Raw genomic sequence first — 288,358 nt, 5'->3', positions numbered from 1 at the left:
ACAACATTTTAATTTATTATTTCGTATTGATGTCACGAGAATTTCTTTTTCAAAATGAACGATGTAAAATTGTTAATTAAGCATCTTCTTCAATAAAGACATTTTTTGAAAATATCTCGAGATCTAATAATTTTTTTGCCATGACACCCTAATCATTTTATACGTAGAATGAATAGAGGGATCGATCTGTGTGAAAGAAAATATGCATTTCTATGTAAAAAAATGATGCAATTGTTAATTGCACCTGCATTGGTGCATTTAAAAAAAATTTAAAGGCCTACAGATGTAGTGCACTTCGAACCATTTACCTTTCTCCTTTGGCATTTTTTCGGAAATGCGATAATAACGGAGTTATGACTTGAAACAATTGCGCGGACCAAACCTGTATATCCAGTTACGGCGGAGTATTATTGGATACCATCCCCTAAATCATTACAGGCCAAACGTTACTCTCTGCTCTCCTCTCACGAAGCTGATAAAATTCTGCGGAGCGTTCGCCGCGTATCTCAACGTTTCAAGTCAACCGAACGATATATTTCAACAGCGATTTCGAACAAGGCACGATCGGCTCCGTGTATCGAGCCGTGTACAAATTTCATTTTCCAATACGGAATCGCGATCGCCACAACGTCACGTTTAACGCATTCGACGAAAGCGCTGTGCTCAAGATAAAATTTCAAACGATTTTTCACCGATCACGTTCCTTATGTTAAAAAAATATTATTTCAACGGTGGAATCTACTAATTTTATTTAATTATTACTAAATAGTATAAAAAAATTAGGTATGGAATTCTTATTTTTATAATGTTCAATTGGCAGATGAACATTGATCTGGATATGAATTTACTATCAATTATAGCAAAATTATTGTTAAATACCGTATTCCATACAAAAAAAATTTCTAAATAATATAAAAAAATTAGGTACAGAATTCTTATTTTTATAATCTTCAATTGGCAGATGAACATTAATCTGAATATGAATTTACTATCAATTATAGCAAAATTATTGTTAAATACAGTATTCCATAAAAAAATAAGTTACTAAATACTAAAAAAAAATTAGGTATTGAATTCTAATTTTTCTAATTTTCAATTGGCAGATGAACAATAATCTGGATATGAATTTACTATCAATTATAGCAAAATTATTGTTAAATACCGTATTCGATTAAAAAAAAATTTAGGTTTGGAATTCTTATTTTTATAATCTTCAATTGTCAGATGAAAATTAATCTGAATATGAATTTACTATCAAATATAGCAAAATTATTGTTAAATACCGTATTCGAGTAAAAAAAAAGTTACAAAATACTAAAAAAAAATTAGATATAGAATTCTAATTTTTATAATCTTCAATTGGCAGATGAACATTAATCTGAATATGAATTTACAATCAATTATAGTAAAATTATTGTTAAATACCGTATTCGATTAAAAAAAAAGTTACTAAATACTAAATAAAAATTAGGTACGGAATTCTTATTTTTATAATGTTCAATTGGCAGATGAACATTGATCTGGATATGAATTTACTATCAATTATAGCAAAATTATTGTTAAATACCGTATTCGATTAATAAAAAATTTCTAAATAATATACAAAAATATTAGGTAAGGAATTCTTATTTTTATAATCTTCAATTGGCAAATGAAAATTAATCTGAATATAAATTTACTATCAATTATAGCAAAATTATTGTTAAATACAGTATTCCATAAAAAAAATTACTAAATAATATAAAAAAATTAGGAATTCTTATTTTTATAATCTTCAATTGGCAGATGAACATTAATCTGAATATAAATTTACTATCAATTATAGCAAAATTATTATTAAATACCGTATTCGATTAAAAAAAAAGTTACTAAATACTAAGAAAAAATTAGGTACAGAATTCTTATTGTTATAATCTTCAATTGGCAGATGAACATTAATCTGAATATGAATTTACTATCAATTATAGCAAAATTATTGTTAAATACCGTATTCGATTAAAAAAAAAGTTACAAAATACTAAATAAAAATTAGGTATGGAATTCTTATTTTTATAATCTTCAATTGGCCGATGAAAATTAATCTGAATATGAATTTACGAACAGGTATAGTAAAATTATTGTTAAATACCGTACTCGATAACAAAAATTACTAAATAGTATAAAAAAAATTAAGAATTCTTATTATTATAATCTTCAATTTTCAGATGAAAATTAATCTGAATATGAATTTACAATCAATTATAGCAAAATTATTGTTAAATACCGTATTTTATTAAAAAAAAAGTTACTAAATACTAAAAAAAAATTAGGTATGGAATTCTAATTTTTATAACTTTCAATTATCCGATGAAAATTAATCTCAATATAAATTTAAAATCAAATATAGCAAAATTATTGTTAAATACCGTATTCCATACAAAAAAAAATTACTAAATACTGAATAAAAATTTGGTATGGAATTTTAATTTTTATAACTTTCAATTATCCGATGAAAATTAATCTCAATATAAATTTAAAATCAAATATAGCAAAATTATTGTTAAATACCGTATTCCATACAAAAAAAAATTACTAAATACTGAATAAAAATTTGGTATGGAATTTTAATTTTTATAATCTTCAATTGGCAGATGAATATTAATCTGGATATGAATTTACTATCAATTATAGCAAAATTATTGTTAAATACCGTATTCCATACAAAAAAAATTACTAAATACTAAATAAAAATTAGGTACGGAATTCTTATTTTTATAATCTTCAATTGGCAGATGAAAATTAATCTCAATATAAATTTACAATCAAATATAGCAAAATTATTGTTAAATACCGTATTCGATTTAAAAAAAAGTTACTAAATACTAAATAAAAATTAGGTACGGAATTCTTATTTTTATAATCTTCAATTGACAGGTGAACATTAATCTGAATATAAATTTACTATCAATTATAGCAAAATTATTGTTAAATACCGTATTCGATTAAAAAAAAAGTTACAAAATACTAAATAAAAATTAGGTATGGAATTCTTATTTTTATAATCTTCAATTGGCCGATGAAAATTAATCTGAATATGAATTTACGAACAGGTATAGTAAAATTATTGTTAAATACCGTACTCGATAACAAAAATTACTAAATAGTATAAAAAAAATTAAGAATTCTTATTATTATAATCTTCAATTTTCAGATGAAAATTAATCTGAATATGAATTTACAATCAATTATAGCAAAATTATTGTTAAATACCGTATTTTATTAAAAAAAAAGTTACTAAATACTAAAAAAAAATTAGGTATGGAATTCTAATTTTTATAACTTTCAATTATCCGATGAAAATTAATCTCAATATAAATTTAAAATCAAATATAGCAAAATTATTGTTAAATACCGTATTCCATACAAAAAAAATTACTAAATACTGAATAAAAATTTGGTATGGAATTTTAATTTTTATAATCTTCAATTGGCAGATGAATATTAATCTGGATATGAATTTACTATCAATTATAGCAAAATTATTGTTAAATACCGTATTCCATACAAAAAAAATTACTAAATAATATACAAAAATTAGGTACGGAATTCTTATTTTTTATAATCTTCAATTGGCCGATGAAAATTAATCTGAATATGAATTTACAATCAAATATAGCAAAATTATTGTTAAATACCGTATTCCATACAAAAAAAATTACTAAATACTAAATAAAAATTAGGTACGGAATTCTTATTTTTATAATCTTCAATTGGCAGATGAAAATTAATCTCAATATAAATTTACAATCAAATATAGCAAAATTATTGTTAAATACCGTATTCGATTTAAAAAAAAGTTACTAAATACTAAATAAAAATTAGGTACGGAATTCTTATTTTTATAATCTTCAATTGACAGGTGAACATTAATCTGAATATAAATTTACTATCAATTATAGCAAAATTATTGTTAAATACCGTATTCGATTAAAAAAAAAGTTACAAAATACTAAATAAAAATTAGGTATGGAATTCTTATTTTTATAATCTTCAATTGGAGGATGAAAATTAATCTGAATATAAATTTACTATCAATTATAGCATAATTATTGTTAAATACCGTATTCGATTAAAAAAAAAGTTACTAAATACTAAAAAAAAATTAGGTATGGAATTCTAATTTTTATAATTCTCAATTGTCAGATGAAAATTAATCTGAATATGAATTTACAATCAAATATAACAAAATTATTGTTAAATACCGTATTCGATTAAAAAAGAAGTTACTAAATACTAAAAAAAAATTAGGTACGGAATTCTTATTTTTATAATCTTCAATTGGCAGATGAACATTAATCTGAATATGAATTTACGATCAAATATAGCAAAATTATTGTTAAATACCGTATTCGATTAAAAAAAAAGTTACTAAATACTAAAAAAAAATTAGGTACGGAATTCTTATTTTGATTAATTTTCAATTTCCCAATGATAATTAATTGAAATATTAGTTTACGATCAAATACAGTAAAAATTACAATTAAATACCGCATTTGATAAAAAAAATTACTAAATAATAAAAAAAATCAGTTACAAAGTCCTTATATTGATTAATTTTCAATTGGCCAACGAAAATTAATTGAAATATTATTGTAAAATTACTAAATAATAAAAAAAAATCAGGTACGAAATTCTTATTGTTATAATCTTGAATTGCCTGATGAAAATTAATCTGAATATGAATTTACTATCAAGTATAGCAAAATTATTGCAAAATGAAGCCAGAAAAAAAATTGTGAAACGTCGTTCTTAGAACCATTTAAGAAAAGACGAAGAAAAATACCAAATCGATGTTATTGCCTGAAATTATCAGATTCTCCCCTTAATTTGGCGATAAAGCGTAATCACGCCATTGGAAACATCCATTAACAGGCTGCATAATTACTGGATACTTAAATGCATGTTATTTCTTCCTTTTTTTTTCCATGTTTGCTCGCGTTAAGCGTACTTACGCAAATCGAGTTTACGTAAAATTCTGACCGAGGGGGCGAGTGAAATTTGTAATTTAAATTTTTAAGCACAGCTTAACTTCCCTCTTTCCATTTAACTTTCGCGCGAACCGCATTTTTTACGATATAAAGTAACTGAAAACTAGAAGGGGAAAGGACTGACATAGAGTGTATCCGGTTCGAAAATATCCAATTATTTCTTAAGCTACTGAACAAGCTGTGGATCTACCAGCGATCGATGAAATCGAACAGAACAATTTCGAGGAGAAGTTAGGTGTTAATAAATATTAAATGAAAATTTATTGTCATCCAAGAAAAATATTTTTCAGCTACAAAACGTGAACGGAATTATTCACAGTTTGCACTCGAAAATCAACAACAATTCTAATAACATTGGCAGAAATATAATTGACTGTTTTTCGTTAATAATTCGAAAACGAAGCCTCATTCGACATTTTTGCAAAGGAAATTGTTGTTCAGAATCGTCTCAACTACCCCACATTTCCGGTTTTTACACTATTTACGGGTCTTGTTCGGCCGTAGGATAGAAAAGAAATCAGTTTGAAAGTTACAGTGAGTGTAAAAAGTATTACTATTAAGTAGACACTAGTCAATTTGAACAAAAACTTTGCAGAACTTTGTTTATTACAAAAGTATGTTAACAAAAACATGCATACATATTCTTAGAAATCTCTGGAACAAATGTCATTAACAACAAATTATTTATTTATATTTATTATGAAAATATTAACAAATTTCCAGAAATTGGCGTGAAATATACGCGTAATTAGTATTCGTACGCTTCTAATTTTACAACAAAAACTATAAATTTTAGTACATAAACGTAACAAAAATCAGTCTATTTGCTATTTTAGTATCTAGTGGGATTTCCTTTAGATTGTATAATCGCTTTAAGCCTTTGCGGCATTGAATTTACTAAATTTTTGGTTATAGTACTAGAAATTTTGTTCCATTCCTCTAAAAGTGCATTTTTTCAATCTTGTTTCGAAGAAATGTGACGGTCTCGAATTTTTTCTCCAAGATGACTCCATAAGTGCTCTATCACATTTACGTCTGGAGACTGTGGAGGGATTTTTAATTGCTGCGGCACATTATATAAGATCCACTGACGTGTATTAGAAGCATTATGCTTTGGATCATTATCTTGCAAAAATATATAATTGCCCTGTAACTGCATTTTATTTGCCCTAACCTGAAGATGCTCTTTTAGAATATCGATGTACATTTTGTGATCCATGATACCATCGATAAAATGGAGGGATCCAATCCCGCTCGCACTCATAGAGCCTAACTGCCAAACTGTGACTGATCCTCCTCCATGCTTTACGGTCGCCTTCAAATTTCTTTTTTTCGTACTCGGTATTTTTTTTCCGCCATACTGTACATCCTCCATCTGACCCAAATATGTTAAATTAACTCTCATTAGTAAATATAATACGGTTCCAGTACTCCATAGGAACATTAACGTACTCTTTCGCGAATTGCACGCGTTTCTTTCTATTAATTTCATTTACGAAATATTGCTTACGAGCTACTCTGCCGTGATATCCTCTATCCCGTAAAAAATTACGCACTGTGCTACCGCATACATTAATATTCAGATCATTATTAAGTTCAGCTGTGATTTTCACCGCACTTATCTTTGGATTTTCGATTATCTTTATTTTTCGAACTATCCATCGGCCGGTATACTCATTTATTATTCGTTTACGTCCGTTTCTTGGATTATTTTTTACAGTTTTTCGATCGCCATATCCGTCAATGATTCCTTGAATCGTGGACCTCGATCTATTTAAAACTTTAGAAATTTCACTAAGTGTTTTACACTTATTATGTAAATTTATAACAATTTTCCTTTCTTCTTCAGAGGTTTCCTTGCGTTTTCGTCCCATTTTACTGATAATTTCGTTGATAATGTTTGAATTCAGGATACTACCTATACCAACAGCGTCTCCAAACATACTAAGTATGTTTACATATCATGGATTATCTTGTAATCGTTCTATGTGGAATGTTACGGATCAAAGACTGTACGAATACTTATCACGCGTATATTTTATGTCAATTTCTGGAAATTTGTTAATATTTTCATAATAAATATAAATAAATAATTTATTGTCAATGACATTTGTTCCAGAGATTTTTAAGAATATGTATGCATGTCTTTGTTAACATACATTTGTAATAAACAAAGTTCTGCAAAGATTTTGTTCAAATTGACTAGTGTACGAATACTTTTTACACTCACTGTACATGGAATTTTATTCATTTTGTGAAACGTTTCCTAATAAAAGCACTGAAACATTCACAAAACCTTTATTCCGGAGCCCTAAAAATTAATTAAAAAATTTCAAATCATTTTGAACAAAATTATTTTCGGTTGCGACGGTCAATTACAATCATTTTTGGTGAACACATATACCCCTGAAATCTTACGCATTTTCGAGAAAAAAATTCTTTACCGAAAATATAATGTCTGATCATGAATGAATGATTCCCCTGAAATTTCATGTGTTTCAAATCGTTCTGAAAAAATTATGTTTGGTCGCGGAGGTCAATTAAAATCATTTTTGGTCAATAGACATACCACCGAATTCCTACGCACTTGCGAGAAAAAAATTCTTTACCGAAAATATAATGTCTGATCATGAAAGAATGATTCCCCTGAAATTTTATGTGTTTCAAATCGTTCTGAAAAAATTATTTTCGGTTGCAGGGGTCAATTACACTCACTTTTGATCAATAGTCACACTCTCGAAATCCTAACCATTATCGAGAAAAAAATTCCTAAATGAAAATATCATTTCAGGCCAGAAATGTCACTCCAAAATTGTATGCGTATCTTTAAAACGTCATAACTTCTGAACGGATTGGAGGACTTTCATGTTTTAAAATGCAAATAACGCGTATTTTAGTGAAGAATATGTAGAAATTTTAACAATATTGAAGAAATTGTTCCTTGACCCCGTAAAGTGTGAAAAACTCCATAAAAATGGTCCAATTTGTTACGTTTATGTACTAAAATTTATAGTTTTTGTTGTAAAATTAGAAGTGTACGAATACTTATTACGCGTATATTTTAGGTCAATTTCTGGAAATTTGTTAATATTTTCATAATAAATATAAATAAATAATTTGAATTTTTTGAATAATGAATAATTTGAGTTAGTTAGTTAGTTTGCAGTTAGTTAGTTAGTTTGTCAGTTAGTTAGTTAGTTTGCAGTTAGTTAGTTAGTTTGCAGTTAGTTAGTTAGTTGTCAGTTAGTTAGTTAGTTTGCAGTTAGTTAGTTAGTTTGCAGTTAGTTAGTTAGTTTGTCAGTTAGTTAGTTAGTTTGACAGTTAGTTAGTTAGTATGCAGTTAGTTAGTTAGTTTGTCAGTTAGTTAGTTAGTTTGCAGTAGTTAGTTAGTTTGCAGTTAGTTAGTTAGTTGCAGTTAGTTAGTTAGTTTGTCAGTTAGTTAGTTAGTTTGTCAGTTAGTTAGTTAGTTTGACAGTTAGTTAGTTAGTATGCAGTTAGTTAGTTAGTTTGTCAGTTAGTTAGTTAGTTTGTCAGTTAGTTAGTTAGTTTGCAGTTAGTTAGTTAGTTTGCAGTTAGTTAGTTAGTTTGTCAGTTAGTTAGTTAGTTTGTCAGTTAGTTAGTTAGTTTGACAGTTAGTTAGTTAGTTTGCAGTTAGTTAGTTAGTTTGTCAGTTAGTTAGTTAGTTTGCAGTTAGTTAGTTAGTTTGCAGTTAGTTAGTTAGTTGCAGTTAGTTAGTTAGTTTGTCAGTTAGTTAGTTAGTTTGTCAGTTAGTTAGTTAGTTTGTCAGTTAGTTAGTTAGTTTGCAGTTAGTTAGTTAGTTTGTCAGTTAGTTAGTTAGTTTGCAGTTAGTTTGTTAGTTGTTAATGACATTTGTTCCAGAGATTTCTAAGAACATGTATGCACGTTTTTGTTAACATACTTTTGTAATAAACAAACTTCTGCAAAGTTTTTGTCCAAATTGACTAGTGTACGAATACTTTTTACACTCACTGTATATTACGCGAGGGAAGAAAAACCAGAAGAGAAAAAAGGAAGTTTACGCTTCTACGTATGCAACTGAGATTTACCGCGAGTCAAGACGCTCATTTAAATACTTTTCGAGGTTCTCCTACGAGATATAAAATATATTCCGGATGCTGGCTTCGAAATCTTTTCCGGTTTATTCAACCAGACAGCAATTTTCCGTTTAGAGTCTTGCGTAGGATTGGGAAACGCGTTCCCTTCACTGTCGCGTGGAAAATGCGGTTATAACGGAAATACAAGCCATTGCTTGGAATAACATTTCAATCATCCGGGTGTCGATGGAAATATTTTTCCCAGAGATGCAGATATTGCGAATTTAACGTAATGAAAACAGAGATATTTTACGCTTCTGCTCGATATTCCGTCGTGACAGTGGTTTTCAAACTCACGCTGTTATTCTTCGATGCGTCTAAACAATGAAAAACTTTCGGCGAAAATTCCCATATTTTATACACAACGAATCGTGGTCATGCTTAATTCGATTCACATAAAATTAAGTTATATTTGTTGAGTTTGATTGAATAAAATACGTCCTGTTTTCTAAACGTTAAAAGAAACTATTTGAAAATTGAAAACTATTGAAAAATATTTGAAAACATAGGTAAAGTATTATATTAAAGGGCTCACAAATATTAAGAGGAACTATTTGAAAACTATGTAAAAATATTTAAAAAAAAAAGACAATTCTTGTATACTGATATTAAAGACATTCATATTTACCGATACTCAGACGCGGTAAAATTGAACAAAAAAATGTATAATAATTACTGGAGTTAAAAATATTGGAAAATACAAGTGATGGGATGAATAATATTACATTGAAAGCTCACAAATACCATCTGATATAACCTGTTTTTTATACATTATAAGAAACTAACTGAAAACTGTTGAAAAATATTTGAAAACTGTGGAAAAATGTTCAAAGGAAAAGGAAAAGCATGGAATGAACAATATTACATTAAAAGCTCACAAATATCATCAAATATAACCTGTTTTCTATACGTTAAAAGAAACTATTTGAAAACTGTTGAAAAATATTCAAAAACTGTGGAAAAATATTTGAAAGCAGAGGTAAAGCATGGAATGTATAATATTACATTGGAAGCTCACAGATATCCTCAAATACAACCTATTTTCTATACATTAAAAGAAATTATCTGAAAACTGTTGAAAAATATTTGAAAACTGTGGAAAAATATTTGAAAACAGAGGTGAGGTATGGAATGAATAATATTATATTGAAAGCTCACAAATACCATCTGATATAACCGGTTTTTTATACATTATAAGAAACTAACTGAAAACTGTTGAAAAATATTTGAAAACTGTGGAAAAATGTTCAAAAGAAAAGGAAAAGCATGGAATGAACAATATTACATTAAAAGCTCACAAATATCATCAAATATAACCTGTTTTCTATACGTTAAAAGAAACTATTTGAAAACTGTTGAAAAATATTCAAAAACTGTGGAAAAATATTCGAAAGCAGAGGTAAAGCATGGAATGAATAATATTACATTGAAAGCTGACAGATATCCTCAAATACAACCTATTTTATATATATTAAAAGAAACTATTTGAAAACTGTTGAAAAATATTTGAAAACTGTTGAAAAATATTTGAAATCAGAGGTGAGGTATGGAATGAATAATATTACATTGAAAGCTCACAAATACCATCTGATATAACCTGTTTTTTATACATTATAAGAAACTAACTGAAAACTGTTGAAAAATATTTGAAAACTGTGGAAAAATGTTCAAAGGAAAAGGAAAAGCATGGAATGAACAATATTACATTAAGAGCTCACAAATATCATCAAATACAACCTGTTTTCTATACGTTAAAAGAAACTATTTGAAAACTGTTGAAAAATATTCAAAAACTGTGGAAAAATATTCGAAAGCAGAGGTAAAGCATGGAATGAATAATATTACATTGAAAGCTGACAGATATCCTCAAATACAACCTATTTTATATATATTAAAAGAAACTATTTGAAAACTGTTGAAAAATATTTGAAAACTGTTGAAAAATATTTGAAATCAGAGGTGAGGTATGGAATGAATAATATTACATTGAAAGCTCACAAATACCATCTGATATAACCTGTTTTTTATACATTATAAGAAACTAACTGAAAACTGTTGAAAAATATTTGAAAACTGTGGAAAAATGTTCAAAAGAAAAGGAAAAGCATGGAATGAACAATATTACATTAAAAGCTCACAAATATCATCAAATATAACCTGTTTTCTATACGTTAAAAGAAACTATTTGAAAACTGTTGAAAAATATTCAAAAACTGTGGAAAAATATTCGAAAGCAGAGGTAAAGCATGGAATGAATAATATTACATTGAAAGCTGACAGATATCCTCAAATACAACCTATTTTATATATATTAAAAGAAACTATTTGAAAACTGTTGAAAAATATTTGAAAACTGTTGAAAAATATTTGAAATCAGAGGTGAGGTATGGAATGAATAATATTACATTGAAAGCTCACAAATACCATCTGAAATAACCTGTTTTTTATACATTATAAGAAACTAACTGAAAACTGTTGAAAAATATTTGAAAACTGTGGAAAAATGTTCAAAAGAAAAGGAAAAGCATGGAATGAACAATATTACATTAAAAGCTCACAAATATCATCAAATACAATCTGTTTTCTATACGTTAAAAGAAACTATTTGAAAACTGTTGAAAAATATTCGAAAACTGTGGAAAAATATTTGAAAGCAGAGGTAAAGCATGGAATGAATAATATTACATTGAAAGCTGACAGATATCCTCAAATACAACCTATTTTATATATATTAAAAGAAACTATTTGAAAACTGTTGAAAAATATTTGAAAACTGTTGAAAAATATTTGAAATCAGAGGTGAGGTATGGAATAAATAATATTACATTGAAAGCTCACAAATATCATCAAATACAACCTGTCTTCTATACGTTAAAAGAAACTATTTGAAAACTGTTAAAAAATATTTGAAAACTGTGGAAAAATATTGGAAAGCAGAGGTAAAGCATGGAATGAATAATATTACATTGAAAGCTCACAAATATCATCAAATACAACCCATTTTCTATACATTAAAAGAAACTATTTGGAAATTATTGAAAAATATTTGAAACTACAGAGACAAGGAATGGAACGAACAATATTACATAAAAAGCTGGCAGATATCGTGAAATGGAATCTGTTTTCTGAATATTAAAAGGAAGTGTGCCAAGCGTCCGATAACTGGGGCATGTCCGATTACTTGGACAGCAACCTTACATCAAAATCGTCTCGAAAGTTGTTAGCCGTGCTTCGTTAAACCGAACGAAAGTGTGAAATGTGACGGGGCGCTTGCCAGTTAATTAAACTTTCCAGTTCGCGCCTCCCTTTCATTTTATTTCGCGAAACACGCGCCAACCGAACTCCGAAGATAAGTTTCCGATATCCGTCTGCTGTAAAGTAGAAACACGGTTAAAAGAAAGAAGTACAAGCACAAAGGGAACTTCCAAGTCTCGCGGAGGAAATGTAAAAGGACTGTTCCGGGCAGAGACTCGATTCCCGGAATCCGGCTAACGATACGTAGACAGTTCTATCTTCTCCCCTACGCGAAAAACATTCGCCCGAGACGCAATTTCAGAACCTTTCGAGAAAGGATATCGCTGAATTTCCAACGCGAGAACAGCTACACTTTATGGGACGCCGTAGAAAATTAATTCGAGGATCGATCAAGAGATTTTTTCTTTTTTCTATAATTATAACGATTTCTTTAGGATACTTGAGGGATACTGGCCTCAAAATTACAGGAAATGTGGTTCCAGAAAGACTGAGATAATTTTAAGGAAACAAATCCTTGGATGACGTGAACATTGCATGTTACCGAATTGTCGAGTGTTTTTTAATTGGGCTCAGGATTTTGGAATGCAGAGTTTCTAACGTTTCTGACAAAAACAACCTGATCATACTCATTGTCAGGTTCAACTGTCTGACTTTATTGTCAGGTCAAGAAGGTTCATAGAAACTTATATTCTAAAATGCATTATTGAAAAGATATAAGTTTTTAAAGAGATTTACAATTTACAGTGTTGCCTCTATAGAAGCAACGCTCGCTTATAGCGAGGATGAGAAACGATTCTTGATACAGTATTGTCTCTATAGAAGCGACGCTCTCGGGGCTCAATGTTCGCCTATAGCGAGGATGAGGAACGATTCTTGATACACTATTGCCTCTATAGAAGCAACGCTCTCGGGGCTCAACGGTCGCCTATAGCGTGGATGAGAAACGATTCTTGATACAGGATTGCCTCTATAGAAGCAACGCTCTCGAAACTCAACATTTGCCTATAGCGTGGATGAGAAACGATTCTTGATACAGTATTGTAGGAGACGAGTATTTTCCGTCGTTTCGCATCGATCGTGAAGAACGGCTGAGTGATCTGAATGTGTCGACTCTAATTGAATGATTGAATGTATGAGTGCGTTGGCCATAGAGATGGAATGTTTGGAAATGTTAAGAACATTCGGGAAAGATTACCAGATGTGGAACTGGCAAGGATTGAATCGCGTGAATGTGTCGACCCCGAACGATTGCATGATTGGATGTATGAATGTATGAAGTATGGAAACGAAACGTTGCTGCAAAACGACGGGAATGTTCTGGAAACTTCTCCGGATATGGAATCGGCGGATGTTTGATACAAAAAGGTTTATAAGGACGCGTTGAGTAGGCATCAGGGTCTTTTGCCGGACGATTCGACGATGAAACGATTGTACGTGACGGTGATTACGATTATAACGATTTTGTGATTACGATTATAACGATTTAGTGAATATTATTTGTTTGGTGTTTGTTCTGGTGTTAATAAAGTTCCTTGTTCCATGTTTTGTTAATTCGCGAGTTCTGACTAAGTGATTAAATTACAATTTTAATCCTACAGTATTGCCTCTATAGAAGCGACGCTTTCGGGACTCAACGCTCGCCTATAGCGAGGACGAGAAACGATTCTTGATTCAGTATTGCCTCTATAGAAGCAACGCTCTTGGAGCACAACTTTCGTCTATAGCGAGGATGAGAAACGATTCTTGATACACTATTGCCTCTATAGAAGCGACGCTCTCGAGGCTCAACGTTCGCCTATAGCGTGGGTGAGAAACGATTCTTGATACACTATTGCCTCTATAGAAGCGCCAACCAAAAAAACACGTATTTAATATTTTTCGGTGTTTAATAAGTACGTTAAATTTCATTCAAATCAGTGAGAATCAGTTGGGTAGTGTTACTTGTTAGTTAAATCAAAAAACTATCACAGACATGCTAAAAGTTTCGAAACAAGAAAAGGAAAAATAAAAAATTTGTATTATTGCACTAGTGTTGCCTTAGTAATTTTAACAAGAAAAGGAAAAAAATAAAAAAATTGTATTATTGCACTAGTGTTGTCATAGTAATTTGAACAAGAAAAGGAAAAATCAAAAATTTGTATTATTGAACTTGTGTTGCCATAGTAATTTGAATCCGTATCGTATAACGATACGCAGTGGGGATAAGTACAGGGGATACGATATTCGCCTATATCGAAGACGAGTTCCTAGCTTATACTATAGAGATACTACTATATTATGGCAGTTATAAAAGATGTTCGAAAATTCCTCCCTCTGTAAAAATCTTCCATTCGTCGTATTATTGATCGTCGAACTTTTACAAATATTCCATCTGTATTGTAAATAATAGTAAATGCATTTTAAATATTCTTATAACTATCACAATGAATCATAAATATCTTTGTTCAGTAACACGTAGTATAAACTTGATCTGAACCTTTTTGAATATTTTTAATATACGAAAAACTATTACAAAAAAGACAAATTGGGAACAAAAATAAAAAGAATATCTTCGCTTATAAGGAAGATACGATTTATTAGAATTTCTGCAATTCTCGTCTCAAATGATCGATGACCTTGGGGCAACAATTAGTTTCCTACCTTTTTGAATATTTGGATATTTTTAATATACGAAAAACTATTACAGAAAAGACAAATTAGGAACAAAAATAAAAAGGATATTTTCGCTTATAAGGAAGATACGATTTGTTAGAAATTCTGGAATTCTGGTCTCAAATGATCGATGACCTTGGGGCAACAATTAGTTTCCTACCTTTTTGGATATTTAGATATTTTTAATATACAAAAAACTATTACAGAAAAGACAAATTAGGAACAAAAATAAAAAGGATATTTTCGCTTATAAGGAAGATACGATTTGTTAGAAATTCTGGAATTCTGGTCTCAAATGATCGATGACCTTGGGGCAACAATTAGTTTCCTACCTTTTTGGATATTTAGATATTTTTAATATACAAAAAACTATTACAGAAAAGACGAATTAGGAACAAAAATAAAATGGATATCTTCGCTTATAAGGAAGATACGATTTGTTAGAATTTCTGCAATTCTCGTGTCAAATGATCGATGACCTTTTGGCAACAATTAGTTTCCTACCTTTTTGGATATTTGGATATTTTTAATATACGAAAAACTATTACAGAAAAGACAAATTAGGAACAAAAATAAAAAGGATATCTTCGCTTATAAGGAAGATACGATTTGTTAGAATTTCTGCAATTCTCGTGTCAAATGATCGATGACCTTGGGACAACAATTAGTTTCGTTGTAAAACACACCGAAGAATCACTCATCCATTTTTCTACCTGTTCGTTCTCAAACAGACTAGCTAAATGGTTCCATGCTATTCCAAATGCTCCCCATTTTCTCTTCCTACTCGACGTAAAACGATCGAAAAACCGACTAACATTATACTAACGAACTCGTCGTCCATTTAACATCTTTTTTATCAGCGTCTTAACGCGCGCGAAATGAAAAACGTAACGAGGGGAATTAGGGGTGGCGAAAATGGGAGCCGAGGGAAAGAAATGGCAGGTCTGAACTGTTAGAAATAAAGCGCCATTTGCTTCCGCGCCACCTAGCGTTCTTCTGACTTACTACTTTTGCACCTAGTGTCTTTTGTCTGTAACGAAGCCTCGTGCTCGTTAAATGCGTGTTGCTGAGAGGAACTCGAGTTTTGCTCGTTTGAATCCCCAAATTCTCGCATAAACTTGTTGAGGAACCCATTCTGAAACAATTTTCGCTAGAATATTGTATGTATGCTTCGTTGTAATTATGGGATTAACAAGAAAATATGTTATAACCTCAAAAAGGGAATTGAAAACATCTTATAACCTCAAAAAATGAATTGAAAACATGTTATAACCTCAAAAAATGAATTGAAAACATGTTATAACCTCAAAAAGTGAATTGAAAACATGTCATAACCTGAAAAAATGAATTGAAAACATGTTATAACCTCAAAAAATGAATTGAAAACACAACTTAAGGAAGAAAGACGGTATATTAGCAGGGATTATCTAAAAAAAATTATTTCATGACCAACAATTAGTCAATAGTTCCCCTTGCATGCACCACATTCTATTTTATATATATGGATCTCAAAATTGTATAAATAGAATATAAATGGAAGTTCTGTAGGCACAAAAGCAAATATAATCGAATAATCCTTAAGAAGTCTAAAACTATTTTTGTATTGTAGATTATTGTTGATATTTGTAGATTGTAGAGTATTGTAGATTAATTGTTTTACTAAATTTTGTGAGCAATACTATTCTGTGTTGTATAATTTGTAATCTTCCGTGCTTCTTTTTTAAAGGGGTTTCCCCGTTAATAAATGATAATAATGCAAACTCAGATTGGTGAAATCTGTGTCGGACGTTTCTATGGGGCCCTCGTAAACAGTATTACCTACGGGCCGATAATTATCTTGCCTCGCAAACGTCTACTTTGATCTATTATTGAAACACAACTATCAAGATGGGAAGACACACGGTATTAGACCAATTTGTCCCTTCTGGTGCATCGTGTTGACCTAACCCAAGATCGTGACAGTCGTGAACGAGTGACGCAATATTCCCAAGAATTTACCGTTTATTACGAGCACGAAAGGTCAATGACCTCGCGACGTAAGCAATAAAAAGTAAACAAAACCTTTGAAACCTTATATCTCCGGAATGAATTATGCTATCGACTTGAATGAACACTCATTTTAAAGGGCATTTCATCCTCTATACAATGACTATACCAACTATTATTATTTATGCTATCTTCTACGTTTATTTTGTCATTTACTTTGACTCTGTGCATCCAAAGAAGTTTCACCAATTTGAAAAGTAAACAAACGCTTCGAACCCTTATATCTCCGGAATGAATTATGCTATCGACTTGAATGAACACTCATTTCAAAGGGCACTTCATCCTCTATCCAATGACTATACTAATTACTATATTCTATGCTGTCTTCTATGTTTATTTTGTCATTTACTTTGACTCTGTGCATCCAAAGAAGTTTCACCAATTTGAAAAGTAAACAAACGCTTCGAACCCTCATATCTCCGGAATGAATTATGCTATCGACTTGAATGAACACTCATTTTAAAGGGCACTTCAACCTCTATCCAATGACTATACCAACTATTATTATTTATGCTATCTTCTATGTTTATTTTGTCATTTACTTTGACTCTGTGCATCCAAAGAAGTTTCACCAATTTGAAAAGTAAACAAACGCTTCGAACCCTTATATCTCCGGAACTAATTAACTAAAATTACACTATCGACTTAAAACAAGTTTCATTTTAGAAGGTTTTTTATCCTCTATCCGACGAATATATCAATTGTTATTATTTGTGATGTCTCCTAGGTTTATTTTGATATTTCCTTCGACTCTGTGCTCTATACTATCAAGTTTCTGCAATTCCTATTGATCAGACGACTAAAATGCGATAAAACTGCATTATAAATTGTTTTTTTTTTTTTAGAAATTCAGGATGAATTTGATTATGAAGACACTAATATCGAAAAAAAGATATAACGAGTTTCGAAAAAAATATACTAACAATATCTGTAAATCGTTTTACTTGCACCAATAATTCCTTATATTTCGATATTTGTTTTATATTTCCACACGATATGATGGTTAGAAATTGATACGTTAATAAGTATGTCATGGGATTTCATCGTCGATTAGCAACGAGAAATCGACTAACGCGAAAACAAATTACCAGCAAAACAAAGGCGTCGCAAATTGTTCCAGCGAACAATTACAGAGTTCATCGCCATCGGGATAATTAAGAGGGAGCCAGAATTGTTGTTTCGCGATCATTACTGGGGTTTAACGCATCGAATGCCACGCTTACTTCACGCGTCAGTCCCGCCAGACCGCCATTTTCTGAACGCCACATACGTGTAATTATTAGGTCGAGTCATAAGTAACTTCCGTTTTTTTATCAGACATTTATTTTGCTCTCATTAAATAACAAAATTATATTAATTTATTATGTATTCGCCACTATTATCTATCACCTTCTCCCATCTTCCTGGCAGTTTATCAATTCCTTCCTTGTAAAATGTGGTTGGTTTGGGCTGGAAGAAGTTTTCGACAGCCTGCCTGACTTGCTCTTCAGAATTGAAGGTTTTTCCATACAAAAAGTTTTGTAAGGAACAGAAAAGTGGTAATCTGCCGGGGCAAGATCCGGGGAGTAAGGTGGATGTGATAAAACAGACCATCCAAGCTCAAGAATTTTTTCTTGAATCACCCTTGCTGTATGTGATCGCGCATTGTCGTGTAAAAGAATGACGCTTTTGCGATTTACGAGTGCAGGACCCTTTTCATGGAGTTTCTCTTTTACTCTTTGCAACTGCTGAACGTATCTATCCGCAGTGATCGTTAAATTTGACTTCAACAACTCGTGGTGAATTATTCCTTGACAATCCCACCATACACACAATAAAATCGTTTTGCCATGGATGTTTGCTTTCGGATCTGGCAGAGGTGGTTGATTCTTATCAAGCCACTGACTTTTGCGGACTATTTTGTCATAGGAAACCCATTTTTCATCGTCTGTTACAATCCTGTTTAAAAAAGGCTCAATTTTTACCTGTGAGAGCAGACTTGTGGCGATTGACGTGCGATCTTCTTTATTCCGTCCATTGAGATTGTGAAGTACCCATACTCCTAACTTGCTGACTTTCCCTAATTTCTCCAGGTAGCGGTTAACAGTTGATTGTGATGTATTCAACCTTTCTGATATACTTCTTGTTGATTTACGTGGATTTTGTTCCAATATTGCCTTTAAAAGGTTGTCTTCAAAGTCGGAAGGACGTCCCGCCCTCGGTTCGTCCTTTAACACTAGATTGCCCAAGGAAGTCATTTTGACTGCTTTTTAATTTCAATTAGAAAAACAATTATGTATATAATGACACAATTTCTTAGAATTTTGTGACTTTTTGTACAACATATAAATGCGTTTATTAATAATTGTAGTTACCTCCCCCCTCCTTCATTTCCGGTATATATATATGTGTTATACCTATATTGCCCAAAAAAGCAGTCATTTTGACTACTTGGGAAATTTTAAATAATCAAATCACTCTTATTATTGAATTGACGAAATTTCTTATATGACCAGATCGACTCTGTATTGAAATAACAGTTTTTATTTTTTTTCGATTACCAACACATGATAACATACAAGTACATGATAAATTGTCGATTTGGGCTTACCTAACCCAGACCTAACCCAGACCTAACCCAGATCTAATCCAGACCTAACCCAGACCTAACCGAGACATAACCCAGACCTAACCCAGACCTAACCCAGACCCTAGATCTGGGTTAGGTCTGGATTAGATCTGAATTAGATCTGAGTTAGGTCTGGGTTAGGTCTGGGTTAGATCTGAGTTAGGTCTGGGTTAGGTCTGGATTAGATCTGAATTAGATCTGGGTTAGGTCTGGTTTAGGTCTGGGTTAGGTCTAGGTTAGGTCTGGGTTATGTCTGGGTTAGGTCTGGGTTAGGTCTGGGTTAGGTCTGGGTTAGGTCTGGATTAGATCTGAATTAGATCTGAGTTAGGTCTGGGTTAGGTCTGGGTTAGATCTGAGTTAGGTCTGGGTTAGGTCTGGATTAGATCTGGGTTAGGTCTGGGTTAGGTCTGGATTAGATCTGAGTTAGCTCTGGGTTAGGTCTGGATTAGATCTGAATTAAATCTGGGTTAGGTCTGGTTTAGGTCTGGGATTTTCATGGAGTTTCTCTTGCACTCTTTGCAACTGCAGAACGTATCTATCCGCAGTGATCGTTAAATTTGACTTCAACAACTCGTGGTGAATTATTCCTTGACAATCCCACCATACACACAATAAAATCGTTTTGCCATGGATGTTTGCTTTCGGATCTGGCAGAGGTGGTTGATTCTTATCAAGCCACTGACTTTTGCGGACTATTTTGTCATAGGAAACCCATTTTTCATCGTCTGTTACAATCCTGTTTAAAAAAGGCTCAATTTTTACCTGTGAGAGCAGACTTGTGGCGATTGACGTGCGATCTTCTTTATTCCGTCCATTGAGATTGTGAAGTACCCATACTCCTAACTTGCTGACTTTCCCTAATTTCTCCAGGTAGCGGTTAACAGTTGATTGTGATGTATTCAACCTTTCTGATATACTTCTTGTTGATTTACGTGGATTTTGTTCCAATATTGCCTTTAAAAGGTTGTCTTCAAAGTCGGAAGGACGTCCCGCCCTCGGTTCGTCCTTTAACACTAGATTGCCCAAGGAAGTCATTTTGACTGCTTTTTAATTTCAATTAGAAAAACAATTATGTATATAATGACACAATTTCTTAGAATTTTGTGACTTTTTGTACAACATATAAATGCGTTTATTAATAATTGTAGTTACCTCCCCCCTCCTTCATTTCCGGTATATATATATATGTGTTATACCTATATTGCCCAAAAAAGCAGTCATTCTGACTGCATGGGAAATTTTAAATAATCAAATCACTCTTATTATTGAATTGAGTAAATTTCTTATATGACCAGATCGACTCTGTATTGAAATAACAGTTTTCATTTTTTTTCGATTACCAACACATGATAACATACAAGTACATGATAAATTGTCGATTTGGGCTTACCTAACCCAGACCTAACCCAGACCTAACCCAGATCTAATCCAGACCTAACCCAGACCTAACCGAGACATAACCCAGACCTAACCCAGACCTAACCCAGACCCTAGATCTGGGTTAGGTCTGGATTAGATCTGAATTAGATCTGAGTTAGGTCTGGGTTAGGTCTGGGTTAGATCTGAGTTAGGTCTGGGTTAGGTCTGGATTAGATCTGAATTAGATCTGGGTTAGGTCTGGTTTAGGTCTGGGTTAGGTTTAGGTTAGGTCTGGGTTATGTCTGGGTTAGGTCTGGGTTAGGTCTGGGTTAGGTCTGGGTTAGGTCTGGATTAGATCTGAATTAGATCTGAGTTAGGTCTGGGTTAGGTCTGGGTTAGATCTGAGTTAGGTCTGGGTTAGGTCTGGATTAGATCTGGGTTAGGTCTGGGTTAGGTCTGGATTAGATCTGAGTTAGCTCTGGGTTAGGTCTGGATTAGATCTGAATTAAATCTGGGTTAGGTCTGGTTTAGGTCTGGGATTTTCATGGAGTTTCTCTTGCACTCTTTGCAACTGCAGAACGTATCTATCCGCAGTGATCGTTAAATTTGACTTCAACAACTCGTGGTGAATTATTCCTTGACAATCCCACCATACACACAATAAAATCGTTTTGCCATGGATGTTTGCTTTCGGATCTGGTAGAGGTGGTTGATTCTTATCAAGCCACTGACTTTTGCGGACTATTTTGTCATAGGAAACCCATTTTTCATCGTCTGTTACAATCCTGTTTAAAAAAGGCTCAATTTTTACCTGTGAGAGCAGACTTGTGGCGATTGACGTGCGATCTTCTTTATTCCGTTCATTGAGATTGTGAGGTACCCATACTCCTAACTTGCTGACTTTCCCTAATTTCTCCAGGTAGCGGTTAACAGTTGATTGTGATGTATTCAACCTTTCTGATATACTTCTTGTTGATTTACGTGGATTTTGCTCCAATATTGCCTTTAAAAGGTTGTCTTCAAAGCCGGAAGGACGTCCCGCCCTCGGTTCGTCATTTAAGGTCGTATCTCCAGAACGGAATTTTATAAACCAATTTCTAACTGCCCGAACAGTTATTAGTCCTTAACCATATACACTGCATATTTTTTCAGCTGTCGCCTTAGCACTATTGCCTTGTTTAAATTCCCAAAGCATTACACGACGAATATGTACTTTTTGACTCTCCATTTCAAAGGTTAAAAAAAACAGTTTAACGTAACGTGTATCACACAAAACAGTTGACAAAAGACTAACTGAAGCCTCATCTATATAGTGAAAACAAAAACTTGTTGTCGTGGTAACTCACAGCGGGTAGATACGAACAATAGATTCTACTTAGCTGCATCGGAAGTTACTTATGACTCGACCTAATAACAGAGAAACGCCACTTATATGATTTAAAAATATTTCGTTTTTTAACACAGTCTTAACGGTTTATGTCAGTATCCATGAACAGTTAGATTTGAATAAAACATAATATAACCTTCTTCGTAGAACGCACTCCAACGATAAGTAATCGATCCTTTAAACTTTAAATGCAATTTTCTCTAAATAGGTATCCTAAAGTGGTGGGTAACTTTTCTCGTAGACTACTTATTCGATTGACATGGAATAAACTTTTTATACGTTGTGTTTCATGCAACTTGGCTGGGAGTCGTGTCTTTAAAACTTGTCTCTCTGAAAGAAACTTACGATACTCGATAATTTATTACCAGGAGAAAAGAGAAATTTCGAAATACCGAAAATTGATTAAATTGTAGCCACAACGCGATAACAAATATCATTCTTGACGATCTAAAATTGTAAAGAAAAAAGGCAGACCTTGCTTCTAAATTGAATAGAAATTTTTTTAAGGTAACTATAGTTCGTAACAATACAATTAGACTTCGCTTTTCTTTAAAGATACAATTTTTTATTAAGAAAGTAAAAGAAACTTTGGAACACGTTGTATCGATATTAAGAGAAACGAGTTTCCAATTATTGTGCAACTTAAATTACAGTCTGTTTTATCAAAACTTTTGAATAACGTATTGTCTTGCATTTATCGATCTGATACTCGGTCACACGGGGTACGAAAAAGGGCGAGGATTTGTATTCAATACGATCAATTTTTCCGCCACTCAAACGTCAATGAAATTTTCACACTCGGAGGGAAACTCGACCAACAAGTTCGACAGGAAAACGCAACCTTTATAACAGAAAAATAAAGAATATTTTGTCATTCTATCGCGTCGAGTGTGTCTCTCCATCTGGTCGTAAAAAGAACGAGCAAAAAAATATATAACGGAAATGTGTATTTCCTCTGGTTTGGTGAATCACTTTTCGTGACAAATTTCTCGCTACACTTCGCCCTTTTCAGGAGAAGCAAATTATATAACTAATAAGTACTTAAATAGATGAAATTAATAACTTATAATTTCGTCTTATTTTAACTATTTACTACCAGTAGAGTAGTATCCAGTATAATAATGAGTGAATTGTGAGAAATTTCAACCTGAGTAGACAGTATAATGTTTATCATAAGAAGTATTGGATCCACAATTGGATCCAAGAAGATAGTATAGAGACCAATAAGATTCGCAATTTCTTTAGGAAGACCAAAATTGTAGACCAAACAGTACAATTTAAAAACATCGTTGCTGTTGACATAGCTATTGATACGACGTTAAATCGTATAGAATACAAATTCCATCGTTTTTCTATAAATTAAAAATTTCCTCGTTCAAAAATCAGGTTTAAAATTTATAATTTATTTAATTCTGGGAAAAATTTTAATGGGAGATTCTAGAGGCCAAAATAAGACGAAAATCAAGGATACTAATTTGTTGATTAAGGCTTCGTTAGAAAGTTATAGAAACATTTCCGATCACACAGTATATTTTCGGTAAAGAATTTTTTTCTCGAAAGTACGTAGGATTTCGAGGCAATGTGTATTCACCAAAAATGATTGGAATTGACTCCTGTAACTAAATATAATTTTTTTAGTATGCTATGGAATTTTTTCATTTCGTCTAAAAATTTCTGTTCCTACTCCAATTTTTTTCTCGAAAATGGATAGGAATTCAGGGGTATGTGTATTCACCAAAAATGATTGTAATTGCCCCATACAACCGAAAATAATTTTTTCAGAATTATTTGAAACACATGAAATTTCAGAGGAATCACACATTCATGATCAGACATTATATCTTCAATAACGAATTTTTTTCTCGAAAGTGGGTAGGATTTTGGGGATGTGTGTATACACCAAAAATTATTGTAATTGACCCCCTCAACCGAAAATAATTTTCCCAGAACGATTTGAAATTTTTCAATTTTGTCGAAAAATTTGTTCACCTTCCTCAATTTTTTTCTCGAAAGTGCGGAGAATTTCGAGGATATGTGTATTCACCAAAAATGACTGGAATTGACCCCTGCAACCGAAAATAATTTTTCCAGAATGATTTGAAACTTTTCAAATTCACCAAAAGGCACCCACGTGTCGATTTTTCTTAAAAATTCGTGTTTCATTTTTAATAAATTTGTTTGACGTCCTGCGGAAATTTTGTTTAGTACTTTTTTGTAGGTATCCATAAGCTCTACTTCCATACTAAATTTCATTGAGATACGTTCACTATTGTAGAAGTTATGGAGGTTTGAGGCTATTAAGTAATTTCGTGAGTCTTAAGGGGTTACACCACTGTAGAATTATTAAAGATAAATATTAAAAGATGCTTTGAACCTTCTATAATAAGGGGGAAAAAGTTTTGTGCCTGTACAAAATTTTTTTCTTTAAAATTCCGAGCGATTTCCGATGCGCGCCGAATTGCTCCGAAACGAGTGCTTGCGTATGTGTATAAGTAATCCAAGTAATACGTTATGTACTTCGTTCTTACCTATCACAAATTAATAGTATATATATATACATATTTCATTAAATAATGAGTTACAAATTAAAAATATAAAAAATTTTAAAAACACACAATAGCAAACACAAATCCTCCTAAGACCTACTCAAGTGGCAAAAAAGTATTTAATATAGCGACTGATATTGCTGTATGCACGTTCAACGACGGTCTGACTAACATTCTGCGGATTATGAAAGTTTTGCAGATAGATATTGGCCTTCAAGCGTACAATTTTTGTCTTGAAGCCGCTGCTAAGCGAATCAAGCACGCGGAGCAATCTTTGACAAATGCGGCAAAAGAGGCGCGCAGCGGCATAAAATCGACGAAGAAACAAAGCGAGGAAGAATATTTAAGCAGAGAAGGTCAGTTTTATGGTCCTGGGATAGCAGATTAATGGTAAAAATTTTTAAACAATCAAATTTTTCATTCTTTCACGTCTATAACACATGTCAAAACTTTAAAGGCGTTGTTCTCGAAACACGATTTCTTAAAACGGCACGCAGTGTTACTTCAACAATTTTCATTCTATTCACTTCAAATTTTGGCAATATCTTTAAACTAACATTCCGAAGAGAAGTACGTAGGGGATTTTCGATAAGTTGATTTTAACATTATTTATTGACAAATGAATGCCCCATATTTTGTACAGAATTGGACTTTTTACTTCAAATGCTCGCCAATCACACAAAAATGAATATTTTAAAAATCCCCTACGTACTTCTCTAGTTATACTCATGTAGATTAAGAGAAAATTTTTTATTTTTTTCCAAATACAAATTTGCGTCAGTTACACTGTGTGCCGCAGAGCGCCTCAAATTCAACACGCCTCGCGAGAATGGCTCCAGTGACGTCATTTTGCACTATTTTTCAATAAATATTTTTTTTTGAACACTTAACGACATGCTTAATAATATTCTTGAATATTATTATCCTCTTACTTTACCATCCATTAAAAAAAAATCGCGAAAAAAAGGCTTTATTTTAGGTTTCTAGAGTGGTGTTGCCCCTTAACGCGAGTAAAAGGTAGTAATATAAATAGAACAAAGAAAAATTATCAATTAAGCTGTCAAATCATTTTCGTAAATCGACTATTTCTCACATAATAAATATTCTTTCTCGCGATTCAGTAATAATTCAGGAGTTATATGTAATTATACTGATATACTATAAAGAAGATACAATCTTGAAGTACTTTGTTATTAAATCCTTGATGCATGAAAGATTTGTGGCGAATACAAACTATTGACTTCAATGATAAAATCCCGCAAATTTGAAGTCTATTTTCGAAAATTCAATGGAATAGTATAATACTCCCATGTCTCAAGGGGTTAAAAACGTATGAATGCCTGTAGAATCCTCTGCGCAAAGAAACGGATACAGGAAGGAACTCTAAGAACGACATGCTTAATAATATTCTTGAATATTACTATCCTCTTACTTTTCCATCCATCCAAAACAAAAATCGCGAAAAAACGCTTTATTTTAGGTTTCTACAGTGGTGTTACCCCTCAAACCCTCGTACTATTAATATACGATAGTGAACAAAGAACGCGTGCTAAGATGATCGACAATAACAATGTTCGGAGGTCCAGACACTAGAACCTCCTTCGAGGGATCACTGTATATCGATTTACCAGCGTTTCTTTCCCCCAAAAAAGCAATATCAGAGCTGGAATCTTTCGACATTCGATTTTTTCGTCCCGGAGGGGGCCGTGTCGCAGTTTATGATCGCGCCATGATATTTCATAGGATATTCTTCATCCGGTAAGACCCTACTGGCAGTGTTCTATCGGGATAGCGGGAATGTACACGCGAGGTGAGAACTCAATGCGGCACGAATACCCATAGACCCATATCGGAAACACGGATATATCCGATTCAAATGCCCTTGCGACAGGCTCGAACCCACCCCCTCCGCCCCGTCCGGTGCTCGCCCGCTGTCCCTGAGCATTAGGGTGACAAATGGCGAGCAACCCTCCTGACTGCCTCTCTTCTCGGTCTCCGCAGTTCTTGGCCCCTGCCAATATCGACACTCGATTCACGTGGTGCGCAGCTATGTTCAAATTCTAGGGAATTCCGCCCTGGAATGCCCACGGGTTACGCGATCGTTTCGCTTTTCACTTTGTTAGTCTAATGCACTGGTGGATTCTTAGTCGTTTGGAGCACAGTCGGTCACCTGCGATTGCATAATTCTGGAACGTGTAATAGTATTTGTGAATTACGGCGTGACGCATTCCACAACTCTGTTTCGCATCGTTCCCCCCCGCGGTTGGCTCCACGTAATTTGGAATTCGTGTAATTTGGCAGAAATCAGAAGTCGTCCCTGGTACTGGTTTCTTAACCCTTTGCACTCCTATGTCGAGTGTGATTCGACATCAATTTTTATCTGAGGAGCACCTTCGTCGACTTATAATGCAGAAACTTATATCAATATTATGTTTGTTAAGTTAAACATTACTATAATAAACTTTTACGAGTAAAAAATACTCGGAAAGAAACACTCGTCCTCGAATCTAAATACAAAGTGTTTATGAATATGGCTGCTATGGCCGATGTTATAGCTACGTAACCTAATATTAGTTTCATCGTAGAGGGAAATGAAGCCACTAACCGTAACGATGAAATTTAGTAACAGTGGAAAGCGAGATACGATCCTCGTGTATGATAAAATGGTATACATTTCGAAAGTTTGGTAAAATGCTCGGAAAAACTGATGAAAACCTCTAAGGAATACGAACTACTGCTGTTCTTGCTAATTAAATAGCTTTACTATCAACAATTTTATACAGAAGAATTATTTTTATATAGAAAACGTTCTCATATCACTGTTCATTTTTATTTCTTCGTAAATGTTTACTTTGTAGACACAAATCAACGTCAAATTGTTTATAGAATAAAAATCTAACGCAATTTTGTGATATTACAAGATTAAACATTTTTTAACGAAATATGGAAAATGAAATGAAAATTTGGAAATGAAATTTAATCAACAATATACGATGCTCGACGAACCGTAACTTACAAGGAACCATCGCGAACGGTCCGGCTTCGATTTTGATGAAACTTTGTACACTTATAAATCAGCCAAAAATAATCGACACGTATTTTTTTTTAGCTGCGGTAACTCGAGTTTAAGGGGTGAAACCACCCCTTGAAGTTTTGGCTCGAAACGGCTATCTCGAAAACGGAAAGACATACAAAAAAATTGTTAATGGGCGAGGTTGATGGTTTCTTATGTACAATAACATGGTGTTAAAAAATTTAAAAAAATACAATTTGTTTATAACAAAAAAAAATTTATTAACTTAATTTTTCATTTTATTGAAATTTTCATAATGACAAAACATGACGAGCATTTTATTCCAAATCCATTGGTATGCGATTTTTGAAAATTCCCTCCTACAGTTTTGCAGATTTTGATGATTTACATCTTGCGCGCACATCCATTATGGTAGTAGCCGTTCTAACTTTGATTTTAATGAAGCACTGTAGGCTTGCACTACTTCTAGAGGACAAAATCGGGAAAAATACAAGAATACCAATTTGTTGATGGAGGCTTCGTTAAGAAATTATTAACGTTTAAAGTTCCGCCCGTACTGAATTTTTTTCTCCGAAATGCCCAAGATTTCGGGGGAATGTGTAATGACCAAAAATGATTGTAATCGACCCCTGCAACCGAAAATAATTTTTTCAGAATGGTTTGAAATTTTTTAATTTTGTTGAAAAATTTCACACATTCTCGAATTTTTTTCTCAAAAGTGCGTAGGATTTCGGGGGTATATATATTGACCAAAAATGATTGAAATTGACTCCCGCAACTGAAAATAATTTTTTTAGAACGATTTGAAATTTTTTTTTTCGCTGAAAAATTTAGGCTACGCCCTGTCGATTTTTCTTAAAAATTCGTTTTTCATTTTTAATAATTTTGTTTGACGCCCTACAAAAAAGTTGGCCAATACTTTTTTGTAGGTACCTATGAGCTCTACTTCAGAAAAAAGTTTCATTGAAATATATTCACTATTGTAGGAATTATGGCTGTTTGAAGATTGGACCATTTTTATGGGGTTTTTCTCATTTTGCGGGGTCAAGGATCAACTTTTTCAATATTGTTAGAATTTTTACATATTCTTCACCAAAATACACGTTGTTTGCCGTTTGGAACGTTAGAATCGTCCAATGCATTCAGAAGTTATGATGTTTTAAAGATTCGCATGAAAATTCGGGCAGACATTTCCAAAGAAAAATTTTTTTCTCGAAGCTGAGTAGAATTTCGGGATTATGTCTTTTGACCAAAAATGCTTGTAATTGACTCCTACAACTGAAAATAATTTTTTCCTGGAGGATTTGAAATTTTTTAATTTAATTTTTTAATAACTTTTTAACGAAGGCTCAATCAACAAATTACTGTTATTGTTACTTGTTACTTGTTACTGTATAATTTAGTGCAAGCATACAATGCTTCATTAAAATCAAAGTTAGAACGGCTACTACCATAATGGATGTGCGCGCAAGATGTAAATCATCAAAATCTGCAAAACTGTAGGAGGCAATTTTTAAAAAATCGCATACCAATGGATTTGGAATAAAATGCTCGTCATTTTTTGTCATTATGAAAATTTCAATAAAATGAAAAATTAAGTTAATAAATTTTTTTTTGTTATAAACAAATTGTATTTTTTTTAATTTTTTAACACCATGTTATTGTACATAAGAAACCATCAACCTCGCCCATTAACAATTTTTTTGTATGTCTTTCCGTTTTCGAGATAGCCGTTTCGAGCCAAAACTTCAAGGGGTGGTTTCACCCCTTAAACTCGAGTTACCGCAGCTAAAAAAAAATACGTGTCGATTATTTTTGGCTGCTTTATAAGTGTACAAAGTTTCATCAAAATCGAAGCCGGACCGTTCGCGATGGTTCCTTGTTAGCCGTAACAGCATACGTACGAATAGGATTTTCAAACTCGATTTTCTCGAAAACTAAGCTTTGAATGAACAAATTTTATTCCATGTTTTGTTCTTATTTTTTCATAAGGAACCACCTCGTGTCCGCTTGTATATGTTATTCGGCCGCACCCTGTATATAAGAACTTTGGCATCGTTGCGATTGGTTTTGCGAAGAACATCCATTCGAGCTTGTCAGTCAGTGTTATCTTCCCCTAATTTGATAATACTGTTACGAGCACCGTGTCAAACTTCGTGGCCTGCTAAAGCTCGCAGTTGGTAGAAGAAAACGGTCGGTTTTGACCGTAGAACATCGGTATCGATTTAGTGTCGAAACTGGATCGAGCTTCCAATGGGAAAGACACGTTGCAAAGAGTCGCAATTGCTAGATCAATTGACATCTTACAAAGAGTCAAAATTAATTATAAAATATAGATAAACTATAGGTTTTTAAAACCAGAGTTGTATATTTTATGCATGTATAATAAAATGGCAAACGAAGGGATGATGTCCTCGATCGTAACAAATACCATCGAAAATGTTTATTGATTTACAGATTATATTTTTTTCTGAGACTTTACAGTATACTTTCATCTTACAAAGAGTCAAAATTAATTATAAAATATAGATTACGTCTTTAAAACCAGAGTTGTGTATTTTATGCATGTGTAATAAAATGGCAAACGAAGGGATGATGTCCTCGATCGTAACAAATACCATCGAAAATGTTTATTGCTTTAAAGATTATATTTTTTTCTGAGACTTTACAATATATTTTCTTCCACCATTATCTACTTTATACAGGGAGATTCTAGAGGCTAAAATAAGACGAAAATCAAGAATATCAATGTTTTCATTGCAGCTTCGTTAAAAAGTTATTAACGTTTAAAGTTACGACAATTCTGAATTTTTTTTCTAGAAAGTGGGTAGGATTTCGGGGGTAGGTCTATCGACCAAAAGTGTTTGTAATTGACCCCTGTAACTAAATATAATTTTTTTAGAAAGCTATGAAATTTTTTAATTTCGTCTAAATATTTCAGTTCCTACTCGAATTTTTTTCTCGAAAATGGATAGGATTTCAGGGGTAGGTCTATTCACCAAAAATACTTGTAATTGACCCATGTAACTAAATATAATTTTTTTAGTATGCTATGAAATTTTTTAATTTCGTCTAAAAATTGCAGTTCCTATTCGAATTTTTTTCTCGAAAATGGATAGGATTTCAGGGGTATGTGTATTCACCAAAAATGTTTATAATTAACCCCTGTAAGTAAATAAAATTTTTTTAGTATGCTATGAAATTTTTTAATTTCGTCTAAAAATTTCAGTTCCTACTCGAATTTTTCTCTCGAAAATGGATAGGAATTCAGGGGTATGTGTATTCACCAAAAATGATTCTAATTGAGCCCCGCAACCAAAAATAATTTTTTCAGAATAATTTGTAACGCATAAAATTTCAGGGGAATCACACATTCATGATCAGACATTATATTTTCGGTAACGAATTTTTTTCTCGAAAATGGGTAGGATTATGGGGGTATGTGTATTCACAAAAAATGATTGCAATTGAGCCCTGCAATCATAAATAATTTTTTCAGAAAGATTTGAAATTTCTTGATACAATTTTTTAATAACTTTTTAATGAAACGTCAGTCAAGAAATTGATATTCTTGATTTTTGTCTTATTTTGGCCTCCAGAATCTTTCATTAAAATTTTTCCCTGCGATGAATAATCTTGAGGCCTTTGCTTTAATTCTTGAAGAGTGTGTTTTAAAAATATTGTAATTTATGTATAATTATGTATAATATATTGTAATTTTATTTATTTATAGGATCTTCCGATAGCGAAATACGTTTTAGTAGAAAAAACATTTATTCCATGATGAAAGGCTATTTAAATAAACCATTGAGTGCTATTATTCAGCATTTAGTGGAGCAGCTTTTTTAATTATGACTTTTGATTCGTAATCAGCGACCTCGATAACAATTATGTGTCAAATTTCAGGTGATTCCGACATTTCTTTCGCATATATGTGAATTATATTGGAGGCGCCATTTTGTTTTTTCTAATTATGATTTTGGATTCATAGTCAGCAACCTCGATAACAACTATGTATTAAATTTCAGATGATTCCATCATTTCTTTCGCATATATGTGAGCTATATTGGAGGCGCCATTTTGTTTTTTCTAATAATGACTTTCGATTCTTAATCAGCGACCTCGATAACAACTATGTATCAAATTTCAGATGATTCCGCCTTTCTTTCGTATATATGTATATGAGCTATATTGAAGGCGCCATTTTGTTTTTTCTAATTACGACTTTTAATTCAAAATCAGCCATCTCGATAACAATTATGTGTCAAATTTCAGGTGATTCCAACATTTCTTTCGCATATATGTATATGAGCTATATTGGAGACGCCATTTTGTTTTTTGTAAATATTATTTTTGATTCGTAATCAGCGATATCGTTGACAACTGTGTATCAAATTTCAGGTGATCCCAACATTCCTTTCGCATATATGTGAATTATATTGGAGGCGCCATTTTGTTTTTTCTAATAATGACTTTTGATACGTAATCAGCGACCTAAATAACAACTATGTGTCAAATTTCAAGTGATTCCGACATTTCTTTCGCGTATATGTATATGAGCTATATTGAAGGCGCCATTTTGTTTTTTCTAATTATGTCATTTGATCCGTAATCGACGACCTTGATAACAACTATATGTCAAATTTCAGGTGATTCCAACATTTCTTTCGCATATATGTCAACTATATTTGAAGCGCCATTTTGTTTTTTCTAATTATGACTTTTGATTCTTAATCGACGACCTTGATAACAACTATATGTCAAATTTCAGATGATTCCAACATTTCTTTCGCATATATGTCAACTATATTTGAAGCGCCATTTTGTTTTTTCTAATAATGACTTTTGATTCGTAATCAGCGACCTCAATAGCAACTATGTATCAAATTTCAGATGATTCCGACATTTCTTTCGTATATATGTATATGAGCTATATTGGAGGCGCCATTTTGTTTTTTCTAATAATGACTTTTGATTCCTGATCAGCAACCTCGATAACAACTATGTATCAAATTTCAGGTGATTCCAACATTTCTTTCGCATATATGTGAATTATATTGAAGTCGCCATTTTGTTTTTTCTAATTATGACTTTTGATTCGTAATCAGCAACCTCGATAACAACTATGTATCAAATTTCAGGTGATTCCAACATTTCTTTCGCATATATGTATATGAGCTATATTGGAGACGCCATTTTGTTTTTTCTAATTATTATTTTTGATTCGTAATCAGCGATATCGTTGACAACTGTGTATCAAATTTCAGGTGATCCCAACATTCCTTTCGCATATATGTGAATTATATTGGAGGCGCCATTTTGTTTTTTCTAATAATGACTTTTGATACGTAATCAGCGACCTCAATAACAACTATGTGTCAAATTTCAAGTGATTCCGACATTTCTTTCGCGTATATGTATATGAGCTATATTGAAGGCGCCATTTTGTTTTTTCTAATTATGTCATTTGATCCGTAATCGACGACCTTGATAACAACTATATGTCAAATTTCAGGTGATTCCAACATTTCTTTCGCATATATGTCAACTATATTTGAAGCGCCATTTTGTTTTTTCTAATTATGACTTTTGATTCTTAATCGACGACCTTGATAACAACTATATGTCAAATTTCAGATGATTCCAACATTTCTTTCGCATATATGTCAACTATATGTGAAGCGCCATTTTGTTTTTTCTAATAATGACTTTTGATTCGTAATCAGCGACCTCAATAGCAACTATGTATCAAATTTCAGATGATTCCGACATTTCTTTCGTATATATGTATATGAGCTATATTGGAGGTGCCATTTTGTTTTTTCTAATTATGTCTTTTGATTCGTAATCGACGACCTTGATAACAACTATATGTCAAATTTCAGATGATTCCAACATTTCTTTCGCATATATGTCATCTATATTTGAAGCGCCATTTTGTTTTTTCTAATAATGACTTTTAATTCGTAATCAGTGACCTCGATAACCCTAACCTACAAATTTTTATCTAAATTGAAGAACTTGTGATTTGGGACCACCGCGCGGCGCGGCGATTTGGATTAAAAATATTTCAAACGTTCGCGATCTCTGCGAAATTGCATACCCGTATCCGCTTCCGTGCATCATAATTACTTCAATTGCTTTCGTCTACCATTTTGTAACGTTAATCGTTGCCAATGAAATCCTCGACAGCCGGTGGCCGTTAAAATTAGCGAGCGGAATTTATTTCGCCCGAAAGGGAAACTATCGCGACGCTTTAAAACCGAAATAATGAAGCGATCTCCAAGTTTTTGGTGAACTAATTATCGCTGGAACGCAGTCGTACCCGTGAATTGTACGCTATTGATCGATAGGAACGATTAATGAAATGCCCATTAATTGATTTTGCCATCCTGGAGTAATAATTAAATCGTGCACGGTTCATTGATACATTGAATAATCCGATCGCGTAAACGAATCCCACGAGTCATTTTAATTTCAATTTTTCATGGCGAGGTGTCGTCAATGATACAATTTTAATGGACTAATTTTATTATAAATATACAATCTAAATTTATGTTTAAAAATAGATCGTTTATTCAAGCAAATATTTTTATATTCATCTGTTCAACGAAAACGTGTGTTCTTCGTTCGTTTAACAGTATTTTACTGTAATTATTCAAAAAACTAAAATGTTACAGTGGACATCTGTTTCAGTATCTAATGTTTATGAAACACATTAAATATTAATTGTCAATTTGTGATAATAGGTTCACTAAATACTAGAAAGGCTATTAAAAATTAATAATCTTATAAAAAACATTAAATATTAATTGTCAATTTGTGATAATATAATTCACTAAATACTAGAAAGGCTATTAAAAATTAATAATCTTATGCACAGCACATTTTTTGAACTAAAAAGGAGCTACTTAAAATTCCATTGCATGCTAAATCCAACAATGTTAACGAATGGTCTGAAGAATCGTCTTCCTACGGACGAAGTGGCTAAGAACTATTAAAATTCTTCAATTTATAACTTCTATCAGCGAGATGTTCTTTTCCTTAAAGTCAATACAAAGCTTTTACTTCAGCTACGTATAATGGCTAAAAGGAAACACTTTTATCTTACAATTAGCAGAAATTACGGACGGACGGTTACTTTGAAGCGATTCCTTCGGAACGAGTTCGTTTCTAACTATTTAATTTTCATTAGGATTTCTTTCCACGGCGTGTAATGGCAAATGAAAGTTACGTTTAATTTAATATCGTCAAAAGTTCGGAGTATTCTTCGTATCCTTTCATGGAAGGTTCAAATTAGTAATTGAGTAATGTGGACATAATTTAGACACGGAATATGAATTTTAGGCCAATAGAAAATAAAAATAATTAACTATATTTCGGTAAAAATGTGTTTATTTATAACAGTTCTGCTTGGAGGAAGAGTTGTCAAATAATGTGAAATTATTATTGGTCGATAAGACTTTAAAACTGTAAATCTTACCTAACAGGTGCTAGCCTAACAGCATCAGGGTGTATCAAGGGATTATTTAGTATAAATCGTACTCCACTACTCATTACAACGTATTCAATTGTAAAGTACTATTAAAAATTCAAATGTAATCGTTACAAGTTTAACAATCATGAGACTACATGTAAACCTAACCTAACAGATGCTAGCCTAACAGCACCAGGGTGTATCAAGGGATTACTTCGTATCCAATAAACTAATTAATTCTACTTTTGTATAAATCGTACTCCACTACTCATTAAAACGTATTCAATTGTAAAGTACTATTAAAAATTCAAATGTAATCGTTACAAGTTTAACAATCATGAGACTACATGTAAACCTAACCTAACAGATGCTAGCCTAACAGGTCCAGGGTGTATCAAGGGATTACTTCGTATCCAATAAACTAATTTACTTCTACTTTCGTATAAATCGTACTCCACTACTCATTAAAACGTATTCAATTGTAAAGTACTATTAAAAATTTCAAATGTAATCGTTACAAGTTTCACAATCATGAGACTACATGTATACCTGACCTAACAGATGCTAGCCTAACAGCACCAGGGTGTATCAAGGGATTACTTCGTATCCAATAAACTAATTTACTTCTACTTTCGTACAAATCGTTCTCCACTACTCATTAAAACGTATTCAATTGTAAAGTACTATTAAAAATTCTTATGTATATTAAAATCAACACACTTTTTATTCGTAAAAGTAATCTATTCCTTTTTGTGGCTATTTCTTCACTGAACAAATTTAGCCCCTTAACGTCTGACTGCTTTGAAAAACAATATTTGTTTAATCCAACGGTTTAAGGGATGATAATATTTGTTTTCCTTCAAATTATACGTTAGATACAAGATTGTAATTAAAAAAAACCATATTTTTATTTTATATTTTGTTTAACCCGAAAAATATGAGCGTTAAGGGGTTAAACGAAATACGTGTACGTTTGAAAGATTAATTGAGACTAAATCGAAGGTTGAATCCAGCGAGAAGCTAGTTTACGAAGGAATCTAATATTCTTGAATTCGTAATTCGCGAATAAAATTTGACTCTGGCAAGCAGTAGGGCATTTAGCTTATCTGGAATTTGTTTGGTGAGCCGTTTAGCGAAACGTTCCTTTCAGAAAATTTCAAGACGTCTCTCGTGTCCCGGAAAAGACACGGATGGCTCCGTGTGTACGGCACTGAGCTGCGACCTATAGCGTTCACCGTCTACGGCATTTCCATTTTATCGGGCTGCCGATATCTAACGTCGGATTTACCATCGTAATATTCCGCGGCAGCCTCGACGTCCCACTATATCGCGCGTTCCTCTCCTTTATTCAGGCAACATTCCACCCCCATTCGCTCCTTTCTCTTCCCTCGAGTGCCTGGACTCACTCTCGCTGCTCCCTCAACGTAGAAACTGCGGGTAAACAGAATTATAGCAAGAGTGTGGTCATTAGGATAGTCCTTACTTTTCAATTTTCGATTATTTTTCGACGCAACAGACTTTTTGATCCAACAGTGGACGTGTTAACCCTTTGACTGCTAAAGGCGTATATATACGCTTTCACAAGTCTATCAATATATACGAAAGACGTAAATTTACGCCCTCTGCATTTTTTTTTACTATAACACCTTTTACTGTTTTACCAATTGATTCGACATGGAATTGGATAAAAATTGGATATTTTAATTTATTTGCATTTATTATTTTTTTAAACCGTAAGAATGGTCTCTTAAATCTCCGGGTTTTTTGGTCACCAGTAGCAGCGACAGGCATGCGACGATCGCGCCATCTATGTTGATGGATTCTTCCTAAGACGCGTCGCAATCAAAAGGTTAAAGTTGCTAAGGATTCCTAACCCTTTGCACCCCGAATTATATTTCAATTTTGTTTCATTTGAAATTTACGTTAACTAAAAAACGTAGAAACGTAGAAACTGCGGTTAAACAGAATTATAGTAAGAGTGTGGTCATTATGGTAGTCCTTACTTTTCGATTTTCGATTACTTTTTGAATTTTTGACAACAGACTCTTTCATCCAACAGTGGACGTGTTAAAGTTGCTAAGGATTCTTAACTCTTTGCACTCCGAATTATATTTCAATTTTGTTTTATTTGAAATTTACGTTGAAGAACGTTGTCCATCACCATTGATATTGTAGACCAAAGTTAGGTCTGGGTTAGGTCTGGGTTAGGTCTGGATTAGATCTGGATTAGATCATGGTTAGGTCTGGGTTAGCTCTGTTTTAGATCTTGGTTAGGTCTGGGTTAGGTCTGGGTTAGGTCTGGGTTAGGTCTGGGTTAGGTCTGGATTAGGTCTTTGTTAGGTCTGGGTTAGGTCTGGATTAGGTCTGGATTAAGTCTGGGTTAGGTCTGGATTAGGTTTGGGTTAGGTCTGGGTTAGGTCTGGGTTGATGATGCTAGGTATATTATTATAAGGAATTATAAATGTAACCTCAACAAACGTAATAAGATGAATGTACGATGAAATGGTGACTGATACACTAGATCACGCACACGTGACAGTGGCCTTGTCTGCTAGCTCGCAAAGACACGTATGCGTGACAGCGGCCGTCAAAGTATCAACAATTCGATAGCTTCTTGAGAAAAAAACAAAAATTAATACTAATTTTTTAAGTAAGTTTTGCATTGCGTGAAACACGACTGAGAAAAATATTTCAAAAATATAGGGTCAGTTGTCCTAATATGGAATACATTCCTAATTTCGAACAATTATTAAAACAATTATTACAGTACTGCTAGTGGCGATTAGGGGTTAGGTCTGGGTTAGGTCTGTTTTAGATCTTGGTTAGGTCTGGTGGGCAGCTTACGTACCGCATGACCCAGGTATTCACGGGACACGGATGTTTCGGGGAATACCTGTGGCGTATTGGGAAAGAGGCAACTACAAGGTGCCATCATTGCGAGGTCCTACAGGACTCGGCGCAACATACTCTAGTAGCCTGTCCGGCGTGGGCTGGAGAGCGTCGAGTCCTGACTAGGGTGGTTGGTGACAACCTGACGTTAGAGGTGCTGATTGGCCGCATGTTGGATAGCCAAGGCGCGTGGGAGGCGGTGTCTGCCTTCTGTGAAGCAGTGATGCAACAGAAGGAGGCCGCGGAAAGAGAAAGAGAGAGTAGAGGAGATCCTCATCGCAGAGGAAGAGTTGGAAGGGGCAGATGGAGAGGGAGGAACAGGCCGGTGGCGCCTCCCGACCCCTGAGCATCCTGCTCACTTGCGATGGGTGAGCGAGAGCGCCTTCATCCCCATCTTCGATGACGCGGTATTGGGCCTCATCGGGGATGGCGATCATTGCGGATCGCGGGCTGCCCAAGTTATGGGGACTTGGGTAGCTGTTGCACATAAGCGATCAGGGAAGGGGGCGAAGCACGAGTGGTCCGTGCGACACCTGTTAGAGAGAAGAGTGGGTAGATCCCGAGATGGGCAAGAGCATTGACGTGAGGGAGCACTGGATGGATCGACAGTTCCCAGAGCTCTCCTCTATACGTCCAAGGAAGGCCACCGCGGAGGTTTTAGTGGGTAAGAATCCCACACTATCCTGGCATCCCAAAGCCAGGGTGTCTTTTTGAAGATTTCCTGGGTTAGGTCTGGGTTAGGTCTGGGTTGATGATGCTAGGTATATTATTATTAGACATTATAAATGTAACCTCAACAAACGTAATAAGTTGAATGTATGATGAAATGGCGACTGATACACTACATCACACACACGTGACAGTGGCCAACGTCTGCTAGCTCGCAAAGTCACGTATGCGTGACAGCGGCCGTCAAAGTATCAACAATTCGATAGCTTCTTGAGAAAAAAACAAAAATTAATACTAATTTTTTAAGTAAGTTTTGCATTGCGTGAAACACGACTGAGAAAAATATTTCAAAAATATAGGGTCAGTTGCCCTAATATGGAATACGTTCCTAATTTCGAACACCGCAATATTAAAGCAATTATCACAGTACTGCTATCGATTACGATTGTTATTTATTGCAACGAATTCCAAAGCAACGTTCGTAAAAGAATATTCAAGAAAATATCGCAGTCTGGGTATTTGCAAGGTGATCTTTTACCTAATATTATACATAATAGGATGAGTTTTTTGTTAACATTGTTTTTTGTGTTAACTCGATTATTGATAACAGTGGACGTGTTAAAGTTTTAATAACGATTTAATTCGAGTACTTTTTGACGCAGCTCCACAGATTGTGAGACTTGGTAAAAAGAAGTTTTGTGCAAAATTTCAGATTAAACAAAAGAAACACGTGCTACGTTATTATAAATACATGTGAATATTCCAGAAGCTGAATTTACTCGTGAAAATAAGTAAAACGTATCGTACGAACTTAATTTTCGGAGTTGTGGGTGATAAATTAAGATAATCTGAAGAATAGTATTTTGTTAATTTATTAAGAATCGTGAGAGATTGTCTTTTAGGACCATTTGTATATTTTATGTGTTTATAGTTTATAATATAGAATTTATGTAAAAAGCTTCCTTGGATAATAGATTTCAAGATTGCCTCAGAATAGCTACTTCAAATTTTATCTTTGAATACCCTAATACCTAGATTTTAATCAAAAACTTATTGATAATAACAGTTTAAGAATGTTTTCCATTCCTCTGTCGATTGACAACTATTTTCTAATTGATTTCCCGACTAATAACCAAGTTTGTCCGAGGGTATCGAAGTCCTGTCTTCCATTATGCTCTCAATGCATAACAACAATGCTTTACTATGCTGTACTATGTTCGCTGATAAACGGAACTTTGGTAAATTTGCTTGCAAAATTTGCTTGGAAAATAACAGAATACGATATGGAGGCCAAAAATCATCAAAAGTTAAATTAAAAATTAATAGACGCATGTGCACTTTTATGAAAAACCTCGAAAACAGATCGAACCAAGTCAGAATTAATAAAACCCTCTTCAAATCAACTGAAATCGAAATTGGAGACTCTCGAGGTTCTGTAATTAGCGTTATGATACTCAAGAGAGAAATTAACGATATCATTCGTTAACTTTTTCACAGATAATCTTAAAAAAATAGATAATATTTTCTGAAAAATTTTGAATAGAATCACGGAATTATTACTGTCATCCAAACATACTTTTCTGAAATGGTTCATCATATCTGGCCTCAAATTTTCGGTATGATATTTACGAGGAAACTCCATCAACGCAACGCCAACAATTCTCCATGAATAATACATAAAGAAAAATGGATTTAAATCTAGAGCGACCGGGGAAATTGAGTATGCACGAAATAATAATGAATAGGTAAATGTAGAGCCACGAAAAAATTGGATAGCTCGATGCGTTCTCACATACTATGATCGTATTACGTCGAAGAGTAGCAAGGTTCGTAGCAAATCGAATTTACTCGAAGCAAAGTGGTTGTTGATACGACATGAACTTGGAGTATCGTTTCGGTAACTGAAAACGTGACGCGATTTAGATAGCAACCTCTCACTGCATAAACTACATCACCCAAACACGTGGACCCAGATTCGCCAAAATACTTTCAGATATTTTCGTCAAAACGTGCAGAATCGCCAAGAAATTTTTCGAGAAATTTACTTATCAATGTACTTTCCTTTATCGTATTATTTATAGCGTTTCACTTTCAAAAATATTATTTTAATTATCAAGTTCCATTTATTGATTACATTGTAAATGTAGAATAATTAAATTCTATTTATAAAATACAAATTACCTGTGCAATTTTAATGTCAAAACAGATTATAAATAAATTGAAAGTTAGTTAAAAATATTATTTTAATTATTATGTTCCATTTATTGATTACATTGTAAATGTAGAATAATTAAATTCTATTTGTAAAGTACAAATTACCTGTGCAATTTTAATGTCAAAACAGATTATAAATAAATTGAAAATTAATACCAACAAAATTAGTAATCGAATTTTGTTGAAATAATGCAATAATTAAATTTTACTCCAAGAATTTTTAACGAGTTTCCAATTGCAGACTATTTTCAGAAATTACGTTGCAGTTCCGGGGTAATAAAACGTAATTTTAATAGAGCAATTTAATATTGATTTAAAAAAGATTAATGCCATGTATACCTAACATTGAGCCCCGCTTCTATAAACGGTGTATTCTTGACATTGATTGATTGACATTGACAGATATAGACGCTTTAAAAGTGTACATATGAAAGTCGAAGCAATTTAGAGCTAAAGAACGCACGAAATATTTATGGATTCGGTTCGAATAAAGCTGTCATCGGCGCGAGCGATTTTAAATTCAGCGCCGCGAGCCGCGCGCCATCTGCGCGGAATCTTTGAATTCGACGGACGTAGCTGAATTACAAATTTATTTCGCGACGACAGATACGCGATCAACGTTATCGGTCACGATTCCCCAACGCATTTTCATCGTTCAAATAATCGAGAATTAAATAAACGACTCCGAGATTCCCAAAAAATTCCGTTTCTCAATTTATCGAATATATTACGCGCCAAACGACTATACACGCATAAATGTCATACACAGAGACGGATTTTAGCCTTTTAGTGACAATGTACGGTATTGTCGAAGTTGTTTCGAGAAAATGAGCGGAACAAAAGATAGAAATTGTCAGAGTACTCACTCTTCAGCTATCCAAAGGAAGACCATAACCTTCTTTCAGCTCGCCTCGTCGAGACGCGCGCACTGAGCCCGAGATTCCTGCGTTTTCTGGCGAATCTGCCGCACTTGAATAACGAGATCTGAAGACAGGAAGCGTGACGCATTATTTCGACCGCGTGGGAATCGGAAATAGAGTCAAACACTTATTTCCAGATGCACGAGTAGCAGAGCGACAGCGGTCGACATGCTGTCGCGATTTACACTGACGCGAATCGTACCGGTACACGGCACAGGCTTATGGCGTTAGGTTATATCGATTCCCCTGGCCAATGAAATATTTCTTCGCGCTAACAACCATTCAACTTGAGCGTTACACCAGCGAAACTATCAATCAATACGCTTGTCATGTTCGATCGTAAACATTTAAGTCTTAAAATTTTTTTTACCTGTCTATAGGCAGAGACAGGGTTGGGATAATTTTATTAGCGAGCTATTTTGCGAAAAGTTTACATTACGTCGCGAAATAGCTTTTCCTAACCTCTTCGTTTGGCTTCGATGTTAATTTAAAACATACGTTAATGAATTTAGGAATTTATTTGAAAAATGAATGTAAAATTTGTATTCGATATTTAAGAATGGAAATTAAAAATTCCAATTAGATTTAGAATGGACTTATAAAATACTGTGTACGACTTTATATTACACGTCAGGTTTAACTGGTCATCTATTCTACACATATGTCATTAAGTTACTGTAATCACGAAAGAATTAAAAAGAAATTGTTATTATGAAGAAATATGTAGGTTTAGATGGTAGAAAATTATATAAATCTAGTATATCTGTAAAAAATGAAAAACTTGTTTCTTGTATTTAATTGTAAATAGTTTGTGAAGAATTTTAAAAATATAAATTTGGTGATAAATTACATAAATCATGTCTATAATAAAAACTTCAAATTCATTTGTTTCATGTATTTAATCGTAAATAGTTTATGAAAAATATAAATTTGGTGATAAATTACATAAATCAAGACTATCAGTAAAAACATAAAACTTCAGTCATGTATTTAATCGTAAATAGTTTATGAAGAATTTAAAAAAATATAAATGTGCTGATAAATTACATAAATCAAGTCTATCAAGTAAAAACTTCAAATTTATGTATTTAATCGTAAATAGTTTATGAAGAATTTTAAAAAATATAAATTTGATGATAAATTACATAAATCAAGTCTATCAGTAAAAACTTCAAACTTGAGTCATGTATTCAATCGTAAATAGTTTATGAAAAATATAAATTTGATGATAAATTACATAAATCAAGTCTATCAGTAAAAACTTCAAACTTATTTCATTTATTTAATCGTAAATAGTTTATGAAGAATTTAAAAAAAGATAAATTTGATGATAAATTACATAAATCAAGGTATTGATATTTAAATTTCATTTATTTAATCGTAAATAGTTTATGAAGAATTTAAAAAAAGATAAATTTGATGATAAATTACATAAATCAAGTTATTGATATTTAAATTTCATTTATTTAATCGTAAATAGTTTATGAAGAATTTAAAAAAAGATAAATTTGATGATAAATTACATAAATCAAGTCTATCAATAAAAACTTCAAACTTGAGTCATGTATTTAATCGTAAATAGTTTATGAAAAATATAAATTTGATGATAAATTACATAAATCAAGTCTATCAGTAAAAACTTCAAACTTGAGTCACGTATTTAATCGTAAATAGTTTATGAAAAATATAAATTTGATGATAAATTACATAAATCAAGTCTATCAGTAAAAACATAAAACTTGAGTCATGTATTTAATCGTAAATAGTTTATGAAGAATTTTAAAAAATATAAATGTGGTGATAAATTACATAAATCAAGTCTATCAATAAAAACTTCAAACTTGAGTCATGTATTCAATCGTAAATAGTTTATGAAAAATATAAATTTGATGATAAATTACATAAATCAAGTCTATCAGTACAAACTTCATACTTGAGTCATGTATTCAATCGTAAATAGTTTATGAAAAATATAAATTTGATGATAAATTACATAAATCAAGTCTATCAGTAAAAACTTCAAACTTATTTCATTTATTTAATCGTAAATAGTTTATGAAGAATTTAAAAAAAGATAAATTTGATGATAAATTACATAAATCAAGGTATTGATATTTAAAATTCATTTATTTAATCGTAAATAGATTACGACGAATTTAAAAAAAGATAAATTTGGTGATAAATTACATAAAACAAGTCTATCAGTAAAAACTTCATACTTGAGTCATGTATTCAATCGTAAATAGTTTATGAAAAATATAAATTTGATGATAAATTACATAAATCAAGTCTATCAGTAAAAACTTCAAACTTGAGTCACGTATTTAATCGTAAATAGTTTATGAAAAATATAAATTTGATGATAAATTACATAAATCAAGTCTATCAGTAAAAACATAAAACTTGAGTCATGTATTTAATCGTAAATAGTTTATGAAGAATTTTAAAAAATATAAATGTGGTGATAAATTACATAAATCAAGTCTATCAATAAAAACTTCAAACTTGAGTCATGTATTTAATCGTAAATAGTTTATGAAAAATATAAATTTGATGATAAATTACATAAATCAAGTCTATCAATAAAAACTTCAAACTTGAGTCATGTATTTAATCGTAAATAGTTTATGAAAAATATAAATTTGATGATAAATTACATAAATCAAGTCTATCAGTAAAAACTTCAAACTTATTTCATTTATTTAATCGTAAATAGTTTATGAAGAATTTAAAAAAAGATAAATTTGATGATAAATTACATAAATCAAGGTATTGATATTTAAATTTCATTTATTTAATCGTAAATAGTTTATGAAGAATTTAAAAAAAGATAAAATTGATGATAAATTACATAAATCAAGTCTATCAGTAAAAACTTCAAACTTGAGTCATGTATTTAATCGTAAATAGTTTATGAAAAATATAAATTTGATGATAAATTACATAAATCAAGTCTATCAGTAAAAACTTCAAACTTGAGTCATGTATTCAATCGTAAATAGTTTATGAAAAATATAAATTTGATGATAAATTACATAAATCAAGTCTATCAATAAAAACTTCAAACTTGAGTCATGTATTTAATCGTAAATAGTTTATGAAAAATATAAATTTGATGATAAATTACATAAATCAAGTCTATCAATAAAAACTTCAAACTTGAGTCATGTATTCAATCGTAAATAGTTTATGAAAAATATAAATTTGATGATAAATTACATAAATCAAGTCTATCAGTAAAAACTTCAAACTTATTTCATTTATTTAATCGTAAATAGTTTATGAAGAATTTAAAAAAAGATAAATTTGATGATAAATTACATAAATCAAGTTATTGATATTTAAATTTCATTTATTTAATCGTAAATAGTTTATGAAGAATTTAAAAAAAGATAAATTTGATGATAAATTACATAAATCAAGTCTATCAATAAAAACTTCAAACTTGAGTCATGTATTTAATCGTAAATAGTTTATGAAAAATATAAATTTGATGATAAATTACATAAATCAAGTCTATCAGTAAAAACTTCAAACTTGAGTCATGTATTCAATCGTAAATAGTTTATGAAAAATATAAATTTGATGATAAATTACATAAATCAAGTCTATCAATAAAAACTTCAAACTTGAGTCATGTATTTAATCGTAAATAGTTTATGAAAAATATAAATTTGATGATAAATGACATAAATCAAGTCTATCAGTAAAAACTTCAAACTTGAGTCATGTATTTAATCGTAAATAGTCTATGAAAAATATAAATTTGATGATAAATTACATAAATCAAGTCTATCAATAAAAACTTCAAACTTGAGTCATGTATTTAATCGTAAATAGTTTATGAAAAATATAAATTTGATGATAAATTACATAAATCAAGTCTATCAGTAAAAACTTCAAACTTGAGTCATGTATTTAATCGTAAATAGTCTATGAAAAATATAAATTTGATGATAAATTACATAAATCAAGTCTATCAATAAAAACTTCAAACTTGAGTCATGTATTTAATCGTAAATAGTTTATGAAAAATATAAATTTGATGATAAATTACATAAATCAAGTCTATCAATAAAAACTTCAAACTTGAGTCATGTATTTAATCGTAAATAGTTTATGAAAAATATAAATTTGATGATAAATTACATAAATCAAGTCTATCAGTAAAAACTTCAAACTTGAGTCATGTATTTAATCGTAAATAGTTTATGAAAAATATAAATTTGATGATAAATTACATAAATCAAGTCTATCAGTAAAAACTTCAAACTTATTTCATTTATTTAATCGTAAATAGTTTATGAAGAATTTAAAAAAAGATAAATTTGATGATAAATTACATAAATCAAGTTATTGATATTTAAATTTCATTTATTTAATCGTAAATAGTTTATGAAGAATTTAAAAAAAGATAAATTTGATGATAAATTACATAAATCAAGTCTATCAGTAAAAACTTCAAACTTATATCATGTATTTAATCGTAAATGAAGAATTTTAAAACACATAAATGTGGTGAAAAATATTAAATTAAAAAGCCTAACAAATATTTGTTAACTTTATGAAAATGACAAGTTATAATGTATAACATATTTGCAAATTTATAACAAATTTTGTCTCGACCAAAGTTTTACGTTTTGTATAAGTTTCTTTTATTTGCAGAAAGTAACATGTCATAAATGTCTTCGTTAATATCATATCGTTTAATTAAAATAATTTCTAATTTTTCCTTTCATTAAAATGGTATTAAAACGACAAGTGGGAAGTACTGACGTATTTGACTCTGTTAATTTTTTCGAGCAAATGCGACCAACCACGAAAATGCGTTCCGCGGAACGCCTTTGATCTCATATGCACAATGGATGAGGGAATGTCTGGTGCACAGTCCTCGGCAAAAATAGAAAAATCGATATTTTTAAACTGGCTTTACTTTTAACAGGATTTGTTTAAATAATTGATATAGATAGTTAATATTTTAAGCACCACTGTTTCAGATGAGCATTTTATCTACTTTCTGTCTTTTTTTGGTGGTCTTTTGGATTACATTCTGTTCTTTTTCCAGTTGCAGAATTTCATCATAAAATATTTTAAACAAGTTTCGAGAAAGAGAAACTGTATTCCACTTTACGAGATGTTAAAAGTTTTACTGCGATAAACTCATCAAAACTAAAGTAAAACTGCAACTACAAAAAATAATAATATCGAGTTTCTTTGCTCAGATATGCATTAAAAATAATCCTGGTAGAAATATTTTGTTTTTGCACTTCTCAAAGATAACAGAGTAAATGTGAAATTACAGAGAAATTTGTAATTTCAATATTTTGATCAATGTTTCAAGATTCATCTTTTCAAGAGTTTATTGGACATTAGAAAAGCAACATGTTGGAATTTTGAATCAAATATTACTGCTAAGCTTGAGGTATTTTATTCTATTTTTCGTAATAATCCTGTTAGAAATATTTTGTTTTTGCACTTCTCAAAGATAACAGAGTAAATGTGAAATTACATAGAAATTTGTAATTTCAATATTTTTATCAATGTTTCAAGATTCATCTTTTTAAGATGTGGCGTCGCCTCCCATGCTCGCCACCAGAGGGGTCGCGCTCTCACAAGCGCTCGACCGACCCCTCCGTTGCTATATATACACTCCTCGAACGACTTCCCAATATCCCAGTCGTCTAAGGCAGGGCCAGCTAGAAAGCCTTACTGATGAGTCCACTGGCAGGCCCGGATGAAACGCGCCCCCTCCTTTTCTTTACTGCCCTCCTACGAATTCTCACGAGATCCCCTACCCTCAGCGAAGCAGCGCCACAAAGAGTTTACTGGACATTAGAAAAGCAAAATGTTGGAATTTTGAATCAAATATTACTGCGAAGCTTGGAGTAGTTTATTCTATTTTTCGTAATAATCCTGTTAGAAAAGTTTTGTTATTGCACTTTTCAAAGATAACAGAGTAAATGTGAAATTACATAGAAATTTCTAATTTCAATATTTTGATCAATGTTACAAGATCTTTTCAAGAGTTTATTGGACATTAGAAAAGCAACATGGAATTTTGAATCACCCATACTAAGCTTGTTTATTCTATTCTCCATGTTCGTTTTCCCATTTTCTATCTCGTTATCAGAAACTTCTTCCTCCGTTTCTCACCGTTTCTGTATGTGATTATGCTGATGTTATGTATTATCCTTGCCTAAGAGATTCTGTACTCGTACACAACTAACCTGAAATCCCTGTCTAAGATTTGCATATGGAGCTCGTAAATTCGATCGCCTTACCCCTCTATTTGAACAATCCAGTTGATTAAATATGATACGAAGATACATATTTGATCTTTGTTGTCTGGCATGCAAAATCCACGTTACGGTGACGCCTTGTTATTTGTGCAAGCTTTAGAAACCATGATCATAATCGTGCTACATACTTAACCACTGAGGATTGTGAATAAATTGTACGTGTTCTATCATCAAATCACTGTCTTTATTTTACTTTTTCTCTGTTTTAGGTTTTTCGTAAACTCGCCCAAACACCATGATTTCTTCTTCAATTTATACTTCACAAATACTCCCTAAATACGAGACAATACATCAAAAATTAAAATTTTTTATCCACTCAACAGCTGATGAATTCAAAGTACACCTTATTTTTCATTTGTTTTTATAAAAAAAATAAGAAGAACATGGAGTTAGTATTAAATGGATTGCTCCAATTGCTGCAATTTCCAAATTCGTTATTCTAAAATGGCGCGTGACAATCACATTAACCGTTTTCCAAGAGACAATACATGAAAACTTGAAATATTTTATCCACTCAACAACTGATGCATTCGAAACACACCTTGTCTTTTAAAAATAAGAAGAACATGGAGTTAGTATTAAATGAATTACTTCAAACTTCTAAATTCGCTATTCTAAAATGGCGCGTGAAACTTTCATTAGCTGTTCTCCACGAGACAATACATCGAAACTTAGAATATTTTATCCACTCATTTTTTTCATTTGTTTGTTTAAAAATAAGAAGAACATGGAGTTGGTATTAAGTGGATTACTTCAATTTCCAAATTCGTTATTCTAAAATGGCGCGTGACAATCACATTAACAGTTTTCCACGAGACAATACATGAAAACTTGAAATATTTTATCCACTCAACAGCTGATGGATTCAAAGAACGCCTTGTTCTTTCATTTGTTTGTTTAAAAATAAGAAGAACATGGAGTTGGTATTAAATGGATTACTTCAATTTCTAAATTCGTTATTCCAAAATGGCGAGTGACAATCTCATTAACAGTTTTCCACGAGACAAAACATCAAAACTTGAAATATTTTATCCACTCAACAGCTGATGAATTCAAAGTACACCTTATTTTTCATTTGTTTTTATAAAAAAAATAAGAAGAACATGGAGTTAGTATTAAATGGATTGCTCCAATTGCTGCAATTTCCAAATTCGTTATTCTAAAATGGCGCGTGACAATCTCATTAACAGTTTTCCACGAGACAATACATCAAAACTTGAAATATTTTATCCACTCAACAACTGATGCATTCAAAACACACCTTGTCTTTCAAAAATAAGAAGAACATGGAGTTAGTATTAAATGAATTACTTCAAACTTCTAAATTCGCTATTCTAAAATGGCGCGTGAAACTTTCATTAGCTGTTCTCCACGAGACAATACATCGAAACTTAGAATATTTTATCCACTCATTTTTTTCATTTGTTTGTTTAAAAATAAGAAGAACATGGAGTTGGTATTAAGTGGATTACTTCAATTTCCAAATTCGTTATTCTAAAATGGCGCGTGACAATCACATTAACAGTTTTCCACGAGACAATACATGAAAACTTGAAATATTTTATCCACTCAACAGCTGATGGATTCAAAGAACGCCTTGTTCTTTCATTTGTTTGTTTAAAAATAAGAAGAACATGGAGTTGGTATTAAATGGATTACTTCAATTTCTAAATTCGTTATTCCAAAATGGCGAGTGACAATCTCATTAACAGTTTTCCACGAGACAAAACATCAAAACTTGAAATATTTTATCCACTCAACAGCTGATGAATTCAAAGTACACCTTATTTTTCATTTGTTTTTATAAAAAAAATAAGAAGAACATGGAGTTAGTATTAAATGGATTGCTCCAATTGCTGCAATTTCCAAATTCGTTATTCTAAAATGGCGCGTGACAATCTCATTAACAGTTTTCCACGAGACAATACATCAAAACTTGAAATATTTTATCCACTCAACAACTGATGCATTCAAAACACACCTTGTCTTTCAAAAATAAGAAGAACATGGAGTTAGTATTAAATGAATTACTTCAAACTTCTAAATTCGCTATTCTAAAATGGCGCGTGAAACTTTCATTAGCTGTTCTCCACGAGACAATACATCGAAACTTAGAATATTTTATCCACTCATTTTTTTCATTTGTTTGTTTAAAAATAAGAAGAACATGGAGTTGGTATTAAGTGGATTACTTCAATTTCGAAATTCGTTATTCTAAAATGGCGCGTGACAATCACATTAACAGTTTTCCACGAGACAATACATGAAAACTTGAAATATTTTATCCACTCAACAGCTGATGGATTCAAAGAACGCCTTGTTCTTTCATTTGTTTGTTTAAAAATAAGAAGAACATGGAGTTGGTATTAAATGGATTACTTCAATTTCTAAATTCGTTATTCCAAAATGGCGAGTGACAATCTCATTAACAGTTTTCCACGAGACAAAACATCAAAACTTGAAATATTTTATCCACTCAACAGCTGATGAATTCAAAGTACACCTTATTTTTCATTTGTTTTTATAAAAAAAATAAGAAGAACATGGAGTTAGTATTAAATGGATTGCTCCAATTGCTGCAATTTCCAAATTCGTTATTCTAAAATGGCGCGTGACAATCTCATTAACAGTTTTCCACGAGACAATACATCAAAACTTGAAATATTTTATCCACTCAACAACTGATGCATTCAAAACACACCTTGTCTTTCAAAAATAAGAAGAACATGGAGTTAGTATTAAATGAATTACTTCAAACTTCTAAATTCGCTATTCTAAAATGGCGCGTGAAACTTTCATTAGCTGTTCTCCACGAGACAATACATCGAAACTTAGAATATTTTATCCACTCATTTTTTTCATTTGTTTGTTTAAAAATAAGAAGAACATGGAGTTGGTATTAAGTGGATTACTTCAATTTCGAAATTCGTTATTCTAAAATGGCGCGTGACAATCACATTAACAGTTTTCCACGAGACAATACATGAAAACTTGAAATATTTTATCCACTCAACAGCTGATGGATTCAAAGAACGCCTTGTTCTTTCATTTGTTTGTTTAAAAATAAGAAGAACATGGAGTTGGTATTAAATGGATTACTTCAATTTCTAAATTCGTTATTCCAAAATGGCGAGTGACAATCTCATTAACAGTTTTCCACGAGACAAAACATCAAAACTTGAAATATTTTATCCACTCAACAGCTGATGAATTCAAAGTACACCTTATTTTTCATTTGTTTTTATAAAAAAAATAAGAAGAACATGGAGTTAGTATTAAATGGATTGCTCCAATTGCTGCAATTTCCAAATTCGTTATTCTAAAATGGCGCGTGACAATCTCATTAACAGTTTTCCACGAGACAATACATCAAAACTTGAAATATTTTATCCACTCAACAACTGATGCATTCAAAACACACCTTGTCTTTCAAAAATAAGAAGAACATGGAGTTAGTATTAAATGAATTACTTCAAACTTCTAAATTCGCTATTCTAAAATGGCGCGTGAAACTTTCATTAGCTGTTCTCCACGAGACAATACATCGAAACTTAGAATATTTTATCCACTCATTTTTTTCATTTGTTTGTTTAAAAATAAGAAGAACATGGAGTTGGTATTAAGTGGATTACTTCAATTTCGAAATTCGTTATTCCAAAATGGCGCGTGAGAATCTCATTAATCGTTTTCCACGATCCCCTTAACAGAGAATTACGAAAGAAGCAGATAAAACTTTCGAGAAGTTCGTATTCTGTTAAATTTATCACTTTATTCAGTGGCTTCGAGTTGATGCAAGACAGCCCACCTTCCTTCGCTGATATTCATCTGCTCGTAAGGAGCCCCCCGGATCGATGTCCTAATTCAACAGGTGCAGGAACGCCGAAGATGCAGGCCATTCTGCATTCTACTGGAATTTCTGGAAATCGCGCCGCTGGCACCGGCCAGGAAAACCGATAAGATTCGCGGCGATGTTCGAGAAATTCCAACGATACCCTCCCCCCCAACGATACGGTGGCAAGATAGTCGAAGGTGATGTCAGTTCGAGAAGATGCACTGCCGAGATACTCGGTCTCATGGAAAGAAAGGGAAAAACGAAAAGGAACAAGGAAAATCGGTATCTTCTGCTCGAAGATAGAAGAAGAAATGGTGGTATTTCTTCGAAATAAATTCTCCATCGATAAAATTGCGCGGTAGTTAAAATATTTATGAAAATTGTGGATACAAAATATCTGTGAATGATAATTTTATAGATACCAGTAATTAAATGTCTCAAATTTTTGATATGATACTTTAATATTGGAAAAGAATGGTGAAAATAGCAAACATTGGTTCTTGTAACCCTTATGGTGATGATCGAGTACCCTTTCTCGAATTTTGTTCAAATATTTTAGGTATATTATTTAGTATTATTTCGTTCAAATATTTGTGAAAATTGTAGATACAAAATATCTGAGAATGATAATTTTATAGTTGCCAGTAATTAAATAACTGAAATTTTTAATCTCATATTTTAATATTCAACAATATTCATTTAACCCTTAATAAAATATTTATATATTTTTGGTGTACTCGTTGGGAAGGTAAAATCGATCTGTATAATTCTTTTGGCAATTCTATGTTGATCTGCATTTTGAAAATAAGAAATTTAGTATAAAAGTTTTAGTGCAAAAACTTCAAATATTTCGCGTTATAGAAATGCAAATGGCGTGGAAATTGATGGAAGTTTGTCACACATCCCGGTAGCGTGCGCCTGTGAGTATGCGCAGAGGAGTGTGCGCGCATGCGTGTTGCGTCGCTTTCCACCGAGATTGTTGTGTGGTCGTGCGTTGTTGCGTGCACCAACATGTATCACTTCTGTATTCTTCATTATTATTAAACCGTTATATATATATGTATCCAACAATCTAACACAAATTTTATACGGTTAGTATATTGGAATTTTGAACCAACTTTGATATGAATATACAGAGACCCAAAATTAGTAGAAACAATTCAAAAATCAAGAATGACTTTGCATTGGAAATGAAATTATTTTAACAACAGAAGTTATAAATGAACGAGTGAATTAATTAATATATTTTCAATTCTTGGTAAATTTCACTTTGAAGAAAAGAAATGAAACGGGATGAGAAAGTAAGCGAGAGACTGGAGATTTCACGTAAAATAGATAAGTCGTTGGGGTTTTATCGGTAGGTACTGATGACTCGTGAATTCAGCGGTAAAGCAAAATCGATTGTGAGAACCGTCTATCTTCAAGGAGTATCTCCCAAGAAAGGAATTACTCAAGAGAGAGGTAGCAAATTCTCTCGCAGATGGATAATATTCTTCCCCATTTATTGAGCCTCCATCCGTGCAGTTAAGATTTACAACGCGATCGGGGGAAAAATGTGAAAATGCATAAAACTTTAATGACACACCGATACGAAGAATATAAACCACAAAAAAAGGAATCAAGAATCCCATCGTTAAAACAAACTTATCGAACAACGGCTAACGAGCGAAGTATTTTATATAAAACATCGCTGCCATTTTGAAGAAGGTGAAATATACGACTCAGACGTTTTTAGTTTAAAATTGTGCAAATTCGAATTTTTTTCTTTGAATATTTTTGAAAATGTCCATTTTAGTGCATGAAAGTGCATGGGGATCGTCTATTCTAATAAACCACAAACTATATTTAAATAATACTATATTCCTTGTATAATTTCATCGAATGTAAGTCAGAATAAAGCAATGAGCACTAGATTATCTATTGTAGAAGTAATTTTATTTCAATTCGAAGTTCTCTGTCTTTATTAATGAAGATTTTCAAAAATTGCAGTGCATGAAAGTGCATGTCGTTTAAATAATATATTTCTTGTATAATCTCATCGAATGTAAGTCAGAATAATGCAATGAGTACTAGTATGTTTATTGTAGAAGTCATTTTACTTCAATTCGAAGTTATATCGTCTTTATTGAAGAAGATTTTCAAAAATTGCAGTCCATGAAAGTGCATGTCGCTTAAATAATATTATATTTCGTGTATAATTTTACCAAATGTACATATAGTATGTGAAAATAAAACCATGAGCTCCAGATTATTTTGTATAGAAGTTATTTTATTTCAATTCGAAGTTCTCCGTCTTTATTAATGAAGATTTTTAAAAATTGCAGTCCATGAAAGTGCATAAATAATATTATATTTCGTGTATAATTTTACCACATATACATATGTACCAGATTATTTTGTATAGAAGTCATTTTATTTCAATTCGAAGTTATATCGTCTTTATTGAAGAAAATTTTTAAAAATTGCACTGCATGAAAGTGCATGTCGTTTAAATAATACTATATTTCTTGTATAATTACATCGAATGTACGTCAAAATAAAGCAGCAAGCACTAGATTATCTATTGTAGAAGTAATTTTATTTCAATTCGAAGTTCTCGGTCTTTATTAATGAAGATTTTCAAAAATTGCAGTGCATGAAAGTGCATGTCGTTTAAATAATATATTTCTTGTATAATCTCATCGTATGTAAGTCAGAATAAAGCAATGAGTACTAGATTGTCTATTGTAGAAGTCATTTTACTTCAATTCGAAGTTATATCGTCTTTATTGAAGAAGATTTTCAAAAATTGCAGTCCATGAAAATGCATGTCGCTTAAATAATATTATATTTCGTGTATAATTTTACCAAATGTACATATAGTATGTGAAAATAAAACCATGAGCACCAGATTATTTTGTATAGAAGTTATTTTATTTCAATTCGAAGTTCTCTGTCTTTATTAATGAAGATTTTTAAAAAATTGCAGTCCATGAAAGTGCATAAATAATATTATATTTCGTGTAAAATTTTACCACATATACATATGTACCAGATTATTTTGTATAGAAGTCATTTTATTTCAATTCGAAGTTATATCGTCTTTATTGAAGAAAATTTTTAAAAATTGCACTGCATGAAAGTGCATGTCGTTTAAATAATACTATATTTCTTGTATAATTACATCGAATGTACGTCAAAATAAAGCAGCAAACACTAGATTATCTATTGTAGAAGTAATTTTATTTCAATTCGAAGTTCTCGGTCTTTATTAATGAAGATTTTCAAAAATTGCAGTGCATGAAAGTGCATGTCGTTTAAATAATATATTTCTTGTATAATCTCATCGTATGTAAGTCAGAATAAAGCAATGAGTACTAGATTGTCTATTGTAGAAGTCATTTTACTTCAATTCGAAGTTATATCGTCTTTATTGAAGAAGATTTTCAAAAATTGCAGTCCATGAAAATGCATGTCGCTTAAATAATATTATATTTCGTGTATAATTTTACCAAATGTACATATAGTATGTGAAAATAAAACCATGAGCACCAGATTATTTTGTATAGAAGTTATTTTATTTCAATTCGAAGTTCTCCGTCTTTATTAATGAAGATTTTTAAAAATTGCAGTCCATGAAAGTGCATAAATAATATTATATTTCGTGTATAATTTTACCACATATACATATGTACCAGATTATTTTGTATAGAAGTCATTTTATTTCAATTCGAAGTTATATCGTCTTTATTGAAGAAAATTTTTAAAAATTGCACTGCATGAAAGTGCATGTCGTTTAATTAATACTATATTTCTTGTATAATTACATCGAATGTACGTCAAAATAAAGCAGCAAGCACTAGATTATCTATTGTAGAAGTAATTTTATTTCAATTCGAAGTTCTCTGTCTTTATTAATGAAGATTTTCAAAAATTGCAGTGCATGAAAGTGCATGTCGTTTAAATAATATATTTCTTGTATAATCTCATCGTATGTAAGTCAGAATAATGCAATGAGTACTAGTATGTTTATTGTAGAAGTCATTTTACTTCAATTCGAAGTTATATCGTCTTTATTGAAGAAGATTTTCAAAAATTGCAGTCCATGAAAGTGCATGTCGCTTAAATAATATTATATTTCGTGTATAATTTTACCAAATGTACATATAGTATGTGAAAATAAAACCATGAGCTCCAGATTATTTTGTATAGAAGTTATTTTATTTCAATTCGAAGTTCTCCGTCTTTATTAATGAAGATTTTTAAAAATTGCAGTCCATGAAAGTGCATAAATAATATTATATTTCGTGTATAATTTTACCACATATACATATGTACCAGATTATTTTGTATAGAAGTCATTTTATTTCAATTCGAAGTTATATCGTCTTTATTGAAGAAAATTTTTAAAAATTGCACTGCATGAAAGTGCATGTCGTTTAAATAATACTATATTTCTTGTATAATTACATCGAATGTACGTCAAAATAAAGCAGCAAACACTAGATTATCTATTGTAGAAGTAATTTTATTTCAATTCGAAGTTCTCTGTCTTTATTAATGAAGATTTTCAAAAATTGCAGTGCATGAAAGTGCATGTCGTTTAAATAATATATTTCTTGTATAATCTCATCGTATGTAAGTCAGAATAATGCAATGAGTACTAGTATGTTTATTCTAGAAGTCATTTTACTTCAATTCGAAGTTATATCGTCTTTATTGAAGAAGATTTTCAAAAATTGCAGTCCATGAAAGTGCATGTCGCTTAAATAATATTATATTTCGTGTATAATTTTACCAAATGTACATATAGTATGTGAAAATAAAACCATGAGCTCCAGATTATTTTGTATAGAAGTTATTTTATTTCAATTCGAAGTTCTCTGTCTTTATTAATGAAGATTTTTAAAAATTGCAGTGCACGAAAGTGCATAAATAATATTATATTTCGTGTATAATTTTACCAAATGTACGTATGCACCAGATTATTTCTTATACAAGTAATTTTATTTCAATTCAAAGTTCCAATCTCCCTCGTTGAAAAATCCGTGATGAACTTCGAATTCGCCCCATTGAGCGAACAAGGATGCTCGACCGAAGTAACGATTATCAGTAGCGAGGGTTCGAAAATTCGTGTTAAAAAGAAAGGGGGCAAACGAATTTCCCTTGGTCGTATTTCAGATTGAAATCTGGAGCGGAAAAGGGGAGCACACGGGTCCTTCGGATTCAGAACAATATTGTCCCCGTTTGACGAATGAAGCGTTCCATTCCGGGGACGCGCGCTCCACCTGATATATTTCTGGTAATCAGTCATTTTCCCATCGCGCGCGGATCCAAAAATCGACGTTCGCCCTGGTATTCGAATTGCCAACGTTCGCTGCGCGAAAGAACGTAACCGAAAAGAGAATTTTCATTTTCGCGCGATATAAATCGCGAGAATGGCCGATATCGGTCCGCCGTCATCGAACTTCCGTCATTCTGCGTGTGAAGTAGACGAACGGCTTGACGTTTCTATTCTTTATCGTCGATCGTTCCGTTCTATTCCCATCGACAGAAAAAACTACTTGACAACGCGGTTCTTCGATTAATTGGGTTCGTTCGGGAAGAAATACAGCAGAAATTTCGCTTAAAATACAGGGTGCTCGGCCACCCCTGGGAAATATTTTAATGGGGGTTTCTAGAGGCCAAAATAAGATGAAAATCAAGAATACCAATTTGTTGATGGAGGCTTCGTTAAAAAGTTATTAACAATTAAATTCAAAAATTTCAAATCGTTCTGGAAAAATTATTTTCGGTTGCGGGGGTCAATTACAATCAGTTTTTGTCATTAGATATACCCACGATATCCTGGCCACTTTCGAGAAAAAAAATAGGGAAGGTGTGAAATTATTCGACAAAATTAAAAAATTGCAAATTGTTGTGGAAAAATTATTTTCGATTAGGTCTGGGTTAGGTCTGGGTTAGGTCTTCCTTCCGCATTTTAATGCGTGGCTGGACGGAGCTGTTGGGCGGCTTACGTACCGCATGACCCAGGTATTCACGGGACACGGATGTTTCGGGGAATACCTGTGGCGTATTGGGAAAGAGGCAACTACAAGGTGCCATCATTGCGAGGTCCTACAGGACTCGGCGCAACATACACTAGTAGCCTGTCCGGCGTGGGCTGGAGAGCGTCGAGTCCTGACTAGGGTGGTTGGTGACAACCTGACGTTAGAGGTGCTGATTGGCCGCATGTTGGATAGCCAAGACGCGTGGGAGGCGGTGTCTGTCTTCTGTGAAGCAGCGATGCAACAGAAGGAGGCCGCGGAAAGAGAAAGAGAGAGTAGAGGAGATCCTCATCGCAGAGGAAGAGTTGGAAGGGGCAGATGGAGAGGGAGGAACAGGCCGGTGGCGCCTCCCGACCCCTGAGCATCCTGCTCACTTGCGTTGGGTGAGCGAGAGCGCCTTCATCCCCATCCTCGATGGCGCGGCATTGGGCCTCATCGGGGATGGCGATCATCGCGGATCGTGGGCTGCCCAAGTTATGGGGACTTGGGTAGCTGTTGCACATAAGCGATCAGGGAGGGGGGCGAAGCACGAGTGGTCCGTGCGACACCTGTTAGAGAGAAGAGTGGGTAGATCCCGAGATGGGCGAGAGCATTGGCGTGAGGGGGCACTGGATGGATCGACAGTTCCCAGAGCTCTCCTCTATACGTCCAAGGAAGGCCACCGCGGAGGTTTTAGTGGGTAAGACTCCCACACTATCCTGGCATCCCAAAGCCAGGGTGTCTTTTTGAAGATTTCCTCCGCGTTAACAAAAAAAAAAAAAAAGGTCTGGGTTAGGTCTTGGTTAGGTCTGGGTTAGATTATTTGGGTTAGGTCTGAGTTAGGTCTGAATTAGGTCTGGATTAAGTCTGGGTTAGGTCTGGGTTGATGATGCTAGGTATATTATTATAAGGAATTATAAATGTAACCTCAACAATCGTAATAAGTTGAATGTATGATGAAATGGCGACTGACACACTAGATCACGCACACGTGACAAGGGGTGCAAAGGGTTAAGTCTAACGTGTATATTTTTAAATGTTTTAATTTTGAATTTTCGAACACTTTTCTGAGCCTGTGTGCTTCTTGCAAATACTTCTGAACTCGAGTACGTGTGTTTAAGCGTGTACTCTAGATACGTCCATAACTTTGTCAGTCACATTCTCGATAAGCGGATATATTGCAGTCTATGTATATCTAGCCAGTGCTTGAAACAAGTTGTCATTCTGCGTTTCAGGATGCTTATTGATAGTCTTACAATGGATGATTTGCACGGAGTTACCCGTTCGTACTAAAAATATTACCGAATCTGCGTTGCTATTTAGAGGCCAATAGTCGAGCAAATAGAAAAAAGCGTTTCTTGTTTTGATGAGTGAATTATAATTAGATAAAAGGAGCTGTCAATTTGGAATGCTGTAACTTGAGGTTGTATATCAAACAGTGGAGCGTGAAAATTTGCTTCCTATTAATGATATATTGATGAGAAAACAATATTTAACAATTTTGAATGGCAATTTAATGTAAAGTGCAATTAACAAGTATACAAAGAATATTTTTCACATAGAATCAAATGTATGAAGACAAAATTATGTAATTGAATGAGAGTCAAGGAGAAGACAATTTGATAAGCAAAAAATATTTAACAATTTTGAAAGAGAATTTAATTTAAAGTGCAATTAACAAGTATACAAAGAATTTTTTCACATAAAATCACATGTATGAATGAAAAATTACGAAAAATTATCTAATTCAATGAGAGTCACGACGAAGAGAATCTATTTTTGGGAATTAAATGATTATCTTCATGACTCTCATAGATCTAGGTTTCCAATTGCTAATAAGCATTGATCTGTGTCAGATCAACATAAAGACTCGTAAAATTACTTTCTCCTTCCTCAAGGAATCTAAACTACAAAAAGAATTTCGCTGTGCTGTTTCTTCTCACCATTCTAGAGCAAATAAATCTGTATCTATGGTTTCAAATGCTTAAAAAAGAAGGAATCAAAAAAGTTTAGCGATTGTTCGTCCGTTTATTAGCGTCGTTTATTTGAAAGCCAATTTAATACAAAGTGCAATTAACAAGTATACAAAGAATTTTTTTCACATAGAATCAGATGTATGAAGAAAAAATTATCTAATTGAGAATCAAGGAGAAGACATAGAAGAAGAATATCAACATGGATAGACACATTCGTGTCGAATCAGATGTATGAAGTAAAAGTTATCTAATAGAGAGTCAAGGAGAAGACATAGAAGAAGAAATTATCTAATTGAGAGTCATGGAGAAGATATAGAAGAAGAATATCAACATGGATAGACCCAGACCTAACCCAGACCTAACCCACAAAGCCATAGAAGAAGAATATCAACATGGATAGACCCATTCGTGTCGAATCAGATGTATGAAGAAATATTATCTAATTGAGAGTCAAGGAGAAGACATAGAAGAAGAAATTATCTAATTGAGAGTCATGGTGAAGACATAGAAGAAGAATATCAACATGGATAGACCCCATTCGTGTCGAATCAGATGTATGAAGAAAAAGTTATCTTAGTGAGAGTCAAAGAGAAGACATAGAAGAAGAATATCAACATGGATAGACCCAGACCTAACCCAGACCTAACCCACAAAGACATAGAAGAAGAATATCAACATGGATAGACACATTCGTGTCGAATCAGATGTATGAAGTAAAAGTTATCTAATTGAGAGTGAAGAAGAAGACATAGAAGAAGAATATCAACATGGATAGACCCATTCGTGTCGAATCAGATGTATGAAGAAAAAATTATCTAATTGAGAGTCAAGGAGAAGACATAGAAGAAGAAATTATCTAATTGAGAGTCATGGAGAAGATATAGAAGAAGAATATCAACATGGATAGACCCAGACCTAACCCAGACCTAACCCACAAAGCCATAGAAGAAGAATATCAACATGGATAGACCCATTCGTGTCGAATCAGATGTATGAAGAAATATTATCTAATTGAGAGTCAAGGAGAAGACATAGAAGAAGAAATTATCTAATTGAGAGTCATGGTGAAGACATAGAAGAAGAATATCAACATGGATAGACCCCATTCGTGTCGAATCAGATGTATGAAGAAAAAGTTATCTTAGTGAGAGTCAAAGAGAAGACATAGAAGAAGAATATCAACATGGATAGACCCAGACCTAACCCAGACCTAACCCACAAAGACATAGAAGAAGAATATCAACATGGATAGACACATTCGTGTCGAATCAGATGTATGAAGTAAAAGTTATCTAATTGAGAGTGAAGAAGAAGACATAGAAGAAGAATATCAACATGGATAGACCCATTCGTGTCGAATCAGATGTGTGAAGAAAGAATTATCTAATTGAGAGTCAAGGAGAAGACATAGAAGAAGAAATGATCTAATTGAGAGTCAAGGAGAAGACATAGAAGAAGAATATCAACATGGATAGACCCAGACCTGACCCAGACCTAACCCACAAAGACATAGAAGAAGAATATCAACATGGATAGACCCATTCGTGTCGAATCAGATGTATGAAGAAATATTATCTAATTGAGAGTCAAGGAGAAGACATAGAAGAAGAAATTATCTAAATGAGAGTCATGGTGAAGACATAGAAGAAGAATATCAACATGGATAGACCACATTCGTGTCGAATCAGATGTATGAAGAAAAAGTTATCTTAGTGAGAGTCAAAGAGAAGACATAGAAGAAGAATATCAACATGGATAGACCCAGACCTAACCCAGACCTAACCCACAAAGACATAGAAGAAGAATATCAACATGGATAGACACATTCGTGTCGAATCAGATGTATGAAGTAAAAGTTATCTAATTGAGAGTGAAGAAGAAGACATAGAAGAAGAATATCAACATGGATAGACCCATTCGTGTCGAATCAGATGTATGAAGAAAAAATTATCTAATTGAGAGTCAAGGAGAAGACATAGAAGAAGAAATTATCTAATTGAGAGTCATGGAGAAGATATAGAAGAAGAATATCAACATGGATAGACCCAGACCTAACCCAGACCTAACCCACAAAGCCATAGAAGAAGAATATCAACATGGATAGACCCATTCGTGTCGAATCAGATGTATGAAGAAATATTATCTAATTGAGAGTCAAGGAGAAGACATAGAAGAAGAAATTATCTAATTGAGAGTCATGGTGAAGACATAGAAGAAGAATATCAACATGGATAGACCCCATTCGTGTCGAATCAGATGTATGAAGAAAAAGTTATCTTAGTGAGAGTCAAAGAGAAGACATAGAAGAAGAATATCAACATGGATAGACCCAGACCTAACCCAGACCTAACCCACAAAGACATAGAAGAAGAATATCAACATGGATAGACACATTCGTGTCGAATCAGATGTATGAAGTAAAAGTTATCTAATTGAGAGTGAAGAAGAAGACATAGAAGAAGAATATCAACATGGATAGACCCATTCGTGTCGAATCAGATGTATGAAGAAAAAATTATCTAATTGAGAGTCAAGGAGAAGACATAGAAGAAGAAATTATCTAATTGAGAGTCATGGAGAAGATATAGAAGAAGAATATCAACATGGATAGACCCAGACCTAACCCAGACCTAACCCACAAAGCCATAGAAGAAGAATATCAACATGGATAGACCCATTCGTGTCGAATCAGATGTATGAAGAAATATTATCTAATTGAGAGTCAAGGAGAAGACATAGAAGAAGAAATTATCTAATTGAGAGTCATGGTGAAGACATAGAAGAAGAATATCAACATGGATAGACCCCATTCGTGTCGAATCAGATGTATGAAGAAAAAGTTATCTTAGTGAGAGTCAAAGAGAAGACATAGAAGAAGAATATCAACATGGATAGACCCAGACCTAACCCAGACCTAACCCACAAAGACATAGAAGAAGAATATCAACATGGATAGACACATTCGTGTCGAATCAGATGTATGAAGTAAAAGTTATCTAATTGAGAGTGAAGAAGAAGACATAGAAGAAGAATATCAACATGGATAGACCCATTCGTGTCGAATCAGATGTATGAAGAAAAAATTATCTAATTGAGAGTCAAGGAGAAGACATAGAAGAAGAAATTATCTAATTGAGAGTCATGGAGAAGATATAGAAGAAGAATATCAACATGGATAGACCCAGACCTAACCCAGACCTAACCCACAAAGCCATAGAAGAAGAATATCAACATGGATAGACCCATTCGTGTCGAATCAGATGTATGAAGAAATATTATCTAATTGAGAGTCAAGGAGAAGACATAGAAGAAGAAATTATCTAATTGAGAGTCATGGTGAAGACATAGAAGAAGAATATCAACATGGATAGACCCCATTCGTGTCGAATCAGATGTATGAAGAAAAAGTTATCTTAGTGAGAGTCAAAGAGAAGACATAGAAGAAGAATATCAACATGGATAGACCCAGACCTAACCCAGACCTAACCCAGACCTAACCCACAAAGCCATAGAAGAAGAATATCAACATGGATAGACCCATTCGTGTCGAATCAGATGTATGAAGAAAAAGTTGGCTAATTGAGAGTCAAGGAGAAGACATAGAAGAAGAAATTATCTAATTGAGAGTCAAGAAGAAGACATAGAAGAAGAATATCAACATGGATAGACCCATTCGTGTCGAATCAGATGTATGAAGAAAAAATTATCTAATTGAGAGTCAAGGAGAAGACATAGAAGAAGAATATCAACATGGATAGACCCAGACCTTACCCAGACCTAACCCACAAAGACATAGAAGAAGAATATCAACATGGATAGACCCAGACCTAACCCAGACCTAACCCACAAAGACATAGAAGAAGAATATCAACATGGATAGACCCAGACCTAACCCAGACCTAACCCACAAAGACATAGAAGAAGAATATCAACATGGATAGACCCATTCGTGTCGAATCAGATGTATGAAGAAAAAGTTATCTAATTGAGAGTCAAGGAGAAGACATAGAAGAAGAAATGATCTAATTGAGAGTCAAGGAGAAGACATTGTAAGGAGTGTATGTGTGTGGTTCGGAGAACCGTTATCGTTGGCGTCGATAGAAGTGTTTAGTCTAAGCTAGAGTAGGTATCGAGTGAGGTGTTTAGGTTTAAGCTGAAATACGTTTTAGGGACTGCGTCTCGAACGTGCGTTTTGTTTAGATCATTACTATAAGATAGGAATAAGGAAGGGTCGACTTTGACTGTAGGAACGTCACTCTGTATCGAACGTTAGTCGAAAGCAGTCACAGTTTTACGTTTACGTTTTATGTCTTTCTTTTAGGTTCTTTATGTTAAATAGTTAGTAAATTGTAAGAAATCAGGATAAATGAGTGTGGGCGTTTTCAAAATAAAACTTGATTCTTTATTTGCTCCGTGCAATGCGATGGTCGCTACAAGAATGAATGAAGTTCTTCTAGCCTGAGGCGGTTGCCTTCGTCAGTGTGACCGTTTGTTTCTTTTACGACACCCCTGCTCTCAAGGAACTTTTCTTTGAGAGGGGTCGTGCGTTGACGAAACGCATGTGCCCCGTCTTAGCCACTCGCTTCCTCCGATTTCCTAACAAAATATTAAATAATATACTTATATCGTTACGTTTAGTGTTCATGTATTTGAATCCGTCTACACGCCTCTCTTGACCATCCTCGACAATCCTTACAACATAGAAGAAGAATATCAACATGGATAGACCCAAAAACATTCGCGGGCAACTTTTATCAACGACTATAGCAAAGATCTTCTGTGAAAGATGCTTTATTATCAAGAAAACCGAGGAAAAGAAACGTTTGCTTGAGCAATGTCTCCCCTGAAACCACGAATCGCGTACCTCAAAGGTTCACCGCGAACTCCTCGAACTCCGTTGAGCAGAATTAGCCGCACGAAGATGCCACGTAACTGAAAATAGCATTCTGAGAAGTTTGTCCGGTTATGCGCCAAGTGTCGAATGGAAGCTGGGAAACGTGGCCAACCCCCCTGGGCGGGGGGTGAGACTGGCTCGATGGAACGCCGAGAGCGCCATCGGTCGCGTTAATCCACTTTGTTAGCTCTAACGAGGGGCGCGGTTTATACTCTCAGCTTTTATCGAATCGCCCAAGCACCGGCAATGAGCCCCCTTCACGTTCGCCAACCACTTTACTATTATCTAGTTATTTTCCGGATTCACAGTCCATCCGTTACTATGGCCGCGTGAGTTTTAAAAAGTACCAGAAGACTATCATTCCACTGATCCACGATGCAATAGTTTCTTTTTCACCCATTAACCTCCAAATTACTTTTCTTTTCAAATTTCAAAATTTCACCTATTTTTTAATTTAAATTTAAATTTTTAACCATAAGACTATTATTGCACCGAGTCACAATTTCTGTATTTTTCTGGTGTCCATTACAAGAGCTTCATCAAGTCATTGTAAATATTTAAAAGTAGATATCTTTTCCTTTTGAATTCTAAGTTATGATAAGATTTTAAGAACATTTATTTCTGGTTCTAAACAACTATTTGGAAATTTTCTTTTTTAAATGAATTTTTAAAACACAATTTTCCAATGCTATCTTTTCTTTGAAATTAAACTTTGCTATTTTGCTACGGACGATAACAGGAAACCTATCGAATAAACATCTTTTCGATTCTTTCGATTTAGTCAGCCTTGAGCAATCACCTACTGTTTAAACACACGTTCACTTTATAATAAATTTAAATTTGCAATTTAATAGTTTATCTATAGCTTGATAATATATAATTATCTATGATTTCATCGAATAAATAAATTATCTATTAATGGCTCATTTTCTTCGGTCTTCTTTTGGAATACAAAAAGATTTAAATTTATTTATAGTTTTCGTTTTGTTCCATTGAAAACATTCTAAATATTATTATTAATAATAAATCTTTTGTCTTCTTTAATACGGTAAAAAAATCAATTTTTCTAATAATAATAATAACAATATTTATTTGTATATTACAAATTTGTTTAATAATGTAGTCAATCAGTAAATTAGTTAGTATAAAAATTAACTCTATTATTAAAAATTTGTCTAATAGGAGTATATGAAAGATCTCTTAGGTTACACTGAAATAAATTAATTCATGATATGAAAGCTTTGTTATTTCATATGTAACACGAGTATGTCTACATTATTCTGATAAACCAAGGAAATAGTAGAACTATATGTATAACTTAATTTCGAAAATTCCATATTTTTTTAATTCACTATTCATCATATTTTGCATTTATGTTAAATTTCATAATAAATTTACAATTTAATTTCTACATATATAGTGCATACATTTTGATAACGCCAAGTACCAGTATCCTATTTACAGCTACATAAAACTTGTAACCAATACGAGTTTTTGCTAAAAATACATAAACAAAGTTTACAACAATCTTGAATAATCATTCCTCAATAGGCATAACACATTAGAAGATAAAAAAAGTGACGATATGGAGTTTTTATGATCGAGTATATAATTCGAGACAAAGTAAGAAAATTTATGCAATGTTTATAATTTTTTTATTAAAAAAATATTCGTGATATAATACAACAATAATTGTAATTTAGTTTAATACACCCTAAAATATATGTGGTAAATTTTTCATTCAATTTGAACCAATTTTAAGGGTTGAAAAAAAATAAAATACTCGGTGTCCTATAAATAGGACACTGGCTTATAATGGGTTAATATTCAATTCTATGCATATTTGCAATCCGGTACGAAAATAACAACGAGCAAAATTTTGTGTCTATTTGAACTATATATGTACAGTAGGGTGGCCCTTATCTACAGGGGTAAAAATCTTTTCTTTAGTTTATTTTTGACGCACCCCCAGAAATTATGACACTTGAAGTAATCATTCATGCAAAAATTTATTTTCTCTTTAAATGTCATAATTCAACAGGGCAAGATCGTACAAAATCGGAAGTCGAAAAATAAGGCCCACCCTAATATACAGTCAGGATAGTATACGAACGCTTGTTATTAAAACTTTAACACCTCCATTGCTAAATCAAAACTGTATAATATTCCGCAAGACTAAAATCTTGATTTTAGAATATTGCATACTACATAACCTAAAATTTGTTTCAGTATTTATTTTTTGTAACCTTGATAAAATTCACAAATCCTATTCAAATTTATTTCCCTCAACGTCTCGTCTTGAGAATTAATTTTTCTAGCTCCATAGTGGTAAATTCTGTCACCCATATATGGCTGATGTGACAGTCAAAGTGTTAAACGAAAAGAATATCAATTATTCGATTTAATTATTCGGACATTAACGGTGTTATTATATAGTTACTTCGTATTCATCCACTATAATGATGATTCATTATAAATGAACAGAAACACTTGTTTCTTATGAATTCTTTCCCATTTATTTTTATCAGATGTTTGTTACAACTGTGTTACTCCTATTTACGAAGTAGTCTTTTTTGTTTTGTTTGTTTAATATTAACGAGCAAGTAATACCTAATTACAAAATCGATAAAGAGATATAATATAAACAATATACAATAATATCAACAATACTCGGTGTAACCAAACTTCAGTGGTCAGACGAGAATCGGTCTCATTCATTATACTACTGTGTTACTTCTATTTACAAAGTACTTTTTTTGTCTTTAATTTATTCAAACACAAATCCTTAAATATCTCAATGTATGAAAAAATGAATTTCTACCAGTTTCAAAAACGATTCAATTCATTAGAAACAAGTTTTTTTCCATTTTTAGCGAATTATTATAGTGTACGAACATGACTAAGAGTAACTGTACTTCAAATTGTGTTATTCAATTTTCTGGTTCGTGATGGATCGAAATTCTAGTTTTCAAATACGTGAAATTAGTTACTCTGTTTCTTATTGTTTTGTAAATAATAAATTATAAACCCAATTTTGGTGACGAAAATGTATTGAGATATATAACATTACACAACGAAGTTACCAAACAAATAGCCAAAAATGTAAACTAGAATTTTGGAATAAATTTTAGAAATTAATTCGAGAAAAGGGTTGCAATTATTTTATACTTGATCCAAAAAATCCAAGAAAGAGTATTCAGACACATAACATTACACAACGAAATTATCAAACAAACTAATAGCCAAAAATGCTTCTCTGACATATGAATATTTAAAATGTTATAACTCCTGAACGGATTGGAGGATTTTAATTCCTCAAAATGCAAACAACGCGTATTTTAGTGGAGAACAAGTAGAAATTCTAACAATATTGAAAAAGTTGTTCCTTGACCCCGTAAAAAGAGAAAAAATTCCATAAAAATGGCCCAATTTTCAAGCGGCCATAATTCCTACAATAGTAAAGATATCTCATTGAAATTTTTTTCCGAAGCAGAGCCCATGGGTTCCTACAAAAAAGTATTAGACAACTTTTATATAGGGCGTCAAACAAAATTATTAAAAATCAAGAACGAATTTTTAAGAAAAATCGATGGGGTAAATTTCGGCGAAATTGAAAAGTTACAAATGATTTTGGAAAAATTATTTCCAGTGCCAGGGGTCAATTTCAATCATTTTTATTCATTACACATACCCCCGAAATCCTACACATTTTCGAGAAAAAAATTCAGGGATACGGAGAAATTTTTCGACAAAATTAAAAAATTTCACACAACGAAGTTACCAAACTAATAGCCAAAAATGTAAACTAGAATTTTGGAATAAATTTGAGAAATTAATTCGAAGAAAGGGTTGCAATTATTTGATACTTGATGCAAAAATTCTGTTCGAGTCTCGCAACTATAATACCATTTGCACAAATATCGTAACGCGATGTAACTTTCTTTAACGTTCTATAATATGCGATATGTGCATGTATTATCTAATTATTCCCAACTGCGTTACTAATGGCTAGTTATACAATCGATGCACCAAACATAATTCTCCTGAATTGCAAAACCGACCGACAGGAAACCGCAATCTACGAATTGAACGTGTTTCGAGCCTCGCTGCCAACTACCTCTGAGCAAACTTCCATGCACATTTTGTCAACGTTGTTGAAACATCCTCGCCGTTTCGAAATACAATTTCCATGGAATAAAACGACGATACATTATTATTTTCCTGAAATATGAATCAAACCTGTCAGAATCAGATGTCAATATTATTTATGATCGCAAGATGGAATATTTTAGAAATATTGCGATATTTAAAATTCTGTATTCAAGAGTTTACTAAAAGTATTTATTGCCTAAATAAAAAATAAAAATATTCAGGTAATAGACGAAATAAATATTTCTGTTTATAATAGTTTAATTGATATAAAATTAAATGTAAATTGTAACTTGATTTTAACATAAAATATGAAACAATCCAATAGATTTTATATGCACAGAAACCAAAATTTACTAAAAATTTTGTCTCACTAATTTGAAGAATCGTTAAATAATTGTGATGAGACTAAATAATAGTAAATTTGTCAAAATAATTAGTGAAATCATATTCTATATTCGATACAAGGTTTTAAAACAAATAATATTTTTGTGTTTTTATTTTTTACATTTTGTATTTGTATATTCATGCATAATTGTTACAAAAATCGATTCGAGTTCCTTCGACCTCAACATCTAGCCATTGAAGAGTGGTTTTCATGTTTTCTTAAAACCTCAAATGAAATGAACTTCCGAGCACAGTATTCTACAGCTTCATAATCGTAAAATATAAAAACTTCGTGTCAAAAGTGCTTTTTACACCATCGTAAAGAGAGTCTGTGTTCTTAGCAGAGCGTTGCAGCTTCTCGTCTCTGTCCACAAAAAGAGAGAGAATACTTTGAAGGAAATGTTTATTCAAGCCATTAAAAGCTACGAGCAACGAGCCTCGTCGCCATTGAACAAAAACAATTTGCAACACTTTGAGATTTACTTAACACTAGATTGCCCAAGGAAGTCATTTTGTCTGCTTTTTACTTTCAATTAGAAAAACAATTATGTATATAATGACACAATTTCTTAAAATTTTGTGACTTTTTGCACAACATATAAATGCGTTTATTAATAATTGTAGTTACCTCGCCCCTCCTTCATTTCCGGTATATATATATGTGTTATACCTATATTGCCCAAAAAAGCAGTCATTTTGACTGCTTGGGAAATTTTAAATAATCAAATGACTCTTATTATTGAATTGAATAAATTTCTTATATGACCAGTTCGACTATGTATTGGAATAACAGTTTTTATTTTTTTTCGATTACCAACACATGATAACATACAAGTACATGATAAATTGTCGATTTGGGCGTACCTAACCCAGACCTAACCCAGATCTAACCCAGATCTAATCCAGATCTAACCCAGACCTAACCGAGACATAACCCAGACCCCAGATCTGGGTTAGGTCTGGATTAGATCTGGGTTAGGTCTGGTTTAGGTCTGGGTTAGGTCTGGGTTAGGTCTGGATTAGATCTGAGTTAGACCTGAGTTAGGTCTGGTTTAGGTCTGGGTTAGGTCTGGGTTAGGTCTGGATTAGATCTGAGTTAGATCTGAGTTAGGTCTGGTTTAGGTCTGGGTTAGGTCTGGGTTAGGTCTGGATTAGATCTGAGTTAGATCTGAGTTAGCTCTGGGTTAGGTCTGGATTAGATCTGAGTTAGATCTGAGTTAGGTCTGGGTTAGGTCTGAATTAGATCTGGGTTAGGTCTGGTTTAGGTCTGGGTTAGGTCTGGGTTAGGTCTGGATTAGTTAATAATCCAAATTATCTTAACCCTTTGCACTCCTATGTCGAGTGTGATTCGACATCAATTTTGATCTCAGGAGCACCTTCGTCAAGTCTCACTCGACATTCTTTCAAGTCCAAACCAAACAGATATCATACACTTGGAAATTACAAAATACAACAACAGTGTAAATAAAACACTTATTTTAACAGGTAAATTTCAAATAAAACACTTGAAAGCATTGTTCGTCAAGTCCCATTCGACATTTTTTCGAGTCCAAACCAAATCATACACTTGGAAATTACAAAATACAACAACAGTGTAAATGAGACCTAACCCAGACCTAACCCAGACCTAACCCAGATCTAATCCAGACCTAACCCAGATCTAATCCAGATCTAATCCAGACCTAACCCAGACCTAACTCAGATCTAATCCAGACCTAACCCAGACCTAACCGAGACATAACCCAGACCTAACCCAGACCTAACCCAGACCCTAGATCTGGGTTAGGTCTGGGTTAGGTCTGGATTAGATCTGACAGTGAGTTAGGTCTGGGTTAGGTCTGGATTGGATCTGAGTTAGCTCTGGGTTAGGTCTGGATTAGATCTGAATTAGATCTGGGTTAGGTCTGGTTTAGGTCTGGGTTAGGTCTGGGTTAGGTTTGGTTTAGGTCTGGGTTAGGTCTGGGTTAGGTTTGGATTAGTTAATAATCCAAATTATCTTAATTCTTTGCACTCCTATGTCGAGTGTGATTCGACATCAATTTTGATCTCAGGAGCACCTTCGTCAAGTTACACTCGACATTCTTTCAAGTCCAAACCAAACAGATATCATACACTTGGAAATTACAAAATACAACAACAGTGTAAATGAGACCTAACCCAGACCTAACCCAGACCTAACTCAGATCTAATCCAGACCTAACCCAGACCTAACTCAGATCTAATCCAGACCTAACCCAGACCTAACCCAGACCTAACCCAGACCTAACCCAGACCTAACCCAGACCTAACCCAGACCTAACCCAGACCTAACCCAGACCTAACCTAGACATAACCCAGACCTAACCCAGACCTAACCCAGACCTAACCCAGACCTAACCCAGACCTAACTCAGATCTAATTCAGATCTAATCCAGACCTAACCCAGACCTAACTCAGACCTAACTCAGATCTAATCCAGACCTAACCCAGACCTAACCCAGACCTATTGATAAATTGCAGTTTCTCAATAAGCTAAAGTAGTACTTGTTATTCGAATCTTTATGCAGTGATACTTGTTCTAACAAGTTGTTTATTTTATTTCTGCGCCCTAAATTCATAATATTATAACATAATATTAAAAATTAATTTTAAACAAATTTCTTTACACATTAGTTAATCTTTCACAATGCAGTCATTTTGACTGCTTTTGGGCAATATAAGTATATACTAAGTTTCAGTCTTTCTAGTGTTAATTACCTAAATTTCGCGGAGAAAATCGTAGTCAGCCGTCGTAAAAGTTGCAAGAAACTAAAAATAAAATGGAAAACGTTCGATTAGGTCGTTAATGTTAACTTAGGATATTACTTGGTCCTTTAGTTTATTTCCGAGTTATTTATGATGGCGCAAAGTTCTGTTTAAGGGACTACCGGGTCGAACTGGCCGTATAAAAATCACTATGTAGTCTTTAACGGTCGTAAAACGGGGGAGGATTTTATTTAAAAAATGCCTTTCATGCGATCGTAAAACTTGGTGATATCCATAGCAGGGCGTTATCGCCGTACGCCCAGTATGTTGCTCGTAAACGACCGTCAAATGCTTCAGCCCTCTCAATTGTACGCCAGTGTACGTGAAACGAATACCATCGCGGAAACGCTTCCCTATATGCGTTGCTCCTGTTTCCCATGACGGGCTTTCCGATTGTTTCTACCAACGGAACCGAAACGCTGTTCAAATAGAGACGGAGAGAACGCGACGAGTGTCACCGGTATCGTCGAGATTCGCGTTTTTCTCAGGAAAAATAAATATCAACTTCTTCGAGGATACCCTGGTGCATCTATTTTTGTGAATTGATAATAAATTTTGTAAATTATAGTGTTACTTAAATCAAGAACTGCTATTACAATCAAAATGAAGGAAACTTATTTTATTCAACTCAAACTAAAGTTGCCTACCAGCACTTCATGTATACCCATTCCGGTAAAATGAATTATTTTTCTCTTTTACGAGACAACATACTTCTAATTTTTGTATTATGTGTATAGAACACATTGTGCTTTGATGTATAGTCGTAAGATGTTCTCTTTTATGTTAATTTTCATTGGATAGAAGATAAAACGCTCTTGAAAACGAATTTTGTTCCAAGTCGATACCGTAGTTCTAGAGAAAACAACTATGAGAGAAAATGTACTGGCTAGTAATTACGCAAACATCCTGTATTTAAATTAAATAAACAATTTATGATCCAATTTTATCGTACACAAGTCATATGATCAATAAGAATTGCTGAAACTTCTTTGAGTATGTAGCGTCAAAGTAAATGTAAAAATAAACATAGAAGACAGAAGAAATTATAGTAGTTGGTATAGTCATTGGATAGAGGATGAAATACCCTTTAAAATGAGCGTTTGTACGAGTGGATAGCGTAATTAGTTCCGGAGATATAGCGATTTTAGTTTCAAGTCGATGTTTGTTTACGTTCATTGGGGTCAATGACCACGCGCGCGTGATATTAGTAAACAGTGCGTAGTAAATGCTTGGAAATACTACGCTCGAAACTAGGTCACGACAGTCGCGACTCACGTGTGACAAAGAGGCACTATGCGACGCGTCAGACGGAGACAGAGATAGTCAAATTAAGAAAAATACTCTTTTACATAAATTACAATATCTCGAAAATAGAAAGTCAATAAAAAAAATTCAATAATTTCAAGAGTCAAAAGAGTTCAAATTCAAGAGTCCTATCTACTAGGTAGATCTATTTTCTCTAACATCTGATCTTGAGAATTAATTCTTCTAGCTTCTCAGTAAACTATATACAATATAACATATATGGGTGACATGAATGTCAATGTGTTAAAGTGAACTTGGGTTAATCCGTCTCTAAAAATGACACGTTTCTAATATTATTATTTTTATTAGTTTAGTAATAATAATTTTATTTATAAATTTATTGAGATGAATTTAAACTAAATTTAAAACCAAACAACATTTGAGAAATTTGAAATTTTTATTCGGTCTTCTTTTGGTATACAAGATGAACACATCCTGAATATTATAATTATAACATATCCTTTTTCTTTTATAATCCAGTAAAAAAAAAAACACATATTACACTGAAATAAACTAGGGACACATGAATGAACCTGAGTTTGTTAGGTTCTATAGTAACGTTAGACTCAAAGATGTCCATACTTTTCAAACTTTGTTATTTAACACACAACATGAGCGCTTGTATATTGTCTATATTTCTGCTAAACTATGAAAAAGGGAGTGCAGTGATAGGTATAGTTCAATTTTTAAAAATGTAGTGTTTCTGCCCCGAAGCACTATTACACAGCTCCTTAATGTGTTCCCTTTCCTTGTGCTCAAAGGACCATCCAAACTAGTGTTTGAGAAAATACTGATAAAGCCCGTTGCTTCTGATTGAAAGCCCGTTGCTCTTCGTGTTAGTTGCACAAGAGTATTTCTACTCGATCAAACGAATCTAATCCGAAACTTAGTGCTACCCTTAACCTAAGCTAGGCTTCTCCTACCAAGGTGGCCAGAATATAGATTGATAAAAAGGTTGGTCATCCAACAATTCCTTGAGTGTGGAAAAAAGGTAGTGTCATTAGATGTGTAAGAAATGGCAACGAGTCAATCTCTATTGAGGCAAGGAAGAGCTCCAAGGATCCCAAGTCCCGTGTGGAGTTTGGAGTTTCCTTAATGACCGTAACGTAATTTGCCAAGTAAAAATATCTCGAAGGCCTGATCCTCACAAATAGCGGAGAAGTCAGGTCCGTATCATAAACCCCGCGATGTGAAGGTTCCTTAAGAATCCTTAACAATTTCATTGTAGCAATGTTTCATTTGTAGCCGGCTGCAATGAACAGTGCCGTGTTTGAGGAAGTCGCAATTTTTCACGAACCGCATGTAATTTCTAAAGGACTAGGTCTGGCCGGATGCCGGTTTCAGATTTCTCTGGAAACGGTCCCCGGTTAGACCACCCTCGACGGCAATTGATGTAACGCAAACCCTCACGCGTTGACCACCAGGATCAGGACAGTCGCTAGGACCGTAAGAACAAGAATGGGTAATAAATTAACCCAGGGATCGTGCAACCTCCTGCAAACCTTGATACGCAGGATGAAACGAATCAGGCTGTGGGCGTTGCACCACCCAAAAATTGTCCAAATTCGGATTGGACAGGACAGGGCCCAATCCGAACATCGAACGCCTCCACGAAGGCGCTAAGAGGGAGAATCGGAGACTTCCTCCAGGACCGGACTTTGGACAAAAATCAGAATTGCTTGCATTCTCAATAGGATTAGCTCTTTGTTGAGAGCTCTTGCAATGTGTTGCGCGTCGAGAGCTCTTCTTGCACGTCTGTTGATATGCAAGGCGTTGGTTTGTTGCAGTGGACTGTATTTCTGTTGGACGTGGACCCTCTCTCGCTAGTACGGCGGTGTGTGATGTTTCGACGTTTTGTAGTTTTGTGTCACTTGCATGCTAAATCTCGCGCCTCATATCCTAATGTAAGAAGCTAGCTGCATCCAATCAGAACTCTTTTCGTTCAGGATTGGTGCGCTGGTACTTCTTGCATTTCGTGTTCGCGAGGGTGGACCAGGTCGCGAGGTCGCTGGAGCGGGCCCTTTATGGCGGTTATTATGTGATTTAGTTTACATTGACACTAAAACCACTTAGCTAATGACTTGTAGCGTCAATGTAAACGCTGAATTGCCGTTATAAATGGAACACTTGCATGCTAAATCTCGCGCCTTATATCCTAATGTAAGAAGCTAGCTGCATCCAATCAGAACCCAACCACCCTTCTGTCCAGTGTCCAGGTACACCATGCAAGAGAGAGCTCATAAACCCCGCGATGTTGGTTCTGTTAGCGGCAATGTATTTTCCAAGAGAATCGAAAGTAAGGACCACCGAAGGACACTCAGTCTACGATAGATTTATGACAGAGTTTTGAGGTGCATGTGGCCTAAAGAGCGAATAAGACTAAACAGGCCTGCGTTGGGTCTCCAGCTAGCGCGTGTCGAGGCATTGATTGCTCTTGGATAGAGTGAGAGTAGTTAAAAGAGGCAGACGACCTGACGTCGTACTGCTAGAAAAATAAAGACTTTGTCCTGAAGGATCTGGCCACGGAGTGGGGAAGGAGTGGGACCTTCCGGTAAGAGCACTGTGAGGAACGGCACGGGACTTACCCCAGAACCGTCAAGAGCAAAACTTCTAACAGTTCCTTAAGAATCTTTAACAAGTGGACTTATTACAGTGTTCTAATCAGCAGCAGGAGGTTCATTGGAGGCAAGATTAGTCGCTAATTCAGCGAACAACGAGTGTCCAACCGAATGAATCGCGTTTCCTCGGTTCCAGTCGGTGTTCATTGTGGATTTGATTTCGTCCGCGAATCGCGCGACCCGATTCAATTATCCTGAGAGCGGAATAAACGTCCCTGTTAAGACAGATTCGATAGAAGTGAACGCGGTCGCACGCGGGAAACGTTCCCGGCGCACATGCGGCGCTCATTTACATTCGAGTCACCGGTGTTATAGCGGCAATATAGCCGGTATATATTTGTCGGTACACTCGGTCTATGCCATGGACTGTATGGCATGACTAATTATACTTCAGCCCGCGGCAGATCTCGTTGGCTTGGCCCTCAAGAGGCGGGAAGCACCCCATTAAAGCTCGAGCTTCGGCCACCCTCCTTCGCAAGGAAGACCACGGAGACCACCGGCTGGAAGGACGAGGACGCAGAGCAGAAGGTGAGGAGCCAAGACGGAAGAGGAACGAGGAGATAGAGGCTGCGGAACATACGTTATTCTTTTTCTTCCGCAACCTACCTGCCTACTCCACCATCTTGATATCTTACGACCTTCGTGTCAGCCTTTTATTATTTTTACACGGTATATTTGTGGGGTTTATATGAAAGATGCTTATTATATAAGCAAACTAGCTAACTAACTGCAAACAATATATCTAACTGCAAACTAACTAACTGACAAATTATCTATTTTACTGCAATCTAACTAAATAACTGCAAACTAACTAACTATCTAATATAGTAACTAATTAACACCAAACTAACTAACTAACTCACATACGAGCTAACTAACTGCACACTAAGGAACTAACTGAGAAAATAAAGAACTAACTGCAAATAAACTAACTAACTGACAAACTAACTAACTAACTGCAATCTAACTAACTAGATAGTGCTTATGGCTAGGAACTAATTTAAAAGAAACTGTAGCGTCACCTCCCATGCTCGCCACCAGAGGGGTCGCGCTCTCACAAGCGCTCGACCGACCCCTCGATTGCTATATATACATTCCTCGAACTACTTCCCAATATCCCAGTCGTCTAAGGCAGGGCCTGCTAGAAAGCCTTACTGATGAGTCCCCTAGCAGGCCCGGACGAAACGCGCCCCCTCCTTTCCTTTTCTCGCCTCCTACAATTCTCACGAGTTCCTAACCCACAGCGAAGCAGCGCCACAAAACTATTCGAGTTATTTCTACGCTTAATACAACTTATAACGACTTGCTACGGCAACTTTTGTCAACTTAATCTATCTGTTCCGGCCGAAACATCCCTTTTTAATGTTTTCTCCCGCCCCATCACTCAAGCTTCTTTGTCATGTTGGCCTTCGCCTTGCATTGCGCAGCCCCCTGTTCGAGAGGACCTCGATGACGTCACTGGACCCGCTGAACCATGGGTTTTCCCCATCCCTTTCGGGCCTACAAGTTGCTTTTCTTTACATAGTCCTCACTCCACGCAAGTTCCTTACGTTTCCTTTGCTTTATCTCTCGACTCCATCGTCTTTCGTCGAAGATAAGTATACAGGGTGGGTCGGCCAGAACTGGGAAAAATTTTAATGGGAGATTCTAGAGGCCAAAATAAGACGAAAATCAAGAATACCAATTTGCTGATTGAGGCTTCGTTAAAAAGTTATTAACGTTTAAAGTTCCGCTTGTAGAGCGGCAATCTGCGGACAGCTGCGCATGCGTGGTAGCGATTCTCACTCAGAAAACAATATGGCTGTCGATACGTCACTAACTGAGAGACAAAAATCAAGATATTATACTCATATTATTATCTTGCAATGATTGTATCTACAGGTATCAAACGTTTAATAAACATTAGAATTTGAATGACAGAATAAAGTTATTTTTGGAGTTAAATAAAATCAGACTGACAACTATTTAACAATTAAATTTTTGAAAACGAACTCGAGTCACGAACAGAATCAGAAATTGAACTGAATTCATCAGATTTGCAAATCTCATTACTAGATCGCGGATCTTTATGCAAATTCATATTTTTATTAATAGAATTAATGAAATGGGTGTTTCGTAGATGATTGTCTCAACCCTTAAATACAATAATTCGTATCTTACTTTAAATATTTCTTATATTGTTGCATATCAAGTGCATTCTGTAGTTTCTTAGGAATTAAAATTCTCCATAAATGCATAAACATCCGCAGTCTACTCATTACAATTGAATTTACAAAACATTGTAAAAGTTGATCGATCGTTACAAAGATGAATGATTATTTCCCAATATGAAAGACACACCGATAAAATTCCATTCGAATTTCTAAAAAAGTTAAAACGTTCAAGAATCGAGTGACCAAAAAAATATCAGACAAATCGTGTTTTTTATCTCTCCGCGCAGTCGCCAATAAATTTCGTAAGTGAGTTTAAGAGGAGTTTAACTTTCCAAAAATCTGATGATTTTATTTCAGAGACAGTAAACAGTAATTTCACGTGAGTAAACAATTACAGGAGTAGGTAGAGCCGATACGTAGACGGTGTAACAAATAAAATCCGACGCGAGGCAGCTCGAATACTGTGTACATCGCGTAAAAGGTGGACGAAAACGGGGCTGGAGACGATCCTCTCCTCGAGGCAGTGCTCCGTTTCCCTCGCAAGACTCGCTCTGTTTCGATCACAGGGAAGCGGGGCATTCCTTGTTGAAGATCTGGCACCGTTGGCGATGCCAGATGCCGTGAAAACCACGGAGACACTCGATGTTTTAGGGTAATGGAAATTCCGGTCCCCTCGCGGCTCCTCGAGAACGAGCAATCTCGAGGATCGTTTCTGGGTAAGCTATATACCGCAACTCCTTGGCCTGTCAAAGTGGCACGTGCGACAGCCTTCTATGTGTGAATGCGCGCGCGCGCGCGCGATTCTGCCCTCTATTCATTCCTCTACAGGGTGGGTCGCGGAACAAATTCATTCGACGTCCAATTATTCAACAAAACAGAGCTAACCCCTCAACCACTCTCGTGTCTACGTTGCAAAATTTAATCAAAAATGAAAAATTTAATCAAAATTTTTTTAACTAAATGACGCTATAATTATTTTCATAATTTACTTAACCCATTCTAACCCATTATAAGCTATTTTTAGGACACTGAGTATTTTGTAATTAGGTATTACTACCTCGTTAATATTAAACAAAACAAAAAAGACTACTTCGTAAATAGGAGTAACACAGTTGTAATAAACATCTGATAAAAATAAATGGGGGAATAATTCATATGAAACAAATAATTTTCCCAGAACGATTTGAAATTTTTTAATTCTGTCGAAAAATTTTTCCACATCCCTGAATTTTTTTCACGAAAATGTGAAGGATTTCGAAGGTATATGTATTCACCAAAAATGATTCTAATTGACCCTCACAACTGAAAATAATTTTTCCAGAAAGATTTGAAATTTTTTAATTTTGTCGAATTTCTCCATATCCCTGAATTTTTTTCTCGAAAATGTGTAGGATTTCGGGGGTATGTGTAATGAATAAAAATGATTGAAATTGACCCCTGGCACTGGGAATAATTTTTCCAAAATCATTTGTAACTTTTCAATTTCGCCGAAATTTACCCCATCGATTTTTCTTAAAAATTCGTTCTTGATTTTTAATAATTTTGTTTGACGCCCTATATAAAAGTTGTCTAATACTTTTTTGTAGGTACACATGGGCTCTGCTTCGGAAAAAAATTTCAGTGAGATATCTTTACTATTGTAGAAGTTATGGCCGCTTGAAAATTGGGCCATTTTTATGGAATTTTTCCTCTTTTTACGGGGAAAAGGAACAACTTTTTCAATATTGTTAGAATTTCTACTTGTTCTCCACTAAAATACGCGTTGTTTGCATTTTGAGAAATTAAAATCCTCCAATCCGTTCAGGAGTTATAACATTTTAAAGATTCATATGTCGGAGAAGCATTTTTGGCTATTAGTTTGTTTGATAATTTCGTTGTGTAATGTTATGTGTCTGAATACTCTTTCTTGGATTTTTTGGATCAAGTATAAAATAATTGCAACCCTTTCTTTGAATTAATTTCTAAAATTTATTCCAAAATTCTAGTTTATATTTTTGGCTATTTGTTTGGTAACTTCATTCTGTAATGTTATATGTTTCAATACTCTTTCGTCATCAAAATTGGGTTTACAATTTATTATTTACAAAACAATAAGAAACAGAGTAACTAATTTCACGTATTTGAAAACTAGAATGTCGATTCATCACGGACGAGAAAATTCGATAACACAATTTCAAGTACAGTTACTCCTAGTCATGTTCGTACACTATAATAATTCGCTAAAAATGGAAAAAAACTTGTTTCTAATGAATTGAATCGTTTTTGAAACTGGTAGAAATTCATTTTGTCATACATTGAGATATTTAAGGATTTGTGTTTGAATAAATTAAAGACAAAAAAAGTACTTTGTAAATAGAAGTAACACAGTGGTGTAATGAATAGGACCGGTTCTCGTCTGACCACTGAAGTTTGGTTACACCGAGTATTGTTGATATTATTGTATATTGTTTATATTATATCTCTCTATCGATTTTGTAATTAGGTATTACTTGCTCGTTAATATTAAACAAACAAAACAAAAAAGACTACTTCGTAAATAGGAGTAAGACAGTTGTAACAAACATCTGATAAAAATAAATGGGAAAGAATTCATAAGAAACAAGTGTTTCTGTTCATTTATAATGAATCATCATTATAGTGGATGAATACGAAGTAACTATATAATAACACCGTTAGTGTCCGAATAATTAAATCGAATAATTGATATTCTTTTCGTTTAACACTTTGACTGTCACGTCAGCCATGTATGGGTGACAGAATGTACCACTATGGAGCTAGAAAAATTAATTCTCAAGACGAGACGTTGAGGGAAATAAATTTGAATAGGATTTGTGAATTTTATCAAGGTTACAAAAAATAAATACTGAAACAAATTTTAGGTTATGTAGTATGCAATATTCTAAAATCAAGATTTTAGTCTTGCGGAATATTATACAGTTTTGATTTAGCAATGGACGCGTTAAAGTTTTAATAACAAGCGTTCGTATACTATCCTGACTGTATATTAGGGTGGTCCTTATTTTTCGACTTCCGATTTTGTTCGATCTTACCCTGTTGAATTATGACATTTAAAGAGAAAATAAATTTTTGCATGAATGATTACTTCAAGTGTCATAATTTCTGGGGGTGCGTCAAAAATAAACTAAAGAAAAAATTTTTACCCCTGTAGATAAGGGCCACCCTACTGTACATATATAGTTCAAATAGACACAAAATTTTGCTCGTTGTTATTTTCGTACCGGATTGCAAATATGCATAGAATTGAATATTAACCCATTATAAGCCAGTGCCCTATTTATAGGACACTGAGTATTTTATTTATTTTCAACCCTTAAAATTGGTTCAAATTGAATGAAAAATTTACCACATATATTTTAGGGTGTATTAAACTAAATTATAATTAGTCTTGTATTATATTACCAATATTTTTTTAATAAGAAAATTATAAACATTGCATAAATTTTCTTACTTTGTCTCGAATTATATACTCGATCATAAAAACTCCATATTGTCACTTTTTTTATCTTCTAATGTGTTATTCCTATTGAGGAATGATTATTCAAGATTGTTGTAAACTTTGTTTATGTATTTTTAGCAAAAACTCGTATTGGTTACAAGTTTTATGTAGCTGTAAATAGGATACTGGTACTTGGCGTTATTAAAATGTATGTACTATGTATGTAGAAATTAAATTGTAAATTTATTATGAAATTTAACATAAATGCAAAATATGATAAATAGTGAATTCAAAGAATATGGAATTTTCGAAATTAAGTTATACATATAGTTCGACTATTTCCTTGGTTTATCAGAATAATGTAGACATACTCGTGTTACATATGAAATAACAAAGCTTTCATAGCATGAATTAATTTATTTCAGTGTAACCTAAGAGATCTTTCATATACTCCTATTATACAAATTTTTAATAATAGAGTTAATTTTTATACCAACTAATTTACTGATTAACTACATTATTAAACAAATTTGTAATATACAAATAAATATAGTTATTATTATTATTAGAAAAATTGATTTTTTTACCATATTAAAGAAGACAAAAGATTTATTATTAATAATAATATTTAGAATACTTTCAATGGAACAAAACGATAACTATAAATAAATTTAAATCTTTTTGTATTCCAAAAGAAGACCGAAGAAAATTAGCCATTAATAGATAATTTATTTATTCGATGAAATCATAGATAATTATATATTATCAAGCTATAGATAAACTATTAAATTGCAAATTTAAATTTATTATAAAGTGAACGTGTGTTTAAACAGTAGGTGATTGCTCAAGGTTGAGACTAAATCGAAAGAATCGAAAAGATGTTTATTCGGTAGGTTTCCTGTTATCGTCCGTAGCAAAATAGCAAAGTTTAATTTCAAAGAAAAGATAGCATTGGAAAATTGTGTTTTAAAAATTCATTTAAAATAGAAAATTTCCAAACAGTTGTTTAGAACCGGAAATAAATGTTTTTAAAATCTTACCACAACTTGAAATGCAAAAGGAAAAGATATCTATTTTTAATATTTACAATGACTTGATGAAGCTCTTGCAATGGATACTAGAAGAATACAAAAATTTTGAATATAGAGAAGATTTAGAAAATTTTCCAGGTTAAAGTTAAAAGTTAAAATTTTATTTTATTTTAACACATTACCGACCGATAGCCTATTAATCGACTTTTTTACCGGCCAACACTTACCGACCGATAGCGTATTAATCAACTTTTTTACCGACCGATAGCCGATTAATCAACCGCTACCGGTCGGTAAAGTGTTAAATATTTTGTTGTATTTGTCATTTTCTTAATATTACTGTATTATGTTTTGAATACTGTTTTATTGTTAGTAATTTCAATAACTGTTATTAAGAAGAATATTAATGATGTAGTTTCATAAAATAGAATTACAACTTACCTCTTCCGGCATAGGACGAATAATTCATAGATCACTACGTCAAGGAACTCGAAAGTAAGGAATCAGCAGAGCTGTAGAATCAAATTACAGAAATCATATGAAACTACTCGAACAAAAATTAATTAATAAAATGCAAAATAATTTGAAACATCCTAGAGTATAAAAATTTTAAAAATTTTTCAAATTGAATTTTTTCAAAGACTCGAACTCGCGGTAATAATCGATTCAAATGATGAATGTGACTATAAATAACAAAAAAATCAAGAAAATTAAATTAAATTTAAATACAGATCGATTATCTGAAACGAACGCTATTTGCAAGAAAGGAAATAAAAATCTAAACTTCGGAGTTAGGATCGAAATCGATGCACCAATACGTACGCTTTAAATGCTTTAAGTATTTATTTAAACAAATCCCAACATTCCAAACATTGATAGTTGTACGTGTGTATGTGTACGTGTGCATGTGTGTGTCCGCGTTTACGTGTTCTTGTTTAATTCTGTATGTAAATGACGCTGAGGACGTCGCTGTTTCGCGCGTTAATTCATCGAGAATCTTAAAACTAATGAGATTCATTCGAAACGAACGTACACGTCGCATAAAATCATCGTTCGCGTGTCAAATGAAACAAAAACTGAGAAAAATGAACGGATAACGCGTCGATGGCGCGAATCGAGGATCCGTCGATGAATTCACGAATTTTCAACGACAAGACTTTTTTTCGAACATTTCACACACGCTCTTTCTCTCTTCCTCTCTGTCTCTCTTTCTCTCTTTTGCTCGTCCGTGGAAAATTCAAGCCATTTTGCCATGATTCGACAAACGTCCCGAGACGATCGACCCAACTTCCCTTAGGCGCTAAGACGCACGAATTCTTTTACGATGGCGAGCGTTCCTCGGCTAAACTAAATTTATTAGTTAGGTTTACTTACGGCTGGCCCCTCGCACGGGTTCTTCACTCTCTCGCAACACTCAGACTCCGCACGGATGCTTACAACAACTTTGTTCGCTTTAAACTGCCCATTACCACCTTCTGTTTATCGACTACACCGAAACCTCTATTATTCGAACTAATTCTAAGCAATCCAGCTTCTCGAGAAACGAGGATTTTCCTACCTCTGATATCAATTTTCCACCACATTTGTAATTTCATAATTTATTGTACAACAATTTAATTATACATATAGGATGTTCAGACACCCCTGGGAAAAATTTTAATGACAGATTTTAGAGGCCAAAATAAGACGAAAATCAAGAATATCAATTTGTTGATGGAGGCTTCGTTAAAAAGTTATTAACGTTTAAAGTTCCGCTTGTAGAACGGCGATCTGGGGACAGCTGCGCATGCGTGGTGGTGATTCTCACTGAGAAAACAATATGGCTGTCGATGCGTCAGTAATTGAGAGACAAAAATCGAGATATTATTCTTGTAATGATTGTATCTACAGGTATCAAACGTTAAATGAAACGAGGATTTTCCTACCTCTGATATCAATTTTCCACCACATTTATAATTTCATAATTTATTGTACAACAATTTAATTATACATATAGGGTGTTCAGACACCACTGGGAAAAATTTTAATGACAGATTCTAGAGGCCAAAATAAAACGAAAATCAAGAATATCAATTTGTTGATGGAGGCTTCGTTAAAAAGTTATTAACGTTTAAAGTTCCGCTTGTAGAACGGCTATCTGGGGACAGCTGCGCATGCGTGGTACTGATTCTCACTGAGAAAACAATATGGCTGTCGATGCGTCAGTAATTGAGAGACAAAAATCGAGATATTAGTCTTGCAATGATTGTATCTACAGGTATCAAACGTTAAATGAAACGAGGATTTTCCTACCTCTGATATCAATTTTCCACCACATTTGGAATTTCATAATTTATTGTACAACAATTTAATTATACATATAGGGTGTTTAGACACCCCTGGGAAAAATTTTAATGGAAGATTCTGGAGGCCAAAATAAGACGAAAATCAAGAATATCAATTTGTTGATGGAGGCTTCGTTAAAAAGTTATTAACGTTTAAAGTTCCGCTTGTAGAACGGCGATCTGAGGACAGCTGCGCATGCGTGGTAGCGATTCTCACTCAGAAAACAATATGGCTGTCGATACGTCAGTAATTGAGAGACAAAAATCGAGATATTAGTCTTGCAATGATTGTATCTACAGGTATCAAACGTTAAATGAAACGAGGAGTTTCCTACCTCTGATATCAATTTTCCACCACATTTGGAATTTCATAATTTATTGTACAACAATTTAATTATACATATAGGGTGTTCAGACACCACTGGGAAAAATTTTAATGACAGATTCTAGAGGCCAAAATAAAACGAAAATCAAGAATATCAATTTGTTGATGGAGGCTTCGTTAAAAAGTTATTAACGTTTAAAGTTCCGCTTGTAGAACGGCGATCTGGGGACAGCTGCGCATGCGTGGTAGCGATTCTCACTCAGAAAACAATATGGCTGTCGATACGTCAGTAATTGAGAGACAAAAATCGAGATATTAGTCTTGCAATGATTGTATCTACAGGTATCAAACGTTAAATGAAACGAGGATTTTCCTACCTCTGATATCAATTTTCCACCACATTTGGAATTTCATAATTTATTGTACAACAATTTAATTATACATATAGGGTGTTCAGACACCCCTGGGAAAAATTTTAATGGAAGATTCTGGAGGCCAAAATAAGACGAAAATCAAGAATATCAATTTGTTAATTGAGGCTCCGTTAAAAAGTTATTAACGTTTAAAGTTCCGCTTGTAGAACGGCTATCTTGGGACAGCTGCGCATGCGTGGTACTGATTCTCACTAAGAAAACAATATGGCTGTCGATACGTCAGTAATTGAGAGACAAAAATCGAGATATTATTAAAACGTTAAATAAATATTAGAATTTAAACGACAGAATAATAAAGTTACTTTCGAAGTTAAATAAAATCTAATTGTACAAGTATTTAACAATTAAATTTGAAAACGAACAATTGTATTTAGAGTTATCAAACGTTAAATAAACATTAGAATTTAAACGACAGAATAGTTACTTCTGAAGTTAAATAAAATCTAACTGACAACTATTTAACAATTAAATGTGAAAACGAACATAGAACGCAGCATAAATAATAATTTGTAGCATCAAGTACGAAGCTAAATAGGTCGTTCCATAAGTTTGAGCAGAGTTTTGTAGTAAACGGATAAACATTACTTTTTTGAACTTTCTATATTTTATTAATATTTTATAATATTTTGTAAAGTCTAAATTTCAAATAATATGTAAACTGTAAGCAACATTTCCTGCATGAAACGTTAAATGACAGGAATAAAGTTACTTTTGAAGTTAAATAATTAAAGATTGAGGATTCGTTAAAAAGTTATTAATTTTTAAAGTTCCACATGTACTGAATTTTTTTCTAGAAAGTGGGAAGGATTTTGGGGATAGGTTTATTCACAAAAAATTATTGTAATTGACCCCTGTAACTAAATATAATTTTTTTAGTATGCTATGAAATTTTTTAATTTCGTCTAAAAATTTCTGTTCATACTCGAATTTTTTTCTCGAAAATGGATAGGAATTCAGGGGTATGTGTATTCACTAAAAGTGATTGTAATTGACCCCTGTAACTAAATATAATTTTTTTAGTATGCTATGAAATTTTTTAATTTCGTCTCAAAATTTCAGTTCCTACTCGAATTTTTTTCTCGAAAATGGATAGGATTTTGGGGATAGGTCTATTCACCAAAAATTATTACAATTGACCCCCGCAACCGAAAATAATTTTTCCAGAACGATCTGAAATTTTTTAATTTCGCCGAAAAATTTAGTCAACTACATCTATCAATTTCTCTTAAAAATTAGTTTTCGATTTTTAATAAATTTGTTTGACGCGCGACGAAAAAATTGTTTAGTACTTTTTTGTAGGTACCTATGAGCTCTACTTCAGAAAAAAGTTTCATTAAAATATATTCGCTATTGTAGAAGTTACGGCTGTTTGAAAATTGGACCATTTTTATTGGTTTTTTTTCATTTTACGGTGCCAAGAAACAACTTTTTCAATACTGTTAGAATTTCTACTTATTCTCCACTAAAATACGCGTCGATTGCATTTTGAAACATTAAAATCCTTCAATCCGTTCAAAAGTTATGACGTTTTAAAGATGTGCATGAAATTTCGGGATAACATTCATTGTATTTTCCGTATGGAATTTTTTTTCTCGAAAGTGCGTAGGAATTCAGGGTATGTCTATTCATAAAAAATGCTTGTAATTGACCCCTGTTATAAAGTATAATTTTTTTAGTATGATTTGAAATTTTTTAATTTCGTCTAAAAATTTCAGCAGCTACTCGAATTTTTTTCTCGAAACTGAGTAGGATTTCAGGGGTATGTGTATTCACAAAAAATGATTATAATTGAGCCTCACAACCAAAAATAATTTTTTCAGAATAATTTGAAATTTTTTAATTTAATTTTTTAATAACTTTTTAATGAAGCCTCCAAACCAAGAAATTGATATTCTTGATTTTTGTCTTATTTTTGCCTCTAGAATCTCCCATTAAAATTTTTCCCAGGTTTGGTCGAACACCCTGTATAATACAGTACAGAAAAATAAAATAATCCTTTCAATAGTGGAATTTAAATATTTTATACCAATCGTAAGTATAATAAAAAATATAATTGAACAGATTTGTTAGTGTACGTCTGTGCATAACCATACCAATTGAAAAAATGTCAATTTCCGACACGAAATAAAAAAAACAAACTACAACTTTTCAATATCTCGAGGACTGTTAGAAAATTCGAATAAAAATTTCAACAGAAAGTTTATAAAGCTGTATTACTTATTCGAGCAAACATTATATTTGAAGCTCCATTTATGAAAGTACTGGAATTTCGAAAAATATTCATAATAAATAACTAAATAATGAAGCATAGATTTTAAAAATGTAAAATTGTATTAATTAATTGTAATTGTAAAATTGATGTAAAATTGTACATCTCCAAAATATTCATGGCTCGAAAAAATGTACATAATTTGTAATTCAAAGTGAAAATCCATGTTTTAGTACTTTCTACGTTTTAATCGAGTATTTCTGATATTAATAATAATTATTCTCTCTAAAATATAAAATAATCAACTTCAAATAGTGAATGTGATGTTTGAAAATTCTCGTTTCTTCTTCGCCTCTTCATTAGTTCGAATAACAGAGATTCCGTTGTATTCTTCCTTGCATTTTTTAATTATAACAATTATCTACGCCGGTACTATAATTGTATAAAAAATTTCGCAACTTCTAAGAAGCTTATTAAGACAATGTGGAAATGTTTCTGCAAACATGTGCGTTAACAAGATTTTAAAAATTACAGTTCGTCGATTAATCAGAAATAAAGCGTCCAATAATAAAAACATTAATATAAATAATAAATTCTGAAACTTGTAACAAATTTAAAAGTTCTAAAAATGTCCTTTCAAATCTTATCGTTCAACAAAATTTTTAAATGAATAAAAAATTGTTTACTGGAAACATTAATAAATTTAGTAGTTAAAAAAAAAATTTAAACATTTAAAATTCTTCGATGAAAGTTATATTCGAAAGGAAGAAACCACATAATTCAGAAACAACGATAAATACTCGAGTTTCCAATTTTAGATTAAGTAATTTCAAATATGATATTTTTTCAATGAAAAATCAGCAGTTGATTCAGAAACAACGATAAATACTCGAGTTTCCAATTTTAGATTAAGTAATTTCAAATATGATATTTTTTCAATAAAAAATCAGCAGTTGATTCAGAAACAACGATAAATACTCGAGTTTCAAATTTTAGATTAAGTAATTTCAAATATGATATTTTTTCAATGAAAAATCAGCAGTTAATTCAGAAACAACGATAAATACTCGAGTTTCCAATTTTAGATTAAGTAATTTCAAATATGATATTTTTTCAATGAAAAATCAGCAGTTGATTCAGAAACAACGTTAAATACTCGAGTTTCCAATTTTAGATTAAGTAATTTCAAATATGATATTTTTTCAATGAAAAATCAGCAGTTGATTCAGAAACAACGATAAATACTCGAGTTTCAAATTTTAGATTAAGTAATTTCAAATATAATATTTTTTCAATGAAAAATCAGCAGTTGATTCAAAAACAACGATAAATACTCGAGTTTCAAATTTTAGATTAAGTAATTTCAAATATGATATTTTTTCAATGAAAAATCAGCAGTTGATTCAGAAACAACGATAAATACTCGAGTTTCCAATTTTAGATTAAGTAATTTCAAATATGATATTTTTTCAATGAAAAATCAGCAGTTAATTCAGAAACAACGATAAATACTCGAGTTTCCAATTTTAGATTAAGTAATTTCAAATATGATATTTTTTCAATGAAAAATCAGCAGTTAATTCAGAAACAACGATAAATACTCGAGTTTCCAATTTTAGATTAAGTAATTTCAAATATGATATTTTTTCAATGAAAAATCAGCAGTTAATTCAGAAACAACGATAAATACTCGAGTTTCCAATTTTAGATTAAGTAATTTCAAATATAATATTTTTTCAATGAAAAATCAGCAGTTGATTCAAAAACAACGATAAATACTCGAGTTTCAAATTTTAGATTAAGTAATTTCAAATATAATATTTTTTCAATGAAAAATCAGCAGTTGATTCAGAAACAACGATAAATACTCGAGTTTCCAATTTTAGATTAAGTAATTTCAAATATGATATTTTTTCAATGAAAAATCAGCAGTTGATTCAAAAACAACGATAAATACTCGAGTTTCAAATTTTAGATTAAGTAATTTCAAATATGATATTTTTTCAATGAAAAATCAGCAGTTGATTCAGAAATAACGATAAATATTCGAGTTTCCAATTTTAGATTAAGTAATTTCAAATATGATATTTTTTCAATAAAAAATCAGCAGTTGATTCAAAAACAACGATAAATACTCGAGTTTCAAATTTTAGATTAAGTAATTTCAAATATGATATTTTTTCAATGAAAAATCAGCAGTTAATTCAGAAACAACGATAAATACTCGAGTTTCCAATTTTAGATTAAGTAATTTCAAATATGATATTTTTTCAATGAAAAATCAGCAGTTGATTCAGAAACAACGTTAAATACTCGAGTTTCCAATTTTAGATTAAGTAATTTCAAATATGATATTTTTTCAATGAAAAATCAGCAGTTGATTCAGAAACAACGATAAATACTCGAGTTTCAAATTTTAGATTAAGTAATTTCAAATATAATATTTTTTCAATGAAAAATCAGCAGTTGATTCAAAAACAACGATAAATACTCGAGTTTCAAATTTTAGATTAAGTAATTTCAAATATGATATTTTTTCAATGAAAAATCAGCAGTTGATTCAGAAACAACGATAAATACTCGAGTTTCCAATTTTAGATTAAGTAATTTCAAATATGATATTTTTTCAATGAAAAATCAGCAGTTAATTCAGAAACAACGATAAATACTCGAGTTTCCAATTTTAGATTAAGTAATTTCAAATATGATATTTTTTCAATGAAAAATCAGCAGTTAATTCAGAAACAACGATAAATACTCGAGTTTCCAATTTTAGATTAAGTAATTTCAAATATGATATTTTTTCAATGAAAAATCAGCAGTTGATTCAGAAACAACGATAAATACTCGAGTTTCCAATTTTAGATTAAGTAATTTCAAATATAATATTTTTTCAATGAAAAATCAGCAGTTGATTCAAAAACAACGATAAATACTCGAGTTTCAAATTTTAGATTAAGTAATTTCAAATATAATATTTTTTCAATGAAAAATCAGCAGTTGATTCAGAAACAACGATAAATACTCGAGTTTCCAATTTTAGATTAAGTAATTTCAAATATGATATTTTTTCAATGAAAAATCAGCAGTTGATTCAAAAACAACGATAAATACTCGAGTTTCAAATTTTAGATTAAGTAATTTCAAATATGATATTTTTTCAATGAAAAATCAGCAGTTGATTCAGAAATAACGATAAATATTCGAGTTTCAAATTTTAGATTAAGTAATTTCAAATATGATATTTTTTCAATGAAAAATCAGCAGTTGATTCAGAAACAACGATAAATACTCGAGTTTCAAATTTTAGATTAAGTAATTTCAAATATAATATTTTTTCAATAAAAAATCAGCAGTTGATTCAGAAACAACGATAAATATTCGAGTTTCCAATTTTAGATTAAGTAATTTCAAATATGATATTTTTTCAATGAAAAATCAGCAGTTAATTCAGAAACAACGATAAATACTCGAGTTTCCAATTTTAGATTAAGTAATTTCAAATATGATATTTTTTCAATGAAAAATCAGCAGTTAATTCAGAAACAACGATAAATACTCGAGTTTCCAATTTTAGATTAAGTAATTTCAAATATAATATTTTTTCAATGAAAAATCAGCAGTTGATTCAAAAACAACGATAAATACTCGAGTTTCAAATTTTAGATTAAGTAATTTCAAATATAATATTTTTTCAATGAAAAATCAGCAGTTGATTCAGAAACAACGATAAATACTCGAGTTTCCAATTTTAGATTAAGTAATTTCAAATATGATATTTTTTCAATGAAAAATCAGCAGTTGATTCAAAAACAACGATAAATACTCGAGTTTCAAATTTTAGATTAAGTAATTTCAAATATGATATTTTTTCAATGAAAAATCAGCAGTTGATTCAGAAATAACGATAAATATTCGAGTTTCAAATTTTAGATTAAGTAATTTCAAATATGATATTTTTTCAATGAAAAATCAGCAGTTGATTCAGAAACAACGATAAATACTCGAGTTTCAAATTTTAGATTAAGTAATTTCAAATATAATATTTTTTCAATAAAAAATCAGCAGTTGATTCAGAAACAACGATAAATACTCGAGTTTCCAATTTTAGATTAAGTAATTTCAAATATGATATTTTTTCAATGAAAAATCAGCAGTTAATTCAGAAACAACGATAAATACTCGAGTTTCCAATTTTAGATTAAGTAATTTCAAATATGATATTTTTTCAATGAAAAATCAGCAGTTGATTCAGAAATAACGATAAATATTCGAGTTTCAAATTTTAGAAATTTCCATTAAATAATTTCAAATATTTTTTCAATGAAAAATCAGTTTAACAAATTAGACAATAGGAATTATGTTTAATCATGGTTGGTAAATGTTAATCGTGTTCTTCGAAAATTATGAAAACGTCACCCTAAAATTTGACAAATATTTTAATATACATTCTTTCTTTAATTTCTTCTTTATTCTCTTATCAAAGTTTGCAATCAAAATTGTAAAACACGGACGTTCCCACCGTGACAAATGCCACTTTGTCAGTAAAATGGAAGCAACTTCCGTTAAATGGTTCCTATTATCACTAGAGAGATTCAGTTCCCTGGCCATCAACTTCCGTTTCCACTTCCTCCGCGAAGAAATAATCCCAACATGTCAAGCGATTAAGAAACACAGTGAAAACTCGGTAGATGTCGCTACTTCGGGTCCAGTTAGGAGCACTTATGGAACAGAAGAGTCGCTTTTCGAATTTTATTGCAGTTTCCCGCCGCCATAGAACACAGAAACAGGATTTATCGCCCCAATTTAACACGTTGGCTGCCAATCTAAGATTCTAAAATTGTTTAGGAGACCAAAATTTCGATTTTAGACAATTCTAAACTATATAACTTAAAACTTGTAGTACTTACTTTCGTAACTTCACTAAAACTTACAAAATTTATTCAAATTTATTGTCCTTGACATTTCAACTTTTTGAAGAAAGTTCATTCTTGATGATTGAATGAATCTAGATTGAGATCTAAGTTTTATCAAAGTTTTAACTCGATCTAATTGATCTAGTTAAACGGTTAAAAATTCTGTGACCCACATATGGGTCACGTGGCAGTCAAAGTGTTAAGTGTTAGGTTAGGGAAAAAGAAATCCATTATTTATCACCTAGATGGCTCTAGTGACGTACAGGGAGATTTTAGAGGCCAAAATAAGACGAAAATCAAGAATACCAATTTGTTGATCAAGGCTTCGTTAAAACGTTATTAACAAAATTATTAATCAAATTTGTCCACCTATACGAATTTTTTTCTCACAAGTGCGTAGAATTTCGGGGGTATCTCTATTCACCAAAAATTACTGTAATCGACCCCTGCAACCGAAAATAATTTTTTCGGAACGATTTGAAATTTTTTAATTTTCTCGAAAAATTTCACACATTCTCAAATTATTTTCTCGAAAATGGTTAGGAATTCGGGGGTATGTCTATTCACCAAAAATTATTGTAATTGACCCCTGCAACCGAAAATAATTTTTCTAGAACGAATTGAAATTTTTGCATTTAATTGTTAATAACTTTTTAACGAAGCCTCCATCAACAAATTGGTACTCTTGATTTTCGTCTTATTTTGGCCTCTAAAATCTCCCTGTATGTCACTAGAGCCATCTAGGTGATAAATAATGGATTTCTTTTTCCCCAAACTAATATTACACATTACATTTCTGAAAACATTTCAGTCTGCAGAAAATCTGAAATTGGGGACCAAAACGTGTTCAATTTCGAGTCAAATGTCTCCGTGAAGTTGAAAAAAGGTATTCAATAGCACTTTCAAAACATATACGTAGTGGATAGTACATTTATCGAACAAAGATAGCTAACGAAACCTCCTATCTCATAAGTGTCGCAGTTTCTGATCACTTACGGAACAGTGGAAGCGTTCCGTTTGAAAATGGTTACCTCCTATTCGATAAGTGTACCCAGCACCTCGATCCATCGTTCTTTGATGCTTCCAAAGATAAAAAAGGACATCACAAGAAGAATAACCAAAGAGAAAAAGACGAAAGACTCTCAAGTACAATATTTACTTCAATATTATGCAAATATTGACCAATTTATTATCGTGTTTAGTGTCACTTTAATTGGAAAAGTCTCCCCCCACACGACAGTAAAATTTTTATTAAAAGAAAAGTACAAAATAACAAATTTTCTTCTTGCACAGTAGTGTCACTTATTATTTCTAATTTATTAAATTTTAAAATTATAAATATTAATTTAAATATATACAGGGTGTTCGGCCACCTCTAGCAAAAATTTTAATGAGCGATAGTAGAGGCCAAAATAAGACAAAAATCAAGAATACTAATTTGTTGGTGGAAGCTTCGTTAAAAAGTTATTAACATTTAAAGTGCTGTTCTTACTGAATTTTTTTCTCGAAAATGCGCAAGATTTCGGGGGTATGTCTATTCACCAAAAATGACTGTAATTGAACCCTACAACCGAAAATAATTTTTCCACAACGATTTGCAATTTTTTAATTTTCTCGAATAATTTCACACCTTCTCTATTTTTTTTCTCGAAAGTGGGCAGGATTTCGTGGGTATGTCTAATGACAAAAACTGATTGCAATTGACCCCCGCAACCGAAAATAATTTTTCCACAACGATTTGCAATTTTTTTTTCTCCGTTGAAAAATTTAGGCACCTAATTGGATTTTCAGTAAGGAATTTTTTTCTCGAAAGTGCGTACGATTTCGGAGGTATGTGTAATGATAAAAAATGATTGTAATTGGTCCCCGCAACCGAAAATAATTTTTTTAGAACTATTTGAAAAATTTTTTTTCGCCGAAAAATTTCAGCACCTACTCGATTTTTTTTCTCGAAAGTAGATAGGATTTCGGAGGTATGTGTACTCACCAAAAATGATTGTAGTTGACCCCCGCAACCGAAAATAATTTTTCCAGAACGATTTGAAATTTTTGAATTTAATTGTTAATAACTTTTTAACGAAGCTTCCACCAACAAATTAGTATTCTTGATTTTTGTCTTATTTTGGCCTCTACTATCGCTCATTAAAATTTTTGCTAGAGGTGGCCGAACACCCTGTATATTCCAAATAATAATTCTAATCATCCTTTTTCTATAAAAATTTCATATTTATAAATTAAATTAAATAAATTTTTATAACTAAATTTAAATATATATAATGAAAAAAATATTGATATAATAAAATTTAAAAAATTTTTATATTTATATATATTATTAATTCAATTCAAAACCCATAAAAATAAAAGTTTAAAATTATTAATTTATCTGATGACAATAAAGATTTTTAAAGAAAGGGGAATCCCCCTATTGGTGGGGATAAAAAAGTACAATTTACGGACCAGCTTTTGTGGAAATTTAGCGAGTTTTCACTGTAATTCGTATTAAAACTGAAATTCAGCCTTCGAACAGTCGAAATCATACAAATAAGAAACGTTTTGGTGCGAATTTAAAATGCACAGTTCATTGCTCGAGTTTCCTCGTGCAAATTTCATCCAACGAGACTTGCTTCGCCTCCCTTGGAAACTATACGTTTCGTATGTAGGTCAGGCGTTACGAATTTTTGTTTCAGCTTGATAAGAGCCTAACACTGTTCCTGCATTCAGTAAAACGTAATCAAGGCTAACTGCTCGGGAGACAGTGGGACAATGAGGAGCAGTTTTCGTGTACGGCGAAATTTGTCGACAAGAGAAACGAAGACAAAACACAGTCAAATTTACTGATTGGAAATTCCAATTTGTGTTCAAAAAGTTTAATTTAATTCTCGTTTAACGAAGAAATCTGAAGGAATTCTGCGAAGAAATCGCAATGAGAAATGGCGTTTCAGCCAGCGATTTTTATAGTCTGTGCAGCGAACAAATTTTCATTAAAAATGTAGAAAATTTACTAAAACTATATTGGTCGATGTAAAATGAAGTTCGAAATGGAAATATCCATAAAGTTAAGTATTTTTAACTTGATTACCAAGAAAATCATTGACAAATTTCTGTAATTTAAAATACAATAGTGTTTCTCAAACGGTAATTATTTAACAATATAGTGGAATACACATAAAATGCAAGTAATATGAATAATTAATACTACTCCATAAATAAATTATTCTGTTATCAAGTAATTCTAAATAAATTCCAACGAGCCTGCAAATTTTGTTTAAATTTATTTTAATGTATAAAAAATTACTAGAACATAAATACGTTTCTTGTTGTTGGATTAAAAATGTATTTAAAAGTTCAAAATTCAATTTCAACAGGAACCCCATTAGAATCCACTTTATATTTACTCTTATTTTTGGTAAAAAGCGTGGAAAATATTTAAATCCAGAATTATAAAATCGTTTAAATAAATCAGAAATTGTTAGAACACACGCAAATTGTTGTATATTTCACCAAACTTGACCACTTTAAATTATATCGCTTATTTTGTATAATAGAAAAAATGTCAGGATTAGAAAATATTCTGTTCGAAAGCGCCAATACACTAATGAGGACTATTTGGACGTTGAAAATACGAGGTTTGAGAAACACTGCCGAAAGTTGTATTAATTACACGACAAGAGAAGAATAATTTCCGTGGAAAGAAAATGGCAGACGTACAGTGGCTCATGAAAGTGTTCGAACCTATGCAAGAAATAAATGAAACGAAAGAGATATTTATGTTAGAGTTCAATTTCGATGATAACATCTTAATTAGACACAAGTATCAGGATAATATGTGCAAAATTTCAACTCGATCCAACAGTGTATATGAGCCGTTTATTTTGAAAGTGGCCTAAGTCCATTTAACTTCAAATCGAGATATTTAAGGGGTTGCGTTTCAATGAATTTAAAAATATACGGATACTAATGAGTCATACTGCTTAAGTGTATCCAAGGGTGTTAAATTTATAGTTCCTATTAAAATACTGGCAATTATTACTTAATATGCGTTTTCTTATCAAGAATGAAGTTAGGCCACTTTCAAAATTAACAACCAGATTCATTATAAAATTTGAAGGTGCCCAAGTCCATTCGACATAATTTAAGATGCTTCAAATTGAAAAAAAACAATACTGAATTTATTTTACATATCTTTAAAACACTTTGGAAACATAATTTATGCCATTCAAAACATTTTTTAACTACATAACGTACAAAATTACAAACATAAATTTATCACAAAACAATTTACTACTCATCTACATTTTGTGCGTGTGAAAGGGATTTGAAGAAATCATGATGTTCCGGTGGTATATATCGTAATAGGTCAGTTATGTCTTTGAATTTTGCTGTTGTAATTTGTTTGATATTTTTATACAGTGGTGTCGATACAATATTTTCGAACTTTCTTGGTCTACCCCGACTTGGTAATAAATTCAGGACTTTTAAATTTTCATTCTCATTCATTAATGTCTTATAGAAAATTTTATACGGTTCATTTCTGACAAAACGCATCCAACATATTTTTAACCAGTTTATTGATTCTCCATCAGAATTCTTTACCCTTTTAAAAATTGCGTCTTCGAATAATTTTGTTGATACAAAATCTTCTTGTCTCGTTTCATTTACAATAAAATTATTACCTTTCCGACACTTTTTAATAATCTTGTAATAATCTCGGGGAACGAACGGTAAATTATTTTTTTTTAATGACATTTCTACCACGCGAAAATCTCTATCATTTGGTAAAGACGAATGTCCTGATATTAAAAATTTGCGATCTATGATTTCCACATTATTTTCCAAAGTTTGGACAATTTTTAACCACATTAAAGCTACTTTAATGTTTCTATTTTGCCCAGCGCACATGTCACTGTAAGCTATAACGTGTCTTTCACGTCTTAAATTTTTAACATGTTTTAGGATGCATGAAACAATTTCATGAGCACCTCTGGATGCAATAGTTTCATCCCAAACGTGCATGTAAACATTAAATATCTTGATTTAAGTATAAATGGAGTCAGGCCACTTTCAAACTACACGGTTAAATTATTGAACTAACTCTGAAAACTTATGTGTCAAGAATGATCGTATTTGCTCGGAATATAAGCAACCTGAAATGCTTTACTGATAAATAACACGAAGTTGTACATGTAACCATGGTAACCGGAAAAAATTGAAAAATGGAGTTAGGCCACTTTCAAAATAAACGGCTCATATAGAAATTAAGAAGCATTTATTATACAAACGTACCGCATGAGGGTCACGAAAGTGTTTTAAATTTTGAATTTATTGAAGTAAACATTGTTTTGCTTAAAAATATGTAAACATTTGTAAGTTGATTCCGTCTCTAGGCATCGTATGGTAAATTCTATGTCGTTAGTTGTCGATTATCGTGTGTTCGGTGACAATGAATTCAAAGAGAACAGAAACGCAAATATGCGAAAAGGAAATTATAGTTTTTTATATTTGACCCATCACCATATTGGTGCTTTCGAACGGAATATTTTCTAATCCTGACATTTTTTCTATCATACAAAATAATAATTTAAAGTGATCAAGTTAGGTAAAATACCCTGTATAGTTAAAAAATGTAATAATTTAATTCTACTGTGACGTAAGATAAATGCAACAAAATTCCGCAAGAATTCGTTAGGTATTTACGTTTAAAAAGTTTTAATTAAAATATGAGAACTATTTGAATGTTGAAAATACGAGGTTTGAGAAACACTGCCGTGAGCTGTATTAATTACACGACAAGAGAAGAATAATTTCCGTGGAAAGAAAATGTCAGACGTACGGTGGCTCGCGAAAGTGTTCGAACGCATGCAAGAAATAAATGAAACGAAAGAGATATTTATGTTAGAGTTCAGTTTCGAAGATAGCATCTTAATAGCTATTAGACACAAGTATCAGGATAATATGTGCAAAATTTCAACTCGATCCAACAGTGTATATTGAAATTAAGAAGCATTTATTATAGAAACGTATTGCACGAGGGTCACGAAAGTGTTCGAACGCGTGGAATTTATTGAAGTAAGTTTTGCTTCAAAATATGTAAACATTTGTAAGTTGATTCCGTCTCTAGACATCTTATGGTAAATTCTATGTCGTTAGATGTCGATTATCGTGTGTTCAGTGACAATGAATTCAAAGAGAACGAGAAACGCAAATATGCGAAAGGGAAATTATAGCGAGGATGCACAAAGATGGAAAATCGTATCGAGAAATAGCTAAGTGTGTAGGTAGAAGTGTGTCCACTGTATTATAAAAAAGTTAAAAATTGAAGGTGCAGTGATAAACAAACAGCGTGCAGGCCGACCAAGTTAAGTGCAAGGGAACAGAAGATTGTTGTTCGCGAAATTAAAAAAGATCCGACTATTTCGGCAAGAAGACTTGCTCAAATGGTTAGCGAGGATTTTGGAAAAATTGTTCACCCCGAATTATGCCGCGGAATACTGCGGAAAAATAATTTTAATGGTAGAGTACCAAGGAAGAAGCCATTCATCGTTAAAGCGAATAAAGCTAAACGATTAAAGTTTGCAAAAGAATACGAAAGTAAAGATTGTAACTTTTGGAACGGAGTTATTTTCCCCGACGAAAGTAAATTTAACATATTTGGGTCGGATGGACAGCGATGTGTGTGGAGAAAACCGAATACGGAAATGAATATGAGAAATTTAACTGTGAAACACGGAGGAGGTTATGATTTGGGGGTGCATGGCAGCAAATGGGGTAGGAAATCTTGTATTTATAGACGGTATTCTAGACAAGGCCAAATATTTACATATTTTAAAAGAAAGTGCTGTCAAATTAGGCCTGTTAGAAAATTTTTACTTTCAGCAAGATAGCGACCCTAAGCACAAAGCTAAGATTGTGCAAGATTATTATATAATACACCAGCTCAAAGTCCAGACATGAACCCCATCGAGCATTTCTGGGCCGAAATCGGTAGAAGATTAAAAAACCACAATATTTCATCAAAGGATGGATTAAAACAAAAGATATTACAAATATGGAATTCCATTGAACCCACAGTGACGGAGAACTTGGTGCACAGCATGGGACGACGTCTAAGTGAAGTAATTAAGGCAAAAGGAGGTCCAACCAAATACGAACGTAGTGAAAAATGTAAATTATTTCTTCCGTTCGAACACTTTCGTGACCCTCATGCGGTACGTTTGTATAATAAATGCATTATTCTTCTTAATTTCAATATACACTGTTGGATCGAGTTGAAATTTTGCACATATTATCCTGATACTTGCGTCTAATAGCTATTAAGATGTTATCATCGAAACTGAATATCTCTTTCGTTTCATTTATTTCTTGCATGCGTTCGAACACTTTCGTGAGCCACTGTATATAATAAACGTGAAGTGACTCACCTAAGCTCGACGAGAATTGTCCTTGTAAGCATCCTCCAAAGAAGAAAGATAGAATAGAATTAGGGATGGACCCCGGACACTCTCCGCGTTCCAAGCGTCACCCACATCGAATATAATTTACATTTTATTTCGTCCACCGTGTTCACGCCATTCTTACGTTCGCTCGATTCCCATTTTCTCGCACGCATTCCGCGATTCTCTCTCACTCTCTCGAATCTAAGGACACGCGCGATTACACTGACAAGAACTCCGACAATTCACCAGATTCATTAGCTAGCAGGCTCCATCATCCATAACCTGCGGTTTCGCTTGATCAGGTCCAGTCCCCCCGGTTACGACTTCCTCTCGCGTCGCGAGATCCCGAAAAGTCGAGGTCAGACCCTACAATTCCTCGAATAATTCCACTTAGTGCTCCGACAAATCCGGATAAAGGAAGCCCGAGGAAGCCCAGGCCTCCCAGCGCGTTGTCTTTTTGGTTCCTGAGATTATATCAATCCCCTCGTTTCACAGCGTCGAGCGTCGCGACGACCTCCGCCGGCGATTCAACTTCTTGTATGGATGCTCGACGAGCCGAACTCGTGGTTCTCGACGTCCCGTTTTTCTACGAAACTTCCCCGTACCGCTGCCCCTCCCCCCGCCATCAAAAGAAGTCGAGTCGAGGTTTTCGTACGATCCTAGTCCTTCAACGGGGACGGGGGAAGTTCTCTAAAGGATCCCAATAGCTCGATAAAGGTCAACGTTCTCGATCTCGTTAATCCCGAAGAGCTCCGAGCAGCCGAGGACCTTGAAATCGGCCGTATCGTTTCCACGATAAACCAAAACACTTGCGCGCGATTAACGATCGACGATGACATCGTTGGCTAGAATCCTCTCCGACACTGACACGCTCCCCTCTCGGGCTGATCCTTTTCTGTAAGAAACACTGGAAAATGTTTTCATCGAATTTCCATCGAACATCGAGCGACGCTGTAACGCGTTCGCATCGATCGAGTGTTTCCTGGCGAGTACAACGCTGTTCGTTTCAATAGCCCCGGCAAATTACGTTTTTTTTTCAAGAAATTATACGAATATGAAAAGTAGGGGAAATTTAAATTTTCAGAAAACTACAGAATTGCACTTAATATTCAAAAATACAGGAAATATGTACGTGAGATACGATTTATTGTATTTGAGGGTCGAGACAACTTTTTATGAAGCTCCCATTTTGTTTATTCTATCAACAAAAATATAAATTTGTATAAAGAACCGCAGTCTATTTGTTTGTTACGCTAAAGTGATTCCATTTTTCTTTTTATTTGTTGTCATTGATTTTTGAAGCTCTTTGCGACCTTTGAATCAATTTTTTGGGGGAAAAAATACTAAACGTGATTATAAAATTGTGTGTAGGAGTGTATTTTTCAATATTTTGTAATATTAGTGTGTTTTTCGTTGGGCAAAGGGTATATTTGTATTTTTCAATTTAAAAACAAAAGAAAAAACTGAAGTACCACCTTAGTACACTTGTAGAAAATTCACAGAAAATGGAAACTTACGAATTAAACATGGCGGACACGTATAGATTGAATGATAGCCAAAGTAGTCGAAAAAATGGCTGAAAATACACTTGCAATTCAATTGTGTCGTCTATTAATATGTATTTCATACGTTGCCCTGTTCTTTATGAATTAAAAAATTCAAACAAGGAATAGTTTACAAAAATGCCAATATTCTGTGATATTCATCCAAGCTGCCTTTATAACACTTATAAAAGGCAGAATATTTTCATATTGCCTTCCATCGTTGCAAATTTCTCTAAAAAACGATCTCCATGGATCGTCAACGATATTTAAATTCAGAAAAATGAAAAACACACGATGACTTTAATATATATTTTACAATATATTCTCAATATTTTCTAATATATACTCAAGAATATTTAAACGTTCTAACACAAATAAATTCCATTCAAGTATAAAATTTTTCAATTTTAAAATGCTATTGCAACGATATTAAGTGCTTTTAAGACAAGAAAATGTCATAAATGATATTTAAACGATATTTAAATTCAGAAAAATGAAAAACACACGATGACTTTAATATATATTTTACAAAATATTCTCAATATTTTCTAATATATACCCAAGAATATTTAAACGTTCTAACACAAATAAATTCCATTCAAGTATAAAATTTTTCAATTTTAAAATGCTATTGCAACGATATTAAGTGCTTTTAAGACAAGAAAATGTCATAAATGATATTTAAACGATATTTAAATTCAGAAAAATGAAAAACACACGATGACTTTAATATATATTTTACAAAATATTCTCAATATTTTCTAATATATACTCAAGAATATTTAAACGTTCTAACACAAATAAATTCCATTCAAGTATAAAATTTTTCAATTTTAAAATGCTATTGCAACGATATTACGTGCTTTTAAGACAAGAAAATGTCATAAATGATAATAAAACATTATAAACTTTGTTATTAAATAAAAATATAGAACGAAACTGAACTTATTTGTGTTATAACTCAATATTTTCTTGTTTCCCGAATCTCTACTGAATCAATAAATAAATAACAGAGTCAACGAATAAAATGTTTATTTATGATAATAATATCTTCATTCGTGATTAAACTAAACTATCAATTCCTTTCACCATTTAGTTTTCGTAGTTCAGCTTCTACCGTCCATTTTCTTTTTCAATTAATTCATTGACAAACACGTTTTTCGTCTATTTAGTTCTTTGAAACGTTCCCTCGAGCTATAGTAAACAAATAATACGTATTTACAGCAACAATGTTCACTAACGTACGAAACATCGATGGAAGCTACCTTTGACTTCCATATTGACATAAAAATAAATAATATTTTGGAGAAATAACCCCCTGTATCCCTTAGTACTCCTAAACTTGATGTACATACGTTTCCTATTTTGTCCATAATTTATATACACCCTTTGATTAAAATCAAATTCATTTCAAAGATTGCATCGAATTAAAAATTTTAATAAAACTTCCATCTCAAATTTCCCCAATTGTCAATAAATCTATAGAAACTATCAATAACTTTAACATTTCTACCAATTTTTTCCATCCAAGTTGTTGCTTTCCATAATATTCAAAACAATCTGTCAGGAATAACACATCGATCATTAAAAGACAGTATTTTATAACTAGCGAGGTTTAGTAGTGCAAACAATTTCTTCATCTACTCATCAATGTGATTAGAAACTTCTTCTGCAATGCTCATAACACGCGCCATTGCTATTACGAGGCATATCCATCTTACGTGATAAAAACATCGTATAAAACCTCTAACCGTTCACATAAAACAACATAGTACATCCGGGGCTATTAAAACGAACATCACTGTACTATTGGAAGACGAAAAGTTGACACTACCCACGAGCTAAAGGCACAAGAGGCAAGGGGGATCCACCAAATCCCCTCCACTGTTTAAGTTCTCGACCTCGCGATCGCCTCACCCAATAATAACCAAGAACCTGACGAGTGGAGGGGATTAAACGCATCCCCCTTGCCCCTTCACTCTCTGAGTTCCTAGGTAGCGTGGCATCATGTCGTCCCTCAACAGTATATCGAGCCCCTCGCACCGAGTATCGAGATTCTCTCGACGCCATTGTGCTTCCGTTTACACTTCTGTCTTCGTTAACCCGCCACTCTCGATCACGCTACGATGTTGTATAATCTTCAGCTACGGATTCTCTCCGATAAAATTCTAAGAAACCGCGAGTACACATCTTCGAGACTGTTGCACGCTGTGCACCGTAGGCCTATGCGCGTCTTCGTCGAAAAACTCTTTAAACATCTCAAATCCATGGCACGTTACGTTGCTAACCGGATGACGCCGTTTCCGGGCTCATCTCTATCGATTTCTGATCCAACAACTCGTCAGCCAGGATCAACGGATCGTCTACTGCCAGCAGTAGCGGCTAGTCTCGCTCAAACGGAGATCTCTTGAATTTGAACACGTTTCTTGGCGCTGCCAGGTGTACCAGGTTGCCTGAGGATCCCCGGACAGGACAGCGCCACGTTTGGCGCAGGTGCCTTCGGGGGCGGCGGCGGTTCCGGCAGATTATCGTCGTCGATGTCGTCGTCGCTGCTGTCCCCGTCGTCGTCGTCGTCGTCCATCCTGGCAGTGGTCGCGTCGATGCATGGCGACGGCGTTCGCGTACGCTGCACGCAGGGGCTCATGGTGTACAGCGGAGGCTCCAGTATCCTCTTACCGCCCCCTGGCGGCGGGGAGCACTGGAACTCTTGCAGCTGCAGCTCCAACTCCTGCGCCAGCTTCGTCTTGTGAGGCGGCGGACTCGAGGACGGCGAGTTCATCAGGTTCAGAGAGGACAGCCTCTGTTTACCGGACATCTCGATCCCCGAGCAACCTGCTTCCAAGAACTCCTCCTTCTTCTTGTCCCCGAACGCGGACGACAGACCGCCAGTTGCGTTCGAGACGTTCCTGTCGCGCTGGTGATAAATACCAGCGAAGATCAAGATGTTCAGCAGCAACAGGAACACTCCGACCGCTATGGTGACCGTGAGGGCGGTGGTGTAGCTCTGGTAGTGACTCGATGCTAGCTTCCTCAGGAGATTGTTGGGTCCTGGGCCCAGATTGGGGTGTTGCAACGTTCTGGAGGTGGTGGTCACCGTGGTAGCGACCGTCGCGTTCGGTGTGCACTCGGTGGTCGATATCACGCTGGACACCGAGGACGGTTCCGTCGGCGATGGCATCGGCAACGGAGGCGCCGGCAGCGGAAGCGCCAGAGTCTGTGGACGCACCGCGCCTTCGTAAAGACTCGAACTTTCGGACAGGTGATGGTGACGCATACTGATCTCGTAGCCCGGTCGATGAAGCTGGGGCAACAGATTCAACCACAGGGACATCTTGTGGCCCCTGTAATGCGACCGCATCTCCGTGCTACGGCCTGCCTCCAGGTAAAGTTGATTTATTGAATCGTACGAATCCCAGAACGGCGGACTGTTCGGCAGCCCGTCGGATCCCGATGTCAGCGGGCTGGCGCCGTTCGGGTCCCTGAAACATTCATTGCACGGACGTGACGCGCTATACGCGTCTGGGATGGTACGATTTTGGGCTGGAGATCGTACTCGAGGCCAATCGTGCGCGGATACAAGAGAGACAGAATTTCACGGACGTGTATCTTCGTGTTTCGGATTTTTGTTTCTGTTGTTTTTAGATTTATAGCTACGTTCGTGGCGGGACAAAAAGAGCACATGCGTTTAAATATTGCTGTTTTATGGGACTTTGGTTTTTAATCTATAAATCTAACTCGTGACTGCTACAAAAAATGGGTTGCATAAGAATTTAATTGATTTTGGGAGACAAAATCTGATGTGAGTTTTTCTTTGGATGGACACTTAGAATTGTGTGATTCGAAACACGCTTAAATATTGCTATTTTATGGGACTACGGATTTTAATTTATAAATGTAACTTGTTAACTACCACAAAATAAGGTTTGCATAAGAATTTAATTGATTTTAGGAGACACAATCTGCTATGAATAGTAAATTTTGTAAATGGACACTTAGAATTGTGTAATTTTTGCAGATCATCATTTGCACCAAAAAATATAAGAAAAATTGTTTCTTATAGTGGATGAAAGTTGCAAAACTAACGCAAAATTCCAGATATTACGAAGCCACCATTTTGTCCAACATTTGCAATTGATGAAATTTTCGGCCACCCCTGCGAAAATTTTAATGGAAGATTCTGGAGGTCAAAATAAGACGAAAATGAAGAATACCAATTTGTTGATTGAGGCTTCGTTAAAAAGTTATAGAAACATTTCTGGCCACACGGTATATTTTCGGTAAAGAATTTTTTTCTCGAAAGTGTGAAGGATTTCGAAGGTATATGTATTCACCAAAAATGATTGTAATTGACCCCTGCAACTGAAAATAATTTTTCCAGAACGATTTGAAATTTTGTAATTTTGTCGAAAAATTTATCCACATTCCTGAATTTTTTTCTAGAAAATGTGAAGAATTTCGTAGATATATGTATTCACCAAAAATGATTGTAATTGTCCGCTGCAACTGAAAATAATTTTCCAAGTACGATTTGAAATTTTTTAATTTTACCGAAAAATTTGTCCACATTCCTGAATTTTTTTCTAGAAAATGCGTAGGATTTCGAAGGAATATGTATTCACCAAAAATGATTGCAATTGACCCTCGCAACTGAAAATAATTTTTCCAGAGCGATTTGAAACTTTTCAATTTTGCTAAAAAATTTAGCAATGTCGATTTTTCTTAAAAATTTGTTTTTATTTTTAATAAATTTGTTTGACGTTATACAGAAAAGATGTCTAATACTTTTTTGTAGGTACCCATGGGCTCTGCTTCAACAAAAAATTTCAATGAGATATCTTTACTATTGTAGGAATTATGGTCGTTTGAAAATTGGTCCAGTTTTATTTGATTTTTCTCATTTTTCGATATTAAGGAACAACTTTTTCAATACTGTTAGAATTTCTACATATTCTCCACTAAAATGCGCGTTATTTGCCTTTTGAAACATTTAAATCCTTCAATCCGTTCAAAAGTTATGACGTTTTAAAGATGCGCATGAAATTTCGGGGCACCATTAGACATTATATTTTCGGTAATGAATTTTTTTCTCGAAACTGCGTAAGATTTCGAGGGTTTGTCTATTCACCAAAAATGATTATAATTGATCCTTGCAATCGAAAATAATTTTTCCAGAATGATTTAAAACTTTTCAATTTTGCTAAAAAATATAGGCACCTAACCCCCTTGTCAATTTGTCTTAAAAATTCGTTTTTCATTTTTAGTAGTTTTGATTGACACCCTACCGAAAAGTTGTGTAATACTTTTTTGTAGGCACCCATGAGTACTACTTTAGAAAAAAATTTCATTAAAATATATTCACTATTATAGGAGTTATGGCTGTTTGAAAATGAGACCATTTGTTATGGGGTTTTTCTAATTTTGCGGGGTCAAGGAACAACTTTTCCAATACTGTTAGAATTTCTACATATTCTCCACTAAAATACGCGTCGATTGCCTTTTGAAACATTAAAATCCTTCAATCCGTTCAAAAGTTATGACGTTTTAAAGATGCGCATGAAATTTCGGGGTAACATTTCTGGTCAGACATTATATTTTCCATAAGGAATTTTTTTTCTCGAAACAAGTTAGAATTTCGAGGGTATGTCTATTGACCAAAAATGATTGTAATTGCCCCACGCAACTGAAAATAATTTTTCCATTACGATTTGTAATTTTGTAATTTTGTCGAAAAATTTGTCCAAATCCCTGAATTTTTTTCTCGAAAATGTGAAGGATTTCGAAGGTATATGTATTGACCAAAAATGTTTGTAATTAACCCCTGCAACTGAAAACAATTTTTCCAGTACGATTTGAAACTTTTCAATTTTCAATTTTGCTACCACCTGTCGATTTTTCTTAAAAATTTGTTTTTCATTTTTAATAAATTTGTTTGACGCTCTACAGAAAAGATGCCCAATACTTTTTTGTAGGTGTCCATGGGCTCTGCTTCAGACAAAAATTTAAATGAGATATCTTTACTATTGTAGGAGTTATGGCCGTTTGAAAATTGGGCCAGTTTTAGGGGGCTTTTCTCACTTCACGGGGTTAAGGAACAATTTTTCCAACATTCTTAGAATTTCTACATATTCTCCACTAAAATACGCGTCGATTGCATTTTGAAACATTAAAATCCTTCAATCCGTTCAAAAGTTATGACGTTTTCAAGATGCGCATGAAATTTCGGGGCACCATTTCTGGTCAGACATTATATTTTCGGTAAGGAATTTTTTTCTCGAAACAACTTAGAATTTCGAGGGTATGTCTATTGACCAAAAATGATTGTAATTGACCCTCGCAACTGAAAATAATTTTTCCATTACGATTTGTAATTTTGTAATTTTGTCGAAAAATTTGTCCAAATCCCTGAATTTTTTTCTCGAAAATGTGAAGGATTTCGAAGGTATATGTATTGACCAAAAATGTTTGTAATTAACCCCTGCAACTGAAAATAATTTTTCCAGAGCGATTTGAAACTTTTCAATTTTGCTAAAAAATTTAGCAATGTCGATTTTTCTTAAAAATTTGTTTTTATTTTTAATAAATTTGTTTGACGTTATACAGAAAAGATGTCTAATACTTTTTTGTAGGTACCCATGGGCTCTGCTTCAACAAAAAATTTCAATGAGATATCTTTACTATTGTAGGAATTATGGTCGTTTGAAAATTGGTCCAGTTTTATTTGATTTTTCTCATTTTTCGATATTAAGGAACAACTTTTTCAATACTGTTAGAATTTCTACATATTCTCCACTAAAATACGCGTTATTTGCCTTTTGAAACATTTAAATCCTTCAATCCGTTCAAAAGTTATGACGTTTTAAAGATGCGCATGAAATTTCGGGGCACCATTAGACATTATATTTTCGGTAATGAATTTTTTTCTCGAAACTGCGTAAGATTTCGAGGGTTTGTCTATTCACCAAAAATGATTATAATTGATCCTTGCAATCGAAAATAATTTTTCCAGAATGATTTAAAACTTTTCAATTTTGCTAAAAAATATAGGCACCTAACCCCCTTGTCAATTTGTCTTAAAAATTCGTTTTTCATTTTTAGTAGTTTTGATTGACACCCTACCGAAAAGTTGTGTAATACTTTTTTGTAGGCACCCATGAGTACTACTTTAGAAAAAAATTTCATTAAAATATATTCACTATTATAGGAGTTATGGCTGTTTGAAAATGAGACCATTTGTTATGGGGGTTTTCTAATTTTGCGGGGTCAAGGAACAACTTTTCCAATACTGTTAGAATTTCTACATATTCTCCACTAAAATACGCGTCGATTGCCTTTTGAAACATTAAAATCCTTCAATCCGTTCAAAAGTTATGACGTTTTAAAGATGCGCATGAAATTTCGGGGTAACATTTCTGGTCAGACATTATATTTTCCATAAGGAATTTTTTTTCTCGAAACAAGTTAGAATTTCGAGGGTATGTCTATTGACCAAAAATGATTGTAATTGCCCCTCGCAACTGAAAATAATTTTTCCATTACGATTTGTAATTTTGTAATTTTGTCGAAAAATTTGTCCAAATCCCTGAATTTTTTTCTCGAAAATGTGAAGGATTTCGAAGGTATATGTATTGACCAAAAATGTTTGTAATTAACCCCTGCAACTGAAAACAATTTTTCCAGTACGATTTGAAACTTTTCAATTTTCAATTTTGCTACCACCTGTCGATTTTTCTTAAAAATTTGTTTTTCATTTTTAATAAATTTGTTTGACGCTCTATAGGAAATATATCTAATACTTTTTTGTAGGTGTCCATGGGCTCTGCTTCGGACAAAAATTTCAATGAGATATCTTTACTATTGTTGGAGTTATGGCCGTTTGAAAATTGCTCCAGATTTGTTTGGTTTTTCTCATTTTACGGTATTAAGGAACAACTTTTTCAATACTGTTAGAATTTCTACCTATTCTCCACTAAAATACGCGTCGATTGCATTTTGAAACATTAAAATCCTTCAATCCGTTCAAAAGTTATGACGTGTTAAAGATGCGCATGAAATTTCGGGGCACCATTTCTGGTCAGACATTATATTTTCCATAAGGAATTTTTTTTCTCGAAACAGGTTAGAATTTCGAGGGTATGTCTATTGACTAAAAATGATTGTAATTGACTCCCACAACCGCAAATAATTTTTCCAAAACGATTTGAAATCTTTTAAATTTGTCCACCTACTCGAATTTTTTTCTCGAAAGTGCATAGAATTTCAGGGGTATGTATATTAACCAAAAATGATTGTAATGGACCCCTGTAACGAAAACTAATTTTTCCAGAATGATTTAAAATTTTTTAATTTAATTTTTTAACAAAGCCCCAATCAACAAATTAATATTCTTGATTCTGAATTTATATTAAAATTTTTGCCAGGTGTGGCTAAACACTCGTTATACAAAGTATCAGTGTCGTAAAATTACTAGTTTCAACAAAATAAATTCTCAAAAATGACATTAGAGGTGCCCTGTTTAGATCAGAATGCTCCCTTAATTACTTCGCGTCCGCTGATAGTCTTTCATTGTATGGCAAACGAAGAACCAGAAACTTGAACGGAAATTGCGTTTCGAAATTGAGTTTACCGGGGAAGGCAACTTTCATCGAACCAGCAGGTATCTTACGACATGGTGCGGATGCTAGCGCAGCCGTTTCACGTGTTTTCTATGTCCACCCACGCCAGGCACACTCAGGATTTTCCTTTCGTGAAAAACGAGCAACCACTTGGCTCTGAAGGTAGAAAAAATAGACGAGAAAACAAAAGAAGAAAGGACTAAAACGTTAATTTCACCGATTCGAGGGTAAAAGAAAAGCATTCTCCGAGAAAGATTCTCCGATCGAAGTAAGCTGTGATCAAACTGTTTAATGGTTAATCAATCGCAATCTGTTAGATCTGGAAAGAAATTTTAGTTGTAAAATAGCACACAGGACCATTAACAAAATTTTTGAACGCGGAAACCAAATCTATTGTTTTCTACTCCATGTGGATAAATATAATACATATACGAGGTCTGTTAAAAAAATAACCGAACTTTTTTAGTTGTGTGTTTGTGTTTTATCTTTTGATAACTTCTTCCATAGTGTCATAAATTTTTTTGAAAATCTACGCTGGTTAATTTTTTGATTATGAATGACTCGATTTTGTAACTCCCACTACTATAGTTTATTTCAATCCTGCCTCGAATTCCTGGATTTTGGTCATTTTTCTACCATCTATAAATTTACGCTCGAGGAACGCGTGAAACTAACGTGGAAGCTTTGAGGGGTTAAAATTAATGATACGCTCGTTCCGTCTAACTATGTTTACGTAAACCGTTCATTATCGAAAATCAACGACTGCCATATTTAAAGTAACGAAACACAAATTTTACAATTTTTGTAAATTCATTAGTAAATGTTGAATAACCAGAATCTGCATAGCAACATACGTGGTCTGTTAAAAAAATAACCGAACTTTTTTAGTTGTGTGTTTGTGTAGCGTCGTAGCAACGAACAGTTGACAGCACTGCAATTGTCATAATCTTCCGCGTAACTGACTGTTTTATAAATTCTTTATATCTTATTTAGTTTCCGAGTTATTGCTATTTGAGTGCAACGTGCTTCACTGTTCGTCGCCATTTTCGCAATGTCCGAGTTACGAGAGCAACGATGCAACGTGAAATTTTGCGTAAAACTGGGGAAAACATTCACGAAATCGTTTGAACTTTTCGAGCAAGCTTACGGAAGTGAAAGTCCAGTCTTCTCCAGTGGGTTAACAAAGGATCTCCACGCCAAAAAAAAGCACGACAAGTTCGATCCTCCGTCAAGGCGATGCTCACCGTTTTTTTCGATTTCAACGGAGTTGTGCGTTTTGAATTTTTGCCTCAAGGTCGAACAATCAACGCTCAGTACTATGAAGGCGTTTTAAAAGGGTTGCGCGAAAAATTTCGCAAAAAGAGACCACAGTTGTGGCGGGACAACTCATGGTTCCTTCATCATGACAATGTTCCTGCCCACTCAGCCTTGTTAATTCGCCAGTTTTCTGCCAAAAATCAGACGACTGTCCTCCCCCAACCTCCCTATTCCCCAGACCTTGCTCCCTGCGACTTTTTCTTGCTCCCAAAATTAAAATCAGTGCTGAAAGGACGCCGTTTTGACTCAATCGAGGACATCAAGAAAAATTCGTCACAGGCATCGAAGGATGTTCCAAAAGAAGCTTTCCAGGAATGCACCGTAAAATGGAAACATTCACAAGTGTGTGAATAGAGGGGAGTACTTTGAAGGAGACGAAGAGCAATAAGTTGTACATTAAATAAAAAAAATTTGTTTAAAATAGTTCGGTTATTTTTTGAACAGACCTCGTATATTCAAATTGAAACGTTATTAAAGCATTTAAACGAGAAAAATCACGATTTTAATCGATTTCTTCATTTAGATTGCTTTTTTGCCCACATTGACGTTAATTACGAGTTTACTCGTGTTTCCTAGTAAACGCGTTTACTATCACTCTATATATTGAACGCTGTTAATTACATGAGTATCAAATAAGGTGATACCTAATTAAAACTATGCACCAGTGATAAACAGAATTGGTTAATATTAATGCTTCTTGTCTTAACACATTACCGACCGATAGCCTATTAATCGACTTTTTTACCGGCCAACACTTACCGACCGATACCGTATTAATCAACTTTTTTACCGACCAACGCTTACCGACCGATAGCCGATTAATCAACCGCTACCGGTCGGTAAAGTGTTAACAGTGATCATTAGCTACTGTTATTATTTACATATCTATATTTCACAAGTTTCAGATTACTGTGAATTAGGGACACAGAGATAAGCCTATAGAAATTAATGCATTTTCATTAAAAAATATTATTACAAGCTGTTTTCTCAGAAACCAATGAGGTGAAATCATCTTTTTTCGACATTTTAACGTTCTTTTAAAATTCTACGCGAGATCCAATCGCCAAACGATTTATTTTAATTGCCTGGAAATTCATGCGTATCCGTTTGGTAACAACCGAATGACCAATTTAAACTATAGCAACAATTATTGCAATCCTTATACAGGTTTCTCCAAATACAATGTCACATCTTTAAATTGAAATAAAACACAAACTATCTGAGATATTTCAGGTTTCTTTATTTTAACATAAAGTCCACTTCGTAGCATTAATCGTGGAACACGATGTCATTCGAATTTACCGCCTTTTTTTCACAACCCCGACTCGTTTTACCCAATTTGCAATTACACTGTTACATAATTGGGATTCTGCTTCATTAATTACGACTATAATATTGTTTTTTTAGCTCGTAAATCGTTTGTGGTGTATTCACGTAAATTTTACTTTTTAAAAAACCCCAGATAAAATGACAAATGGAGTTAGATCGCATGATCTTGGGGGGCCAGTTGGTGTCTCCTCCTCGTGAAATCAGGCGTCGAAAACAAGCTCGAACGGAACTTGAATGTTTCTAATAATTTTCAACAATTTGTACACGTTGTTGCACAGTGTAGCGTTTCATGATAGTTTGATTATGTTTAGTGAATCAAACCGTTTAGCAGTCTCGTCTGTTGAAAGATGCGACACTCAATTTGGATAATCCTATACTACTTTTACGTAACTATAGAGTTTTATCCTCGCCGAACGGAATATCTTCCCCACTCTAATATATTGTTTGCAGAAATGGTCTTGGAGCATGAACAATTGCAATTTACGAATATGTTTTGTGAGTTTAAAGCGGGTCGTAACATTGCAAAAGTTATTTATAAGCTGCAAAAATCTTAGGGCGACTATGCAAAAGATTAAGAGATTTCGTTGGAGAAATACAAGTCTCGAAGATGGAGAACGTTGAGAATAGAAACCAAATAGAAACGTTTTCAAAGGAATATAATAGTAGATTATATAGATATGATATAATGGTAGAAGAAAGCCCATGGAAATTAATTCGAGGGTATGCATCACAATTCCGAGTGGGCAATTCAATTATTCTGGACCATTTAAAAGTTATAGAGGAAGTGAACAAAAAAAACGAATTGAATGGGCGTCGCATGAATGAAACGAAGAGCAACAAAACGGGCGTATGGAGGTCTGCTCGTCTCTGATTATTCGGCACAAATACGATCATTTTCTGAATCGCATTATAACTTTCACAGCGGTTAAATCGCGATGAAGCTCCGAGGTATAATCCGAAGGGCTATGGTCGTCGACGCTTTTTAAAGCTTTGTTAATTTTAGGACACAAAAATTCATTAAAAATTCATTAAAAACGATGCAAGATATTTTTATCGATTTGCAATGAATAGAATATATTTCTTACAAAGAATTTGTTATTATTATTAACGGTAAGGTTTATGAAGAGAAAGCATCGCAGAAACAATCAGCATGATCAGTATTATAAACAATTCTTTAATTTTGCAAACATTTTTCCCTTTTCCTGTGGCAACTATAGAAATATTCACTGATAATTATCAGTTAATTGTGATTAACTTTTACTTTTAACATTGCTGCAATACGTTTCGACATTAATCTGGTTAAATTTCATCTCATCGCTCAACGATACTCTTTCGTCGATATTTTGATTAAAAATCGATATTTTTTGTAGACAAGAATCTTCATATTTTTTTTTAAAAATGATCTCTGATAATTTCGTTCGCGCAGAATATTTCTGTTATGTTTGTTTTTACTGAGCCTCAACATTTTCACATTTTACAATTAAATAAATAATGAAGAATAAAATAATTGATATACAGGGTGTTCAGTTACCTCTGGGAAAAATTTTAATGGAAGATTGTAGAAGCCAAAATATGACAAAAATAAAAAATACCAATTTGTTGATGGAGGCTTCGTTAAAAAGTTATTAACATTTAAAATTTTGCCTGTAGAGAGGCAGTCTGCAAAAAGTTACACGTTGTTTGCACTCTGAATCATTAAAATCCATCAATCTGTCCAGAAGTTATGATATTTTAAACATACGCATGAAATTTCAGGATAATATTCCTACCAACACATTATATTTTCCATAAAGAATTTTTTTGTCCAAAATGCGTAGAATTTCGAGGGTGTGTCTATAGACCAAAAATGGTTGTAATTGACTTCTGCAATAGAAAATAATTTTTTCAGAATGATTGGAATTTTTTTAATTTCGGTAAAAAATTTGTTTCACCTACTCGAATTTTTTTCTCGAAACTGCGTAAAATTTCGGGGGTAAGTCTATTGACCATAAATGATTGTAATTGACATCTGCAATAGAAAATAATTTTTCCAAAATGATTTGGAACATTTCAAATTCGCCGAAAAATTTCTCCACCTACTCGAATTTTTTTCTCGAAACTGCATAGAATTTCGGGGGTATGTCTATTCACCAAATATAATTGTAATTGACCTCTGCAATAGAAAATAATTTTTTCAAAACAAATTGACACTTTTCAAATTCGCCGAAAAATTTCTCCACCTACTCGAATTTTTTTCTCGAAACTGCGTAGAATTTCGGGGGTATGTGTATCCACCAAATATAATTTTAATTGACCTCCGCAGCCGAAAATAATTTTTTCAGAATGATTTGACACTTTTCAATTTCGCAGAAAAATTCAGGCACCTACACTATATCAATTTCTCTTAAAAATTAGTTTTTGATTTTTAATAAATTTGTTTGACGCGCTACGAAAAAATTGTTTAGTACTTTTTCGTAGGTATCTATGAGCTTTACTTCTCCCCGAAATTTCATTGAAATATATTCACTATTGTAGGAATTATAGTCGTTTGAAATTTGCATTTTTTTTTATGTGGTTTTCCTCACTTTATGGGGTTAAGGAACAATTTTTCCAACATTCTTAGAATTTCTACATATTCTTCATTAAAATACGCGTTATTTGCATTTTGTAACATTAAAATCGACCAATCCGTTCAGAAGTTATGACGTTTTTAAGATACGCATGAAATTTCGGGGCACCATTAGACATTATATTTTCGGTAATGAATTTTTTTCTCGAAACTGCGTAGGATTTCGAGGGTATGTCTATTCACGAAATATAATTGTAATTGACCTCTGCAATAGAAAATAATTTTTTCAAAACAAATTGACACTTTTCAAATTCGCCGAAAAATTTCTCCACCTACTCGAATTTTTTTCTCGAAAATGCGTAGAATTTCGGGGGTATGTCTACCCACCAAATATAATTTTAATTGACCTCCGCAGCCGAAAATAATTTTTTCAGAATGATTTGACACTTTTCAATTTCGCAGAAAAATTCAGGCACCTACACTATATCAATTTCTCTTAAAAATTAGTTTTTGATTTTTAATAAATTTGTTTGACGCGCTACGAAAAAATTGTTTAGTACTTTTTTGTAGGTACCTATGAGCTCTACTTCTTCCCAAAATTTCATTGAAATATATTCACTATTGTAGGAATTATAGTCGTTTGAAATTTGCATTATTTTTATGGGGTTTTCCTCACTTTACGGGGTTAAGGAACAATTTTTCCAACATTCTTAGAATTTCTACATATTCTTCACTAAAATACGCATTGTTTGTATTTTGAAACATTAAAATCGTCCAATCCGTTCAGAAGTTATGACGTTTTAAAGATACGCATGAAATTTCGGGGCACCATTAGACATTATATTTTCGGTAATGAATTTTTTTCTCGAAACTGCGTAGGATTTTGAGGGTATGTTTATTCATCAAAAATGCTTATAATTGACCCCTGTAATAAAGTATAATTTTATTAGTATAAATTTGAAATTTTTTAATTTCGTCTAAAAATTTCAGCACCTACTCGAATTTTTTTCTGGAAACTGCGTAGGATTTCGAGGGTATGTCTGTTCACCAAAAATGATCATAATTAATCCTTGTAATCGAAAATAATTTTTCCAGAATGATTTGAAATTATTTAATTATGCCGACAAACTCGTCCACATCCCTGAATTTTTTTCTCGAAAATGTGAGGAATTTCGAAGGTAAATGTATTCACCAAATATGACTATAATTAACCCCCGCAACTGAAAATAATTTTTCTAGAATAATTTGAAACTTTTCAATTTCGCCGAAAAATATAGGCACCTACCCCCTGTTAATTTGTCTTAAAAATTCGTTTTTGATTTTTAGTAATTTCGTTTGACACCCTACAGAAAAGTTGTCTAATACTTTTTTGTAGGTACCCATGAGCTCTACTTCAGAAAAAAGTTTCGTTAAAATATATTCGCTATTGTAGAAGTTATGGCTGTTTGAAAATTAGACCATTTGTTATAAGGTTTTTCTCACTTTACGAGGTCAAGGAACAACTTTTTCAATATTATTAGAATTTCTACATATTCTTCACTAAAATGCACGTTATTTGCATTTTGAAACATTAAAATCCTTCAATCCGTTCAGAAGTTATGACGTTTTAAAGATACGCATGAAATTTTGGGGTAACATTTCTGGTCATTCATTGTATTTTCGGTAAGAAATTTTTTTCTCGAAACAGGTTAGAATTTCGAGGGTACGTCTATTGACAAAAAGTGATTGTAATTGACCCCCACAGCCAAAAATATTTTTTCCAGAACAATTTGAAATTTTTTTTTATTTTGCGGTCGGTATCTAATTTTAAATGTTAATAACTTTTCAACGAAGCCTCAATCAACAAATTGCTATTCTTGATTTTCGTCTTATTTTGGTCTCTAGAATGCCCTATTAAAATTTTTCCCGGGGGTGGTCGAACACCCTGTATATACTACATTAAAGCATGGAGTCTAATTAACGAAAATATTAAGTATATTCATTTGACTGCAACGTTTTTTATCAAATAAATTTTAGAAAAAACAGTGTTTAATTTTGACTTTAACATTCAAACGGACCAGGTAGTCGCGAATCGAAAGGACGAAATATTTAAATCGAATCTTTGGGTCTTCGAAGAGGGGGGCGATCGATCGAGGATTATTTCGCTGGGAAATCCAATTATCGAAACGATAGTCAGAGTTTCGGGTTGCAACTCTGTAGGGACTACGAAAACGCGATCCTGGGGGGTAAAAAGGACGAAGGGAAGAACAAGGCGGAGAGACTCACCCGCGTTTCACGAAGTTTGCCAAGTAGTGGACCAGCAGTTTGGATAGTTTCTCATCGGCCGAAGTGTAGTTGATCGGGGCGGACAAAACGGACACAACCTCTCCCCGGAGAAGAGGTATCCCTAGGAGATAGGGTACCTCCTCGCCCCTCTGGCTCGGTCGATCGCCAAGCTGGAAATGGAGGAAGTAGCCACGGCCCCCGGAGGCAGAATGCAGCAACGCCAGCCTCAGAAGCGGTGCTGCAACTTGGCCGTCCCCGAGGAGCGACAGCAGGCCCTCGCAAATGGCCGACGGACTCTGCTCGCCTCTCTCCCAGTCCGTATACTCGTTACGGAGGGTCGAGTAGATCTCGTGAAGGTGGTAACGGTAGGTGTTTCGCACGTAGGTGCGTAGAATACGATCCCTCCTGGTCTCGTTCAAGCCGTTCTGCAATCACACCGAGTGAAATTCTCTGTTAGCTTGTAGCGGCCATTTTATAGCCACTACGCCATTGCCAGCGTATAGAATGGGAATGGAATGTAAGGATAGTTTTAAGCTTTCTATTCTTCCATTCGCCCAGGGTCTGGGTTAGGTCTGGGTTAGGTTAGGTCTGGGTTAGGTCTGGGTTAGGTTAGGTCTGGGTTAGGTCTGGGTTAGGTCTGGATTAGGTCTGGGTTAGGTCTGGGTTAGGTCTGGATTAGGTCTGGGTTAGGTCTGGGTTAGGTCTGGATTAGGTCTGGGTTAGGTCTGGGTTAGGCCTGGGTTAGGCCTGGGTTAGGACTGGGTTAGGTCTGGGTTAGGTCTGGGTTAGGTCTCCCATTGCATCAAAAAATGCAGGTACTCTTGTATTAAAATCATGACGACCAACAACAAATAATGTATACTGTGTCAAGCTAATATCGGATAATATTAATAAAAAATATTGAAATAGAAAATCTAACCTGAACCTAATCCATCATATTAATTACTAGGTAGAATAGTTAGGTCTGGGTTAGGTCTGGGTTAGCTTGTAGCGGCCATTGTATTATCCACTACGCCCTTGCCAGGGTATGAATGGGAATGGAATGTAAGGATAGTGTTAAGCTTTCTATTTTTCCATTTTCACAGGGTCTCGTGCGACCCTGGTCCTCCTGTTAAACACTGGGTTAGGTCTGGGTTAGGTTAGGCCTGGGTTAGGTCTGGGGTAGGTCTGCGTTAGGTCTGGATTAGGTCTGGGTCAAGTCTGGGTTAGGTCTGGGATAGCTTGTAGCGGCCATTGTATTATCCACTACGCCCTTGCCAGGGTATGAATGGGAATGGAATGTAAGGATAGTGTTAAGCTTTCTATTTTTCCATTTTCACAGGGTCTCGTGCGACCCTGGTCCTCCTGTTAAACACTGGGTTAGGTCTGGGTTAGGTTAGGCCTGGATTAGGCCTGGGTTAGGTCTGGGTTAGGTCTTGGTTAGGTCTCCACGCACCCGTTTGGTTGTCCAGGCGGCAGGGGAGGTGAACCCCTACGTGGCGCGACCCCGGGTGGCGGATAGGGGCAGCCGCTGGGATGGGATGCGGGGATGAGGACATCAACCTGAGAAAGCTGGTGTCTGCATCCTCGCATAGCATCCCGGAGGTCTGGGTTAGGTCTTACACATACTGTCCTCCGCTCACTTGAAGTCCCGCGGAAGGAATGCGGGAGAAGTAGAAGAGGCACACGTATTCCCACGCACACATTGGTCTCTAGCTCGCTATTCGTCGCGGCAGTTACACACACATGTGGACTGCCTGAGAGCAAGTGAGCAAGACAGATAAATGGGCGGTCCGACTCCCCTTGGCCCTGTGCCGTCACGCGGGACTTCAAGTGAGCGGAGGACAGTACACATACTACGTACCTTAATACACATACTGCGCGCCTTAATACAGAAAGGACCCCTTACAATCGCTATTTGGTTCCACTATCTTCATATTTCCTTCTACCTTTTTTTTTATTTTTTCCTTATACTTAATGTTTTTTTTTTCTTTTCTTGTTCTTCTTCTATTATATCACATACATGCGTTTATTATGATTATTATGTTTAGTATTATTCTATGTTTTGTTATTTTCTTTCTCTTGGAGCTAACCCATACATGTACTTGATTATTTTAATGCAATCTGAGGGAGTGACAATAAAGAAAGAGCAACTCCGACTTAAAATGGAACCCCACCCTCGGGCTTCTCTTGATGGTGGGTGAATTGCGTGCCCATTTGTCACCAGGATTTTCCTGTGTGGGGGTCAGTGGTGGGTTCTTTTTTCTTTTTTTTTTTAAATATACCTAACCCAGACCTAACCCAGAGCCGTTCGAGGCGTCTGTTTTCCTTCAAGGTTTCGTCTGTGCCTTGGACCACCCCGATCGCTAAGTATTTTCCGTCTTTTTGTCCTATCTCTTTTTCTCTACCTTTACTATTAGGGTATGTAAGCCACAAGAGCGCGTACGGCACCAAGGACCTCCCTGACCGTTGGTTTATGGCGCTTAGCCTGAGCGAGACCCGTAGTCGCCAAGGTTAGTGAAAGCGCTCAGTCGGATTGCACATGGCCCACCCAAGCGGTGGGTCCCGTTTTTCCAAATTGAGGAAAGAGGAGTCAGTCGAGCTAGGCCCGCGGTAAGGGGCAGTTGAAATAAAAGATAACCGTCCTCAGTAGCTCTTCGCATTTTTGTATACGCTTTCTGCCCTATCCCGTTTTCGACCATCCTTACAGTAATGTTATGGTTATCCTTTCTTTACCTTTCGTTCTTGATACCGCCGCCGACATGGTAAAAAGTTCGAAATTCGATCATATCGAATGGCATTGCCTGTCGGAGGGGAACACAATACAACGTCCATTAACGATAAACCTGCCAAGGCCGATCGAACGATCGTTTTTAAAATTTCGTTTAAAATTTATAACATACAATGTTATTTTTGAGCCATTTAACTTCGTGACTTTTCCTATACTGTATGTGTAATGGACAGTTCAATGTTCACTTCTATTCTTATTGCTTGTTTTTTGAGAAAAGTAAGGTGGCTGTCTTGTTTTGTAGAAACAGGGACAAAATTTGACTTATTAAATTCTGGAAATAGGAAATCAAATACATATTAAATAGGAAATATGTAGCAAAGATGAAAGGAGAGAATCTTTAGTTTCTACTGTCTTAGAACAGTCTAACAATGCGTATTAAAAATAGCTAAATTTTACACATGTATTAGAAGCAACAGGGCATCCCTTTTAAAATTAAATATTGTAGTTTGAATGAAGGAATCATTCTCTCTCTATCTATCTATCTATCTATCTATCTATCTATCTATCTATCTATCTAACTCTCTCTCTCTCTCAGACGTGAATCGTGACAAAGAAGACCAAGTAACGTAGTGTTTACTATTTACTAAGAGTGCGTGCGGTCAATGACCTCGCCAAGCTCGTAGTGAAAGTTCATTGCCCTCTCAACGTAAACAATGAAAAGTAAACAAACAGATTTTTAGAATGCATGCTTTAAGAGAAGATATGCAACATAAAAGAGGAAGATATTTTACGAATAAACATCAAAACACAACTTCCTATACATACATATAATGTAAAAATTAGAAATACATTGCCTAGTAAAAGAAAAAAAAAAGAAAGATTGATCATTTGACCAATCATGGTAACAATGAGTATACATGAAGTGTCGGTAAATTCAATATTAAACGCGTTGCACAAAACTATAATCGAACATTTTGGTAACTTTTCTTTATAATTGTCAAACCATGAAAGATATCGACACGAAACTTGAACTGAAAAACTTTGAGTTGTTTAGAAAATTAACTACCTCGTCGACTTTTTATAAGATCGAAATACGTTGGCAAATATATTATTTTGAACATCTATTTTTGAAAAATATTTTGGATTCTGTGCAAACTTTATAGTCACGTTGAGGTTCTAGAGTATGTTAATAAATGGAGCTTGGCACTTGTCGATTGTCGACAAGAAAGTTTAACGACAGTTGCTTTCGAGTCACTGAAAGAGATACACGTGTTTTCATCGATCCATTCGTTGCGATTAAAACTTATATTCCGATGATGTGACGAGGCCGAAGTAACGCTCGTAGTTCCTTCACAATTGATGTCGGAAGCGAGATTAGGTAGATTTTATTAAACGCAAACTTTCAACTGTACCCGTTCCAGCACGAGAAATTGTAAAATAGTAATTATAAATAGATCGTTTGTAGGTCATGCGAATCAAACGTCAAAAGCATAAATAATGAATACAGTAATGATTCTTTAAGTGAACCCTCAGACGTGATTCGTAAGCTGAGCGTTTCTGTCCCTTCTAAATTGGGGGAAACACAATCCTTTGTGGAAAGCATTTAAAGGGTTACACCACTGTAGAATTATCAAAAACTCGATTTTTTTTTAATTAGTTTAATTTTTTTCTCGAAAGTGGGTAGGATTTCAGGGGTATGTGTATCCACCAAAAATGATTGTAATTGACCCATGCAACCGAAAATAATTTTTTCAGAATGATTTAAAACACTTGAAATTTCAGGGGAATCACACATTCATGATCAGACATTATATCTTCAATAATGCATTTTTTTCTCGAAAGTGGGTAGGATTTTGGGGGTATGTGTATCCACCAAAAATGATTGTAATTGACCCATGCAACCGAAAATAATTTTTTCAGAACGATTTGAAACACATGAAATTTCAGGGGAATCACACATTCATGATCAGACATTATACTTTCAGTAATGAATTTTTTTCTCGTAAGTGGGTAGGATTTTGGGGGTATGTGTATCAACCAAAAATGATTGTAATTGACCCCCTCGACCGAAAATAATTTTCCCAGAACGATTTGAAATGTTTTAATTTTGTCGAAAAATTTGTTCACCTTCCTGAATTTTTTTCTCGAAAGTGCGGAGAATTTCGAGGATATGTCTATTCACCAAAACTGATTGGAATTGACCCCGTCAACCGAAAATAATTTTTCCAGAATGATTTGAAACTTTTCAATTTCGCCGAAAGGCACCCACTTGTCGATTTTTCTTAAAAATTTGTGTTTCATTTTTAATAAATTTGTTTGACATCCTACGGAAATTTTGTTTAGTACTTTTTTGTAGGTATCCATAAGCTCTACTTCCATACTAAATTTCATTGAGATACGTTCACTATTGTAGAAGTTATGGAGATTTGAGGCTATTAAGTAATTTCGTGAGTCTTAAGGGGTTACACCACTGTAGAATTATTAAAGATAAATATTAAAAGATGCTTTGAACCTTCTATAATAAGGGGGAAAAAGTTTTGTGCTTGTACAAAATTTTTTTCTTTGAAATTCCGAGCGATTTCCGATGTGCGTCGAACTGCTCCGAAACGAGTGCTTGCGTATGTGTATAAGTAATCCAAGTAATACATTATGTACTTCGTTCTTACCTATCATAAATTAATAGTATATATATACATGTTTCATTAAATAATGAGTTAAATATTAAAAATATAAAAAATTTTAAAAACAAACAATAGCAAACACAAATCCTCCTAAGACCTACTCAAGTGGCAAAAAAGTATTGAATATAGCGACTGATATTGCTGTACGCACTTTCAACGACGGTCTGACTAACATTCTGCGGATTATGAAAGTTTTGGAGATAGATATTGGCCTTCAAGCGTACAATTTTTGTCTTGAAGCCGCTGCTAAGCAGATCAAGTACGCGGAGCAATCTTTGACAAATGCGGCAAAAGAGGCGCGATGCGGCATAAAATCGACGAGGAAACAAAGCGAGGAAGAATATTTAAGCAGAGAAGGTCAGTTTTATGATCCTGGGATAGCAGATTAATGGTAAAAATTTTTAAACAATCAAATTTTTCATTCTTTTACGTCCATAACACATGTCAAAACATTAAAGACGTTTCCCTCGAAACACGATTTCTTAAAACGGCATGCAGTGTTACTTCAACAATTTTCATTCTATTCGCTCCAAATTTTGGCCATATCTTTAAACTAACATTCCGAAGAGAAGTACGTAGGGGATTTCCGATAAGTTGATTTTAACATTATTTATTGACAAATGAATGCCCCATATTTTGTACAGAATTGGACTTTTTACTTCAAATGCTTGCCAATCACACAAAAATGAATATTTTAAAAATCCCCTACGTACTTCTCTAGCTATACTCATGTAGATTAAGAGAAAATTTTTTATTTTTTTCCAAATACAAATTTGCGTCAGTTACACTGCGTGACGCAGAGCGCCTCAAATTCAACACGCCTCGCGAGAATGGCTCCAGTGACGTCATTTTGCACTATTTTTGAATAAATATTTTTTTTTGAACACTTAACGACATGCTTAATAATATTCTTGAACATTATTATCCTCTTACTTTTCCATCCATTTAAAAAAAAATCGCGAAAAAACGCTTTATTTTAGGTTTCTACAATGGTGTTACTCCTTAACGCGAGTAAAAGGTAGTAATATAAATAGAACGAAGAAAAATGATCAATTAAGGTGTCAATTCATTTTCGTAAATCGACTATTTCTCACATAATAAATATATTTTCTCGTGTTTCTGTAATAATTCAGGAGTTATATGTAATTATACTGATATACTATAAAGAAGATACAATCTTGAAGTACTTTGTTATTAAATCCTTGATACATGAAAGATTTGTGGCGAATACAAATTATTGACTTCAATGATAAAATCCCGCAAATTTGAAGTCTATTTTCGAAAATTCAATGGAATAGTATAATACTGCCATGTCTCAAGGGGTTAAAAATGTATGAATGCCTGTAGAATCCTTTACGCAAAGAAACGGATACAGGAAGGAACTCTAAGAACGACATGCTTAATAATATTCTTGAATATTATTATCCTCTTACTTTTCCATCCATTTAAAAAAGAATCGCGAAGAAAAGGCTTTATTTTAGCTTTCTACAGTGGTGTTACCCCTTAAAGACCACAGCTTATTAACTTTAGAAAAATATTCTTAAAAATATGCCACGAACCACGTTAAATTATTGAATAATATAATATACGATGAATGTGTATTCATCAGATACATTAAATTCTGCCTAAATTGAAATAAATAATTGCAATAAAGTTGATTCAATATTATATAGTTTATAAATTTTTAAAGATGAACGTGCCAACGAGCGATGTTCATTTTATGAATAATTACTGCATCACAGTCACATGGAGTTAATTTCCAAAATATAACAAAGTAATTCTTTGCTAGGGCGTGAAAATTCTTATTTTGATTAATTTTCAATTGGCCAACGAAAATTAATTGAAATATTAGTTTACGATCAGGTAAAGTAAAATTACTATTAAATACTGCATTTGATAAAAAAAATTACTAAATAATAATGAAAAATCAGGTACGAAATTCTTATTTTGATTAATTTTCAATTGGCCAACGAAAATTAATTGAAATATTAGTTTACGATCAAGTACAGCAAAATTACTATTAAATACCGTATTCGATAAAAAAATTAAAAAATTTCAGTTTGATAAAATAGCATTTTATGTTCCAATATCTTTACCTGACTGACACACCTCGAGATTTGGAAATTAATAATTGAATTAAAATTTTATTAAATTGTATGAAATTTTATTTATTAAATTAAAATTTAAAAATTAATAATAATTGAAGATCTTGCCAGTAATTAGCGGGAATTTCTAAACGGAACGAACCTCGTTTCGACCGATAATTACGCTACGCATGTAAATGAACAATTTAGACGATACCACGAAACCTCCGATCATTATCAAATTGTCAAGGAGCTGCGGAAATACGCTTTACAAGGCGTCCAGCTACCGTGACCATCGGATTGTCGATAATGTCCGGCACGATCAAGTGGACACGTTTTGCAGCACTGCGCCTGGTAATTAGTAATTTATTGGCTTCGTGTCAATTATCGGCGCGCCGGCTGCGTGCAGACTGTTCGCGACTCGTTAAATTCGTTGCCTCGATTAAAAATAATTCAAGCTAATTTGAAGAACGCCGCTCCGTTCGAATGTATCAATTTTACAACTTTCGATTAAAATGTACGGATTTAATTTCCAGTGAAAACGAGCGAAACAACATGGAGGAATTTCTAGAAAGAAAGAAAGGTTCATCGACCATAGCACACTTGTTATAGCATAAATTACAAAAATGTAACTGTTGATTGCACAAAAAATTAAAGTGTTTTGTATTCGTTGGCAAAGCGTTAAGTTTGCGATTATTCAGTTTCATAGGTCGATTATTGTTTAGTTGAAGTAAGCAGAATGGTACGTTTAATTGCATAACGTGTATTATATTATAAATTGTATTATAATATTATAAGTGTATTATAGTATAAATAAAGATCTCGCTTATATCTCTCATCAGAGTTGCATTTTGTCTTTGTCTTAACAGATATATCTATATATGTGTATCTGTTAAGCAAAGACAAAATTCAACTGTATGTATATATGTTACAGTGAAACACCGAAATCTGGAGAATGTCGACTTTCACCGGTGAATGTCAACATTCACATAGTCGCTTAGTGTATGTCCGAAATATTTGCTAAACACCCTTATTTCTGACTTACACCGACAAATGTTGACATTCACCATGCACTAATGGAGAGTGTTGAACATGTTGGAGATTTATATTTTCTTCTCCGTAATTCAGTCGCTATAAAACGTCACAAGGGTGACGTAACTTTTTCGCCTCTCTTTCTGAAAGGATCTAACCCAGACCTTACCCAGACCTAACCCAGACTTAATTCAGACTTATTCCAGACCTAACCCAGACCAATTCATCGCTGATCACGGGGGTTAGGTCTGGGTTAGGTCTGGGTTAGGTCTGGTTTAGGTCTGGGTTAGGTCTGGGTTAGTTAATAATCCAAATTATCTTAACCCTTTGCACTCCTATGTCGAGTGTGATTCGACATCAATTTTGATCTCAGGAGCACCTTCGTCAAGTCTCACTCGACATTCTTTCAAGTCCAAACCAAACAGATATCATACACTTGGAAATTACAAAATACAACAACAGTGTAAATGAGACCTAGCCCAGACCTAACCCAGACCTAACCCAGATCTAATCCAGACCTAACCCAGATCTAATCCAGATCTAATCCAGACCTAACCCAGATCTAATCCAGATCTAATCCAGACCTAACCCAGACCTAACTCAGATCTAATCCAGATCTAATCCAGACCTAACCCAGACCTAACTCAGATCTAATCCAAACCTAACCCAGACCTAACTCAGATCTAATCCAGGCTTAACCCAGACCTAACCCAGACCTAATCCAGATCTAATCCAGACCTAACCCAGACCTAACCCAGACCTAACCCAGACCTAACCCAGACTTAATTCAGACCTAACCCAGACCTAACCCAGACTTAATTCAGACTTATTCCAGACCTAACCCAGACCAATTCACTGATAACGGGGGTTAGGTCTGGTTTAGGTTTGGGTTAGGTCTGGGTTAGGTCTGGAATAAGTCTGGGTTAGGTCTGGGTTAGGTCTGGGTTAGGTCTGGGTTAGGTCTGGGTTAGGTCTGGGTTAGGTCTGGGTTAGGTCTGGAATAAGTCTGAATTAAGTATGGGTTAGGTCTGGGTTAGGTCTGGGTTAGGTCTGGGTTAGTTCTGGATTAAGTCTGAATTAAGTCTGGGTTAGGTCTGGGTTAGGTCTGGGTTAGGTCTGGGTTAGGTCTGGAATAAGTCTGAATTAAGTCTGGGTTAGGTCTGGGTTAGGTCTGGGTTAGGTCTGGGTTAGGTCTGGAATAAGTCTGAATTAAGTCTGGGTTAGGTCTGGGTTAGGTCTGGGTTAGAAAAAGATCACGATTTACTGCAGTATCCATTTAGTATAAATTAGGGTATCGGAAAAAAATTAAGAAAACGTTGCTCGCGTTATCAAAGCTTGCATAAGACTGACAAAGCTGATTGACTCCGAGCAGAACAAAGGATTTGGCAGGAGAGAGCCAGTCGCTTGTTTTTTGACTCTTCTGTTTTGGACCCCCACCAGAGCATATCTGTGATTGTCGACACACACCGGAGAGGGTCCGAATGTACAACAATGTAATGAAATATTCGATCTTTCACCGACGTATTTGGTATCTGTTGACATTCACCGGTGAAAGTTGACATTCTCCAATTTCGGTCTTTCACGGTAACATATATATCTGTATATATGTATATCTGTTAAGACAAAGACAAAATTCAATTCTGATGAGAGATATAAGCGAGATATTTATTTACACATTATTATTACATCTATCCATTCACACAAATCGAACCAAGCAAATGTAATACATTTTATGCAATTAAACGTACCATTGTGCTTACATCAACTTAACACTTTACCGACTGGTAGCGGTTGATTAATCGGCTATCGGTCGGTAAACGTCGACCGATAAAACAGTTGATTAATAGGCTATCGGTCGGTAAGCGTTGGCCGGTAAAACAGTCGATTAATAGGCTAGCGGTCGGTAAAGTGTTAATTATAATCAACTTATGAAACTGAATAATGGCAAACTTAACGCGTTGCCAACGAATACGAAACACTTTGTGCAATCAGCAGATATATTTCTGTAATTTATGCTACAACAAGTGTGCTGTGGTAACCACGTTGTAAAATTGATACATTCGGTTTTCTATATCGATTAAAAATTTAAACAAATTTATTGCACAAATCTAAAAATTGCATAATATTGGCAGGTTACTATAGATCCAATCTTCGTAAAAACTACGTAGAATATTAGTTTTGTAGCTGTTATGTTGGCCATTAATCGCAATTCCCAATGAAATTCGATTCCGAAAACGCATGTTTCACAGTGGATGCTCAACATAAAATATTAAACTCGTGGAAAAATATTTTATTGAGAAATATATCGCGTTTCGTTTGAATATTTATCGTTTATCTGTTATTCCTCCAGCTCTATATATGTACTACGCGTAGATATGTGTGCATACATTTGGTTATTACTGAAATTAGATACGTATGTAAGTGTATATGTATATGGAGATGTGAAATGTGAAATGTGACTTTTTAAATACGAGTTCCAATTATTTTTCCTGACTAGATTTCTTTTTCTTTTCATTGCATACACGGTGTGATCGAAAAGTGTAATAATTTCTCACGAAAGGAACATTCGGTAAACAAATTTTTTCGTTATTCTAATACACTTTTTACCAACTTCTATGCAAATTTTCAGACATTTTCTAACACCATAACTTGAGTTTTACTGTTTATTTTGCATCGCGACGAATTAAAGAATTTTAACACATTGACTGCCACGTGACCCACATATGGGTCACTAAGGTTTCTCATTAAGAAGCTAAAAAAATTAATTCTCGAGATTAAATATTAAAGAAACTAAATCTAAATATGACTCTTGAATTTTAACGTGACTGTGAAAATAAGTTTTATGACAAATTATAGTATGCTAGTTAGTATGCTAGTTTCCAATTGTTTAAAAACAGAGTTTCGTTTTTGTGGACAATTTGAGAGGTTTGGTCTGGCAGTCAACGTGTAAAATAGAATATAAAATAGAATAAATTGCCCTAACCTTGTGGAAATGTTTTTTCCCCAGTGGAAGAATTTTTAGAAAATTCTCTATACATAAACGAACAGTTTAGAAACAATAAAAGATCCACGCGAGTAAATATAAAAATTTTGAACAAATTACTGTATTAATTTGCATAGTCTTGCATATTTGCTCGAAAGAATGGTAGCTAGAATAATTAAAAATAAATTCGTGGAACTGATGTGCTCTAAACTCTCAATTGGTCGAGCGTAATACCTGTTATATAAATGGTAGGGTGGCCAATTTAACCTCGTTCAAACGCCAGGTGAAATATATAGTTTACGTAACTCAATCTCTGATCGCACTCGATTAATCCGTTGACGCTAAATTAACTTGTTACGTAGTCGAAAATTATTCAACAATATCTATTTCAATGCATTCGAAGTAACAATTTTTACAATTTTTAACTTTTATGTAACAAATTTCGTTTCGTCGATTCACTCGAAACGATATTTCCATGTAAAAAAAATAGAAAAAAAGGTCACTGTGCTTTGTAAGGCTAATAAGACGCTTACAGAATGATTTAACATCTCAATTTAATATTTAATAGCAAACAAGTGACTGCAAAAGTAACATTCTCTCCACCATATTAATTTAATTTTGGAAAAAAATTGATTTCCATTAATTTGAAATGACGATATGAAAAAAATCTCAAAATTCGAGAAATATTTAATATAGATGTAATTTCCATTATTAAAAATCGCAATGTAAAAAAAAAATGTGATTGACCATAACATTGAAATAGGAATAACACTTTTTTTTTATAATTTTTTATATAATAAAAATATCAAATTATTAAATATAAATCAATTTAAAATTCTTATAAATAAATTTATTAAAGATATTCAATTGCTTAAATAAAAAAAAAAAAAAACATAATTTTTACGTTATAATATATAAAAATCGTGTTATCTAAGAATAATGTAACAAATTGTCATTGTTAACTGACGAGGAATTCTTCGTTCGAAAATAACCGATTGAAAGTTGCACAATTTTCTTGGAGCAAGAATTAAATATTGTTGAGAAAGTACGGAGCTCGTTCTTGCACCTGATGCGAAAAAAACTCTTAATTTTGCTCCTAAAATAGCAGACTGGTTCCTTAAGCGCATCGGAAAGTTCGAACCGAGACCCAAGGAAACTCCATTAAACTGAACAAGTTACAAGAAATTCGAAGATACGGAGAGAGAACAGTGCTTCCCGTTAACTGAATGATACTCGTTCGACCTAGTTAAGATTGGGTCATTTCGCTTCAAATCGATCACTTCTTGCGCTCCATGTCAAGGATTTTGTTGGAATTCAAATATAATGTAGTCCATGTAACGTTCAGGGGAGAAGGGTTAAAGCTACCATTTTGCTGGTTTCGAATTTCTTCAAGAAACCTGGAACTTTTAATTTTAAACGAAACCAGACTGTACAAATTTTCTAGTTAAGATCCTAGTTAAGATTGGGTCATTTCGCTTCTAATCGATCACTTCTTGCGCTCCATGTCAAGGATTTTGTTGGAATTCAAATATAATGTAGTCCATGTAACGTTCAGGGGAGAAGGGTTAAAGCTACCATTTTGCTGGTTTCGAATTTCTTCAAGAAACCTGGAACTTTTAATTTTAAACGAAACCAGACTGTACAAATTTTCTAGTTAAGATCCTAGTTAAGATTGGGTCATTTCGCTTCTAATCGATCACTTCTTGCGCTCCATGTCAAGGATTTTGTTGGAATTCAAATATAATGTAGTCCATGTAACATTCAGAGGAGAAGGGTTAAAGCTACCATTTTGCTGGTTTCGAATTTCTTCGAGAAACCTGGAACTTTTAATTTTAAACGAAACCAGACTGTACAAATTTTCTAGTTAAGATCCTAGTTAAGATTGGGTCATTTCGCTTCAAATCGATCACTTCTTGCGCTCCATGTCAAGGATTTTGTTGGAATTCAAATATAATGTAGTCCATGTAACATTCAGGAGAGAAGGGTTAAAGCTACCATTTTGCTGGTTTCGAATTTCTTCGAGAAATCTGGAACTTTTAATTTAAAACGAAACCAGACTGTACAAATTTTCTAGTTAAGATCCTAGTTAAGATTGGGTCATTTTGCTTCAAATCGATCACTTCTTGCGCTCCATGTCAAGGATTTTGTTGGAATTCAAATATAATGTAGTCCATGTAACGTTCAGGGGAGAAGGGTTAAAGCTACCATTTTGCTGGTTTCGAATTTCTTCAAGAAACCTGGAACTTTTAATTTTAAACGAAACCAGACTGTACAAATTTTCTAGTTAAGATCCTAGTTAAGATTGGGTCATTTCGCTTCAAATCGATCACTTCTCGCGCTCCATGTCAAGGATTTTGTTGGAATTCAAATATAATGTAGTCCATGTAACATTCAGGGGAGAAGGGTTAAAGCTACCATTTTGCTGGTTTCGAATTTCTTCGAGAAACATGGAACTTTTAATTTTAAACGAAACCAGACTGTACAAATTTTCTAGTTAAGATCCTAGTTAAGATTGGGTCATTTCGCTTCTAATCGATCACTTCTTGCGCTCCATGTCAAGGATTTTGTTGGAATTCAAATATAATGTAGTCCATGTAACATTCAGGAGAGAAGGGTTAAAGCTACCATTTTGCTGGTTTCGAATTTCTTCAAGAAACCTGGAACTTTTAATTTTAAACGAAAACAGACTGTACAAATTTTCTAGTTAAGATCCTAGTTAAGATTGGGTCATTTCGCTTCAAATCGATCACTTCTCGCGCTCCATGTCAAGGATTTTGTTGGAATTCAAATATAATGTAGTCCATGTAACATTCAGAGGAGAAGGGTTAAAGCTACCATTTTGCTGGTTTCGAATTTCTTCAAGAAACCTGGAACTTTTAATTTTAAACGAAACCAGACTGTACAAATTTTCTAGTTAAGATCCTAGTTAAGATTGGGTCATTTCGCTTCTAATCGATCACTTCTTGCGCTCCATGTCAAGGATTTTGTTGGAATTCAAATATAATGTAGTCCATGTAACGTTCAGGGGAGAAGGGTTAAAGCTACCATTTTGCTGGTTTCGAATTTCTTCAAGAAACCTGGAACTTTTAATTTAAAACGAAACCAGACTGTACAAATTTTCTAGTTAAGATCCTAGTTAAGATTGGGTCATTTCGCTTCTAATCGATCACTTCTTGCGCTCCATGTCAAGGATTTTGTTGGAATTCAAATATAATGTAGTCCATGTAACGTTCAGGGGAGAAGGGTTAAAGCTACCATTTTGCTGGTTTCGAATTTCTTCAAGAAACCTGGAACTTTTAATTTTAAACGAAACCAGACTGTACAAATTTTCTAGTTAAGATCCTAGTTAAGATTGGGTCATTTCGCTTCTAATCGATCACTTCTTGCGCTCCATGTCAAGGATTTTGTTGGAATTCAAATATAATGTAGTCCATGTAACATTCAGGAGAGAAGGGTTAAAGCTACCATTTTGCTGGTTTCGAATTTCTTCAAGAAACCTGGAACTTTTAATTTTAAACGAAAACAGACTGTACAAATTTTCTAGTTAAGATCCTAGTTAAGATTGGGTCATTTCGCTTCAAATCGATCACTTCTTGCGCTCCATGTCAAGGATTTTGTTGGAATTCAAATATAATGTAGTCCATGTAACATTCAGAGGAGAAGGGTTAAAGCTACCATTTTGCTGGTTTCGAATTTCTTCAAGAAACCTGGAACTTTTAATTTTAAACGAAACCAGACTGTACAAATTTTCTAGTTAAGATCCTAGTTAAGATTGGGTCATTTCGCTTCTAATCGATCACTTCTTGCGCTCCATGTCAAGGATTTTGTTGGAATTCAAATATAATGTAGTCCATGTAACGTTCAGGGGAGAAGGGTTAAAGCTACCATTTTGCTGGTTTCGAATTTCTTCAAGAAACCTGGAACTTTTAATTTAAAACGAAACCAGACTGTACAAATTTTCTAGTTAAGATCCTAGTTAAGATTGGGTCATTTCGCTTCAAATCGATCACTTCTTGCGCTCCATGTCAAGGATTTTGTTGGAATTCAAATATAATGTAGTCCATGTAACATTCAGGAGAGAAGGGTTAAAGCTACCATTTTGCTGGTTTCGAATTTCTTCGAGAAATCTGGAACTTTTAATTTAAAACGAAACCAGACTGTACAAATTTTCTAGTTAAGATCCTAGTTAAGATTGGGTCATTTCGCTTCTAATCGATCACTTCTTGCGCTCCATGTCAAGGATTTTGTTGGAATTCAAATATAATGTAGTCCATGTAACGTTCAGGGGAGAAGGGTTAAAGCTACCATTTTGCTGGTTTCGAATTTCTTCAAGAAACCTGGAACTTTTAATTTAAAACGAAACCAGACTGTACAAATTTTCTAGTTAAGATCCTAGTTAAGATTGGGTCATTTCGCTTCTAATCGATCACTTCTTGCGCTCCATGTCAAGGATTTTGTTGGAATTCAAATATAATGTAGTCCATGTAACGTTCAGGGGAGAAGGGTTAAAGCTACCATTTTGCTGGTTTCGAATTTCTTCAAGAAACCTGGAACTTTTAATTTTAAACGAAACCAGACTGTACAAATTTTCTAGTTAAGATCCTAGTTAAGATTGGGTCATTTCGCTTCTAATCGATCACTTCTTGCGCTCCATGTCAAGGATTTTGTTGGAATTCAAATATAATGTAGTCCATGTAACATTCAGAGGAGAAGGGTTAAAGCTACCATTTTGCTGGTTTCGAATTTCTTCGAGAAACCTGGAACTTTTAATTTTAAACGAAACCAGACTGTACAAATTTTCTAGTTAAGATCCTAGTTAAGATTGGGTCATTTCGCTTCTAATCGATCACTTCTTGCGCTCCATGTCAAGGATTTTGTTGGAATTCAAATATAATGTAGTCCATGTAACGTTCAGGGGAGAAGGGTTAAAGCTACCATTTTGCTGGTTTCGAATTTCTTCAAGAAACCTGGAACTTTTAATTTAAAACGAAACCAGACTGTACAAATTTTCTAGTTAAGATCCTAGTTAAGATTGGGTCATTTCGCTTCAAATCGATCACTTCTCGCGCTCCATGTCAAGGATTTTGTTGGAATTCAAATATAATGTAGTCCATGTAACGTTCAGGGGAGAAGGGTTAAAGCTACCATTTTGCTGGTTTCGAATTTCTTCAAGAAACCTGGAACTTTTAATTTTAAACGAAACCAGACTGTACAAATTTTCTAGTTAAGATCCTAGTTAAGATTGGGTCATTTCGCTTCAAATCGATCACTTCTCGCGCTCCATGTCAAGGATTTTGTTGGAATTCAAATATAATGTAGTCCATGTAACATTCAGGAGAGAAGGGTTAAAGCTACCATTTTGCTGGTTTCGAATTTCTTCGAGAAACCTGGAACTTTTGATTTTAAACGAAAACAGACTGTACAAATTTTCTATTTTTAAATTTTGAAGCACTTTTATCAATAATTATATTAAAAACAAGGATTCAGTTTTGTAAGTACATAAAAAATAGTGTTTCTTGGTGACCCTTAATAAGGTCAACTTCGATTTCAACAAGATCCTTAACATCGACTAAATGATCGATGTACCGTAGGATGACACAATTCTTACTTGCTCACCTAATTAATGAAAATATGGATGACACTTGTGTCGTACGTTACTTCGACGAACATATATCTATCACAATAATTGCGTACTTCAGAGCACGGTCATTATATCATCCGTAACAGGTCACGATTATATCGTCCGTACATTCTTAAACTGATTAACAAATGTGTACAAATAAAACTGGAAACACTTTTCTTACGTTTCTTTCTGTAATCTTCAATATTTCTAAACAAATACAATGTTACATGTTTCGAACGTTAGTTGAACTTTATCTTCCTAGTATTTTCATAAAAAAAAATCAAATGGCGTTAGCTTTTTGCAATGGTCACAAAATTGTCAGTTCTATGTAAAAACTTTTAGTCAGACAGTCAAGAATGTAATGCTGCTTCTTGCATACTTTCTAAATCTTACTAAAACTAAAGAAAAGAAAAAGGAGCATGGTATGACGAACCTAGGTGAACTCTACCCTTGTTGACAAAATGAGCAAGGGCGATGAGCCAGAATATACATTGATAAGAAGGTTGGTCATCCAACAATTCCTTGAGTGTGGAAAAAAGGTAGTTTCATTAGATGTGTAAGAAATGGCAACGAGTCAATCTCTATTGAGGCAAGGAAGAGCTCCAAGGATTCCAAGTCCCGTGTGGAGTTTGGAGTTTCCTTAATGACCGTAACGTAATTTGCCAAGTAAAATATCTCGAAGGCCTGATTCTCAAAAATAGCGGAGAAGTCAAGTCCGTATCATAAACCCCGCGATGTGAAGGTTCCTTAAGAATCCTTAACAATTTCATTGTAGCAATGTTTCATTTGTAGACGGCTACAATGAACAGTGCTGTGTTTGAGGAAGTCGCAATTTTTCACGGACCACATGTAATTTCTAAAGGACCAGGTCTGGCCGGATGCTGGTTTCAGATTTCTCTGGAAACAGTCCCCGGTTAGACCACCCTCGACGGCAATTGATGTAACGCAAACCCTCACGCGTTGACCACCAGGATCAGGACAGTCACTACGACCGTAAGAACAAGAATGGGTAATAAATTAACCCAGGGATCGTGCAACCTCCTGCAAACCTTGATACGCAGGATGAAACGAATCAGGCTGTGGGCGTTGCACCACCCAAAAATTGTCCAAATTCGGATTGGACAGGACAGGGCCCAATCCGAACATCGGACGCCTCCAAGAAGGCGCTAAGAGGGAGAATCGGAGGCTTCCTCTAGGACCGGACTTTGGACAAAAATCAGAATTGCTTGCATTCTCGATAGGATTAGCTCTTTGTTGAGAGCTCTTGCAATGTGTTGCACGTCGAGAGCTCTTCTTGCACGTCTGTTAATATGCAAGGCGTTGGTATGTTGTAGTGGACTGTATTTCTGTTGGACGTGGACCCTCTCTCGCTCGTACGGCGGTGTGTGATGTTTCGACGTTTTGTAGTTTTGTATGCTAAATCTCTCGCCTTATATCCTAATGTAAGAAGCCAGCCGCATCTAATCAGAACCCTTTTCGTTCAGGATTGGTGCGCTGGTACTTCTTGCATTTCGTGTTCGCGAGGGTGGACCAGGTCTCGAGGTCGCTGGAGCAGGTCCTTTATGGCGGTTATTATGTGATTTAGTTTACATTGACACTAAAACCACTTAGCTAATGGCTTGTAGCGTCGATATAAACGCTGAATTGCCGTTATAAATGGATGTTTCGCGACATGTTTCGCGACGCAACACTCTTTTCTCGAAGTATTCGAGCATTCGTTAGAATTGGTTAGATTCTCGAATCACTTGGATATTAACACGTTGACTGCCAGTCTAAAATCCTAAAATTGTTTACGAGACCATAACTCTGATTTTAGGCAATTGTAAACTGCACAACTTAAAAGTTTGGTGCAATAGTTACTTTTCTAACCTCATTAAAATTTGAGGACTGTTACTAGATCACCGTACAAGTGATCAAAATAGTAAATATTTGGCATTGTTATTGTTTCAAATAAATGGTTGTGTTTGTAAATCGACTAGAGTTGATTTGCTCTATAACTATAAACCAACTACGGAGTTAACAAGGTGAATGATAGTTCGTTTGACTCGTTAATTGGTTAGATTCTCGAATTACTTGGATATTAAGAACTTGGACCTTGAATTTGCTCTCGCACTGGACGCGAATAGAACTGTACTTCTTAACCCTTTGCACTCCCAATTATATCTCAATTTTGTTCCAAGCAGCTCCCGAAGTTTTTAAGCATCTCATTTGAAATTTACGTTAACCAAAAGAAAGGGCAATTTAAACGAATAGGGGAACAAACAAATTCAATTAAATATCTGTTTTATTTACGCTATTATTGTGTTTTGTGGTCTTTTTTCGCACGTTTGATGAACAAAATTAGTTTCTCCTCTTCGTCCAGGTAATTTTCTGTTTTATGCACAATCCTTGTGTGTTCCTTCGAGATGCACGAAAATAAAACAAGGCTTTCTATCTAAACGATCGTGTTTGGTGTAATAGTTACTTTTCTAACCTCATTAAAGTTTACGAAACCTATTAGAATTGATTTTCTTTAACATTTCAACTTGAGAATTCATTGTTTTAGTTCTACTGTTAAAAGTTCTGTGACCCATATATGGGTCACGTGGCAGTCAAAGTGTTAAGAACTTGGACTTTGAATTTGCTCTCTTTCCTTAAGAATCCCTGACAATATTTCATAAATTCCTTCTGAGTGAACGAAGTGATAGTTTCATTAGATGGGTAAGAAATGGCAAAGTTTCTGAGTATAGTATCCCTTTCTCGAGGAACGTACGCGTTATGACCAGCAAAAAGTATACATACGTACATAAGTACACTGAGATAAAAACTGATGTCGAGTCACGCTCCACATAGGAGTGCAAAGGGTTAAACTTGGACTGTTACTAGATCAAAATAGTAAATATTTGGTATTGTTTCAAATAAATTGTTGTGTTTGTAAATCGACTAGAGTTGATTTGCTCTATAACTATAAACCAACTAAGGAGTTAACAAGGTGAATGATAGTTGGTTTAACACGTTACCTGTACATCGTCGTCGGTGAGAGTGACCCAGGCTTCCTCAGACGTCAAACCAAGCAGCAGATCGCGATCTCCAAATCCGGCGAACTCGGTGCCCGGGCCAGGCATGAGGGGCATCAGTCCCGAAGAGGCGGCAGTGGGCTGAAAATTCTTCGCCGGAACAGAACAAAAGGTCGCAATTTAAACGAGGGGTCGGGGGTAAAAGGCGACGGAATCGATGCCTACCGTTCGTCGCGCAATTAAGTAAACGCGAGAAGAAGTTGGGAGCAACTATCGATTCCGGGAGCGAGGGGGTTCGATCGCGAAACTTGCAGTAATTGCAATTGTACCGTATACTTAATGGCTTTTAATTAAAAGTTCCCCGACAAGCAATTCTGCTCGCCGATACTCCCGATCGGTTTTCAGAAAAAGACGCATCGACGAGCGAAGTGTGATTAACGGCAACTACCGGGGCCATAGCTCCGGAACTTAATACCGGCTTCGAGGCACAGCCATCGGGATCCTACTGTTCGACGTCTGTCACTCGGTTGTCGGGTCAATTAGCAAACTCATCGCTTACCAGCCGACAAAATCGAAACTTCCAACCATTCCCGCGCTCACATGGCCACGCGTCGCGGTAATCGATAACAACGTACCCGAAAATATTTTATCGGTACTGGGGAAGTTTTTCCACGTTTGATCTCGAAGGATCGTAGGAAATGAGACGACGACACGTTTAACCCTCGTCTCGGGTCCCTTTTGACCCGTGCAAAACTGTTTACTTCTGTCTCGTGATAGATAAGGGATCTTTTTGTGTTAACTGGTGTGTGTGTTCAGATTAAAATATTTACACACTTTTAAGTTGAATATAAGTAATATTATTTAATATTACTATAACTATTTAAGTGACTACTTTCGATCAGAGTTTGATGCAGAGTGGTTTTCGACGCCAACCATAACGCTTCCAAACGCAGTCCAAACTCATATACACTTCTTACATTTTAAAATTAACGATAACGATAAATGAAGAATTTATAAATAATTCGATTAAAGAATACGGAATAATACAATTCAAATTTGGATCAAAATGGACCAAGAATTTATAAATAATTCGAGTAAAGATCTTGTACTGGAATTTGGAATAATGCAATTCAAATTTGGATCAAAATGGACCAAGTCAACCCTTCGAAGGTTAAAATGAACGAATTTTGTAATTCCATCAAGAATCAAAAATTCATTCACAGCATGATTCTACGCGTTATAAGGAACAAAAAATGATAAAAGACGCGGTTAACAAAACTCCAAACACAATAATTTAGTTAGGTATTTTTTTTAATTTTAATCCTAAGTGAACTGTTTTGTTTGAAATGCAAACTCGAAAGAAATTATATAATTCCTTCCAAATGAATCATCATGTTATCGTACATATAAACATAAGTATAATATATATATAATGTGAATAATCTCGATCTTGAACATGCAAAATGATTATCTATAATAATTTATCAATTTCTATTAGAAATGCATCATTTAAATTTCTTAAAATTTATAGAAATGCACTTGTACAGTTCGCTATGAATATCTTACGTACTGGTATTTGGTTTATTATTTGTTTGTTTGTTGCTAGTATGTTTATGTGAAAGAAGAGAAGGATCGAGAGAGTTTTGATACCTGATTGACCGGCTGAGGCATGACCGCCCCATCCATGAAGGGTGCAAACCCAGAAGTGAATCTGGGTATATCCAACTCCACCGCGAGAAGTTGTTCCAGACTCCTCAAACGAAGGCACGGTGCGATATCATCTGCATCGGCGTCGCCAGGACATCCGGTCTGCTCAGCGACGCGACGCTTCACCATCAACGGATCTCGTTGGACGGCCCAGGGTGACAAGGCCGAGCCACCCAGTAAAACTACCCTCTTCACCAGGTCTGCAAATACAAAAGAAACCAAACATCTTTAAATTTGACAAATACACAGTCCATCTACACCCGTTGATAGCGTTTTATCATTAATTCTGGTCATTCGTTAAGGGGGGAACCTCATGTAAAATGAAATTTTTGAGCATTTTCTTTTTTTTGCTTAAATTGGTAGGAAATTTCCTCAGGAATAATTATCATTAACTTTGATCATTCGTTAATATACAGCATATTAACCCTTTGCACTCCTATTGGCGTTTAGCTCCTAACACATCTCAATTGTGGCTTTGAAATTGTTGAGATGGCTGCTTTTTTTGCTGTCGACATATTTAACGAAGGATTTTCGCTCGTCCTTCAAACAATGCAACAGCTTGCCATAATAATTGGACGGCAGAGCAAAAGATTCGCCGAAAATGAGGACAAACGCCGTATTAAACAGCAGGAGCGTCGCGATCTTCATTGCGCAAAAGAGGCTCGTGCTTCTCGAAAAGAAGAAGAAACGGATGAATCATAATTTTTTTAGGAGGAGGAAGATCCGTTGTATGGCCCTGGAATCGCGGATTAACAAAAAACCGCGGTAAATTAAAATGAATTACGATTTTTCCACGATTTCTCTGCTACTCAAACTTTAAACGCGTTTTTCTCGAAACGCAACATTTCGCAAGCCGTGCAATGTTGCTCAAAAACTAATTACTCGATCTTTATGAAACTTGGCATATATATTCTATAAATAATTGGCCTCAGCATGACGAGCTCCGATTTTTTTATTTTTTACTTAAAACCTTGTTATTAACGATTGTTCATAATCAAAAATCCGGTTATTTTATCAAACCTTCGCCATTTTTGGAATTTTGAAAATTTTAACAAAAGAAGAATGTCATGCTGAGCGTTTTTGCATAAACTAACTATTCTATTTTGATTTTTTTGTTTCAGATCATTTTTCTGCATTGTACACTGCACGGCGAATTTACAGGATGCCATTTTCAAGCCACCATTACACCATTGTTATTAACAATTAAAATTTATAAAAAATATTTTTCTTTACATTATAACGTTAATAAATGATACACCAAATTTTAAATGAATCTGTGCATTGGATGTTTCAAAAAAAATTCTTGAAAAACAGGCCATTTACATGAGGTTCCCCCCTTAATATAAAGTATGTTGAAAGAAGGATTCAAGGCTTTAAAGACAACTACCCTCTTGACTAGGTCAGCAAATACAAAAGAAACCAAACATCTTTAAATTTGACAAATACACAGTCCATCTACACCCGTTGATAGCGTTTTATCATTAATTCTGGTCATTCGTTAAGGGGGGACCCTCATGTAAAATGAAATTTTTGAGCATTTTCTTTTTTTTGCTTAAATTGGTAGGAAATTTCCTCAGGAATAATTATCATTAACTTTGATCATTCGTTAATATACAGCATATTAACCCTTTGCACTCCTATTGGCGTTTAGCTCCTAACACATCTCAATTGTGGCTTTGAAATTGTTGAGATGGCTGCTTTTTTTGCTGTCGACATATTTAACGAAGGATTTTCGCTCGTCCTTCAAACAATGCAACAGCTTGCCATAATAATTGGACGGCAGAGCAAAAGATTCGCCGAAAATGAGGACAAACGCCGTATTAAACAGCAGGAGCGTCGCGATCTTCATTGCGCAAAAGAGGCTCGTGCTTCTCGAAAAGAAGAAAAAACGGCTGAAATACAATTTTTTTAGGAGGAGGAAGATCCGTTGTATGGCCCTGGAATCGCGGATTAACAAAAAACCGCGGTAAGTTAAAATGAATTACGATTTTTCCACGATTTCTCTGCTACTCAAACTTTAAACGCGTTTTTCTCGAAACGCAAAATTTCGCACGCCGTGCAATGTTGCTCAAAAACTAATTACTCGATCTTTATGAAACTTGGCATATATATTCTATAAATAATTGGCCTCAGCATGACGAGCTCCGATTTTTTTATTTTTTACTTAAAACCTTGTTATTAACGATTGTTCATAATCAAAAATCCGGTTATTTTATCAAACCTTCGCCATTTTTGGAATTTTGAAAATTTTAACAAAAGAAGAATGTCATGCTGAGCGTTTTTGCATAAACTAACTATTCTATTTTGATTTTTTTGTTTCAGATCATTTTTCTGCATTGTACGCTGCACTGCGAAGTTACAGGATGCCATTTTCAAGCCACCATTGCACCATTGTTATTAACAATTAAAATTTATAAAAAATATTTTTCTTTACATTATAACGTTAATAAATGATACTCCAAATTTTAAATGAATCTGTGCATTGGATTTTTCAAAAAAAATTCTTGAAAAACGGGCCATTTACATGAGGTTCCCCCCTTAATATAAAGTATGTTGAAAGAAGGATTCAAGGCTTTAAAGATAGCTACCCTCTTGACCAGGTCTGCAATACAAAAGAAACCCCAAACGTCTAGAAATTTAACAAATACACAGTCCATTTACAACAGTTGATAGCGCTTTATCATTAATTTTGATTATTCGTTAATATACAGCATATTAACCCTTTGCACTCCTATGTCGACTGTAATTCGACATCAATTTTTATCTCAGAAGCTCCTTCGTCAAGTCCCAATCGACATTTTGTCAAGTCCAAACCAAACAGATATCATACACTTGAAAATTACAAAAAAAAACAACAACAGTGTAAATAAAACACTTATTTTAACAGGCAAATTTCAAATAAAACTCTTAAAAGCATTGGGAGCCGCTGGTAACAAAATTGGAATATTATTCGGAGTGCAAAGGATTAAGAAAGGTTCAAGACTTTAGAGATAACTACCCTCTCGATTAACTCTGTAATACAATAGAAACCAAGCGTCTAGAAATTTGACAAATACACAATACACAGAAAATATCCATTTACAACCGTTGATACCACTTTATCATTAATTCTGATCATTCGTTAATATACAGTATTTTGAAAGAAGAATTCAAGACTTTAAAGACAACTACCCTCTCGAATAGCTTTGTAATACAAAAGAAACCAAACGTCTAGAAATTTGACAAATACACAAGTCCATTTACACCCGTTGATAGCATTTTATCATCAATTCTGATTATTCCTTAATATACAGCATATTAAAATAAAGGTTTAAGCATTGAAAGAGTTATGGTACTCATCGAGAGGATTAAATCAATATACATAGATCTTAAAGTTAATATTTTCAGCGGAACATGGATTTCTATTACCAAAATTAAATGTAAATAAAGGAATTGATTTAGAAGAATGTTTAAGAGTTATGGTACTCATAGAGAGGATTAAATCAATACATATACATAGATCTCAAAGTTAATATTTTCAGCGAAACATGGATTTCTATTACCAAAATTAAATGTAAAGAAAGGAATTGATTTAGAAGAATGTTTTAAGGTTATCAACACAAAATTATTATTGTATTTCACAACTGCAAAAATTATTTCATAGATGCAAGTTTAATACAAATCTTGGTTATTACAGTAAATTATCGATGATTCACTCTCGTAATTCTTCTACATTATTTATGGACAATGAATAAATTGTTGTTTTTAACTATCCCCATAAAAGAAATCTGAGGGATTCAAGCCTGGTAGTCGTGAAACCCACAAGGTTTGTATTAAATTTACATTCATGAGTAGATTTTGGATCTTTATGTAAATTCAAATTTTTATTAATAGAATTAATGAAATCAAAGCTTTATAGAGTTCTGTCTCAACCCCTAAATATAATAATTCGTATCTTACTTTAAGTATCGCTTATATTTTTGAATATTAAATGCGTTCTGTAGCTTTTTGAGAATTCAAATTTCCCCTAAATGCATAAACATCCGCAGTCTATTTATGAGATAATCTTTGCTGATATTAGTATGATTTATTTCACATAAAGGACAAAAGAGATATTTATATCAAATTCCTGAAGAAATGACAAAGAAAATAGACTAAAAGCTTGTCGAATAAAATATTGTAGGGACAATGAAATTAATTACATTCTGCTTCGAGTGTGAAAAGCATGTGTGTGGAAAATGCGCATTCGAGAATCCTACAATTTGTAAAAAATATAATTTATCATATCCACCATGTTATAACCATCATCTGACCGTGAGAATGAAGAATTCGATCGATTTATAATATTAAAAAGCGCCGTTAAATAGTGAAAAGTCCAAGTGTGTACAAGGAAAAGAATTGTATTCGAAAATGAAGCAGTTCCGGAAATGCAAGCGAAAACGTCATAAAACTTCAAGTACGAACTACGAGGGTGTAAATGTGAATGCTGTGAAACGTGTACAAAAGCCTTATAAAATGCACCTATGCAATGTTAAGTGCACGAGTAAAACTGTACAGAAAAAGTGCAAAACAATTGAAATTTCGCATTCTCTCGAAACAGTTTAAAACATGGGCGAAAAATTGATAAGAAAATCATAAAATTACTTTTACGTCGTGTATTATCAATTTCTAATTTTAAAGGAATAAATTGTTTCACTGGTGTGTGTATCGCGTTATTTCCGGTCAAAAGTCGTGCAACATTTATTTCGAGAATTTGCTCGTATCTCGAACGGTTTTAAACATAGCATCGGAGGGGTGAAACTTCGGAGAGTAGTTTCACCCTTTAAACTTTCGTTACTGGGGCTAAAAATATATACATGTCAGTTATTTGTGTATGCTGCACAAACCTGCAGAGCTATATGAGTCGTCCACAGACGCACGAGACGCGAAAGATATGCGATCTCGTGCAGTTAAATATATTAAAAAGACTGGACTGTTAACGGTTTAATAATAATGAACAATACAGAAGTGATACATGTTGGTGCACGCAACAACGCACGACGACTACAGAACAATCTCGGTGGAAAGCGACGCAACACGCATGCGCGCGTTCTCACTCGCGCACACCCCTCTGCGCATACTCGCAGGCGCACGCTACCGGGATGTGTGACAAACTTCCATCATATGAAACTAGAAATAATGAATACGTCACAATACTTCCAAATACATCATTTCAATACTATTTTAATTGAAGATTTAAGAATTATAAATTAAATCGTTTATGATGTATGTTAATAGCGTGATTTAAGTATGCAATGAATAAGATTTCAATTGATTCTCTATTTATTGGAGGAGGATAGAAAGAATTTATTTTTAGTTTATTTTTTTTATGAAAAATTCATACTTTGTAAACTGATTTCAAAGTATGAAAATAATGCTTCTTATATTTGTTGAATACAATTTAATAAATGCAGCAAATCCGGAGATAGGTTTACAATTGTTTGTTAAATGTTTCGACTCATTTAATTTAAATTTAATCAGAGGTTGATTAATTTAATCCTGGGTTGATTAAGAATAGTAATACCAATATGAAATATAGTAGAATGCTACTTACACTTCGAAATTTATATTTCTCTCAGAAATATTAAACATAAACACGTAATTAAAGTTATGTTTTGTGTACGTTATGAATAATATGAGGAAAATATTGGTGTTGTAATTGGAAAATGTTTTTAATATAAATGCATTGAAATATGCTGGAAAGTTTATGGTTACTGAAATTAAAAATAGTGAATCAGAATTATGAAGATTCGAGAGAAAGGGCCTAACTAAATAACTAACTAAATAACTGACTAACTAACTAACTATCTAACAAACTATCTAACTAACAGCAAACTAACTAACTTAGAAACAGCAAACTCACTAACTAACTGACAAGCTAACTATCTGACAGACAAAATAACTAACTGACAAACGATCAGGCTAATAATCATTCTGAAAAGACTGTAAGAAAACCGACCACCAATTAGGCTAGATAATGCAGAAGCTGGATTCGAATGAACGAAACTTCAAAAATAAAAAAAATGCCTTTCAAATATACATTTTAAAAGAAATGGAAGACTTAACTAAATCCAAGAATTATTAGCACATCCCTAAAAATTATTTTATTTCCTGACATTTTATTGTAATTTTGGTGTTCCTAGTCTTTGTATACGAGCATAAATTAAACTTGGATCGAGCAAGATTTTCATAATTGTAATTATTATTTTGTCTGAATTCGCTTTCCAATTGCAACCTCGTAAATACTTACACTTGTGGCGTTGCCTCCCACGCTCGCCGCCAGAGGGCTCGCGCTCTCACAAGCGCTCTCGCGACTCCTCGGTTGTTATATATACATTCCTCGAACGACTTTCTAATATCCAAGCTACCAACACCCAGCATCCAAACCCCCTAGTAGCGTCACTAGGGAATTACGACCCCGAAGATATACCATTAAAGATCCGAATACAAACTCCCAGACTGATCATCAACTAACCGTCCATAGCACCACACTCATCACATGATGCATGTAAACGAGGTTTTTGACAGTTTTCCCTCGAGCCCTAACCCAAGGAAAATCATAATATAGAGGAAACAGGAAAACGAGATAAAAAAAAAAACTTCCCAATATCCCAGTCGTCTAAGGCAGGGCCTGCTAAAAAGTCTTACTGATGAGTCCACTAGCCACCCATACACTCGTATCGACTTAAAACTAGAGAATAAATAAACCCTAACAGGTGCAGGAGTCCCTATTATTTCGAACGATCGATGTTCTAACCTACAAAAAATTCCTAACAAAAACCCTTTACTTTTATCATAATTAATTGTAAACGAAACTCTCCTAAATTATCGAAGGTCCAACGCAATTAAAAAATTGCTCCCCAACATCGTTCGTTGAGCAATATTAGTAGCTTCCCGCGGAGATAGAATCGCAAATTCCCACATGCATGAGAATCCATGAGAAATAGTAGTTTTTCACGATAGTTTTCGCAAGTGGCGGAAGAATTTTCGACTCGTCACCTAGCGAGGAGAATACTCGCTGAGAGGGTTGCCATTAGGGTAGCGAGTCCAACCGAAAGCCGTGAGAGGCTAAAACGTATTGTGGAAGGGCATTAAGGACGACACGAGGTGGGTTCGTTAGCGGAATGGCGGTGCAATTTAGAAACGCGGTACAAGGTGCGAGTCTTTTTCCCCCTTGCGTTCTAGTCGCCCCTGTTCCCCGTGTTCTCGCGGGGTTAGAGAAGAAGGCTACACTCGAGGAAGCTTGTTACGGTCTCTAGTGGCCGTCGACAACAGACACGGTGATGGCATCGTCGTCCTCGAAGAATATCCCCCTCGACTGTTCCCTGTGTCCTGACACCTTCGACGCGATACGCAAAACACGGTTGAATTTTATTTACACACTGTTCCACGAGAGCGTGTCAGTCATATTTTCTACGAAAAAAGGAATTGTTTATAGTTGAACGTGTGACCTCGAAACATAAGCATTTACTTAGTATGTTGTCCAGTCGCCATCATTGTCGATTATAGCCCGCGCACCGTTTAGGCATACTTTCGCCGAGATATTCAAGAAAGTGTTGCTTTCTATGCCTAAAATTGTTTGCTAATAAAAGTGGCTGTAGTGTGCATGGACGAGAAGCTGGCTAGCGAAAGGAATGCGTGTCTGATTGGTTCCCCATTCTAGCTTGGAGTTTCTCGCTATTGGCTGAAACGACGAAAGTGGGGATGGGCGGAGCAAACGATCCACTCCTCTGCCCCCTGGTGGCGTCACGCTAGCCAACTTCTCGTAGACTCACAGTACCATGTGTCCACGAGAAGAAGGCACAACGTGTTTACATCCCCACAACAGGAATTGGTGACGAAGATCTGTGACAGCCAATCAGCAGACTGCAGCAAGAGTGGGGGATGTAAACACCCTGTGCCTTCTTCTAATGGACTCACAGTACATACGAGGCTATTTGGTGAGAAAAAATTAGTCCTAATATTTTAGGTACGAAAGTTTTGACTATTAAAAGCGAGAGAATAGAGTTGCGCAACGACGTTATCAGCTTTTTGGATGGTAAATAATTGTGTTTGCGAACACCGTGCGAACTAACATTACCTTTTGTCATGGGCGAGACGGCTAAAAAATTGGCGAGCGCGGCTCCAGTTCCGTGGCCAAAGAGAGTCAGTCGAGCGGGGTCGCCGCCAAAAGCGCCGAGATTCTCGTGTAGCCAATGGAGGCCCGCCACCAGATCCATCAAGCCGTAATTTCCTAGCGCGCTCCCCTTCGTCCCGGTTTTAAGAAAGCCTGCAAGCAATTTGTACGCATTAGTACGTGTCCCTTGGAACACCAGCCATTCGTTCAATTGAGAATTAAACAATTGCCGCTCTTAAAACACGGAATTTACCGCCAGGCCATAAAGCGACACCGAGCAATCTCCAGCGAGCTATAACTCAAAAAGCTTCCCATCGCTGAATTAAAACCAGACGCTTCGGAAACCCCTAAATCTTTACAGATCCCTGCGTATCGGGCACGTGCCGTTAAATTGTCATTTTCAACGAATTTATCGATTGGATACATACGACGCGACTAATTTGCTATTTAAGGGGGTGGCTCTGGTCGAGAAGTGGGCAATAATTGGGATTCTTTGGAAAATGGGCAAAATCTGAATTAAACTCTCAAGCATCGAACTAAAGATACGTGTTTACTATTCGTTGAATAAAAATAACTTCATCTATATTTGATAAATATGGAATAACTAATATCAATGGACGAAAATATTTATTCGGAGAAAATTTAGGCGTTAAAGATAACTCGAATCATCTTTATTTGATTTGATTATTTATTTCTATAATCACAGAGGGAAATAGCATTCGATTTTCTGTTATAAAAGACTAATTTGTAATAATATTAAAAAATTTTATATACGAAATTTGCACGATTGAGAGGGGGGCACATTGTGATATAAACATTTTTCGTGTGGGTGAAAATATTCGAGCTTGAATTCGTTCTCGTTAAATGCAATGATCTTTGTGTAATCTGGCTCTATTAATAAATAAATGAACAATTGGAAGATTAAAGGATAAATTGGTAAATAGCAGGGCAGAATCGTTGTTTATTTTCATCGAAATAAGAAGAGAATCGTATTACGGGAAACCCGTTCGACCAGATGCAGTCTATTTCCTCGATAAAGGTTTCCACGCTGTGACATTAAAGAACAGGAAGTACGACTAAGGAGCGTCGAAGAATTGAGCCTGTAAACCCCTTAGACAGTGAAAATACAGGGCACAGAGCTGTAAAACATCTGCTGGCTACGGAGCGTAATTTCTTACCGAAACAAAGCCTTCCTCTCCTTTACCGAAGCAGTAATTCAATTAATGAATTTCTTTTAGGATTTCTGAGAGTAGAGCAAAGATAAATCAACGAACAATTAAACGTCACTATTACTTTGTAATTACATACCAAGCAAAACTATGATTTCGAATTCGATAAAGTAAAGGGTATAGCCGGATAAGATGGTCAAATGTGCCCTTGAGCCAAACTGATCAGTGAACATATCAGTTAATAGACCATTCAAAGAAAACCATTTGTGCCAAATATCAACCCCGTACCCTTACTGAGAGGGTAGTTACAGGGCGTAACGCAATTTTCAGTTTAAGCTGTATATCTTTTGTTGCATTGTATCAAAGATTTTGAAAAAAATTGGGGGTATTTTGCTCTACGGCGTACGTGTTTGTGAATTTTTTCAGAATTTTTCGCCGCATAATGGATTTTTAAAAAATTCGAAAAGTATAAAAATATTTTTTTTTAATAGAAATTATTAAATAACCACGTTTATATTTTTACAGTGTTAGTGTCTTGTTATGGTTATCAATCTATAATTTTTTCAGATTTTTAGAAATGGGGGAGCGATGTTGGAAAAATCAAAAACCGACATTTGTAATATATTCGGGTAATTGATATTTTTACTTCATCGAATGATCATTATATACATGCTCAAAATAGTTTTACATGTATGTATTAAGAGAATTGCAGCTATTGTTTTATTAGAATTTCTCATTAGAATTTCTCAGAATATGACTCATAAAATATTAAGTATTCATTAATGTCATTCATTGATGTCTTTTTCGACATTCCTAAGGTTTTAAGCTTTATATTATTTGATACATGTAAAACTATTTTGAGCATGCATATAATGATCATTCGATGAAGTAAAAATATCAATTACCCGAATATATTACTCCTCTGCGAACGAAAACTTAGGAAATGTCGATTTATAATTATTTTGTATGTGATACACCTCCACAAAAAATCTCAAAAAATTATATATTTATAACAGTAACAAGCTATTAAAATTGTAACAATACGAACATGGTCACAACAAAAATTAAGGTAAAAATACAAGCAAATGTCGGTTTTTGATTTTTCCAACATCGCTACCCAATTTCTAAAAATCTGAAAAAATTATAGATTAATAACCATAACAAGACACTAACACTGTAAAAATATAAACGTGGTCATTTAATAATTTCTATTAAAAAAAAATATTTTTATACTTTTCGAATTTTTTAAAAATCCATTTTGCGGTGAAAAATTCTGAAAAAATTCACAAACACGTACGCCGTAGAGCAAAATACCCCCAATTTTTTTCAAAATCTTTGATACAAAGCAACAAAAGATATACAGCTTAAACTGAAAATTGCGTTACGCCCTGTAACTACCCTCTCAGTAAGGGTACGGGGTTGATATTTGGCACAAATGGTTTTCTTTGAATGGTCTATTAACTGATATGTTCACTGATCAGTTTGGCTCAAGGGCACTTTTGACCATCTTATCCGTCTATACCCTTTTAGACGAATGCTCTGTGACTTGGAAATTTGCTTTCATTTAAAAATTATAAACGTAACAAAACTATTGTCTTTACGCGGGAATTAATTTTTATTTTGCGTTTAATTTTTGTTTGTAATAGTATTCGAAGATGTCTTTGTTTCTCAATAATTGTGTTCCATTTGAATTTCATTTCCGACATTTTTTCAACTAATACAGTTAATTATATTTTGCTATGACTGAATTCAGGGATTAAAATATATTTCATTCAATTTGTTTACATTCTAAGCGTAAATTGTGGGGTTATTTTTTATTGGGTGGTATGCCTGGTGAGTGAGTGGGGTATTAACAAGTTTTTCAACTTTTTCGAAAATTTTTCATAACATCGAATGTTATTGTAATTTTATTGCAATGTTTTTTATTAAAATGTTAACAAGTTTTCGAACTTTTTCGATAATTTTTCATAACATAAAATTTTATTGTAATCTTCTTTATTAAAATGTTAACAAGTTTTCGAACTTTTTCGAAAATTTTTCATAACAAAATGTTATTGCAATTTTATTGTAATGTTTTTTATTAAAATGTTAACAAGTAGATCCACTTTTTCGAAAATTTTTCATAATATAAAATGTTATTGTAATTTTATTGTAATCTTCTGTATTAAAATGTTAACAAGTTTTCGAATTTTTTCGAAAATTTTTCATAATATAAAATATTATTGCAATTTTATTCTAATCTTCTTTATTAAAATGTTAAGTTTTTGAACTTTTTCGAAAATTTTTCATAACATAAAATGTTATCGTAATTTTATTGCAATGTTTTTTATTAAAATATTTTAAGTTTTTTCCACGTGTTTGGGAAAGAACATATTTTAAATTAATATACACTGGAAAATTTATTCAAAAGGAACACTGAAACGACAGTATGCTAATGCTTTTAATATGAATTTTCCAATTTAGGGAAAAATTCTTCGTGAAATTATAGCGTAATGTTTTCGCCACTTCCGTCCACTTTCCTGTTCCTCCTTAACGTGTTATGCAAATACCACAAAACACTGTAGCTGCTCTAATTACGTGCATAGCAGAGACACGAGCACTACTTCTAATCTTTGCCCAAACAATGTTGTATTGCATTGTTTCCGTAATTACTCAAAGCTTATCGTTGGTTTCGTTATATTTAACCGCAGCTCGATATTCCAAAGCATCCCTAGCTAAGGTTATTCACAGACTTTGGCAATCAAAAACTTTGACGCTCGAGTTACGCGGAGATATTGCTTCGCGTACGTATTTCGCGGTCGATTTCCAAACTGATTGCTGACACGAAAACTTTTCGATATAAATGGAAATTCTCGTATCGTTCGAACTTATGCTTCAATTATCTTTCATCGGTTCCCATTGCAGCCAACGGTATTTTCTGTTAACGTAATTGGCCCTTTTCCTGCCTCAACGAAGACATTTTTCATATAAACAAATTTTATTATCATTTGGTCATTGTACAAGTACTATTCTCCTTTCTGTTTGTATGAAATGTCCAGAAATTATTAAAGCTTCTACCTTGTGGGATTTAAAAAATCGAATTTTTTTTTGCGTTTTCTTTTAGTATGTAGTCTCGAAAATGTATCTACCAAATATTAAATTGAAGTTTGAAAAACTAACGAAGTTAGAAATTATTAAAGCTTAACACTTTACCGACCGATAGCCTATTAATCGACTGTTTTACCGGCCAACGTTTACCGACTGATAGCCTATTAATCAACTGTTTTATCGGTCGACGTTTACCGACCGATAACCGATTAATCAACCGCTACCGGTCGGTAAAGTGTTAAGGTACCATTTTAAACTGGTCTTCTCAACACTAATTAATAAATAATATCTGGAAAATAGATTCTTCAGAAGCTTTGTAAGAACCAGAAATAAGCCAATTTATCAAATGGTTGAATAAGAAAATAAAAGTACAAAGACTTGGTATAATGGATATGAAGTTTCGCGAGTGTAAAAGTCATGCTCAAACATGTTAACACTTTACCGACCGATAGCCTATTAATCGACTGCTTTACCGGCCAACGTTTACCGACCGATAGCCTATTAATCAACTGTTTTATCGACGTTTACCGACCGATAGCCGATTAATCAACCGCTACCGGTCGGTAAAGTGTTAAGGTACCATTTTAAACTGGTCTTCTCAACACTGATTAATAAATAATATCTGCAAAATAGATTCTTCAGAAGCTTTGTAATAAACAGAAATAAGCTAATTTATCAAATGGTTGCATAAGGAAATAAAAGTATAAAAACTTGGTGTAATGGATATGAAGTTTCGCGAGTGTAAAAGTCATGCTCAAACATGTTAACACTTTACCGACCGATAGCCTATTAATCGACTGTTTTACCGGCCAACGCATACCGACCGATAGCCTATTAATCAACTGTTTTATCGACGTTTACCGACCGATAGCCGATTAATCAACCACTACCGGTCGGTAAAGTGTTAATATTTTTTGGTAAAGAACATTCATCGACTGTCATCAATATTTAATCTAACGACATATCATAATGTTTTTTTCTGTGTCACCTTTCAAGAAATCGTAAATTTATATTAACGCGTGGAAATATCTCGAGATCTAACAATTTTTTTGCCATGACACCCTAATCATTTTTTACGTAGAATGAACAGAAGAATCGATCTGTGTAAAAAAACATATGCATTTCTATTTAAAGAAATGATACAATTGTTAATTGCACACGCACTGTTGCATCTAAAAAAAATTTAAAGGCCTACGGATGTAGTGCTCTTCGAGCCATTTATCTTTCTCCTTTGGCATTTTCTCGTGAATGCAATAATAACGGAGTTATGACTCGAAACGATTACCACTCTGTATAGCAACCGAGGAGTCGGTCGAGCGCTTGTGAGAGCGCGACTCCCTCTGGCGGCGAGCATGGGAGGTACATTAATCCTTCGAGTATCGAGGAACGAGAAAAATATATTGCAACGACAAAATAGAGAAATAATCATGCACTATAAATTTTCTTAGGTTAAAAATTAATGAAAATATTACAAATTGTAACGAATACACGATTCTGCTTTTTAAACCTGATTTCTATGAATGCTTCCAAGCGTTGTTGGTTTTACTTTATCGAACATTGAGCTGACTTTTCCTTTTAATTTCAAAAAGAAGTCTCCTTCTCATCATATTTTAATCACACGATATTTAAAATTCAATTTAAATTCCGCTCTCGCTGATCAGAGCAAAATAGTTAAAATTCAAATGTTTATAAACACATTACCGACCGATAGCCTATTAATCGACTGTTTTACCGGCCAACACTTTACCGACCGATAGCCTATTAATCAACTGTTTTATCGGCCGATGCTTACCGACCGATAGCCGATTAATCAACCGCAACCGGTCGGTAAAGTGTTAGAATATATATATAGCAACGCGTACGAAGGTGGTGGTGGCGCTACCGGTAATGTCTGCAGAGGTCCGTGGATCGTAACCACGCTGTGCTATCATATTATAAAAAGGAAAAGAGGTGTATTATATCAATAAAAGAAAATCTTTGCAACAGACCGTTCGTTAGTGTTTATTTTTAACAAAACATTGATTCCGTTCGATAGAAACGGAAGACCCGTCTACTTAGCGAATTATTTCCGTGGATTTATGCAATTTGGTACTCCCACGTCTCATGTATCTGATTTTGCAGGCCATGTTTCGAAGTTCGATACTAGAACGAGCAGACGTGACAAGAAAACGAGAATTCACGGACTACGTTCTACCCAGTCGATTGTTCGAATTTTCCTTTCAGCAAGAACAACTTTTCATTGAGATTTACTGCTGACTGTGATTTACGCTTTTACTGTGCAATCAATTCGAATTGCAATAGACCGGTGTTTCGAGCACTTTAACATTTTCGTCGAGACAACCTATTTTATCCCTTAGTTGCTCACGACTCTGTGTTTTGTGTGTCAGCGTAACTGCTATAGCGTGAGATTCGAGAAAGAAATATTAAAATAAACACTCCATCTTGTTCAAACAAATTATTTTTATTCTTTTTTCTCTTTCATCCAATTTAAATTTTTAATGGGAAGTATTTAGATATGTAGGAGTATAATAGAATGTTTCAACGTTTTGACTAATGCTAATTAATGTTTGGTATGACGTTAGTTGTTTCTTGTAAATGATAAAAAAAAATAAAAAACTAAAAAAAAATATAGGGTGTCCAGCCAACCCTGGGAAAAATTTTAATGGGAGATTCTAGAGGCCAAAATAAGACGAAAGTCAAGAATAGCAATTTGTTGATGGAGGCTTCGTTAAAAAGTTATTAACATTTAAAGTTTCGCCCGTTTTGAATTTTTTTCTCGAAAATGCGTAGGATTTCGGGGGTATGTCTATTCACCAAAAATTATTGTGATTGACTCCCACAACCGAAAATAATTTTTCCAAAACGATTTGAAATTTTTTTTTTCATCGAAAAATTTTACACCTTCTTGATTTTTTTTCTATTAAGTGGGTAGGATTTCGAGGGTATGTCTTTTCACCAAAAATTATTGTAATTGACCACCGCAACTGAAAATAATTTTTCCAAAACAATTTGAAATTTTTTTTCCCGTCGAAAAATTTCACACCTTCTCGATTTTTTTCCTAGAAAATGGGTAGGGATTTCGAGGATGTCTATTCACCAAAAATTATTGTAATTGATCCCCGCAACCGAAAATAATTTTTCCAAAACAATTTGAAATGTTTTTTCCCGTCGAAAAATTTCACACATTCTCGAATTATTTTCTAGAAAGTGGGTAGGAATTCAGGGGTATGTCTATTCACCAAAAATGATTGTAATTAACCCCCGGTACCAAGAATAATTTTTTTAGAACGATTTGAAATTTTATTTTGTTGCCGAAAAATGATACCTGTCGATTTTTCCTAAAAATTCGTTTTTGATTTTTAGTAATTTTGTTTGACGCCCCACAGGAAAATTGTCCAATACTTTTTTGTAGGTACCCATTAGCTTTACTTCAGAAAATAGTTTCATTTAAATATATACACTATTGTAGGAGTTATGGCTGTTTGAAAATTGGGCCATTTTTATGAGGTTTTTCTAACTTTACGGGATCAAGGAACAACTTTTTCAATATTGTTAGATTTCCTACATATTCTTCACCGAAATACGCGTTGTTTGCCGTTTGAAAGACTAAAATCGCCTAATCCGTTCAGAAGTTATGACATTTTAAAGATTTCAGGGAAACATTTCTGGCCTCACATTAGATTGTTGGTAAAGAATTTTTTTCTTGAAAATTCGAGGGAATTCGGGGGTATGTGTAATGACCAACAATGATTGTAATCGACTCCTGCAATCGAACATAATTTTTTCAGAACGATATGCAATTTTTGAATTTAATTGTTAATAACTTTTTACACAAAAATTGTTATTTCTAATATACTATATAAAGAAATAATTACTTTCTTTCCTTGAGTGTGGAAAAAAGGTAGTTTTATTAGATGTGTAGGAAATGGCAACGAATCAATCGCTATTGAGGCAAGGAAGAGCTCCAAGGATTCCAAGTCCCGTGTGGAGTTTGGAGTTTCCTTAATGACCGTAACGTAATTTGCCAAGTAAAATATCTCGAAGGCCTGATCCTCAAAAATAGCAGAGAAGTCACGTTCGTATCATAAACCCCGCGATGTGAAGGTTCCTTAAGAATCCTTAACAATTTCATTGTAGCAATGTTTCATTTGTAACCGGCTACAATGAACAGTGCCGTGTTTGAGGAAGTCGCAATTTTTCACGGACCACATGTAATTTCTAAAGGACTAGGTCTGGCCAGATGCCGGTTTCAGATTTCTCTGGAAACGGTCCCCGGTTAGACCATCCTCGACGGCAATTGATGTAACGCAAACCCTCACGCGTTGACCACCAGGATCAGGACAGTCACTAGGACCGTAAGAACAAGAATGGGTAATAAATTAACCCAGGGATCGTGCAACCTCCTGCAAACCTTGATACGCAGGATGAAACGAATCAGGCTATGGGCGTTGCACCACCCAAAAATTGTCCAAAATTCGGATTGGACAGGACAGGGCCCAATCCGAACATCGAACGCCTCCAAGAAGGCGCTAAGAGGGAGAATCGGAGGCTTCCTCTAGGACCGGACTTTGGACAAAAATCAGAATTGCTTGCATTCTCAATAGGATTAGCTCTTTGTTGAGAGCTCTTGCAATGTGTTGCGCGTCGAGAGCTCTTCGTGCACGTCTGTTGATATGCAAGGCGTTGGTTTGTTGCAGTGGACTGTATTTCTGTTGGACGTGGATCCTCTCTCGCTCGTACGGCGGTGTGTGATGTTTCGACGTTTTATAGTTTTGTGTCACTTGTATGCTAAATCTCGCGCCTTATATCCTAATGCAAGAAGCCAGCCGCATCCAATCAGAACCCTTTTCGTTCAGGATTGGTGCGCTGGTACTTCTTCCATTTCGTGTTCTCGAGGGTGGACCAGGTCGCGAGGTCGCTGGAGCGGGCCCTTTATGCCGATTATTATGTGATTTAGTTTACATTGACACTAAAACCACTTAGCTAATGGCTTGTAGCGTCAATGTAAACGCTGAATTGCCTTTATAAATGGATGTTTCGCGACATGTTTCGCGACGCAACACTCTTTTCTCGAAGTATTCGGACATTCGTTAGAATTGGTTAGATTCTCGAATCACTTGGATATTAACACGTTGACTGCCAGTCTAAAATCCTAAAATTGTTTACGACACCAAAACTCTGATTTCAGGCAATTGTAAACTGCACAACTTAAAAGTTTGGTGTAATAGTTGCTTTTCTAACCTCATTAAAATTTACGAAGCCTATTAAAATTGATTTTCTTTAACATTTCAACTTGAGAATTCATTGTTATTGTTCTACTGTTAAAAGTTCTGTGACCCATATATGGGTCACGTGACAGTCAAAGTGTTAAGAACTTGGACTTTGAATTTGCTCTCTTTTCTTAAGAATCTCTAACAATATTTCATAAATTCCGTCTGAGTGAACGAAGTGATATTTTCATTAGATGGGTAAGAAATGGCAATGTTTCGAGGTATACTGTCTCTTTCTCGAGGAACGTACGCGTTATGACCAGCAAAAAGAACGAAATAAGTACACATACGTGGGTCGAAATTCCGCGGACATCGTTTGCGGAAACGAGGGTGGAAAACGGGTCAGAAAAGAAACAGGAAGAAATCGAATCGACCGTCCGCTGGCATATCGGATAACGCCGTCGGCGCATTGTTTCGCTTCGACGATGGCAAACGAAACGCACGAGACGGCTTCCATTGAAACAAAGGCAACGAAACAAGCCCCGCTGTAGAACTGTGTTACAGTGAGCGTGTTCGGTGTGTACGGCGAAGCTCAGGAATGATATCTCGATTCCTTTCCAACTTCCTGCCGTACAATTTTTCTACACCGTTTTCACGCTCTCTTTTACCGCCCACGATAAGTGAAACAACGGAATAATATAAACGGCGTTCGGCGTTATCAGTACGCATAGTTTTTCCAACGTATGAAACGTCTGAAACGAAATGAATGGAAAGTTTGGCACTGTTGTCTGGAAGAAACGTGTCGATAGTACACAGAAATGCTACGGAATTTAATTAAATTCATTTTCATTGTAATTACACGGAATGTTCCGTGATTTTTCCTGTCAGAATCTTGGAGCATACGAAACTGAGAAATTAATTTTACGTGAAGCTTGTTTGTGAACGATTTATTGAGAAGTTAGAGGTAAATAATGTATGTATTAACACTTTACCGACCGGTAACGGTTGATAAATCGGCTATCGGTCGGTAAGCGTTGGCCGGTAAAACAGTTGATTGATAGGCTCCCAGCCGGTAAGCGTTGGTCGGTAAAACAGTCGATTAGTAGGCTATCGGTCGGTAATGTGTTAACACTAGAATTACCAAGGAAGTTAAAATGACAAATTCATAATTTCTAATGAAACTTACATTTCTAATAAAAAATTTACTCGACTGAATTTTGGAAAATTTATCGTAATTTTCTATGAGAAAATATATAAACGCTTATTTCCATTACATTGTATCTATCGTTTCAATTTCTTTGGTACAAATAAACACACTACAGGGTGTCTCACTCGATTTTGACATCTTGATTTTCTCGCTATTGTTACTCGTAACAAAAAATGTTTCAGCGGAGGCTCGAATGGTATCGAGTGGAACATATTCTGATGTTATTAGTTTTTTTAAATGGAATGAGGTATTTTTTAATACATCGATCGATTCAGCTGGACAATCGTTATATAAGGACTGAAGAGTATAGCCATGATCCATGCACGAACATAGTATAACGTGTTAATAGGTCGAAGAAATTAATATCATGTTCGTAAAATTGTAAAAGACTAAATAATGTTACAAAAGACACAAAACATATGGAAAATTGAAATCGAAGTAATTTTGGATACATGAATATTGTCATAATTTACCAAACAGTGCCATTTTACTTTAAACTAAAAATGACAATAAACATTATTTTTGCCCACGAAACATTGTGAAAAATTGCATAGATCATTCTGTAAGATAAAAATAAGCTTACACGAAACAACAGAATCTCCAAAGTCATTTTTGATTTCGATTCTAGTAAATTTTTCTAAAATTGACGAATTTATCTTAGTAAAAATCTTCTTATCTTAATCTCGATTAAAAAGCGAATAAAAATGCAAGATTCTTGACTCGTTGAGAAGCTTGCAAGCGAATACGAGGACAGGCGTATGAAATCGTGTCCCACGCACACGAAATCCTTGCTAAAAATTAGAAAAAAAAAAAAGACAAAAAGAGGAAGGTACTCGTTCGCGAAATTATCCATTCGACTGCGGGCAAACGAGAAGGAAGAGATTTGAAAAGAAAGAAAGACAGTAGTTTTCAGAGGTTTCCTCCTGCTTGGCGGTGTCCTCGGTTGCTTGTTTTTTTTTTCGTCGCGGAAAACGCGACAGCGCAATATTTAAAATTCGTCCGGCGATCGCCGTGGGCGTGCTGCCGAATGGATGCACCCGCGGATTGCGCACATGCACGAAGCAACCGCGCCATTGTACGGCGAAAACGGGTTGGCCTGAATGGAGGACACGGCGAACGTTCCCGCTCGATTTACCCTGAATTTATAGCGCCCCTATCTGCATCGTTAATACCGCAATGGGTCAATTACGCGCGCCGCCCGGGCAAAGAAGTGCCAACGAGAACGTCCTTTTCAATACTCCGTCGATTTTCACCGGATTTATCAATCGTTGAACGTCGTAAGTGATCGTTCGATCAGTGTAACCGAGTCACGTTGGAACTACAGTGAGTGTAAAAAGTATTCGTACACTAGTCAATTTGAACAAAAAATTGTTGAATTATTGAATTTTTTAGTTGATTTTAGTTGACTTTCCGTCTTCGAGATGTCGTAATTTATGTAAAGGGGTAATTTTTAAAATTCCGCTGTCTCTCGCTTCCCCGTGTTAGACAAGGCTATTAACGCGTATTAAAAATAGTTAAACTTTGGACGCGTGCAGTTCCGAAACTACTAGGGTTTTCTTAATTATTGAACCACTGTTGGCAGCGGTGAACCTTCCCCTTTAGAACGGTTTTTGGTTTTTGTCGATCGGACTTACCGTTTTCGAGATATCGTAATTTATGTAAAAGGGTATTTTTCTTAATTTGACGCACTGTTTACTAATGTCACGCGCGCGAGGTCATTGACCCCAATGAACGTAAACAAACGCTTCGAACCCTTATATCTCCGGAACTAATAAAGCTATCGACTTGTTCGAACGCTCGTTTCAAAGGGCATTTCATCCTCTATCCAATGACTATACCAACTACTATAATTTATGCTGTCTTCTATGTTTATTTTTACATTTACTTTGACGCTACATACTCAAAGAAGTTTCAGCAATTCCTACTGATCGTACGACTAGTGTACGATAAAATTGGATCATAAATTGTTTATTTAATTTAAATACAGGATGTTTGCGTAATTACTAACCAGTACTAAAACTAACTACGGTATCGACTTGGAACAAAATTCGTCTTCAAGGGCGTTTTATATAAAATTAAAAAACTTTTTAACATAAAAGAGGATATTCTACGAATAAACATAAAAACACAAGTTTCTGCATATATAATGCAAAAGTTAGAAGTACGTTATCTCGTAAAAGAGAAAAAGAATTCATTTGACCGGTCCATGCTAGGAATGATATACATGAAGTAACAATTATTTAATCTAATCAGTATGTACATATGCCAATATTAACGTTGCTAACGATTCTATAAGGATTTCAATAGTATAATAAAAAACAATCACTCGTTTAATAACTTTCCTGTTGAAATTGCGATCACGATTCTCAACTTTCAAATCACCCGCCATGTTGTCACTTTGGACAAATTAAAAATGGAGATTTTAAACAAAATATTTATACTATTAGATGTTTGTGTGTGCCGCATTTTTGTACGATTATATACTTCGTTATGCCTTTAAGTTTAATTAATAAACAAATTTAATTCGTATTTAAAACATAAAGTTTCGGTAATTATTTACTTTAGCGATTCCTCGCCAATTTCGATGACCATAAAATATGTTGTCAAGGTCACTGTTATGAAGATTTTTTCTCTTCGTTTTCGAGATATTTGCTAAAATAATTTTATGTCTGAATTAGCCTCGGGTTGAGTTGGAGATAAAATATTAAACTTTATTCTTAATTATTATTATTAACAAAAATTGGAAAAATGTCTCCCATTACATAAATAAATGCAGGTACTCTTGTATTAAAATCATTACGACACAATGACAAATAATGTATATTGTGTCAAGCTAATATCGGATAATATTAATAAAAAAAATTGAAATAGAAAATCTAACCTGAACCTAATCCATCATATTAATTACTAGGTAGAATAGTTAGGTCTGGGTTAGGTTTGCTCGTCTCACCGCAGCGCCATCTTAGTATGCGCCATGTAGTCGTACTTAGGACTTAGATCCTCTTGATAAAATTGAAATCTTAACTAACAAATACTTTCAATCTTAGACGATGAATTTTCAATGAAATTAAATTAGGATGAGCTGGAAATTAGAATCTTGAAGGGGGTTTGCTCGTCCCACCGCAGCGCCATCTTAGTATGCGCCATGTAGTCGTACTTAGGACTTAGATCCTCTTGATAAAATTGAAATCTTAACTAACAAATACTTTCAATCTTAGACGATGAATTTTCAATGAAATTAAATTAGGATGAGCTGGAAATTAGAATCTTGAAGGGGGTTTTCTCGTCCCACCGCAGCGCCATCTTAGTATGCGCCATGTAGTCGTACTTAGGACTTAGATCCTCTTGATAAAATTGAAATCTTAACTAACAAATACTTTCAATCTTAGACGATGAATTTTCAATGAAATTAAATTAGGATGAGCTGGAAATTAGAATCTTGAAGGGGGTTTGCTCGTCCCACCGCAGCGCCATCTTAGTATGCGCCATGTAGTCGTACTTAGGACTTAGATCCTCTTGATAAAATTGAAATCTTAACTAACAAATACTTTCAATCTTAGACAATGAATTTTCAATGAAATTAAATTAGGATGAGCTGGAAATTAGAATCTTGAAGGGGGTTTGCTCGTCCCACCGCAGCGCCATCTTAGTATGCGCCATGTAGTCGTACTTAGGACTTAGATCCTCTTGATAAAATTGAAATCTTAACTAACAAATACTTTCAATCTTATACAATGAATTTTCAATGAAATTAAATTAGGATGAGCTGGAAATTAGAATCTTGAAGGGGGTTTGCTCGTCCCACCGCAGCGCCATCTTAGTATGCGCCATGTAGTCGTACTTAGGACTTAGATCCTCTTGATAAAATTGAAATCTTAACTAACAAATACTTTCAATCTTAGACGATGAATTTTCAATGAAATTAAATTAGGATGAGCTGGAAATTAGAATCTTGAAGGGGGTTTGCTCGTCCCACCGCAGCGCCATCTTAGTATGCGCCATGTAGTCGTACTTAGGACTTAGATCCTCTTGATAAAATTGAAATCTTAACTAACAAATACTTTCAATCTTAGACGATGAATTTTCAATGAAATTAAATTAGGATGAGCTGGAAATTAGAATCTTGAAGGGGGTTTGCTCGTCCCACCGCAGCGCCACCTTAGTATGCGCCATGTAGTCGTACTTAGGACTTAGATCCTCTTGATAAAATTGAAATCTTAACTAACAAATACTTTCAATCTTAGACAATGAATTTTCAATGAAATTAAATTAGGATGAGCTGGAAATTAGAATCTTGAAGGGGTTTTGCTCGTCCCACCGCAGCGCCATCTTAGTATGCGCCATGTAGTCGTACTTAGGACTTAGATCCTCTTGATAAAATTGAAATCTTAACTAACAAATACTTTCAATCTTAGACGATGAATTTTCAATGAAATTAAATTAGGATGAGCTGGAAATTAGAATCTTGAAGGGGGTTTGCTCGTCCCACAGCAGCGCCATCTTAGTATGCGCCATGTAGTCGTACTTAGGACTTAGATCCTCTTGATAAAATTGAAATCTTAACTAACAAATACTTTCAATCTTAGACGATGAATTTTCAATGAAATTAAATTAGGATGAGCTGGAAATTAGAATCTTGAAGGGGGTTTGCTCGTCCTACAGCAGCGCCATCTTAGTATGCGCCATGTAGTCGTACTTAGGACTTAGATCCTCTTGATAAAATTGAAATCTTAACTAACAAATACTTTCAATCTTAGACGATGAATTTTCAATGAAATTAAATTAGGATGAGCTGGAAATTAGAATCTTGAAGGGGGTTTGCTCGTCCCACCGCAGCGCCATCTTAGTATGCGCCATGTAGTCGTACTTAGGAGTTAGATCCTCTTGATAAAATTGAAATCTTAACTAACAAATACTTTCAATCTTAGACGATGAATTTTCAATGAAATTAAATTAGGATGAGCTGGAAATTAGAATCTTGAAGGGGGTTTGCTCGTCCCAACTCAGCGCCATCTTAGTATGCGCCATGTAGTCGTACTTAGGACTTAGATCCTCTTGATAAAATTGAAATCTTAACTAACAAATACTTTCAATCTTAGACAATGAATTTTCAATGCAATTAAATTAGGATGAGCTGGAAATTAGAATCTTGAAGGGGGTTTGCTCGTCCCACCGCAGCGCCATCTTAGTATGCGCCATGTAGTCGTACTTAGGAGTTAGATCCTCTTGATAAAATTGAAATCTTAACTAACAAATACTTTCAATCTTAGACGATGAATTTTCAATGAAATTAAATTAGGATGAGCTGGAAATTAGAATCTTGAAGGGGGTTTGCTCGTCCCACCGCAGCGCCATCTTAGTATGCGCCATGTAGTCGTACTTAGGACTTAGATCCTCTTGATAAAATTGAAATCTTAACTAACAAATACTTTCAATCTTAGACGATGAATTTTCAATGAAATTAAATTAGGATGAGCTGGAAATTAGAATCTTGAAGGGGGTTTGCTCGTCCCAACTCAGCGCCATCTTAGTATGCGCCATGTAGTCGTACTTAGGACTTAGATCCTCTTGATAAAATTGAAATCTTAACTAACAAATACTTTCAATTTTAGACAATGAATTTTCAATGAAATTAAATTAGGATGAGCTGGAAATTAGAATCTTGAAGGGGGTTTGCTCGTCCCACCGCAGCGCCATCTTAGTATGCGCCATGTAGTCGTACTTAGGACTTAGATCCTCTTGATAAAATTGAAATCTTAACTAACAAATACTTTCAATCTTAGACGATGAATTTTCAATGAAATTAAATTAGGATGAGCTGGAAATTAGAATCTTGAAGGGGGTTTGCTCGTCCTACAGCAGCGCCATCTTAGTATGCGCCATGTAGTCGTGCTTAGGCGTATGCTTATTTGAGTTTGTTTTTATGCTTATTATATATCTGTATTATGTGTGATAATTAAATATATATTGAGTTATGTGTGCAAGTGGAATTATTCAAAACCCCAACAGGAACTATACAAAATTTGCCCATATTCGAACACCCTCCTTTTTACATTTCCAGTTTAATTACTACAAATAATAATACAATGGCTGGCTAGTGAGTTCTATGACTAATTACAGGACAGCAGCAACCATTTTATCAACCCCATCCGCCATGGTTGCTCTCCAGGAAGGGGAGAAAGGGAGGGGAAAAAATAACTGTGTAAGGCGAGCGGTGGTTATCGAGGCGTAACAAAACGAAACGTTGTTCCAGGTTGGACAGTAAATTGAAATGGAAACCACGATCAGCTGGCTCGCATAGACGCAAACGGTTCCGTGCTGAAGATGAAATCGAGCCTGAGCGTAATTTCGCGCGCGGAATGTTTCAACAGAGCGGACGACACAAATGACGATTCCCTTGTTTTCTGTCCTCTGGCAACCCGATACCGATAGGCGGTCCTATTCAACCCACGGCTGCTGATTACTCTTTTACTCCGGGAACTTCGCGTTTAAAACAAAAACCAGCGACATCGAGCCGAGGGTACGGTTGGAAATTGTGGTTCTCGAACGAAAGTACGCTCACTTTTTGCGACCGCGCGATTCAACTCGAGAGGAAAAGATGGGATAAAAAGAAGAAACAGCCCCGGGGGAGTGGAAAGTTATTGTCACCGCCGTGGGGAAAACTGTGCTCGATTTTCCAACCGTACCGCTTTGATTCCAGGGGGCGAAAGGTTGAAACTGGATACGCAAAGGGAAAGTACGGGCACGGTTAATGTTGTTTACAGTTCGCGTGACACGAATCGGAAAAATAACTTTCCGCCGATTTTACCGTTGTTCCCAGTGTGTACGAAAGGACAGAGTATTGACGAATGTTCACTGTTGGACAAACAAAACGATTACTGACCTCGCTTTCAAAAGGACCGACGAACCTCGATAAATGCGAGTTCCAGGGAAATGAAGAATATTTCAAGTTATAGACAAATTTTTATTCTGTATTTTATATTTATTTTTGTTTAGATAACATCACTCTTTTCACGGTTGTACCACCCATACTGGGACACCCTGAATGTTCAATTACCTCAAAAATATAAATTATTTGCTTGGACTCGAGGATAAGTAGAAATAGTAGTCAATGGTCAGACGTGCCTGAACAACTCTTGTTCAAATTTAATTAATTCGAAAACGAAGCTTGTATTTAAGAAATCTGATCAGATTGCAATCATAAACGATTAACTTGAGAGACTTGTTCACAAAAATGGTGACTATTATTAAACTGTTTATGGATTATATGTCACACAAACAAAGAAGTCACATGTGCATCCAGTAGTGACGTTAATACTAAACAATTGTCGAATAAAGAGTAGGAATTTTACAAATTTTATTTTTTATTAATAAAGTGTACTACTACAGTACCCATGGTTGTGTTTATTAACAATCAAAAACTGATTTTTAAGAAAAATCGAGAGGGGTTAAGTGGAGAAATTTTTCAACGAAATTAAAAAATTTCGAATCATTTGGAAAAAATTATTTTTAGTTATAGGGGCAAATTACAATTATTTTTTGTGAATACACATAGCCCCGAATTCTTACTTATTTTTTAGAAAAAAATTCGAGAATATGTTGAAATTTTTCGACGAATTTAAAAAATTGCAAATCATTTGGAAAAAATTATTTTTAGTTATAGGGGCAAATTACAATTATTTTTTGTGAATACACATACCCCCGAAATCCTACACACTTTCAAGAAAAAAATTCTAGTAGATGCTGAAATTTTTCAACGAAATTACAAAATTTCGAATCATTTGGAAAAAATTATTTTTAGTTATAGGGGCAAATTACAATTATTTTTTGTGAATACATATATCCCCGAATTCCTACACACTTTCGAGAAAAAAATTCTAGTAGATGCTGAAATTTTTCAACGAAATTACAAAATTTCGAATCATTTGGAAAAAATTATTTTTAGTTATAGGGGCAAATTACAATTATTTTTTGTAAATACACATACACCAGAAATCTTACGCAATTTCGAGAAAAAAATTCGAGTAGATACTGAAATTTTTCGGCGAAATTGAAAAATTTCAAATCATACTGAAAAAATTATTTTTAGTTATAGGGGCAAATTACAACTATTTTTTGTGAATACACATACCCCCAAATTCCTACACACTTTCGAGAAAAAAATTCATTACCGAAAATATAAAGTCTAATGGTGCCCCGAAATTTCATGCGTATCTTTAAAACGTCATAATTTCTGTACAGATTGGGCGATTTTAATGATTCAAAATGCAAACAACGCGTATTTTAATGAAGAATATGTAGAAATTCTAAGAATGTTGGAAAAATTGTTCCTTAACCCCGTAAAGTGAGGAAACCCCCATAAAAATGATGCAAATTTCAAACGACTATAATTCCTATAATAGTGAATATATTTGAATGAAATTTTGGGGGTAAGTAGAGCTCATAGGTACCTACAAAAAAGTACTAAACAATTTTTTTGCAGCGTGTCAATCATATTTATTAAAAATCAAAAATGAAATATTAAGAAAAATTGAGAGGGGGGAGATTTCAACGAAATTAAAAAATTTCAAATCATTTGGAAAAAATTATTTTTAGTTATAGTGTCAAATTACAATTATTTTTCGTGAATACACATACCCCCGAATTCCTACACACTTTCGAGAAAAAAATTCGAGTAGATGCAGAAATTTTTCGGCCGAATTAAAGAATTTTAAATCATTCTGAAAAAATTATTTTTAGTTGCAGGGATCAACTACGATCATTTTTTATGAATACACATACCTCAGAAATCCTACGCATTTTCGAGGAAAAAAATTCTTTATCGAAAATATAATGTCTGACCAGAAATGGTGAATTGAAATTTCATACATATATTTAAAACGTCATAACTTCTGAACGGATTGAAGGATTTTAATATTTAAAAATGCAAATAACGCGTATTTTAATGAAGAATATGTAGAAATTATAACAATATTGAAAAAGTTGTTCCTTGACCCCGTAAAAAGAGAAAAACCCCCATAAAAATGGTCCAATTTTCAAACTGCTATAACTCCTACAATAGTGAATACATTTCAATGAAATTTTTAGGGTAAGTAGAGCTCGTTGGTACCTACAAAAAAGTATTAAACGACATTTCCATATAGCATCAAACAAATTGATTAAAAATCAAAAACAAAATATTAAGAAAAATCGAGAGGGGGAAGATTTCAACGAAATTAAAAAATTTCAAATCATTTGGAAAAAATTATTTTTAGTTATAGTGTCAAAATACAATTATTTTTCGTGAATACACATACCCCCGAATTCCTACACACTTTCGAGAAAAAAATTTGAATAGATGCTGAAATTTTTTGGCGAAATTGAAAAATTTCAAATCATAAGGAAAAAATTATTTTCAATTGCAGGGATCAACTATGATCATTTTTTATGAATACACATACCCCAGAAATCCTACGCATTTTCGAGGAAAAAAATTCTTTACCGAAAATATAATGTCGGACCAGAAATGGTGCCCTGAAATTTCATACATATATTTAAAACGTCATAACTTCTGAACGGATTGAAGGATTTTAATATTTAAAAATGCAAATAACGCGTATTTTAATGAAGAATATGTAGAAATTATAACAATATTGAAAAAGTTGTTCCTTGACCCCGTAAAAAGAGAAAACCCCCCATAAAAATGGTCCAATTTTCAAACTGCTATAACTCCTACAATAGTGAATACATTTCAATGAAATTTTTAGGGTAAGTAGAGCTCGTTGGTACCTACAAAAAAGTATTAAACGACATTTCCATATAGCATCAAACAAATTGATTAAAAATCAAAAACAAAATATTAAGAAAAATCGAGAGGGGGAAGATTTCAACGAAATTAAAAAATTTCAAATCATTTGGAAAAAATTATTTTTAGTTATAGTGTCAAATTACAATTATTTTTCGTGAATACACATACCCCCGAATTCCTACACACTTTCGAGAAAAAAATTCGAATAGATGCTACATTTTTTCAACGAATTTAAAAAATTTCAAATCAATTGGAAAAAATTATTTTTAGTTACAGGGGTAAATTACAATCATTTCTCGTGAATACACATACCCCCGAAATCCTACGCATTTTCGAGAAAAAAATTCTTTACTAAAAACATAATCTGTGGCCAGAAATGTTTATGTAATTTTATTTTCTGTCTCACTTCCTTTTGTATTCATTTCTGTAATCTATTGGTAATGCTGTGAGTGACTCTACAACCCCAGAAAAAGGGGCCAAAATAATACATTGCACGTAAAGTTTACTCGTATTTCTCGTCTCTGATTATATTCCTCATTTTGATCACTTCATATGTAAATATAATTCATTTATCCGTCATATTTGATTCCCTGGCATTGTACCAGTCCCGAGTATGTCGAATAATCAGAATTTTACTATATTTATATTGACGTCTAATAGTATATTTATAAACATAAATATTATAAACTAGCAAATTGTTCCGACGATAATAAATGTTTAGATTTGCGTATCTTTCTGCAAATTCATATCTCTATCATTAGAATTAATAAAATGGGAACTATGTAGAGGGTCATCTCAACCCCTAAATATAGCAATGCATACCTTACTTTAAGTATTTCTTAAATTTTGAATATTAAGGGGGAGTCTCGTGTGAATGATAGAAAAATTGAACTATTTTTAACAGTACATTCTTAAATATGTATACTTTCAAAAAATGAAGTGAAAGAAAATTGATATTTTTGAGGTCTCACATGAGACTCCCCCCTTAAGTGCATTCTGTAATTTTTTGAGACTTGAAATCCCCCATAAACACATAAACATCCACAGTCTATGAATTGTTGATGAGGTCAAGATATAAAATAACAAACTTAGACACAAAACGAACAAAATATGAATTTATAGAAGAGCAAAATATGGCTTTACACAAACGTTCCGTCGCAACGAAACATTCGAGACAAAAACAAACACCCGTAACTCGAACATTCTCAGCGGGCAACGAAAGCACATGTATCCAGTGCCTGAGAAATAAAATTGTCCTTTTTCTTAACACATTACCGACCGATAGCCTATTAATCGACTGTTTTACCGGCCAACGCTTACCGACCGATAGCCTATTAATCAACTGTTTTATCGGTCGACGCTTACCGACCGATAGCCGATTAATCAACCGCTACCGGTCGGTAAAGTGTTAACATAAATAATAATAATACATACAATTTAACAGATCTACTTTGTCAATATTTCTAACCCAGCACCTCCGTTTCGTATTCGAAGGGTTCATTTGCAGCTATGCCATTCATAGCCTAAAACTGCTATTCAAATGGTCGTTTATCCCGAGCCATCTTCCTCTCAAAGGAGACCACTTTCTTTCACCCCTTTCCCCGTAATCACAGCCCTTTGTACCGATACGTACCAGACGCATCATCGTTGCATACCAAAGAGTTCGTGTACACCTTGAAATTTAGATCGCGCTGAAAACCCTTCCGAGGTGGTCCTGGTCCCCCCGAATGCTTTGATTGCGATTCCAAAGAGAGGGAAAAGGGCGGTCGTTGAAGCAGCCCCCCATATACGTATGGATGGTAACAGATTCCTCCCTTTGGCTCTTATTCAATGGGAAAATTACTCGGTGAAATATTCACACGACGATTAACCATCCTGGCTGATGATGTACACGTCTGCGCGTTGGACGGTTCACTCGAGATCTCAGATTGGGAAATTGCAACGGTTATGTCCACGGCCATGATACGTCGCTCCTCGAGCGTGTGTTTTTAATGAAAATTCGTACCGCGGGAGGGGGCACGCTTGGACGCGAATTGATGGTCAGAGACGAGTTCCTTTTCAGGAAATAATTTGCCTTCGCAGACTTTTCGCTCGGTTTACTTTACTTTTGCCATGGAATATTTAGTTTACAACCCCTTACTATGCAAATTAATTTAAAAATACTAAACACCTCGCGACGAAATTCATAATAAACATTCTTCGTTCTCGAAAAAAATTATTATTATTCTTGCTATATTGAATTAAAAAGTTAACGAGACCAGTGTGGCAATCAACCTTGTTTCAGGCATACAATGATCGAAATACAGTAAGGAGCATAAGTGAACCAATGATGAGGGGGGATCTAACTACAATTATTAATAAACGCATTTATATATTGAACAAAAAGTCACAAAATTCTAACAAATTGTGTCATTATTAGACTGCGGATCTTTATGCAAATTCATATTTTTAATAATAGAATTAATGAAATCACAGCTTTGTTGAGGGTTCTCTCAATCCCTAAATATATTAATTCGTGTCTTGGTTTAAGTACTCCTTATACTCTTGCATATTAAGTGAATTCTGTAGTTTTTTAAAAATTAAAATCCCCCCCATAAATGCATAAACATCCGCAGTCTAGTCATTATATACAGTAAGGAGCATAAGTGAACCAATGACCACAAGTTTTGCATAAATCATTATTCATTACTAGGAATATAAAAGAATAACAAAAAATAAACATTGTAATTATTTTTATCACAGTTAGAAGTAACATAAGAAAGTCTTTCGGTAATTAACATCTTGTTGTTTATGAATGATACGAACAATAGATTGACTCAGTTTTGCACCACGTCCAATATTTCACAATGTTTAATATATTATTTATTTTTAATATTTCGTTCACAACCCTTTTGCTTGAAAAACTACACTAATTCACTTTGGCACACTTTCTATTAACTTTTTACAATAATCTGGAGATATTTGCTCCCAATTCTTGAATTCTGTTACGCGAATTTGTGATTGAAGTTGGTTGGGAGTCATATGAATCCCGAAGTAGTCTTTTCAGTAACCCCCATAGATTCTCTATGGGGTTGAGATCGGGGCTCTGTGCAGGCCCAATTCAAAACAGAAAATTTTTTAGTATCGAGCCAATTTTTCAGTGTCTTACCTTTTAGCAGTGTGCTTAGGGTCTCGATCATGCATGAAAATTACATTTTCTTCTTCGAATGGCATATTTTCAACAGCATCTATGAGATGATCTTGTGAAATATCATTGTACATATACTGATTCATGATGCTATTAATTTGGTGCAGTGATCCAACACCAAATGCTGTTAGGCACCCCCAAAACATTAGGGATCCGCCGCCATGCTTTATCGTTCGCTTTACATATGATTTAAGCCTTTCATTTTTACGAATCCAGCACCAAGACATGCCATCCGAACAAATTCCGTTAATTTTGGTCTCGTCTGACCAAATAACCCGTTCCCATTCAGTAGTTGTCCAGTTTTGATACTTTTTGGCAAGTTCCAAACGAAGTTTAATATTTTTCTTTGATAACATTGGCTTCTTTTTCTTCTTAATGCCTCTAAAGTCAGCTTGTTCGAGGGTCCTTCGTGCTGTCCACTTACTTATTTCTATATTCGTATCTTCTTTTAATAATTGTGCAGCCATGGTGGCACTCGAAGCTTCACCAGATGTGACAAACCGTATAATTCTTCGTTCATCCTGCGGCGATAACTTCTTTGGTCTTCCTCCAACATTAAGTAATATACCTTTACAGTAGTTTTTTCTTATTCTCCGCACTGTCGATCGGCCAACACTACAATTTTTCGCCGTCTGACGCATTGACAAACCGCCATTCAAAAAAGAAATGACTTTTTTTAAACAATTTGGAGCAATTCACTTCATACTTATTCTTACTTCACTTCCGTGCCTTTCCGTTCGACCGTTTGCGGTAAACTGAGTGCTAAGACGTACAATAACATTTTGTAAACATTCCAAGCTGCTAGCTGTCAACATACTGCTAGAACATTCCACGTAAACAATCCTTTTACAATCCTTTTACTGCAAAACCGAGTCGATACATTTTCTTTGCCATTGCTAAACCAGGAGACATTAATTATTGAAAAACTTTCTTACGTTACTTCTAAATATGATAAAAATTACTGCAATATTTATTTCTTAATATTCTTCCACATTCTTAACGATAAATAAAAATGTATACAAAACTTGTGGTCATTGGTTCATTTATGCTACTCACTGTACATAATTGTTTTTCCAATTGAAATTAAAAATCAGTCAAAATGACTTCCTTGGGCAATCCAGTGTCAAATAACCCCTGAGTAAAAATGAGGGTAATTTGGGATCTTTTTTCCAGCTGTCTTCTTTTCTAACATCAATTGTTTAACATATCGATTATAATACTCTCAAATATGTGTACACAGTGTCATAAACATCGCCTTGCGCTTCTTTCATTTTTCTATTCGGTTCTCTCGGTCTCTTCAAAAATTTGCACACTGGATTAATACAGTGAACGTAAAAGTTTCGACGTAAATTTTAACTTTGTCGGGATTTAGTAATATTTCTTAATATTCTTCCACATTCTTAACGATAAATAAAAATGTATACAAAACTTGTGGTCATTGGTTCATTTATGCTCCTCACTGTACATAATTGTTTTTCCAATTGAAATTAAAAATCAGTCAAAATGACTTCCTTGAGCAATCCAGTGTCAAATAACCCCTGAGTAAAAATGAGGGTAATTTAGGATCTGTTTTTCCAGCTGTCTTCTTTTCTAACATCAGTTGTTTAACATATCGATTATAATACTCTCAAATATGTGTACACAGTGTCATAAACATCGCCTTACGCTTCTTTCATTTTTCTATTCGGTTCTCTCGGTCTCTTCAAAAATTTGCACACTGGATTAATACAGTGAACGTAAAAGGTTCGACGTAAATTTTAACTTTGTCGGGATTTAGTAATATTTCTTAATATTCTTCCACATTCTTAACGATAAATAAAAATGTATACAAAACTTGTGGTCATTGGTTCATTTATGCTCCTCACTGTACATAATTGTTTTTCCAATTGAAATTAAAAATCAGTCAAAATGACTTCCTTGAGCAATCCAGTGTCAAATAACCCCTGAGTAAAAATGAGGGTAATTTAGGATCTGTTTTTCCAGCTGTCTTCTTTTCTAACATCAGTTGTTTAACATATCGATTATAATACTCTCAAATATGTGTACACAGTGTCATAAACATCGCCTTACGCTTCTTTCATTTTTCTATTCGTTTCTCTCGGTCTCTTTAAAAATTTGCACACTGGATTCATACAGTGGACGTAAAAGGTTCGACGTAAATTTTAACTTTGTCGGGATTTAGTAATATTTCTTAATATTCTTCCACATTCTTAACGATAAATAAAAATGTATACAAAACTTGTTGTCATTGGTTCATCTATGCTCCTTGCTGTAGATACAACAGTCATACGGAGAAACTGGACTGAGAAGAGGGAAATAAAAATTGTATAGAAATACTTTGGACATTATATAATCAGAAATATTGTATACTAAGGGGTGAGCTATTTAAAATGATGTTTTCCATCTTGTGCTGGGCTCGTTAACAGGCAAAAAGGCTGTTTCGTAATTTTCATCCTGCTGTTTTTCAAGAACGAACAGGAAACTTTTCAACTGGTCTGTGGAGACCACTTAGAATGTACTGACCGTGGATAATTAGAAGTTTAATCGTGTGCTAGAGAAGGAATTCTCATTTTCTCTTAAACGACCGATGCAAATTCAGAACAAAAACCTTTTCACCGACCAGCACAAGGAGAGATTCGAGCCAAAGAACATTGCCTTTCTGTGCTTGTTTCAACTTTTTGCACGAAAAGACACGTTACAAAGAGGCGACCGGATGCGCTTTTATAACCTCAACAGCACTTGGTACGTGAAATTCGCAAAAATAAAATAAGTTATTTTATAAGAATGTTCTTCGCTAAGATTTTCATTGCTGACGCAATTGAAAAAGCCTCTAAACTGAATTTATTTTAAGAAGTAACTTATAAATGTGTAAAAATCTAATATTTCTTTTTAACTTGAACTGCTGTTAAAAAATTTCTACGAAATACGTAACTAAAAGTTGAATAAGAATTAACGCGGTATAATCTGAGAAATATACGTAGAACGGGCAAACATTATCGCATTGCGACTGTTCCCCGGTTGGAGAAACGTTAAAAAAAGAAACGAACTATTCCTTCCATCGAGAATTCAGACAGCTGCGCCTTCGTTTCTCGTTGTCTTATTTTTCCCCGGCAAGAATACAGAAGTTTCTTCCGCATCGATTAGCGTTTTCTGCTCGAGAACATACTAGCCGCTGACCGACTTCGAAGTTGAGACCATTGTTACGAATTTAATATAAGTCGAGAAAGAAATCCGGTTGCTGGTGGAAGAAAATACGATAAACGCGAATGTAATGTTTGAAATACTCGGGGAAATTCTAGAATTTTGCGTAATAGTAAAATCATGAATCGTTAATGCAAGAAAAAAATTAACGACTTAAAAGTTGTGATAAAAACGCAATTTCTATTGATTTATAAATATACTTGCACGTGTATTCGTTGATTTAACAACGTTACAACATTTACACAACTCGTTCAAGTTGTTAATTGTTAAGTTATATTGGTCGACAGAACCTGGAGGCTCGTGATATTCAAATTTGGCGCGTTGCGCTACTTTTCAAGTGAAATGGAAAAGTTGACTGGATAAAATATATCTCGTTCAAAGAAAATGATTATACCGTAACAATCAGATTGTTCGCGTGCGCCACATATTTGTTAAAACGAAACGAACCGAGCGCATAAAACGGCGAAAGTAAAAATAGGAGGAATGCTTCGCGGAGCGTGAAATTTGCCACGTGTTTACTCTCTTAAATTGTTTGGGTCCAGAGATTGTTTATTTCCATACTAAATAGTAATTTCTCGTCCGTTGTGTCTCTAAAATAAATTCCTTTATAGCATACTTTCGCCCGGGTGACTAAATCCCGACAAAGTTAAAATTTACGTCGATCCTTTTACGTCCACTGTATTAATCCAGTGTGCAAATTTTTAAAGAGATCGAGAGAACCGAATAGAAAAATGAAAGAAGCGTAAGGCGATGTTTATGACACTGTGTACACATATTTGAGAGTATTATAATCGATATGTTAAACAACCGATGTTAGAAAAGAAGACAGCTGGAAAAAAAGATCCTAAATTACCCTAATTTTTACTCAGGGGTTATTTGACACTAGATTGCCCAAGGAAGTCATTTTGACTGCTTTTTAATTTCAATTGGAAAAACAATTATGTACAGTGAGGAGCATAAATGAACCAATGACCACTAGTTTTGTATACAGCTTTATTTATCGTTAAGAATGTGGAAGAATATTAAGAAATATTACTAAATCCCGACAAAGTTAAAATTTACGTCGAACCTTTTACGTCCACTGTATTAATCCAGTGTGCAAATTTTTAAAGAGATCGAGAGAACCGAATAGAAAAATGAAAGAAGCGTAAGGCGATGTTTATGACACTGTGTACACATATTTGAGAGTATTATAATCGATATGTTAAACAACCGATGTTAGAAAAGAAGACAGCTGGAAAAAAAGATCCTAAATTACCCTCATTTTTACTCAGGGGTTATTTGACACTGGATTGCCCAAGGAAGTCATTTTGACTGCTTTTTAATTTCAATTGGAAAAACAATTATGTACAGTGAGGAGCATAAATGAACCAACGACCACAAGTTTTGGATAGATTCTTATTTATCGTTAAAAATGTGGAAGAATATTAAGAAATATTACTAAATCCCGACAAAGTTAAAATTTACGTCGATCCTTTTACGTCCACTGTATGAATCCAGTGTGCAAATTTTTAAAGAGATCGAGAGAACCGAATAGAAAAATGAAAGAAGCGCAAGGCGATGTTTATGACACTGTGTACACATATTTGAGAGTATTATAATCGATATGTTAAACAACTGATGTTAGAAAAGAAGACAGCTGGAAAAAAAGATCCTAAATTACCCTCATTTTTACTCAGGGGTTATTTGACACTGGAGTGCCCAAGGAAGACATTTTGACTAATTTTTAATTTCAATTGGAAAAACAATTATGTACAGTGAGGAGCATAAATGAACCAATGACCACAAGTTTTGTATACAGCTTTATTTATCGTTAAGAATGTGGAAGAATATTAAGAAATATTACTAAATCCCGACAAAGTTAAAATTTACGTCGATCCTTTTACGTCCACTGTATGAATCCAGTGTGCAAATTTTTAAAGAGACCGAGAGAACCGAATAGAAAAATGAAAGAAGCGCAAGGCGATGTTTATGACACTGTGTACACATATTTGAGAGTATTATAATCGATATGTTAAACAACTGATGTTAGAAAAGAAGACAGCTGGAAAAAAAGATCCCAAATTACCCTCATTTTTACTCAGGGGTTATTTGACACTGGATTGCTCAAGGAAGTCATTTTGACTGATTTTTAATTTCAATTGGAAAAACAATCATGTACAGTGAGGAGCATAAATGGACCAATGACCACAAGTTTTGTATACATTTTTATTTATCGTTAAGAATGTGGAAGAATATTAAGAAATAAATATTACAGTAATTTTTATCATATTTAGAAGCAACGTAAGAAAGTTTTTCAATAATTAATGTCTCCTGGTTTAGCAATGGCAAAGAAAATGTATCGACTCGGTTTTGCAGTAAAAGGATTGTAAAAGGATTGTTTACGTGGAATGTTCTAGCAGTATGTTCACAGCTAGCAGCTTGGAATGTTTACAAAATGTTATTGTACGTCTTAGCACTCAGTTTACCGCAAACGGTCGAACGGAAAGGCGCGGAAGTGAAGTAAGAATAAGTATGAAGTGAATTGCTCCAAATTGTTTAAAAAAAGTCATTTCTTTTTTGAATGGCGGTTTGTCGACGCGTCAGACGGCGAAAAATTGTAGTGTTGGTCGATGGACAGTGCAGAGAATAAGAAAAAACTACTGTAAAGGTATATTACTTAATGTTGGAGGAAGACCAAAGAAGTTATCGCCGCAGGATGAACGAAGAATTATACGGTTTGTCACATCTGGTGATGCTTCAAGTGCAACTATGGCTGCACAATTATTAAAAGAAGATACGAATATAGAAATAAGTAAGTGGACAGCACGAGGGACCCTCGAACAAGCTGACTTTAGAGGCATTAAGAAGAAAAAGAAGCCAATGTTATCAAAGAAAAATATTAAACTTCGTTTGGAACTTGCCAAAAAGTATCAAAACTGGACAACTACTGAATGGGAACGGGTTATTTGGTCAGACGAGACCAAAATTAACAGAATTTGTTCGGATAGCATGTGTTGGTGCTGGATTCGTAAAAATGAAAGGCTTAAATCATATGTAAAGCGAACGATAAAGCATGGCGGCGGATCCCTAATGTTTTGGGGGTGCCTAACAGCATTTGGTGTTGGATCACTGCACCAAATTAATAGCATCATGAATCAGTGTATGTACAAAGATATTTTACAAGATCATCTCATAGATGCTGTTGAAAATATGCCATTCGAAGAAGAAAATGTAATTTTCATGCATGATCGAGACCCTAAGCATACTGCTGAAAGGTAAGACACTGAAAAATTGGCTCGATACTAAAAAATTTTCTGTTTTGAATTGGGCCTGCACAGAGCCCCGATCTCAACCCCATAGAGAATCTATGGGGGTTACTGAAAATTCGACTTCGGGATTCATGTGACTCCCAAACAACTTCAATCACAAATTCGCGTAACAGAATTCAAGAATTGGGAACAAATATCTCCAGATTATTGTAAAAAGTTAATAGAAAGTGTGTCAAAGAGAATTAGTGCAGTTTTTCAAGCAAAAGGGTTGTGAATGAAATATTAAAAATAAATAATATATTAAATATTGTCAAATATTGGACGTGGTGCAAAACTGAGTCAATCTATTGTTCGTATCATTCATAAACAACAAGATGTTAATTACCGAAAGACTTTCTTATGTTACTTCTAACTGTGATAAAAATAATTACAATGTTTATTTTTTGTTATTCTTTTATATTTCTAGTAATGAATAATGATTTATGCAAAACTTGTGGTCATTGGTTCACTTATGCTCCTTACTGTATATAATGACTAGACTGCGGATGTTTATGCATTTATGGGGGATTTTAATTTTTAAAAAACTACAGAATTCACTTAATATGCAAGAGTATAAGGAGTACTTAAACCAAGACACGAATTAATATATTTAGGGATTGAGAGAACCCTCAACAAAGCTGTGATTTCATTAATTCTATTAATAAAAATATGAATTTGCATAAAGATCCGCAGTCTAATAATGACACAATTTGTTAGAATTTTGTGACTTTTTGTAGAACATATAAATGCGTTTATTAATAATTGTAGTTAGCTCAATTCATTTCCGGTATATATACTAAGTTTCAGTCTTTCTAGTGTTAAATATTCATTAGAAAAGTACCCTCGTAAAATTAACATTTTTCGGTAAAGAAATTCAATGAGATTCGTTGACTCACCTAATACGCCTAGACGAAAATTAATAGACACGACGATAAGGCGTCCATAAGCAGCCAACGCGGTTCCATCGAAGGAATTACCAGCGCCCCATGAATAGGAATCACCGTGAATAAGAAGAAGGGCTGGTAACAAGTCTGCAGTAATACCTGAAACATTACACAATTATAAGAATTCATTGTTACTCTCTCTCGAGGAAAAATTTCTTAGACATTGCTTTCTAATTATCTACAATTTTCAAGTTAAATTTAATTCAATGCCTTATAATGTTTATGATAACTAATTTACAGTTTCTCACATGAAAGTAGATTCTTGTTGGTTTGCTATTTTAGGAAAAAATATTATAAAATAATTTTTCTATTATTGTTATCGTTTCGTAACGACGCCATTTCTCATTTTTCCGTAAATGAAACCAAATAGATAGTGTTATGTAATCACATTTATATTGTTGTGGGAATTTTTGATTGCAGAAACTTTTACGTAACAATATTCCACAATTTGCAATAACAATTGTCTTTACGACCTCTTCGTGTGCTCGTTTTATCAAAGAAATCATTAATAATGATGTATACTACGTGTCCTCTTCAGTAATTGAATATCTTTCATGGTGTTAGAACAAAGTCCTGACTCACACTAGTATCTTGAAATATTTTTCTATCTTATGGAATGACGCGAAATTGAATGACACACATTCTACGTTCCCGTGCCACTTTTATGCATTTCGGTGCACTCGCAAAACGCAACTGTACCCTTTTATTAAACGGAACTATATAATTCTTTTTACACGGATCGATTCCTCGGGTCACCCAGCGTATAAAAGTTTTATGATAATACGATCGTAAACTGAACAGTTCACGAGATCTTTCAACTTTTTTAGTAACGCGCGCCTTTAAGCGTTTCCTTATCTCCACGACTTTATTCACGCTGAGTATCATTACATATATATTACTGAGAAGAATTTAAATATCTAGCGAAGTGTTTACTTCCCGTTTATACTACCAAACAGTTTTACACGTACAATGGTCCAAGAAATTGTTTCATGCATGAAATACTATACAGGGTGTTCGGCCACCTCTAGCAAAAATTTTAATGAGCGATAGTGGAGGCCAAAATAAGACAAAAATCAAGAATACCAATTTGTTGGTGGAAGCTTCGTTAAAAAGTTATTAACGTTTAAAGTGCCGCTCTTACTGAATTTTTTTCTCGAAAATGCGCAAGATTTCGGGGGTATGTCTATTCCCCAAAAATGACTGTAATTGAACCCTACAACCGAAAATAATTTTTCCACAACGATTTGCATATTTTTAATTTTCTCGAATAATTTCACACCTTCTCTATTTTTTTTCTCGAAAGTGGGCAGGATTTCGTGGGTGTGTCTAATGACAAAAACTGATTGTGATTGGCCCCCGCAACCGAAAATAATTTTTCCACAACGATTTGCAATTTTTTTTCTCCGTTGAATTTAGGCACCAAATTGGATTTTCAGTAAGGAATTTTTTTCTCGAAAGTGCGTACGATTTCGGAGGTATGTGTAATGATAAAAAATGATTGTAATTGATCCCCGCAACCGAAAATAATTTTTTTAGAACGATTTGAAAAATTTTTTTTCGCCGAAAAATTTCAGCACCTACTCGATTTTTTTTCTCGAAAGTAGATAGGATTTCGGAGGTATGTGTACTCACCAAAAATGATTGTAGTTGACCCCCGCGACCGAAAATAATTTTTCCAGAACGATTTGAAATTTTTGAATTTAATTGTTAATAACTTTTTAACGAAGCTTCCATCAACAAATTAATATTCTTGATTTTCGTCTTATTTTTGCCTCTACTATCGCTCATTAAAATTTTTGCTAGAGGTGGCCGAACACCCTGTATACATATGACTAAACAACATTATTTTTATCGTTTAAAATATATATAAACAGAAATTAATTTAGTAAAAGGAAAACTTTGAACTTGAACTTATTTCTCTGGAATTAATTTCCAAAGAATAATTGTATTACAAAGCAATTAGACTCTCTGGGCCCCATAAACAATTGGTATACTCCTAATTTATAATTTGTATATTAATGACGTGAATATAAATCATTAATTATTATATATGACGTACTATAGTTTATCTTCGTAGATCATTGATGGAACACTCTCAATTTTGCACAATAAGTTCACAATTTTAATTACAAGAGAAAGAAAATAGTTAACAAATATATTTACATAAAAAATATGAATTTTAGTCGTTTTTAGTTTTCAGATGCATTTGCAAAAACCCAGTTACAATATCGAAATCTTAACAATAAAAACTGAATAAGAAACAGAAGATTATCAAAGGGAAAGTGGAATGGAAATCAGAAATTAATGAAAGGCAAAAGGAATGTTCCATCGCGTGATAGTTTTTGCTTTTTATATACTCCTTAATAACTTGCACGCGTAAATGTACACCAACAACTTTAACGTAGAAAATACGGGCCAGCAATTAACTTAAAAGCAAGCGAAGCACTCAGGTGCAATTGCAAATAACCTACACGGTTCTGCGTTCCTGCAACACATCACAAGCAACCAAATATTGTCCCGCCTTTCCAATTTATAAATGGATGGCGCTAGCAGACTATTATTTAGTAATGTATACATTTACGTATCGAGTATATTGTTGCACATACCGCGTCCACGAATCGTAGGAAATGTTACGCAGCGTATATGGACCGATAGGTAAACGTCAGCTGAAATAAAATCCTGCTAACCTTTCATATTCTGCGACTGCAAGAATGATATTCTCGTTCGCTGAATACTTCGAACCGAAATCCATTTATCGATGAGCTTTTCTGACGCGTAAAAAATTCACTGCTCCTCGACGCGAGGCAATCTTTCGAAATTTTTCAACATTTTACCGTCGACATTTGAAACGAACGAAAATAGAATCGAAAATAGTCATCTTTGATTCTGGTCGGAGAAGATCATATTTTAATTTAATTCTATGCAGTTTTAATTTCGAGGTTTGCAAAAAAAATATGTCAGAAATGGAGTAATGTGTAAACGGACCCAGAGTTTAATTTTACATGACTTTAACACTTTACCGACCGATAGCCTATTAATCGACTGTTTTACCGACCAACGCTTACCGGCTGAGAGCCTATCAATCAACTGTTTTACCGGCCAACGCTTACCGACCGATAGCCGATTTATCAACCGTTACCGGTCGGTAAAGTGTTAAGAAATTCATAATACGGAACTGGACAAATTGTACAAAACACACTTGAACACAGAATGAAATTAACTGATAAAATTAGAGGGTTGCAAATAGGTGATAAAATAATTTAATTCGTATAGATCATTGTAGGATTGATCAAACTGTGCTACTGACAAAGTAATCCACGATTTTGGCAAATGAACGTTAAAAGTAGAAGAAAATATCAATTTTTCCATACTTAAAACGCGACGTATTGTAGTGTCCGCTTATATGGCGCGAAACTTGTCCGCTTATATGACATCGAGCTAATAATGCTTAGAAATTCAGCTCTCCGGATGTGTCATAGTGTGGACAATACTGTAGAAGGATGTTCAACTTTAATAAAGGATGAATTTGTGTAAAATATTCCGTATTTCAGAATATTGAATATGTAAATATGACTGTCGATCATGTCATTAAAATCGTGAAGCCTAACTTAACAATTTACGGAACGAGAAGTTTATTTAATTATATTTTTATATGTCCTGTAGATGAAAAATTTCTGTGAATTATACAGGGTGTTCGACTAACCCTGGGAAAAATTTTATTGGGGGATTCTAGAGACCAAAATGAGACGAAAATCAAGAATACTAATTTGTTGATTAAGGCTTCGTTAAAAAGTTATTAACGTTTAAGGCTGTTAAACTGCGCTGTTAGCAGATCGCCGTTCTACAGGCGGAACTTTAAACATTAATAACTTTTAAACGAAGCCTCAATCAAGAAATTGGTATTCTTGATTTTCGTCTTATTTTGGTCTCTAAATACTCTGTATAAACTTTTAAAGACACTTCTAACAACTGAATCTCGCCCTTTGAAATGAAAAAGTGAAATAATATTTCTTGAGAGTCAAGTTTTCAATCAAGGTGGAAGCATATAGCAATATAAAATATCAAATTCATTTTAAAAAATATATCATAACAGAAGGTTTACTAACGCCTAACTAAAGGTGTCCTTGATGTTCGTTTAAATTGTAAAATATTTTCCTTTTCAAAATATAGATATACTCTTGTAGGTTTGTCCAGTGGTGTATTTACCGTTGACTTGGGCGAAAACCCACAGAAATAATTGGAAGGAAGACTACTATATAGGGTGTTCGACCTGGGTAAAATTTTAATGGAGGATTCTAGAGACCAAAATGAGACGAAAATCAAGAATACTAATTTGTCGATTGAGGCTTCGTTAAAAAGTTATTAACGTTTAAAGCTGTTAAACTGCGCTGCTAGCAGATTGCCGTTCTACACACGGAACTTTAAACGTTAATAACTTTTAAACGAAGCCTCAATCAACAAATTGGTATTCTTGATTTTCGTCTTATTTTGGTCTCTAAATACTCTGTATAAACTTTTAAAGACACTTCTAACAACTAAATCTCGCCCTTTGAAATGAAAAAGTGAAATAATATTTCTTGAGAGTCAAGTTTTCAATCAAGGTGGAAGCATATAGCAATATAAAATATCAAATTCATTTTAAAAAATATATCATAACAGAAGGTTTACTAACGCCTAACTAAAGGTGTCCTCGATGTTCGTTTAAATTGTAAAATATTTTCCTTTTCAAAATATAGAGATATACTCTTGTAGGTTTGTCCAGTGGTGTATTTACCGTTGACTTGGGCGAAAACCCACAGAAATAATTGGAAGGAAGACTACTATACAGGGTGTTCGACCTGGGTAAAATTTTAATGGAGGATTCTAGAGGCCAAAATGAGACGAAAATCAAGAATACTAATTTGTCGATTGAGGCTTCGTTAAAAAGTTATTAACGTTTAAGGCTGTTAAACTGCGCTGTTAGCAGATTGCCGCTCTACAGGCGGAATTTTAAACGTTAATAACTTTTAAACGAAGCCTCAATCAAGAAATTGGTATTCTTGATTTTCGTCTTATTTTGGTCTCTAAATACTCTGTATAAACTTTTAAAGACACTTCTAATAACTAAATCTCGCCCTTTAAAATTAAAAAGTGAAATAATATTTCTTGAAAGTCAAGTTTTCAATCACGGTGGAAGCATATAGCAATATAAAATATCAAATTCATTTTAAAAAATATATCATAACAGAAGGTTTACTAACGCCTAACTAAAGGTATCCTCGATGTTCGTTTAAATTGTAAAATAGTTTCCTTTTCAAAATATAGAGATGTACTCTTGTACGTTTGTCCAGTGGTGTATTTACCGTTGACTTGGGCGAAACCCCACAGAAATAATTGGAAGGAAGACTACTATACAGGGTGTTCGACCTGGGTAAAATTTTAATGGAGGATTCTAGAGGCCAAAATGAGACGAAAATCAAGAATACTAATTTGTTGATTAAGGCTTCGTTAAAAAGTTATTAACGTTTAAGGCTGTTAAACTGCGCTGTTAGCAAATTGCCGTTCTACAGGCGGAACTTTAAACGTTAATAACTTTTAAACGAAGCCTCAATCAAGAAATTGGTATTCTTGATTTTCGTCTTATTTTGGTCTCTAAACACTCTGTATAAACTTTTAAAGACACTTCTAACAACTAAATCTCGCCCTTTGAAATGAAAAAGTGAAATAATATTTCTTGAGAGTCAAGTTTTCAATCAAGGTGGAAGCATATAGCAATATAAAATATCAAATTCATTTAAAAAAATATATCATAACAGAAGGTTTACTAACGCCTAATTAAAGGTGTCCTTGATGTTCGTTTAAATTGTAAAATATTTTCCTTTTCAAAATATAGAGATATACTCTTCCACGTTTGTCCAGTGGTGTATTTAACGTTGACTTGAGCGAAAACCCACGGAAAGAATTGCCCGGAGAGCTCGCTAAATTATTACAGCGCGTTGCCCCGAGTCTGAGTTATTCTCCCGCGGGATGCATTGGCACGTCCGCGATTCATGAAATCACAATCGTCCGCGAACGAGCCACAACGGCGCCGCTGTAAGCAACGCCAGGCCAGACGAGACGTCCACCTGTTGCGAATTTTGACACGACGCTGTTCCATCGCCCCCCTAACAGACGTGTAGGCGTGTTGCAGAGCAGACTCCCCATCTCCGTGGGCACGTCTCGGCTCTCCATCATTGGACACTTGCAAATCAGAGATCCTATCCCACCGAAATTTACGGAGTGATTCGACATTCATCACGACTCGCGATCGCAGATACGGCTACATTTCCTGATTAAGATTAAGACGTTCGTTCGATCCATTTCCTATCGCCTTTTCGCGCTTTCCAAATGAATTTTTATCTCTGATGGAACTTTAACGCGACCTCTATAAATTTCAATTCTAAAGGTTACGTTGCAAGTCGAAATTGTAAGCAGCCTTTAGGTTTGTAATGAGTGTTAGGTTTTCTACTAAAAACCAAGTACAAAATTAATCGGATTTACTGGTCACCTATTCTGAAGGAGAGAGATATTCCCTCGTAAGATTCGGTTTCCTGTTTATTCAAAGATGTCTCTTCTAACCGTAATGGAAATAAAGTGTAGCGTTTATTAACACTTTACCGACCGATAGCCTATTAATCAACTGTTTTACCGGCCAACGCTTACCGACCGATAGCCTATTAATTAACTGTTTTATCGGTCGACGTTTACCGACCGATAGACGATTAATCAACCGCTACCGGTCGGTAAAGTGTTAACAGGAAATCTGAGTACTTTATTTAATAACCAATTTCTAATAATGAGTACGTGCAGTTATATTATGTGAGATGCAGAGTATGTGTGTGTGTGTATTTTGCGTAAAGTGTGCATTTAAAAGTTATTCATTTAGATAGTCGATTGTTAACAACAATTTTGTTAGTAACGTCCAAGTTAGGTGTCCATATTGTATTTAAATATTAAAGGAAAAATATCGTACAAAATCATAAAACTATGTCGATAGTATTCGTTGAAGTTATAAAATATTCACTGAGAGATGCACTGAAACATTGATGGATTCGATTTATATAGAAACATAGTGTATCAATTTTCAATAAGCTCCAGAAAATAAAAAATTCGAATATTAGAACGAATTAAAAATAAAACTGCACACAAAGATGGAAAATCGTCAAATTATTAATCATTTTTTTTTTTTAATTGAATGTTCAAGGTCACATGCACCTTCTTAGGTTATGAGTGACCACGTTTGCTTTGGAACTGTAAGGTAATTATGTAGGTTCATAATCATCTTCAAGGCTTACAGTATAAAACGCTAACAGGACTGACTAATGTAGAAAAGAAAATTATTAGGCGCGAAACGAGCCATCTTCAAAACTGAAACAGACGATTTAGACAAAAATATGAATGTTTCGTTTAACAATATTTATATCTAACAATGTTTAACAACCGTAATGTTTTCAGACCCGAAGAAGCATTAATTAAACCGAGGTTTTCCAGAGACTGAAGTTTCCTCCCGTTTTATAAAATGGATCTTCTTTAACCGAACGCCCTGCAAAAAGCATTATTGATCGCTGGCCGATCCGCGAAACAATTTGAAATTTTAATACGGTAAATTTGCATTCGATTCGGCGAATTTACCGCGATACGCAGGAAGCAGGAAAGTCGAACGGAGCGATTAGTATCCATCAAGGGAGGAAAAGTTGCGCCGGGAAAGTCTCGTCTGGAGATCTTAACGAGAGATCTCGAAGTCGTTAGCAGGGAAGAAGGCGCGGCTCGAATTTAAAAATATCCCAAAGGAATCGGACGCTCTGCTCAGAGAGAGAGTATATCACCTTGGTCTCCCTTAATTGCCTTTCACGTTATTATGCAAGAAAAAAGAACGTCCGGGGGAAAGAATAGAGAGCAGAAGCGGAAGAGAATGGACAGAGTGCTTTCCAGGAAAAATTAATCCTTCCAGCCCCTGACCTCTTCCATGTACGTATGTACGTCCGCTGGATTTTATCGAGCTGCTTGCCTTCAGAAAGGAAGAAACCTTCCGAGGAAAACTACATTTTACGAATAAAAATTACTTATAACGTCGTTTCTTGGAAAATTACGGTCTTTTAAACGGGGCTCGCTAATTAGTTTCTCGATTAATTTACTGCCATAGAATGAGGTTGTTTGAGACCATATATCGTGTATTTAATTGTATATCACGGTTTTTGTGTATGACCTAACCCAGACCTAACCCAGACCTAACCCAGACCTAACCCAGACCTAACCCAGACCTAACCCAGACCTAACCCAGACCTAACCCAGACCTAACCAGACGTAACCCAGTCCTAACCCAGACCTAACCCAGACCTAACCCAGACCTAACCCGGACCGTTTTGTACGTGGGGAAATCCTCATGGACACCCCGAGGCCCTAAGTAGGGGGGGCCTCGGGGTAGTGCCGGACTCTTACCGGCTAAAACCCCACGGTGACCGTCCTCCGGCGCTGCGGCGAGGGACCGGGAACTCTAGTGAGACATCACAGAGTCCCCCGCCGCGCCTTGCCTGTCGAGGCTCATCCCGGGGGGAAGGACGACATGTCCTTCCCCCCTGATTTCTCCGCCACGGACGCCAGGTCACCCGACGCCCGCAGCCCCGGGGCTGCCTTCGGTGCTCGGGCCCCTTGCACCGAGCACCTGCAACCCCCAGGGGCGGCCTGCCAATCTCCTGACCACCGACGTGGTGGTCGGAGGAGAGTGCTGGCGGGCCGCCCCACTTCTGGAGGTCCCACTAGACCTCAAGGGCGTCGGAGGGGGCCAGGAGGCGAAGGATGCCTCGCTCTGGCCCCTCTCCGAGCCCTCCCTCTCCGAGCGGGATGCGCGGTCCGCTCGCGCTCCCGCTCGGCGGCCTCCTTCTGTGACATAACAACTTCACAGAAGGAGGCCACCACTTGCCAGGTTTTCTCGCTGGCCACCATCTTTCCCACTATGGTAGCCAGCGAGAGATTTCTTCCCACTTCCTGCTCCAGAACACGGCGCTCATCTACCCACGCTGGGCAGACTTCCAGCGTGTGCTGCGCCGTGTCCTGGGGTCCTCCACAATGGTGGCACACCGCCGTCGCCTCCTTCCCGATTCGACACAGGTACTCACCAAAGCAACCATGCCCGGTGAGTACCTGTGTCATCCTGTAGGACAGCCTACCCGGTTTGTCCTGCCACTCTTGCCAATGTGGCAGGACTGCACCAACGGACCGTTGCGTGGCTCCAGCCGGAATCATTTGCTGGAACCACATAAATACAACGGTCCGTTGGGCATGGCGCCTCGTCTCCTCGACCGCTTGCCTCCTATCCTCTGGCGGTCTCCCAGCCTCCTGGAGCTCCCTGGAGTGACGGTACACTTGCCGGTTTACCTAACCCAGACCTAACCCAGACCTAACCCAGACTTAATCCAGACATAATCCAGACCTAACTCAGACCTAACCCAAATAATCTAACCCAGACCTAACCAAGACCTAACCCAGACCTAACCCAGACCTAACCCAAATAATCTAACCCAGACCTAACCAAGACCTAACCCAGACATAACCCAGACATAACCCAGCCATAACCCAGACCTAACCCATATAAATCATTTGGTTCGTGTTTCTATAGAGTAATTATCTGTTTTGAGTTATCGATACATTGAAATTCTATCGCTAAACCTTACCACAAAGACTTGTAAGTTTATTGTAATCTCCTTATAGTTGAAATTATGTTTGATAGCTGGGAAAATAGTATGATAAATAGTGGTAGTGGTATGAAAAGCAAAGGTATATTTTGTTAAACACAACCTAGTGATGGTTTTCGCGATACGAATTCCAAATCTAGCTTGTAATATATAAGTTTCTCTATTTATGATTTAAGATCTATTCTACGTAACATGACAACAGTGTTTTAAAGCCATAATTAATACAGGATGATACGAATGAATAAAATTTAGATGATGGTTATGTAATTTCAGACAGATATAAGTTATAAGTAGACAAGGAGTATATATCTTACTAGCATGCCCCGTCACGGCTTCGCCCGACCTTGTGCAAAAGCAATTTATAACCACACGATCGTCCCGACATATATATCCGCGATAATGCAATTCCCTCGCGAGAAAGCACTCGAGAAGCTTCGCCACCTGGCGGTAACATCGCAGTGCTGCTACGGGCGAGGTATCGCGCGGGCCGAATACGCGCATGCGCGCGCAAGTAGACTGTCGTATACAGGGGTCGCGTGGTCTGCCAAACAGTCGTACACATGAAATCTTTGCATATAAATTACATGTTAATAACGCGCTTCTGAGACATGCTACATAGCCTATGTTCGTCCTAGAGTATGCAGGAATAACGTGTCAAAATTTGAGGAAGATCGGTTCAATAGCTCTTGAGTTTTGCGCGAACATAAAAATCGGCTTTATATAATAGTATAAATTTAAGATCTATGCTACGTAACACGAGAATAGTGTTTTAAAGCCACAATTAATACAGGATGATACTAATGAATAAAATTTAGATGATGATTATGTTATTTCAGACAGATATGAGTTATAAATAGCCAAGGAGTATAGATCTTATATGAAATAAAAATACAAATGAATCCTTATTTTTGCACACCAATCGAACAAGCACAATAATTAGGAAATTTAATTATTTTTTACAAATTGATGACCAGCATTTATATGTACATAAAAAACCATGAAACTTTTCCTTAAGAAGTTTTCTTCTCACTATGATAGTTTTTTAGATAACCTATTGTAGCTGAAACTTTAGGGGGTCGTTTCACCCCCTAAATATGAAAATGGGACGATATAAAAAAATATGTGTATCTTATTTTTCGGTTCTTTAAAACATATCCAAAATTCAGAACAATCGGAGGCGGACACCTAAAAAACCTTCCTTGTTAGACAAACTTGTTATTTTGATTTGTAACTTCTCACACCTTATCAAGAAATTTTCTTTCTTTTTCCTATTAAATAAATGGAAAAATATAAATTATGTTGCAATTAGTAGCGATTTAACTTTTGCTGGACCATATATGTAAGTGTCTACACTATAAGTATGAACACTAGTATTATTAAATGGGTTTCTTGGCCAATTTCTGATATTTTGTTAAAACAAAATTCATTGTGATATTTTTGTGGTATTACTGGTAATTTTCTTTCTTTTCCTATCAAATAGAAAAATATAAATTATGTTTGAATTGACTTTTGCTAGGCCATATAGGTGCCTCCACCGTAAGTACGACCACTAGTATTATTAAATATAAGTTTCTTGGCCAATTTCTGATATTTTGTTAACTCAAAACTCATTGTGATATTTTTGTGATATTACTGGTAATTTTCTTTCTTTTCCTATCAAATAAAGTATGTTTCAATTGACTTTTGCTAGGCCATATAGGTGCCTCCACTATAAGTATGAACACTAGTATTATTAAATGAGTTCTTTGGCCAATTTCTGATATTTTGTTACATCAAAACTCATTGTTATATGTTTCTTACTGATAATTTTCTGTCTTTTCCAAGCAAATCAATAGAAAAATATAAATTATGTTTCAATTGACTTTTACTAAGCTGTATAGGTATCTCCACCATAAGTATGACCACTAGTATTATTAAATAAGTTCCTTGGCCAATTTTGTGATATTTTTGTGGTATTACTGGTAATTTTCTTTCTTTTTCCTATCAAATAAATAGAAAAATATAAATTATGTTTCAATTGGTACCGATTTAACTTTTGCTGGGCCATATAGGTGCCTACACCGTAAGTATGAACACTAGTATTATTACATTAATTCCTTGGCCAATTTCTGATATTTTGTTAAAACAAAACTCATTGTGAAATTTTGTGGTATTACTGGTAATTTTCTTTCTTCTCCTATCAAATAGAAAAATATAAATTATGTTTGAATTGACTTTTGCTAGGCCATACAGGTGCCTCCACCGTAAGTATGACCACTAGTATTATTAAATATAAGTTTCTTGGCCAATTTCTGATATTTTGTTAACTCAAAACTCATTGTGATATTTTTGTGATATTACTGGTAATTTTCTTTCTTTTCCTATCAAATAAAGTATGTTTCAATTGACTTTTGCTAGGCCATATAGGTGCCTCCACTATAAGTATGAACACTAGTATTATTAAATGAGTTCTTTGGCCAATTTCTGATATTTTGTTGCAACAAAACTCATTGTGATATGTTTCTTACTGGTAATTTTCTGTCTTTCCCAAGCAAATCAATAGAAAAATATAAATTATGTTTCAATTGACTTTTACTAAGCCATATAGCTGTCTCCACCATAAATATGACCACTAGTATTATTAAATAAGTTCCTTGGCCAATTTTGTGATATTTTTGTGGTATTACTGGTAATTTTCTTTCTTTTTCCTATCAAATAAATAGAAAAATATAAATTATGTTTCAATTGGTACCGATTTAACTTTTGCTGGGCCATATAGGTGCCTACACTGTAAGTATAAGTACTTTCTGACTATGGTGACATTGTTTCAGGGAATTTATTTATTCGTCAGTGTGAATTTTTCGTTGAAATGATTACGGAATGAGGTTATGTACTTTCTGACTATGGTGACATTGTTTCAGGGAATTTATTTATTCGTCAGTGTGAATTTTGCGTTGTAATGATTATTCGTCAGTGTGAATTTTGCGTTGAAATGATTACAGAATGAGGTTATGTACTTTCTGACTATGGTGACACTGTAAGTGTGAACACTAGTATTAATACATAAATTCCTTGGCCAATTTCTGATATTTTGTTAAGACATGTTTAGAGGGGCAGTTTTAATTAGAAGACTCGGAAAATAAAAGTGTATTTATTAATTACCCAAAAGCCAAAAAAGTCGTAGACGAACGCATGACCAATGCGAGTCGCCCCAATATGAAATCTGCAGATCCTTGCATATTTTACAGTACAGATAAAGATAAAAGACTAATCATAGCTATTCACATTGATGATGGTTTAATTGCAGCAAAGAACTTACAAGATATTACAAATTTTATTAAAGGATTTACAACAAGAATTTGAAGTCACACATTCACTGGTTGGAACCTTCTTGGGAATTCAAATCGAACAGAAACAGAATAGATCAATTTTCATTCATCAGGCAACCTATAAAGATAAATATCAAAACTGGAGTTGGTACCCCTTATGACCTAACTTCATATGTTAAGAAACCTATGAATACAACAAAATCTTACAAAACAAAACTCATCCTGATATTTTTGTGGTATTATTGCTGGGTACGTTAACCATAAATATAAACATTTAAGTACCCTATCCCATATCTGATATTTGATTAAACCAAAACTGTTGGTGATATATGCTGCTTTTGTTGGGTGATGGAACCTCTTAAGGTTAGGGCTGATTTTTCTTTGCTCGTGCAATAGAGGCGCTGTTCGTTGATACGTGTATCGCTGGTTCTCCTCTTGAGTGTTTCCGTGGATCTTGCTTGTCATCATCCGGTCGTCCGTTGGCGTGGGTAAAGTCGATTCGACGCGAGGCTGTCTCACTCCCGCGGTGCTTGCAGGTTTTCTCTCGTTAATCGAATAATCGACTGCAATGCACTACGGAATTGAAGAAGCAACGCGGTCACATACACATCGCCCACGTATCCACGCGCATTTACTCCCCAGGGGGCCCCGGCGTTCCTCAGCTTTTCTTCGTTTTCGCCACTCTGTTTAGCCGTCACCTTTCACGTCCATGACCCGGGGCATTCTTGGTCGGTGACGTTCAATTCTGACGTTATAAATGGAGAGAAGAGGGCAGCAATTTTCGCCAGCTTTTCAGATAAGCCCGACCTCTCGTCCGCTTTCATTCTTTTCCCCATCTTCTTCGTTCCCTTTGATGTCGCTGAACGATATTCCGGGGCGCGAAACGAGGATATGCATGCATTGTCGCAGGGGAGATTACGCGCACGGGGGGCTATATCTGTAAAGAAAGAGAGGGAGAGAGGGACACGTAGCCAAATAACACGCGAGTCATTAAACGCGAAGTTCGCGAGACGAATTTGACGAGCGCGTTTGCAGAAGACAAATCCAGCCTGGGCCAAGTGCAAACTCAAATAACGCTGTATACGAGCTCGCCTTAACAAAGTAACTACGTAATACCGTTCTCAATAGTCTAGTAAAATACAATTTCGGGAATATAACATGTAATAACTTTAACGAGTCAATTTTCGGGAGAGCATTTGGTTCGTTTAGGTTAATTATGAACGTTTCGACCAGACTGGTTCCATGTCTTCTTACGGTGATACAGAGATTCTTCGAATTCGAATTGATTAAACTTATGCAATTTTGGGAACTATTTAACACTTTACCGACCGGTAGCGGTTGATTAATCGGCTATCGGTCGGTAAGCGTTGGTCGGTAAAAAAGTTGATTAATACGCTATCGGTCGGTAAGTGTTGGCCGGTAAAACAGTCGATTAATAGGCTATCGGTCGGTAATGTGTTAAGACGTGATTAAACGAAACAGATTTTGCTTAATGACTATAGATGTGCAGAGTGTGGCTCGATGGTGCGACTAAAGGTGGTACAATAAGTATCTAATAATTAGGCTTGATTATCTTGATTATTCTGTACAGATAATATTTAACTACTGCATTGCAGTGTTGAATTTACCAATTTTACACCTTTTTACGAGACTGTGTTTCTTATGCAGAGTGTTCCAGGTTGTAATATTCAAAGGGATTAGAATAAGTATAATAAAAGTGCCCCAAAACCGAATTAAACGGGGTTAAGGTTAATACCACTCGATAGGTGGTTCGAAACCCCCTCTTTTCACAGAATTTCAACCCGATATCTCTTCTAAGGAGGTAATTAAGGGGTGAAAATCAGTTTTTGGTTTATCCTTGATATCTCCCGTTCTGGTCAATTGAAAATTATGAAAAAAATCATGGTTATTCTATCGATCGATGTACGTATTCGAGAATTTTTTCAGAATTTTTCGATGCAAATTCGATTCGAATTTATTCTAATGATATTCTATGATATTAACACTAGAACTAGCGACAATTATGGTGTGTTTATTTGTAACAAAGAAATTGAAACGATAGATACAATGGAAATAAGTGTTTATATATTCTCTTATAGAAAATTACGATAAATTTTCGAAAATTCAGTCGAGTAAATTTTTTACAAGTTTTATTAGAAATTACGAGTGGGTTCCACCATTTTGACTGGTTTGGTAGTTCTAGTGTTAAATAAGAAAACAAGTGTTTATAAACATAAGTCTATTAAAAAGTTATAACATAAATGCTTGCTAATATTTACATTTAGTGGATTTATGTAAACTGTGTTTTTACTATACATATAAGGTCGCCTAAGATTTCGCCTAAGAAAAGCAATTTCCACCAGTAATAGCTATTAGTAAGATGTTGAACTTCATATAGAAGTGTCACAAGTATTTACAAATCAAAAATATGAGTTTCAATTTACTGATATCGATAACTTTTTGATAATGACTAGACTGAGGATCTTTACGCAAATTCACATTTTTATTAATAGAATTAATGAAACGGAAGCTTCGCAGAGGGCTGTCTCAACCCCTAAATATAATAATTCGTATCTTACTTTAAGTATTTCTTATATTTTTGCATATTAAATGCATTCTGTAGTTTTTTGAGGATTAAAATTTCCTATAAATGCATGAACATCCCCAGTCTAATAATGACCAATGTTTATAAACATTTTTTTCTCATTTAATTGAATCTACTGAGAAAGTTTGAACGTTAAAACCTGGAACACCCTGTATATCAGGTCAGTTCATCGATCTATTATTTATATCACTATTTAAATTATGACTTTCTGTTTACATAACGATTTCTTCCTTTATTTTTGGACTAACAATTTTAACAAAAATGAATACTAGCTGATATAAGTGGCTATAATGTCTATTATAATTATAATCAAAATAGAAACTATTTGTAAGAAGAAGATAATTAATATAAATGAATTTTGGCAAATGCAAAAATAGTGATAAAATGACCCAATAATATTCGTCAGCTTTTTATTAATGTACTACCATGTCCCGTCAAGGCTTTGCCCAACCTTGTGCAAAAGCAATTTATGACCACACGATCGTCCTGACATATATATTTGCGATAATGCAATTCTCTCGCGAGAAAGCGCTCGAGAAGCTTCGCCACCTGGCGGTAACATCGTAGTACTGCTACGGGCGAGGTATCGCGCGGGCCGAATATGCGCATGCGCGCGCAAGTAGACTGTCGTATACAGGGGTCGCGTGGTCTGCCAAACAGTCGTACACATGAAATCTTTGCATATAAATTACATGTTAATAACGCGCTTCTCACACATGCTACATAGCCTATGTTTGTCCTACAGTATGCAGAAATAACGTGTCAAAATTTGAGGAAGATCGGTTCAATAGGTTTTGAGTTTTGCGCGAACATAAAAATCGGCTCTCTCTTTATATAATAAAATAGATTACACTACGTACGAAGTATTCTACATTTCTTATCTATGAATTCATAAAACCACAATTTTTAGCTCTTTCGTTTTTTAATTCTGCAACTTCTAACATTCTTTTCTAATATTATCGACAAAATTATCGATAATATTTTTGTAAAATGTCTCTCTCATTGGTGCTCTAATTACTTTATTCAAACTCACAAAATCACAATTTTTAGCTCTTTCGATTTTTAATTCTGCATTTTCTAACATTCTTTTCTAATACTATCGACAAAATTATCGATAATATTTTTGTAAATTGTCTCTCTCATTGGTGCTCTAATTACTTTATTAAAACTCACAAAACCACAATTTTTAGCTCTTTCGTTTTTCTAATTCTGCAACTTCTAACAATCTTTTCTAATATTATCAACGTATTTGCGAACAAAATTCCCGATATTTTCATAAAATCTCTCATTAGTGCTCTAATTACTTTATTAAAACGCACAAAACCACAATTTTTAGTTCTGCAAATTCTAACATTCTTTTCTAATATCATCGACGTATTTGCGAACAAAATTTCCGATAATATTATCATCAAATGTCTCTCTCATTAGTGCTCTAATTACTTTATTAAAACTCACAAAACCACAATTTTTAGCACTTTCGTTTTTTTAATTTTGCAACTTCTAACAATCTTTTCTAATATCATCGACGTATTTGCGAACAAAATTCCCGATATTTTCATAAAATCTCTCATTAGTGCTCTAATTACTTTATTAAAACGCACAAAACCACAATTTTTAATTCTGCAAATTCTAACATTCTTTTCTAATATCATCGACGTATTTGCGAACAAAATTTTCGATAATATTATCATAAAATGTCTCTCTCATTAGTGCTCTAATTACTTTATTAAAACTCACAAAACCACAATTTTTAGCTCTTTCGTTTTTTTAATTTTGCAACTTCTAACAATCTTTTCTAATATCATCGACGTATTTGCGAACAAAATTCCCGATATTTTCATAAAATCTCTCATCAGTGCTCTAATTACTTTATTAAAACGCACAAAACCACAATTTTTAATTCTGCAAATTCTAACATTCTTTTCTAATATCATCGATGTATTTGCGAACAAAATTTCCGATAATATTATCATAAAATGTCTCTCTCATTAGTGCTCTAATTACTTTATTAAAACTCACAAAACCACAATTTTTAGCACTTTCGTTTTTTTAATTTTGCAACTTCTAACAATCTTTTCTAATATCATCGATGTATTTGCGAACAAAATTCCCGATATTTTCATAAAATCTCTCATCAGTGCTCTAATTACTTTATTAAAACGCACAAAACCACAATTTTTAATTCTGCAAATTCTAACATTCTTTTCTAATATCATCGATGTATTTGCGAACAAAATTGACGATAATATTATCATAAAATGTCTCTTTCATTAGTGCTCTACTTACTTTATTAAGACGCTCAAAACCACAATTTTTAGCTCTTTCGTTTTTCTAATTCTGCAACTTCTAACAATCTTTTCTAATATTATCGACGTATTTGCGAACAAAATTCCCGATATTTTTATAAAATCTCTCATTAGTGCTCTAATTACTTTATTAAAACGCACAAAACCACAATTTTTAATTCTGCAAATTCTAACATTCTTTTCTAATATCATCGATGTATTTGCGAACAAAATTTCCGATAATATTATCATAAAATGTCTCTCTCATTAGTGCTCTAATTACTTTATTAAAACTCACAAAACCACAATTTTTAGCTCTTTCGTTTTTTTAATTTTGCAACTTCTAACAATCTTTTCTAATATCATCGACGTATTTGCGAACAAAATTCCCGATATTTTCATAAAATCTCTCATCAGTGCTCTAATTACTTTATTAAAACGCACAAAACCACAATTTTTAATTCTGCAAATTCTAACATTCTTTTCTAATATCATCGATGTATTTGCGAACAAAATTGACGATAATATTATCATAAAATGTCTCTTTCATTAGTGCTCTACTTACTTTATTAAGACGCTCAAAACCACAATTTTTAGCTCTTTCGTTTTTCTAATTCTGCAACTTCTAACAATCTTTTCTAATATTATCGACGTATTTGCGAACAAAATTCCCGATATTTTTATAAAATCTCTCATTAGTGCTCTAATTACTTTATTAAAACGCACAAAACCACAATTTTTAATTCTGCAAATTCTAACATTCTTTTCTAATATCATCGATGTATTTGCGAACAAAATTTCCGATAATATTATCATAAAATGTCTCTCTCATTAGTGCTCTAATTACTTTATTAAAACTCACAAAACCACAATTTTTAGCTCTTTCGTTTTTTTAATTTTGCAACTTCTAACAATCTTTTCTAATATCATCGACGTATTTGCGAACAAAATTCCCGATATTTTCATAAAATCTCTCATCAGTGCTCTAATTACTTTATTAAAACGCACAAAACCACAATTTTTAGTTCTGCAAATTCTAACATTCTTTTCTAATATCATCGACGTATTTGCGAACAAAATTGACGATAATATTATCATAAAATGTCTCTCTCATTAGTGCTCTAATTACTTTATTAAAACTCACAAAACCACAATTTTTAGCTCTTTCGTTTTTTTAATTTCGCAACTTCTAACAATCTTTTCTAATATTATCGACGTATTTGCGAACAAAATTCCCGATATTTTTATAAAATCTCTCATTAGTGCTCTAATTACTCTATTAAAACGCACAAAACTCTCACGCTTCGTAACAAGGCACTCGTGTTTCAGCAATAACAAGGTCGTGGGCGCGAAATATTCTCAGGTTCCCTCTTCTTTCGTAAAACGGTGTCAAAGAAAGCATTAGCTTAAGGAAATTGCTCCGACACGGGCTCCGTATACTTATTTCTCGAGCCACGGCCCTTTTCCCGCCGCTAGATAAGAATTTCAATTAAAAATTCTACGTTGCAATATAAAATTAACCGAAGAGGAAATAAAGCTCATGGGAAACGAAAAAACTGCTTCTGCACGACTCGTTCCTCGCTGAAACGCAACGTCCATTACAATCTCGTACTACAACGCCATTTTCTATGTTCAAACATGCGTTTACATGCGTAAATTTCGTACAATTACATTTACGGCTTTTATTACTTTTTTTCGTTTTTTTTTGCGTAACGTCAACCGTGGTTCAGAACATTTTTACTGTATTCTCTTCACAACAACTCCCTTAATTTACCAAATTTTTAGTCGACCATGCTTTTTCCAGCATCATGTTACACGCGTACTCGCGACACACTCTCGTCTCAACAGTTGATTCTCGGCGATAAAAAAAAAAAACTATATTTCGACAACGGTATGCACAAAACGATATCACTTTTAATTGCTCGCTTTTAGCCAATTTTTCCCTCCGTCGAACGCTCGCAAACTACGTATATTGTTCGCGTAATCAACTCAAAACCTGCCTCAAACGCTAACAGTCCGTTCGCATGATACGATTTTTTAAACGAATCGGTAATAACCGAAAACAGCGTTCATACAGTTCGATTGCTCTGTCAAAAATTAAATTTTCATGCGTATACATTGCCTATTTCCTTTGTTTGTTTGTTTATTTGCTCGTTCTGCTATTTAGATTACTGTCGTTAACACTTTACCGACCGATAGCCTATTAATCGACTGTTTTACCGGCCAACGCTTACCGACCGATAGCCTATTAATCGACTGTTTTATCGGTCGACGTTTACCGACCGATAGCCGATTAATCAACCGCTACCGGTCGGTAAAGTGTTAAGTTTATTGTAATTTCTTGTTTCAAGTTCGTTTGAAATATAAGAATTTGTCTGCAGAAAAATATTGAATGAATTTCTGTTTGCAGACAAAAATAATCGTATTTTTTTGCTCTTAATAAGGAGTTCTTTAGATAACAAAATTAATTTTCAAGATTATATGTTGGAGAAAATAAATCTAGATATGTTACATCAATTTGATATGTAATATCAAATTAGAGACTCAACCTTGCCACAGATTTCTGCAGAAGAGTGAAAATTATCAAAAAATAAACTGAAATTACTCGTTAGTTATTATTATTCATATTTGATATTACTCGAAGAAAATTGTCAAAAAATAAACTGAAATTACTCATTAATTATAAGATTTAGGGTTAATACAAATCAACACTTTTTCACTCAGAATTTGACATTCTTCCATATTTGAGTACAAGAATTATAGTAATCCATTTAAAAATCAAAGTTGGCATTCAAATCTCCGAAATATTTTGACCTATAAGAAACTTTTATTTTTTTATACAAAATTTTGCAACGCATACTGTTGAGGTTATGGAGATGTACAAGTTGCATGGACCACCCCGTATATGAATGGAAATTTTCCTCAATTTTCATTCGACATCCGAGTGTCTCAAGATTGTAACAATTTAAGCTTTCTTGAACACGCGCGCCTTTTGTTGTTCACGCTAGCGCATCAGACCGACTTTTAAGCTCTGTTTGACATGAATTTGTTCCAGCAGAAAATGACGAGTGAGTCGAGGAAAGTTCTTAATGGCGTAGCTCTGCCAGCTTACCACCGCCTAGCTGTGAATGCGATCTATTATGCGGTCTTATTCCAAAGTACCTTCAGAATCCGACATTATCTCTTGCGTAGCGTCCGGAATACAAAGTCAATTCATGACAGACTGATTTCATGAATCATAACAGTGAATTAACCCTTTCAATTCCAGCCATTCGTGTCTACCCGCTGCGGCAATGCGGACGAAGGGAACATTAGAAGGCGACCAAGCAGAATGGAAGTTCAGGAATTGAATCGTTCGACGGCAACACGATTTACGAAATTATAGTTCAAGAACACGCGACTAGACCAATGGATTGGAAATAATTCCCAACCAGTGGATAGATAGGTAGTTGCCTATGCTAGATAGTTACCTAGCACACTCCTTTCAAGCTAACTACCTAGCTCACTGCTTGCTAGTTAGTTACCTAGCTCACTGCTTGCTAGTTAGTTACCTAGCACACTAATTGATTGCTAGCTTCCTAGCTCACTCCTTGCTAGCTAGCTACCAAGCACACTCAAAGCTTGCTAGCTACATATCTCACTCCTCTCTAGCTAGCTACATAGCACACTCCTTGCACGCTAGCTTCCCAGCTCACTCCTTGCTAGCTAGCTACATATCTCACAGCTTGCTAGTTAGCTACCTAGCACACTCGTTGCAAGCTAGCTACCTAGCTCACTCCTTGCAAGCTAGCTACTTAGCTTACTCCTTTCAAGCTAACTACCTAGCTCACTGCTTGCTAGTTAGTTACCTAGCACACTCATTGATTGCTAGCTACCTAGCTCACTCCTTTCTAGCTAGCTTCCAAGCTCACTCCTTGCTAGCTAGCTACCAAGCACACTCAAAGCTTGCTAGATACATATCTCACTCCTCTCTAGCTAGCTACCTAGCACACTCAAAGCTTGCTAGCTACATATCTCACTCCTCTCAAGCTAGCTACCTAGCACACTCCTTGCACGCTAGCTTCCTAGCTCACTCCTTGCTAGCTAGCTACATATCTCCCAGCTTGCTAGTTAGCTACCTAGCACACTCGTTGCAAGCTAGCTACCTAGCTCACTCCTTGCAATCTAGCTACTTAGCTTACTCCTTTCAAGCTAACTACCTAGCTCACTGCTTGCCAGTTAGTTACCTAGCACACTCATTGATTGCTAGCTACCTAGCTCACTCCTTTCTAGCTAGCTTCCCAGCTCACTCCTTGCTAGCTAGCTACCAAGCACACTCAAAGCTTGCTAGCTACATATCTCACTCCTCTCAAGCTAGCTACCTAGCACACTCCTTGCACGTTAGCTTCCTAGCTCACTCCTTGCTAGCTAGCTACATATCTCCCAGCTTGCTAGTTAGCTACCTAGCACACTCCATGCAAGCTAGCTACCTAGCTCACTCCTTGCAAGCTAGCTACTTAGCTTACTCCTTTCAAGCTAACTACCTAGCTCACTGCTTGCTAGTTAGTTACCTAGCACACTCATTGATTGCTAGCTACCTAGCTCACTCCTTTCTAGCTAGCTTCCTAGCTCACTCCTTGCTAGCTAGCTACCAAGCACACTCAAAGCTTGCTAGCTACATATCTCACTCCTCTCTAGCTAGCTACCTAGCACACTCAAAGCTTGCTAGCTACATATCTCACTCCTCTCAAGCTAGCTACCTAGCACACTCCTTGCACGCTAGCTTCCTAGCTCACTCCTTGCTAGCTAGCTACATATCTCCCAGCTTGCTAGTTAGCTACCTAGCACACTCGTTGCAAGCTAGCTACCTAGCTCACTCCTTGCAATCTAGCTACTTAGCTTACTCCTTTCAAGCTAACTACCTAGCTCACTGCTTGCTAGTTAGTTACCTAGCACACTCATTGATTGCTAGCTACCTAGCTCACTCCTTTCTAGCTAGCTTCCCAGCTCACTCCTTGCTAGCTAGCTACCAAACACACTCAAAGCTTGCTAGCTACATATCTCACTCCTCTCTAGCTAGCTATCTAGCTCACTCCTTGCACGCTAGCTTCCCAGCTCACTCCTTGCTAGCTAGCTACATATCTCACAGCTTGCTAGTTAGCTACCTAGCACACTCGTTGCAAGCTAGCTACCTAGCTCACTCCTTGCAAGCTAGCTACTTAGCTTACTCCTTTCAAGCTAACTACCTAGCTCACTGCTTGCTAGTTAGTTACCTAGCACACTCATTGATTGCTAGCTACCTAGCTCACTCCTTTCTAGCTAGCTTCCTAGCTCACTCCTTGCTAGCTAGCTACCAAGCACACTCAAAGCTTGCTAGCTACATATCTCACTCCTCTCAAGCTAGCTACCTAGCACACTCCTTGCACGTTAGCTTCCTAGCTCACTCCTTGCTAGCTAGCTACATATCTCCCAGCTTGCTAGTTAGCTACTTAGCACACTCCATGCAAGCTAGCTACCTAGCTCACTCCTTGCAAGCTAGCTACTTAGCTTACTCCTTTCAAGCTAACTACCTAGCTCACTGCTTGCTAGTTAGTTACCTAGCACACTCATTGATTGCTAGCTACCTAGCTCACTCCTTTCTAGCTAGCTTCCTAGCTCACTCCTTGCTAGCTAGCTACCAAGCACACTCAAAGCTTGCTAGCTACATATCTCACTCCTCTCTAGCTAGCTACCTAGCACACTCCTTGCACGCTAGCTTCCTAGCTCACTCCTTGCTAGCTAGCTACATATCTCACAGCTTGCTAGTTAGCTACCTAGCACACTCGTTGCAAGCTAGCTACCTAGCTCACTCCTTGCAAGCTAGCTACTTAGCTTACTCCTTTCAAGCTAACTACCTAGCTCACTGCTTGCTAGTTAGTTACCTAGCACACTCATTGATTGCTAGCTACCTAGCTCACTCCTTTCTAGCTAGCTTCCTAGCTCACTCCTTGCTATCTAGCTACCAAGCACACTCAAAGCTTGCTAGCTACATATCTCACTCCTCTCTAGCTAGCTATCTAGCTCACTCCTTGCACGCTAGCTTCCCAGCTCACTCCTTGCTAGCTAGCTACATATCTCACAGCTTGCTAGTTAGCTACCTAGCACACTCCTTGCAAGCTAGCTACCTAGCTAACTCAATGCTAGCTAGTTATCAGCATATTCTATAAGCTAAACTGAAGGAGGTTTGCTCGTCTCACCGCAGCGCCATCTTAGTATGCGCCATGTAGTAGTGCTTAGGCGTATGCTTATTTGAGTTTGTTCTTTTTATGCTTATTACTTATTATGTATCTGTATTATGTGTGATAACTAAATATATATCGAGTTACGTGTGCAAGTGGAATTATTCAAAACCCCAACATAAACTAAGAAAGAAACGTTACGTGATCTGCTTAAATGCTTAAATGCTTTATTAGGAAGTTGTACCAAAGATACGAAATGATAACATTTAATTAACATATTATTGGTATCTGTGGTTTCATAAACTCTATCTATTCAAATAATTGTATATAATTTAAATATTAAATTTATTGTTGATAAATTATGACCTATATATCAATAGATAATCTATTAATTTGATAAAATCATAGATATTTATATATTATCAAGCTGTAGATATATATTTATAGATAACTATAGATATCAAATTAATAGATTTATATAGTTAATATAATAGGTAGCGTAAAGACAGGTCTGAATGTATCAGAACGATTGAAAACAAATGACATGCATACATCATATCGTAAAAGACTGTACTTCAGGCATATTTGGAAAAAAATTTGGTCACGATAGGTTAATTTTTGTGAGTTTTATACGCCGTTCGATATGGAAGAAATCAAAGTGCATTTTAGGCATTTGATGCTTTTCTTTTACTTGAAAGGCAAAACTGCCATACAAGCGACAAACAAAATATGCGCTGTTTATGGCGAAGGTAGCTGAAAGAACTGTGCGTAAGTGGTTTGCTAGGTTTAAAGCTGGTGATTTCAACCTGGAAGACCAAGAACGCCAGGGTAGACCCTCCATCACTGATGAAGATGAGATTAAAATAGTGATCGAGACCAACCCACGTTATACGACTTGTAAATTAGCAGTTAAATATGTCAAAATCCACCATCCACGACCATTTTATGAAGCTTGGTTACATAAACCGATTTGACGTATGGGTTCCCCACGATTTAACGGAGAAAAATCTAATGGATCGCATTTCCATTTGCGACTTGCTCTAGAAACGTAACGAGGAGACGTCATTTTCGAAGCAAGTGGTGACGGGGGAAGAAAGGTGGATCATTTATAACAATGTGGAACGGAAAAGATCTTGGGGAAAGCGGAACCACCTTTACCCACCCCAAAGGGCGATCTTCATCCAAAGACTCTTGCTCTGTGTCTGCTGGGATTGGAAAGGGATTCTGTATTATGAGCTTTTACCAAATAATGAGACGATATATTCAGAGAAGTATTATTCCTAATCAGACAAATTAAAGGCAGCAATTGAAGAAAAACGTCTAGAAATAGCGAATCGGTAGGGCGTCGTGTTTCATCAGCACAATGCGCGGCCTCATGTGTCTTTGATGACTCGACAAAAGTTGTTGGAGCTCGGTTGGGATGTTCTGCCCCATCCACCGTGTTCACCAGACCTCGCACCCTCTAATTTCCACCTATTTCGATCATTACAAAATTCCCTCAATGGAATGAACTTCGATTCTTTGGTCGATATAAAAAATTAGTGAAAAACCTGAGAAATTCTGGAAGAACGGAATTTTCAAGTTGCCTGAAAGGTGGAGAAAGGTTGTAGAACAGAATGGCACCTGCATAGTCTAATAAATGTATATTAAAAGTTAAATTTTCTGCGTTTCAATTTTCCTTCAAAATCGACACGAACTTTCCGGACAATCCATATGTTTGCACAATCTGACAAAACTAAACTATACGAAGTCTGTTTCTATTAACATAAGCATATTCTACGAATGAAATTACAAAGAAGATATAAAATAACAGTAGACTGCTTTCTTCGAATTTACAAAATTAAAAGAAACACAATCTATCGTATTGCTTACTTCTCGCGAGTGTTAATTTCTTTCACGGTTCACCAAAAAGAGAAATCCATTGGCGTGATATCTGGTGAATCTGGAAGACCATGAGATTATCTATCCATCATAGTGGGTAATGCACAATGTCTGGGACGACCGTCTAATTAGATTCAAACGTTTTGACGAAGTAATAATGAAATATTCCTCGTCACTTCTGTCTCAAATTTAGTTTCTAGAAAATCGAAAAAGGAACTATATTGTAATCTTTCGAATGAAAATCAGTGATCAAGTAAATATTGGAATTTACATGAAAAAAGTAAATATGGCCACTGTGTTAATGCCCTTGTATTTTTGTTACAACTTCTTAATAAAGCAATTAATTAATAGTCTACGTTTCTATAGCATTTTTGTCTAAATTTACAAAAACTGGAACACCCTGTATGAACATTTAGCTTCTTTGTTCAAGAAATATGAACTAGAAAAGTTAAACTTTTAAGAGTTTAAATTCAACATTTTCAGTTTAAATTTAACAGTTTAAATTCGTTGAAATTATAGACCAGTTTGCAAAGATTCTCCGAAAAGTGTGAAAAGACTTCCGAATCGAACATTTCATCGAGTATGCAAATTTCCAAGATTTGGTGCGCGTATCCTAGCAATTGTAGATACTAATCAACTAACAACAAATATTCATACCCAGGGGAGGCAACATGCAGTTCAACGAAGGCACAATAATTTAGACAGCACGAAAACTTAATCCTCCAATGACCAAAACTTCCGAACTAATTTCGGATCTGCGACTACTGCACGCATCCTCATGCCAAATGATGCCCCAGGGATTAGGCGGGCTAAGCCGAGCAACGCTCATAATAATTGTCATGGCTGTTGTCTCGTTACTATGCTCTTACAGTAGTTTTACAGAGAACGTATCCGTTGTTACGAGACACTGAACCGTTTGTAGCCGTTATTATCTCGAAGCGTATAATTGGTCCCGCGTTCGTGCAACATTTTCCTACGATAATTTAGAATACAGCGAATGAAACTAGGAAATATTAAAAGAGAACAGGGTAATTACAACTTAAAGACTCAAGAAAAATGCTGGTTTCGGAATTTTTCTAATTACTTCTACTTTTCGAGCAGCGAACGGCCAAAGATTTTCTCGTGAAATATTCATAAAACTTTCAAAACGTAAATTAAGTAAAAATTTTACCCTAAACTCGCGGGCAAAGTATGCAAATTATTTCGAAATAAAAAATTCAAATATGGAATTTTAGAGCTGTAAATTATGCATGGACTTGTAAAATTTTATTATAAACGATCAGTTACTAATGTCTACAGTTTCTGAAGTTTATAAATTTGGAATGATATTGATAACACTGAAACTTCGAGGACGATATAGGTATTCAAGATTTAAAGGACAAAAATACTTATCAAACTTGATTACAAGAATGGAAACTTCTCATTAAATAGATTAACAAGTACAAAATTAATATTATGTTGGTCTAAAATTGGAAATATAAATAATTTTATTACAATGTGTGTTATTTTAATTTCTTGTAGTATTATACAGGGTGTTCGGCCACCTCTAGCAAAAATTTTAATGAGCGATAGTAGAGGCCAAAATAAGACAAAAATCAAGAATACTAATTTGTTGGTGGAAGCTTCGTTAAAAAGTTATTAACGTTTAAAGTGCCGCTCTTACTGAATTTTTTTCTCGAAAATGCGCAAGATTTCGGGGGTATGTCTATTCACCAAAAATGACTGTAATTGAACCCTACAACCGAAAATAATTTTTCCACAACGATTTGCAATTTTTTAATTTTCTCGAATAATTTCACACCTTCTCTATTTTTTTTCTCGAAAGTGGGCAGGATTTCGTGGGCATGTCTAATGACAAAAACTGATTGTAATTGACCCCCGCAACCGAAAATAATTTTTCCACAACGATTTGCAATTTTTTTTCTCCGTTGAAAAATTTAGGCACCTAATTGGATTTTCAGTAAGGAATTTTTTTCTCGAAAGTTGCGTACGATTTCGGAGGTATGTGTAATGATAAAAAATGATTGTAATTGATCCCCGCAACCGAAAATAATTTTTTTAAAACGATTTGAAAAATTTTTTTTCGCCGAAAAATTTCACCACCTACTCGATTTTTTTTCTCGAAAGTAGATAGGATTTCGGAGGTATGTGTACTCACCAAAAATGATTGTAGTTGACCCCCGCAACCGAAAATAATTTTTCCAGAACGATTTGAAATTTTTGAATTTAATTGTTAATAACTTTTTAACGAAGCTTCCATCAACAAATTAGTATTCTTGATTTTCGTCTTATTTTTGCCTCTACTATCGCTCATTAAAATTTTTGCTAGAGGTGGCCGAACACCCTGTATATTAGATAAATAAGATACAGAACGAGAAACTTCTCATTAAATAGATTAACAAGTACAAAATTAATATTATGTTGGTCTACCACTGGAAACATAAATAATCTTATTTTAATTTCTCATAGAATTATATGTTAGATAAATAAGAAACAGAACGAGAAACTTCTCAATAACCCAAAAGAAGAAATCGAAAGCTATCGAATGATGTACAGTGATTCTTAAAATGAATACCTAACCCAGACTGATTCGTAAGTTGAACATTTCTATCCCTCCCAACTGGGATTTGTATAAAAGACAATGCTTTTTTACGATATTTCTGTATATAAATATCTGTCAGTGTCGAATTTCTCCTCCAATGTTCAATTTAAGAATCATTACCAGACTGCGGATGTTTATGTATTTATGGAAAATTATAATTCTCAAAAATCTACAGAATTGCGCTTAATATACGAATTAAAAGGTCTGTTCAAAAAATGAAACTAATCAATCGTTGTATTTGGCGATTGGGTCTCGCGTAGAATTTTCTTCTCTCGTTAAAATGTCGAAAAAAGATGATTTCACCTCATTGGTTTCTGAGAAGCTTGTAATACTATTTTTTAATGAAAATGCATTAATTTTTATAGACTTATCTCTGTGTCCCTAATTCACAGTAATCTGAAACTTGTGAAATATAGATATGTAAATAATAACAGTAGCTAATGATCACTGTTAAGACAAGAAGCATTAATATTAACTCTGTTTATTACTGCATAGTTTTAATTAGGTATCACCTTATTTGATACTCATGTAATCAACAGCGTTCAATATATAGAGTGATAGTAAACGCGTTGACTAGGAAACACGAGTAAACTCGTAATTAACGTCAATGTGGACAAAAAAGCAATCTAAATGAAGAAATCGATTAAAATCGTGATTTTTCTCGTTTAAATGCTTTAATAACGTTTCAATTTGAATATACGAGGTCTGTTAAAAAAATAACCGAACTATTTTTAAAAAATTTTTTTTATTTAATGTACAACTTATTGCTCTTTGTCTCCTTTAAAGTACTCCCCTCTATTCACACACTTGTGAATGTTTCCATTTTACGATGAATTCCTGGAAAGCTTCTTTTGGAACATCCTTCGATGCCTGTGACGAATTTTTCTTGATGTCCTCGATTGAGTCAAAACGGCGTCTTTTCAGCACTGATTTTAATTTTGGGAGCAAGAAAAAGTCGCAGGGAGCAAGGTCTGGGGAATAGGGAGGTTGGGGGAGGACAGTCGTCTGATTTTTGGCACAAAACTGGCGAATTAACGAGGCTGAGTGGGCAGGAACATTGTCATGGTGAAGGAACCATGAGTTGTCTCGCCACAACTGTGATCTCTTTTTGCAAAATTTTTCGCGCAACCCTTTTAAAACGCCTTCATAGTACTGAGCGTTGATTGTTCGACCTTGAGGAAAAAATTCAAAATGCACAACTCCGTTGAAATCGAAAAAAAACGGTGAGCATCGCCTTGACAGAGGATCGAACTTGTCGTGCTTTTTTTGGCGTGGAGATCCTTTGTTAACCCACTGGAGAAGACTGGACTTTCACTTCCCGTAAGCTTGCTTGAAAAGTTCAAACGATTCCGTGAATGTTTTCCCCAGTTTTACGCAAAATTTCACGCTGCATCGTTGCTCTCGTAACTCGGACATTGCGAAAATGGCGACGAACAGTGAAGCACGGTGCACTCAAATAGCAATAACTCGGAAACTAAATAAGATGTAAAGAATTTGTAAAGAAGTCAGTTACGCGGAAGATTATGACAATTGCAGTGCTGTCAACTGTTCGTTGCTACGACGATACACAAACACACAACTAAAAAAGTTCGGTTATTTTTTTAACAGACCACGTATGTTGCTATGCAGATTCTGGTTATTCAACATTTACTAATGAATTTACAAAAATTGTAAAATTTATGTTTGGTTACTTTAAATATGGCAGTCGTTGCTTTTCGATAATGAACGGTTTACGTAAACATAGTTAGACGGAACGAGCGTATCATTAATTTTAACCCCTCAACGCTTCCACGTTAGTTTCACGCGTTCCTCGAGCGTAAATTTATAGATGATAGAAAAATGACCAAAATCCAGGACTTCGAGGCTGGATTGAAATAAACTATAGTAGTGGGGGTTACAAAATCGAGTCATTAATAATCAAAAAATTAACCAGCGTAGATTTTCAAAAAAATTTATCACACTATGGAAGAAGTTATCAAAAGATAAAACACAAACACACAACTAAAAAAAGTTCGGTTATTTTTTTAACAGACCTCGTATTCCTCCTTGCTCAACTATCGTTCACTCTTTCGCAACGAGGTGTATAATAAATGCAAGGCATGAATTTGTGTTTAAACTATTTACAATTTATTAGTTTGGAGGCTCTTGAAGATCTTGGAATTTAACTTTATTGTGACTATAGTCTGTACATGTTTAAACCACAAATTTTTGTTCAAGATTAAGAACGATTTGATTTTAAAATGGAGGATTTCAGTCTCAAAAGCTTGACCCCTCCTAGTTACGTGCTTGTTATCAATATTAATCGAATTTAATTAGAAATTCCTTTTTTTTTGTACATATAATTGATCAAACAAATGAAGATAGTAATAGATTAAAAGAATTATATAATGGAATGAGAAGAAATTATAAATGTATATTCTAATTTTCATATATCCAGTGAAAATTATTAACAATTATAATTAAATTTCAACAAGAAAAAGGTAATCTACTGTTACATATCATTCATGCATGGGGCTGAAACGTTTGGTGACTTGGGCGTTGGCTCGAGCATCTAGCGAGCAACCCTTTGAACGGGGTTGACTCATGCCGTATGCGCACACCCGGCCCAATTTTCATTGCCTTTTATGGTAATGCCCCGCCTTACTACTGAGCATTTTCAACTATATAAGGGCCGCGGTTTCTTACTCGGGGAGCTCAGTTTTACCTAAACTCTTGGCACGACGTTACTGTGACACTCAGGGCAAGATCGGGCTATAATCCCCTTCAAGCAACTATCTACGACTATCTACCTTAGCGGTTTATCAGTGAGTGTCCATTAATCGAGTAGAGCTCCCGCGAACGCGCCGCGTTAAAAGCCGATAACGAATCTTTCGCCTTCGAGGCAATTTAGCAATTGTACAACTTCTTGTAAACCCATAGCTGTACTTGAGCATCGTCAAAAATATATATTCAAGTTATTGTTCCTTACGTGTGTTATTCACTCAAGGCAACCCTGAACCATATTAACCGTAAGGCTAGGGGTATCTCACGAACCCGGTACACTTTTACCGCTCGAGGTGTACCATCACGACAGAGAGCAAGATCCTAAAACATCCTAAAAACCTACGTGGCTCCCAGGGTATAAAGCCCCTGGTTCGTCCACTCCTACTAGCGGCTCCCAGGGTATAGAGCCCCTGGTTCGTCCGTGAAACCATTCATTTTCCCTATAAATCTAACCCCGTGGCTCCCAGGGTATAGAGCCCCTGGTTCGTCCACGTAACCTCCACCTACGGCTCCCAGGGTATAGAGCCCCTGGTTCGTCCGGACCTCCTTTCTTTTCCTAACCATACCCAAAACCACCGGTCGAGTACTGCCCCTCGGCCGAATCCAGGATCTCGCGCTCCCGCTCGTAACACTACTATGAAAATTATCATTGTGAATCTTTTATTACAAAACCCACGAATTTGTCGATAGTTGCTGTTATATGAGTCGTTGCTATGTTGTCGATATTGCATATGGCTCAAAAGCTTATAGTCTCATATTTCTACCCTATCTCGTAACCTTACACTTGAAAGTTACAAAATGCAACAACGGTGTAAATAAAACAGATATTCCAACAGGTAAATTTCAAATAAAAACACTTAAAAGCGTTGGGGAGCTGCTGGTAAGAAAATTGAAATATAATTCGGATTGCAAAGGGTTAATACAGCCTTAAAACGTTAATCAGCCATCGATGCTTCCGTCATGGAGAAGTTCTAAGCTGAACGGAACCCGAGTCGCGGAACATTCCGTGTATAAACTCGTTATTTATTAACATCGCTGCTATTATTTGCGACCAGTTTATCTCCGCCATTATTTCGTACGCGTCTCCAAGCAACTTTTATCGAGGAAAGTAGCAAACATTATAGAGAACGGGGGCAAGTAGGAACGAAATGGTCAGAGATAGCTCTATCACGTGTGATGTATCGCGCGTACAAAGACACACGTGATAGACGGTTATGGTTTCGGGACTATCGTTTTAAGGTGGCCGTTCTAGGTAAAGCCGTACCGGAATTCGCGAATTTACATCGTCATTACGTAAACGCGGCTAACAGAAAATAGGATTATAAAAGTATTCGAGGGACGTACCGCGATGCAGTAACTTTTATCGGTGCTTTTACGTAAAGTGAGCTCATGATCTCGAACTTGGGAAATTTATGGCCGTTCAGGTCAGGGATTTTATCGTTTTCGTATATTGCCAGGCTGATGGTTTATTGCCCTAATTCCCGGGACCCAGCTCTGACAGTGATTCTGGCCGGATCAAAAATTATCGACGTTCCTAACCGATTGGATCAACATTGATAAAAAAAAGAGTAGGACAATGATTATGAAATGAAAGGATTGTTATTTAACGAAGAAGTTTTAGTTTCTGAACAATTAAGACATCGACTATATTGCAACCATTCTTTTTTGATTAGGCGAAAGTGTTTTTCTTCTTCAGATCTACTTTCTTTTACAGTTTTAGAAAGAAACTGGAAATCATTAGAATAAATATCAATCTACTACGAAGTGAATAAAACTGGTTTTATCAATGTGTGAAAATCGATTAGCTGGCAACATGAATTGTTATTACAATTGTGATACGATATTACGGCTTATCTGTTACTTTCAGTTCTAATCTTCCTAATATTTGTTCCGAAACTGATGGAAACGCTTAGAATTTAGATTAGTTTTCCATACAAAAAAATTGTAAATCTGTATGAAAACTCATATTAAAATTGCTGCTCGAGTACCTTTATGGACAGTATATAAGTGACGATATTTCTCAGACTCGCCAACAGAGGGCTACGCTCAACCTTTCTTTCTCACAAGTACTCTCCTCGCCACATATTTTTATACTCTCCTTTTCGTTTCTTTTCCCCAGATTTTGAAATTTTTGAATTGTTATTACAATTATAATACAATATTACGGCCTATCTGTTACTTTCAGCCCTAATCATCCTGATATTTGTCCCAAAACCGATGGAAACAGCAGAGTTAATAAAACTATGACACGAAATACTGAAAATGAGGAAATGCTTAGAATTTAAATTAGTTTTTCATACAAAAAAATTGCAAATCTGCATGAAATATTCTCTCATATATGTGACGATATTTCTCAGACTCACCAACAGGGGGCTACGGCTCAAACCTTTCTTTCTCACAAGTACTCGCCTGGCCACCTATTTCTATACTCTCCTTTTCGTTTCTTTTCCCCAGATTTTGAAATTTTTGAATTGTTATTACAATTATAATACAATATTACGGCCTATCTGTTACTTTCAGCCCTAATCTTCCTAATATTTGTTTCGAAACTGATGGAAACAGCAGAGTTAATAAAACTATGACACGAAATATCGAAAATGAGGAAACACTTAGAATTTAAATTAGTTTTCCATACAAAAAAATTGTAAATCTGTATGAAAACTCATATTAAAATTGCTGCTCGAGTCCCTTTATGAACAGTATATAAGTGACGATATTTCTCACACTCGCCAACAGGGGGCTACGCTCACAGCTTTCTTTCTCACAAGTACTCGCCTGGCCACCTATTTCTATACTCCCCTTTTCGTTTCTTTCCTCCAGATTTTGAAATTTTTGAATTGTTATTACAATTATAATACAATATTACGGCCTATCTGTTACTTTCAGCCCTAATCTTCCTAATATTTGCTCCAAAACTGATGAAAACAGCAGAATTAATAAAACTATGACACGAAATACCGAAAATGAAGAAATGAGGCTTAGAATTTACATTGGTATTCCACACAAGAAAATTACAGATCTGTAAGAAATATTCTCTCATATTAAAATTGCTGCTCGAGTCTCTTTATGGACAGAATTTGAATTAGTATTCCATACAAGAAAATTGCAAATCTGTATGAAATCTCATATTAAAATTGTCGATCGAGTCTCTTTATGGACAGTATATAAGTGACGACATTTCTCACACTCGCCAACAGAGGGCTACGCTCAACCTTTCTTTCTCACAAGTACTCTCCTCGCCACATATTTTTATACTCTCCTTTTCGTTTCTTTTCTCCAGATTTTGAAATTTTTGAATTGTTATTACAATTATAATACAATATTACAGCCTATCTGTTACTTTAAGTCCTAATCTTCCTAATATATGTTCCAAAACTGATGGAAACAGCAGAGTTAATAAAACTATGTCAGTTCTACTACGATATGAAATACCTAAAATGAAGAAATGAGGCTTAGAATTTAAATTAGTTTTCCATACAAGAAAATTGCAGATCTGTATGAAATATTCTCTCATATTAAAATTGCTGTTCGAGTCTCTTTATGGACAGAATTTAAATTAGTATTCCATACAAGAAAATTACAAATTTGTATGAAATCTCATATTCAAAGTTCTGTTCGAGTCTCTTTATGGACAGTATATAAGTGACGATATTTCTCAGACTCGCCAACAGGGGGCTACGCTCAAACCTTCCTTTCTCACAAGTACTCGCCTGGCCACCTATTTCTATACTCTTCTTCCCTTTTCTTTTCTCCAGATTCTTCCCACAACAACAAGTCGATCGCATTCGTATAAATTAATGAAAAAAAAAACCGAAAATATATTATACCAACATGGAAGCTGCCCACGTGAGAAAGAAAAAGTGATAAATTGAAAATATTTAACGTGTCCGCCACTTTGATTTACGTTTTGAAATCCTCTTTACTTAATGGCGATGAATACGGACCATGTGAGACCAATCCACGAGGAATGATTTCATTAGGACGTTCAATTAGAACACATCAGCGGCTGCCCCTTCGAAATTGCCGAGCCACTCAAACAGATCTCCTTATTTCCGTCGCTTTTCCGTCTCGTGGAACGCGAATAATCATCCCGTAACCATGAAAGATCTCGGTAAACCGCAAACGGGGCTCCCCCGAATATCACGTGTAATCGCGTCGGAAACCGAAATGCGGTGCATTATGCGTGACAGTGATTTTCATGAAATATTGAATATCTCATCCATCAAAGCGATTAATACATGGCCGCAGGAACACGGAAAATTACGTAATCCCCGACATTAGCGGTAATGCATTCGACCGTGTCGATTAATCCCCTTGTATGTGTGATTTTCAACGAATTATAGCAACTTCTACAAATATTAGGTCGAGTCATAAGTAACTTCCGTTTTTTTATCAGACATTTATTTTGCTCTCATTAAATAACAAAATTATATTAATTTATTATGTATTCACCACTATTATCTATCACCTTCTCCCATCTTCCTGGCAGTTTATTAATTCCTTCCTTGTAAAATGTGGTTGGTTTGGACTGGAAGAAGTTTTCGACAGCCTGCCTGACTTGCTCTTCAGAATTGAAGGTTTTTCCATACAAAAAGTATTGTAAGGAACAGAAAAGGTGGTAATCTGCCGGGGTCAAGATCCGGGGAGTAAGGTGGATGTGGTAAAACAGACCATCCAAGCTCAAGAATTTTTTCTTGAATCACCCTTGCTGTATGTGATCGCGCATTTTCGTGTAAAAGAATGACGCTTTTGCGATTTACGAGTGCAGGACCCTTTTCATGGAGTTTCTCTTTTACTCTTTGCAACTGCTGAACGTATCTATCCGCAGTGATCGTTAAATTTGACTTCAACAACTCGTGGTGAATTATTCCTTGACAATCCCACCATACACACAATAAAATCTTTTTGCCATGTATGTTTGCTTTCGGATCTGGTAGAGGTGGTTGATTCTTATCAAGCCACTGTCTTTTGCGGACTATTTTGTCATAGGAAACCCATTTTCCATCGTCTGTTACAATCCTGTTTAAAAAAGGCTCAATTTTTAACTGTGAGAGCAGACTTGTGGCGATTGACGTGCGATCTTCTTTATTCCGTTCATTGAGATTGTGAGGTACCCATACTCCTAACTTGCTGACTTTCCCTAATTTCTCCAGGAAGCGGTTAACAGTTGATTGTGATGTATTCAACCTTTCTGATATACTTCTTGTTGATTTACGTGGATTTTGCTCCAATATTGCCTTTAAAAGGTTGTCGTCAAAGTCGGAAGGACGTCCCGCCCTCGGTTCGTCCTTTAAGGTCGTATCTCCAGAACGGAATTTTATAAACCAATTTCTAACTGCCCGAACAGTTATTAGTCCTTAACCATATACACTGCATATTTTGTTCAGCTGTCGCCTTAGCACTATTGCCTTGTTTAAATTCCCAAAGCATTACACGACGAATATGTACTTTTTGACTCTCCATTTCAGAGGTTAAAAAAAACAGTTTAACGTAACGTGTATCACACAAAACAGTTGACAAAAGACTAACTGAAGCCTCGTCTATATAGTGAAAACAAAAACTTGTTGTCATGGTAACTCACAGCGGGTAGATACGAACAATAGATTCTACTTAGCTGCATCGGAAGTTACTTATGACTCGACCTAATAGTTTCGTAATACAAGCGAAAAATTGTTTCGAGCGAACGTTGATCAATTTTTGCTATTATAAACAATTTTATAACAATTTGTTCTCGACAAAAGATCACCTTGACTTCTTTTGGATGGTATCTTATAGTCTGGTAGATGTGTAGTTTTTTACGAGTTCCCGATTGGTCCATCGAGGGCACATCAAGTTTTCACGCAAGAAATATTCTTCCTTTGTCGAATAAAAATATTTGTAATGCATCGAGATTGTTTTTATAGTTTTTATTAGATGATTTCAGGGGTCCGTAATTTACGATCAAAATTTACCAAAATTTCATTGGCACAATTTTACTAGACGTGTTATTCTTTGCATAAATATACAGATAAACTATGTATATTTATCTAAAAATGTAATTTTATTAATCTCAAAATCAATCCAAAATTGATTTTCTTGACAACGAGATTTCAAACGAGAAAATTTTATTTCTTTATTCTCAATTTGTTTTTTCATATAGAATCACCGCTGTAGAAACTATAATAAAATTATGTATATTTATCTAAAAATGTAATTTTATTAATCTCAAAATCAATCCAAAATTGATTTTGTCGACAACGAGATTTCAAATGAGAAAATTTTTATTTCGTATCGTTGTATTAATATAAATTTTTAGGTTATATTAGAATTAGTTATATTAGAATTTAGGTTATATTAGAATTAGTTATATTAGAATTTAGGTTATATTAGGTTATGTTAAAATAGAGGAAGAAATATCTGAGATTGTATCGTTGTATTAATATAAATTTTAAGTTATATTAGATATTAGTTATATTAGAATTTAGTTTATATTAGGTTATATTAGGTTATGTTAAAGTGAAGGGAGAAATCTCTGAGATTGTATCGTTGTATTAATATAAATTTTTAGGTTATATTAGAATTAGTTATATTAGAATTTAGGTTATATTAGGTTATATTAAAATAGAGGGAGAAATCTCTGAGATTGTATCGTTGTATTAATATAAATTTTTTAGGTTATATTAAAATTAGTTATATTAGAATTTAGGTTATATTAGGTTATATTAGGTTATATTAAAATAGAGGGAGAAATCTCTGAGATTGTATTGTTGTATTAATATAAACTTTTTAGGTTATATTAGAATTAGTTATATTAGAATTTAGTTTATATTAGGTTATATTAAAATAGAGACAGAAATCTCTGAGATTGTATCGTTGTATTAATATAAATTTTTAGGTTATATTAGAATTAGTTATATTAGAATTAGTTATATTAGAATTTAGTTTATATTAGGTTATATTAAAATAGAGACAGAAATCTCTGAGATTGTATCGTTGTATTAATATAAATTTTTAGGTTATATTAGCTTTTTTACAAAATAGAAGCCTCGTGCTAATCAAAAAGTTTCATTACAATATTTAATTGCACAAAACTGACTTCTTCATTCCCAATTTGTTTTTTCATATACATAGAATCATCGCTGTAGAAATTATAATAAAACTATGCATATTTATCTAAAAATGTAATTTTATTAATCTCAAAATCAATCCAAAATTGATTTTCTCGACAACGAGATTTCAAATGAGAAAATTATTTTCTCTGTTTTCAATTTGTTTTTTCACATAGAATCATCGCTGTAGAAACTATAATAAAACTATGTATATTTATCTAAAAATGTAATTTTATTAATCTCAAAATCAATCAAAAATTGACGAGATTTCAAATGAGAAAATTTTTTCTTTATTTTCAATTTGTTTTTTCGTATAGAATCACAGCTGTAGAAACTATAATAAAACTATGCATATTTATCTAAAAATGTAATTTTATTAATCTCAAAATCGATCCAAAATTGATTTTCTCGACAACGAGATTTCAAATGAGAAAATTTTTTTCTCTGCTTTCAATTTGTTTTTTCACATAGAATCATCGCTGTAGAAACTATAATAAAACTATGTATATTTATCTAAAAATGTAATTTTATTAATCTCAAAATCAATCCAAAATTGACGAGATTTCAAATGAGAAAATTTTTTCTTTATTTTCAATTTGTTTTTTCGTATAGAATCACAGCTGTAGAAACTATAATAAAACTATGTATATTTATGTAAAACTGTATTTTTATTAATTTCAAAATCAATCCAAACAGATCAATCCAAAATTGATTTTCTCGACAACGATATTTGAAATATGAAAATTTTTTTCTCTATTTTCAATTTGTATTTTTATATTGAATCACCTCTGTAGAAACTATAATAAAACTATGTATATTTATCTAAAAATGTAATTTTATTATTCTCAAAATCAATCAAAAATTGATTTCCTCGACAACGAGATTTTAAATGAAAAAATTTTTTTTTTATTTTCAATTTGTTTTTTTTTCATATAGAATCACCGCTGTAGAAACTACAATAAAACTATGAAATTAAAAAAAAATTAATAGAAAAAGGTAATCGTTTATTAATTAATGGATCAAATGTATATTTATCTAAAAATGTAATTCTATTAATCTCAAAATCGATCCAAAATTTATTTTCTCGACAACGAGATTTCAAATGAGAAAATTATTTTCTCTATTTTCAATTTGTTTTCTTCATATAGAATCATCGCTGTAAACACTACACTAAAACTACGTACATTTATCTAAAAACGTAATTTTATTAATCTAAAAATTGCAGAACATGTAAAACTATAAGTTAAACGAATGTATCGTCGGTGTGAGGCGTTAAGATCGTTATTGTAGGGTTTTTGTAATGAGCTGACACATTCGATATAACTGTTCGATATAAACGTATATTTAGAAGTAAATTAAACACGTGTGCATACAAAAGCGATGCGTACTCTCAGGGAGACATATTTGGACTGAACAACAACAGGAAAACAAAACAATATGTTCGTATCGATAACGGCCATCATCGATTCTCTAACAGTTAGGAAGATGTTCCCAGAAAAACTTTGGTCGCCAGACAGGTCGAAAATTGGCCAATTTCTACGACGGTCCTTTCTCGACTACTTAGTATCCGTTCACGCAAAGTAGATAACCTTGATACGCTTTACCCCCCGGGGGGATTCTCATTTCGAGCGATATTTCAGCCCGGTTTTAGGCGGATGCGCGTTGCACCAAAACGAGTGCTGGCGTTGGAAGCTTCGGTTCTCTACCAGGTCGTCTACACGTAAGAGGCTTACCATCCTGCGTTCCGTTTCCCGATATAGCCAAGGAAAAACCAGTCACCCGTAGAGATTCTGGGCTACATTTCCGCCCGAGATAGTTTCTTTCCCTCTTTTGCTGGCATTCAACGGCCGAGACGGGATATTTAAATGAGATTCCCCGAGCAAAACGTATTTGACTTAACGCCCAGGGGATTCTTTTTCTTGCAGTGGCGTGACACTCTTGTAAATGGGCTTGGAAACGCGATTTAATGACAACAATTAACGAGCTGGCCAGTGACGCGTCGCTAACGACCTGCGCCATCGGGGGGGAAACGAGGATGTTGAAAAATGCCCATTTTTGGCGTCCCTTGGAAATGAACGTTTCATGCAAGGCTCCTTCTCGATGTTACAATGAACAGAAAATGTCTCACTTTCCCGAAAAACGATGGAAAAGTCGTTGAAAACGAGTTCTCAGCTATAGTTTCTTTCATCCTCTTCTTCTTTGAACCGTCCTCGAAATAATTAATATAATTATTAACGCGTTCTCCGATTTTTCAATCGTACGATCGAAGTATGGTTCTCAATTCGATTTCATTTTTAGTCAAAGTTGTGACTGTCTAGTTCCTGCAAAACTATTATACATTAGGATAGAAAATAAAGTATGAATATACCAGTTTTATAGAGAATTCGTTCCATATAAATAGAGGAAGTATTCAGAGAATGTTTTTAATAAATTGCAAAATTATTAATTTATTCCTTACATAAATTAATATAACGTATTTAATTCAAAGATTATATTTTTTATGAGAGAATCTTTATACAGGGTGTTCGGCCACCTCTAGCAAAAATTTTAATGAGCGATAGTAGAGGCCAAAATAAGACGAAAATCAAGAATACTAATTTGTTGATGGAAGCTTCGTTAAAAAGTTATTAACAATTAAATTCAAAAATTTCAAATCGTTCTGGAAAATTATTTTCGGTTGCGGGGGTCAACTACAATCATTTTTGGTGAGTACACATACCTCCGAAATCCTATCTACTTTCGAGAAAAAAAATCGAGTAGGTGGTGAAATTTTTCGGCGAAAAAAAATTTTTCAAATCGTTCTAAAAAAATTATTTTCGGTTGCGGGGATCAATTACAATCATTTTTTATCATTACACATACCTCCGAAATCGTACGCACTTTCGAGAAAAAAATTCCTTACTGAAAATCCAATTAGGTGCCTAAATTTTTCAACGGAGAAAAAAAATTGCAAATCGTTGTGGAAAAATTATTTTCGGTTGCGGGGGTCAATTACAATCAGTTTTTGTCATTAGACATACCCACGAAATCCTGCCCACTTTCGAGAAAAAAAATAGAGAAGGTGTGAAATTATTCGAGAAAATTAAAAAATTGCAAATCGTTGTGGAAAAATTATTTTCGGTTGTAGGGTTCAATTACAGTCATTTTTGGTGAATAGACATACCTCCGAAATCTTGCGCATTTTCGAGAAAAAAATTCAGTAAGGGCGGCACTTTAAACGTTAATAACTTTTTAACGAAGCTTCCATCAACAAATTGGTATTCTTGATTTTCGTCTTATTTTGGCTTCTACTATCGCTCATTAAAATTTTTGCTAGAGGTGGCCGAACGCCCTGTATATAAATTTAAGCTTCGATGACTTCACCATGCAAAAATGTAGATCAAAAGTAAAATAATAATAATAAATGAACTTGTTCTTTTCGTAATTATTTACCTTAATTTTCTCTCAAGATGTCATTGCTTCGAAAATATACAAATATATGCACTTTATTTTAAACTAGCATTGCTTGTACAAAAGCAATTTATGACCAGACGATCATCCTGGCATATATAACCGCGATAATGCAATTCTCTCGCGAGAAGCTTCGCCACCTGGCGGTAACATCGCAGTACTGCTACGGGCGAGGAATATGCGCATGCGCGAGCAAGTAGACTGTCGTATAAAGGAGTCACGTGGTCCGCCAAACAGTCGTACACATGAAATCTTTGCATATAAATTACATGTTAATAACGCGCTTCTGAGTCATGCTACATAGCTTATGTCCGTCTTAGAGTATGCAGAAATAACGTGTCAAAATTTGAGGAAGATCGGTTCAATAGCTCTTGAGTTTTGCGCGAAAATAAAAATCGGCTCTCTCTTTATATAATAGTATAGATATTCAGACAGTGTATCACGTAGTGTTGTAGACACCTTAAATATTTTTAAAAACTCTGCCCTTTTTCGTTAACCTTTGAAACTCGCTAGTGTTCCACTGCAGTTTGCATAACAAGTTATTTTGAAATAGAGCTTTGGTTAAAAAATAGCTCGACCTAATATGTCGTTTCGACAATTTATTTACTTCTTAATGCTAAGCCAGAAATACTTAGCGGAAGAATCGATGGCTATTACGGTACGTTTTACGTCAACGAGTTTGACATTCGAGGCAGGGTGAAGCAGTTAATCAGCGAAGAGGTGGGATCCGGTTGAGTATGTACTCACGAATATAATTAATTCAACGCCTACGGTTCATTTCACGGTTCATGAATTTGCGAAGTGGTTGGTATCATTCAGTGATGGCTCGAAATCCATGATAGAGGGTGGCCAAAATGAGCAGGAACATCTTGGCCAAACCGATTTCAAACAAGCTTTCCAATTATTTGAATGCTTTCATTTGAAATCTCGTTGTTGAGAAAATCAATTTTGGATCGATTTTGAGATTAATAAAATTACATTTTTAGATAAATATACATTTGATCCATTAATTAATAAACGATTACCTTTTTCTATTAATTTTTTTTAAATTTCATAGTTTTATTGTAGTTTCTACAGCGGTGATTCTATATGAAAAAAACAAATTGAAAATAAAAAAAAAAATTTTTTCATTTAAAATCTCGTTGTCGAGAGAATCAATTTTTGATTGATTTTGAGAATAATAAAATTACATTTTTAGATAAATATACATAGTTTTATTATAGTTTCCACAGAGGTGATTCAATATAAAAAAACAAATTGAAAAAAGAGAAAAAAATTTTCATATTTCAAATATCGTTGTCGAGAAAATCAATTTTGGATTGATCTGTTTGGATTGATTTTGAAATTAATAAAAATACAGTTTTACATAAATATACATAATTTTATTATAGTTTCTACAGCGATGATTCAATGCGAAAAAACAAATTGAAAATAAAGAAAAAATTTTCTCATTTGAAATCTCGTCAATTTTGGATTGATTTTGAGATTAATAAAATTACATTTTTAGATAAATATACATAGTTTTATTATAGTTTCTACAGCGATGATTCTATGTGAAAAAACAAATTGAAAGCAGAGAAAAAGATTTTCTCATTTGAAATCTCGTTGTCGGGAAAATCAATTTTGGATTGATTTTGAGATTAATAAAATTACATTTTTAGATAAATATACATAATTTTATTATAGTTTCTACAGCGGTGACTCTATGTATATGAAAAAACAAATTGGGAATGAAGAAGTCAGTTTTGTGCAATTAAATATTGTAATGAAACTTTTTGGTTAGCACGAAGCTCCTATTTTGTAAAAAAAGCTAATATAACCTAAAAATTTATATTAATACAACGATACAATTTCAAAGATTTCTCCCTCTATTTTAACATAACCTAATATAACCTAAATTCTAATATAACTAATTCTAATATAACCTAAAAATTTATATTAATACAACGATACAATCTCAAAGATTTCTCCCTCTATTTTAACATAACCTAATATAACCTAAATTCTAATATAACTAATTCTAGTATAACCTAAATTCTAATATAACTAATTCTAAAATAACCTAAAAATTTATATTAAAACAACGATACAATCTCAGAGATTTCTCCCTCTATTTTAACATAACCTAATACAACCTAATATAACCTAAATAGGGAGAGAACAAAAGAGTAAAAGGGTATAGAGGGCACACGTCCAGAAAGATTAACCAAAGATACAAATAGTTAATAAACAGAATAAGATAGCGACAGAAAGTTAGTGTAAATAAAGAGAGTGAACAATAGACTCTAATTGTCGTTTCTTTATTTACAGGTGAGCTTGTAAATAGTTGTAAAAAGTGTAAATTAATAAATATTTAATAAACATAACCTTTATTTACAGAGAAACAAATTTAGTCTGTTGTTTAATTATTAACACAGGATAGAGTACCCCATTATATCAATATAACCCAATATAACCTAAATTCTAATATACCTAATTCAAATATAACCTAAAAATTCATATTAATACAACGCTACAATCTCAGAGATTTCTCCCTCCATTTTAATTGATTCTCGAATACCTCGAATGTTTTCTTGAATATTAAAAATGGCCGATGTCTCGATATTCGTAAAATCGAGACATCTTTGCGTTGCAAAAATTGTTCCTCGATAAACTATATTGTCCTTCGATAAATTTATAATATTAATAAAACAGTTTCGATGGAAAACTTCTTCTTTAGCGAAAAAAAGTTCATCTTACTGCTGCGCGCCCCTTCGAATGGGGTTGTTCCGGGAACCTGCACTGCGGCAATTGCATTGCTGCAAGATGCTCCGGTGCATCGGTAATGCAAGCAGAGAACATAGCATGAAGAAGCTGCCTGCAGCGAATAGTGCTCGAGATTTCTTCACACGTTATATAACGCGATCCTATGTGTCCTTGTTTCGCTAGGAAGTTGAATTAATCGTCGATGAAACTTACTCGAACGCGTCACACTTTGAAAGGAGTTTATTAGAGCAACGATATAAACAAACTGATCGTTATACTATACAGGGTGTTCTGCCATTTCTAGGAAGAATTTGAATGCGAGATTCTAGAGACCAAAACAAGATGAAAATCAAGAATACCAATTTGTTGATTGAGGCTTCGTTAAAAAGTTATTAACAATTAAATTCAAAAATTTCAAATCGTTCTGAAAAAATTATGTTTGGTTGGAAGGATCAATTGCAATCATTTTTGGTCAATAGACATTCCTCCGAAATCCTACCCACTTTTGAGAAAAAAATTCATTACCAAATGTCTGACCATATATGCCTGATTCCACTGAAATTTCATTCATATCTTCAAAACACCATAACTCCTGAACGGAGTGGAGGATTTCAAAGTTTCAAAATGCAAACAACGCGTATTTTGATGTAGAATACGCAGACATTTCAAGAATATTCGAAAAGTTACTCCATAACCATGTAAAGTGAGCAAAAAACCCCATAAAAGTGGTCCAATTTTCAAATGGTCATATCTCTTACTACAGTGGATACATTGGATTGAAATTTTGGGAGGAAGTAGAGTTTATGGATACCTACAAAAAAGTATTAAACAAGTTTTCTGTAGAACGTCAAACAAAATTATTAAAAATGAAAAGCGAATTTCTAAGAAAAATCGTCAGTGGGTAGGTGCCTAAATTTTTCGACGAAAAAAAAAATTTCAAATCGTTCTGAAAAAATTATGTTTGGATGGAAGGATCAATTGCAATCATTTTTGGTCAATAAACATTCCTCCGAAATCCTACCCACTTTTGAGAAAAAAATTCATTACCAAATGTCTGACCATATATGCCTGATTCCACTGAAATTTCATTCATATCTTCAAAACACCATAACTCCTGAACGGATTGGAGAATTTTAAAGTTTCAAAATGCAAACAACGCGTATTTTGATGTAGAATACGCAGACATTTCAAGAATATTCCAAAAGTTACTCCTTAACCCCGTAAAGTGAGGAAAACCCCCATAAAAGTGGTCCAATTTTCAAATGGTCATATCTCTTACAACAGTGGATATATTGGATTGAAATTTTGGGGGGAAGCAGAGCACATAGGTACCTACAAAAAAGTATTAAACAAGTTTTCTGTAGAACGTCAAACAAAATTATTAAAAATGAAAAGCGAATTTCTAAGAAAAATCGTCAGTGGGTAGGTGCCTAAATTTTTCGACGAAAAAAAAAATTTCAAATCGTTCTGAAAAAATTATGTTTGGATGGAAGGATCAATTGCAATCATTTTTGGTCAATAGACATTCCTCCGAAATCCTACCCACTTTTGAGAAAAAAATTCATTACCAAATGTCTGACCATATATGCCTGATTCCACTGAAATTTCATTCATATCTTCAAAACACCATAACTCCTGAACGGAGTGGAGGATTTCAAAGTTTCAAAATGCAAACAACGCGTATTTTGATGTAGAATATGCAGACATTTCAAGAATATTCGAAAAGATACTCCTTAATCCCGTAAAGTGAGGAAACCCCCCATAAAAGTGGTCCTATTTTCAAATGGTCATATCTCTTACAACAGTGGATATATTGGATTGAAATTTTGGGGAGAAGTATAGCACATAGGTACCTACAAAAAAGTATTAAACAAGTTTTCTGTAGAACGTCAAACAAAATTATTAAAAATGAAAAGCGAATTTCTAAGAAAAATCGTCAGTGGGTAGGTGCCTAAATTTTTCGACGAAAAAAAAAATTTCAAATCGTTCTGAAAAAATTATGTTTGGATGGAAGGATCAATTGCAATCATTTTTGGTCAATAGACATTCCTCCGAAATCCTACCCACTTTTGAGAAAAAAATTCATTACCAAATGTCTGACCATATATGCCTGATTCCACTGAAATTTCATTCATATCTTCAAAACACCATAACTCCTGAACGGATTGGAGGATTTTAAAGTTTCAAAATGCAAACAACGCGTATTTTGATGTAGAATACGCAGACATTTCAAGAATATTCGAAAAGTTACTCCATAACCATGTAAAGTGAGGAAAAACCCCATAAAAGTGGTCCAATTTTCAAATGGTCATATCTCTTACTACAGTGGATACATTGGATTGAAATTTTGGGAGGAAGTAGAGTTTATGGATACCTACAAAAAAGTATTAAACAAGTTTTCTGTAGAACGTCAAACAAAATTATTAAAAATGAAAAGCGAATTTCTAAGAAAAATCGTCAGGGGGTAGGTGCCTAAATTTTTCGACGAAAAAAAAAATTTCAAATCGTTCTGAAAAAATTATGTTTGGATGGAAGGATCAATTGCAATCATTTTTGGTCAATAGACATTCCTCCGAAATCCTACCCACTTTTGAGAAAAAAAATCCATTACCAAATGTCTGACCATATATGCCTGATTCCACTGAAATTTCATTCATATCTTCAAAACACCATAACTCCTGAACGGATTGGAGAATTTTAAAGTTTCAAAATGCAAACAACGCGTATTTTGATGTAGAATACGCAGACATTTCAAGAATATTCGAAAAGTTACTCCTTAACCCCGTAAAGTGAGGAAAACCCCCATAAAAGTGGTCCAATTTTCAAATGGTCATATCTCTTACAACAGTGGATATATTGGATTGAAATTTTGGGAGGAATTAGAGTTTATGGATACCTACAAAAAAGTATTAAACAAGTTTTCTGTAGAACGTCAAACAAATTTATTAAAAATGAAAAACAAATTTCTAAGAGAAATCGACATGGGGTAGGTGCCTAAATTTTTCGGTGAAAAAAAAATTTAAAATCGTTCTGAAAAAATTATGTTTGGTTGGAAGGATCAATTGCAATCATTTTTGGTCAATAGACATACGCCCGAAATCCTACTCACTTTCGAGAAAAAAATTCGTGTAGATGGACAATTTTTATTAATAATTTTTGGTAGTAACTTTTTAACAAAGCTTCAATCAACAAATTGGTATTTTTGATTGTCATCAAATTTTTCCCTAGGGTGGTCGAACACCCTGTATATTATTTTGCAGATATTCCATGCAATTTCCAATATCCATCAAATTATTGTACATCGATGATTTTTTTCAAAGCACTGAAAGGCAAAGGATTGTTTAATAAATCCTCTAGTGATAAATATGCTTTGTTGCATATCATCTTCTTCGATAAAAAAACGAGAAAGTAATAGAAAATGTTACATTTTTAACTGTAATATGCTATAACGTTGATATTGACCTTTCTTGTAAATCACGTCAGTAGTATACTGCGTTAAACGACTGTAGAAAATGTATCTACGATGCTAAATTTATCGAAACAACGTAAAATAAACTGATCATTACCATCTCTTTAACTTGCTCGAAGTTAATAAAGAATTACTTTATTTTAAGAATGACCTTTTTATAGCTTTATATATAAATACCTTGCTACTGAAGCATTATCGATCTTGTACGTATAATTGTCGCGTTTAATTTAAAAAATGTTACGTGTAAAAATAATTTGACATTTTGTCAATTACATCAATCTATCGAACAATATAATTAACGTTCAAACATTTCAAACATTTCTGGTGCCATGAAAGATCATAAAAATTAGCGATCGTAACGTTTGAAATTACATTTGTTAATACTAGCATGACACTGTTACATTTTATAAAATTTATACAATTTTATACATTTTATTAAAGTTGTACAGTGAGTGTAAAAAGTATTCATGCACTGGTCAATTTGAACAAAAACTTTGCAGAACTTTGTTTATTACAAAAGTATGTTAACAAAAACATGCGTACATATTCTTAGAAATCTCTGGAACAAATGTCATTGACAACAAATTATTTATTTATATTTATTATGAAAATATTAACATATTTCCAGAAATTGGCGTGAAATATACGCGTAATAAGTATTCGTACACTTCTAATTTTACAACAAAAACTATAAATTTTAGTACATAAACGTAACAAAAATCAGTCTATTTGCTATTTTAGTATCTAGTGGGATTTCCTTTAGATTGTATAATCGCTTTAAGCCTTTGCGGCATTGAATTTACTAAATTTTTGGTTACAGTACTAGAAATTTTGTTCCATTCCTCTAAAAGTGCATTTTTTCAATCTTGTTTCTCAGAAATGTGATGGTCTCGAATTTTTTCTTCAAGATGACTCCATAAGTGCTCTATCACATTTACGTCTGGAGACTGTGGAGGGATTTTTAATTGCTGCGGCACATTATATAGGATCCACTGACGTGTATTAGAAGCATTATGCTTTGGATCATTATCTTGCAAAAATATATAATTGCCCTGAAACTGCATTTTATTTGCCCTAACCTGAAGATGCTCTTTTAGAATATCGATGTACATTTTGTGATCCATGATAGCATCGATAAAATGGAGGGATCCAACCCCGCTCGCACTCATAGTGCCTAACTGCCAAACTGTGACTGATCCTCCTCCATGCTTTACGATCGCCTTCAAATTTCTTTTTTCGTACTCGGTATTTTTTTTCCGCCATACTGTACATCGTCCATCTGACCCAAATATGTTAAATTAACTCTCATCGGTAAATATAATACAATTCCAGTGCTCCATAGGAACATTAACGTACTCTTTCGCGAATTGCACGCGTTTCTTTCTATTAATTTCATTTACGAAATATTTCTTACGAGCTACCCTGCCGTGCTATCCTCTATCCCGTAAAAAATTACGCACTGTGCTACTGCACACATTAATATTCAGATCATTATTAAGCTCAGCTGTGATTTTCACCTCACTTATCTTTGGATTTTCGATTATCTTTATTTTTCGAATTATCCATCGGCCGGTATACTCATTTATTATTCGTTTACGTCCGTTTCTTGGATTATTTTTTACAGTTTTTCGATCGCCATATCCGTCAATGGTTCCTTGAATCGTGGACCTCGGTCTATTTAAAACTTTTGAAATTTCACTCAGTGTTTTACACTTATTATGTAAATTTATAACAATTTTCCTTTCTTCTTCAGAAGTTTCCTTGCGTTTTCCTCCCATTTTACTGATAATTTCGTTGATAATGTTTGAATTCAGGATACTACCTATACCAACAGCGTCTCCAGACATACTAACAAGGAACCATCGCGAACGGTCCGGCTTCGATTTTGATGAAACTTTGTACACTTATAAAGCAGCCAAAAATAATCGACACGTATTTTTTTTTAGCTGCGGTAACTCGAGTTTAAGGGGTGAAACCACCCCTTGAAGTTTTGGCTCGAAACGGCTATCTCGAAAACGGAAAGACATACAAAAAAATTGTTAATGGGCGAGGTTGATGGTTTCTTATGTACAATAACATGGTGTTAAAAAATTTTAAAAAATACAATTTGTTTATAACAAAAAAAAATTTATTAACTTAATTTTTCATTTTATTGAAATTTTCATAATGACAAAAAATGACGAGCATTTTATTCCAAATCCATTGGTATGCGATTTTTTAAAATTGCCTCCTACAGTTTTGCAGATTTTGATGATTTACATCTTGCGCGCACATCCATTATGGTAGTAGCCGTTCTAACTTTGATTTTAATGAAGCACTGTAGGCTTGCACTACTTCAAGAGGACAAAATCGGGAAAAATACAAGAATACCAATTTGTTGATTGAGCCTTCGTTAAAAAGTTATTAAAAAATTAAATTAAAAAATTTCAAATCCTCCAGGAAAAAATTATTTTCGGTTGCGGGGGCCAATTACAATCATTTTTGGTCAATACATATACCCACGAAATCCTACGCACTTTCGAGAAAAAAATTCCTAATCGAAAATGTAATTTATGGCCAGAAATGTTGTCCGAAAATTTCATGCGGATCTTTAAAATGTCATAACTTCTGAACGGATTCAAGGATTTTAATTTTCAAAAATGCAAACGACGCGTATTTTAATCAAGAATATGTGGAAATTCTAAAAATATGCAAAAAGTTGATCCTTGACCCCGCAAAATGAGAAAACCCCCATAAAAATGGTCCAATCTTCAAACAGCCATAATTCCTACAATAGTGAATATATTTCAATGAAACTTTTTTCTGAAGTAGAGCTCATGGACACCTACAAAAAAGTATTAGACAACTTTTCTATAGGGTGTCAAACAAAATTATTAAAAATGAAAAACGAATTTTTAAGAAAAATACATAGGCGTAGTGCCTAAATTTTTCAGCGAAAAAAAAAAATTTCAAATCGTTCTAAAAAAATTATTTTCAGTTGCGGGAGTCAATTTCAATCATTTTTGGTCAATATATATACCCCGGAAATCCTACGCACTTTTGAGAAAAAAATTCGAGAATGTGTGAAATTTTTCAACAAAATTAAAAAATTTCAAACCATTCTGAAAAAATTATTTTCGGTTGCAGGGGTCGATTACAATCATTTTTGGTCATTACACATTCCCCCGAAATCTTGGGCATTTCGTAGAAAAAAATTCAGTACGGGCGGAACTTTAAACGTTAATAATTTCTTAACGAAGCCTCCATCAACAAATTGGTATTCTTGTATTTTTCCCGATTTTGTCCTCTAGAAGTAGTGCAAGCCTACAGTGCTTCATTAAAATCAAAGTTAGAACGGCTACTACCATAATGGATGTGCGCGCAAGATGTAAATCATCAAAATCTGCAAAACTGTAGGAGGCAATTTTAAAAAATCGCATACCAATGGATTTGGAATAAAATGCTCGTCATTTTTTGTCATTATGAAAATTTCAATAAAATGAAAAATTAAGTTAATAAATTTTTTTTTGTTATAAACAAATTGTATTTTTTAAAATTTTTTAACACCATGTTATTGTACATAAGAAACCATCAACCTCGCCCATTAACAATTTTTTTGTATGTCTTTCCGTTTTCGAGATAGCCGTTTCGAGCCAAAACTTCAAGGGGTGGTTTCACCCCTTAAACTCGAGTTACCGCAACTAAAAAAAAATACGTGTCGATTATTTTTGGCTGCTTTATAAGTGTACAAAATTTCATCAAAATCGAAGCCGGACCGTTCGCGATGATTCCTTGTAAGTATGTTTACATATCATGGATTATCTTGTAATCGTTCTATGTGGAATGTTACGAATCAAAGACTGTACCAATACTTATTACACGTATGTATATTTCCGACAATTTCTGGAAACAAAGTTCTGCAAAGTTTTTGTCCAAATTGACCAGTGTACGAATACTTTTTACACTCACTGTATTTATTTGATGCAAAATTTTTACGACGACATAATCGTGTAATTAAAATCCCGTGCATCGGGAAACTTTTCAAATTACTTCGACTCGGGCAAACGAATTCGCTGATGCGTTCCATGAATAAATTTCCCCCCGCGCAACCCTCATCGCCTCGATACTTTCTTCAATAGCTTTTGCATGATACGTTATTTTGATTTCCAAACGGTTATATGAAATATGCATTATTTTCGTTCTTGCGTTCCGTTCCCTTTTTTCCACATTCCGTGGGCGATTCAAATATTGGATCGCGGCCAATTTCATTTCGCGCGAACAATGTGCTATTTCGTTTTTTTTCAAATAATAATAAAATACGGATTTATGTGCGCGCCGCCGTTGCGCTGGTAAATCACCCGGAAATTTTTTTACGTTAGAAAAATTCGCCCGCAACAAAAAACCTATAAAACTATTGTTCGGTGCGATTCCAATATACAAATACGCCGGGAAACATTATGAAAAAAAATTCATATTTCGATGCTTGAATGTAAATCCGTGCGTGTGCCGCAATAACACGATTCAGAACGGATCTATAAAGCTATAAAGTCGAATACCTGACAAATTTAATGGAATATAGCTGATTTTAATTCAACCGAGTCCTTTGTTCTGACTTTTATTTTCGTTCAGCTTCCAATCAATTATCAGTGCGATATTTTTTCAAACTCCTACGCCATTGTTAGCGAAATTTCAATATCATTTTTTAACGAACACACTGGATGAACTTTTCCTTCATTATTTTATTTAACTTTTTACTAAAATTCCTGAGAAATGAAAGAATTGTAAACTGGTTATTTATATATATAGTCAATAATGACCATTGGAAGTGATAGTTACGAGTAAGAGATCGTGAAACATAGTAACGAAGTAATAATATCAATTTATTGATTACAATTTATTAAAAAGTATGTTTGCTGATATAATTGAGGGACCATTCTACCTTGAAGGCACGAAAAATACATGTTTCTTTGTGTATTTTTTTTTTTGTGGGTTGTTAAAGAGCGATTAATTCCAGGTTTTGTAGATATATTTATTATATATTTAGCTATATTTACGAATTTTTGCAACGCATAATATCTAGTGATTACGCTGTTTGCTGATATAATTAAGGAGCCATTCTACCTTATACATATATTACCTATATTTATTGATATCTACGTTATATATCTTATTACCGAGTAACATACGATTTTTTATAATAATCTGGGAGGTATAATTTCATCAGTGCTCAAATCAATCGGTTACATAACGACCTATACGCGTGTTATACCAATACACAATGGAAAATGGGAACAAAAGGGACTTTCCAGGTATAAGAATTGCTATCTCCAAGGACTACTCTCTTCCTCGAATCGTTTAAAGAGCAGGTTCCAACCTAACGGCGGATATAGTAGTCTAGATTTTCGCGTCGTCTCCTCGTTTCGCTTGGCTCGCAATCAGAAAAGCGTCGCGACGGACCGATCGATGCGTTCTTTTGTCGTAGGCGTTCCTCTCCTTTCTTCTGCTTTCTTTCATTCATTCGGAGCTTCCCTATTCCGTCGCTACTCTCTATCTCTCTCTCTCTCACTCTCTCTGTCGCCAAACCCGACAGAATTAGAACGAAAAAATGAAAGAAGAAAAGGGCGTGACGGAGAAAGGAAACGCAACGTCGAAACAGCGCCGGGGAATCAAGAGCTCCGGCAATCGCCACCCCGAGACCTTGCTACAAAATGCACCCCCGTTAGTCAACAACCGACTCATTTTTCGTCTACGGTGCAAAACGTTTTATCCGGGCCACCCTTTGATCAAACTTTCATCGGCCTTTGTCTAACCATAAGGGAAAAACTACATTTCGGTTCCCACAACTCGCCTGGAATGTCTTTGGAGCCAGCAACTTATACCGCTACTTTACCCACATTTTTCTATCAGTGTTCAGAATTTTCTACGAGAGAGAACTAATTTCTAAACATTTTATGCCCCTTTAAGGGGGCCATTCTTCCTTGCAGGCAGGAAAAAAAGATGTTTCTTTATAATTTTTTCTTGCGGGCTATCAAAGTGCGATTAATTCCAGGCTTCGTGGATATATTTACTATATATTTAACTATATTTACGAATTTTTGCAACGCTTAATATCCATTGATTACGCAGTTTTTGTTGATTAACGAACGACAGTTTTTACGTGCACTGCGTAGGTAATATTTTGCGAACAATCCAAAAACCAGAGACATTCTTAACACGTTGACTGCCACACCAAAACCGTACAATCTTCTACGAGATCAAAGCTTCGATTTTGAATAATTGTAAAATGCATAACTTAAAATTTGTCTTTGGGTACTTATTTTCGTAACTACGTTGAACTTCGTCCTATACAAATTTATTTAACATTTCAATTTTAATTTTAGAGTATAAATTTGTTTTAGTTCCATAGTGAGAAAGTCTTGTCACTCATATATGAGTGACGAGCCAAAGTGTTAATATAGATAACTTTAGTTATATCATGAACTAAGATCTTTTCAAATTGTTGAAAATCCTATAAATACAATACAAAGTTGAAACGACTGATGTAAAATAGGCGTTATTGTACCTGTGGATGTGTAAAAGAATTCACAAAATTTTATGTTTATTTAATTTTATAAATTCAAAGAATCTAGATACGTACAGTGGCTCGCGAAAGTATTCGAACGCTTACATATGCAAACTTGAATGGCCGAAATAATGTACATTAAAGTAATTTGCTGAAACAAGTAGATATTCGATAGGAAGATGGAAGTCTTAGGATTATGCCAGTAAAATTTGAAAAAGATTCAACAACGTAAGTAGGAGTTATGATACATTTATTAGAAACACGCATGGTAAGTGGCTCGCAAAAGTATTCGAACGCTACATGTATTATTAAATTATTTAATATTAATATTTTGTTGGACCATCTTTAGCAGTTATAATGTCTCTTAGCCGACGTTCCATACTATAAACCAATGATTTTGTAAAACTACACTCAAAGGAGTTCCATATTTCTATAATTTTATTTTTCAGTGTTTGCTTTCATGTTATTTCAAATTTATTTAATCTTTTTCCGATTTCAGAAATTTTCAATCGGATTTACGCCTGAACTTTGCGCTGGAGTAATTAACATGTGTGGTGTGTTATATACGATCCATTCTTTCACAATTTTAGCAGTATGCTTCATTATCTTGTTGGTAGTGGAAATCTTCCAATAATCCTAGTTTACTGGCACTTTCTTTAAGATTATTCTTTAGAATATTTAAATACTTATATTTATCAAGTATTCCGTCAATAAATACTAAATTTCCGGTGCCACCATACTATGACCGATTTACCTTCGTGTTTCATTGTTCGATGTAAATGTCGAATTTCCAATTCTGTGTTTGGTTTTCCCCACACATAATTTTTACCATTCGAGCCAAAAATATTAAACTTTGACTCGTCCGAAAAGATGACTTTATCCCAAAAAGAATTATCTTTATTAATGTAGGTTTTCGCAAAAGTCAATCTTTTTTTACGATTTACTGCATTAATATATTCTTTCGCGGTACTCTGCCATGAAAATCATTGTTTCGTAAGATTCGTCGACATAATTGAACTTCTTTATGAAACATATCAGCTAGCATATTTGCGAGTCGAGGAGCGGATATAGTAGGATTCTTTTTCAATTCGCGAATGTTAACTTTCTCCTCTCTTCCAGTCAATTTCTTTGGTCGACCTGATCGAGCTTCGTTTGCAAGTGTTCCCTCATTCTTTGACTTTTTTACGATGTAATGTATCGTAGACTTACTTCTGTTCACAATCCCGGTAATCTCGTTATACGATTTGCCGTCCTCGTGCAATCGTAATATTATTTCTCTTTCACACTTTTTGGTTTCAGACTTTTTGGTGTTCATTTTAAATACTATTGTGCACACTTTTACGTTACTGTTACTGAAACGATATCCTAACATCAAGTGAACGTACCAATATTTTCATTTAGCAATGACGTTTACATTCGGTGCAAAGGAAGATGAAAAACTATCAACAGTGTTACAGAGTTCGAATACTTTTGCGAGTCGCTCACCATGCCTGTTTCTAATAAATGTATCATAACTTCTCTTTACGTTGTTGGATCCTTTTCAAATTTTATTGGCATAATTTTGAGACTTCCATCTTCCTATCGACGTTTACTTGTTTCAGCAAATTGCTTTAATGTACATTATTTCGGCCATTCAAGTTTGCATATGTAAGCGTTCGAATACTTTCGTGAGCCATTCGTGATTGCTAATAAATGTTTGTCGTTATACGAATGTTATATTGAATATATCGTATAATATCCAATACAAATCCACGAAAAATGGCACAATGGTAGCTATTTTACAAGAAGGTACTGAATATTTTCATATATTCGGGTGCTTTTTGTATTGCATATATCGCAGTATAGAGAAACCAGTTCTTGAAGGATGTTTGTCACTCATTTGAATAGCGCGCGTGAGCGACCGAAGCGACATCATCATCATTTCTCCAAGTAGTTATGTAGTATTACTTTTTGTTCGATCTCTATCGTATAAGGATTTTGTATCATGTCGAAGTTGATAAATATATTTAGTTTTTATAAATTAACAATTCTAAAGGTACTGCATAAATTTGATATTGATATCTGCAATAGTTTTCATATAATTGTCTACTCAGCTTTAGTAGCTCAAGTTTTACGTCCAGTTTGTATACCTTCGCGTGGTACACTTCAATTGAAAGAAAATTACGCATTTAAATTAAATTAAAATTGAAAGAAAGCAGTTTAATTAAAAGGCAATTTAAAAAAAAACGCAATTAAAAGAAATTTGATTTTGTTAATCCCAAAAGGTAGAAAGGCCCCTTAAATCTTACCTCACGAGAACAAATAAAAAATAAAAATGAATTCAATTTTGAGTTGAATTTCACAAAATATATTTTTTATTTTCTTAAGGTTCTATTTATTACAATAAGCTATCAATAATAAAAGTTAAGTAGAGATACGTTTCGTTTGATAGGAGAAAATAGAAAACTCATACGAAATTTATTCGTTTCCCATCCCGCGCCAGGAAACCAAGTTTCGAGGTTCCGTGATCGATCGTGGCGGAAGGAACATTTCTTTTTTGCTCCAAATATTGTATAAGAGTAGAAAAATTGAGGGGAGAGAGTGGAATTGCCAACAGTGGAATCGACGACTCGGCAACCCTTTGGCGAAAGCACTCCATCGTCGTTCGCCAGCCGGTGCATTTCCGTCGACTATGCAGAAAATTCGGTACGCCCCGTACACCTGTGTACCGACTGATTGAAAAATTTGCTTACCAGCGTGATATCATTCATACCCTCCCCCCTCACCACCCCCCCCTCTCGCGACGAACGTAATCCGATTAAACTTATTTTAACCGCGTCGATTTTAATCCGTTACGCGAAATAATCCAACGACAGCCAGCGTTCTCGAGCGTATTATTCGCACCGCATGATATTATGAAACGAAGTGGCGGCCATATATACTCGCCTCCAAGACACATTCTAATTTGCAAACTTCCGGTATTCCCCGGTACGGCGACAAAATTGAAAGTAAATTTCGCGAAAATTTCAATCTTGCTTCGTTTGCCCTTGCATACTGCGAAACGATATTATCGATAATATTTACAGTGACTCTAAAAAATATTCCAACACTAAGTTGTGGTACTGGTTGTCATTGTGAGCAATTGGGTGTGTTCACACGACGATGCACGGACATTTTAAGAACGTGTCTTTCGGCGCCTACTTGTACCCATATAGGCATTAGCCTCATCTGTTCTTGTTACTGTTGGTAACAACTGTTTATTCAACCATTTGTGTTACATGTCGCATCTCCGACGAGCTGTTCTGTATTTATGGCGTATATTACATCGAGCTTCTAATAAATATTCCCTTAACTGCGTTTAAATAACCAACAGTCATAGATATGAAGTGAGTGATATTTTGTATGAGAGATGAGTGTGAATGGTTTAAATAGTTTGTATACTTCTTTATGATCGAAGAGCATTGTCGATTTTTTGTAAAATAGTTTTCACCAACGTTATACGATTATAATAAACTAGCATGCCCCATCTCAGCTTCGCCCGACCTTGTGCAAAAGCAATTTATGACCAAACGATCGTCCTGACATGTATATCCGCGATAATGCAATTCTCTCGCGAGAAAGCGCTCGAGAAGCTTCGCCACCTGGCGGTAACATCGCAGTACTGCTACGGGCGAGGTATCGCGCGGGCCAAATACATTTTATATAGGGAAAACACACCATCATAAAAGTGCGCGTATAACGCATATTCGTAGAAATTTTTCGATGTTTTTTTTTTATAAACCATCAGTGAAAGTAGACCTTTCCAACGCATGTACTCGTTTGAAAATCGGTTGAGTGGTTCTCGAGTTATAAAATCACGAACATAGGACAACTTATTTTTATATATATAGATAGATACGTTCTAAACATCCACCCACTAAGTGTGGCTAACTTTATGGGTAAATATTTCGGTTGTTTATAAAGCAATCACCCTGGTTAATTTTTCTAATAATAAGTAATTTATCAATGATGATAAACATATACTATTTATCTAAATAATTCACATACATTGCAATCTAGAAATTTTCTTAGAATATAATGTCGTCTTTTCTGCTCACAAAGATATTCGAACACTAAATGTAGCTAACTTTATGGCTCAATATTTAGGTTGTTTATAAGGCAATCACCCTGATTATTTTTTCTAACAATCAGTCGTTTATTAATGTTTATTTAGATATATAATTTATTTGAAAAATTTACATATGTTGTGTAATAAAAATTATTAAAGCAAGTAATGCTGCATTTTTGGCTCACAAAAATATTCTGACACTAAATGTAGCTAACTTTATGGCTCAATATTTAGGTTGTTTATAAAGCAATCACCCTGATTATTTTTTCTAACAATCAGTCGTTTATTAATGTTTATTTAGATATATAATTTATTTGAAAAATTTACATATGTTGTGTAATAAAAATTATTAAAGTAAGCAATGTTGCATTTTTGGCTCACAAAAATATTCTGGCACTAAATGTAGCTAACTTTATGGCTCAATATTTCGATTGTTTATAAAGCAATCACCCTGATTATTTTTTCTAACAATCAGTCGTTTATTAATGTTAATTTAGATATATAATTTATTTGAAAAATTTACATATGTTGTGTAATAAAAATTATTAAAGCAAGTAATGCTGCATTTTTGGCTCACAAAAATATTCTGACACTAAATGTAGCTAACTTTATGGCTCAATATTTCGGTTGTTTATAAAGCAATCATCCTGGTTAATTTTTCTAACAATCAGTCGTTTATTAATGTTAATTTAGATATATAATTTATTTGAAAAATTTACGTATGTTATGTAATAAAAACTATTAAAGCAAGCAATGTTGCATTTTTGGCTCACAAAAATATTCTGGCACTAAATGTAGCTAACTTTATGGCTCAATGTTTAGGTTGTTTATAAAGCAATCACCCTGATTATTTTTTCTAACAATCAGTCGTTTATTAATGTTTATTTAGATATATAATTTATTTGAAAAATTTACATATGTTGTGTAATAAAAACTATTAAAGTAAGTAATGTTGCATTTTTGGCTCACAAAAATATTCGAACACTTTTTATTTTTATCTCTTATTTAATATTTCGTGGCGGAGCCATTTTGCTTTAAAACAATTTTTAGCCTGTTTGGCATATTATTTATAATTTTTTTTTAAATATTCTGTAGTTATACACGCCCATTCGTGTTCGAGTCTTTATTTTCATTCATTTACCGAAGAAATCGGTGTATTTCGAATTTTCCTATCCAATTCATCCCATAAATTCTCGATGAGATTAAGGTCCAGTGACTGTGGTGGTGGATGAAGAATTTTGAGACATTTATAGCCCTGGTAGAACTTAAATTTCATCATTAATTCCCATTTTTTCGCCACTTTGAGCTTAAATTGTTTTTAAGTATATTCTAGTAAACGTTTTTATCCATAATGTTGTCAATAAACACCAAACTTCCAACTCCACATGACGAAATACAACCCCAAACTATTAGACTACCTCCTCCGTGTCTGGTAGAACTTAAATGTATCATTAATTCCCATTTTTTCGCCACTTTGAGCTTAAATTGTTTTTAAGTATATTCTAGTAAACGTTTTTATCCATAATGTTGTCAATAAACACCAAACTTCCAACTCCACATGACGAAATACAACCCCAAACTATTAGACTACCTCCTCAGTGTCTGGTAGAACTTAAATGTATCATTAATTCCCATTTTTTCGCCACTTTGAGCTTAAATTGTTTTTAAGTATATTCTAGTAAACGTTTTTATCCATAATGTTGTCAATAAACACCAAACTTCCAACTCCACATGACGAAATACAACCCCAAACTATTAGACTACCTCCTCCGTGTCTGGTAGCACTTAAATGTATCATTAATTCCCATTTTTTCGCCACTTTGAGCTTAAATTGTTTTTAAGCATATTCTAGTAAACGTTTTTATCCATAATGTTGTCAATAAACACCAAACTTCCAACTCCACATGACGAAATACAACCCCAAACTATTAGACTACCTCCTCCGTGTCTGGTAGCACTTAAATGTATCATTAATTCCCATTTTTTCGCCACTTTGAGCTTAAATTGTTTTTAAGCATATTCTAGTAAACGTTTTTATCCATAATGTTGTCAATAAACACCAAACTTCCAACTCCATATGACGAAATACAACCCCAAACTATTAGACTACCTCCTCAGTGTCTGGTAGAACTTAAATGTATCATTAATTCCCATTTTTTCGCCACTTTGAGCTTAAATTGTTTTTAAGCATATTCTAGTAAACGTTTTTATCCATAATGTTGTCAATAAACACCAAACTTCCAATTCCATATGACGAAATACAACCCCAAACTATTAGACTACATCCTCAGTGTCTGGTAGAACTTAAATGTATCATTAATTCCCATTTTTTCGCCACTTTGAGCTTAAATTGTTTTTAAGCATATTCTAGTAAACGTTTTTATCCATAATGTTGTCAATAAACACCAAACTTCCAACTCCATATGACGAAATACAACCCCAAACTATTAGACTACCTCCTCCGTGTCTGGTAGAACTTAAATGTATCATTAATTCCCATTTTTTCGCCACTTTGAGCTTAAATTGTTTTTAAGTCTATTCTAGTAAACGTTTTTATCCATAATGTTGTCAATAAACACCAAACTTCCAACTCCACATGACGAAATACAACCCCAAACTATTAGACTACCTCCTCAGTGTCTGGTAGAACTTAAATGTATCATTAATTCCCATTTTTTCGCCACTTTGAGCTTAAATTGTTTTTAAGCATATTCTAGTAAACGTTTTTATCCATAATGTTGTCAATAAACACCAAACTTCCAACTCCATATGACGAAATACAACCCCAAACTATTAGACTACCTCCTCCGTGTCTGGTAGAACTTAAATGTATCATTAATTCCCATTTTTTCGCCACTTTGAGCTTAAATTGTTTTTAAGTATATTCTAGTAAACGTTTTTATCCATAATGTTGTCAATAAACACCAAACTTCCAACTCCATATGACGAAATACAACACCAAACTATTAGACTACCTCCTCCGTGTCTGGTAGAACTTAAATGTATCATTAATTCCCATTTTTTCGCCACTTTGAGCTTAAATTGTTTTTAAGCATATTCTAGTAAACGTTTTTATCCATAATGTTGTCAATAAACACCAAACTTCCAACTCCATATGACGAAATACAACCCCAAACTATTAGACTACCTCCTCCGTGTCTGGTAGAACTTAAATGTATCATTAATTCCCATTTTTTCGCCACTTTGAGCTTAAATTGTTTTTAAGTATATTCTAGTAAACGTTTTTATCCATAATGTTGTCAATAAACACCAAACTTCCAACTCCATATGACGAAATACAACACCAAACTATTAGACTACCTCCTCCGTGTCTGGTAGAACTTAAATGTATCATTAATTCCCATTTTTTCGCCACTTTGAGCTTAAATTGTTTTTAAGTATATTCTAGTAAACGTTTTTATCCATAATGTTGTCAATAAACACCAAACTTCCAACTCCATATGACGAAATACAACCCCAAACTATTAGACTACCTCCTCAGTGTCTGGTAGAACTTAAATGTATCATTAATTCCCATTTTTTCGCCACTTTGAGCTTAAATTGTTTTTAAGCATATTCTAGTAAACGTTTTTATCCATAATGTTGTCAATAAACACCAAACTTCCAATTCCATATGACGAAATACAACCCCAAACTATTAGACTACATCCTCAGTGTCTGGTAGAACTTAAATGTATCATTAATTCCCATTTTTTCGCCACTTTGAGCTTAAATTGTTTTTAAGCATATTCTAGTAAACGTTTTTATCCATAATGTTGTCAATAAACACCAAACTTCCAACTCCATATGACGAAATACAACCCCAAACTATTAGACTACCTCCTCCGTGTCTGGTAGAACTTAAATGTATCATTAATTCCCATTTTTTCGCCACTTTGAGCTTAAATTGTTTTTAAGTATATTCTAGTAAACGTTTTTATCCATAATGTTGTCAATAAACACCAAACTTCCAACTCCACATGACGAAATACAACCCCAAACTATTAGACTACCTCCTCAGTGTCTGGTAGAACTTAAATGTATCATTAATTCCCATTTTTTCGCCACTTTGAGCTTAAATTGTTTTTATGTATATTCTAGTAAACGTTTTTATCCATAATGTTGTCAATAAACTCTGAATATTTTTGGGAGTCACTATATCTTCACCGAGAAATTAGAAAATTTGTAAATTGGCTAACAAAAATTGCAGCAAGTTAACATTATCGAAAGGAAAAATTAATAATAAACAATCACGCGTTTAAACGTTTCGAAAATGAAAAAAAAGCGACGAAAGAGCGATCAACGATCAAAAATGTAAATTATTCACTGTTAAAAAAAATAAACGGTGGATGGTCGATAATAAATGTATTAACATGTTTTTATAATGCAGAAATTGAGTTCGAAATTTGTAAATAGGCTAACAAAAATTGCAGCTAGTTAACATCATCGAAAGAGAAAATTAATAATAAACAATCACGCGTTTTAAACGTTTCGAAAATGAAAAAAAAGCGACGAAAGAGCGATCAACGATCAAAAATGTAAATTATTCACTGTTAAAAAAAATAAACGGTGGATGGTCGATAATAAATGTATTAACATGTTTTTATAATGCAGAAATTGAGTTCGAAATTTGTAAATAGGCTAACAAAAATTGCAGCTAGTTAACATCATCGAAAGAGAAAATTAATAATAAACAATCACGCGTTTAAACGTTTCGAAAATGAAAAAAAAGCGACGAAAGAGCGATCAACGATCAAAAATGTAAATTATTCACTGTTAAAAAAAATAAACGGTGGATGGTCGATAATAAATGTATTAACATGTTTTTATAATGCAGAAATTGAGTTCGAAATTTGTAAATAGGCTAACAAAAATTGCAGCAAATTAACATATTATCGAAAGGGAAAATTAATAATAAACAATCACGCGTTTAAACGTTTCGAAAATTAAAAAAAAGCGACGAAAGAGCAATCGACGATCAAAAATGTAAATTATTCACTGTTAAAAAAAATAAACGGTGGATGGTCGATAATAAAAGTATTAACATGTTTTTATAATGCAGAAATTGATTACGAAATTTGTAAATAGGCTAACAAAAATTGCAGCAAATTAACATATTATCGAAAGGGAAAATTAATAATAAACAATCACGCGTTTAAACATTTCGAAAATTAAAAAAAAGCGACGAAAGAGCGATCAACGATCAAAAATGTAAATTATTCACTGTTAAAAAAAATAAACGGTGGATGGTCGATAATAAATGTATTAACATGTTTTTATAATGCAGAAATTGAGTACGAAAACCCCTATGAAACGAGTTTTCGTATCCTGTTGTATATCAAGTTTGGAGTTCTCCAATTTATATGTAAAATTGAATACAACAGCCATACTCGTGCAATAATACTGGTTCGTGTGGATAATAACAATGTTTCGTTCTTCGTTTCCAGTTAGCAAACGAGATGCAATGCGAGGTACAACGCTGATGTATTAATAATTCAGTTATTATTGCAGCAAATTACATGAAACAATTCATATTGTATCCTCATAATTATACGAATTAACACACAAAGTATCTGTTTTCTATGTCTCGTACAATTTTCAGAAAAAATTCCAAACGTTTGACACTTTTTGACCCGAAATGCCAGGAAATATCTTTATCCTCTTACACAAATTATTCTTTCGATTATATTGTAATGAAAGTTATTATTCCAAGGAATTTTCAGGTAAAATTACCATGTTCAAAATGGCGAATAAAAAATGTTAAAGATACGTATGATAAAAGAAACATTTATACAATTTTTCACCCAAATTCGTATACAGTGCTCCCAAAAAGGAATTTTATAATATCTGGTACATAAATTATTAACACTTTACCGACCGGTAACGGTTGATAAATCGGCTATCGGTCGGTAAGCGTTGGCCGGTAAAACAGTTGATTGATAGGCTCTCAGCCGGTAAGCGTTGGTCGGTAAAACAGTCGATTAATAGGCTATCGGTCGGTAAAGTGTTGAAATATAGAAATAACGCGCGTTGATTAAATATTAACGCCCAATTAATCCAATATGGAGTATTAAAATCATCGATGAAACGAGTGTAATGTAAACATTGGCGGTGAAATAATTGCCAAATTATTTAAATATAATTCTTACATGACTGATATGATATTATAAAACTGTTTCATAACCAATATAACTGGAATCAATATTGGCTGTGACCATTTTCACTCGTAACAGTTATTATATCGGTTCTTCGTAACCGTTTCGTTCGAAACCTTCTCGCAGCTATTTTTGGAACCTTTTCAACCCCTGCACACAAATCTAAATCTCTGAAACGAGTTGTTTGTTCCCGTACTCGCGGTGAAGTTTTCGTGGCTATGGTCGTTAATAAGTGTGTAATTGGATTTGTCATACAACGAAACATCCTGAAAAATCAAACAGTCCGGGCGCAAACGGGGAAAATTAAATTGCCCTGCATTTTGTAAAGCCAATTCGCGTCACCTCGTTTCCGCTCGATTTGCTTTCCATTTTCGCCTAATCTCTGCGTCGAACGCCCCTCGCGTACGATTTTCCACGGACCAAACAGGTTTCTTTTTTCCTCGTCGCAAATCAAGGAATTTGCCAACTGTGTCGGAGAAATTATGCAAACGATAGGTGTTAGGAACTTGGCAAGGTTTACGGATACGGTCTCTTGTGAATACCGCCATTTTTAATTGTTACAGCTAAACGAGGAGTCAGGGCCCTAAAAAATTATTACAAAATAACAGCAATCAGGAACTCGTACCAGAGCCCTGCTCCGTCGTTCTCAATAGCGATTGACGTATCATAAACCTTCCAACTAGTCGCGCGGTCCCCGGTTGAATACTGGGAAATATCCACTTCCGGGGGGTTCAGTTTGCACCGTGACTGGTGGGCGGCAACCTGGACCAGGCGGATTTCCAAAATCCAACCCCCCAACCGAGGACGTCGACCGATTGGTCACTTTCGTTACGTCTCATCGGCAATTTTAGTATACAGGGTGTTCGGCCACCTCTATCAAAAATTTTAATGAGCGATAGTGGAGGCCAAAATAAGACAAAAATCAAGAATACTAATTTGTTGGTGGAAGCTTCGTTAAAAAGTTATTAACGTTTAAAGTGCCGCTCTTACTGAATTTTTTTCTCGAAAATGCGCAAGATTTCGGGGGTATGTCTATTCACCAAAAACGACTGTAATCGAACCCTACAACCGAAAATAATTTTTCCACAACGATTTGCAGTTTTTTAATTTTCTCGAATAATTTCACACCTTCTCTATTTTTTTTCTCGAAACTGGGCAGGATTTCGTGGGTATGTCTAATGACAAAAACTGATTGTAATTGACCCCCGCAGCCGAAAATAATTTTTCCACAACGATTTGCAATTTTTTTTCTCCGTTGAAAAATTTAGGCACCTAATTGGATTTTCAGTTAAGGAATTTTTTTCTCGAAAGTGCGTACGATTTCGGAGGTATGTGTAATGATAAAAAATGATTGTAATTGATCCCCGCAACCGAAAATAATTTTTTTAAAACGATTTGAAAAATTTTTTTTCGCCGAAAAATTTCAGCACCTACTCGATTTTTTTTCTCGAAAGTAGATAGAATTTCGGAGGTATGTGTACTCACCAAAAATGATTGAAGTTGACCCCCGCAACCGAAAATAATTTTTCCAGAACGATTTGAAATTTTTGAATTTAATTGTTAATAAACTTTTTAACGAAGCTTCCATCAACAAATTAGTATTCTTGATTTTCGTCTTATTTTGGCCTCTACTATCGCTCATTAAAATTTTTGCTAGAGGTGGCCGTACACCCTGTATAAGAAGAGCATCAGAAGAGTTTTTGGACATTAGCGAGAAAATTATAGTTGGAAACGTCACTGTGTCTCTTGTTGAGATTAATAAACACCGGATACGAACCATTTGTTTCCTTCACCGAAGGTGGTCCTTCGAGTTTTGTACCTGGTCGGCACACCACGTGCAAACTTACAACATCCGAACGAGCAACACTCGACCACGGATAGAACAATAGAAAAGAAACGGGGAATGTTGTTGCACGCGACCGTGACCACCGTTGCGAGTTAAAACGATCACGGCTATAAACGACACACGATCGCCCAGAAATGTGAACGACGAGGATATTCGTGGCCGCAATCAGACATGCAAAGACGAATCTGTTATTCATAAAATTCCACCTCGAGTCTCGCGTGCGACCGAGTAACATGTTATCGCGCAACATTCTACGGCCTATGACGTGCACTACATACGTTATTTAGCGTTCAAGTTCACGGTCGATGCGACGATGGAACGCTTCAACAGAGATTGCGGATGTTTATGCATTTATGAGAAATATTAATTTTTTAAAAATTACAGAGTGAACTTAATGTGCGAAAATATGAGGAATATTTGAAGGAAGATACGAATTATTGTACGGGGTGTTTGGACACCTCTGGGAAAAATTTTAATGGCAGATTTTTTAGACCAAAATAAGACGAAATCAAGAATATCAATTTTTTTAACTGAGGCTTTGTTATGAAGTTATTAAAAAATTTCAAATCATTCTGAAAAAATTATTTTTGGTTGCAAGGGTCAATTACAATTATTTTTTATTAATAGACATAGTCCCGAAATCCTGCCCACTTTCGAGAAAAAATTTCGAGAATGTGATGAAATTTCGCGACAAAAAAAATTTTTCAAATCGTTCTAAAAAAATTATTTCCAGTTGCAGGGGTCGGTTACCATCATTTTTGGTCATTACACATACTCCCGAAATCCTACGCATTTTCGAGAAAAAAATTCGTGTATATGATGAGATTTCTCGACAAAAAAAATTTTTCAAATCCTTTTAAAAAAATTATTTTCAGTTTCAGAGGTCGATTATCATCGTTTTTGGTCATTATACCTACTCCCGAAATCGTATGCATTTTCGAGAAAAAAATTCGAATAATTGTGAAATTTCTCAAGGAAACAAATTTTTCAGCTCGTTCTAAAAAAATTATTTTCAGTTGCAGGGATCGATTACCATCATTTTTGGTCATTACACATGCCCACGAAATCCTACGCATTTTCGAGAAAAAAATTCATTACCAAAAATCTAATGCTTCCCTGTATGCGAATTTTTAAAATGTCATAACTTCTGAACTGATTGAAGGATTTTAATGTTTAAAAAGGCAAATAACGCGTATTTTGCTAAAAAATATGTAGAAATTCTAAAAATATACGAAAAGTTACTCCTTAACCTCGTAAATTGAGAAAAACCCCATAAAAATGATCCAATTTTCAAACAGCCAATACTTCTATAATAATGACTATATTTCAATGAAACTTAATTCTGATGTAGGACTCATTGGCACCTACAAAAAAGTATTAAACAACTTCCCTGTGCAGCGCCAGCCAAATTTATTAAAAATGGAAAACGAATTTCTAAGAAAGATAAATCTCAAATAACAAAATTTGAAATCGTCCTGAAAAAATTATTTTCGGTTGTAGGAGTTAATTACCATCATTTTTGGTCATTATACATACTCCCGAAATCCTACGCATTTTCGAGAAAAAAATTCCTTACCGAAAATCTAATTTGATGCCAAAAATGATTCCTTGAAACTTTAAAATTTCATAACTTCTGAACTGATTAAAGGATTTTAATGTTTAAAAAGGCAAATAACGCGTATTTTGCTAAAGAATATGTAGATATTCCAAAAATATACGAAAAGTAGCTCCTTAACCTCGTAAATTGAGTAAAACCCCATAAAAATGGTCCAATTTTCAAACAACCATATCTCCTATAATAGTGAATATATCTCACTGAAATTTTTGGAAGAAGTAGAGTTCATGGATACCTACAAAAAAGTGCTAAACAACTTTTCCGTAACGTGTCAAACAAATTTATTAAAAATGAAAAACAAATTTTTAAGAAAAATCGACATGGGGTGCCTGAATTTTTCGACGAAAAAAAAAAAATTTCAAATCTTTCTGGAAAAATTATTTTCAATTGCGGGGATTAATTACAATTATTTTTGGTGAATAAACATACCCTCGAAATCCTATCCAGTTTCGAGACAAAAATTCAAGAATGTGGACATACTTTTAGGAGAACAAAAAAATTTCATATCGATCTGAAAAAATTATGTTTGTTTGGAAGGATCAGTTACAATCATTTTTGGTCAATAGACATACGCCTGAAATCCTACTCATTTTCGAGAAAAAAATTCGAGTATGTGAAGGAATTTCTCGACAAAATTGAAAATTTTCAAATCGTTATAAAAAAATTATTTTTAGTTGCAAGGATCGATTACCATCAATTTTGGTCATTACACATACTCCCGAAATCTTACACACTTTCGAGAAAAAAATTCCTTACCGAAAATCTAATTTGATGCCAGAAATGATTCACGCGAATCTTTAAAATGTCTTAAATTCTGAAAGGATTAGGGGATTGTAATGTTTCAAACGGCAAACAACGCGTATTTTGCTAAAAAAATAGATAGAAATTCAAAAAGTATACAAAAAGTTGCTCCTTAACCTCGTAAAGTGAGAAAACCCCCATAAAAATGGTCCCAAATTATTGATTTGAAATAGAAAATATGCACTTTTGAGACGTGTCAACATTCCGCGGTAATTTGAAACATTAACGAACAATAATAAAAGTATGATGGACTCACCGTGAGGAGGTTTGGGCACATAGAGGTTCAAATATAGACAGTCTTCGCTCTGGTTGGCCAACATCGGCGCTAGCCTCTCGAGGTAGGCGCGCCTGGGCCTTGGCAGACTCGCATCCGGTTCCGGTGGTCTCTGTGGACACGCGGGTGGCATGGCGTCCGCCAATTTGGTGCCACGCCACGGCGTCGGCGTGACCGGTGGCATGTATCGTAACCCTCCGACCGGTGGCGTGGCGTACGGTACCCCGTAGTACGTCTCGACGGACGTGGACGACCTGGCCTCGACGCCGCGGAGAGTCCCGTACCTGGTCCTGACCGTCCTGGTGCTGTACTTCTGGCTGCCCGCGAGAGCCTCCGCCCCGCCAGGGCACCAATGCCCGCACAGAAGCCCAAGGAACACGACGATCGTCGCCAGACGCTTCTTCGAGCCGTCTGCTCTATTATCGCTACGTCGCTGAACAACCCCTCCCGTCCACTCCGCTGCCTCCCCGCCTCTCTTTCCCAAGCACCCTCGTTCGCTTCTTCCCAGGCAAAAGTCGCCCCCCTCCTCACAGACGTTGCACAACCTCTCGTTCTCCGAGCCACGGTTCGCCGATGAACGACCTTCGTGCTTCCCGGCGCTGGCGGCTTCCGGCGAAGGGCGACGCTCGTACCACGCGCCGCGTCGCTGGCCAGCATCGCGGAAGACAGATCGGCGGGAACTATTGCCCAAGGAAGGCAGACTTTCGATAGGGTCGAGAGGCGAGAGGTCTTTCCTCTTCCTCTTCCTCGGGGACGAGGAGGAGGACGTCCGCATCGCGTCACGCCGCCGCGGACTGGCCCCTCCGGGCCCCGCATCTGTGGGGCCCTCCTGCCAAGGGACGACCCTCTTCTGCCTCTTCTGCCCCCTCAGCGGCTGTGTCCTTTCCTTCCGCGGCGGATTTCACTTCCTTCGGAACCCCCTCCGACGTCTTCTCCTCCTTCTCTTCCTTCTTCCCCTCGGGACTCTCGTTCACGGTTCCCCCGGAACTCTTATCCGTTGGTTCCTCGTCAACCCTTCCCCGTCTCTCTGCCAATTTCCAATACTGTTCCTCTTCACGGGTCTCCACGCTGCTCGGCCCGCGTCGCTGCGTTTCTCTCCTCGCGATCCTCGAACGACTCGCCGTGAACTCGGAAAAACTCGCTGCTAGGGCGCTGATTGGCTGCGAGGCTCTCAGTTCCATCCTCGAGGACGTGCTGTGCCGGCAACGAGCCTCAACGTTGCCACGTAGCCCTCGTTCCCTGAACCTTTCGCACTCGTTGTCTGAGCGATCGACGACGAGCTCGGCTCGACGCGGGCGAGTAATTTTGAGGGAAGCATCGGCGACGAGTCTACGACGATACACGTCTCCACCCCTCGTGCGCGAACGGAGTCTCAAAATCTAAACTAACGCTGATTAGTTTTCTAGTTCGAAGAGGGAGCTTTGCTTCTTGTTTCCGGTGGCGTAGTTTCCACGATTGTTCTTCAAAATAATAAGATATTAATCAATTCCTTGACTTCACTTCTACGTTCCTAGTTCGTTTTCTAAGCAGTCTTCTTCTTGCGTTTCCTTTATTCACGATTTTCTGCAACAAAAATAAAGTCGATGGTTAGTCGCGACATCAAAATATGCAGGATGGTACGCTATTATTCTCAGTTGCAGGGATCGATTACCATCATTTTTGGTCATTACACATACTCCCGAAATCCTACGCACTTTCGAGAAAAAAATTCGAGTATGTGATGAAATATCTGGACGAAAAAAATTTTTTAAATCGTTCTAAAAAAATTATTTTCAGTTTCAGAGGTCGATTATCATCGTTTTTGGTCATTACACATACTCACGAAATCCTACGCATTTTCGAGAAAAAAATTTCTTACCGAAAATCTAATTTGTTGCCAGAAATGTTTCACGAGCATCTTTAAAATGTCATAACTTCTGAAAGAATTGGGGGATTGTAACGTTTAAAACGGCAAACAACGCGTATTTTGCTAAAGAATATGTAGAAATTCCAAAAATATACGAAAGGGTGATCCTTAACCTAGTAAATTGAGAAAACCCCCATAAAAATGATCCAATTTTCAAACGGCCATAACTCCTATAATAATGAATATATTTCAATGAAACTTATTTCTGATATAGGACTCATTGGCACCTACAAAAAAGTATTAAACAACTTCTCTGTGCAGCGCCAACCAAATTTATTAAAAATGGAAAACGAATTTCTAAGATAATTAAGATTAAAGATAAATCTCAAAAAACAAAATTTCAAATCGTTCTGAAAAAATTATTTTCGGTTGTAGGAGTCAATTACCATCATTTTTGGTCATTACACATACTCCCGAAATCCTACGCACTTTCGAGAAAAAAATTCGAGTATGTGATGAAATATCTGGACGAAAAAAATTTTTTAAATCGTTCTAAAAAAATTATTTTCAGTTTCAGAGGTCGATTATCATCGTTTTTGGTCATTACACATACTCACGAAATCCTACGCATTTTCGAGAAAAAAATTTCTTACCGAAAATCTAATTTGTTGCCAGAAATGTTTCACGAGCATCTTTAAAATGTCATAACTTCTGAAAGAATTGGGGGATTGTAACGTTTAAAACGGCAAACAACGCGTATTTTGCTAAAGAATATGTAGAAATTCCAAAAATATACGAAAGGGTGATCCTTAACCTAGTAAATTGAGAAAACCCCCATAAAAATGATCCAATTTTCAAACGGCCATAACTCCTATAATAATGAATATATTTCAATGAAACTTATTTCTGATATAGGACTCATTGGCACCTACAAAAAAGTATTAAACAACTTCTCTGTGCAGCGCCAACCAAATTTATTAAAAATGGAAAACGAATTTCTAAGATAATTAAGATTAAAGATAAATCTCAAAAAACAAAATTTCAAATCGTTCTGAAAAAATTATTTTCGGTTGTAGGAGTCAATTACCATCATTTTTGGTCATTACACATACTCCCGAAATCCTACGCACTTTCGAGAAAAAAATTCGAGTATGTGATGAAATTTCTGGACGAAAAAAATTTTTTAAATCGTTCTAAAAAAATTATTTTCAGTTTCAGAGGTCGATTATCATCGTTTTTGGTCATTACACATACTCACGAAATCCTACGCATTTTCGAGAAAAAAATTTCTTACCGAAAATCTAATTTGTTGCCAGAAATGTTTCACGAGCATCTTTAAAATGTCATAACTTCTGAAAGAATTGGGGGATTGTAATGTTTAAAACGGCAAACAACGCGTATTTTGCTAAAGAATATGTAGAAATTCCAAAAATATACGAAAAGTTGCTCCTTAACCTCGTAAATTGAGAAAACCCCCATAAAAATGATCCAATTTTCAAACGGCCATAACTCCTATAATAATGAATATATTTCAATGAAACTTATTTCTGATATAGGACTCATTGGCACCTACAAAAAAGTATTAAACAACTTCCCTGTGCAGCGCCAACCAAATTTATTAAAAATGGAAAACGAATTTCTAAGATAATTAAGATTAAAGATAAATCTCAAAAAACAAAATTTCAAATCGTTCTGGAAAAATTATTTTCGGTTGTAGGAGTCAATTACCATCATTTTTGGTCATTACACATACTCCCGAAATCCTACGCACTTTCGAGAAAAAAATTCGAGTATGTGATGAAATTTCTGGCCGAAAAAAATTTTTTAAATCGTTCTAAAAAAATTATTTTCAGTTTCAGAGGTCGATTATCATCGTTTTTGGTCATTACACATACTCACGAAATCCTACGCATTTTCGAGAAAAAAATTTCTTACCGAAAATCTAATTTGTTGCCAGAAATGTTTCACGAGCATCTTTAAAATGTCATAACTTCTGAAAGAATTGGGGGATTGTAATGTTTAAAACGGCAAACAACGCGTATTTTGCTAAAGAATATGTAGAAATTCCAAAAATATACGAAAAGTTGCTCCTTAACCTCGTAAATTGAGAAAACCCCCATAAAAATGATCCAATTTTCAACCGGCCATAACTCCTATAATAATGAATATATTTCAATGAAACTTATTTCTGATATAGGACTCATTGGCACCTACAAAAAAGTATTAAACAACTTCCCTGTGCAGCGCCAACCAAATTTATTAAAAATGGAAAACGAATTTCTAAGATAATTAAGATTAAAGATAAATCTCAAAAAACAAAATTTCAAATCGTTCTGAAAAAATTATTTTCGGTTGTAGGAGTCAATTACCATCATTTTTGGTCATTACACATACTCCCGAAATCCTACGCACTTTCGAGAAAAAAATTCGAGTATGTGATGAAATTTCTGGACGAAAAAAATTTTTTAAATCGTTCTAAAAAAATTATTTTCAGTTTCAGGAGTCGATTATCATCGTTTTTGGTCATTACACATACTCACGAAATCTTACGCATTTTCAAGAAAAAAATTCGAGTATGTGATGAAATTTCTCGATTTTTTCGCTATTGTTACTCGTAACAAAAAATGTTTCAGCGGAGGCTTGAATGGTATCGAGTGGAGCATATTCTTATGTTATTAGTTTTTTTAAATGGAATTAGGTATTTTTTAATACATCGATCGATTCAGCTGGACAATCGTTATAAAGAAGTACTATGTAACGTCGAAAAATTAGTAGTTCAGGAGATATTTCAATTAAAATTATTTAAATTCTTAACACTTTACCGACCGATATTAATCGACTGTTTTACCGGCCAACGCTTACCGACCGATAGCCTATTAATCAACTGTTTTATCGGTCGATAAAGTGTTAAGGCATCATTACTACCACACTAAGACGTTAGCTCAGTTTACCAACGTTAGACTAGCAAAAACAGTACAACTGCAATGGTGTTTTAGAATTATTTAAATTTAAATATCTCCTGAACTACTAATTTTTCGACGTTACATAGTACTTTTTTATAACGTACAACTTTTTTATAAAATGTATAAATTTTTCAATATTATTGCTAGGAAATTTCCTCGTACACAACATTTGTTCCAATACGATCAATTCTTCTGTTTAATTTGCGCGCAGGCAAATAAATTTATCGCAGTTCGGAGCAAAATATTATTCCGCCACGATCGAATTGTTATGTTCCATAATATAAAATTAAGTCACGAAGGTAGAAGGAAAACATGAATTCCTTTTTGGTGGTAAAAGCAATTTTGGAAAATGTAATTTCACTCGTCGACATTTCAGTCTATTTTAAAGGTCTGCTTTGAGATATTATATCAAAAATTTTTAAAATGTGGAAAATCCACATAGGTGTAATGTGTTCCCTAAATTCACTTTTTCACGTTTAAAAAATGTCTACGATGCCCTGAAACCTTTAATATAAGCTAAAATAAAATAAAACATCGACGAATAAATCTACGTTTTTCGAAATTACTCTTACTCTCGAAAAGAAGTTTTTACATGTTATACAGGGTGTTCGGCCACCTCTAGCAAAAATTTTAATGAGCGATAGTAGAGGCCAAAATAAGACGAAAATCAAGAATACCAATTTGTTGATGGAAGCTTCGTTAAAAAGTTATTAACGTTTAAAGTGCCGCCCTTACTGCATTTTTTTCTCGAAAATGCGCAAGATTTCGGGGGTATGTCTATTCACCAAAAATGACTGTAATTGAACCCTACAACCGAAAATAATTTTTCCACAACGATTTGCAATTTTTTTTCTCCGTTGAAAAATTTAGGCACCTAATTGGATTTTCAGTAAGGAATTTTTTTCTCGAAAGTGCGTACGATTTCGGAGGTATGTGCAATGATAAAAAATGATTGTAATTGATCCCCGCAACCGAAAATAATTTTTTTAGAACGATTTGAAAAATTTTTTTTCGCCGAAAAATTTCAGCACCTACTCGATTTTTTTTCTCGAAAGTAGATAGGATTTCGGAGGTATGTGTACTCACCAAAAATGATTGTAGTTGACCCCCGCAACCGAAAATAATTTTTCCAGAACGATTTGAAATTTTTGAATTTAATTGTTAATAACTTTTTAACGAAGCTTCCATCAACAAATTAGTATTCTTGATTTTCGTCTTATTTTGGCCTCTACTATCGCTCATTAAAATTTTTGCTAGAGGTGGCCGAACACCCTGTATAATATTATAGTTGTTCAATGTTGTCAGTCTTTGCAAACTTCGTGTATTTGATGAGGAAAAAACGATTCTTCGTGCAAGTAGTATTGGTCAGACATAGTCAGCCTTCGTGAGGTAAAACTGTCCACATTCTACTTATTATACTCATAGTACAACATTTCCTTAACTAATTATCTACTAGAAATTTAAACAAAATAATGATAGTTACTAGATTCTTTCGACAATCAGTACGTTTCAGGAAAAAGATTAAATATACCAGAAATAATTTACCAAAGAAATTGAAACCGAAGAGAAACGAATAGATAGAAAATTGTCAGGTATATAAACTGTTGATTATTAATAATTTCAGTGTTTCGAATCGCTTGTATTCACTACGGATCAAATGAGTTGCGCGTTGAAAATTAATTTACGTGAAAACAAAGTCTGACTCCACGAGAAAATAATGAACTAATAACTTTAATATGGACAACATCACCAAAATGGCCACTTCACCCTTGTTCCAGAATATACTGTTATTATTCTGCAAAACCATCGAAATTCTGGACAATCTATGAAGACTACGATCCTCGCTAATCCTATAAATTTTCCTCCACAAGTTTCCCAACCAAATAACTAACTAAACTCGTGAAAGAAAGAAAAATAACATTAATCTAAATATGGAAACTATTGCAGATATCAATATCAAATTTATGCAGTACCTTTAGAATTGTTAATTTATAAAAACTAAATATATTTATCAACTTCGACATGATACAAAATCCTTATACAATAGAGATCGAACCAAAAGTAATACTACAGAACTACTTGGAGAAATGATGATGATGTCGCTTCGGTCGCTCACGCACGCTATTCAAATGAGCGACAAACGTTCTTTAAGAACTGGTTTCTCTATACTGCGATATATGCAATACAAAAAGCACCCGAATATATGAAAATATTCAGTACCTTCTTGTAAAATAGCTACCATTGTGCCATTTTTCGTGGATTTGTATTGGATATTATACGATATATTCAATATAACATTCGTATAACGACAAACATTTAAATCACGAGTGGATCACGAACGTATTCAAACGCTTACATATGCAAACTTGAATGGCCGAAATAATGTACATTAAAGCAATTTGCTGAAACAAGTGGACGTCGATAGGAAGATGGAAGTCTCAAGATTATGCCAATAAAATTTGAAAAGGATTCAACAACGTAAAGAGGAGTTATGATACATTTATTAGAAACAGGCATGGTAAGCGACTCGCAAAAGTATTCGAACTCTGTAACACTGTTGATAGTTTTTCATCTTCCTTTGCACCGAATGTAAACGTCATTGCTAAATGAAAATATTGGTACGTTCACTTGATGTTAGGATATCGTTTCAGTAACAGTAACGTAAAAGTGTGCACAATAGTATTTAAAATGAACACCAAAAAGTCTGAAACCAAAAAGTGTGAAAGAGAAATAATATTACGATTGCATGGGGAAGGCAAATCGTATAACGAGATTGCCGGGATTGTGAACAGAAGTAAGTCTACGATACATTACATCATAAAAAAGTCAAAGAATGAGGGAACACTTGCAAACGAAGCTCGATCAGGTCGACCAAAGAAATTGACTGGAAAAGAGGAGAAAGTTATCATTCGCGAATTGAAAAAGAATCCTACTATATCCGCTCCTCAACTAGCAAATTTGGTAGCTGATATGTTTCATAAAGAAGTTCAATTATGTCGACGAATCTTACGAAACAATGATTTTCATGGCAGAGTACCGCGAAAGAATATATTAATGCAGTAAATCGTAAAAAAAGATTGACTTTTGCGAAAACCTACATAAATAAAGATAATTCTTTTTGGGATAAAGTCATCTTTTCGGACGAGTCAAAGTTTAATATTTTTGGCTCGAATGGTAAAAATTATGTGTGGAGGAAACCAAACACAGAATTGGAAATTCGACATTTACATCGAACAATGAAACACGGAGGTGGATCGGTCATGGTATGGTGGCACCGGAAATTTAATATTTATTGACGGAATACTTGATAAACATAAGTATTTAAATATTTTAAAGAATAATCTTAAAGAAAGTGCCAGTAAACTAGGATTATTGGAAGATTTCCACTACCAACAAGATAATGAAGCATACTGCTAAAATTGTAAAAGAATGGATCGTATATAACACACCACACATGTTAATTACTCCACCGCAAAGTCCACACGTAAATCCGATTGAAAATTTATGAAATCGGAAAAAGATTAAATAAATTTGAAATAACATGAAAGCAAACACTGAAAAATAAAATTATAGAAATATGGAACTCCCATTGAGTGTAGTTTTACAAAATCATTGGTTTATAGTATGGAACATCGGCTAAGAGACATTATAGCTGCTAAAGATGGTCCAACAAAATATTAATATTAAATAATTTAATAATACATGTAGCGTTCGAATACTTTTGCGAGTCGCTTACCATGCGTGTTTCTAATAAATGTATCATAACTACTACTTACGTTGTTGAATCTTTTTCAAATTTTACTGGCATAATCCTAAGACTTCCATCTTCCTATCGACATCTACTTGTTTCAGCAAATTGCTTTAATGTACATTATTTCGGCCATTCAAGTTTGCATATGTAAGCGTTCGAATACTTTCGCGAGCCACTGTACGTATCTAGATTCTTTGAATTTATAAAATTAAATAAACATAAAATTTTGTGAATTCTTTTACACAACCACAGTTACAATAACGCCTATTTTGCATTAGTCGTTTCAACTTTGTATTGTATTTATATGATTTTCAACAATTTGAAAAGATCTTAGTTCATGATATAACTAAAGTTATCTATATTAATACTTTGGCTCGTCACTCATATATGAGTGACAAGACTTTCTCACTATGGAACTAAAACAATTTATACTCTAAAATTAAAATTGAAATGTTAAATAAATTTGTATAGGACGAAGTTCAACGTAGTTATGAAAATAAGTACCCAAAGACAAATTTTAAGTTATGCAGTTTACAATTATTCAAAATCGAAGCTTTGATCTCGTAGAAAATTGTACGGTTTTGGTGTGGCAGTCAACGTGTTAAGAATGTCTCTGGTTTTTGGATTGTTCGCAAAATATTACCTACGCAATGTACGTAAAAACTGTTGTTCGTTAATAAACAAAAACTGCGTAATCAATGGATATTAAGCGTTGCAAAAATTCGTAAATATAGTTAAATATATAATAAATATATCCACAAAGCCTGGAATTAATCGCATTTTGATAGCCCGCAAGAAAAAATTATAAAGAAACATCTTTTTTTCCTGCCTACATGGAAGAATGGCCCCCTTAAAGGGGCATAAAATGTTTAGAAATTAGTTCTCTCTCGTAGAAAATTCTGAACACTGATAGAAAAATGTGGGCAAAGTAGCGGTATAAGTTGCTGGCTGCAAAGACATTCCATTTCTAATAAATGTATCATAACCACTACTTACGTTGTTGAATCTTTTTCAAATTTTACTGGCATAATCCTAAGACTTCCATCTTCCTATCGACATCTACTTGTTTCAGCAAATTGCTTTAATGTACATTATTTCGGTTCAATCATTCAAGTTTGCATATGTAAGCGTTCGAATACTTTCGTGAGTATTTCTGCAGTTTAGCGTGCTTTTTCCGTCTATTTGAAATTACGTCAGACAACTCAATTTGTAACATGCTCCGTTTGCAGCCCATAAATGACACGAAACCCAATAATACCGGACCACGGCAACGTGAGAATTTCCAATTTCCAAGTTGCCAGGCCACTTTAAACGCAATCCTTTAGTTCGTCCTGTAACCTAAGCTGGTTCGACAACTCTCTTCTCCAAAGGGAATCGAAGCGAGGGCAAATTACCAAACACCAGTTTCGTCGAAGGCAATTACCCTACGTACGTTTGCCCAGCTCCAATACGAAAACAATTAATATTGCGAGTCCAATAGGGAGGTCTATTAAACACTACATATACGAACTACACTACGAAACGCATTCATCAAGCATTCGTAAACACTTGAAGCTACATAAACGAGTAAGTATAAATAGTGCAGGACCTAATCATCGCTAATATTTGACAGCGTTTGAATTGCAAAATAGCGTTAGACTGTTGTTCGATCATCGAACCTACAAACGCTGGTAATTTTGAAAACATTATTACGATTTTGGGAATCTTTCTAATTTCTAAGTCGAAGCTGGTTCAATGAAATTCTAACGCAAATTTTTCAGTTGTACAGAAACATCAAAAGTTGTGAATAGAAGAAAGTTACGAATGTGTTTAAAAATCCTGAAAAAGAGTATGAAATTTTAACAAGTTTTACGAAAATGCAAACACGTAGTACGAAGAGAATTGCGAAAGGAGCATTGGTTAAACAAGCAGCATAAAGCGTACTTAGAATTTGAAGAAAAGCGTATAAATGTGAGAACAAAATGGTAAAATGGTTACATTTACGGATGAAAAGATGTACAAAATCGAATCATCGAATATCACCAATTAATTTGGTTTTATTTATTGTATCTTTTTAAACAGAACTAGATGGGTTGATGAATCTTCATTTCATTTAATTTAGATATACTAACAAAGGGATTAAGAACAATATATGTATATAAAATTGATTAAAATATTTAAAAAACACAAATTTTTATCTTGCATCGTATATGAAGAATCTCGTATTACTTTTTATAATAAAATATTACGAATTTGAAATATATCTTCAAAAATTTAATGTAATTCTCAAGAAATCCAATTAATATTTACACCATTCGATTGAACAAAAATTTAATGTAATACTCAAGAAATCGAATTAATATTTAGACAATTCGATTAAATAAAAGTGACATAAAAGTATAAATTTCCAAAATTTTGTTCGAATAATCTGTGGTAAGTGACTTTTGTGGCAATTTTCTTTCTCGAAGCACTGGAAAATGTTACGATAAGAAGGCATTACTCTTCCATTATACAGGGTGTCCCGGCTAAAGTGTGACAGTCGCGATACTGCAATAACTATTGATGATACGGAAAAATTGTTTATATGAAAATTGCAGGATAAAACAGGATCTTTATTCTGGCGTAAACGGAAATTTTATTTATGTTATTAATTTCAAAGATACGATGATGAAGTTTCGTTTTTTAAATGGAGCTATATATTTTTTTTTTGATCATGCGATAGTGTTTTTCAAGACGAATCCATTAACCTGCAATTTATTTACCCGATTTTCATTAGTTTTCAAGATATAACGGTTGGAAATTTACTGATTTTCGGCGAAGACCGGAGTAGCCATCTTGGCGCCTAAGCACAAGACGCAATAAACTAAGCAGAAATCCCTGAGCCTGGACGATACTAATGTAAAGTTTACTAGGTAATATTTGCCTTTAGTGGTCTATACAACGAGGTCCTTTCCACGTTCGCGCATTCGCTCATTCAACGAGCCACGCGAATGCTATTAGAGAACAAGAGGATAATAAACGACGTCCATTATAAAATGCAATTGTTGCCCAAATAACTGTTCGACCGTTAAAATTTACGAATGACTGTTTACTCAGAAAAATTTATACGGCTAATAGTCGACACGGTGCCTCTGAGGCGAATAAAATTTAAGGGGCGTTTAAATTACTGCAGGAACGAGAATTCATGCGAACAAAATCTATGGCATTGAATGAAACATAATTGTTCATCCAAAATGAATTAGAAATACCAAATTTTACATTATAGTCCAAAATTTTGGTTTTAAATTCCAGCTTGCATTGACGTTCGATATTTAGTGTGAAATCATTGGAAAAATAATTGTAAATTATAATAAAAAAGCACTGTTTTTAAAATTAAAATGAAAGTGTTATTAATTAGTGAATATAGTCAAACGAAAATTTAACAAATTAAGCACTACCGTAGCATTATCGTAGGAATCTAAGTTTCGTTGTTTGTTATATTATTCCCGGAATAAATACATAATATTCGAGTTTGATTTGATCCATATTTATGTATACAGGGTGTTCGGCCACCTCTAGCAAAAATTTTAATGAACGATAGTAGAGGCCAAAATAAGACGAAAATCAAGAATACTAATTTGTTGGTGGAAGCTTCGTTAAAAAGTTATTAACGTTTAAAGTGCCGCTCTTACTGAATTTTTTTCTCGAAAATGCGCAAGATTTCGGGGGTATGTCTATTCACCAAAAATGACTGTAATTGAACCCTACAACCGAAAATAATTTTTCCACAACGATTTGCAGTTTTTTAATTTTCCCGAATAATTTCACACCTTCTCTATTTTTTTTCTCGAAAGTGGGCAGGATTTCGTGGGTATGTCTAATGACAAAAACTGATTGTAATTGACCCCCGCAACCGAAAATAATTTTTCCACAACGATTTGCAATTTTTTTTCTCCGTTGAAAAATTTAGGCACCCAATTGGATTTTCAGTAAGGAATTTTTTTCTCGAAAGTGCATACGATTTCGGAGGTATGTGTAACGATAAAAAATGATTGTAATTGATCCCCGCAACCGAAAATAATTTTTTTTAAACGATTTGAAAAATTTTTTTTCGCCGAAAAATTTCAGCACCTACTCGATTTTTTTTCTCGAAAGTAGATAGGATTTCGGAGGTATGTGTACTCACCAAAAATGATTGTAGTTGACCCCCGCAACCGAAAATAATTTTTCCAGAACGATTTGAAATTTTTGAATTTAATTGTTAATAATTTTTTAACGAAGCTTCCATCAACAAATTAGTATTCTTGATTTTCGCCTTATTTTGGCCTCTACTATCGCTCATTAAAATTTTTGCTAGAGGTGGCCGAACACACTGTATATTACACTTGTCACATACATATTCTATTTTAATATTTTTTTTTATATTTTGAGGTTGTAATTGGGGTATAATATACAGGGTGTTCGGCCAACCCTGGGAAAAATTTCAATGAGAGATTATAGAGGCAATAATAAGACGAAAATTAAGAATATTAATTTGTTGATTGAGGCTTCCTTAAAAAGTTACTAAAAAATTTCAAATCATTCACGGAAAAATTATAGTCGATTGCAGGAGTCAACTACAATCATTTTTGGTGGATAGACATACCCCCGAAATCCTACTCATTTTCGAGAAAAAAATTGAATTTCGATGCTGAAATTTTTTGGTGAAATTAAAAAATTTCAAATTGTTCTGGAAAAATTATTTTTGGTTGCAGGAGTCAATTACAATCATTTTTGTTTAATATACATATCCTTGAAATTCTGCGCAATTTCGAGAAAAAAATTCGAGAAGGCGTGAAATTTTTCGACAAAATTAAGAAATTTCAAAACGGTCTGGAAAAATTATTTTTAGTTGCAGGGATCAATTACAATTATTTTTGGTCAATAGACATACCCTCGAAATCCTATCCACTTTCGAGGAAAAAATTCCTTACCGAAAATATTATTTTGGAGGCCTGAAATGGTCCCCCAAAATTTCATGTGAATCTTTGAAACATCATAACTCCGGAACGGATTGGACGATTTTAATGTTTAAAAAAGCAAACTACGCGTATTTTAGTGGAAAATATGTACAAATCGCAAAAATATTCGAAAACTTGTTCCTTGACTCCGCAAAGTGAGAAAATCCCCATAAAAGTGGTCCACAATTCAAACAACCATAACTCCTACAATAGTAAATATATTTCATTGAAATTTTGGGGAGGACTAGAGTTCGTGGATACCTATAAAAAAGTATTGAACAACTTTCCTGTACAACGTCAACCAAATTTATTAAAAATAAAAAACGAATTTTTATGAAAAATCTTTGGTGCCTCAATTTATCGACAAAAAAAATTTCAAATCGTTCTGTAAAAATTATTTTCGATTGAGGGGATGAATTACAATCATTTTTTGTGAATAGACATATCCCAGAAATCTTACACATTTTCGAGAAAAAAATTCCTAAACGAAAATATAATGTATGGCTAGAAATGTACCCTCATGCGAATCTTTAAAACGTCATAACTTCTGAACGGATCGAAGGATTTCAATGTTTAAAAAGGCAAATAACGCGTATTTTAGCGAAGAATATGTAGACATTCTAACAATACTGAAAAAGTTGCTCCTTAACCTCGTAAAGTGTGAAAAACCTCATAAAAATGATCCAATTTTGAAACAGCCATAACTCCTACAATAGTGAATATATTTCAATGAAAATTTTTTCTGAAGTAGAGCTCATGGACACCTACCAAAAAGTATTAGACAATTTTTCTGTTGAGCCTCGAACAAAAATACTAAAAATAAAAAACGAATTTTTAAGAATAATCGCAGGTGCCTCAATTTATCGATGAAAAAAAAATTTCAAATCATTCTATAAAAATTATTTTCGATTGAGGGGGTCAATTACAATCATTTTTCGTGAATAGACATACCTCCAAAATCCTTCGCATATTCGAGAAAAAAATTCAGAAGGTGGACAAATTCGACAAAATTAAAGAATTTCAAATCGTTTTGGAAAAATTATTTTCGATTGAGGGGGTTAATTACAATCATTTTTGGTGAATAGACATACCCCCGAAATCCTACGCATTTTCGAGAAAAAAAATTCAGAAAATGGACAAATTTTTCGACAAAATTAAAAAATTTCAAATCATTCTGAAAAAATTATTTTTAGCTAGGGAGGTTAATTACAATCATTTTTGGTCAATAGACACACCCCCGAAATCCTAACCATTTTCGAGAAAACAAATTCTTTACCGAAAATATACCGTGTGGCCAGAAATGTTTCTATAACTTTTTAACGAAGCCTCAATCAACAAATTGATATTCTTGATTTTCGTCTTATTTTGGCCTCTAGAACCTCCCATTAAAATTTTTCATTCACATATTGAAAGTAAAAAAGTTTCATGCCACAAGACATATAAAAATAGAATTAAACAAACTTAAATATGAATTTAATGATATTAACATGTTTATAGATTTTAATAATAATTAAAATTGCATCTCCCCAACTTTCATCCTCCGAAATCAATGATGCTGTTATAACTCGTTTTAAAATTGAGAAAGATTATTTATAATTATTATTAAATATACTCTTAATCAAATTTACACTTTCGAGAATGTTGATACGATATTATTTTCCTTTATGAAAAAGAACGTTCGTTGAATTTCTTTCAAAGAAAATTTAATTGCGAGCCCTTAAACATCGCGAAAACCAAATAATACATTTTTTTCGTCCCACGCCACAGTAGTTCTATTATGCTCATGAAACGAACAAGAGAGACAGAAATAATAAACGACTAACACAGACTGGAGTAGTGTTTTGTTGTAAAACTTGTATAGACATTGTGTTATCAAAAAAAAGAAGTGTCAGTGCATAATAAATTTGCATTTTTCACGCTGACATTCTAAGTTAACATTTTCCATTGGTGAATAATCTTTGAATTCCGAAAAATTAACCTAGTAATTTGTTTTGTATTGTTTTAAGGCATAGTTCTGCAACAATATCACTATAAAAACAAAATAACCTTGATGTTCTGTCGCAATCTTGTTGGAGAAAGTAACAATAGACATTCTTAAAAGTATAATTCAACTTTCACTGCTAAAAAATAACAAATTCAATATTATAGAAGAAAATTTATGAAAAGTCAAAAGAAGGAAAGAACAAAAAAAGGCAAGAAATGAAAATTTCGATTTTCGAATGGATAAATTCTGATTTGCAAAGAATTGATCGCATGATTTGCTTAAGAAACAATAACAAAAACTAGATTCGATACGTGTAACAAATGAGCTCATGAGACGTGTACTAATATTCCTGAATGCTTTTTGCCTTTACTTTTCTTCTTGTATACACTGTTCTGCTCAACATAGAAATGTTTAAAACCATACAATATAGTTATCTATTAAAGAGAATACAAAAATTCAAAGTATAAGATGCTTTTTCACGCGAAAAACGTCGAAAAAATCGGTTTTTGATTTTTGCTACTACGACGCACCCTACCAAAAAATCTGAAAAAATTCAGGGAGATAACCAACGACAATACGCATTTACAGTAATTATATAAATCTAGTGTCTCGAAAGCTTCAATACGAAATCCGTATTTTTCTGTGTTTTTTTGCGTTTTCAATTTTTCACGCCTAGAATTTCGAATCGAAAAATCGGAAAAAATTCAGAGAGATAACCAATGACAATACGCATTTACAGTAATTATATAAATCTAGTGTCTCGAAAGCTTCAATACGAAATCCGTATTTTTCTGTGTTTTTTTGCGTTTTCAATTTTTCACGCCTAGAATTTCGAATCGAAAAATCGGAAAAAATTCAGAGAGATAACCAATGACAATACGCATTTACAGTAATTATATAAATCTAGTGTCTCGAAAGCTTCAATACGAAATCCGTATTTTTCTGTGTTTTTTTGCGTTTTCAATTTTTCACGCCTAGAATTTCGAATCGAAAAATCGGAAAAAATTCTGGGAGATAACCAATGACAATACGCATTTACAGTAATTATATAAATCTAGTGTCTCGAAAGCTTCAATACGAAATCCGTATTTTTCTGTGTTTTTTTGCGTTTTCAATTTTTCACACCTAGGATTTGGAATCGAAAAATCGGAAAAAATTCTCAAACACGTATCTCAATAACCACAATGCACCAGATTTTTTTCATAATTTTTGTACTCGATTAAATAGGGAAAATAGGCACAAATTCGTTAATCCGAATTTTCTCAATAACTACCCTTCGAAACAAGATAGAGGGTTAAAATTTGGCACAGAATGTTTTTTCTTGATGCTCTATCGATGGATCCATCGTATGTCACATTTGGTTCAAGGGCACATTTCACCCTAACCCTTTGCCTGTGTTTAAATCGTTTCTGCTGATCATTTCTTAACATTTCAGATAAAAACAAAATAAAATATTCTACCTTATTACGTGTTATGTACGAAATAGAACAAACAATCAGACAGATATAAATTATAAAAATATACTATAAACTATGGGTTTAAATCAAAATTGTAAGATTTTGCAATGTTAATCGGAATAATGATTGACGAACGATTAATGATGAACAAATTCTAATTTGTTTCAAGCCTGACACTGGTTGCTACTTTCTGTTTCCTCGAAAATTCGAACCAAAGTTTGTAGACGGTTTATTGTTGTGATTAAATGGCGATTATCGATACTTTCTAATTCTTCGAATGATAGTAATAAAAACTAGTTATGTAATCGCCTAATTATTAGGTTTGACTTGACAATCGTGTATTATACTTAGAGAATATTCTAAGCACACTTTCTGTATGAATTATTTTATGTACACGGAAAATTGTAAATGAAAATCAGTCACTTGTGGCGAAAACTACGAAAAACATTTTTAGGATATATGGAGGTATTACAATATATCAATTTGCATATTTCAGCAAGAGAATAATTGTGCAAAAGATGAAAATCAATGAACCGAAAATATATACAGTGAGTGTAAAAAGTATTCGTACACTGGTTAATTTGGACAAAAACTTTGCAGAACTTTGTTTATTGCAAAAGTATGTTAACAAAAACATGCATACGTATTCTTAGAAATTTCTGGAATAAATGTCATTGACAACAAATTATTTATTTATATTTATTATGAAAATATTAACAAATTTCCAGAAATTGGCGTGAAATATACGCGTAATAAGTATATGTACAGTCTTTGATTCGTAACATTCCACATAGAACGATTACAAGATAATCCACGATATGTAAACATACTTAGTATGTTTGGAGACGCTGAGGGTGTAGGTAGTATCCTGAATTCAAACATTATCAACGAAATTATCAGTAAAATGGGACGAAAACGCAAGGAAACCTCTGAAGAAGAAAGGAAAATTGTTATAAATTTACATAATAAGTGTAAAACACTGAGTGAAATTTCAAAAGTTTTAAATAGACCGAGGTCCACGATTCAAGGAACCATTGACAGATATGGCGATCGAAAAACTGTAAAAAATAATCCAAGAAACGGACGCAAACGAATAATAAATGAGTATACCGGCCGATGGATAATTCGAAAGATAAAGATAATCGAAAATCCAAAGATAAGTGCGGTGAAAATCACAGCTGAACTTAATAATGATCTGGACATTAATGTATGCAGTAGCACAGTGCGTAATTTTTTACGGGATAGAGGATATCACGGCAGAGTAGCTCGTAAGAAATATTTCGTAAATGAAATTAATAGAAAGAAACGCGTGCAATTCGCGAAAGAGTACGTTAATGTTCGTATGGAGCACTGGAACCGTATTATATTTACCGATGAGAGTAAATTAAACATATTTTGGGTCAGATGGACGATGTACAGTATGGCGGAAAGAAAATACCGAGTACGAGAAAAGAAATTTGAAGGCGATCGTAAAGCATGGAGGAGGATCAGTCACAGTTTGGCAGTTAGGCTCTATGAGTGCGAGCGGGGTTGGATCCCTCCATTTTATCGATGGTATCATGGATCACAAAATGTACATCGATATTCTAAAAGAGCATCTTCAGGTTAGGGCAAATAAAATGCAGTTACAGGGCAATTATATATTTTTGCAAGATAATGATCCAAAGCATAATGCTTCTAATACACGTCAGTGGATCCTATATAATGTGCCGCAGCAATTAAAAATCCCTCCACAGTCTCCAGACGTAATTGTGATAGAGCACTTATGGAGTCATCTTGAAGAAAAAATTCGAGACCATCACATTTCTTCGAAACAAGATTTAAAAAATGCACTTTTAGAGGAATGGAACAAAACTTCTAGTACTGTAACCAAAAATTTAGTAAATTCAATGCCGCAAAGGCTTAAAGCGATTATACGATCTAAAGGAAATCCCACTAGATACTAAAATAGCAAATAGACTGATTTTTGTTACGTTTATGTACTAAAATTTATAGTTTTTGTTGTAAAATTAGAAGTGTACGAATACTTATTACACGTATGTATATTTCACGCCAATGTCTGGAAATTTGTTAATATTTTCATAATAAATATAAATAAATAATTTGTTGTTAATCACATTTGTTCCAGAGATTTCTAAGAATATTTATGTATGTTTTTGTTAACATACTTTTGTAATAAACAAAGTTCTGCAAAGTTTTTGTTCAAATTGACTAGTGTACGAATACTTTTTACACTCACTGTACATGGAATTTTATTCATTTTGTGAAACGTTTCCTAATAAAAGCACTGAAACCTTCACAAAACCTTTATTCCGGAGCACTAAAAATTAATTAAAAAATTTCAAATCATTTTGAACAAAATTATTTTCGGTTGCGACGGTCAATTACAATCATTTTTGGTGAACACATATACCCCTGAAATCTTACGCATTTTCGAGAAAAAAATTCTTTACCGAAAATATAATGTCTGATCATGAATGAACGATTCCCCTGAAATTTCATGTGTCTCAAATCGTTCTGAAAAAATTATTTTTGGTCGCGGAGGTCAATTAAAATCATTTTTGGTCAATAGACATACCACCGAATTCCTACGCACTTGCGAGAAAAAAATTCATTACCGAAAATGTAATGTCTGATCATGAATGAACGATTCCCCTGAAATTTCATGTGTCTCAAATCGTTCTGAAAAAATTATTTTCGGTTGCAAGGGTCAATTACACTCACTTTTGGCCAATAGTCACACTCTCGAAATCCTAACCATTATCGAGAAAAAAATTCCTAAACGAAAATATAATTTCAGGCCAGAAATGTCACTCCAAAATTGTATGCGTATCTTTAAAACGTCATAACTTCTGAACGGATCGGAGGACTTTCATGTTTTAAAATGCAAATAACGCGTATTTTAGTGAAGAATATGTAGAAATTTTAACAATATTGAAGAAATTGTTCCTTGACCCCGTAAAGTGTGAAAAACTCCATAAAAATGGTCCAATTTGTTACGTTTATGTACTAAAATTTATAGTTTTTGTTGTAAAATTAGAAGCGTACGAATACTTATTACACGTATGTATATTTCACGCCAATTTCTGGAAATTTGTTAATATTTTCATAATAAATATAAATAAATAATTTATTGTTAATGACATTTGTTCCAGAGATTTCTAAGAATATGAATATTTTTGTTCAAATTGACTAACGTACGAATACTTTTTACACTCACTGTACATTTCGTGTGAGAAAGTAAAGTCGAAGAATTGCTGCCCCCCAGAAGGATTAACTTTGGCCTAACAAGTATCTTAAACTCGAATTCTGCAACCTAAAATGCTCACAGACCATACAATTCTTCCAACGAAAAGCGACGAGACGTTAACACGATGATTTTTCATCCTCCGTGCGACGGTCGTTGATTATGTCACATTTCGTTCGAGCAACGATCGTGTTCGCGTTCGCGTACGAAGAAAAGTTTGATCCTCGAGTCGGATCAAAGTGCAAACGCGGATCGGCGATAGGATAACTACTTGGTGATTCGTCGCCTATCGAAGGCTTGGAACGCGAAAGTTGGTCCGGTGTCGGTGAGGCTTTGCAACTTCAAAAGAGGATCAAAGTGTCGCCGGATTAAGTGTTAGATTCGCGATGACGAACATCCGCGTCCGTCAAACCGACGATACGAATATGGATAACTGGGCCATCATCGAGACAGACGGAAGAGAAAGGGAGAAGAAGTGTCTCTCGCGGCGAAATTAAATTCCTAGCTTCGCGCTAATTGCAGGGGGGACGAACAGAACGATTAATAATTCGCCGAGCCAAGCTGTCCGCTGAAACTTCCACACCGCCGCGATCAATCCCCCGAGAATTATCGAGATACGGATACGACAGTCGGATTAGGGCGGAATTATGAACTTCTGTTCCCCGTCTGCGACGCTCGATCTACGTTCCGTGGAAAACTGCGAAAGTAATACCTCGAACGCGATTAACCGGCGCTGGATTACTGGATCTCGAACGGTCCGGAAAACGAAAATCACGTCCGTGCATTAACTCGTTCGACGGGTCGCGCCAGTGGGTGCTAATAGGCCAATAAACGGACGACTATTGGGAAAATGCGATTGTTGCTCGAATAACCGTTCGACCGATAAAAATTTATACGGTTGACATTCGACGATCCGAATCGTGTCAAACGGTAAACGCTGGGACCAGTTTCAAATCACCAAACGTAATCGGGAGGATAACAGGCAAAACTGTTGCTTTCCAAGGAGAATTTATCGTGCAAGATGTTTGAAAACCTTTACGAGTGCGATCAAGCCACGAGCAAACCGAAAGTTCCCTATCCGTCGGGTATTTGCATATCTTGGGAACTTAAACGGCTTCCAGGCGTGGAACAAAGTTAACACTTCGCTAAGTAGTTTACTATTAAACCGTAAGCCCGGAGGAGCAACTTGTTCGCAATTTACGCGATCAGGAGACACAAATCCGTTCGTCGACGATAACAACAACAGTCGCGCGACGCGGTTAGAAGAAAGAATCGTTCGCGGTGCCCCGGAGGAAGAACTTTCCGTACCAGTTTCGATGGGAACAACCGACTCCGTTCGGTCCGTGAGTTTCCATCCACTGGTCCGGTGTCGTAGGTGTCGCACAGACCCGGCACATCGCGGCAATGAAATCCAATCAACGACAGACCGCTGTCATATCCACGTCCGGTCCAGTTCACACGACACTCGTGCAGCTCAGGCACCGTCTGCTCGGCTCGCGAAGAAACTCGTCCACCACTCCACCACCTGCACCCTCACCACCACTACCCACAAGGTGTCTTCATCTCGCGATCGCGCCTCCCGTGGCCGCTACGCTCCGGGAATCTTTTCACCGCGTCGCGGCGGCAATTCGAAACGGTCGACCGGCAGCCACCAACATTGAGGATTTAACGAGGGAACGGACCGATGGGGGATGAGTACATGGTAAATACCATGTCAATCGACCATATATATTCCACTAGCAACGTGCAACCGACCAAAACCGATCCGTGCAATCCCAGGGACGACTCGCACCCTTCGTGCGTGCGATCGGCTGTCTGTCCCAGGCTCCACTGACGGCCAGCCGCGCGACCTCCATGGAGGTGGCGGTGCTGGTGCTGGTGGTGCTGGTGCTGCTGCCGACGGTGGTGGTGGAGACGGCGGTGGAGGCACCGATGGAGGTGGAGGATGGTCCGGCACTCGAGGAAGCCGGGGCATCCACGGCGCCGACGCCTGGTTTCGTACCGACCACCAGTCCGGTCGATAACGCCACGGCAACCCCCGGGTCGTTCCGGCTCTCCTCCGCCTCTCTCCATAACATTTTCTCCCTCTTTCACCTTACACGACGCTCTTCCACGCGACTTTCTCCCTCTCTCATCCCCCTGTGTTCCTCTTCCGCTTCTCTTCTTTCTCGCCCAGCCCTGTCCATCCACCGTCTTTCCTCCTCGATCCACCTTCTTCCTTTCATCGCGCTACGCTTTCCTCCTCTTTCACCGTCTCATCCTACGATTCCAGCACGTCCTACGGCAACTCTTCCAGTGCTCCTCATCCTCATAGATCAGTGATTCTTAAACCTCCGTAACCCAATTTTTTTTTTTTTTTTGTTTTCTTTTTCTTGCAAAATTACCAACTAGCAAAATAGATCGTACCATATGAATTAAGGACTGTCAACAGTTGAGAAATACAACACTCGTTTGAGATTTCTCCGCAATAAACTGATTTTTTCTGTGTTTTTTTTTTAAATTACCAATTAGCAAAATAGAAATTACAGATCGTTTACTATTAACCCCCCATAACCCAATTTTTTGTGAATAAATTGTCAATTAGCAAATTAGAAATCACCGATCGTGGCATAAAAATTAACAAGTACACAAACTGACAAAAATTGAGAAATAAAATGATCGTTTGCTATTAATACTCCATATACCGATTTTCTGTTTTTTTATTTTTATTACCAATTAGCAAAATAGAAATCACAGATCGTTTACTATTAACCCCCCATAACCCAATTTTTTGTGAATTTTTTTTTTTTTAAATTGTCAATTAGCAAATTAGAAATCACCGATCGTGGCATAAAAATTAACAAGTACACAAACTGACAAAAATTGAGAAATAAAATGATCGTTTGCTATTAATACTCCATATACCGATTTTCTGTTTTTTTATTTTTATTACCAATTAGCAAAATAGAAATCACAGATCGTTTACTATTAACCCCCCATAACCCAATTTTTTGTGAATAAATTGTCAATTAGCAAAATAGAAATCACCGATCGTGGCATACAAATTAATAAATACACAAACTGACAAAAATTGAGAAATACAACACTGGTTTACTATTAACCCTCTATAACCCAATTCTTTCTGTGTTTTTTTTTCTTAAATTACGAATTAGCAAAATAGAAATCACAGATCGTTTACTATCAACCCTCTGTAACCTAATGTGTTCTGTGTTTTTTTTTTAAATTACCAATTACAGTCAAAAGTTGAGAAAAACAACACTTGTTTGCTATTAACCCTCCATAACTCAATTTTTTCTGTGTTTCTTTTTTAAATTAACAATTAGCAAAATAGAAATCACCGATCGTGGCATAAAAATTAACAAGTACACAAACTGACAAAAATTGAGAAATAAAATGATCGTTTGCTATTAATACTCCATATACCGATTTTCTGTTTTTTTATTTTTATTACCAATTAGCAAAATAGAAATCACAGATCGTTTACTATTAACCCCCCATAACCCAATTTTTTGTGAATTTTTTTCTTTTTAAATTGTCAATTAGCAAAATAGAAATCACCGATCGTGGCATACAAATTAATAAATACACAAACTGACAAAAATTGAGAAATACAACACTGGTTTACTATTAACCCTCTATAACCCAATTCTTTCTGTGTTTTTTTTTCTTAAATTACGAATTAGCAAAATAGAAATCACAGATCGTTTACTATCAACCCTCTGTAACCTAATGTGTTCTGTGTTTTTTTTTTAAATTACCAATTACAGTCAAAAGTTGAGAAAAACGACACTTGTTTGCTATTAACCCTCCATAACTCAATTTTTTCTGTGTTTCTTTTTTAAATTACCAATTAGCAAAATAGAAATCACCGATCGTGGCATAAAAATTAACAAGTACACAAACTGACAAAAATTGAGAAATAAAATGATCGTTTGTTATTAACCCAATTTTTTTCTGTGTCTTTTTTTTTAATTACCAACGAGCAAAATAGAAACCATCGATCGTGGTACACAAATTAAAAATTACAGAAACTGAGGAAAGTTAAAAAACAAAATAATAGTTCACTATTATTCCAAGATACATAAGTTGAAATTGAAAGTAATATTAACACGTTCGTGGCTAATAAAAATTTTAATAAGCTGCAAAAGTGAACAGGTGATTAACGTCTAGTTTGCAATTCCACTTAATTTACGTAATGTGCTAACTAAAAGAAATTTTTTAAATATACAGAGACAAAATGAAATGAAAATATTCGAGTGACCAGTTAGCCATTAAAGAGCATAATAATTTCAGAAAATAAAAATTATATAAAATTGAATGCATGGTAAATTTACTTATAAATTTGAATGTTATAGCATTCCATATCAATTAACTATATTCATGTAATTTTGCATCAAAATAAAACTAAAATTAAGAGATAAAATTTCATATCGCGACGAACACTAAATTTTTTTTTGGAATATACTTGCATAAAGCCTAAATCAAGCAAATGGTTAATAACAAAAATTATGAAGCATGATAATGTTGCTTATAAATTTGAATGTTATAGCGTTCCATGTCAATTAACTATATTCATGTAATTTTGCATCAAAATAAAACTAAAATTAAGAGATAAAATTTCATATCGCGACGAACACTAAATTTTTTTTTGGAATATACTTGCATAAAGCCTAAATCAAGCAAATGGTTAATAACAAAAATTATGAAGCATGATAATGTTGCTTATAAATTTGAATGTTATAGCGTTCCATGTCAATTAACTATATTCATGTAATTTTGCATCAAAATAAAACTAAAATTAAGAGATAAAATTTCATATCGCGACGAACACTAAATTTTTTTTTGGAATATACTTGCATAAAGCCTAAATCAAGCAAATGGTTAATAACAAAAATTATGAAGCATGATAATGTTGCTTATAAATTTGAATGTTATAGCGTTCCATGTCAATTAACTATATTCATGTAATTTTGCATCAAAATAAAACTAAAATTAAGAGATAAAATTTCATATCGCGACGAACACTAAATTTTTTTTGGAATATACTTGCATAAAGCCTAAATCAAGCAAATGGTTAATAACAAAAATTATGAAGCTTGCTTCGAATTATATAAACACTTCTAAAATAAATAATATTGCAAAAGTGATTTGTAATTGTGATAATCCAGTAAAGTGTGAAATAAACGTTGGATTTTACGACTGCATAGCATCTGCATAATATCGATTCGATTAATCGATCGCGAAACTTGGATATTATTTTTTATCACATTTTTGTAATTTTTCACACTAAATCAATTTATTGGTAAACTAACAACTTCACAAATGTTCGAATGATTCGACTTTACCATTTGTCATTCCCATATTAAGACTTTACCGACCGGTAGCGGTCGATTAATCGGCTATCGGTCGGTAAGCGTTGGTCGGTAAAACAGTTGATTAATACGCTATCGGTCGGTAAGTGTTGGCCGGTAAAACAGTCGATTAATAGGCTATCGGTCGGTAATGTGTTAAAATCATCACTCTGTAAATATATATATATATGTCTTTGTAATATTTCATTTCTGACAAATGTCTTTTCCCGCTATTTTACAATTTCATTCTCATTCTTTTCATACAATTTTTCCAACGCTATGTAAAATAGTTAAAATAGTAATAATAAAATAGTTCCTGCAATATAAACATACTTTAAAGGTAATAGTGAGAATAAATTAACGATAAACGTTTGAATAGTTATACGTATGCAATAAATGTTACGACTGCTAAAACACCTTTATTATAGATATATTTGTAAATAATTAGGTGCACGAACCTATATATTGGATTAATGACGTACAGATAGTAGACCACAGCAAGCAAATTATTCAATATAGAGAAATTTATTACCAAAGTCGAAAAGCGACCAACACAATCAATAACCATGCACTTACCCTATGTACAAATAATATTCAATCCTTCACCTATACATATAAATAGAATTATTACAAAGTCAAATAAACGAAGAAACAAACGACATAAATATAAATAAAGTTGACAAAAATTAATTAGATAAGAAAATAATTGGAAGAATAATAATATATTCTTGATCTTCCAAGTGGCTTTCAAATCAACTTGGTGATAAAATAAATTGCAAGTAAATTGGTTAAAAGGAAACTTGGATCAAGTATTAATATTTGGATTAAGTATATTGGCATTGAGATGTTACTCTAAAAAAATTCATACCTTCATTATTTTTTAAATTGCAAGTAAATTGGTTAAAAGGAAATTTGGATCAAGTATTAATATTTGGATTAAGTATATTTGGCATTGAGATGTTACTCTAAAAAAATTCATACCTTCGTTATTTTTTTATTTGTGTAGATTTGTGTTGAATATTTGTGCCAGGCTGTAGTTTGGTTCAATGTTAATTTATGTGCAAAAGGGTTGAATTTTTTTTGTTAGAAAAGGAAGGGCTTACTAGGGACAGCGAGCCAACAAAAAAAGAAAAACGATTGTGAAAGACGTGAAGGACGTGATTTTAATTTGTGTTGTCAATTAGTGTGATTTTAATTTGTGTAAAATGATTGTGTGCTTGGTGTGTTTCAAATTGTACATTTCTTCCAAATACAATTCTCTTTTTCTAAATCCCACATTTGTTTTGTCATCAAAGAACAAAAATGTAAAAACTGCCAATAATCTATGCATTTATTACCACTGTAATTGTTATTGTTTTACGAAGGTTTGAAAAAGTTTCGATCATGCTCTATAAAAACTGACAAACTGACCTGAAATTTTAGTGACCACCCAAAAGTATTACCCTCGAGAGTCGATGCAACGGTCCACGCGAATCCGCCATTGTTGGAACGTCATCCGAAGACTCTTTCTTTACGCTGTTTAGCCCAAGTCTCTTCCTGCATCTGTTCAACTGTCCCAAATCTCAGCCCTTTGAGCTTTGTCTTCGTTTTAGGGAAGATGAAATAATCACGGATGGGCATATCAGGAGAATAGGGAGGGTATCATCCACCCTAAAATGAAGACAAAGCTCAAAGGCCAAAGATCTGGCACAAGTGAGGAGATTCGGAAACAAACGCGAACGGAATGCAAAAAGGAGGACGTTTGGGGGTTGTTGCATCAACCCCCAAGAGGACTACTTTGAAAGAGATTATGACCACTAAAACCCCCGGGCTTAATCCGTCACTATTTATATGGAATCGGTTCAAAAAATTTTCAATATCCCTACTGCTACTTTTTAGTGCCTACTTTAGTGTATAATTTAGCCTATCATACGTGACTAACACACTGATCTATATTTTATTTTACTAATTTTATAATATATTTCTCCTGAACAATTTTTTATTATACAATATAATAAAAAATGTTGTCTGGGTCTGCTAGACGACTGGAATATTGGGAAGTCGGTCGAGGAATGTATATATAGCAACCGAGGGATCGTGAGAGAGCTTGTGAGAGCGCTTGTGAGAGCGCGAGCCCTCTGGTGGCGAGCACGTGAGGCGATATCTCCGCTAAAGTGTGACAATCACGATACTTCAATAACTATCGATGATACGAAAAAATTGTTTCTACAAAAATTGTAGGATAAAATAGGATCTTTATTTTGGCATAATCGAAAATTTTGTTTATATCATTAATTTCAAAGATACGATGGTGAAGTTTCGCTTTTTAAATGGAACTATATTTTTTTTTTTGGATCCTGCAATAGTGTTTTTCAAGCCGAATTCATTAACCTGCATTTTATTCACCCGATTTTTATTAGTTTTCAAGAGATATATCATAAATGACCAAGGAGGGTAGATATTACAATTGCTCGTGATTACGAACTGTGTCAATTCTTTTTTTTCTAAAAATGAAGAATCTTCTACTAATCTGTACCGTGAGTTTAAAAAGGTTAAGAACCACTGTCCTAGATGCTGGGTCTCGCTGTTGCCGGTGCACCTTCGACTCTTTCGCGGTGGCTACGACGAGAGGAAGAAGGATCTACGAGGGACGAGGATAGAAACGGAGATGGGAGACATTCTCTTTGTCGAAGTTGGCAGCAACAGACAACCCTCTGGCTGGAAAGGGAGGAACGTTCCGCGACGTACGCCTTAGATCGTACGGCCGCAACCGTCTGAGGTTGCCTCGCGATCAATTGCACTTTCAAAGCCGACCACCGTGAGGTCTACATACCGTGCGCGATTGTTTTCGACCGCGACGTTTGGATAAATAAAGCACGGGGATTAGTAAACATCGAAGAAATCGTTCGAAATAAACGAACCTGTTAACCGTGGAATGCTCTATTGGGCGACTACAATTTCGAAACATTATCAACCTACATACAGTGAGTGTAAAAAGTATTCATACACTGGTCAATTTGAACAAAAACTTTGCAGAACTTTGTTTATTACAAAAGTATGTTAACAAAAACATGCATACATATTCTTAGAAATCTCTGGAACAAATGTCATTGACAACAAATTATTTATTTATATTTATTATGAAAATATTAACAAATTTCCAGACATTGGCGTGAAATATACATACGTGTAATAAGTATTCGTACACTTCTAATTTTGCAACAAAAACTATAAATTTTAGTACATAAACGTAACAAAAATCAGTCTCTTTGCTATTTTAGTATCTAGTGGGATTTCCTTTAGATTGTATAATCGCTTTAAGCCTTTGCGGCATTGAATTTACTAAATTTTTGGTTACAGTACTAGAAATTTCGTTCCATTCCTCTAAAAGTGCATTTTTTAAATCTTGTTTCGAAGAAATGTGATGGTCTCGAATTTTTTCTTCAAGATGACTCCATAAGTGCTCTATCACATTTACGTCTGGAGACTGTGGAGGGATTTTTAATTGCTGCGGCACATTATATAGGATCCACTGACGTGTATTAGAAGCATTATGCTTTGGATCATTATCTTGCAAAAATATATAATTGCCCTGTAACTGCATTTTATTTGCCCTAACCTGAAGATGCTCTTTTAGAATATCGATGTACATTTCGTGATCCATAATACCATCGATAAAATGGAGGGATCCAACCCCGCTCGCACTCATAGAGCCTAACTGCCAAACTGTGACTGATCCTCCTCCATGCTTTACGATCGCCTTCAAATTTCTTTTTTCGTACTCGGTATTTTTTTTCCGCCATACTGTACATCGTCCATCTGACCCAAAATATGTTTAATTTACTCTCATCGGTAAATATAATACGGTTCCAGTGCTCCATACGAACATTAACGTACTCTTTCGCGAATTGCACGCGTTTCTTTCTATTAATTTCATTTACGAAATATTTCTTACGAGCTACTCTGCCGTGATATCCTCTATCCCGTAAAAAATTACGCACTGTGCTACTGCATACATTAATATTCAGATCATTATTAAGTTCAGCTGTGATTTTCACCGCACTTATCTTTGGATTTTCGATTATCTTTATCTTTCGAATTATCCATCGGCCGGTATACTCATTTATTATTCGTTTACGTCCGTTTCTTGGATTAGTTTTTACAGTTTTTCGATCGCCATATCTGTGAATGATTCCTTGAATCGTGGACCTCGGTCTATTTAAAACTTTTGAAATTTCACTCAGTGTTTTACACTTATTATGTAAATTTATAACAATTTTCCTTTCTTCTTCAGAGGTTTCCTTGCGTTTTCGTCCCATTTTACTGATAATTTCGTTGATAATGTTTGAATTCAGGATACTACCTATACCCTCAGCGTCTCGAAACATACTAAGTATGTTTACATATCATGGATTATCTTGTAATCGTTCTATGTGGAATGTTACGAATCAAAGACTGTACATATACTTATTACGCGTATATTTCACGCCAATTTCTGGAAATTTGTTAATATTTTCACAATAAATATAAATAAATAATTTGTTGTTAATGACATTTGTTCCAGAGATTTCTAAGAATATGTATGCATGTTTTTGTTAACATACTTTTGTAATAAACAAAGTTCTGCAAAGTTTTTGTTCAAATTGACTAGTGTACGAATACTTTTTACACTCACTGTATATGGAATTTTATTCATTTTGTGAAACGTTTCCTAATAAAAGCACTGAAACCTTCACAAAACCTTTATTCTCGGTCCTAAAAATTAATTAAAAAATTTCAAATCATTTTGAACAAAATTATTTTCGGTTGCGACGGTCAATTACAATCATTTTTGGTGAACACATATATCCCTGATATTTTACGCATTTTCGAGAAAAAAATTCTTTACCGAAAATATAATGTCTGACCATGAATGAACGATTCCCCTGAAATTTCATGTATTTCAAATCGTTCTGAAAAAATTATTTTTGGTTGCGGAGGTCAATTAAAATCATTTTTGGTCAATAGACATACCACCGAATTCCTACGCACTTGCGAGAGAAAAATTCTTTACCGAAAATATAATGTCTGATCATGAATGAATGATTCCCCTGAAATTTTATGTGTCTCAAATCGTTCTGAAAAAATTATTTTCGGTTGCAGGGGTCAATTACACTCACTTTTGGTCAATAGTCACACTCTCGAAATCCTAACCATTATCGAGAAAAAAATTCCTAAACGAAAATATAATTTCAGGCCAGAAATGTCACTCCAAAATTGTATGCGTATCTTTAAAACGTCATAACTTCTGCACGGATTGGAGGACTTTCATGTTTCAAAATGCAAATAACGCGTATTTTAGTGAAGAATATGTAGAAATTTTAACAATATTGAAGAAATTGTTCCTTGATCCCGTAAAGTGTGAAAAACTCCATAAAAATGGTACAATTTGTTACGTTTATGTACTAAAATTGATAGTTTTATATATATAGATTTCAAGCCAACAATGGCGGACATTAAAACGAGCCTGACTATGCCAGAATATAATACCGATACTTGAGCTCGAAAAAGTGTTTGAATAACGACCACTATGTATCCACTTGTAGAAAAACTGTTGAGACTATCTCAAAACCCCTTCAAAACCATTCATTTTTTTTCTAATTTCAACCATAACGAAGATACAGCTTGTTACAGTTGCGTGAATCAATCTTAAAATTGCTGAAATTCGACGAAGCATTGATACTAATAGATGACTTAGTTGTCCATATTTTCCTGTATCAAAAGTTTCTTTATTAGCAAAAACCTTCTTCTAAAGGTTGCATCCACTAATTTGTAAAACTATTATATATATAGCAACCGAGGAGTCGGTCGAGCGCTTGTGAGAGCGCGAGCCCTCTGGTGGCGTGCATGGGAGGCGACGCCACACGCCCTACCAAGGTGATAACGTTGAGGATTGGCTTGACCAATCTTCCCACCAGTTAGTTTTCGTCACCTTGGTAGGAAGAGTCGAGATTAGGTTAAGGGTAGTAGTATTTTATTCAAATTTAGTTTAACGCTTTTCATTAAATCATTGACATTTTCAAATCGTTCATCCACTAATAAGCCTGGAGATTGTTATATATTATATCTTATAAGATTCGGTTTTATTATATGCTAACAGAAATATTTACGCAATCAGGCTCTACCACGATTAAGAGAATTTTGTTCCATAAGCTAGCGTGGATTCCAAACTTCGAACTTTGACACAATATCTATTTCTTTCAAATTTCTATGAATTGTTGATGTTACTATGTTTGAAATTTCAGAAATCACCTCAACTGACAAATTTTCTTTGTTTTTTATTCGATTACAAATTTTATCCTCATCAATTTCAAAATATTGAACGGCATATAATATTTTTTTTTTTAAATTCTTACTATTGTCCATTGTTCGACCCAAGAAACCCTTTCAACAGAAATTGAGTTAACTCGCGGTATCTTTTGATAATGGTTAGACAAACGCGGTGGTTCAAATATTTGTTGAAGAATTATGTGTTTATTAAAGGCGAAGAGATTGAACGAGGAAGAACCGCTTCTGTCGAGTCGAATAAATGGATCTGTAAACACTACCAATTTTCGCGTCACGTTTATGGAAAAAGTTTTGAAACGCACTCGGTAAATTTATAACATTGCCTCCCCCCTCCGTGAAACTAACGATTGCGGGAGGTCAGCCGTGAATCCGTTAACTATAAAACACAAGCTACTCGATGGAAGCGGATAAAATATTGATATCGCGAACGGCCAGAATGTCTTAGCGTTCGCTAAGCTTCCCCTCCGAATAAGCTGAAATTCTAATGGAAATTCGCGCTCGGTTAAATATAGTCTCGCGCTTCGATCATTTATAAACAAATGGGGATAATAGCGCCGGGGCAACACTGAGAAAAAATGAACTTTTTCCCCTCGATATTTCGACCCTCTGCATGGGTTCACTTATTCAATTTTGGAAATTTATAAACATTAGTTGTGTTATGGCAATTTCTGTCTATCTGGGTTTCACGTAGCAAGGATTAAATAAAATAAATAAATAATAATACTTAATACTTTACCGACCGGTAGCGGTTGATTAATAGGCTATCGGTCGGTAAGCGTTGATCGGTAAAACAGTTGATTAATACGCTATCGGTCGGTAAGCGTTGGTCGGTAAAAAAGTCGATTAATAGGCTATCGGTCGGTAATGTGTTAAATCATTTGTAAGAAAATTTAACTGAATTAAAAACATGATTTCAAATACTCAGAAGTTATTGTATATGCATATAATTTTTGCTATCATTCTTGAAAAGTGACCAAAACGTCAGAATCGAGTAAATAATAATACTTAAATCATTTGTAAGAAAATTTAACTGAATTAAAAATATCATTTCAAATTCTCAGAAGTTATTATATACAAATGCATGTAATTTTTGCTGATATCATTCTTGAAAAGTGACCAAAACGTCAACATCGAGTAAATAATGATACTTAAATCATTTGTAACAAAATTTAACTGAATTAAAAACATGATTTCAAATCCTCAGAAGTTGTTATATATGCAAATAATTTTTGCTGATATCATTCTTGAAAAGTGACCAAAACGTCAGAATCGAGTAAATAATAATACTTAACTCATTTGTAACAAAATTTAACTGAATTAAAAAGATGATTTCAAATTCTCTGAAGTCATTATACAGGGTATTCGGCCACCTCTAGCAAAAATTTTAATGAGCGATAGTAGAGGCCAAAATAAGACAAAAATCAAGAATACCAATTTGTTGATGGAAGCTTCGTTAAAAAGTTATTAACGTTTAAAGTGCCGCCCTTACTGAATTTTTTTCTCGAAAATGCGCAAGATTTCGGGGGTATGTCTATTCACCAAAAATGACTGTAATTGAACCCTACAACCGAAAATAATTTTTCCACAACGATTTGCAATTTTTTAATTTTGTCGAATAATTTCACACATTCTCTATTTTTTTTCTCGAAAGTGGGCAGGATTTCGTGGGTATGTCTAATGACAAAAACTAATTGTAATTGACCCCCGCAACCGAAAATAATTTTTCCACAACGATTTGCAATTTTTTTTCTCCGTTGAAAAATTTAGGCACCTAATTGGATTTTCAGTAAGGAATTTTTTTCTCGAAAGTGCGTACAATTTCGGAGGTATGTGTAATGATAAAAAATGATTGTAATTGATCCCCGCAACCGAAAATAATTTTTTTAGAACGATTTGAAAAATTTTTTTTCGCCGAAAAATTTCAGCACCTACTCGATTTTTTTTCTCGAAAGTAGATAGGATTTCGGAGGTATGTGTACTCACCAAAAATGATTGTAGTTGACCCCCGCAACCGAAAATAATTTTTCCAGAACGATTTGAAATTTTTAAATTTAATTGTTAATAACTTTTTAACGAAGCTTCCATCAACAAATTAGTATTCTTGATTTTCGTCTTATTTTGGCCTCTACTATCGCTCATTAAAATTTTTGCTAGAGGTGGCCGAACACCATGTATATGCATATAATTCTTGAAAAGTGACCAAAACGTCAGAATCGAGTAATCAAACTATTTTGGCTGAATTTGTACTTGGATACCAAGAAGGAATTAATTCATGGTCACTCTGAATTGTCTTAACCCTTTGCACACCTATATCGAGTGTGACTTACATCAATTTTTATCTCAGAAGCTCCTTTATCGAGTCCTACGCGACATTTTTTCAAGTCCAAACCATATCATACACTTGAAAATTAAAAAATACAACGACAATGTAAATAAAACAGATATTTGATTGAATTTGTTTAAATTTGCCCTACTTTTAACGTAAATTTCAAATAAAACACTTAAAAGCGTTGGAAGCTGCTGGTAACAAAATTCAAATATAATTCGGAGTGCAAAATTAAAAAATACAACAATGATGTAAATAAAACAGATATTTAATTGAATTTGTTTAGAATTGCCTACTTTTTGGCTAACGTAAATTTCAAATAGAACACTTAACACATTACCGACCGATAGCCTATTAATCGACTTTTTTACCAGCCAACACTTACCGACCGATAGCGTATTAATCAACTTTTTTACCGACCAACGCTTACCGACCGATAGCCGATTGATCAACCGCTACCGGTCGGTAAAATGTTAAAAGCGTTGGAAGCTGCTGGTAACAAAATTCAAATATAATTCGGAGTGCAAAATTAAAAAATACAACGATAATGTAAATAAAACAGATATTTAATTGAATTTGTTTAAATTTGCCCCACTTTTTAGCTAACGTAAATAACAAATAAAACACTTGAAGGCGTTGGAAGCTGCTAGTAACAAAATTCAAATATAATTCGGAGTGCAAAATTAAAAAATACAACAATAATGTAAATTAAACAGATATTTAATTGAATTTGTTTAGAATTGCCCCACTTTTTAGCTAATGTAAATATCAAACAAAACACTTAAAGGCGTTGGAAGCTGCTGGTAACAAAATTCAAATATAATTCGGAGTGCAAAATTAAAAAATACAACAATAATGTAAATTAAACAGATATTTAATTGAATTTGTTTAGAATTGCCCCACTTTTTAGCTAATGTAAATATCAAACAAAACACTTGAAAGTGTTGGAAGCTGCTGGTAACAAAATTCAACTATAATTCGGAGTGCAAAGGGTTAAAGCTGTAATAAAAAGCTGAAATACTTCAATTTTGAAAAGGGTTGAAAAGACAACTCTGAATTATTTTCACAATAGAATTATTCAGATTGAAACACAAGATCTTCTCTTCAGCGTTTGGACTGAACTCTGACTATTTATTAGTAAATGTCGAGTACGAATTATTTTCACAATAGAATTATTCAAATTAACACTTTACCGACCGGTAGCGGTTGATTAATTGGCTATCGGTCGGTAAGCGTTGGTCGGTAAAGAAGTTGATTAATACGCTATCGGTCGGTAAGTGTTGGCCGGTAAAAAAGTCGATTAATAGGCTATCGGTCGGTAATATGTTAAAACACAAGATCTTCTCTTCAGCGTTTGGACTGAACTGTGAGACGAAAATTCTAGAAAAAAACAGAATTATTTTTGTCCCATATTTAGTTTATAAAATGACAAATGAAACAGGTATTTTTCAGTTTTAAAATCAGTAAAAAAAATCATTTTATTTTGTGAGATATTCGTACATAATTGCAGTTATAATAATTCTATTTTTATTGATATAAATTACAATATGTTTCAGTTTCAGATTTACTGAAATACTTCAATTTTGAAAAGGGTTGAAAAGACAACTCTGAATTATTTTCACAATAGAATTATTCACATTAAAACACAAGATCTCTTCAGCGTTTGGACTGAACTCTGACTATTTATTAGTAAATGTTGAGTACGAATTATTTTCACAATAGAATTATTCAAATTAACACTTTACCGACCGGTAGCGGTTGATTAATCGGCTATCGGTCGGTAAACGCCGACCGATAAAACAGTTGATTAATACGCTATCGGTCGGTAAGCGTTGGCCGGTAAAACAGTCGATTAATAGGCTATCGGTCGGTAAAGTGTTAAGATTGCACTCTGTCGTGATATTATGATCGAAATAATTTTGTGAGCGACTGTACAGTGCTGTACATAGCTGCATAACACGATACATGCAGAGCTAACTCTGCTCGTACCCTTTCAAATGGAGCTTCATCTCCAATCAGGCTGAAACGCGAAAATTCAGGACAAGTGGCACGGCTGATGATTTGAAACTTACACCGTCTCTCGCGCTTCATTCCAAAAAGCAGTAAAAATCCATGGAATATTTAAATCGCCACCGACCGCCGAAATACGGAACGTGGCCGCGACAGCCCGGCCGGAAATTGCCGCGTTGTCCTCGACGTCGCTATTATTTATGGGTCTTAACGAGCGAAAACTTACGCTTTCTCTCTCGGTATGTCCAGTCAACGAGTTACGAGTCTTCTACAGCTTGTCCCAGCTAAAGTGTGACAGTCGCGATACTGCAATAACTATTGATGATACGGAAAAATTGTTTATATGAAAATTGCAGGATAAAATAGGATCTTTATTCTGGCGTAAACGGAAATTTTATTTATGTTATTAATTTCAAAGATACGACGATGAAGTTTCGTTTTTTAAGTGGAACTATATATTTTTTTTTGGATCATGCGATAGTGTTTTTCAATACGAATTCATTAACCTGCAATTTATTTACCCGATTTTCATTAGTTTTCAAGATATAGTCCTTGAAAATTTACTGATTTTCGGCGAAGACGTCACGGCTTGAGTGGCAAGTCATAAAAGCGGCCCTATTGTTGCGCTGTTTGACTCCGCCTGTTGAAACCGATAGCAAGGGTCTACGCTCGGAACGGCAGGCCCGAAGAGTCAGAAACATGAAAAGTATTGTCCATCACGATTTAAGTTTGTCGCATCGAGGATGGTGACAATACTTTTCATGTTTCTGACTCTTCGGGACCGCCGTTCCGAGCGTAGACCCTTCCTATCGGTTTCAACAGGCGGAGTCAAACAGCGCAACAATAGGGCCCCTTTTATGACTTGCCACTCAAGCCGAGACCTCTCACAGTGGTCCCAAATGCCGAAAAGTTGGCCATAATATGAAGGAGTTCTTCAATTTAGCTAAAAATTTGTAGGTAGGGGTTATCGAGGTCGCTGATTACGAATCAAAAGTCATAATTAAAAAAAACAAAATGGCGGCTCCGATATAGCTCACACATATGCGAAAGAAATGTCGGAATCTCCTGTAATTTGATACATAGTTACTATCGAGGTTGGTGATTACGAATCAAAAGTCATAATTAAAAAAAACAAAATGGCGGCTCCGATATAGCTCATACATATGCGAAAGAAATGTCGGAATCACCTGAAATTTGATACATAGTTACTATCGAGGTTGCTGATTACGAATCAAAAGTCATAATTTAAAAAAACAAAATGGCGGCTCCGATATTATTCACACATATGCGAAAGAAATGTCGGAATCACCTGAAATTTGATACATAGTTACTATCGAGGTTGCTGATTACGAATCAAAAGTCATAATTTAAAAAAACAAAATGGCGGGTCCGATATAGCTCACACATATGCGAAAGAAATGTCGGAATCACCTGAAATTTGATACATAGTTACTATCGAGGTTGCTGATTACGAATCAAAAGTCATAATTTAAAAAAAACAAAATGGCGGCTCCGATATAGCTCACACATATGCGAAAGAAATGTCGGAATCACCTGAAATTTGATACATAGTTACTATCGAGGTTGCTGATTACGAATCAAAAGTCATAATTTAAAAAAAACAAAATGGCGGCTTCGATATAGCTCACACATATGCGAAAGAAATGTCGGAATCACCTGAAATTTGATACATAGTTACTATCGAGGTTGCTGATTACGAATCAAAAGTCATAATTTAAAAAAACAAAATGGCGGCTCCGATATAGCTCACACATATGCGAAAGAAATGTCGGAATCACCTGAAATTTGATACATAGTTACTATCGAGGTCGCTGATTACGAATCAAAAGTCATAATTAAAAAAAAACAAAATGGCGGCTCCGATATAGCTCACACATATGCGAAAGAAATGTCGGAATCACCTGAAATTTGATACATAGTTACTATCGAGGTTGCTGATTATGAATTAAAGGAAAAATTACAAATAAATAATCAATTGCATTTATTAAATGAAGTGACTCCAAAACATCTTACGCCAATTACATATACACTGCTAAGTATCAAGCAGAATCATCGGAATCATATTCATTATCAGATATGTCGCTTTCTGTGCTGGATTCTGTTATTAACATTTGTTGATTAAGGTTTCGTTAAAAAGTTATAGAAACATTTCCGGCCACACAGTATATTTTCGGTAAGGAATTTTTTTTCTCGAAAACACGTCGGATTTCGGAGGTATGTGTATTCACCAAAAGTGATTATAATTGAGCCCCGCAACCAAAAATAATTTTTTCAGAATGATTTGAAATTTTTTAATTTAATTTTTTAATAACTTTTTAATGAAGCCTCAGTGAAGAAATTGATACTCTTGATTTTCGTCTTATTTTGGCCTCTAGAATATCCCATTAAAATTTTTCCCAGGGATGGCCGAATACCCTGTATAAGTAAAAAATCAGTAAATTTCCAACCGCTATATCTTGAAAACTAATGAAAATCGGGTAAATAAATTGCAGGTTAATGAATTCGTATTGAAAAACACTATCGCATGATCCAAAAAAAAATATATAGTTCCATTTAAAAAACGAAACTTCATCGTCGTATCTTTGAAATTAACAACATAAATAAAATTTCCGTTTACGCCAGAATAAAGATCCTATATTATCCTGCAATTTTCATATAAACAATTTTTCCGTATCATCAACAGTTATTGCAGTATCGCGACTGTCACACTTTAGCTGGGACACCCTGTATGTTCTCGTCGTTCACCGTCTTTGCGTTCCCTTCTCGAAACGAGCCAATCGAAATTACGTGAAAGCTCTGCTCCAGTGTCGGGATTGGAAAAATTTCGTTTCCCAATGACGAATGAAAATTTTAGATTCGTTCGAAAAATAAATTATTACTTTAACGTTCCGTAATCAATTCTATGAGGTGACACGTGTGAGTGAATAGCATAGGGTAAAAATTGATTCGTTCCGTGATTTCGTACGCAAAAATCAGCATTCCGGATCGATAGACGAGGAAATCGAGCACGAATGAACCGCGAACGCGAACGAAGATATATTCCGTTCTATAAAGCGTCGAATAATTTCCTTTCACGGATGAATAATGCGTGGTCGATGGATTTCGCGTTCCCGCCGCGCGCGTATTTCTATCGAAATTTATTCATAATCACGTTCTATTGCTAATATAATACTTTAAATAACGTAATTGGTTTTCAGTTTACTCGGAGCGATGCGGAAACAAAAGAATCGAATAATGTAGGTGCGAATATAAACAGAAAATGTCGTATTTGTATTTAAAAAACCGTAGTGGTTCGTTGAATTATAGTTATTGCTAGACTGCGGATATTTATGCATTTATG

General features: G+C 34.2%; 4 protein-coding genes across 4 annotated transcripts; 2 read left to right on the top strand and 2 right to left on the bottom strand.

The window, feature by feature from the left end:
• Positions 1–38,357: 38,357 nt before the first annotated feature.
• On the top strand, positions 38,358–38,741 carry LOC122403466. The gene has a single exon (XM_043406994.1). It carries the CDS (start codon positions 38,358–38,360, stop codon positions 38,739–38,741), a length of 384 nt encoding a protein of 127 aa, XP_043262929.1.
• Positions 38,742–58,332: 19,591 nt separating this feature from the next.
• Positions 58,333–58,716, top strand: LOC122403465. Its single transcript, XM_043406992.1, has one exon. It carries the CDS (start codon positions 58,333–58,335, stop codon positions 58,714–58,716), a length of 384 nt encoding a protein of 127 aa, XP_043262927.1.
• Positions 58,717–104,241: 45,525 nt separating this feature from the next.
• On the bottom strand, positions 104,242–249,573 carry LOC122403464 (neuroligin-1-like). Its single transcript, XM_043406991.1, has 7 exons — positions 248,781–249,573; positions 179,329–179,475; positions 148,259–148,447; positions 140,104–140,360; positions 138,457–138,603; positions 118,345–118,769; positions 104,242–105,752 (listed from the first exon to the last, which is right to left on the bottom strand). The coding sequence occupies exons 1-7, from the start codon at positions 249,571–249,573 to the stop codon at positions 104,666–104,668; spliced, it is 3,045 nt and encodes a 1,014-aa protein (XP_043262926.1). The 3' UTR covers positions 104,242–104,665.
• On the bottom strand, positions 249,355–270,497 carry LOC122403459 (cilia- and flagella-associated protein 251-like). The gene is made up of 2 exons (XM_043406986.1): positions 270,313–270,497; positions 249,355–250,361 (listed from the first exon to the last, which is right to left on the bottom strand). Exon 2 carries the CDS (start codon positions 249,977–249,979, stop codon positions 249,578–249,580), a length of 402 nt encoding a protein of 133 aa, XP_043262921.1. The 5' UTR covers positions 249,980–250,361; positions 270,313–270,497; the 3' UTR covers positions 249,355–249,577.
• Positions 270,498–288,358: the final 17,861 nt, after the last annotated feature.

Source organism: Colletes gigas, unplaced genomic scaffold (genome assembly GCF_013123115.1).
Source record: "Colletes gigas isolate AHSC1104 unplaced genomic scaffold, ASM1312311v1 Colletes_gigas_Sc00054, whole genome shotgun sequence".
NCBI classification, from domain to species: Eukaryota; Metazoa; Arthropoda; class Insecta; order Hymenoptera; family Colletidae; genus Colletes; species Colletes gigas.
The sequence above is the reverse complement of the archived record's forward strand: the minus strand, read 5'-3'. Positions and strand labels throughout refer to the sequence as shown.

Bases quoted from the DNA above. Each gene is read 5' to 3' on its own strand.
- LOC122403464 (XM_043406991.1), bottom strand. From the start codon at position 249,573: ATGCGGACGTCCTCCTCCTCGTCCCCGAGGAAGAGGAAGAGGAAAGAC. The intron at 140,361-148,258 runs GTAATGTTAGTT...TTGTATTTGCAG, and splicing joins CGTCTCGCCCATGACAAAAG to ACCTGGTGAAGAGGGTAGTT. The intron at 138,604-140,103 runs GTATCAAAACTC...GTTCCGGCGAAG, and splicing joins TGCCTCAGCCGGTCAATCAG to AATTTTCAGCCCACTGCCGC.
- LOC122403465 (XM_043406992.1), top strand. From the start codon at position 58,333: ATGACCCAGGTATTCACGGGACACGGATGTTTCGGGGAATACCTGTGG.
- LOC122403459 (XM_043406986.1), bottom strand. From the start codon at position 249,979: ATGGAACTGAGAGCCTCGCAGCCAATCAGCGCCCTAGCAGCGAGTTTT.
- LOC122403466 (XM_043406994.1), top strand. From the start codon at position 38,358: ATGACCCAGGTATTCACGGGACACGGATGTTTCGGGGAATACCTGTGG.